General features: G+C 44.6%; 5 protein-coding genes and 1 long non-coding RNA gene across 22 annotated transcripts; 4 read left to right on the top strand and 2 right to left on the bottom strand.

Annotated features, from left to right (window-relative positions):
* Positions 1 to 9,545: 9,545 nt before the first annotated feature.
* RAVER2 (ribonucleoprotein, PTB binding 2) lies at positions 9,546 to 45,739 on the top strand. Of its 11 annotated transcripts, none has more exons than XM_075759193.1 (14): positions 9,546 to 9,851; positions 20,237 to 20,303; positions 24,097 to 24,566; positions 28,449 to 28,640; positions 29,547 to 29,673; positions 30,646 to 30,731; positions 34,096 to 34,200; positions 34,395 to 34,506; positions 35,679 to 35,911; positions 38,470 to 38,581; positions 38,953 to 39,098; positions 40,861 to 40,950; positions 41,587 to 41,715; positions 44,985 to 45,739. In XM_075759193.1, exons 1-14 carry the CDS (start codon positions 9,678 to 9,680, stop codon positions 45,129 to 45,131), a joined length of 2,190 nt encoding a protein of 729 aa, XP_075615308.1. In that variant the 5' UTR covers positions 9,546 to 9,677; the 3' UTR covers positions 45,132 to 45,739. The 11 variants fall into 11 exon arrangements, with proteins under 11 accessions (XP_075615308.1, XP_075615309.1, XP_075615300.1 ...); XM_075759185.1 differs by having other exon boundaries at positions 9,552 to 9,851; positions 30,649 to 30,731; positions 35,682 to 35,911; positions 44,985 to 45,552; XM_075759184.1 differs by having other exon boundaries at positions 9,553 to 9,851; positions 35,682 to 35,911; positions 44,985 to 45,552.
* A 2,764-nt stretch (positions 45,740 to 48,503) lies between these two features.
* On the bottom strand, positions 48,504 to 108,267 carry JAK1 (Janus kinase 1). Of its 3 annotated transcripts, XM_075759180.1 has the most exons (26): positions 108,033 to 108,265; positions 82,623 to 82,688; positions 77,556 to 77,635; positions 76,504 to 76,702; positions 74,478 to 74,601; positions 68,669 to 68,822; positions 66,933 to 67,096; positions 66,015 to 66,357; positions 64,341 to 64,514; positions 63,459 to 63,616; positions 62,627 to 62,750; positions 60,893 to 61,082; positions 58,804 to 58,910; positions 57,283 to 57,429; positions 56,443 to 56,530; positions 55,804 to 55,931; positions 55,135 to 55,270; positions 54,529 to 54,680; positions 53,409 to 53,559; positions 52,594 to 52,688; positions 52,223 to 52,415; positions 51,511 to 51,635; positions 50,824 to 50,996; positions 50,251 to 50,368; positions 49,770 to 49,880; positions 48,504 to 48,795 (listed from the first exon to the last, which is right to left on the bottom strand). In XM_075759180.1, the coding sequence occupies exons 3-26, from the start codon at positions 77,559 to 77,561 to the stop codon at positions 48,694 to 48,696; spliced, it is 3,462 nt and encodes a 1,153-aa protein (XP_075615295.1). In that variant the 5' UTR covers positions 77,562 to 77,635; positions 82,623 to 82,688; positions 108,033 to 108,265; the 3' UTR covers positions 48,504 to 48,693. The 3 variants fall into 3 exon arrangements, with proteins under 3 accessions (XP_075615295.1, XP_075615294.1, XP_075615296.1); XM_075759179.1 differs by lacking the exon at positions 82,623 to 82,688 and having other exon boundaries at positions 108,033 to 108,267; XM_075759181.1 differs by lacking the exon at positions 82,623 to 82,688 and having other exon boundaries at positions 60,893 to 61,079; positions 108,033 to 108,267.
* Positions 108,268 to 121,158: 12,891 nt separating this feature from the next.
* Positions 121,159 to 123,685, bottom strand: LOC142602713 (uncharacterized). Its single transcript, XR_012836475.1, has 2 exons — positions 123,460 to 123,685; positions 121,159 to 122,783 (listed from the first exon to the last, which is right to left on the bottom strand). It is a non-coding gene; the product is annotated as an uncharacterized LOC142602713 (long non-coding RNA).
* An 864-nt stretch (positions 123,686 to 124,549) lies between these two features.
* AK4 (adenylate kinase 4) lies at positions 124,550 to 137,804 on the top strand. 2 transcript variants are annotated; one of them, XM_075759195.1, is made up of 6 exons: positions 124,550 to 124,839; positions 125,002 to 125,082; positions 130,932 to 131,051; positions 133,517 to 133,689; positions 134,035 to 134,153; positions 135,042 to 137,804. In XM_075759195.1, exons 1-6 carry the CDS (start codon positions 124,563 to 124,565, stop codon positions 135,154 to 135,156), a joined length of 885 nt encoding a protein of 294 aa, XP_075615310.1. In that variant the 5' UTR covers positions 124,550 to 124,562; the 3' UTR covers positions 135,157 to 137,804. The 2 variants fall into 2 exon arrangements, with proteins under 2 accessions (XP_075615310.1, XP_075615311.1); XM_075759196.1 differs by lacking the exon at positions 125,002 to 125,082 and having other exon boundaries at positions 124,556 to 124,839.
* Positions 137,805 to 139,777: 1,973 nt separating this feature from the next.
* On the top strand, positions 139,778 to 190,485 carry DNAJC6 (DnaJ heat shock protein family (Hsp40) member C6). 4 transcript variants are annotated; one of them, XM_075759176.1, is made up of 20 exons: positions 139,778 to 139,959; positions 152,026 to 152,164; positions 166,348 to 166,498; positions 167,409 to 167,458; positions 167,565 to 167,713; positions 171,656 to 171,778; positions 173,952 to 174,085; positions 174,832 to 175,026; positions 175,417 to 175,534; positions 176,290 to 176,369; positions 176,554 to 176,747; positions 176,841 to 176,921; positions 177,810 to 178,256; positions 180,559 to 180,711; positions 182,045 to 182,113; positions 182,891 to 183,025; positions 184,538 to 184,798; positions 185,158 to 185,303; positions 187,230 to 187,406; positions 188,342 to 190,485. In XM_075759176.1, exons 2-20 carry the CDS (start codon positions 152,152 to 152,154, stop codon positions 188,441 to 188,443), a joined length of 2,778 nt encoding a protein of 925 aa, XP_075615291.1. In that variant the 5' UTR covers positions 139,778 to 139,959; positions 152,026 to 152,151; the 3' UTR covers positions 188,444 to 190,485. The 4 variants fall into 4 exon arrangements, with proteins under 4 accessions (XP_075615291.1, XP_075615290.1, XP_075615287.1 ...); XM_075759175.1 differs by lacking the exon at positions 152,026 to 152,164 and having other exon boundaries at positions 139,799 to 139,959; XM_075759172.1 differs by lacking the exon at positions 139,778 to 139,959 and having other exon boundaries at positions 151,900 to 152,164.
* A 1,267-nt stretch (positions 190,486 to 191,752) lies between these two features.
* Positions 191,753 to 197,751, top strand: LEPROT (leptin receptor overlapping transcript). Its single transcript, XM_075759171.1, has 4 exons — positions 191,753 to 191,882; positions 192,124 to 192,199; positions 193,013 to 193,199; positions 194,429 to 197,751. The coding sequence occupies exons 1-4, from the start codon at positions 191,867 to 191,869 to the stop codon at positions 194,543 to 194,545; spliced, it is 396 nt and encodes a 131-aa protein (XP_075615286.1). The 5' UTR covers positions 191,753 to 191,866; the 3' UTR covers positions 194,546 to 197,751.
* The last annotated feature ends 22,690 nt before the right edge of the window (positions 197,752 to 220,441 follow it).

The raw sequence follows: 220,441 nt of genomic DNA, 5'->3' as shown, positions 1-220,441 counted from the left end.
GGACATACAAACTGTTATTGATTCGTGGGGTCTGGACAACATTGTGTATACTTGAAGTAATGAGAAGAGCCAAAGCTCTTGCTACTAAGGAATAATTAAGGGAAACCACAGAGGTGTGCCAAATCACGTTGTCAAATGCTGACGGCTAACCTTGTCCTGGCAGGAATAGATGGAATGCTGGTAGAGATACTATTGTTCACTTAGAAAAAAACAAACTGATAAAGGAGGGAACATGGATGTTATCAAGGTTCTAAGAAGCTGCATCATAGCTCTTCCACTTTTATTGCCCGTGTTGCTGCCGTGGCCTTCCCTCCCCGTTATTATTTTACTGTGGTGACTGAGGAGCAAGATCATAATGAGCAGTTAGCTGCCTGACTTGGACTCACACCCTGTATCCTCCCTCCCTCCACCTGGCAGACTTTATGGCCATTCCTTTTCCACTTGTTTCTTTTTTGAAATTTAGTCGTATTCATTTCCTGAAGGTTTTCTTTCATTCTTCCAGAACAAGTTCTTTTGAAATGAAAATGGGTGTTCCCTTTGATTTGTGTTCACTAACGTTAAATTGACATATTTGAGAACTGTGAAGTGTATTGATTTTTTCCTGTAACAAGCAGGTCATCCATCCAAGCAACACTGCCCAGAGATAGAGGCTGTTTACATGTTCAGAATATATTGCTTGAAAATTAATTGAAACGATTTTTTAATTTGTTTACATTATTACCTTGATAAAGAAACATGACTTGGAAAGAAGAGTATGGTACAATTTGCCCACAAACATTTTATAAGGCCACTTAAGCCATGAAATCATTGTCTTTGCCCTTGGCAATGAGAGAGAAGACAGATGAGAATTCATGAGATGTTCACACGTGCAGTAGTAGTTGTGACTATAACTGGTCAAAATGAGGTCTCCAGCTTTCAAATGCTTTATTCTGTAAAGTGCCCCAGAAATGGTGATGAGGACAGAAAGTAGATTTGTCGAAGTAAAATTATGGTAGTAAGCTGGCAACAAATACGGAAAAAGGGGAAAAAATAGGATGCAGAAGTCCTGGATCAAGTTAAGAGAGTGCAGGTAACCTAAAAGGCTGCATGCAAGTGCAGACATCAGTTTGCAGTGTTCATAGCTCTTAGTGACCTGTTCCATTTGTTTTTAAAAGAGAATCCCAGCTATGGCTGGGATTTTCAAAGGAGCCTGCACTAGGCTTTCAGCGATGTTTGGAATATTAATTCCTACAGCAGTTAATTTGGTAACTGTTGGGTTGTTTTGTTGTACAATCCCCCCCTTTGCCATGGAGCCTAACTATGACAAAGTAATATAAGTGCCATAAAGTATTTCATATTTCTTACTTGCAGCACTTCTGTGTGATGAGAGGTAATTATTTTTTCTGTTTTATGTGCTCTGAACTGAGTCACGGAAGGACCTTGGCCCAGAAGGGCTCGCATTTCTGAAGCCAAGGCTACAGTGGAATTTAGACACTCAAGTAGTCCAAGAGTGAAGTCCTCCGACCCCTGCCTTGTTAGCGAAGTGCCAACCGTAGCTGGTGTGTTTGCCAGCGCTCGCGCAGAAACGCTGCCAGTTTCATCTCTGTAGGGAAGCCTGATGCCTCCCTGCCTCCGCACCGTTTATATTGCCTGCGTTGGTCTGTGCTTTTTGAGGTTGGGGTACGCAGATCCTCTGCCCGGGAACCCAAAGGAGCCTGAACTGGCAGAAATTCAGAGCACATCTGACCCTCTGTGTGAACAGGAGTTTCCAAAGTGAGTTACTGCCTTTGCATGGCAGCCTGCACCACAACGTGCACTTACTGGTTGCCTGCACCGTTCCAGGCAAAGGTTTAATCATGTCTACCTCTCTTCTGCAAACTTCCAGTGAGATTTTCAGTAAACGGTTGATCTAATAATATATTGAAGGAAAATAAATGTCTGAAGTACAAAAGTTTCCTTTAAATAATAAGACCTACTTGGTTTAACCATGGCTTTTGTTGTAATGTGGCGCAATTCTATGCCCATCAGAAAGTGGCAGTTGATACCAGTTAGCAATAGTGATGGCCTGAGGAGAGGAGAAGCACGAATTCGATGGCAGAGGTGGAACACGCATTAGATCTGGAAGTTTCACCTTCAGCTCACAGACGAATGGTAGTGGCCTTGTCTAAGTTCTGTGGAAGAAATTTACTGTTGTCCCTGGGCTGGTTTCATTCGTGGTGGCAGTAGATGGTACTGCTCTCAGAAGCTGGGAGGCAGCAGTAACAATTAAGTTTTCTTCTATTTTATTCTACATTTTTATAGCTGACACTGGTAAAAACACCAGCTTCTTGGAGCACTGCCTGAACAAGCGCTCTCTGCTGTTCTTGCCACTAATGGAACAAAAATGGTGATAGCAAGGAAAGGAAGCTGTTGGCCAAAAAGCATAGTGCAGGATCTTTTCTACCCCGCCCTCCACCTGGCAAAGAAACGTGAGGGCGCAAGTACAACAGCCCCACGGATAAAGGGAACCACCTCAGCCTCCCAGATTGGCAAGTCAGCACTTTATACGAGTGGTATGTTTGCATGAAAAAATGCGCAGGAAAGAGGTGGTGCCATGCCAGGCCAAAGCTCTTACGAAACTGGCCATGTATCCTCTGTAAACTCGGGCAAGATCACACCAGTTGAACAATGGGCCAGCCTTGGATTAGATTGCCAAATATTTCCAGTTTGGTCAATGTTGATGGATTTTTTCCTAATTTTAAAACTCTTCCACTGCACCTAGAGGTAATGAAACCAGACGGACACTCTGAGATAGGTTGGCACTGAGAACTGCAGGAAACTGGGAACTTGGTCAAATAGTTTTAGTAGACTTATTTTCAGTTTTCCAACTTTCTGACACTTCAACAATTAATTTGCTCCCAATAGCAATTCTCTTGGCATAATGTATGCATTTCACATGTAATTGTGAGAGATTAAGGGGTGAGTAGTTAAACCATATGATCTAGTTCCTGCAAAATAATATTAACCTCTTCAAGTGTATTTATTTCCATTGCAGCTTAACTGAGGAAATCTCTATAAACAGGTCAAAATGTGTTACTGCTGTAACCTCAGCCAAAGAATCTGGACAGGAGGGAGGGGATGGGTTGTTGGTTTGGTTTTTTTTTTGCTCCCCGTGAAAACAGAACGAACATGTAGAAGCCAGACACTTCGGTAAGTGTGTTTATAGCAAAAAGTCATGTTGCATGACAGTTTCTATGGAAACCTTTTTATAACTGAATGGTAGAACATTTTTAAAGTCTCATAAATTTTTTAAGAATGCATTGGGAAAGTTTAGCTTGCATTACATCCTTTATGCCAGTTTTCCATATTTAACAAGTTACAGCGTTTTTAAGGACAAAATATTGTGGGGGTGTTTCAAATTCCAACCCCCGCTGGCAGGGATAAATCACTGACTGGCTTATCATATCAAAACTAATTGCTGGTAGGATGCCTGTTCAGTCCCCGTAGGTACTAGCTATTCACTTAATTGGTCAAAGATTTTCTTCAAGTTTATAGTTAGCCATATCTGTAGGGGCTGTAAATGAGATAGTAAAGGAGATTCACCCTAGTGAAGGCTTTAACTCAGTATTAGGATTTCACTATTTTGGGATGTGAAATGATTTCACAGTTTTCTGTGACCTATCAATATCACTCTCCAGTTCCTAGAAAAATAAGCCCTTATAGAGAATCTGAGATAGAATGATTTGAAACTACAATTTGCAGCACGTTAACCGGTTAGCCAACAAAAATACTCTGCGTAGGAATGCGGGGTTGTACCTGCTCTTGCTAGAAACCCAAAGAACTTTTTTTTTTTTAATACAAGAATTGCCAAAATGTACTTGCTGCCAATAAGTTATTACTAAATTTGAAGTTGACTCTGAATGCAGAAAAATAAAGCCTATGCAGGGAAGAATGGTGATTTAAAGCAGGGAGGGCATTGTTTGAGGAGAAGGTATTGCTGAGGTTCCCCTGTGAATACATTGGCCTTTAAGACCATTTATTGAAGTTGCAATTGTTGATTGATCTTATTTTCTTTTGTTCTTTGTTATTATTCAGAAAGCTGGATTTGTTTTGTGGTGGTTTGTTTTGAGATTTACTCTTTTTTTGCTGTCTTTAAATATAACTTTCACACGGATTTGCTAATGATATGCATTAGGCAACAAAGGTTATAAATTCTACCGCAAAGACTACGATTCCCAAAATAGAGCATTACATTACGTTTCAGTGCAATGATTTCCTCAGAAGAGTTACTCACTTTATAAGTTATAGCTCTTACCTCTTTTATCTTTTTACTGTTTATTTGCAGACCACTGCGTTACAGAGTGGAAACTGAGGAGAAGTTGCTAACCAGTCTATTACTGAGATGATCCATCATTCCTAACGCACTTAGGAGCAGTGTTACACCAAGTTTAATAGCTATCAGGTTCCACTTAAAAAGAAAGCGTTCAGCTGTGGGCAAAGTCACTTGAAGTGTTTTTGTATCTGTGTGGAAGAATGTTTCAGGGGTAAAGAAACACGCCAGTGTTGGTCATACACCTCAGTACCCGACATACCCCAGTGAATGTGACCTATGTACAGGACGTGTACGGCTCCCAGAAAGGAGCGCGAGCAAAGTAAAAAATAACTGTTTATTGGCAATGCAACTCAGAATGAAGTGTGTGGCTGTTGTGGTCTCTGAGGCAATCTGTTGCCCATCTGGCATCTCTTCAACAAGACGGGCACTGCTGGGATGTGATTTGATGGACCTGAAGTCTGATCCTATATTACTGCAATTCCTAAGTGCCTGCAGAATGAAACATTAATGAAAAGCTCTCTAGTATTAAAATGAGCTTAGCAGTTAGTCGGGAGGACTTACTATGTCACAATACCTGTCTCAACAAAACTGCAGTCTAGACATACTGAGTTATTCTTATGGTTAATTAGAGAATTGTAATCCTAATTGAAGCCTGAGACTATGCAGTAGCTGCAGAGAGGGGTTACGAAGTTTTTGCTTCATCAGAATACTGGAGATATCCGTTGCTCACTGTGCTGCTCTAGTTTGGTCATTTGATATGAAATTCCATATCCCCACTGTTACTGTACTACGGAACGTTACACTGAGAATGCCAAATATATGCAAATTTTTTTAGAAAAATGATGAAAGGAACTTCTTTTGGCGCCTCTAGTCTATTTTGGAGGCAATATGCATTTGTGAGGTAAATAAGCATCTAGATCATCATCACTGAACTAATTACTGGTGTTGACAACTGCATCTATATCTTTTGGTTTCAAAATTTCAGTTTCCTAATGAGACAAAAGGAGCAGCTAGAGGTTGAAACAGCGGCCATAGGACAGACTCAAGAGAATGGTATTGTTTACGCTTTGTTCACATCAAGTAGTGCTAGCAATCAGGGATTTTTATGGAAGCTTTGAATTTGCAGCAATTGATGGATTCCACACCCTCATTGCAGGAAAAATACCAGTTGCGTGCTTTCAGGTTTTAGAAGATTGTTTTGATTTCTCTTTCATATAAGAAATTGCTTGTCTAAAAGTGATACAGATACATTCCTAGTACCTCATATACCTGGGAACATCAGATGGGTCTTTGAGATCCAGCAGATGTTCTCAATCTTTGCTTTTATTTCATCTGCACAGATTTGAACTTGTTTATACTTTTGAACATGGACAATTATGCCTGAGTGCATCTCTAATTAATTCAGAAGGAATGGTTGTGACACAATTCTGTTTTAACACTTTCATCCCATAAAAATGAAAAGAAATATATATGGTTTGTATTAGTTAAAAGCTGCAGAAGCACGGGTAAATTAATCTTAAGCTTAGAAGAGCTACAAAAGCAACTGCTGTGGAGGGTACATTACTCTTAATTAACAAGGAATTTAGTGAACTAGATTAAATTATGGCAAAGTGGCTTATCTGTAGAATAGCATCGTCAGCAGTGCAACCAAAGTTACACTTGCAGATCACTATACTTTTCTGCTATTTTTTAAACAGTGCTTTTTGCTTTTGCAGCAGTTTTGAAACATAATGAAAGTGCATTAGAAAACTGAAGACTGTTTAGAGCGTAAAGCATAAACATGTAGGGCTTTGTTTTGACAGCAACATAAAGTGAGTAACAGTGTGCTCCTACAAACATACGCATACAGTGTCTGCATATAGAAGGGATGGTTGGTAATCAACAAGATTAAGTTCTTTAAGGAAAATACATACATTGGCCCACTGTCCTCTTCCTCTCCTGGGTGCAGCTGGGTGGAGATTGTTACCGCTCGCATTTCAGCCTCAGCTGCACCATCTCAGCATCTTCTTGAAGATGTTTCCCAGTCCTGCAGATTAGAGCAGCAGAGGGTTGTGAAAGGGTTCCCTAACCTGTGTCAGTTCTCACAGCATGGGTTAGCAAGGACTGATCAAGCTTACACAAGTTATTGTCACTGTTACAAAGTAGTTACCAGTAATAAAGAACACAGTTGAGAGTTGAAGGAGGGCTGGCCAAAACCAGCAGAGAGGACAGTAACCTGTGTGACCAGCCGGGTGTTTTGGTACTTCTGGCAGAAGCTGCATGGTAAAATGGGAGAATTCCTGAAGGCAGAAGATGAACTTGGCAAATGAGAACTGCATAGCTAATGCATTGCTATGTTTGTGGAGGTTCAACAGAGGCTAGATTGCTGGCTTGCAATGTGTATTTTAAATTATATTTATATTTTAATTATTTTAATTCTCCAGGTACCTGCTTGAGGGTGTACTGTAGCTCAAAGCAGGGATGACGTTTGGGTTCAAGAGGGAGTATTTCCTCAGGTCAGATTGGTTACTGATGCCCAATTTGGGCTGATTTTGCTTGTCATATGAGGTGTTGCGGGGTCTACCTCCTTGTTCGTTTTCATGGACCACCTCCGTGGACAATGCCGATACCTTTGATCTTTCCTGCTCCCTTCCCGCAGCACTTCGTAGTTGCCTTTCAGTGCAGGCAATTTCTTAATCTACCTGTGCACCAAATGAAACGTGAACACGGGGGTGGGAAAGATGAATACTTCTACCTACAAAACACAATCTTCTAAATATGTATCTCTAAGCAAGAAAAATGCTTATATTTCTCTGGAACTATTTACAACTAATACTGCAGTAGTTTTATTGTTGCCATTAATATCAAACTATTTGTTTCTGAACTATTTCTTCTAGCAATGCACTTTAACTTTTACTGACTTTCCTTCAGATACACCTGTAGCCTATAAAAAGAACCCCAAACCAGTGTCCACCTTCCAACTGGAAAAATTAATGATATAATTAATTATGCTGCTTTCACTACTTCATTAGCTTCTCTAAACTGTATGATGTTTGAGCAGATCCATAATTTCTACTGTAACAGCTTAATCTGGTAATTATTTCTGAGGAGATAGTTACATGTTTCAGTATTCCTGCCAGAGCAATCTTTTCCATGGTCCCAGAATAATTTACATCACATAATCCGTGATATGCTTCGGATAGGTTTTGAGGAGATAGTATTTAGTATCTGTACTTCAATTTCATAGCTTGACCTGAAAATCAGTTTGTAAATAGTCACTAGCAGACTTTTCACTCATAATTTCTTTATCTTTTCCAAGGATAATTGTATAGGTAGCATGATTAATATGTTGTGAATCCTTAGGACTTAAGCCTATACCTCACAGCTTGTGCTGGAAAAGATATTTCACAGTTTTAAAATGCAAATCTTCATCTGAAATTTGAAAAAAATAGCAGCTATATACTTATTTTTCAGTTACATTTCTCAAAGAATGTTGACCCATGAAAATCTTGCTTTTCCAAGAATATGAAATTTGCTTTAGATCAGATCTCACACTAATAATTTGTTGTAATAGTTGTTCCTGTTTCTTGATTTAAGTATGAAGGCTAAGCTAATACTGTTCAGGACAGGCTCAATCTGGTTCTCAAATACACCCATGACACATACATGAACTATTTACAAATGTCCTTCATACCTCTCATTTCCAAAAATTCATTAAACATCATGTAAATATTGAAGGACGAACAACATGACCTGTTTAAAAAAAAATTAGGGAAAAAGAAGCCCTTAAACAGAAGCTTGTCAGCCCTGACAAATTTTTTAATAATACACAAAACCCAAAGAGAAAGTACTTTGATTGTTTGCTCAGTAGTTTTTAAAATTCATTTTGGGAGTAATGAAGGTCCAAGATTCTTTGTAGTCTAAACATGCTAGCATTGGTTTGGACCAAAGCAATTCCTAAAACCACTATTGTTTGGTGGTGGGGTTTTTTTTGTTTTTTGTTTTTTTTTTTTTCTTTAACTGGTAATCCTGTCTCTGAAATGGCACTTTAAACCTAGTCAAGAATTATCATCCCAAATTAGGTTTTCTTGATAAGAATTTATTCTCATAGACCCAATTTAACTCGAAGTGTGTTTCCAACTTCCTTTTTAAGACTACTATTTTTCAAGTTTGGATTCTCTTTTGCCTGCTTTTTGTGGTCGGCCTCATATCTAAAAATGGATACAAATATTTAAATTTTTCTTCATTCATTTATAGCAATGATGACAACGTTAAGAGCTAAATTTACTGTGCGGTAAATGACATTGCAAGTAACTATGCTAAGGAGAAATGAATTTTCTAAGAGAATAACCTATTTTCTTTTTTTAATTAAGTACTGACTAACACAGTGAAACATTTTTACAGAGGGAGCCTTTGTAGAAAGCGAACTTTTATAGTGACCCCCAGAAACACTTTCCTTCTGTTGGGATGTTGTGCTCCATTTCTTTGCCTGACAGTCACAAGCCCTGCTCCTACCCGTCCACCATCACACGGTGCTTTGCCAACAAGAAGGTGACTTTTGCCGCCAGCTCAGCACCCAGGCGTTGCTTTACCCATTTGGATGCTTAGTAATTTGTTTGGTATGTTTCTGATGAAGAATAAAATTAGAACGAGATCATCTTGGGCCATCACGCCTGCTAACCTCCGATGGCGCATTTGGGTTTGCTCGAGATCTGCTTTATTTTGTCGTCACTCTGCATTTCAGTCTCTCCGAGTGGACTTGTACCTACGGAAGGTATCGACAGTGGGACTTTGGGGAACGATATCTTCTGGGAGCAATGAGCCACATCCTACCTCAGGGAGGGAGAAGGCCAGTGTCCAGGCCCCAGCCTCCTTGAGGTGTCTCCATCATGCTGGCTCTCAGGGTGATTTCCCCCATAACGGAGCCCCAAAGTCCTTCCCTAAAATCTGACTCGAGATGGGGTTCATTCACCCTCTAATCCCCGTTTATCCCCACGCAGGGCTCGCAGCCTGAGGCCGTTCCATGCACTATCGAGCTCCTCTCAAGGTTTCTCCGCTCCCCCCGCCTCGTCCTTCTCTCCTCACAGGAGCTTTGCGCCCCTTTCACCGCCTTTGCGCGGCACCGGGCCGAGGCGCCTCTTTCGGGGCTGGCGCGGAGGCCGAACCCGCTACCCCCTCACGACGCTCCACAGCGGAGGCTCCGCAGACTTCAGCCTCCCCCGGGAGGGACAGAGAGAGGGCGGCGGGCGCGGCCAGCCAGCGGGGCGGGCCGGGCCGAGGGCGGGGAGCGCGGCGGGGCCTGGCGTGGCTCCCCGCGCCCCACCGTACCGAGCCCCGCGGCTCCCCCGCCGCCCGCCCGCCCGCCCACCGCCGCGTCTCCCCCCCGTTCGCCCGGGCGCTCTGCAAGATGGCGGCAGCAGCCGAACGCGGCGCGGGGCTGCCCGCGGAGCCGCCACGGGGGGCTCGTCCGCCGCCGCTGGGTGCCGAGGAGGTGGCGAGGCGCCTGGCAAGTACTCGCCGGGAGCTAAGCAACAGGCGCAAGATCCTGCTGAGGAACCTGCCGGCCGAGAGCAGCAGCCAGGTACGGCCGCCGCTTCCCCTCAGCCGGCCGGCGGCGTGGCGCGCTGCTGCCGGCGCCTCAGGCGGGCCGTGCCCGGGGGCGGGGGGCCTGTCCCGGGGCGGGGGAGCGCTCGGAGTGGGGCTGGGTGCCACGGGGGAGCCGCTCCCCAGGGCCGACGCGAGGGAGGTGCGGGGCTGCCCGGCGGCCCGCGTTTGCCCTGGTTCCCGGGGAAGTTCGGGGGCTGCATGCAGCTTCCCTTCCTCCTCCCGCGGGTCCGCTCGGGCTTCTCCTCCCGACGCCTTCTTTGGCGGATGGCTTTGTTACCGCGGTGCCTGCGGAGAGCGGCTCCAGCTTGTCCTCCCCGCGGTAGGAACCGTCGCCCTTATCCGCGGGGGACAACGGCGGGCTGGCAGGGTACGGCTCCACGGCAGCTTCGTGCCGGTGCCCGCCGTTACCTGCCCTCCTGTGGAACCGGGGTCAGGCCCCATGGCGTGAGGGAGCAGCCCCCCGTCCCGGGGCAAACCCGGGGGGTACGACAGGCAGCAAGGTGTGCAAATCAGCAAGCTAATGAGCGTGTTAATTGCACTTGTGTGACTAGAAGGGAAACAACGGCGGGTGTGTGGCCCGTTAGCGGTCCTCACGGCATCCAGGGGGGTAGGGCGACTTTACTGGCCCGCAGCTCATCCAGGTTCTGTGCAAGAGCAAAGCTAAAAAACTACAAGCCTGGAGTTTTTTTCGGAGGTGAGCAGTGCGTAGGCAGTGAAAGTGGTTTTCTGCAAGCTGTTGGCGGTTTAGGAAAATTCCGTTCAAATTACTGCAGTCCGGAGGAGAAAATCGGTGAACTCTTAAAACTAATGCATGTGAGTCAGATTTTGAGGTGGTTTAGTTGCACAGTCACTTACCAGATCTCAAACAGCTACAAATAGTCAACTTGATGCACGAGTATAAAAAAAATGTAATTACAACTTGTGTTCTAAACCACTCCTTGTGTCTTTTGCCCTCTCCTTCTAAAGCACAGGCAATTTTACTACCTGCAGGTAAGCGCAGCACGTGAAGATGATCGTTTTCTCCATAACTCCGGTAGAAAGGGACTATTCATTTTAGAGAGAATCTTTCAGCGATTGGTGTAATTTGATCCAGAGTACGGAGTTTGCTTGCCACTGCCCTTCTTGATGTTTTGTTCTCACGTAGATGATGCCTTTTGATCTGTTTGGCCGTGCTGTAGTGTGATTGTACATAGTAAGGATTTTAGATATGACAGTTTTGGTATGATCCTACACGATGGTTTACACACAGAGCCTCACCTCTATTTATAGCAACCTAATGACCTAATAACATCTTGGAAAACCCTGCTAATCTTCATCGTCTCTTCAAGAAGTCATCATGCGTGACTGTGTTGACAGAGGGGGCTTACTGGCATATCACAAGATGCTTGCTGTGGATAGCCAGAACAGGATCACTTTGTCCAACACTGAATAATTGTGTTATGTGCTCCTGTTACATGCAAGAGCAGGTACTACTTCATGAAATCACATGTGGACTGGTTAAAAGTACATCTCGCCTATATGGAAGCCATCGGGTTTGGCGTTGCTTGGTCAGCTAAAGAATGCTACAGGGAAATATTAGTGTGATGGTCCAATTTGGCAGCCACAGAGTATTTTGTAAGTTTGCCGTTTTGTTTTGATGACATAAAAGTAGCACTTAGATGCCTTTTTCTCCATACATAAGGCTCTAACATTCACCTGTTAGTAGAACAGTATCACCATGTACAGATCTTGAAATACAGTTTCAAAAGATGTCATTTTAATCTTTAACATCGTTGAGCTATTGGTGTGGGTAGTCGTGCTATAGAGAGGAAGTTTCTGTCCTGGAGCAGTTTTGGAAAGGAGAAGTATGTTTGTGGTCAGACATGTTACATATACCTGTGTGTTTGCCTGCCATGCATTTCCAAAAATTACCATGAAACTTAACATTTTTTATTTAAAATTAAACACCCTTGGTAAACACTGTGCAAAGGTGTTTTGTCTGCTGTTTTCTTCTTGAAATGATTGGTTAGCCAAGTAAAATTAGATAAACTATTGCTAACCTGGCCAGTTTGTTCGCCATCAGAAAAGAGGTGAACATTGTTGAAATGCAACAAATTCTTCCAGAATAGGTTTTCATAAATGTCATCATTCATCTCTAATAATTGGGATGTTGGGTTTGCTGTCATTCGTTGTGAGTATGTGAAGAGTGAGGCCAAGATTTACCAAAATAGTTTTCAAGTGAGAAACAGCTCTTCTGCTGATATAGATTGGTGGAGACATTCAGTTTTGTCAGAAGGGTCATCATCTTCAAAATGAGAACAAAACTCCAGGGTTTTTTTTCGGGTAGAATTAGGTAACGAACATTTTCCTCTGCCTGTTGTAGCTACCTATTCACTTTTTTATTTATTATTGTTCTCGTAATCGTATATTACCTTTGGAGTTCCACCTGTGTTAAACTGAATTTTTAAAAAAAATTACTGTTAAGGCCACAGATGAAATGTACCTTAGCCATGAAGTTTCTAAACCAGAAACAGAGTACCACAGATTTGTAGCCTTAGAAACCAAACAAACAGATCTTTAAGTGTCAGAAGCATTCAGCACTTTAGGTGCTGGGTGGCTATTGTTAAAGGGCAAAGGTTGCCCACATTTGAAATCTTGGCAAGTAGGATTTCTCTCTAAATGCTTTTGGCAACATCTGTGTTCCTAAGGAAATCCAGAGCCTGTTTTCAGGAGGGAGGACAGCCTGAAGAAAACACTTTGCAGTCTGTCACACCAAGTAAGTCAGCATTCCCTTACGAGCTTTATTCATTGAGCGTCAGTATGAAACAAATCCAGAGGAGGAACAAATTAAGTCAAAATTATGTCAAGAAGATTATTTCTGCATTGGGCTTTGTAGCTCAATCTGCAAATACGTATTTGTAGATTTAGTATTTCTTCAAGCAATTCTCTTACTGCAGCCATGGAGAAAGGTATTTTTGTGACAGATCTGCGGTAAACATTTTTGTTAGTGCCTTCACTGTTCTTGAAGGCAAAGTCTCTGTTTACTGTTTAGTTGGCAAGTCAATCGATTTTGTAGTGACCTGTTGCACTGGAGTTTTCCAGACTTGCCAGTTATGGCCCCGTATTCATCCTCGTCTGATTCCTGCAGCACAGTACCTGAACTGTGCACATTACCAAACATGTGATGTGATAATGACCTAAAAATGGACATACGCTGTTTCTGTGACTCTCTGAATCTTGAGATGAAGCACCATAGATACCTGTACAGCTATATTTTTCTTACTTTTTAGATTACTGAACCTATAAAATTAGATAGAAATGGACTTGCTGCTGCTCTGATTCCTGTTAGTTGGGTCAGTGTTGTAAGACAGCTTACCATATCAACTCCTGTCTTAACTGATGTTATATGTTCCCTCCCTCCCTTAATCCGATGTTTTTCTATCATTGTAGCTATATGCGAACTATACGAAAAAATCTACTCAGTATTTTGTTCTGCTTAGTGGCCAAGATTGCCCCATTGGTGTCGGTCTACTTTTTGAAAAATGTCAGATAGTGGGTCTGTTAGCATTAATATCCTCTGATACAGTGTTGTGGTAAGGCCGATGTTTTTGTCAAGAATCTTTGCGAAGAGTCTTAAAGGTAACCTTGGTTGTAGTCATTCATTCGTTTTATTCTGCTCGGTGCTTGGCAATGAATTAGTAGTCTTGCTTGGACATCTCTTGCGATTGCCACGTTCTGTGTGCATCTCCCTGAACTATCATCTCTGATGAACTAACTAATCCATTTTGATAGCAAGGAACGCAGTCTCATACGATGTTGAAAGCGCAGTGTTCAAAGGCATGCATCACAAATGGAAGGTCCTTGGAACTATCATAAAACTGCTCTGAGTGCTCTGGGAGGCAGGAGGACTGCTGTGGGCAGAGGGAGGGGAGGAAGCTAACTTCTCTCCTTTGCTGGTGAAGAGTTGCCAAGAACTTCAGCATGACCAGAGTGAAGTGAAATTGTGCCTTACTAAGCGGGAAGTTTTATTTTACTGGAGTGTTGTATGGCAAGTCAGCTTCTCTTTGCTTTGGGGTTTGTAATTACCCAAATGAATTGGTTTTTCTTTCCCCAAGTCATTGTTTTTTCACTGTTAGTTGTTCCTTATTTATGACTGATTAACTTCCATAGGAGCAGTAGCTCATAAATGTGATGTAATCAGCAGTCTGGTACCCAGACATACCAGTTTAGATCCTGTGGAATTGCTGTTAGAAAGAAGACACCTTGGGCTATCTTTCTTGCTAATGATTACTGAGATTTGTAGCAAAATCTCCAGTCTTCACTGCTGAGATTAGCTGACCAACGAGGGCTGTCGACTTTTTGATTCCTCTCTTTGCAGCTAAGGAGTCAGTGCTGTGGACGATGCGCTTGCTTTCAACCAGCTTGCTTCTGTGCTTGATTATCTTTAAATGCTACCATATTACATTCACATTTCTGCTTTTCTCCTTTAACATCTGAGGCTATAAAATAAATCTTATAGAGGGGATGTTCTACTTTAATGTAGGACGTCAAGTAAAGTAGGGCTGATTAATTATTTTAATACCCTGTAGTTTTTCTTTGGCACGACAGAATCTAAAGAAAGATGAAACAGTTAGGTGTTGATAAGGAACTGGTACAGTCCACCCGGGATGGGGATTTATTTTGTGTTTTGGGACCTGACGTACCCATCCAGATTTTTTCACTGGTGTCTGTTCCTGATCAAAAGACCGATCAGTACTTAACATGATTCTGTTTCTGGTGGGGTTGTTGGTATATTTTTTTCTTTCTTTCTCCCTGGCTTAGCCACAATTTTTCTTTGTTCCTTTTTGATCGAAAGCTTTTAATGAACTGTGATGATTTGAGGAAGTACTCTCTCTCAATTTGTTGTACGCCAGACGTTTAAGTAGAAGGGGCCTTTGTGTTTTAGTTAGTCCTCCGTCACAATGACTGAACATGAAAGGCATACTTACTGGATAGTGAGTAGCTCTGATGCCTTAGGATGTAGTGCTTTTTGATTTTCTTTATTGCTTTTCTTTTGCTTTGTGTTCTTGCTCTCTCATGTTACCTCTTCTGTGTCTTCTTCATCTTTCATTTAGCTTGCATATCACCCAGTATACCCAGGATGATGAAATTAATTTCCAGTCCCATAGTGTTCCTCTTATCAACACACTACTATGTCTCTGGAAGATCACGGAAATATGTTTTTCATTCCATGTCCACCATAAGTTTGTTGAGAAACTATTGTTCTTCCGTCTTAACATTTTCTTATGTTACTTCACTAAAGATCTTTGGGGGTATGATCTTACAGAAGTGAGAGTCGATTCTCAAAGAAAAAGTTTCACCCCAAAGGCAGTTTATAGCCTAGAATTACAGGCTTGATTTTATTTCAGGTTTCATAGTTTGTGACTGTTTGTGGAAATGAAGAGGAAATGTGCTGAGCAAAAGCTTTATGGCACACCTCAGAGCTCCGTGTTCCTGGATGCCTGGGCGGTAGACATCTGTTACACCTCCTAGACTCGATCCTACAGCCATTGCTCATCTAAGAACTTTCTTTAATGCAACATTGAAAAAGCTTGAAAAGTTGTCAAAGAAGAGAATATACCATTTGGTGTGGTAGAAGAGAACATACTATATGGTATGGTGAGCCCAATCTTTGTCTGAAATTTTGCTTGTTAGGAGCAGGGGAGGATTTATCTGGCAATCGATGCCCACTTGGTGTAAATCTGAGGACTTCCTACCTCTGTGGTCATGAGTAGACAGGAGATGTTTAAAATTACACTTTGCATCAGTCCTTGTGCTTTGTTATCTATCCCTTTTGTTGGTGCTATGGACTCCGCTTCTTACTCTCCAACAGATGATTATTCTAAACCGTCTTGATGTTCTCCTGCTTACTACCTTTTTGTTTTTTCTTTTATTTTTTTTCACAGCAGACTTTTTTTTTTTTTTTAATACATCTGCAGTGAAATCTATGTGTCATGTCATGGACTCAAAGATTTAGTGGTCTAAAATTTTAAATAAATGAACACCCCATTATATCATTTGTAAATGTAAGGCTTTTTCCTGAGAAGTCCTCCTCTTTCCTGCTCTGCCTGCAGAAATGAAAACAAAGTCTTTTTTAGTTATGAAATGATTTAAAACTTCTTAGTTAGCCAAACATGTTATTTAGTTCAACTACTTAAAACATAATTGATTCCTGTTTCAAGAATATGCATGTGAAGTTTAGGCCTTCAGCTACTTACTGAGAGCCAAGTTATAGACCAGGCTTGTACAGTGTTTATATTGGAAACACCACTAAAGCTTACTGTAGAAATCTGGCCAGGAACCATTATAATTGTTAAATATTTTTGTTGCCAGAATAACACAATTCAGTATTACATCAAGAGAGAGAAAAATACTTTGGTTCAGGCTGCCGTAGGCTTTATCTACATGGTATATTGTTCCAGGTGATGACTGGGTATTTCTTGCGTGTTTCTCTTCTTACACTATGAGATCCTGGGTATGAAAAGCTGATTTTATTAGAAATACAGCTTTACTAATTTGATATATAGGGCAAATGGACCTGTTAATGACTCCCTTTCTTGTTTGCATTTAAAACAATGCAGGTAATAAAGCATAAAGACAGATCCTCTTTAAGGCAGGCATTCTTTCCGTGTTAGAGATGCAAGTTTCAAATTGATAGTATGTAGTAAAAACTCATGTTGCTGGTTTTTCTACCCAAGACAAGACAGGACAGGCCCAGAACTGAAGTATTTCAAGACCGCATTTCTTATAGTAGTAAATAATAGAATTTTGAATGTATATTCAGTATATTTACTAGTGGTTTCTCTTAAACTCCCTTTAATATATTTGGGTTTGCTTTTTCTGCTAATTTTAAAGTATGAACTGATTTTTTTCTAGTTAGGATTTTCATTTTTACTGATGATTAAATTAACTAGTTTTCAAAGTCTGCTTTTAAGAACTTTGAAAGTTTAAGGGGCTGCATAGTAGCTAAGCATTATTGGTTACATTTCTGTTCCAAGATGTTTAGTTAGAGCTGCTGGCACAGCCCACATGTTTATGCAACTGCTGTTACTCCGAGCAAGCTCTCTCCTTCGTTTCTCTCCTCTGCTCCCTTTCTGCAGTGCGTATCATCCTTGCTTTGACCAGGGACACATCCTCTGGGAGCTGCCTTGCTCAGGTACAACACACCTCCGTGCCCAAGAGTTGGTGCTGAGTCTTATGTCTGGTTCAGGAGCCAAATACAAGTCCATCCTGGGAGAGCAATGATTAAGGGCCAAGATAGGCACCACTATAAACAGTGTTTGTGTTCGAAACTTCATGGGATCCTTGACTGCTGTATGTCTGCCAGATAGCTTTAGAGCTGCTTACAATTTTTGTTGTCAAAATGCTGTAATCTAGCATGACGTTCACTGCGTGACGCTCATGGCAGCTGTAGACCTTCTGCATGTTAGTGGGTGTGCCATTTGGTTTAGACTTAATCCAACACAGTTAAGTGATGATTATAGTGGTTATTGTCAGGCACTTTTTTTAGACTAGTAGATTCATTCATTTATAAAAGAGGAAAATGTCCTTTACGAGAAGCAGTTTTTGTGGAAGAAATACTAATAGTGGCCAGGCTTGGTCACAGGTGGTTTGTATGTGGATATCATGAGCATGGGCAGAGTGATGGCAGATGGTGGAAGTCACTGCTCGCATGTGGTACCGCCACTGGGTTATTACTACTGCTTTGCTAAACCTCGCGTGCTAAATGGTGAGTGCTTGCATCACCTTTCTCGCGTGGCTGCCCAGCAGAAGGCAATGCCATGGTAAGGCAGACCTGGGGAGGGCCAAAGGTTTTTCTGCTGCAGAGCGTGAGTGGGGGCTGACGGCCTCTCTGTGGGGGTGTGCAGTGGTGGTGGTAGGTGCTGACACGGGGAGAGGGCTGGTGTAGCTGGGCCGGGGGGTGCAGAGGCTGGGCTCCCTGGGTGCATGAGGTTGGGAGGCTGCTGCGAGGTCGGGAACGGGGAACGAACTGCAGCTGTTTGTTTCTGCAGTGCTCAGGGAAACAGCCCTCTGCTTACATTCCTTGCAAGTTAATAGAGTTGCGCCAGAGAATATACCTGACTTGGATGACCCGTTTCTCCTCTCGGTGTAAACACTCCTTTCTGGCCCTAATACTGGGTAACTGCTTACACCACTATGTTCAGTGCTGTTGGTGCAGGGTGTTTGGTGGTGCATGGCTGAACCTGGTTAGGAACAGCGGGTAAAGTGTTCTTGTTGCATTCCCTGGCAGTTCTACTCTGAGCTGTTGGGAATACAAACTGTTAACAACATTAAAATGGTAGTAGTGCTTGTTCTTTTCTAACAGACCTAAGTGTTGTGAGATGTTGAAAGTAAAGTTTAGAGAATTGCCCAAGTGCAAAAGCCAGCTTAGTAATTCTGAAAGTATTATGAAGAATCTTAGTCTAATGTACACAGATACTTACATATCTGTCTAATTTGAAGGAGTATACATTTGCTTACGAGTTGGCATGGTGTGTTTTATTTTTCTGAATTGTCACAAACGGTCTTTATGTGAAAAGTACTTTCACTGAAATACTACACGATCCCAGTTCCACAGGTAAAGGTCTCAGCCCTGCCGTGGGGCTGTGAGAGCACAAGAACAAGCACCTTCCTGATAGAGCCCGTTGCACAAACCTGGCACCATTTGCAACAACCTGTGGAAATCGGTGTTAAAATCTTTACAAAAATTCCTTTGCTTAAATTATGTTTTTGTTTTAAATCTTCCTTAATGTTCGCATCATTTTTTTACATGAGACCTCATGATTATCCTCTGAAGATATGTTCACTTTAGGCTATTTTCCCGCTCAATTAAAGTTTCAGTTACTGGAAAACGTGGAATCATATGATTCACAGATGACCTTCAAAAGAGTGTCCAGAGCTCTTTGAAATAATACTTCCTGCTACTTAATCATGATGTAAAACTTTCAGTGTTATTCTCATAAAATACTATGGGGAAATAGAAAAGGTAAATACGTCCCCCTTTTTCTAAGTGGGACAGAAATCACTTCTTCAGAGTTTTCAGTGCCACGGTACAGCTGAGCTGTACACAACTGTGCAAAAAGTGTCTTCTCAGTCTCTCATGACTGAGAATGAGCTACCATCTAATCCTCGTTGAGAGATGTCCACAGGCAAATCACCTACCTGACTTGAATCTTTGAATTGGGCCTGGCGTATTTTGCTTATCACATCTGATTAGATGATGGCTGGTAGCCTGAGAAACACTGCCATATTTTATTAATGTAGTATTTGACAGCTGTTGACTAGTGAAACTAGAGATTGGTGTTCACTTGACTGAGAGATACGCACCTGATACCGGTCATGGAGAACCCAATTAACCTCTAGGCTATATATATTGAATTAGCAAACTGGCAAAAAGACTGGGCTACTGGACATTGTATGCATTAAACTTTCAGACAAAGTTGGTTGATTATTTTGCCTACTCAAATGGTCTTTCGCTATCGTGTATGGGACTTATCCAAGTAAAAGAATATGTATATCCATGTTACTACTCATAGTTTCTTCTTGAGGATAGTTAATGTTCATCTCTGCATTCTCACCACTGAACTGATAATAGTTTGTGGTTTTTTTGTGCGGCACATGCATACACCTTGCTCTTGTTGAGGAATAGCTCTAGCAAACTGGTACACACCTCTTACGCTTGCTCCTGCCCCACCCCTCATACACCCGTTTTCTCTCCATTAATTAGCGGGAGCAAATAATGCTCTTGGGATTGATTCTTCATTGAGCATCTGTGCAGTACTTGTCAGAGGATACTTTCCAGGGGGTGTTCTGGGCAAAATTATCTGCTGGTTGAAAGAATATTCATTATTAAAAGAGCGAAAATCTGTAAAAGTGAACTTGAGCAGTTACAGGAAACTAAAGCAACTGTTGCATTTTATGACGGCGTTGCCTGCCCTCAGTAAACTGCATGATGTGACATTGCCAGTATTTCTTGTCTGTGTGGTATTTTAACTATGCTAGCTGTACTTTGGAGAAATTGTGGGGATTTTGCTATTTAACGAACTGTGATGTCAGACAACAGAACACCCTGTTGTGCTTATGTGACTTGATATAATGAAAAGTAAATTAATGAGAGCAAGTAAGCTCATTTTTTATATGAGATAAAAACATTGCTGCAGTATTATAACCATCTCTTAAAAAATATTTGATGGTGTTTCTATGGTGAGGTTTTCTGTTTATTGGGAAAGTTTTTCTAGTTTGTGTTTTTTGGTGGTTCTTTTTTTTTTAAGATGAATTTTTGCACTTTTTTGGTCTGGTGAATTATTTGCCTTTTATGTTACTTGTGCTTTTCTCTTTCAGGAAATCCATGACTTATTTAAAGATTATGAAATCAAGTATTGTTATGTGGACAGAAATAAAAGAACAGGTAAGAACTTAAACTCCTGTGTCATATGTTTCAATTCTGTGATAAAACTAGTGAGGAATATCACCTGCTATGTATGAAGTCATCAATTTATCTGCCATCACGTAACTTGATTGTCCCTCAGTGCCTTTTTTGGCTGCATAGTTTGTCACCTTCTACTGAAGCCAGTGGGGAACTGGAAACTTTACTGATGTCAGTCAAAAGTAGATTGGTCCACTGTGGTATCTCTTGGGCATATTCCCTTAGTGAGTGTCTCTTTGGGACAAAGCTAAGCTCAACCCTCTGATTTCCTCTGAAAAACTAGTCCTGAGACTTCTCTTAGTACAAACCACATGTGCCGATGACATGATCAGCGGAAAACATAGCTAGCTCAAGATGCATTTCTGTCAGGTAATATAAGCCAGAAGCAATTTCTTAAAGGAATACTTCAAGTCTTTGCAGAAAAGGTTGTCCTGAATTAAATCCTGAATTATTTAAGTCTGATTCTCGATTTACAAATTAATTCGCTAAATAGGGGATTCACAGATTTTTAGGATGTTTCTGTCCTTCCAAATCACCGTACGTTCCATAGCCTAGGCTATCTCCTTAGTCAACCTTGGTTTCGAGGTCAAAATCTTAATGCGATAGCTGGATTTCGTGAGGAAAATGGTGTTTCTTGACACCTGCCAATAAATACCAAAACTTGGTGTTTCATTTATATTGGAGATTTTATTTGATATAGGGGTTTTTGCAAAGGTCCTGTGTTGACGGCTGTGTGTTCCTTCAAGCTCATTGCGGACATGGTATACTGGTGGTGGGTGGTGGGTACTCCCATTGTCCAAAGCTGCGGACACCATTCAGCTGCTTATGGAACGCAGATATAGTGCAGATATGGCAGGTTATGTGGCTCTCTTTGCTAATGTTGCGGTGCTCCCATTATCCATGGCTGCGTTGCAGCTGCGAGGTGGCCGTGGGACCTGGATATGGTAGAGATATGATGGGTGGTGCAGCTGCCTTTTGCCCACGGCGGTGGACACCTTCATCTGTGTGTAGGATGAGGAGGGGGTAGAGATACGGTGCGTTTTGCAGAGGTTCCCTGTCGACGGCTGCGTGTTCCTTGAAGCTGCTTGTGGAAGATGGCGTGGTAGAGTGGTGGTGGGTGTTGGGTGGTCCCTTTGTCCAGGAATGTGGGTAGGTGTGGGCTGTGAGGTGCGTGTGGGACCTGGATGGGGTACAGCTCTGGTGGGTGATGGGGCTCTTCTTTGCCCATGACTTTGGGCATGTTCTGGCTGTCTGTAGGATACTGGCGGGGTAGAGATCAGGTGGGTGCTGCAGCACTGCAGTAGTCCGTGCCTGTGGCCCCCTTTCCGTCTGCCTGGAAGATGATGATGGTGTTGAGAGAAGGTGGTTGTTGCGGTTCCCCCGTTGTCCTGGTTGCGGGCACCTTTTAGGTTGCCGTGGGACCTGGGCGGTGTAGGGATATGTTGGGTGGCGCAGCTGCCTTTTGACCATGGGGCTGTTCTGTACCTTGTCTATGTGTGTAGGATGAGGAGGGGGTAGAGATACGGTGCGTTTTGCAGAGGTTCCCTGTCGACGGCTGCGTGTTCCTTGAAGCTGCTTGTGGAGGATGGCGTGGTAGAGTGGTGGTGGGTCTTGAGTGTTTCCGTTATCCATAGTCTTGAAACCTTCTTTCTTTAGGATTTTCACGGGCTTCCGGGACGTCGCATGTTTTGGTTCTTCTGTTGTCCGTAGATGCGGGTGCCGTTGAGCTTCCTTGTGGCCTTTTATGTTTTCCATACATTTTGGGGTTTTGACTTTCCCTTTTCCCACAGCTGCGGTCAGCTACTGTATGGGTGTGGCATTGTAACGTGCTATAGATATGCCTGGCATTACTGCACTCCCTTTTTTCGTGGCTGTGGGTAGCTTCTGGGTCTGTGTTGGATTGCACAGTATGGTGGTTGTGGTGGAGCCTCTAGTTCTTTGCTTGCCCTTCTCATCATCTGGCAGTGTTGGCTCGTGCAGCCCTTTTTATGTCTTTCTCTGGCCAACTATGTCTGTTACCTCGCGGTGACTTTGACCACCTCAAGTGGTCTGTGATTGTGACATGGCCGTGACATCAGCAATGGTAGTGCCAGGGTCCTGTTCAGGGCCTAGTCCTTGGTTTCGCAATTGAGAGTTTTGTGGAGGTCCCTGTTCCCGTGGCTTTGGGATGCCTCTTGCAAAAGCAGGACAGGGTAGAGGTAAGGACTGTCTTTTCTGTCCTGTAAAGCACTGACAGGTCTCCAGCTGAGTGACGAGGTAAGAGAGGACAGCAGCTGTGGTCTGGCTGCGTGTCTTTTGAAGAGAGTCTGGCTGTAATTCTCAGAAGAAACAATACAAGTGAACTCACCCTCTATCGCTGTTGGCAGCCCCAGTCCCCTCTCCTTCCCCTCCGTAGCTGCTCCTCTCTGCCCTCGCTCACCTGCCTTATCTGCCAGTCTGGGCTGGTGCAGCCCTTTCTGTACTGTCTGGGACTAACATGTCAGCAACCCCTTTGTGACATGGACCACCACAAGCAGTCTGCTGATAGTGACGTAGCCATGACATCACCAGAGCTGGTGCCTGGAGTTGTGCTGCATCCATGCAATACCACTCTTCCAGTAGTCAAATGAGGAGACACTATTAAATAAACAATAAAATGAAATAAAAACCAAGAATTGGTAGTGCTGGAGAAGTAAATGAAGTAGCTCTATCATCAATGTAAAGAAGAGCAGATCGGCAAAGATTGAATGAGTATTAAAGGCAGCATCTCCTACCCACTGCCCTGTTTTAAATATTTGCGTGGTACTTGCTGCTGAGATTTGTGTATTTGAAGGCTATTCTGGAAGAAAGATGCTTGTTGAGTTTTCTGAAGGTGATCTTTCACACCTTTGGCATTGAAATCATGTTCCAATGCCCAGCCCTGCACCCATGAGTGTCTGGCAATGTTAAGGGTGTCTCCGTGTGACGAGCAAGACTCGCGTCTTTCTCTGAAATGAACCAAACTTTCAGCCCAGGACTGCCCTGTGCTGTGCACTTCAGTTGCTTACTGGAAGAAAAGACGTGAATTAGCTTCCATCTGCTTGGTTCACTGCAGACTTTTAGATCTTTAATTCACAGGGTATGAGGCAACAAGTGCCAGCTGAATCACAGATGTTTCCCTCTGAACATCAGGAAACACTTTTTCACTGTGAAGATCACCGAGAACTGTTACAGGTTGCCCAGAAAGGTTGTAGAGTCTCCATCCTTGGAGATATTAAGAACCTATCTGGACATGGTCCTGTGCAACCAGCTCTGGGTGGCCCTGCTTGAGCAAAGGGTTTGACAAGATGACCTCCAGAGGTCCCTGCCAGCCTCATCCTGTCTGCAGTTCTGTGATTGTGTGAAATGCTTTATATACTGAAGACCTAAAAAAAATCCAGCAACCCCGAAGTGAGATTTTAAAGAAGTTCAGTAGAATCAGTGATGTGTTGCCTTCGGTATAAAATGTAATTGCTTTTTGTTTCCCAAATGTAAAATGTTGGTGTGTTACAGGTAGTGAGGTTGTGTGTATCTGTGTTTCTATAGTCACTCTTTGAGTTAATTACTCGTGACATCCAGTTGATAATGTCAAATTTTAAAATACCTATTACAGTGTATCTCTCTAGCTATTGCATCTTCAGGGTAAAATCCCAAACTCTTATTTTTCCTGTGACTTATACTGGTGGGTTTTGGGGGGAGGGAGAGGTATAGTAATTAGCTCTGTAGCTGGAGGAGAAGCTGTGATGAAGGTGATGTAACTTGTTTTGGTCTCTTACAGCGTTTGTTACTCTGTTAAATGGAGAGCAGGCTCAAGATGCAATTCGGAATTTTCACCAACATTCTCTGCGGGGAAAAGAAATATCTGTGCAACTCCAACCAACAGATGCTTTGCTGTGCATTACTAATTTGCCCATTTCATTTACATTAGAAGAGTTTGAAGAACTTGTGCGTGCGTATGGCAACGTTGAGAGGTGTTTTTTGGTCTATAACGAAGTTACTGGCCATTCAAAGGGCTATGGCTTCGTGGAATATATGAAGAAGGACTCTGCTGCAAAGGCGAGACTGGAACTTCTGGGGAAACAGTTAGAGGAGAGCATTCTCTTTGCACAGTGGATGGATGTGAACCAGCTGACGACAAATCTTATTCACTCCAAGTGCCTTTGTGTAGATAAATTTCAAAAAGACTACGTTGATTCAAAAGAACTGATCCAAGCTTTCTCACTAAAGTATAAACCTGTTTTCTGCCAGGTATGTTGAATTTGTATCTTTTGGAAGATCATGGTCATGATTTAAGTAGCTCTGTATTTGCATCTTCACTGCTTGCTTTCTTATCCTTTTATTTTTCATTTAAGTAGTGACTGGGTATGCATCTGCATTGCACTGTATGATGTGGTACAGATGCTTTATTGGTGTGAGCTTGCAGTGATTGATCGATGTCATCTGGGAATTCTGCAGGAGAGCACTCCTGTGAAGCATCAATAAAATGTTTATAAGACATTCCCTCCTCATTTTTTATTGAAAATCATTTTAGAGGGCTTTTAAAGTAAACAGTGACGGTTTTATTGCTCAGTAAGCAAAGCCGGGGTGTATGAATACCACAAGTGCAACAGTTTAGATGATGGAGAATACATATGTATGTATATAATTAATGTATTTAAGAAACCTCCAATGTGTTTTTTCTCTTACTGAGGAAGATGTAGGCTTGGGATCTCATAGTTGCTGGGCTTGCCAGTGGTAGAAGTGGTACATCTTTTGGAAAGCTTGCAGGTACAGAAGAGGTTTCCTTCTCATCTTTGTGACTTCTGAGATACTAGAACGCAAATAAAATGTTGCTCGTAGAAGTGGTGCAGACCAGTGTACCATAAACAGGCAGTCAAAAGAAAGCTTTCTGTGTAGTCATGCAGTTGGGTATGATTTCAGTTGTTTTGTTTTGGTTTTTTCCTTTAAGTATTTGGGAAGGCTGCCCAGGGATTAGCTTCAGGGATAAGTAACCAGAGATTTTCAGCATCTAAGATGGGCAGGTCCATCAGGCTGTCTAGTCTGACCACCTGCAGGCCATCACATTTTCCCTAGTGCTGTTTTCGAGCCCCAGTAATTTGTAGTTGGCTGAAGCACATCCTTAATTTGCTTGATCCAAATACACCAGGAGATGCCTAAATTGGAAGTAACTCTTTCCAGTAACAGCCCATCTCTTGTTATTTTGCACTTGTGTCTGTTTTCTCAGTTGAACGTATCTGGCTTCAGTTTCACCTCACTAATGACTAGATTGAGGAGCCTTTGCTTCCCACTGTTTTCTTCCTCTAAGAACGGATTAAATGCTGTAATCAAGTCACTTGCTCAATCTTTGTTTAATTAGCTAAACAGATTGATCTTTTAAGTGTCTTTTCCTTCAGGGCTTTTTTCCAGCTGTCACATAATCCAGAGGCTGTTATCAGCTCCCCCAACAATTTTTCAACATTCTTTTAAAATTCTGAAGTTCAAAGAATAACAGGCTGATTTGATAAAGATGGTTTTCACTAACAGTATTCCACTGTGCAGTTAGAGGCACTTAAAAATTGACTTTTGCCTTCTTTCTTAAATCATAGTGATCCATGGGTCACCCCTGGCATAGGTGAGGAGGGTCTATTTGTGTATGCATTAGATCAGTAAATAGCACTAAATCTATGTTTCTATAAAATACAGGAATTAAACAGTATGCTTTTGAATTAGGAGATAGGCAGCCAGTCAAAAATATATCCAAGAAAATATTCTTGGCACGTTCTCATATTACCTATCACTTGTATAAACATACTGTGTGATAGACTAATAGGTAGATTGTAGAAGTATGGTAACAGAAGAAAAACAGGTTTACTTATGATAACTCGTGATTTATTCTCAGTCACATTTTCACGGGGCATCCAACAGGTACTGACTGGTAAGGGAGGCTCTGCCTTGAGGGGTGGGGGGCAGCAGAGGTGCTGGTTGGAGATGTAATGGGGGAACGATGGAGGTGAACACCATGGGCTAATGGGAGAAGCAACCCTCCAGAGAGGGAAGATATGAGGGTGGAGGTAGGTAAACAAGTAGTTCAAATTTTAGATGGAAAAAGGGAAGACAGTGGATGAATTCTCATCAAAATAGTGCTAATTAATTATGGTTTCATGAGTGAGATGACCTGAAAATTAAGTACAAAGAAAAAGAGAAGTAGGAAAACCCAAGAAAGTGTGGAAAATGCGGGGGGGGGGGGGGGGTGGGTGATATGATGGACATAAGTGGAAAACTAGGAGAGGACAGGGTAGCAGAAACCTGGAGGGGGAGTGATTTTCAATAAGGAACAACTAGGAGAAGTGCCTCATCTGGAAAACTTCCTCTGGAAGAATGAATACGTTTCAGAACAGCAATTAAAATGTTCATTTGCACTCTTCTTATTTTATGTCTTCGTGACTACAGTCTCTCTCTTCCTTCCATTTCTTAGTTCTTGGCCAATTCAACCTTCACACCACTCCTGTGTTCAGATTGTCCCTCCAGTAGGGTCACGTTGGCCATTTTGCCCATCTCCTGGTATGGCTTCTTTAACATAGCTGTCTTGTGCTGCTTTCGTGGCTTAGTTCTGCTGGTAACTCTCATGCAGTATTTCATCATGTAAATTCACCTAAAATCCTTAGTTGAACTCATGAAATAAACGCTGGTTTATTTAATTTTATTCCAAAGTTACTGTTTTCTGAAATCAATTTGACTTCTCCTGTATTGACAAAAGAAATGTTCTGTCAGGAAGAGCTGAAGCCAGATACTTAAACATGGGTCTTAGAAAAATGACATTTCCTAGGACTTACAGGAACACATTTTGTCCTTTGCTTCAACAAAATGGACCAGAAAACGTCATTCCTTTCTTGTGTCAACTTTAAATTGTCACTAGGAGGTCTCCACTGTTCTCTAGACAGGAACAGAGGACTTTTCTTCAGTACCTGCTTACTTGGGAAGGTTAAAAATTCCTGATCAGTTTGCAAGAATACTTTAATTTTTAAAATTAAAGGAGTAATTTAATTAGTAAAGGAGTTTTTAACTGTGCATGAAACTACAGAAACTACGATATGTTCCATAGCTGCAAACCATTCTTTTCACAAGTTCTTCAGGTCTTTACCAGTGCAGCTAAACTGATGTCAAAATAAAATGTAATGCTTCTGTGCATAGACACACACACATATATACATAGCATATGCATATCTGTATGTGCATTTATATATCAAAATATGTGTCTTCTGCAGAGGCCAGTCTTTAACAATGACATTAAAGATCTGACCACCCTCTTTTTCTTCTAAATCTTTGAGATTTATATTTCAATTGTTAGTGTAAGTTTGTGGGACCTAGTAGTTGGGAATAGGTTGTTTTTATCCAGAGAAATCTAGAGGAGATTTCCTCTCTTCCACATCAGAGCTAGTATCAGTATATCATTTCTGTTCATTTTGGGACCGGAGATTTTTGCCTAAGCTTCATTCCCTCCCATCTCACCCCTTTTTTTGTTTGATTTAAATCTGCTCATTCTGCTATAAAACTCTGCAAACAAAGGATGGAGCATTGTTTGACACATAAGCCTGTTTCCAGTCTGCTTGATTGATCAGTCTGGCATCTTCTCTTGGCATTAAATACAACCACAGACTTCATATTCTCCTAAAAGGCAGTATGTATCAGTGGAATTTGCATTGTTACATGTTTCAGCAACTATCATGTAGTCTGATGAATGGCATTTTTATTCTTGTAGGCTTAAAAACTAAATGATAATGAGTTTATAATTCTTACCCTACCAAAAAAAAAAGTTACTGTAGCATGCAGCTGTATTTGCAATTTCCTTCTCGCTCCTTCTTTATTCTGAAAATACATGTTAAATATGTTTCATAGCTCATGTTCTCCATGAGATTAGATTGAAGGCAGTAAATCAAGTAGATAGAGCATGCATGCCAAATATAATACAAAGCTATGATACTCAATTTATATCTAGCACATTTGAGAAAGAAACATAGTGATTTGGGTAGACATTAACATAGAATGTCAACTGTTTGCAAAGTATTTTGCAAGGTATAGGTGAAAATATTGCAAGGCAGTTCCTGAGATTATGCATTTTATTCAGTGTATTGTGAAATGTTGTTCTTTCAGTTTGCTCAGGATGAAGATAGTTGTATCGGTAACTTTGCGGTGGTTGAGTATGAAACTGCGGAGCAGGCTGAGAAAGTACAAGAAGTCACCGATGGCATGACTATCAAAGGAAGGAGAGTCCAGGTGTCATACTGTGCTCCAGGAGCGCCGGGCAGAAGCACATTAGCAGCACTTATAGCAGCGCAAAGGATGGTAAGATATTTGCAAATCCGTTTTCGGAATGAGTTTGATAGACCTTGAGTGGCCTGAGTTGGGTCAGAGGGATTCAGCTGCTTTGCATTAGGAAAATGAGCAAAGGTTTTGGAAGCATTAGCCTTTTTTTTGATCTAGTCAGCCCAATTCAGTCTCCTTCCTAGGAAAAGCATGGTCGTGGTCTGCAAGGAGGAAGGGTAAAATATGGCCATAAGATATCATAAAGTTATATAGCTCTGCGATTTTAGTAAATTTAATTTTCTGTATGAGAAATTGTTCCAGTTCAAAACAGAAGTAACTGTAAGTGGAGTCATTTGACAAGCTAAAACTTGGTTTAAAACGGGCAAGAAATTGTTAATTTTAAGATAAATTTCAAGGTAGGAGAAATAGTTTAATTTTATGCTTGATATAGAAGAAAGCTTTTTACACCCACATGTCTTATCAAATTATTTCCTAGAAAATTGGATGTGATAAGTGTTACATGAAGCTGTCTTAAAGGTAGAAGCGGAACAGTCTCATTACTTCAGCTAGCTGTAGCCCACATCTTTATAAAAGAGATGAGTGGTACTATTATAAGATAGTATGTGGCGTTCATGTTAACACTGCCTTTCATATTCTCCTTTATTGCTAACACTGTCTTGGTTTAAGGGGAAAAAAAAAAAGGAAAAAAATTTTCCTGTGTCTCAGGAAAAATGATATGCTTGGAGTTTTGGGAGAATAGATTGTTAGGTGTTTCATTTGATGGAGAAGGAGCATGGAAAGGAGCGGGAAACAGGGAAGGACACATTGGGATTATTTTCTGTGTAAAATGAAATACGTACCTTCCCATCACACAAGTTTGAGGGATTTGAATGTATTCTTTGTTTTCTCCTGATTCTAACATTTTTGTATCTCTCTTAATTGGAGATGAGGAACAATAGGAAAGGCTTGCTTCCAGAGCCAAATCCGGTGCAGATTATGAAAAGTTTTAATAATCCAGCAATGCTGCAAATGCTACTGCAGCCCCAGTTGCGTGGACATGCTGTTAAACCTGGTAAGTTGTTTTAAAACAGAGTTAAAAAAAGAAACCCTGTCCTTGGTGATAGAAGGCTTTCAGCAAAGGAGAGAGGCAGGAATACTGTTTTAAAATGCGTGCAGACACTGTTTCAGTGTGTTCATGTAGACATTTTCACATTTTATGAAAGCAAAAGCAAGAGGTGGATTGCTACACTATTGTGTTTGGGTAAAATTTAGTGTTACCTAAAAAAAGTCCTCATATTAACTCTGTGGTCTCCAAATGGTTATATTAGAAATGGGTTTAAAATGAAATGTCTTTTGCAGGCATCATTAAAATGGCAAGTTTAAATCTGATTCTAGATCTGAATTTTGCAGCCTGAGTCTTTCTCCTATTGATTCCAAAGTAAATTGTTACTCACTTGGACGCTACCATAGTTGTACACAGCATTTCATAACAGCATGAGCCAAAAACATTTCTCTGTCTTCTCATTAGGATGGATGTGAATAAACATATAAAACCCAATCTTATCACGTTTTAAATGGTGAAAGTATTAGGAATGGGAATGAGAACAGATAATTTGTAGAGTCAAGTGGGGGACAGCTAAGAGTTTGTGACATAATCTACTGACAGAAGATACACAGAAATTGTGTGTGAAGTGACCACTTCAGTCAAGATACACTTCAGCTAATGCTGACGTTTCAAAGTGCTTTCGATAATGCTGACGTTTCAAAGCGCTTTTGATAATGCTGTGGGCTTGCAATCAACTGCAGGCATTTCTGCGTCTTCGAGTGAAACCCTCAGCTTTAGGGAACGCCTTGAGAGTACATCTGGTCTCTCAGATGCTGTTAATTGCAGATCAAAGCTGGGTGTATTGAAAGGTTTCGTTATAGTGACCTTTAGTACACTGGAAAGTTTCATGGAAACCAAATCTAAAAAATATAGAATAACTCTTATTAAAGTTTTTTACTTGCCTATAAAACACTGCAACTTTTTCTTGTGTTTCTAAAGCAGTTCTTGGAGCATCTGCAGGTTTACCTCACCTTATGAATTCAGCAGTTGGCCCACCTTTTTTACAGTTGAATAAAGTTCATCAGGTATGTGACAGAATAACTTTTGTCAAAATAGGTATTTGTGGAGATCTTAGCATGAAAAATATTCTCAAAGTTTTAAGAAATTACAACTAAAATCAAGTGTTCTTGTTAAAGCTATCTAAGAAAAGCACTCTGTTATGAGATGCCTATGGGGATGTAAGAGCAGACTGTGCTTACTATCCACAAGTGAGTTATTTTATCTTAACTGAGCTTTTGATTTGCTAACACCTGCCAATGTAGAGACAACTTGCCATTACTGGAAAAAAAAAATCCTTTTTAAATTAGAGCTCGAGGAACATGGCACATCCATTTCTCTTGGAGCTGCTCTACATTTCCTGTAGAGACTTGAATTGTTTTATCTTACTCAAGCCAACAAGCTTAGCATTGTTACCTTCATTTTAAAGCTTGCAGGGACCAAAATGTGCTATATATGCCATAAAAAACAGTGATTTGCAGATATTACTTCTTAGTCAAGAAAACCCCTAGTTTATAAGCTGTTTAAAGTGTTCTAAGAGTATCTGTAATTCCAGATAGACACCGGAATTTGGGAAGGATACTATAAAGGATATTTGGGATGAGTTTGCCCTAGAACTTGGAGATGAGAATATGCTAGAGTAGCACCCACAACCAGAACTCCTCCCTGCAGCCATGCACTTGGCCAGCAGCCTGCCTGGCCTCCACTTAGTATTGAGGTTCTGTCAGAGATTTCTCCAGCTCTGCCAGGAGCCAAAATTTGCCTTAATATTCATGGCGGGGATTTTCATAAGTACCTATGAGGGACTGGGGTCAATCACTTTGACTTACTATTTCTGATGTTTCAGAAATTCTCTTTTAAACAATAAAATCCCCTTAAGTATTAGTTGTTATTTCTGCTGTTCTTTTGGCAAACACAGACTTAGAGATCTTAAAAAAGACCAAGTTGAAATGCAGAGATACCCCTTATATTAAGTTTATTTAGCTTTTCTGGTATTTTTCTGCTAAAAACTGGTAGGTGAATATATTAATTTTGAATAAATGCTACTTAATTTTACGCCATCAAATGAGTTCCTTTTGTCCGGTACAGTAAAAAAATACATCATTCTTTGCTTGTACTTCTTTTATTTAAATGACATTTTCAATTAGTATATTTAGTTACTGCTTCTCCGTCTTCAGTCTTGAAGAGTCTATGCTTCCTTGGAAGGCAATGTGACTGTTTTCTAATCACAGCTGGAGAGAGGCATGTTTTACACAGTTAACAGTGTGATTGATGACGATCTGATGTTTCTTGGCTTAAGAGTGCTGCAGTCAAACAACTTGGTGTTTTCTCTTTAGAGAGACTTACAAGTCTTACTCTCTTCCAGGGAGCTTCCTGTCATTTAATTAGCTCCAAGTCTGGTTTAATAGTCTGAATTTTATTGACAGTGGTTTGATTATCCCAATTCCGTCTATTAGGCACATTTTTCTGTTATTCAGTGACTTATTTCAGAGTATTCTCTAAAGCCAGAGAACCAGGTTGCTAGTTTTATTGTCTTGAAATTCAGTATTGTCACAAGATAGAGGAACGGACAGTGGCTTGGCTTGACTCCCCGCTCCCCAGTCACACACTGATTCAGCTTCCTGTGTGTCTTGTTTTTGCTATTTTATATTCAAGGTTTTGTAAAGTAATATCATGAGAAGAAACAATATTTTTAGGATGATTATGCCACAACATTATAAAATAATTGATAAAAAAAGATTCAACAGAGGGGAATTTGAACAAATGGGTTATTCATCTAGTAGTCTTTGAGCTCTGGAGATTGCATGGCTTTTAACTTCTCTCTTTTAATTTCTCTTAGTTACAATTATCATGTGCCAAAATAATGCATTTTTAAACTTTCTCAGTGGTGTATTAACCAACCTGATTTTCCATTCTTGTATTTCTGAAAGTTTTGCAATTGAACTAATAGATTTTCTTTGTTGACTTAGCCAAGTTTAGAAGGAACAGCCACTGGTATTGGTGACAATAAATAGCCCTGGATAATTTCTACTGGAAATCACACAGACAATTAAAATAGCAGATGCGTAACTAATCTAGATATGGCCCTTTTTTGTTTTATATTGCACATTTCTGAGTCCAGAAGACCATGTTATGGGCATAGAGTGTTTTCCCTAGGGAATTTGACCCTACCACACACAGATAAAACCTAGGCTTGAAAATATTTGTGAGGTGTTTTGCAGGTGGCTGCAAAATCTGCAAAGCCATGCATCAGGAGAGCTGCCTTCTTTTTGGGTTCCATCTTCATTACTTGGTTTTGGTGATCTTTCCTGTATAGGAGATATCAGAAAAATGAGGAAGGCTGTACACATTGTGATTTGACACAGTCAGTGTCCCGTGTATCTGTTCTTGCACCGCTGTACAAAAAGATTTGTAGAGCAGCCTACGTTTTGCCTGGCAAATCATGCTCAGGAGCTGCTACCAGAAAGGCAGTTTCAAGCCTGTGTTCAGCTAGCATGAATCATAATGTGGTTTTCTGATACAGAGTGGACATAAGGTTTCTTTTAAGCCACCGTTGTAGCCGGAGTGCATACTGGTGAATATACCAGTAGCAGAGTCTGAACGTATGCCCCAAAGTTGTTGATAAGGGCTCAATTCAGGTGGCAAACTGATCCAGAATTTTCAAATTAAAAATATGAATATTTTATAGACTTTGGAAATCACAGTGCCTACAGATCGTCAGCTTTTTAATGGCTCTGGAACAGAATTTCATGTAGATAGCTGCCACTAAAAAAGGGGAAAAAAACCCGTATCTGGATATTCCTGTTTGAAAGTGAAGATACTGTTTGGCAACTTATAAGCAAGGGATGAGAGTCCCTGCCAGTTACAACCGAGTCCTGTAACTGTATAGATATTTGGCAGAGATTATGTATTAGAATTGCAATGCAAGGCACAATGCAGATGTTAACCAACAATGAAGTCCTTATTCGTACAGCTCATAATCCCCTGAAGTCCTTGTGTCTCATCTTTCTCACTGGCACTGTAGGTAACTCTCCTATCTAGTCTGCCTGCAGAGACTTCAAGCACATTTAGCTTTCCCTGTTAGCTTGGACACAGGCTGCAATGGAGTCTGGATTGTGTTTGGATCTCTTGATCCTTTAAAAGCCATCAGAAAACATACTTGTGGTTGTGAGGCAAAAAAAAGGGGCTAGGAGGAGAAGAGGTTAAAAGAACTAGAAATAACTTTCTATGAATGAAGCAAAAATTCAGTTCTTTGGAGGAAATAGTTACTTTCCTTTGCTGTATTAATTCAGAAATTAATGTAAATTTCTTTAAGCAGTATCATCTGAAAATGTTTCAAGAACGTACTGTTTTCCATGACTGTCAGCTAACACTTCTGTATTAATTCCACAGAGTTCAATTCTGGGGAATACATCTAACTTACTGCTGCAGAGCCCTGCTCACCTACCATTGCCACAGCAGCAACTGATGAAGATTGAAAACATTCAGGCTAACAGTGTAAAGTCATCACTTCAACTTCAACTGTCTTTGGACATTCCTATAACTGCTAAAACAACTATTTATTTTTTTTCATCTAGTACAATTAACAGTTTAGTGTATCTAAAAAGATTAACTGAATGTGAAAGTTAAAATAATCTATCTGTAGCTATTTCTTATAATAATCTACATGATTTTTCTGTTCTTCCTTATAGAAACCAGGATTGCTGGGAGAACCTCCGACAATGCTACTTCAGACGGTACTGGGAATAGGGGTAATGCCGTCAGTGGGCTCAGGCATGGGAACTCGTGGAGAAGCTCTCAAGTGTAAATGACATTTTATTTCATACCAAATCAGTAGAAATGCTCAGCTTGAAATTATGCACCTCACTTTCTCCCACTGTAGCAAAAGCAGTAATATGTTTGAACCTTATCGCTGCACAGTGAGGTGGGCAGAGAGCTGGACAGTAATGCATCTTATATAGCTATATAGTTAAGCAAGATAACAAGTTATATATTTATATAACCAACTGTAACCTGCTGGTTTAAGCAGGAAACAAACTTGAAATATCTTGCCTTGTTGTCTGGCTTCTCTCAACTGTTTATCAGGGAAGAAAGAGTACACTGTGGCATTGGTTGAATATTTGCAGGTTGTTAAATGTTTTGCTTGCTCAATTGCTACCGTTTTTAGTACACTTGGAATATGTTTTTATTTAGGACCAAAATTTGGGGGTTGGTTGTTTCAAAGCAGATAAATTTGAGTAGCTGAAGGGGCACTGCAAATAGGTTTTTTGCATTCATTTCATTAAGCAATAGAGCTTTAACATCCAGTCTGTGATGGATGTCAGTAATTTTGAATGCAAATTTCTGTGCCAGGGATGCCCTCAATTTTTATGAGGAAAGATCAGTTGTGATACTGCTTAGTGCATCTTTGTCGTTTCCTTCACTGAGAGATGTATTCTGAGAGCCATGTATTCTGCAGCTGTAGATGTGGTCTGGGTAACGGTAGTAACCAGGAGCAAGGAAAAGCTTGCAGGGTGGTGGGAGCAGGGAAGAAACCTATTCTGAATGCCTAGATTTTAATTTTGGTGAATACTTTGTAGCTCTTTTGTTTGTAAAAAGAATTTTCCTAATGCTAGTTGAGGTGGGGTTTTCCCCCTCTATTCCAATACAGGATCCTCTAGGATGCTGTTCACAGGTTTTTTGAGAGTGACGGGAGTCACTTACGGTAACTTACTATCATAGTGAACATTTAGAAAAGTCAAGAGTTTTCTTTTATGGAATTAGCTTGAAAAGAGTTGTTTGCTCCTGGATTGTAATAGAATAAAAACTATTGTCAGAATCCAGTGTTCTGGGACGGCTGTAAAATAGATCTCCAAATGTTTTTCCCATCACTTAGTAAAAACCACAAACAAAATGTACTGATAAATCTTGTCTAACAGAAAAGTTTCTCCATTTATGGTTGACTGCAGCATCTAATCTGACTCCAATTCAAACAGCAGCGGCAGCAGCAGCAGGGATGGGCATGCTGCCATTCTTTCCGAATCAGCACATTGTTGGGCAAGCTATACCAGGGCAAAATAACGCTCCAGATAAACAATCAACTACCGAAGCAGTTGTCTCGGGATCACAGCCTTATCATCAGACCTTAACAAATCTTTCTGCGGGAGCTTTGCGGGCTGGACATGCCAAACAACAAAATCAGCTAAAAAGTACTGATACGAGTTTGGGGGTAAGGAACATTGAATACAAATATTTTCTTTTTTCTTGAGTGTGGATTTTCTCTTTTTTATTTTAACAGGCTTAAGAGTTAACAGCAACTGCTTATTGTAGTCTTCACTATAAAATTTGCTAAATCACAGGATCATTCATGAGACATTTTAAGGTCATTTCAGTTATGTATAATAGGGAGAGAACAATAATGCTCTTTGGTGGTCCAAATGAATTAACAAAGGAATCTTTTTACAATGCTGGAGGGCTGGGTTTTTTCCATGCTTATGCCTCATAGTATTTGATGATGAAATTATCTCAAGGGCAATGTCCCTTTTAAAGACTGAAAATTGAACTTGTGGTTGAATTTCATGACTCATCAGGAGCAATTCTGGTGGTATGTAGTGCCTTTGGGTTTCCAGGTGGTGTCTATATATATGTGTGTGTGTATGTAAATTTTCCACTTTTAATCTGTACCCTCGTAGCCATAGCTGACGTATTCTTAGTCTGTATCAGTTTTCATATTTCTTCCCTTGAAGGCAAGGGATGGGAGGATGATGGGATGGGATTTAAGTTGAACCAGAATAGTCTCGTTTTTTCAGAAGTTTTTTCCTGTCATTAACCGATTTTTTTTTTAAATATACATAAATACTTTTACATTTATGACAAAACTTCTTCTTAATTCAGATTGAATCTATATTTTCCTAACACATTTTCTGAAGCATCTGCAGTGGTTAGATTATATACAGTGTTGGTCTCTGCCTTTGTTAGACAGCTTTAACAGATTTGGTCCTACTTCAGAAAGTATACTTTTTAATTTTTAAATCACTTTTTACTGTAATGAACTGGGATTTTACCTATGTATAGATACACATGGGTAAAATACATAGGGTGTGTGTATATACATATTTAAAATCACTGGTTTATTTCAGCATTTCAGTTAAAAGGAAAGGTAATTAAACCATTAGAAGTCTAGATAATTCATTTATTTCTATGAATATTGTTTATCGGGAAAAGTTCTTTTTTGAAATCTTGGTAGATGGTTTAATTGTTTCCTTTTCCGCATCAGTAGACAGAAAGGCATTTGCAAAAATCGCTTCCTTGACAAGACAGCCACAGTCTGTATGCTGATACCGAACGGTCATACTGACTTCAGTTCCTGCTTTTGCATCCAGATGAAGAGTTTCAGCACTCTGATGAAGTTTTTTGTGTTTAAAAACTTGTCTCACTGTTTTCAAAAAGTTGTTGATTAATATTATTTTACTGAGAATAGTATTAATCTATTAAAATAACAGATTTTTTCCTTAATAGGCTTTGAAAAAGTGAATAGATGTAGAATACTATATAAATATCTTTGAGCTATGTATTTCAGACAAGCTATGTAACTTGCTATAGCTTCTTTTTCCTTATTTCTGATGTTCTTTCTAACATAAGTGTCATTCATGGTTTAACCTGGCACGCAGCTAAAACAACCACACAGCTGTTCACTCACTTCCCCCAGTCTGTGGGATGGGGGAGAGAATGGAAAAGTAGAAGGTAAAACTTGTGGGTTGAGATAAAGACAGTTTAATAGAACAGAAAAGGAAGATAATAATAGATAATAATAAAAATATACAAAACAAGTGATGCACAGCACAATTGCTCACCACCCAGAACTGATTCTCAGGTAGTTCCTGAGCCGTGTCTCCTCCCAGCCAACCCCCCAGTTATATACGGAGCATGACGCCATACGGTATGGAACATCCCTTTGGGCAGCCTGGGCCGGCTGTCCTGGCCGTGTCCCCTCCCAGCTCCTTGGGTGCCCCCAGCCTTCTCCTTGGCAGGCTGATACGAGAAGCTGAAAAGTCCTTGACTGCTTGGCAACAACTAAAATATTAGTGTGTTATCAACATTATTCTCATCCTAAATCCAAAACACAGCGCTACACCCGCTGCTAGGAAAAAAAATAACTCTGTCCCAGCCAAAACCAGGACAATAAGCTCAGGGGAACGTAAGCTGGCAGTGTACCCTTCCCAGTCCTTCATAGGAAAACACTTCTGGTGGTTTGGAGGAGTGAGTCAGTCCTGACACTTCATTTCCACTCCTAAACATTTTCCCCTTTAAGTAGGGGCTCATAAAGAGAGTGATCAGTAAGATGTGTTATAATGGCAGATTGCACACAGTGTCGCCTCTCCAGTCCAGGGTTCATCGGTTCTTCATTTGCTTGTGATTCTGGGTGAAAAGAGTTGATTTTTGTCTTGGCCATGTACTTAATGCTAACTCCCTGCATCTGGGGTCATTATCGTGATTATGATTCATTTACTTGAATGGAAAAGGTTTTCTTTTGTTTGTTTGTTTGCTTGCCTTTTAATATCCTTTAGTAACTTACAGTCTAAACAGAAACATGCCTACAAAATTATTTGGGAAGAAAAAAGTACAGGCAATGTGTCTGGATAGTTGTCCCCAGTATTTATTTAAAACCTTTTCCTGTTCCATTTCATAGGGCTAAGCTTTTTTCAAAATCTGGCTGAGACACTTAACTTATTTCTAACAAATGTTGTGTGAATATAATGCAAACTGACCTGTCCGATTGTTTCACAGACTCCCTTGAAAAAACAGACTTCGTTGCTAGGAGAACCACCAAAAGAAATACGGCTTAGTACCAACCCCTACTTGAATTTGGCAAGCGTGTTGCCTGGTATATGTCTTCCAGGTAAGCAAACATTTAGTGGGTTTAGTTGCAAGTTTCCTTGACCAGAATGTGGCATATGGTTACTCTGTTTGGCAGGTAATTCCAGTGACCGCAACATTTCTCTTTAATGAAATATGTAGTCCGTCTTAAAATTGCAGTGTAATCTATCCTTAATGTTTTATTTGGGAAGGGTAAATTTTCAGAGTTAACGGGCTTAGTGATGTAGACAAACTTCTAGACAGCCTTTCATTTATTAGTAGCACTGATTAATTTTGAGCACAGCCTAATCTGAAGTAGCAAATTTCTATTTTAATCCCAGAATATTGCTAAACAAGAGTGCAACCTAACTTGTGCAGTTTATGCAAACTGTGTATTCATTGTGTTACAAACAGCAATTGCCAGCAAAGCCTCTAGTCCACCGCAGCAGACCGGGCTTTCGAACAACATCGTGGATGCTGCCGTGTCTCAGGGAACTACGTCACAACATGCAATGGAAAATTATTTTAATTACTCTCAACAGCACGGGGAGTACACACAGGTATGTTGTTTTGCAGCAGTGTCTTCTGAAGCCTGGTTTGTCACTCAGAGCTCTGGCAGCAGAATTTTTGGCAGAGATCTGCTCAGAGATCCCTCCCATAGTTGCTGATTTTTTCTCTGTGTACTCTTAATGCTCTTCTTGGTACACATGTGGTCTGATAGCCCTGCATGCAGTTGAACAGCACTGCCCACCATCGGGTACCACTCTTCAGCGGTTCCTAGGCTTTCCTGCAACAAAGCCCACCCTTCAGATTGAACCTCGTAGGTCCTCTTCACTGATAGTTTATCTCTTTCAGTGGTACAGCATAGATTTAGCACAAAGTACACCTAAAGGCTCAGCACATTCCCTGCTGCAGCATCATAACCATTGAAAGATTGCTTCTTGAGAACCTGAATTCAGTGCAGTCAGCTAAAAAATAACTTCTTACGACTTCTGGCTTGGCTTTTGTCGGTCTTCAAAGCCATGAAGTTTTTCCCTTTCCCTTCCTAAGAAGTTCTGAAGTTTTCTTGAACTTTGGCTAGATCCCAGAGAAGAGTGTGTTCTGTCTACCAGAAGTTCCTGTATAGCTTGGGGAATTTTTGCAGTCTCTGCCAGCTGGTTTCACTTCACCGTATGCCCCATTTGGCGATCAGAGCATGGCCGTTAAGGTGGAGGGCTGCCCTTTGTCTGGGAGTGTTTTGTTGTAGCACCGAGAGCAAGTACTGGGTTTCACAGACATTAGGACATTCTGTGAAATAGCATTTCCGTATTTTTCATTAGCCATCACTAGTCTGCGTAGAAATATAACTGTATACGAAACAAATACGAGAACTGGATTGTAGTGCTGTCGGGTAATCTGTATAAAAATCTTGGGTCTGTGCCGAGACACCCACCCTGGCTCTGCTGTAGGTCTCCTCCCACCCTGTCCCTGTCACCTCCTCCTCCCCAGAACTGCCGGATCTCTCCTCCTACAGCAGGAACAAGCTGTGCTCCCCTCCACTAGGCTGCTGGCCAGGAAACCTCTGTTGCCCCAAAACTGCTGTGGGAGCCGATTGAGTCTGGAGGACAGAGAGCGGGTGGGCACGGGGGTGGTTTTGTATTTAGGGGGGGTCTCGGCCTGGCCAGGAGGGGTAGAGGGGACAGCGTTGCTGCAGGGTTTGCTGCGGCAGGGACCTTTGCCAGGGGCCAGACCCATCGCCCAGGCAGATGAGATATGGTGGCAGTTGTGGGTTAGAGAAGCAGGAGCGATGTCCTGTGGGCCGTTGTGCTGTGTGTTTTGTGTAAGCACTAACGTAGTCTTGAATATTTTGTTTGAATCTGATTATTGGCTTTAAATGAATTTTGATGTCTCCTGGAGGTAGTTCCTAACCCCAAGTCCTTAAAATACTGTCAAAAAAAAAAAAAAATCAGTAGTATTTGTCATATTAGTGTTATTAGTATTATCTTTAGTAACAGGAAGAACTCAAATGATGTCACTGAGGTGCAGAGATGCACATGTCATCATTCAGCCATATTTGTACTGTCCGTTGCTTCCATGCAACAGGAACTGCATTGTACTTCCATCCGCTGCCAAGGCAGTGGTGCCTTGTGTAGCTTTTAAGCAGTTAACGTAGTTTTAAATGTTTAGTTTGAACTTTATCACTGGTGTTAAACATGTTATGATGCTTCTTGGAGAGCTTTGCCTTTTATTCATTCTCATGTCCTGTGAGGCCGTAAGAATTGTTTTCATTTAAAGTGATCTTAGTAGACAGCTAATGGGAAGAGGTTTTTTCCTCCTTTATAGGAGGCTGTTCAGCAGTGGTATCAGCATTATGCTCAGGCATATAACTCTACCCAGGCAAGAATCGATGAATTTGAAAATGAAGCCTCTGAGGTGAGAAATAATTTTATTTTCTTCCTGTCTCCATTGGCTGTTTCTCCCATCAGCTGTAAGGGTGCTTTTGGACTCTGGACACCTGCTTTGTTTGTTGATCGTGGCTGCTGCCGTCGGTACCGCAGAAATAAGGGGCTGGAGAGCGTGGGACGAATGGCACTGCATGGTCACCTTCAGCAGGGCGTCCCTGCACGGTTACTCTCCAGGATTCGTATTCACGCTTTTGACTATGTCTGCCATAAATATCCCTCTCTCTAAAATCACACAATCCAAAGTATTATCCTAGCAAGAAACAGCACGCCATAACGTTGTTTCCCAGTGAGCCTACTGAAGGATTGTTTCTCACCCAGGCCTTTATATAGCCTGAGGTTTCTGTGAGCAATGAGAAGCACACCTTTTCTTTTTTTTTTTTTTTAAGGAATTGTGTAAACTACACCGTCCCCCAAATCCTACATTTTGCTCAAGAAATTGCTGCATGCCTGAGCTGCTGTGAATTGTACACTCCTTTTGGCAACTGAGCGTGACTCAGATATTTTCATATCTGCTGAGTGCTCATTACTATATCCAGTAAAAATGAATTATTAAACCTATTTTCTTTCAACTTCTGGTTTATCATGGATCCCGTTCTGCATTTAGGAATCTACAGGTGGATCTTACCCAGACTACAGTACCTGCTTGCAGGTCCTGCCTACACTTTACAGTGGAGCCCAGGGATCATACCAGCCAGGCAGCTTGCAGCTTCCTCCACAAAACCCATTAAATAAGGTGAGAGGAGAGACCGAGCAGAGTGGTTGCAGATGCAGCCTGAGCCAGCTGCTGGTGGAAGCGCTTCTTATTTGTCTTATGCTGCCACCGAGTGGACTTCGGACCCATAACAAGCCAAGGCAGAGCTTTTCCACTGCACCCGTGCTCCTCGGGATCCCAGTTGCTCAGGATCACACGCAGTTCCTGGTGATAAATAAAAGCAGTGGTTGGGCAGGCGTGCCAGCACCAGCCCCCCCCCCGAGCCCTCCAGCACCCTGGAGATCAGGGCTCCTCACTGCCCACAAGCCATCAAAACCCGCAGGCAAAGAAAGGCTGGATGTTTGTGAGCAAACTTCTTGGAAAGATGGTATCTGTGAGGGTGAAAGTGCAAAAATGCCCTGAAGGACGCACCTAAAGTAGGACGTGAACGAAGGAGGAGGAGGAGGCAGTTCACACAGGGTTTAGATGTGGTTTTTTGCCTGGCTTGTGGATGTTTTGCCGTGAGTGCCACTGGGAATAAAACCTCTGAAGCAGATTTAGCAGATCACGGCAGCGTCCAGGTTACCTACAGCTGCCACTTCATAATACTGTGAACTGGGAGGAAAACCGTTTAAAAATGGCTTTCACTTGAAACATATAACAGATGTCAGATGCAACCTGCTTCAGCCAGACTCACTGAGCAAAGCTTCCTTTGTCTGCTGCACCCAGTGGACACTTAATTTTCCTCAATAAAAGATGTGGGAGGGATGGGGAAATGCTACGGAAGCAGCGAGGACCAGCCTAAAGGAGCCTGGAGTCTGGACTAACAGGAGGCCAGTTTAACACAGGCAGAGACGGTGGGGATGAAAGCCTTGTTCAGTCTGAACAAAGGGCTTCTCATTTCCTGAGTGCCTTAGGAGTCCGGAGGAATTCATACCCTCATGCCATAGGTAAATCACGTCGCTCCTGGTTTTACGGATGGGAGAGACCTTAAAAGCCAGATTGTCTTCTGTTTTAGAGCAGCAGCTGCAGGCAAGTATGTCCTGCTGCCTTTGGGAGTCCAGCCCCAGCCATGCAGCCAGCAGAGCGATGACAATCTCTCCGAGCGCTGCTGGGGAGATGCTGAGCTGGCTCTCCAGCCTCTCGCGTAGCTCGTGGCCCTTTGCTCGGTGTCCGGGCATGCTTAGAATCAGCGGTCACATCTGGGAGAGCTTAGGGGTCCAGCCTCCTGCATGGTTCTCCTCCATCACGGCGTTAAATCCCTTTGCTGCGCAGAGCTTAGTAGCCAGATTCAGGACATGACACTCTGGCATTCAGAAACTCGCATCTCGGGCTTGGCTTGAGATTCCAATTTCTTGGAGGAGATTTAGGAGGAACACGCAACTGTACCACTTGGTGACTTCTGGATGGGAGACAGTGCCTGGTTGGAGCTGGCTTTGACGTGTCGTCAGATAAAGATGGCCAAGGCCTGAACACAGTGCCACGGGCTGTGAAGCCTCCAGCTGTGCGCAGCAAAAAAATTAAGTTTTCGGGTTCCTAACAGCTCCAGTATGACTGGAAACAAGTGAAATTGTAACAAGAGAAGGAGAGAGCCGGGGGTTTTAGCTAATACCTTTCAGTTTATCTCCAGTCCAAAGAGGAAAGCTTGTCTGTGGAGGTGATGTTGAACAGCTTGCTCAAAAGTTTGTCTTAATGTCAGATGCCATAAAAGGCAGAACGGGAGCGGTCCCATGGCATAGACTAAACAGAAGTATGGTTTGCCTCCGTAGCGAGATGCTTTTCTCATTCTTAGAATCAAAAGATAAATCTCAGCGAAGAGGGCACGCAGGCGGGTCCCCACGAGCCTCTGTATTGGTTAAGAGTGTGTGCTCGTGTTTGTGTGTGTGTGTGCCCGCTCGCGTTAACCCTGCAACCCGTTTTTTTTCCCTGTGTCTGTGAGCTGTATTTCGGAGGTTCAGGAGGAGCGCGGTCAGAGATTTGGATGAACCCTCCAGTGGTGATGCTGCACTCTGCCACGCGAGCCAGGACGTGGTGGAGGGTCACCGTGCACGTGTGACATCCCCACGGCTGTTAGAAGTGCGGGGGGGACACACACTAAACGTCTTTCCTCACGCAGGTTCCTATTTGTGATAATGGCAAGTGGACATGGCGTTGGACTTAGCAGAGGGCAATCTGAGCGTTCAGCTCAGGGACGTGTGGTCGGCACGGCTGTTCTTTGGATTGAGTTAAGGAATTAGTGTCCCGGTTTGTGAAACATGTTAAGGTTTCTGAAGTATTCACTCCAACATGAACCAAAAGCCCAAATCTTCCCATCTAGGGGCCAGACTTAACCCAGGGTCTGCGGCGTGGTTGAGCGGGATGGGGCGAAAGCAGGTTCAGGTGGTTGTTACAGGGCAGATGCTGCAGGCTTTTAGCACAAGGCAACTATTTACACCATTTGGTAATGAAATTAACGACACGTGGCGGGAAAGAGAGCGTGATAGAGAGGCACTGATTAGGACAGTGGGCTCTAATGTGTGTGTACAGCCTCTAGTGCTGTAGGGGCACGGGGTAGTGCAGCGTCCTGCTCTGATGGAGCCCAGAGAGGAGCTGAACCCGAGCCTCATGTAGCAAGGAGCCCTTGGTGGTGGGGCAGCCTTAGGCCACCTGTCCCCCCACCAGAAACCCCTCCTGGGACCTCTCAGGATTTTCTGTATTGGAGCGAGGCATTTTGGTTGCAGTTTTGATTAAAGAACCATTACTGGGCTCTCCTTCACTTTGGTACCACGTGTAAACGCACGCCTGCGAGCAGCAGCTGGTTACCTGTACTCTGCAACACAAACCTGCTTTGGCATGGCTGGAAACCCAGTCCTTCAACAGCTGACTTGCACTGATAGCTGTGCCAGGACAGTTTAACACATCCAGCTCTCCAAGAGAAAAGAAAGAGGACCAAAAGGTGGCCCACTGCTGATTTACTTTAAAGGATGAACATGGCTGGAGCTGCTGTGGCACTGCAGGGTAGTAGCATGGCCAATACACTACTGCTTTTGAACCGTGTGCCATGGAGCGGGGCCACTGGCCCAGCCAGCCCTTTGTCCTCACAAACAAACAGGCGCGTATGGTGGGGCACCAGTGCATTTACGGTTGGTTTTTAGGGAAAGGGCACAAACGCTGACTCATGAGCTGTCTATAGAAGGGCCGTAAAGCCGATGGAGTCGGCCCTTTGGAGTCGATTACAGGTTCCCGATCCTTGGTAATTCCCAGAGTGGAGCTTTATTTATTGGCACTGTTTGCTCTGGATCATGTGTCACTTGTTTTCTTCTTGTCCTTAGGTGGCTCCACCAAGAAGCGAGAAGCGAGGCTCTTCGTACCTCATTTCCTCCCCAGAGCCTGGCCCCGTGGAGTACCTTGGCCAGCAGCCTCAGGGCTCTGCAGTACGTTACGCAGAATCCTCGCTAAAAAAAAAACGTGTTTATTGAGACCTAAATAATCACTCCTGCCTTAGGGTGTGAAGGCAGGCTTCTTGTACCTCTGCTATTTATTGCTGCCTTAACTTCAGAAAAATAACTCTTCTTTCTGTGTGGGTTATAAATATTGCAAGAGGAGCGAGCGCCTATCGGGCAAATTTGCCGAGGAAACGGTACGTATCACTACGCGGTTAGCCGTTTCTCAGCGGTCTGACTTTTGACTTACCTTCTGAAAGGATGGGACGGTGGTTCCTTTGTCGTCTGCCACTGAACGTAACCGTGGGCTGAAGCTGACAAAGTCACTTGGTGAGTTTGGTAGCTTACTGCCTGAAAGCAATAAAACACGGAGGAGGGAATGCTGATCCTTTCTCTAGTCCTCAGGCTGAGGAAGTTAAAAGATGAAGTCTTGATCGTAATTTTTTTTTTTCTTATTTTTTTTTTTAACTTAGAATATGTGGGGGGGGGGTGTCACTTTTTTTTTCCCCCCTCCCCCAGGATTAAGAGTTCCGCATTTACAGCCTTTATATTTTTAATATTTCTCTTAATCCTGGAATGGAGATATACCAAATGTATTACCAGAGCCTCTGTGACATTTTTCAATAAATGTTTGTTAAAAGTAAGCTGCTATACTGTGTGCTGCCTTGCAATATTGAATTTGATGCGGATACTTGGACAGTGAAGTAGCTTTTAGGCCAAGAATCCACAGCTTTTCTGCAGAAGAAAGTATTTAGTTTGTGACTCCATTTGTGTAAAACAGCACGTGCCTTCCCCAGGCACGCGTGTCAGTAAGGCAGGGCTGCTGGTAGCACCTTTGGGGGGGCCCCCGTTGTTAGAGGTAACTGAAGGCAGCAGAACCCCACTGCCTGACGTAGAGCAGAATGCTGGCTTTAATCCTGCCTTCCTGCTCTTCACTGCAGGGTGGTTTGGGGTTTGGGGTTTTCTTTTTTTCCCCAACATCTTAACTTTTGACACATGCTGCACCCTAAAGCCTGCTAGAGCAGAGCGTCCTGTCTCTGAGCCCCACTTCTCACCCGTTACCTTTGCACGACTCTCAGTAGAAGGAAAAGCTATTTACTCAGCTGTACCAGGTGTAGGGCAGCAGCCTGCCTGCCAGCACAGACCTGGCTGCTCTGCAGCCGAGCAGCTGGCACCACACAGACATTGTGTCCCATAGTTGTAGTTATTTCCTTTTTTTTAAAAAAAAAAGACTTTGTATTTTTAGCTTATTAAGCAACTCTGGTTAACCAGAGTTGTCCTTTTCTGCTCTCAATCCTTGCAGCTGAAGCCTTAGAAATCATTACTATTGCAATCAATGTTTGCGACAGATAAATTATGAGCCAGCCCTCTGGGACAGACAGTGGGGTTTGCGGCATCCTGCTGCACATTCGTTTGGACTTAATTCACTTCGCACTGGGGCCAGACCCCAGGTCCTTCAAACTTCAACTTGCTCAGTAAGACTGACGCCATTTCTCAATACTGTTTTTTAAAAAAAAAAAAAAAAAAAAACAAAACCTCTGACTTTCAAGCTTTGTGATGTGATCAGATACATATTTTCAAAGCTTAAAAAACCCCAACCACCACCAAGGCAGAATTGCAATCCCTCCTCCCTCAGGGGCTGGGTTGCGGAGCTGGTCGCACTCACCCCGCAGGCAGCAGCTGCCCACGCAGCCAAATAGCAGCACAGGGTAGAGGAGCTTTTCTGGGATTCTACACACTTGTAATATTTTGTTCAAACTGTTTGTATATGCAACTTTCTCAACTTGTTATGCTTTTCAATCAAAATAAATTGTTGGTACGCATTTAAAGTGGATTTCTGTGGGAGGAGAACCTCTCTGGTCTACCCTTAAAGTAATTATTTAATGTAGGGAAAGGGTGGTTGAGGAGAGCATGTTCTGATCACCATTCCTATGGAAGCTACATTCAAAAATCTTTGTTTAACTTTTTAATTAAAACAGCTATGCACACGGAGGAAAAAAAAAACTTTATTAATTTGTTTGTATAAAGAGTAACAAAGTGCTTATAGATTTAAATCATAAGTGACATACAGAAAAAACAAGTAATACTGTAAAAATAAATCTGACCTCTTCCAGCTCATAATTACAATTTTTTATATATATATATTTAAAGACACCTTTCTGTTATTGCCAGAACTATGTCCTCAAAGCATTTTCAAAATCCCGGTGTTGTGGAAAAGCATTATCGCCCAAGTTTTAGGAGGTTTCCAGTTAAACCACTGTTCATCAAAGCCCAACACGTTTTCAAGACAGGAGCGGAGTGTGCTCGCTTGACTGGCTTACACCTCAACCGCTAAATCTGGTCCTGACAGCAAAAACGCGCCAGGTCCCAGCCTGGCCTCGCTGCTTCCCCTTCGCTTAACTGAATCCTGCACCAGTGGATGGCTGGAGTTCATAAGTCAAATTAAAGAAAGGCCCATGGTGTTATTTAAAGAATCCTCATCGTAGGCCAAATGACCGACTTTAGAGGGGAACTGCTAAACTGCCTTAACGTGCTGGCCCAAGAAATCATTGACCCAAGAGCCAAGTGGGACGTGCACCCGCTGGTAACAAAAAGGCTGTTTGGTGTGGGGGGAGTGGTGGTCTCCCCTCCTCGGGATGCTGCCCCCCCCCCCCCCGCCCCCTCCTCTCCTTCAAGAATTAGTCTCTTAGGGGAGTGCTCCCCCACATTCCGTAGATTCATTTTCTTTTCCATCCCCAACGCGTGTAATTAATTTCCCGTCCACGTTTCACCGCACCGTAGTGCGCTCGCGGTGTGAGTGGGAAAGGCTTGTGTTCACAGCTCCAGCAGCTCCATGAACGGGCAGAGCTGTGTCATGGGGGGGAGGGCCGAGCCAGGGAAGGCAAATACATTTATCCAGAAACTGGGTTTCTCACTGAAATGCGTAACTATACATGCCAACCCATGCTTTTGGTTGGTTAGTTTATTTGAACATGAGAGTCAAGCAATTTTTTTCTTTTAAAAATATACGTAAGAGCTCAGAACTGCAGGCTGGTCAAGACGAGCTGATTATTTTATCTCCTCTGGAGTTTTATGCCAGAGTTGGGTTTTTTTTGTTACTAAAATTTAAGTGCCAAATATAAGGATATTTGTCAGCCAAACTTTTTTTTTTTTAAAAACCTCCTCAAAACCCCATAAAAAGTATTCAATTATTGTATCAAGTCCTCTTACGCTCACTAGTTGAGATACCAAGGAATAAGCGTGCACAGCAGACTTGGTTTAAATGCCACAGATTGCACAGAGAGCTGCAGCAGTTTTTGACATCACTCTCTCAGTTCATGTTCCTCAAGGCAGTTCAAATTGTGATGAGACCATCAACAGATAAGGATAAAACTGCCTCGCAATAACAGCAGCAAAAGGAGTTGAAGCTATTGTTTCTGCCATACCTTTTAATTAATTTGATCCAACTGTTGACTAAAATTGAAAAGGAAAACTGTTGGAAAAAGAATCCTTTAAACACATTAGCACAGTCAGAGTACAAATTACAGTAGTTAAAAAAAAAACAAAAGGTCTTAGGCATTTGAGACACATTTAAGTACTGACAGATAAAAAAAAATAATTACATTTTACTCATAATTGTTTCAAATCCTTGAATCAGATTGTGAAAGGTTGTCCGTTCATCGTGCCTGAATATCCAGCACTTCCTCATCAGCTGGTCCACCTAACAACAAAACCAGAAACATTTTTAAAGGACGCGTGAAACATTCCATCAGTTTTTGCAGTAAATACAGGTTGCCACTTCTGTGACGTGAAGAACACTGACGGAAACATGCCTCAGCCGTTGATCAGCATTGGCAAGTGGCTGTTACCTGCGGGGTGGTTGGCGTTGCGTGAAGGTGTGTGTGTGACAGCACAGACAGTTGAGGCAGGAGTGTAGACAGCTTAAAACGATGCGACAGCTTCATCACAGTGTCAGAAATGGATGTTTTATCAAAATCACTGCTGTGCGCATCTCGGTAATGACTGGTTTAACAGCCCTCACAGCGCCCTTCACCGCTGGGTGCCGTACTGGTTCAGAGGCGGGGACAGGCAGCTCCCTAGCTCCGCTCTGCCCTGATGCAGAGTCGTGGCAGCTCTGCAGGGCAGGGCTCCTGCCCCGCACGTGTCGCTCGCCTCCCTGTCCTCGCAACTCGCAGCAGCAGCCGCCTGCCCTGCGCCGAGCCGCGCGTGCGAACAGAAACGTCCTGCCCCTCGCCTCCCTGCAGCCTTCTGCGGGCTTGCGGCTCCAGCAGAGGCTGTGGGTCTGCAGCCCGTCCCCAGGGCAGGGTTTGGTCAACTCCCGGCTGTGCGCTGGGGTCTGCTAACCGAGAGCCTACTGAGGTGCGTCTGGGTTCCTGCACACGCAGGAACTCTGGGCTTCAAAAACCAGAATGACTCTGAATGAATTTGACAGAGATCCAGACACTAAAGCAAAGTTCTTAACCCCTCTGAAGGGACATCGTGAACTTGGGAATGTCAATGTCAAAAACCATTTTAAAATAATGCTTAAAAAGCCTGGAAATGCCTTTTTAATAGCACACCTGGAGGTTTTCTTACCAAGATTAGCCAAGCCTACTCAGCCATGAACACGTGGTGCTTTTGCTGCTAATTTAGTGTCCAAGGAAGGAGGACACCATTATCAAATCCATCCCTTACCTCCTCTGGGCAGTTGGGCGGACGTGGCAAACGCTTTTCCTCTTGCAAGACCCGCACCAGCCGTGCTACTGTCATCTGTCCCTGCGTGGGGCCGATCATTTTCAAGAACTCCTGTGAAAAGAGAGGAGTCGGCTGCGTACCCCTGGCCCTGCACAAACCCAGGCCCTTCCAATTTGACATTAAGATGACGCTTGAATCTCAGAATGAAAGCGAACAGTAGATGCCTGTGGTACAGAGACCGTGCACCATACCCTCACATGAGAAAACAGACGGTAACGTTTATAAATAGAGTTTCCTCACAGGACACGCAGTCACCACAGCTTATCTCTGCACAGGGTCTTTAGTGAAAGACAACCAGGAGGGTGGTTTTCATAAGATCAAGAGATTCCTTCCACTTCTTGTTTCCAAAAATACTACTAATAAAAAATTTAAAAATCTGCTTTAAGCAGTTTGAGCAGCAATTTCTTTCACAACCACTTACTGCCATGGGACTGGACTCGGAATCGCAGTAGGTCAGCAGTTCATACAGTGTCACCCCAAACGACCAGACATCCGAGGCGATATAAAACTTACTCTGAAGCAAGCACTCTGGAGCATACCTGGGGACACAACACAAGGGCGTTAAACTTTATTCTGAGCCGCACAGATCTACTCATACATGCACAACCTGTACGCATCTTAAAAAAAAAAACCAAACTAGAGGCATGTTCTGCGTTTGTAGAGTCCTTGTACATAAACTGATGTGCCCACAGGGCCCGGGGTTCCACAGAAGCAGTAAACAAGGTACAACTGTCCCACAGCAAGTCAACTGTGCAACTAAAGGAGACAAAACCAAGATTGTGGGAAAACGGATCACGAAGCACAGGAAGAAATAAACAGCACAAGAGCAGGTAAGTATAGTCTACCAGGTGCCTCTTCCTTGCTCTGATGTTGTATCTTTGTTTAGGCCTCTAACCAAAACAGGAAAAATCTTCATGAAGCTTAAAAGCCCCAGTCTACAGGAGCAGGGACGTTATCCCGCTGCACAGTCTGGTTAAAGAAAAGGAGTTACTACCAAAAAACAGGGCTGTCGAGGTCGTCTTTGACAGTGTAGTACTCCTTGTCGGTCTCGATCGCTTTGGTGAGACCAAAGTCTCCAATCTTCACTCTGTTCTCGCTTTCAACAAGGACATTTCTTGCTGCCAAGTCACGGTGCACGTACTGACAGGAGCCCAAATAGTCCATTCCCTGAGAGAGAAGAAAGCCTTTCATGGGAGTTTCGCCAAAACTTAAGTCACAGTTTTTCTCCAACTTCTCCTTCAAATGCTCCCCTGCTCATGTGATAATGCTCTATCCAGGTTCCCATGGCAGGTTCTCCCTCTGTTGGCACTTTCCAGGGTCCTTTTTCTGTCACCCCCCTTTAACCCAAAGGCTGAGTTTAACTTGCACGTTGCTCCTTCCTCCCTTCTTGCCAGCACACCCTTTCTAAGGGCCGTCCCTAATACTTCAACCTCTGCAGTAGGAACAACTTCTTCCCCTAGTAAACTTTTATGCAAGGGAAGCTGGTAACTATTCCCTGGCTGATCTTTGTGCCAGTAGCACCTGAAGCACAAGGGAGACTGCTTTAGGATTCAGGTCCTTGGGGACAAAGAAGGGAGAATGGGTTTGTTCATCAAGCAAGCCCCTCTTCCCCTCCCCACCCCATTAAATTAAATATTAAACTAATCAAAGAGTGGCAGGAAGGCTCTGGTGCCAGGCTCACCTTGCAGATCTGAACAGCGTATTTGAGAAGTTGTTTGAGATTGATTTTGTTCTTGTTCCGTGGGAGATACTCCTTTAGGCTCCCAGAAGGAAGAAATTCCATGATGAGTTTAATCCCACTTCCTCCTGAAAACAGAGGGTGCGTTTCATTTGCAGACACGTCATTAACACAGTAACTTCTGTACAAGCCCACAGCAGCGGTAGCCTCGTGTCTGACCATGGTAACTGCTAACTCCCATTATCAGTCACTGCACCAATCCAGGGACAATCTCTTCTGGCAGCGCAGTTACTGAACTTAAAAGTTTTCAAATACTGACTCAGAACAATCACTACTGCAAAGGCAAAACCAGAAGGCAATAGAGCTTTGTTCTATGAACAATACCGTATGCCTCCAATAACGACCTCTGGGTTTACAGGGTTACGACCCAGCTGCACCAGTCGGCTCGCTCCTGGATCAGACACCGCCAGCCTGCCCAGGGGCTCGCTCCTTCCAATGGATTTGGTGAGAACACCAACACGGCGCTCACGTCTAAGTTAGCTACGCACACAAACGGGCAGGAGGAGGGACTTGAGAGATACATTGCTGCTGCTTCCATGGAGACAAAATCTAAACCCCTGAGACTGAACTAAGACCGTTTTGCTTTTTAAAATGCTTCATTTTCAAAGCAAAACCCTTTTAGCGTACACTATTAATATTATACATGAAGATTTACCATCTTCTGTGCAAATTCCCTTGTATTTGACAATGTTGTCATGATAAAGATTCCTCAGGATTTCTATTTCCTTCTTGAGATCAGCGATGTGGTTCCCTCCACTCTCTGGCTTTAGAGATTTAACTGCCACTTGCTCCCCTGTATTGTCGCCTTCTGGGTCATATCTGCAGAGTTCAACCTTGCCAAAGTGGCCCTAATTGTACAAGAAAAAGATAGCATTATTTATCACAACACTCGCGAGCCACAGTGCCGCTGACACACTGTTTGGGGCATTTACGAGTCACATCTCCCTGTTGTGACCCAGGAGGTACACACAGTGTAAACACCCCCAGGAACACTTAGCGGTGTTCTGTATCTGACGTTACTCTTACCTCTCCCAAATCACGGATTCTTTTCAAGAAACGTTTTTCAAAGAGTGTGGGATCAACCTCTGTAAAGGGCTTCTTCTCTGAGACGATATCGGGATCTGGGAGTGGAAAAAATATAAAAGTGTCCCAGGTCAGGCAGATTCCTGTAAGGACATCTTGGTCTTGACACTTCAAGGCATCCTTGCTCACGTTCAGTCTGCTGCTGTGAATGTGTTTCTATCCCCGTGGTCAGAACTTTATTTAAATCCTGCCTACTTCTTGACAGGGAATTCCTTTGGTTGTACGTGCTAGTCCATCACCTGCTGATCCCCCTCACTTTGTGGGTTGCTCACTGGGTCTTCTTCCAGGTTCTGATTTTGTTTTCTCTCGACATACTTCCCACCCTGCAGTAGTCATTCAGCTTCTATGATTATTTGTACTAGGTATGGAAGTCAAATTTTGCCCTTACTACACACTGATCACCTGTTAGTTGCTCTGTAGTAATTTCAAAGGAAACTGAGAGACTCCTATGGAAATGTCACGGAGCTCAAAGACGGCCATGAAACTAACTTAAACTGTTGTATAAAACACGGACCATTGAACGAAACGGCGGTAACACCAACACAACTTACACCGTACATTCAGTATGAATTAAACACTCACACCCTATTTGCGCTCACCTATAGAAAGGGTTAGTCCCATTGCTGTAGGGACACAACGCGCCTGTCAGTACAGCCACACACCCAGAGGAACGCTGCTGCACGGTGCCCAGCTCGGCCAAATAAACCAACCTTCCTTATCCCTCCCTGATCCAGCCGAGAAGCAAAACCAGGCCTTACTTTGTTCCTCCAGTTTGTTGATGTCTCTCATGATTGCTCTGAAGAAGGGTCTCTGATGGGGGTCGTAGTTCATGCACTGTTTCATCAGGTCAGCTAGTTCCTTGCACGATGGCGTTGTCAACACAAAATGCCCCTCGTAGAACCTCTCCTTCTGTAAGGTGCAAATGGAAACTCCTGCGTCAATTTTAGCCTTTAACTTAATAAACCCTTGTTCTGCATCAGGAGACGGGACCGTTGGGTTCTTAACTCATTGTGAACTGTTACTTAACTCTGCCGAGGAAATCCTCCTTTTCAGCAGTAACTAAACCATCTCCTACCAGTAGAGAATTATTATTGTGCTGGATCTGGTGCAGTTCGGAGCAACCACTTAGAACACATGAAATTTCTAAAATGCCCTGAAGATTTCACCCTTCAGAAGTTATTTTTCTGCCAGGTTTGCCACGTTACTTATGCGCCAGGACAAATGGCCACGTGGAAACGCTTTGCCAAGGAAACACCCCAATACTGGCTGCTCCTCACAACCCCTGAGAAAGTTCCAGCTTCGGCGCAGATGGGATGAGGGTGGGCTCACGCATTTTCTAAGCTCTGCAGAACTACACCGTGCAGGAAGGGAACTGTAGCCAGGGCAGCAAGTTCCTGTCAGCTACCTCCTGTTAAAACAACTCAGGCAGTGACTCAAGTACTCAGTCACTTCCTTCAGACGAAAAGCAGCTGCCTTGCTCCATCGCCTTCCCAACACAGCAAAACTTCAAGCGAGAAAAAGCACGTTTGGAACTTAGGCCGAGGTCCCCTTATGCAGAACTTCAGTCAGTTTATAACTGGACACGTGGGTTAGAAAAGGATGGGTGCGAGAGCATCAGAAGTTCTGTTTAATTGTTACTATGCTGAGTTTTGAAAATCACCAACAAGGTCAGGTTGAACCAATAACTAGCAATTTTTATAGTAAGGACAAGAATTCCCGCTGCAACCCGTGGCAATTTAGGTGGAGCAGCGCCTTACTGAGTCCAGCAGAGCTGGTTTTCACGTAAGTTGAAAGCAACTCAAGCTGGGTATGGAAACTCAAGTGCCAAAGTGGATGGATCTGGGATGTCAAGGTAAAGTTTATGTAACGTAGTTTTACCTCTGCTAACGTCTTGTCTTTCAGTGGTATTTCTCCGTTATAGCAGATTTCCCACAGTGTTGTGCCAAAACTCCACTTATCAGCTGCAACGCTTAAATTTTTGGAGTCTTCAACACATTCGGGTGCAATCCAGGGGATTCGCTCGACACATTCTTAGATAAAACACAGAATCCAAGCATTTTGGAGTTAATATCAAATGACTAAAAAAGCCGGCCTTCTACCTTAATTATTCTAGCCTAACAGCTGTTTAACTAAAAAAATTAAACTAAAGCTGCAGCATTTGTCCAGTTTTAGGGAAATCTTGATTCTCAAATCCCTGTTCTCAGAAGGATGTTCTGTGGCTCCTACAAGCTTGTGCCTTGAGCCATCCAGAAACCGAGATTCCCTGTGCACCGTCTCACTAAATTTAACATGACTTTTTAAGAAACATGAATGCAAGCACCCACCATCAGCAACACTCCTTTACTTTCCGTGTACTTTTCAGATTCACAAAAGCTGATTACTTCTATTCTAGAGCCAGTTCTAGCTGGTAGAAATGATATTTCTTCCTCTCCCCTTCCCCACCACAGTGACACTGAAGAGAGAAATCAGATTCCTGTCCCGTACCTTGTCTGGTCAGCACAGTCACTGGTATTCCTGGGTCGCTCAGCTTTATGAAAGGACCGTATTCAGTGTCAATTCCTTCTCTTGCCAGTAGGATGTTTTTAGTACACACATTTCCGTGTACCAAATCCTTATCCTCCTACAGCAAGGGAGGAAAAGAGTAATGAGTGCCATGAGCTAGCAGTGCTCTGCGAGTGCTCTAACGAGCCTATAGTGTAGGGGATCACTGTACAATACTCCAAGCTGAAAACCAAGAATACAGCTTGGAAGAAATTATCCTAGAGAAAAACATGGAAAGAAAGAGTAAGGAAACATCCTGATCACACTTAAGTATTTGTAGAGCTGAAGCATTTTGGAAAAAATATTGACATTCTATTCTTTTTTCACAAAAAGCATACTGCAGAAGGGGGAAGCTGCGACAGATTCCCCAGGCACATACCAGAGCTGGTGACAAATGCAAGCACATCGACAGTTTGGCGGGCTGGTAAAAGAGGAGCTCATCACCTGCTCTGAGAGCCTTTTTCCTTATTTAAAGCAACATAATGAATATAAAAGTATCAATGCACCATCCCACTACCTGAGAAAGGACATTAGTTACTAATGCACATGAAATCTCTGCAGCATTAGATTGCAGCAGCTGTAGGCAATGCTTTTGTCAAGGTGCCTTCTTACCAAGTAGCTTAGCGCACTTGCAAGTTGCTTGGCAACTTTGAATTTCCAAGGAGCTGTCAGAACTTCACTCTTCCGACGCATAAACAGATCCAGAGGCCCAGATTCAACAAACTCTTCAACCATGATATCTACAAAGTCAGATGCATAAAGTCAGGATTGCAATAACCAGTGTCTGGAGTGATCTAACAGGCCTGTTACCATCTTTCCCCCTCTCCCCTTCAGGCAAGCTGGTTATAATACGTTTTTATTTCAGTGCTCAGAGACCAAATTAAAAGGCTGAGAAGAGTGGCTTTATGTAGTAAATGAACAATAAACCCGGAACAAAGCATTTCGAAGACCATGGGGCAAAGCCTTCCCAGGGAACTAAGTTCAGCCAGAAGGCCGGTTTGTATTGACACCACCACTATCACTCCAGCATCCCAACCTGAAGGAATCATCCTGAAAGGCACTTACTCAAGGAGTAGCAAGGACTGCTGCCTTGCTGTTCCAATTCTACTTCTGTCTACGCTGAAAAATCAAGCGGCAGCAGCTGCTAAACCCACCCGCCCCGTGCCAGCACTACACTGAACGGCCGCCCTGCCCCTGCCAAGCCTGCTGCTTAAGCGTGCTGCTGCCTAGAGAGACGTTCACTGAACTCACTTTCAACGTCACGGACGCAGACTCCATGGAGGAGGACAATGTGTTTGTGAGACACCTGTCTCATCATGCTGGCCGTTTCAAAGAACGCCTGTTAGAAAGTGAAAGAGGTTAGCCATTAAACTGCTGGTTGTTGTGGCAGTCACCCAAGTGTTTAACAAATACAGAGCGTCAAGTAACAAAAACATTTGCAAAAGATCACGGTGCTTTCCAGTAACATAAGGGCCAATGATGGTAGGGAAGTGCTGTCAGAGAAGCCGTTCGCTAGGTGATGTAAGCAACCGCTGCTCTGCCCTGCACTCTCACAGACGTGCGTACACTAGGTCTTAGCATCCCCTGCATGACGCGTGAGCCCCTCTTACTAGAGGACAAGACAAAACACAGAACAAGCATCCTGCCTGCGGCCGTGTTGATGACAGAACTGGTGACAGACTCCCAGCTCAACGTGCAAGGCAGAGGTAAGTTCTGGTAGGCGGCAGTACCCTCACTGAACACCATGGCTCTGACCCAGCTGCCAGACCGCAGGTACGGGTATGGCGGCACAGAAAGGGCTGGGTCCATCTTCCTTGTGCTTATGGTCTGCGTGCGTGCAGGCTGGAGGTCAGCGCTGGTGTGCCCCAGCCAGACCCACTGCTGCTGCCTGACTAATGAGATCAGCTTACCAAGTGTCTCAAAAATGCTGGTCCATGATAGATTTGACTGCCTAAAATATCTTCAGCATTTCCCCATTCCCTTATACAAACCCTTTTTTTTAAAAAAAAAAAAGGTTTTTCATAGTTAACCACGTACAGCATGGTGAGGCCCAGTATTTGTAGTACAACAGACAAAAAGGAGAAAACTTGCCAAAGAAATGTCTCTGTGGCTGGGGTCCAAGACTTTGAGGAGAACTTTAATCTCTTTTTCATTTTGATATCCTTCATTCTCATCATCTTTGCAGTTGAGAATCCCTGAGTAAATCTGTGTTCTCGTCCCTCTTCCAAGATGTTCGCCCTAAGACGTAACACACCATATGTTTTTCAAACCAGGACATGAAGCAAACAAGCGTAGATTTACAAAAATACTTGAATCTGCACTCTATTCTGCTTCTCCAAGTGGAGAGTGGACTTAGCCCTCCACTTGATCTAGCTACATAAAGACTTGAAATTATTACAGCAAGAAACCAAATGACAGTGTGTTATTCCTCGCTTTAGTGGTCTCTCTGACCACACTCACCACTGTAAACTCATTTGATATTAAAAGGCTATTAGATCTCCATTAACATCAGACAGGTTCACTGTGATTTAATGTCACTAGACTAAACACCAAATGAGTAAGTAACTGGCCTCTTATTTACAATAAGCTGCTATTGAGGCGATCTTTAATGTGTTTCCAAAAGTTAGAGGAAGTAATATTTCAATGGAACACTGTTTGGGAAAGCAATTTCCTCCTAAATAACAGAGGATTCCGCCTTGGCATACTTTTGCAGGAAGCCTGCATAGTGACTGTAAATATACCAATCAAAAAACAATTGACATAATCTGCATCTGTCCTCCCCAGTCAGTGATGCAATTTAAAAAAAAAAAAAAAAAACAACAACAACAAAAAAAAACCAAACAAAAAAACCCCAAAACCAAACCCCCAAAAACCAACCAACCCACCCAAAACTTTTTAACTGGAGAAGCTAACTGCATGATTTAAGAGCTCAGGTCTTTTAGAAACATTAAACGTCATTTGTGCATTTGAGCCACTGTGTGTTTTTGAAGTTTATTCAGGTTACCTGCATCACCAACTGCAAACTGTCAGAGAATTTGGGAAAATTTGGGTGCTAAATCAGTTTGGAACACAAAACTTTGAATGGCAAGACTCTTCAGAGCTTTTGAATATTTCACCTTTTTTTTTTTTTTTTTTTTTTTTTTTACACTGTGGGATATTATCTTAAACCTCAAGTTGCTTGTTTCTCTGGTATAGAATCATGGAATGGTTTGGGTTGGAAGGGACCTTAAAGATCATCAGGCCTTAAAAGATACAGGCACGTTTAAGAACAAACCAGGTAGAAAAAGCAGCTCTTAAGACTTTCATGATTTTTTAAGAATGACCTTAGAAGCACCTCTTTCCACAGACTTTAAAAAATTGCTCAAATATCGATCTGATTTCTAACGAAAGCCATCACTTCCAAGCTTCTCTCCTTTTTCCCCACAAGGACATATAAACATTTAGATTCTGCAATAAGAGGCTTTAATAGAAATAAAGATTCAAATGAAGTTTTGTTGAGGAGAAATGGAAGAACCAGCCAGAATGGGGTGATTTTGTATGACTTGACCGGGTACAGCGGGCTGCCACACTACTTTGATTATAAGAGAGAAACACAGTTGAGCAGCTATTTACCTGCATGATTTCTTCCTTTAGGATTCGATGGAAAATCAGCTGCCCTAGGTGATAAACGGGCTGCCATTCCTGTGCCTTCTTGGTTGCAACTAGCAAGTTGGAGACTTCTGAAAGGCAGGGAGAGAAAATATTCTTTAAGACTTTGAAGATAACTGCATTCACCCTTCTCAGTCAATAACATCACTCACTGTATATGCTCACTGCAAGGTAAATCCCCAAATGAATGAGGACAAGGGAGAAAAGAAGAAACTTTGACTTAACTTCTGTTCAAGCAACTTCTATCCTGTCATTCAACAGAGAATTCACTAAAGCAGAGCTACGTATTTTATATTCTATACACAACGTTAATGTTAGCCATATTGGGGCTGCTGTTAAGGAACTGAACAGTGTTTACTGCACAGAGAAATCCCCGGAACTGAAGGAGGCAATACCTCTGCTGTACATGAAGTACAACACCACACGCTCCCTCCTGCCAACAGGTACGTCTCCTTTTCAGCATGCAGATGGGTAAGGGGTCACTGGAGTCTCATTTCCTCTCTTCATTTCCTTGGAAATTGCTTGCACTCTGGGAAACAGTTCATTTCCAGAGCACTAGAATTAAACTGAGGAGTGGGAAATGAACAGAAAGAAAAGACTCTGAAGTCCGGTGCTTCCTCCCCACTGCTTCTGGCCAGGGAGAGGCACAGTTAGATTTCAAACTCTTGCACATGAATTTTGTCTTCCTGTGTTTGACAGCAGGCGTTATTCGTTACGATACGATGCTTTCAGATGTCTGTGTGCATCTGGCCTTCCCATTACTAGGAGCACAACATGTGCGTCGGGGCTAAATCATGATCTAGCACTCCAAAAGCAATTGGTAGTGAACCATACACTGGAAAAACTGCTTTATTTCTGTATCCCCTAAAATTCTTTGTGAATAACCAATTAAATAGACAGATTCAAAAAGAAGAAAAAAAAAAACAGGGAAGAGAGAACAGGGAACAGCGTAGCTAGTACACTGGATCCCACCGTAACTAATGCCAATAAAAAGCTGAAGTGAGCAGTCAGCTCCTTGATCCGTTTTATTTTATTGCAAATACAGCTGTCAAAGCGTAATCAAAATGTTTAATCTCTCCATGCTCCGCACAATTACCAATGTTCTTCAAAAGGGTTGATAAGCTCAGTGCCTATCTACAGAGTACTCTCCTCTGAAACTGTCAGAACAAGCAGGTAATTAATGCAGCTCAGTTATTCCCCTTATTCTAACAGGAAACCATTATCTGATCAACACAAACACACCACTTTGCTTCCTCTTTCATAGAAAATTCAGCTGCAAGATACGTGTAATTTATAGCAAACAATTTTGGTTAAGTGTTGGCATTAACACTTTAACAAATGCAGGACTGTCCCAGCCCTCTAAAATCTGACCTCACAGATGGATCTACTGACTGCAAGGCTGTTCTGCTTGCAGTGGAGGACCAAGCCTTCCCTGCTGCTTTGCGAAGGTGAATAAACAACGGCTCGTAACAAGAGCAAAGAAGCTTCAAACCAGAGGTTGCCACACAATAGCAGGTCGCAACCCTCCTTTGCTAGAGGAACGCAACCTGATGCATGGCGGCACAGCTTAGCATACGTGACTCAGTGGAGCAAAGGAAGAACCTTATACGGTCCCTGCTTCGCCGCAGCATTGCGGCCCATGACTCTGAGTCAGCTGTGACATTTTAAACAAATCTAGAGTTCCACCTCTGCCGTCGATAGTGCAGGGCCAGCTGTTTAGCTGCAATAAGGGAAACAAGAACTTTTCTCACTGTCATTTGAAAAGTTCACACAGAAAAGGCTCATGAGAAGCACAGGCCCCTGAGCATCCTGTGCTGAGCTTGTAACATTGAAAGGAAACCCCTAAAACCCTGTTCATGGTGCTTGCTTTTGCTTTTTGACAAGACTCCTCCTCCACGGAAAAGGAAGAAACTTTACAGATAATTTTTTAAGTGACAATAGAGCTTCACACAACAATACAGAACAAACCAGAGACACTAAGAATGCCTCCTATTTCTGGAGTTTGTTTTCTTTCAACAACAAAGTTCGTTGCTTCTCTTAAAGGCCAGACTACCTCTTGGTTTCGGTTGGCAGCACCTCTTCAGTGTAAAGCTTATGTTGTCTGTCCGAAGTATTTGTCCTTTCAGGTGATCCATCAGCTCTTTTAAGGATGAGAATGACTTGACTGAACCATGTAGGAAGTACCCGCCTTTCTTCACCTCAATCTGGAAGTTCTTGTACTGAACTGCATTATTTATCATCTGCTATTAGGGGGGAGAGCGGGGGGGGGGGAAGGCAAAATAACAATCATTAGAGTGAAAGAATGTTTGTAAAGCCATAAAAGCTCCCCCAAAGCCTTTGAAATTATGCGTTAATCACTTGCTCCTAAGCTAGGGTCCTCTAATCAAATTCCAACAAAGTAGAAAAAGGCCCTAAAATTCCTATAACCTTCAGTCCCAGGAAGGCTCATAACAACAGAGTGGAAGAAGAGCAACATAAAGATGTAATTATCCAAGTCCAATTACAGCGTCTGTGTTTTGCAGAGCCCGAGAGTACGCAGAAGCTCTGACTCTTCAGACAGAATATTCTCTTAATTTGGTCAAGAATTGCAGAATCTGGACCCTGCTTACAAAATTTCAACTTAAAAATAGCAAAACTCCCTTTCACAACCCAGATCATTCAAAAAAGTGAAACAGAATTTCAGGCTGTTGTTCAAATCTTACAGTTTCATTCAGAGGTATCGGGGAAGAATGACTAAATTTTTGTACTTATCTCTCTCAAGCCCATGCCCTTTCAAGTTCTTCACTCCTGCTTCCTCACCTCTACCATATTGCAGCTTTGCGTCACCTCCCTCTTTCCTCTCTAAGCCTCGCAACAAGGCCGAACAATTTCCAAGACAAAATTAAGTTCTTGCCTCGATGCCTCATTTGCCCGGTCTATTAGAAGGCAGTGTTGATCATATAGGGTTTTTTGCGAATGTCTACAGAAGATTAACCAAATATCAATGCTGACAGATGACTCTTATTTCCAAGAGTTTTTTCCCATCATTTTGTTGTTTCTTGTTTCAAATGTCCCTTCTTGACCTCATAATTGATTCTATTAACATTTTTTTTTTAAGAGAAAGAAAACCATTTATATGCTTTTACACTGTTACTATTCTTGTATGAACACTTTAAACACCTTCCCCAAACTAGCAAGTCAGCTGCAGCCTTCCAACTGATGTCAGTGAAATTCAAACTTCTGTGCAGTTCCCACATTCTTCTTTTCTACTTCTAACCATTACCATCTGGTTCCCTTCCCTATTCCACCTCATCAGCTTTTGCTTATCACTCATCTTTCAAGAGATACGTTCCACTAGCTAACTGTGTATATTTTCCCTTCTGTGATGCTCTACATGTCCTTATGTGCTATTCTTTTACAGTGTGTCAGTAGAAATACATTCATATAATTAAATCCATGTTCAAGAAACATTAGATAAGTTGCAGTGACAAATTCTGTATGTCATTCTCACACCGTATGAGTTTAAAAAGCTTAATTTCAATCATGTTCATGCACAGTTTTATTGCTATGAATGGAAATGTTCTGGATGCAATACATCGTATTTGCAGATACAGTTTATTTGTAGAGATAGCACAGGAGCCCAGGGGAAATGAAGCTGTGAGTACAAGTATCTACCCTCTGCTGCATCAGCTATCACAGATAAGAGTGTCTGCCCTAAAGAACATAAATATATCAACCCGGATTACCGGGAGCTGCTAGTCTTTAGCTCATTATCAGATTGCTGCTGAGAATGCCACACCTGACGTACCTCTGAGCCTTCAAAACAAGTCACTGTCATGAGAATGTGGTTAAAGTTCGTGCAGCTCCATCTCAACACATACATTCCCACTTCGTTCCCTTCCTGTCGCAGTTTGTTGATGGCGTATTCCGTGCTGAAAGAGTCAACATACACATGAGCAAAACTAACAAATGAGCAGTTACATTCAAAATCTATTATTAGCAAATACACAGGAGAGTAAATCTATATTTGGAACAAAGATGTATAACAGCAACTTAAAAATATTTATATTATTATTAAAGCATGATTTAATTGTGTGTATTACACATGCTCACATTTAGCTGCAGAAAAGCAAGGGAAGAAAATGCTGAAATTCTGCATCCAAAACAGTGTGCAAGTAAGTTCTCAAGTTTTCTATACATTCCATCTTCAAATATAAAAGGAAAAGCCAAAAAGGTGAGTAGAAGGGAAAATAATTGCTTAGCTATTAAAAAAAAAAAAAGGCAAAGGCTTTGTGCCTCCATCCAAGGACTCCCAGGATCAGCGCAGATACAGTTCAACTTTGTTTACCTAAAATAATCCCATCTGTTCAGCTGACAAGGACCTTTATAGCTATTAGTGAAGTAAGCCTCAAAATACACCCACAATGAGGAAGCACTGGTTTTATAGATGAGTACGTTGATGTGGAGAGAAACAGGGATATTTTTTCCATCTAATCATTAGAAAAAATAAGTTGTTCTACAACCTTTTGTTAGCTAACAACCACCTTCCAAATGTCAATTGCCTCAATGGATTCAATATGCAGTAGTATTAGAGGACTAATTATTCAAGTGGAAAAATAAAAAGCAAACATTTTACTAACGAGATGGGTCCATGGCATCCATTTTTTATGTTGTGCTCAATTAGTGGGGGAGCCACATCTGTGCAGAGATAATGGTGGGCATCTGCTGTAAGTCTGAAGTATCCATCTACCAATGATGCAAACGAAAGGGCCTCATCATGTGAGGACAATTTTAATTCCTAAAACAAAAAGATATTTTAGTCAAGAATTCTTACAGTTCCACTTCAACATTTCAGGAATGTTTTAATATCCAGCAATTGTTGCATGAAGTGGCTAAAATATTGTTCAGAAAGCTACTGACATCCTCTATCCTCCCCACTCATTACTAGCTAGAAACTTCCATTCTCCAGCATGATTTATATTCTGCTGCAATCCTACATGAGATCTGTAAGGCAAACTCTTGTGCCAGCCTTTGTGAAACACCAGAAATTCTGGACTGGGGCAGTCACGTCGGATCTGAACCCAAGGGCGCTGGCAGCTCCTTTCCAGATTCGTACAGCTGGCAGCCCACAGCAAAAGAATTTGGTCTCTCTAAACAGACTCGACCTTCCCTCCCTCCGCAGTCCTCTCTGCGTTTGTCTCCTTTCCCTCTGCCACCCTTGCTGAGCTCCTCTTTCTTGATGCTGCTTTTGGCTATCCAAGTCACGGGCTGAGAAGCATATCAAGGAGCCCACCAGGCACTGGTGGTACGCAGTAACAAGTGTAGAGAAACAACTGTGCCCACCAACTTGCTGCTCTTTTAACTAGCACTTCTGCTCTGTACAGTGCTGAGGACAGCATATTTAACTGTTAAAGAGTCCCATTAAAAAATGTCCCTGAAGGAAGTTGTCGCCTGTTGCCCAACAACACCATGTCAGTACAGCTTCCCATGGCAGGGGAACCTATCCAAGGTTTGGTTCTTACCATTCTTTTGTTATCCTGCTTGTTAATGCTAACTGTAGACTCTCTGATGACAATGTGGGTGATTTCAGGAAAATAGGAAAAATTGTTCCACGTGTCTCGAATTTTGTGTTTTTCTTCATCCTTCTTGGTTTTGCCATCAGACTTTTTCTTCTTGTCTTTCTCTGTCTGTACAGACTGCAAATATATTTGGGATAAAAGCATACTAATAAAACCATGGGTTTTTAGCACAGTGTTTTTATGCTAAAACAAAAATTCATGCCAAAGTAATCCAGCTATCTTATACCTGAATGCTTTTTGCAATGAATTATCAATTCATTTACATGTTCAGTGTGTCCGTATTGCGAAGATATACTTCGGTCAAGAACTGTCCATAAGACAGTTTTCACGAGGATAAAAGAAACCAGCCATTTGCTAGGTAACTTACCTATCTCGGTATGCTAGGAATAATGTTAGCAGTACAGGGCTGAAAGGGTTCTAGTGAAATTTCTAAATTATGTACTTCAAATACCCTTTCAGAGCTCAGCCCAAAAGCAAGAGCCACATTCATCTCGCACTGCACGCCTGAACTGCTGACAGCAGATCAAATTCTGTATGCAGACCACAATGAAGCTGAGCATTTACAGGTCAAAAATTACTGAAAATTATTAGTAACTACTTATTTTAAAAAAACCCAACAAAACCACGTTCAGGCTGAGCAAAGCTTCCTGCTAGTCACAAAAAGGTTCTCACTGAGATGAAAGTCTTTGGTTTAGGCATTTGAATAAATATAATCTATAAATCAGCAGAAACAGGAGCTTTACAAGAAACAGGCTGTACTTCTTGCAAGCTTTTCTGCTCAAATATCAGTTCTTCCTTCCCTCAGCCCATTAATATTATCATTGAAAACAGAAATTCTCCATCAGAGATAGAGATAGTCAGGTTACATCTAAATGGAGTGAAGCACAATACTTTCTACGCTACAAAAGATAGCTATCAGCAGGGTTCTCATCACTCCGGGGAACTGAGGCAAGCAAAAAGAGGTCTATTTGTTCAAATATTATGTGTGGAGAAAAGCTGCAGAACATGCCATAACCCCTCCAAACCAAGAGTGTATTTAATATTTATGTACACAAAGTACAGAAGAGGTTAAGCAAAGTGATCTCAATTAGCAGCACTGAAACAAGGAACAACACAGAAAATATCACTGATGTGAGAAAGCTTAGCTTTAATGTCACTGTATTTTATTTTATTCCTGAAAAGTCTATGAGTATGAGCAAACAGGGCATCTGGGGCATCACATACAGAAAAAGCATTAACAGACTCTGATATCAAGCCAGAGCACCAAACTTGAAGGGCCTCCACAGACATTAGTCTTTCAAGACTTGTGTCTGGGCTGGCAGATACTGTACGATGTTTCATTTTCCCGTTCAACAGGTTGCTCACAGAGGTTGTGGGGTGTCCATCCTTGGAAGCTTTCAAGACCAGGATGGATAAAGCCCTGAGCAACCTGGTCTGATCTCAAAGACTAGAGAACCTCCTGAGGTCCTTTCCAGCCTGCATAATCCTATAACCCTGTGAAAGAAGTCCTTTCAATAAAAAGCTGATCTGCAGTGTCTGAAGATCATGACCATTTTTTGCCTGTTGTTACGCCCCCAAAAGCAATCCTCTAATTCCCATTTATCAAGGGATACTTACATTTGGCTTGAGCCTCCACTGAATTCCATTGTTTCCCGTTACGATGACTTCATATAGTGGGAAGATCTCATTGTCTCCACAATTAAATCTATTTATTTCATTCTCAGATGAAATCAGCAAAAATGAAGTCTCAAAAATTTCTGCTCCATAGTATTTAGTCAAGGTCTCCATCGTTGATAAGTATTTAACTTTCAGATCACGTGAAGACACGCTACTGTCGCAAATGGTTTTGTTGTTAAACTCTTTAAGGAAATGCTTGAAAACATTATTTATGCGAATCCTGGTTAAGAAATTCCTCTGTCTGATAGTCTTGTTCAAAGTTTCAGGAATATAATGCTTATAACTAGAAGGAAAAACAATGTTATGCGTTAATACTATTGCCTCCTACGCTTCTAACTCTCTAAAATGTGCAACTGCCTTACTTTGAAAGCTCCAGAGAACAAGACACAGTAAAAACACTGTGCAGTTGGTACTGTGGCATTGATTTACAGCATGAACACCCAACAGGAATTCAAATAACCTCATCTGAAAGCTTTTTCGTCAGATGGATACAGCCCATTCAAATCAATGACACAATTTTTTCTAACAGTTTTCTCATGAGGTTGCCACTTAACACCACTGCCATTTCTGAACCTGTTAACAGAGAGCCCTCAATTTACAGCAAGTCAATCGGTATCCAACACATTGGTACACGGGGTGCACTAGCTGCACAGGCTTCAAATACTCTCCGGGTAAGAACAAATTCAGCTTTTCTAATACATACGCCTACTGATAAGCTTAGAAGACCCACTCAGCAATAGTAGCACTGGAGCTTGTAACTCCTGTGCAGTCAGACTCTGGAAGTTAAAATGCTTAAAATCCCCTCTGGAAGTGAAGCACAGCAGACCCAGCAGCAACAAAGAAGTTATTCCAACTTACCTGACATCCTTGGGAAGCTCCGGGAGCTTCACGTTTTTCTTGATGGCATAATGAGAGATTGCAAGGACAGCCATTCCCAGACATTCATTTTCAATTTCGTGAACCTCTTGATCATTTTTAGGATCACGGATTGGTGCCAGGCCTTTCACTAAGTCATACTGACCCTTAACAGGAAGCAAAAGAAAGCTACCAGATTTGGTATTTGTCAGAGTTTAGCTCTGAGCAAGCAATATGTCACAAGATCACAGGCTTGATCGAGCAAGAAAAGTCATCCAAAACTGAAAGCCAGGACAGGAAGGGGTAGGGGAAGAAAAGAAGGGAAGAGCTCCGCAACAGATGCAGTCTTCTCTTAGATCAGTGAAACAAACACAGGCAAGCACTGGGCACCCCACAAACCCTGCCTAATTAAGAAGAAACACAACATTTGTGCCTGACAAAAGTCTTTTAAAATGATGATTTGTGGAACAGGGTCTGAAAAATATTTGGTTACCCAAGAGCAAAGACACTTCTGTTGCCTTAGACTAGCATTAGTGTTCTTCTGTTTGACTTTTTTTTTTAAATACTATTCCCCAAAAGTAAAATCCTGCTTAATGCAGTATTGTCTGACAATATCGATTAGGATCCCTAGTCATTCCACAACTTAAAAGGCGTTTTCATTCTTTTTGGTGGCACTCAAAAAAAGGCGAAACAAAAAAAGACAGGAAACAGTTTTGCAGGATGTTTTCAAACAGTGATTTTGCAAAGTTGTGTATATATACACACAGAGAGATGTTCATAGACAATAAGCTGTAAGTTTGATTATGCAGAAAAAAATATTTGCTGCTTTTATAAGTTTAGAATGCAGGTGGTACCATTAAAATGCACACATAGCTGTAGCTATGGTATAAATAAATAAAATGTGGTATTTTATTGTGGTTTCACAACAAAACAACAAGTAGTCACTGGAGCAGCTTTGTGCTATCTCTTCTGAAGGACACGGCCATATTTCAAATACTGAAAATTCTGCAGTAATTATACTCAGAATGAACAGTAAACATGCTTTTCTCTCTCCAGTGCATTTAATTTGTTCATTTCACAAGCCTTCATCAACTTCAATCTTCCCATTTCTTTGGCAAAACCAATTTCTCGTTTGCAAAATCATTTGTGTGTATATGAACTTTTTTTTTGTACAAGAGCACAAGCCTTCTGAAATAGGGACCTCGCTTACTTGCCACGTCCAGTGTGCTGCATGACCCACCAAGTGGGAGGCACCACAGAAAGAAAGAAAAACTGCACATAAGCAGGCTGCGCAACAGTGGTAGTATCAGTCAGTAACACCACACAGTAAAAAAAGACTCACTGAAAGAACACCATACTATCAGTTTTAATACTGCTGCTGTTCATCTACAGGACTAGAGATGTCAGAGTGACTACATGCAAACGTTTCGCAAAAGAAAAGGTGATAGCGTTTATATCCAAAAATATATAAAAGAAAGTATGCTATAAAAATATAGCCCTTTCTGCACTGTGAGACAGACGGTTTCTTTACACATTCTGCATACGGGCAGATTGTTCTTCACGTAGCTAATTCTCTTCTCTTCACCACACAGAAGTATGAAGAAAACACTTATCAATGCTAACAGATAAGGTCACATATACTTTAAAAGGTCGAAAATAGGTCTTTAAAGCAGCTTCTACTGGATCAGATAGTTTTTGTGTGACTGCAATGGCAGAGATACTTGCAAGCAACCTCTTACCTGTGCAAAGATGTATTCTAATGAGCTTGCATCAAGTATAGGGGTTCCTTCCGGCACCAGCTTCTTCTCAAAAGAGTTTTTTGCCTTCCTTGGCGAATGCCTCCACACTGTGGGTTCGTTTTCACTAGTCCCATGCCAGTTTGTAAAGTAGTATCTTGCAAGAAGAGAGGAATAGACTTTAAAAACCTTTGGGGAAATCCTCCATTTACATTAGATACGTAATTTAAACTTTTAAAAGAAAATCAGTTACAAGTCAAAATCCATCAATCTTCTGTCCTGAGTTTGCAACTTAAAGTTGCTGAAACTGCACGCCTGGACTGAGGAACTGGGGAAAAAACGGCACGTTAGTCAAAGGTCTTCAGCGTTTCCACTCAACGGTATCTCACTCTTAACTCACGATACCATGACTGACTGCCTGTCCTATCTCTGCGCAGTCCACCGAACAAGGCGGCACCACTCAGATGACAAGTACATTTCCATCACGTCCGAGACAGCTTGAGCAGTGTAAGAGAGTGTAAAGCCTCTACCGTGCAGTAACCGAAGGCTGGCACTGCTATTCCAAGATAAAACGGCTCAACTAAAGGGTTAACGAGATTTCGGACCTCCTCCTCTACAGGCACAGGGAAGAACTGTGCTATGTCTCACTCTCTGGAATTTTTGCTTCCCTTTGGTTTCCAATGGAGCTGGTGAAAAAGATGCTAATTTAAATCACACGGTTTTAAAGAGACACAGTAAATCTTCTGTGTATATTACAAACAAGCTTTTTACTCCTATCTGTACACAAAGCTATTTAATTAAAAACCTGCTAAAGGAGTTGGCATCTACTGAAAATTGATGAAATTTTTGAGCTCAAGATCTGTTAGCACCTTTTGAGGAATCCTTGCCTAAATTATTCCATAAATTTGTGTTTATCTGGGTTCTAGTAACATTTAAATCAAGTAAAGTTTCGTTAAATCTGGTTTCAATCAAAGCGCCTTTTGCAAAGATTCATGCCTTGCACGTGATCATGAACTACTTACAATTAAAAGGTTACAGGAGAATAGATGTACCCAACTGCTAAGTAGGAATAATTTCTGTAAAAATACGTCAATCTAATTCCAGAGCAGCATTCAGCACTAGCAAGAGCAAACAATGCCGAATTACTGCATTGTGTGTGTATATATACATATATTACTGCATTTATACGAATGGTGGTGTGACATCAGACATTTCTGATGGACAGTGACTACTGAGCATCACATAATTTGTTTCACATCATCATGACATCTCAACAGTGAAGCTTTTAATGGCTACCTAAATTTGTGATCAAAGTCATAAAGAATTTTTGTGATCAAAATGAGATCAAACAGCTTTACACAGGAAAAAGACCAATGAACATGAACGTTAATAGACACTGCACATAAAAGAAGTAATAAAGAAAAAGTGAGTGGAAAACAACTAAAGGGTTTAGGTAGAAAATGTTGAGGCATGTGATGGGTATATCCTACTCCCGAATTGGAAATACACATTCTCTGTATCAAAAGAAAAAGTTGAATAGATAAACTACCTTATAACCTACAAACACATTTTGAGATTACAAATAAGAAATCTGTTTAAGTAACAAATCACTACGCTGCCCAAGCAGTTTCATTTCAAAAATAATGCCATAAAAATTGCAAGAGACATGCCCTGGAAGACAGGAAGGCAGTAAGTCAACTGGCAAATGCTTACGAACATTATGGTGAAGAACAACCCACATGCAAAAGTCTGTGTTTTAAAATATGTGCCTATATCCTCATGATTTGTCTCATGGATGTTCATGGATTAAGCCCCAGTTCTGCAATGGTTGAGACTGCTGTGTATCGGTCTCAGTGCAGAGTCAGGATCTCAAAGAGCAAAACAAAATTAGTAACTTTTAGTTCAGCACCATGTGTTTTAATCACACATGTTATCTGTACAATAAAGTTGACCATTCAAATGAAGAATTATGTATCAAATTACTCTTAAAGAGATGAGACTTTCTGTACAGCGTTTCTGTCCATCCTTTAAGTCCTTTTTAGTCCCCACAAAGCATACATCTATAGCATGAGTAGGAACACCAACGCGCGACTATGCCAAAAACTCCTGACGTACTCTAAAATATTGCAGAACTCCTTTGGTTGAAGCATAAAAAGCAAAGCAAATCCTTCTGCCTCCAGGAAATTACTTTGTTTCTGTATGCTCCTTTATAAGATGAGTGATAATTAATAACTCCAATTCTTTTGTATTTCCTGCAAATAATTATGGGCGAGGTATTGTGTATTGTTTGTAATTGAGAGGAGAATTTGCTCCTTTCCCTATTAAACTGCACTGATTAAGAAAACACTTGCAAGTTAGAATAAAAATAAGAGGCCCATTGTTTGAGGAACCATATAAATAAAGAAGAGGAGTTTCTGCTTTGAAGAGATCAATGGACTTGCGGTAAGGAGGAGAGAGATTATTACTGTTCCACTTTCACAAACAGAAAGAGGAGCACGAGCATTCCAATTCAGAAGTCCCACAGGCGAGCTGGAAAGGAGATGGCATGCTCCCAAAACTCAGGAGCATGACCCACCCCTCCTTTAGAGTGCTTTAGCCCAGGGCAGGCACCTGCGGCATGGGCAAGAGCCCACGGGGGACACTGGGGAGACTGGGTGACCCCGGGAAGGAGTAGTTCTGCACTTCACCCGTTCAATCTGGCCAAGGAGCGGTGGAAATGCTGGAGGGAGACCTGCTGCTCTCTTTCGACCTGTAGCAGCTCTGGTAGTCCTTCTTTGCGCAGTTTCCAGACACTTGTGTACTGGGTCCCTTCCCCATGCCAAGAAGCACTGCTACCTCCGGCTTAAACACAATCCAGCTACGGAGCAGTTAAACTCCTCCATCAGCTGGTGTGCTAATTACTCCAGGATATTACAAAATACTGTGGTTTCTTATGTTGTAGGCTGTTGGGTTGTTGGTTTGTTTTTTTTTTAAACTTGTGGCAAGTGAAAGAAAGATAGGGCTAGTTACAAAGTTCCTAGTGAAAAGCAAGTCCTTTTAAAATATTACCAAAAGCACACCAGCTGGCACAGATTGGATGGGGAGAGGAGGAGGACAGGAAGTCCACGTAGTTAGAAACCAACCCTAAAGCTTTCAGCAGAAGGAGAAAAATCAAACATCTAAAAGCATTTGAAACTATTCAAGCATTTGCACTATAATAGTTCAAATAACTAGATGTATTTGAACTATATCTTCATTCTATACAAATATAATTTTAATAGGACATGACTAAATCAAACCTGTCAATGTCATGAAATTTCAGAAATAAGGCTGTCCACATAAAAATTATTTAGTCTCTACATGATTATACAGTCTCATACACTATTAAATTAGCCCAGACCGTTTTCCTTTTTCAAGAGGAATTCTGCCTCTTGCAGAGCTCAGAATAAACAATATTCATCTAAAGAGCCGTTTCACAATCCCATATTGCTCACAATTTTTCAGTCCCCAGCCTTGCGCTCTGTTCAGATGCCCAAGCCAAGACACACAATAGGTCAGAAATGAAAGAAAGGAAAATAGCACTTTACCAACACACTACAGTATTCCTAGGGAGATGGAAATCTTTAGATTTTACCACTTAACTCATATAGTCTCTTCTTAAATGCATATAAGATTACTTTAAGTACGTATTATTGGCCCAAAGTCTGCCAATTTTCATGCATGAAGTACCTCTGACAAAAGAGACGCCCCTGCCAAACTTCAAATCTCAACTCCAAAGCTTAAAAAAAACCCAATCCAAACACCAGAACTTTTAAATATAGAAAGCAGGACATTTTCCAGCTTCATTCTATACAATGGTAGAACAGAAGAGTTTCCAGAAAATAAAATTCAACACAGAGTAGTTTTGCCCATATACCAAAAACGTGAGAGTGACGAACAGCCAAAGACGACTGAGGAGAGGGAGCTGTTCAAGCCGTTTTAAAGAAGGTGGTGTTACCCACTGTGCAGGTAAGGTGCGGTAGGAAGGAAAGAGTACCTGGAGACAGCTCTCATCATTCACCCAAAGCATATACACACATATAAACACCAACACAGCGGAAACTATTTTTTAAGAATGGAGTTAAAACCATCATCATACTTCTAATCGGAGGACTAAATTCCCAAGGACCACATATTTAAAATACCACCACCTTTTACTGAGAAAAGCAGACAACAAAGAACTTCAGTATCGGGGGAAAATGCCCCAGATTCACATTATAGCAAGAATTTTTTTTATTATCCAATATATGGTTAATCTGACTGATCTCTTACAGCAAGAAAGGGCACTTAATGCTCGGTAAGCGGCCATTAGAGTCCTCAGAGCTTCTTTTAGAGAGTCACTCCATTCCGTTATGGTATGGTGTTTATCTGCCAAACTTAATCACAGCTGTTTAAAGCTGAGATTAGCCAAGGTTAAGTCATTAATACCACTAATAGACTGTGTTAAAGAAAAAAAAGACTACAACATCCTCTTGTTCTTCTAAAAATAGGTATTGGTATTATGATAACTTGAAAAACCAAAGCCTTTTTGTTAACTGTCAGTATTAAGTTTTTTCTCCTGAAAACAACAACAAAAATTCCAGTCTGGCACAAATGTATGCAGAATTAAAACACCTTACAGTTCAAAGATCGCATTTTCAAAACTCTCTCTTTGTATCTGCATAAGCAAAGTGGTTGTTATTCTCTAACAAGCCTAGAAAACGGTTTGGATGCACAACCGGAGGTTTATACATGCCAGTTCTTTCATTAGCGTGTACAAGCGATACTCATGTTGTCCAACTAGAGATTAGCAGGAAAGATGTTAAAACACATACATTTATATTGCCACTTGAAGTTTTGTCTCGACAGCCCAAACTGACCACGTATGTGAGTACTACATTTTAAGGCAAAGAGGGAATATTACGTAGAAGCTTATTTTCTTACGGTTGTACCTTGAAGAATCGACAAAATTGATCTGTGGACTTGCTTTAGGAAGATGGATAAAGCTTCTAGACTAATTATTCCTGGAAGCAAAGCTTATTCCACATATTTTTTTCCTACATCACACACTTAAAAGCTCGTATTGATGCAAGAAGAAAAGTCAGAATAAAAAAAAAAAATCAAAAAAAGGTGGCAGTATAATGTGCAGAATTAGATTTCTCTCAAATCCTAAAAGAAGGACATCCTTCCTATGAGAATGCTTAAGAGTTGTCAGCATTATTGCTTTCATTTTCCAGTGGACGAGGGCTGCTGTACCCATTCAGCCCCGGAAATCTCCACAGGCTACGTGCTACACTTTAAGAATGCCACCTGAAGTTCAACCTGATGGTACAGGTCAGATAAAGATCCTGGGAACAATGATTTCTATTTTCTGATGCTTTCTCCAGTCCTAGTGGAGAATTTCAAAAGCAATAGCATGTTGCTTTTTCAACAACAGTTAATAGCAAAATTCACATTGACTTCAGCAGGAGTAGAGTTTACGTTGAAAAAGTGGAACATGCAAAGTACTGACACAATAGAACAACATTTTGGAGCCATTTTTTACAATTTAGCTTTTAGCTAGTTCAGTTGCCTACAGCTTTGTGGATACAGGTTTTTGTAGTTTTTCAACTTTTGGAGCTTTTTTCAACATTATATAGCAAGATAAAAAAAATAATCAGGAGACATTTTAAGCTTTTCCTGTTAAACTCTTATCTCTGCTGTGAAAAGCAAGCTGCTGCTTTTGGTTTTGCTTTCCTGCTTCTTCAGTGAGTTCAGTAGTAAGAGAGTATCTACATATGGCTATGGGATCATTTTTCAGATATTTTGCACTTACCTCATTCGATAATGGAGCCGGTGTGATGATTTTTCATCTACCTTAAAGACCTGGTTTGGCGCATACCAGAGCCTTTTGTTTTCATCATACAGCGCAAAGAGATTATGGCACAGAGGAGATATAGCTGTCAGAGAAAAGTAAACAAATGTATGAATCACAAGGCTACAATATGCACACCTCAAAAATACAAATGCATAAAAGCAAATATCTGATCACGCAAAACAGACCATAAAAAGAAACTGATACTAGGATCAGTTTAAAACAAACATTAAGAAAGTTTGAAACTGCAAACTGTGTGTTGGTTCACTGGTTTTATTGCATATTAAACAGCATATTGTTTCAGTTACTTCTAACATTAAACTTAATCTGAAATCCTGATTTTGCCAAAGGTCTGAACTTAAGAGGAAATGACTTAAAAATCTTCACTTTTTCCAGATCACAGAAATGGGTATTTTAACAAAACCACTCATCAATACCACAACTTTGTTCTCAGCTTTATTTTATTAATAAATTTTACTCCCATAGTTGAAACAGAAGGTTTTCGTGCAACTATGAAAATCCCCTCCTCATTAGCAAACAAGCAGCAAGCATAACGTATCATTTTTCCATTCTTTGCTAATTCAACAGAGGGTTTTCCGACAAAGAACAGACTTTGACTTGTATGTCTAGGCTGACCTGCTTTAACCTTTGCTTTTACATAATCCCAGAAAAAAACAGGCTATGGCATGTTTATAGGTCTACTGTTGTCTGAATGCCTTGCTTCAGTCTGTGGCTCAATAGGAGGCAGCACCTTTTTGCAAAAGCCCTGGTGAGGCAAGCAGCTCTATTGCAGAGCAGTTTGTTGGGGTCCTGCAGAATTCAGTGAAACTTTTTCTATTGTGAGTTGGGGAGACAGAGCAGAAGGGAAGGAGAAGCCAAGGGCATAAAAACTGAACAGTCGAATTGCCAAGTTCACAGAAGGTGGGGTTGGGCAGCCACTGCCTTCTGCAGGTCAAGTACGTAGATGCCATCAAGGGTTTCACTACTCAAGTTGTGATTTGCAGCACAGACGAGCATCACAGGCTTGCTGAAATGGGTAAGGCTTTTGTACTTCACTACCATGTCCTGTGGACTTAGTGAAAAGCGAGAGAAGGCAGACAGAAGTTCCCTTAAGGAAGCTCACTTTAAGTCATTTCTCCCAAGGTTTTAAACTTCCAACAGAAATTACACCCATACAAACAGCAGCAGTTCACAGCTCTTACATGCCGACATGAACAGGTGGGTTTCAAGTACTCCACATTTTCATTAAAACTATTCAAAAAAAAGTGAGTGCTTATTTGATGAGGAAACAAAACTTGGAAATGTAAATACAAAAAGTACACTGGGACCCATGTTCATGAGGCTCAAACATAGATTAAATCCACTGAATTGAGTAGAATTTTTTTTTCAAATATTTTGCTGAGTCAAGGTCCACAGTGGCAAAGCAAGAAATCTTCATTATACATTTCTGTATTACCCCAATTGTGTGCAGTTCAGTTAACCTTAACTGGTGAATTATTAATAATATTGATATTGTAACACTCTGCAAGGAAGTGTCAGGTAACAGAAGAGAAAACAGAAACTGGAAAACTATCAAATGGGTTCTCAGAAGTAGCAAATTTTTTTCTCATTAGCCCTCTCCAAAATGTTTTATAACATGAGACAGATCTTGACAGGCTTACCAACTAGTATACGAGGTAAAACAGCTTTGTGTTAACTTATCTGTATATTGTCTCCTCTTCTAAAAGAGGTCTAATCCCATCCCACCAAAAAAATCAGTACCTCTAACCAGGGTAGGAGATCATTACTTTATAGGAATCTTAAGACAGTCTCTTCCACTCCAAACAGTTTAAGAACTGTCCAAACAGACCCTTGCAAAGGTTTCCATCCTAGACTACGTAACATGATTTTTTTCTACAAGCATTGACTTACGTGCAGAGAAAGATGCATCACTTTCCATACTGACGGGCCTTGCCACTGACAACTGATATAAAATCCATATACTCACAACATCTCTGGGCAGCTTCAATGCACAGCTCCTCCGAGGTAAACTCGCCGCTGGTGTAACAAATGGGATTTTTATCTTGCAGGTAGAAAAGTATTTCTAAACCCTGATGCTGAGCTTCCAGGTTTACTTCACTCTTCTTTGTGCTCCTCATTTTTGCACAGAAAGCCATGGCTTTGCAATCTTCTTTTACGTTTAGATACTGAAAGCAGAGGAAAAATAGTTAAGCAAAACGTGAAGAAGAGTTTGAGTATTTGTCAGAACGCAAATCTGTTGCTTAATGAGGCTACTGCACACTATGATGGGCTAGGCACAGCATTTCTCAAAGTCTTCACATTGGGAATCTGATTATTCAAAATCAGTACTTTTCACAAGTGAGGGGAAAAGCAAAAAATGTCAATGACTATTCTGCTTCTGGTAACTCTGTTCCAAATAATTCCCTTCTGTTCTGGTGGTTCCACAACAATTCTAGAAGGTTTCTGTTCTTACTGTAAAGCAGGAATAACTTTCACGTCCTTAAGCACCTAACTGGCTGAAAAACAATACTTGAGGTTGGGTAATATAAACAGTACAATTTATATTTCCTTTTAAAAAAAAAAGTTAGCTTCTATTTTTACAATCTGCTTAACAGCTAAATATTTCTGACAGTTTTTTCCCCTCTCACCCTTTGTTTTTAAACTCCTGATACCTAATGTGTCACAGTGAAATCAGCTTTATTAGAGTGTTATTTTTTATTATTACCTCTATCTCCAGAAGAAAAGAGTAGCACTAAGTAGGTTTAACGCAATAGCTTTTAGACTGCCAAGAATGCATAAAAGACAGCTATGACTCAACAAAAAAAAAAAAAAGTGTGTTGCATTTTATACCCAGTGCTTAAATAGAAAGACTGGAAAGTAAACAGATGAACACACAGTCCAGGTATTATGGGGTCTGTGTTCCACATTTTACTAAGCTTTAGCTCAATCAATAAAAACCCAAACCACCAATTCTATAGTTTATGAAACTAATCCTCCCACCAAAAATCAAACAAAACCAAACCTCAAACACCAACACACCTGCATTTATGTGACTGTCTGATCCTCTACGCAACCGAAATGGATTATCTTCACGTTCTCCAAGAGCAACTTGACTCCGGCTGAGAAAAAAAAATAATTAATAAAATTGTCAGGAATGGTTTTGTACAGTTTGAGGCACTAAATATATGGTCAAGCTGATAAAACGCCACTCGCAATCTGAGGAAATCTTTCCATTAATGTAACTGCGACCCAGATCTAGTCTCAAGCAAAGCCAGTCATAGCAAGCCTGTAGGAGGCTATGTAAGTCTACTGATTTCTTTTGACCCTTTGGGTGCACTGATTGACATGCAAACAAAAAAACAAGGGGAAAGCTTTGGTTAATTACTGGGTTTTTCATATTTTCAGAGAATCAACCATCAGTTTGGTGTTATATTCATTACAGTCCTTAGGTGTGACACCAAAGAAGCATTCTTCTCTTTGCTTTAGCTCCTTCATGGCTTCTGAAGTCACTTCATTCTTCACATTTTTAACTACATTTTGCTAATTCCAATTCTTCCCTAGTCTCTATTGTTTCTTCCTCTTCCAGATTATCAGTGCTTTTCTTCCTTGTTTTATTCTCCTTTACTCTATGAAAGGTGCAGAGCCTTGGGTGGGCAGCAGAGAGTAAGGAAGCCACTGAAGGGAGGATCATTGCAAGGGTTGTATTTCTCTCAAAGGAACCTTGTCCCCAAGAAGTGCAGCTGTGCCTAGCAAGATCATGGAGCAGATCCTCCTGGAAACTATTCTAAGGCATGCAGAAAATTAGGAGGTGATTGGTGACAGCCAACATGGCTTCACTAAGGGCAAATCATGCCTGGCAAATTTTGTGGCCTTCTACAATAGGGTTACAGTGTTGGTGGATCAGCAGGAACTGATGTCATCTACCTGGACTTGCGCAAAGCATTTGACACTGTCGCACATGACATCCTTGTCTTTAAATTGGAAAGACATGGATTTGACGGACGGACCACTCAGTGGATAAGGAATTGGTTGGATGGTCGCACTCGAAGAGTTGTGGTCAACAGCTCAATCTCCAAGTGCAGACCAGTGATGAGTGGCATTCCTCAGGAGTCAGTACTGGGATGAGCGCTGTTTAACGTCTTTGTTGGCGACATGGACAGTGGGATTAAGTGCACCCTCAGCAAGTTTGCTGATGACACCAAGCTGTTTGGTGCAGTTGACATGCTGGAGAGAAGGGATGCGATCCAGAGGGACCTTGACAGGCTTGAGAAGTGGGACCGTGTGAACCACATGGAGTTCAACAAGGCCAAGTGCAAAGTCATGAACATGAGTCAGGGAAATCCCAAGCACAACTACAGGCTGGGTGGAGAATGGATTGAGAGCAGCCCTGAGGAGGACGACTTGGGGGTGTTGGCAGACAAGAAGCTCAACATGAGCCAGCAATGTGTGCTTGCAGACCAGAAAGCCAACCGTGTCCTGGGCTGCATCCAAAGCAGCATGACCAGCAGGTCGAGGGAGGGGATCCTGCCCCTCTGCTCTGCTGAGACCCCACCTGCAGTACTGCATCCAGCTCGGGGGTCCCCAGGACAAGAAGGACATGGAGCTGCTGGAGCGAATCCAGAGGAGGCCATGGAGATGATCCGAGGGCTGGAGCACCTCTGCTATGGAGACAGGCTGAGAGAGTTGGGCTTGTTCAGCCTGGAGAAGAGAAGGCTGTGGGCAGACCTTAGAGTCCCTTCCAGTCCCTGCAGGGGCTCCAGGAAAGCTGGAGAGGGGCTGGTGACAAGGGCGGGGAGTGACAGGACAAGGGGAATGGCCTGAAGCTGCAGGAGGGCAGATGGAGATGGGATGTGAGGCAGAAATCCTTCCCTGTGAGGGTGCTGAGGCCCTGGCACAGGGTGCCCCGAGAAGCTGTGGCTGCCCCTGGCTCCCTGGCAGTGTTGAAGGCCAGGTTGGATGGGGCTTTGGGCAACCTGGGCTAGTGGAGGGTGTCCCTGCCCATGGCAGGGGGTGGAATTAGATGGTCTTTCAGGTCCCTTCCAACCCAAACCATTCTATGATATTTAGGGGAAGGCAGGACAGCTCTGCTTGAGATACCGCTTGGTATCTGCACACCTCAAAAGGTGGTGCATTATAGCCTTTTGAGCAAATGGTTTTCTCTGGTCATTTAAAACCCTGACCACCGTATACACACATACCTGCCACCTTCTGAAAAGTCTGTATTTCAGTTGCAGAGTAACTCAGCTAGTGGCAGAGTGAGCAAATCCCCAGGCCAGTGCACCACCAGCAGAGGGGGACAATGACTCATCCTTCGCGCAAGGGTTACAACCACAAAATTGGTGATTTTGGGTGCACACAGGCACAAAAACAAAACCATGCACCCACGATTGCCAAAACCCGCATCTAATTTCTTTGGACGAGGTCAATGAACAGATCTGGAGCCCAGAGAAAGTGGGCTCATGCACAGATGAAGCCCTCACAAAATTTTAGTATCAGAAAGATGAAAAGTTAAAAAATAGGGAGAGGTAATTCTGAAGGTACGTTGTTCAAAATTAGTTTGTTTCTGGTTTGGCTATTAAACCATTAAGACTTAATAAAATATCTGGTAGACAATAATATCTGGTAAAAACTCAAGTTCTTGCCTATGACTTGCCACAGCCAAGATGTCAGTAAAAGCAGAGTGGTTCAAGCCCAACAGACATGGCATTTCTAAGGAAAAAACCTCTGAATGTACAACACTTTGTTAAATAACCCTTTTAAACATTTTTATGCCTCAAAAAAAAAAAAATCAAGGAAAGAAAAGGCACAGGCATAAATTGAATACTTTAGAAACTATCTGCAAATCTTCCATGAACCAGAAGGAAGAAGTTAATCTGCTGTTGTGGAAGGAGCAGCCCGGGAAAGCCCGCCTGGCTCCGAAGCCTCCTGTGAAGCTGGGACATCTGCACCTGGCCCTGCCAAGCGTCCCCATTGACGAAAATACCCAGAAACACAAAAAGAGCTTCTCTTGAATAAGGAAACAGAGGCTAAAACTGTCAGCTGGGAGATACGCCAAGATGTCAAATACCAACAGAAACCGGCTACAAGCTCCAACAGGCGTTTTTAAGAAAACTTCTCACCTGAGTTCAGACAAGGCTACAGACACCACATCACTTCAACTCCCACCTGAGCAGACAAAAGGATTGGGTGGGTTTTTATCCCAACTCCATTTTCTTGCTGTCTGCAGGACACAATTACATTTCTCCCAGCAGAGCTGTGGCAATTCCCAAAAGAGAGGCACTGCGACGTGGAGGAGGTGCAAGCAGAGCCACTGTGCCTGTCAGGAGAAATGCCCTCGGCTGCCTGTACATGCTGCCTGTCCCAGCGGGACCCCACGGGCCCAGCACCTTTTGTTTTCCATTCAAAAAGCATTTTAATGGGCAAAGGGAAAACACAAAATCCACACAGGTTTTGAGAAGAAAATCCCCTGCTCACATCCACACTTAACCTGAGGCAAACCTGCGCACTGAGACCTGCTCAGATTTAAAATACAAGTTTTGCTTCCTGCTTGTTTTGGGGAGTTCTGACAGGAAAACGAGACTCTGGCTGGCCCTGCTACACCACCGCCCCTCTGCCGACCATGCTTCCACCATAAACAAAGACCATGGAAGCAAAATACAAAGATGAGAGGTCTGTTTCGGGGGCAAAAGTCCCTAAAATGTGAGGAGGGGAAAATCCCAGATAAATTCTGACCAAACCAGAACTCGGTTTGAAACACCATTTGCAAGCTCTTCCTCTTTTTTTTCCCCTCTCAGCCAATTTAGTTTCTGTTTTCATGACAGGGGATGTTTATGATTGCTTATGCTAAGAAAGTAACAGATAAGCTTTCCTTAAGCACGCAGGGCATGCCATTTTTGTAGTATTCATAGTTTCTGTCAGCCTGAAAGTTGTCAATTATTATTTTTCAACACACTAGGAAAGAAAGTTGTCACAGCCCGTACAGCATGGGGCATACATCTAATCTAGCAATACCTATTAGGGATTCATTTAAAATAAAACCAGGCGCTCTACTTAACTTGATAAATTTTAACAAGAGAAGATGATACAACCGCAAACAGAGATGAAGCAGCACATTAAAAGCCCAAATCACTGAAGGGGCCATCGCACACAGCCACCACCACAGTAGACAAAGGTTGGACCGCTCTCCATTAACTAAAGTTTGCTGGAAAGAAAAGGGGAAAACCTTTTTGTTGAAGTAGAACATGACCATAACTCAGAGCTCCTTCAGGTCTACAACTCTTGTCCAAGTAAGTCCGAGGACAGCAAAACGTTCAGCACCTCCCTCCCTGCTGCCGACGGCGCCCATGTCGTCTTCTGTCCTCTGCATCTGCTCACTAGCCTAACTCGGCTCTCAACACTCCCATTCGCTAATAACAAATAATTTAAGAATAACTATAACAACTACTATTCGTGCTCTTTTCTGGGGATGTTTCTTTCCAGTCATACTGAAGGGAAAAAAAAGCTTTTAAAGTATGATTTCTGAAAATTCAAGAACCCAAATGCTACAGGGCAGAACGAGGTTGCCTTTTTAACTGTATTTGGGTCCTTTCTGTGCATATGCAATATTTCATCAACCTTATGTATGTGATCACATGCTATTTTTTTTCCATGGGACTCTCTCACTGAATGTGCAATTCAGAATTTATTTTATTCTTCTATTAAGAGTGATCTCACCACACACTTTTTTACCTCTGCCCCAAAACCAGAATTACTAATTCCCCTTGGGTTTTTCTATAGTATTCATTCTGCAACAAGACTGATCTATGCTCTAAAACTTTGTTTTAAAGATTGGGCTGAGAGCGCATATAATGGAAATTTTCAGCAAAAATAGTTAACATGCAAAGTTCTTTAGAGCTGAAAAACAGGGTACATACGATCGGGTATGTCAGCCAGCCTTCATTATTCACACGCTTATATTAACAGATGTTATATATCTCCATTTTTAGCAATCTAACTCTGAAAAGCAGAGGAGGCAGACCTCCTGTTGCCTGTTGTTACTGACTGCTTCAGACTAGACCCAATGCTTTATGAACCCACTCAATTCACTGTCGCACTATGAGAACTAACCGTGCTCGTTTCCTGTGCTTTTCCAACGCAAACTCGACTACTTCTCTGAATTTCGTGACGTGTCACCTATGTGGAAAGAAATTTTTCAGCTTGCTCAGAAAGCTGCGTGTTAATTTACCACCTTTATTGTCTCGTCTGCAACGGTTGGTGCAGACGCATGAGCACGCACACAAAGTCACATTTCATTACCTGATCTTTCCAGCCTGATGTTCCTTTGGATACAGACTGGGCTTCTACAAGAGGAATAGTGACGAACAATTTTTATAGCTTGCTTCTGAACTATAAATGTGTACTTAATACTTTCTCATTCAGTGTTTCTGGTATAACAACAACTTTAAATGAGACAATTCTTGAGAAGCTTATAGCTGTTACTATATCCTTGTACAGTCAACACTAAACACTTTTCAGCTAAAGCAGTATCAATTTCCCTGAAAGCAAATATATTCACATTCAAATCATCATGGAAACCGACCAAACAATGACATGATTTTTATGTAATTACCACATAGCCAACAGTCCAAACCCTATTACATGCAAACTAGGGGAAAGTTTATTCCCCCCCCCCCCGCCCCCAAGCCAACCATCTAAAAATGAGCTTTATTACTAAGACTGATGATAATGGGACCAAAGGGAGATTCCAGCCTTAAAGATATTTACATGGACAATCTGGTTTTATTCCTGCCTGGGACATGGTATTAATGATCCTTTTCCTTCCTTTATATTCTCCTCCATGCCACTCACCTACATCCCCTCTCTGTGCCTGCGCTAGCATGCAGCTAGCGGTTTGCACCTTTCAGATGCGATGGAAGTTCGCTGGCAAAGAGCCATGTCATCTTCCCAGCAATGAAGCAGATCTTCAGGAAACACGGCCTCTTCCTGGTGGCACTGCACTGATTTAAGGGGTTTCCTGAAGTTCAGTTCAGATGTGTGGAAAAACTTTCAGGAAAAACTAGTCGGTGTGGCAAAGACCTCCAAATCCACATCTTCTTGGAAGAGAAAGTGTTAAGAATGTGCAAAGCTTGTTTCTTCTGGGCTTACCTGGCAAGGGAACCTCATCAGGTCACTGAACTGGACGTGGCAAGACTACGCATGTGCTCTACGTGCCCCAGTTAAAAGCTAAAACTTCAGTGAAAGCTAATGTAATGTGCCTCACAACTGGGGCAGACAGAGTGAACGGGGTCACATACAGCAGCTCCACTAACGCACGGTAACTCTTTCAACTCAAGAGCCTTTGGTCAAATGCCCAAGCCAGAACTCTGCACAGCATTTAGGTCTGCAAGGAGGTGCTGAAGCCCAGGGAATGGCTCTAACTTTTCCAAGAGAGGAAAACATGCTGCAGGCATTGCACGGATCCATCAGAAAGGCAGGGGTGGAAACAAACACAGAAAGAATGGGGAAAAAAAAACACTACAACATGTGCAACATTCTCTGCTGACTGGCAGACTACAGCGGGCTCATGTCCACAACTCACTCTGCCATGGATGTACGTGGCAAGAGCAGCCATCTGGATGATGCTGGGATTTAAGAGCAAAAGGAGAATCCAGCCCAACAATGTGCCAGGACTTCTACAAAGCTTCAACACCTACCTTCCTCCTCCACAAAACACCCTAGTAATTCAAGCTCCCTTTACTCCCTGAATATTTAGGAGCTACCAGCAGTTTTCCTGAGCAGGAAAAGTCACCAGGAGGGAGATGAAGCACTTTCATTGTCCATGTCCTCCAGATGAAGGTCTGGAACTGCAGAACAGCTCCTCTCTTTAACCGGACTGGAGCAAGAAGGGTCACTTTGTCCTGCTCTCCTGACTGTTTAAATCTGAGATGCCACCATGCTGAAATGTTTGACAAGGAAACTTGATGTCTGGGGACTCACTATGCATCTACAGGCTCTCCTCCAAGTTCTCCTTGCAAGCCAAGAGTTTTATAAACCACAATCTATTCCATCTCGACTTTATTCATTTAATTGATTTCATCTGCTCAGCAGTCTATGCACGTGGAGAAGAGATGAACCCCAGGTCCTGGACATGCCATCCTTGCACCACGCTGTTCCACATTCAACACACTTCTGCTTATTATTTAGAGTGAGAGTGTACCTGGGAGGGGGCGGTTTGTAGCCCCTGTGCAAAACCACTACATCACCTTTAGCATAATACAGGGCTGATAAATCCCATCAGGTACAATGACCATCTCCATGATCCACTGGTGCTCCCCAACAAGGGAATCCTATATTTTACTTGCTTTTAAGACAATAGAAAGCTTAGATTTATTATGACAGCACCCGGATTTCCGATTGTGTCTTAGATCTTTAGTAAGAAACAAACCAAAACAAGCAAACAGCTGATGTCTAGCAAAGTCAAGACTGGTGAGACAGCACAAGAAACATTATCAGCATGTCTTTTCTGCAAATGAGTAGAGAAGAAGGAGAAATTAAATGACTTGCCCACTTACCCAGGAAATCAGCGCCAGTATCGGTAACTAGCCTGGGTTTCCCAAGTCCCACTCTGCAGCCTCTAACATGAGAGGTAGAATTAGAAACAATAGTTCCTCCAAATAGCAACACCCTGAGTAGACGAACTTCACACATGCTACAGCTTTCTAGTTCATGCGTATGTAAACCCTGCAAAGGGGCTGTGACTTCTTGGTGACCACAGAGCTACTGCAAAGCTCCCCTCCTCCAAGACTCGCCGCCTGTTCACAGACCACTCTACCAAAGCTCCCAGCATGGTAACCACACACGGTCATTTCCCTCGTGTTCAGCCCTGTAGCCACTTCCTTGAGAGCAGCTACAGATGTTCTTAACCTTTTTCATTTTCATATCGTATCACAAAATGGAGACTTTTGTCCCAGTTCTCTTCACCCCCTGCTTCCTCCTCCCTGGAGCACAAGGTGCACGTTACGATGGTGGCAGAAAGCAAGCCCCACGCTCCCTCCTCACCCCCTAGGCACTAGCACACCTCTGTGTTTCCCCACCACCAGCCACCATGTGCATGCAGGTCACCTGGTCTCAGAGAAGAAACGAGTGAGAGAGGAGGTTTTGCTACAGCAAAATTTCTTTATCCCAAAGGAGGAACTTGCCCAGCATCATCCTGCAACAGGGCTGAGCTGCCAAGAAGCGGTTCTGGCACCCCAGCACCTCCCAAGGACCAAGAATTACTGATGGCAAAGAGCAACCTCAAGTTGACCACAGCAGCCCTCCGAAGAACAAACTGAAATACCGGCACCTCTTTGCATTCTACCTTGTTTAAAAAAATAAGTGTCACTAACTTGCTGCCATAAGCAGCTAAACCACTTATAAAGGCCTTAAAGAGTTTTATCGATGTGGTCAACATCTACTCTGCATATGGCAAGGCACCTAAATCCCCTAGATTGCTTTATTCACGAAGATTTCTGGTAGTCGCGTGCTTCCTGTGGTGGCTTTGCACTTTGGTAAGTGTTTTTTGATGGTTTGCCTTTTTCTTTTTTTTTCCTTTTTTAATGTGGTGAGAAGATATTGTTAAAGTTCACTCTTAAGGACTCACCATTTAAAGTCATAAACAAAAGCAAACAAAACTTCACCAGGTATCTTTGCCTTTCTGTTCAGAGCAAACCACCAACAAAGACAACCCCTAACCAACAAACATTCTTTCTGTAACATGGTTGCAAACCCATACAATTTCATAGCAAACTTGGGATTTGCTATCAATAGCAAGAGCAATTTGATCTTCATATCTCTTACACCTCCCTGTGGTCTCTGCTCATCTTTTATTAAGTTAAAATCACCCTGCTGTAATGCTGGCAGCCCCAATACTGGAACACCGCATGCAATTCTGGTTGGAGAAAGTACAGCCAGATGGTACAAAAAGTCTTAGGGTTAAAGACAGTATTTCAGTTAAAGTCCTTTCTGTTAGGCATTTCGTTCCAACGCAATGAAGTAAAAAGCTGAGATTTGAAGTGCAGAAATCTCTGTAAAGCAGCAGGTGCTCAGTAGTGATGGAGGTGCTAATTGTAGCTCTGTGGTCCCCTAAGTCTCAGTTCAAAAACATCTGTAAAAGCCATCACACATGGCAAAACAGAACAGGAATGGAGCAACAAGAAAAATTTCAATGGGATTCCAGATCCGAGCACAGATCACTTCTGATTTTACTGACAGGGCTCCAGGTTAATCCAATTCGGCAAAAAACTTTGAGGTACAGCCTTACTTACAGCTACTGAACAAAGTCACCAACCTCTTCCTCCTCCACCCGACCTCACCAAGCTCCTCTAACAGCAGCACACCCCTCTCTCAGCTAGCTCAATCTAACAGATCAGCATGTGGCTATGCTGCAACCAACACAACCACTGAAATCAAGAAAGAAAAATATGCATCGTCAACAGTGACGAACTTTTAGGTGGCACCTCTGTTCTTCAGGCAGAACCTAATTCCTAAAAAACCTGCCACCCAGCAGAGTAAAACTCAGCAACAGGAAGAAACGGAGCTTAGCTTCTGTTTTTCTCTCCCCCTCCTTTCTCCCAGGATCTGCATAACAGAGGAATACAGCAAAACCAACTGCTAGCACTCTCACGACATTCCTTCACTGAGGACTCAAAAGGGCTCTAGCAGGTCTCTCTCCACAGTGTGAAGCCCTATTACCATCAAAGAAAACCCAAACGCAACTCCTGACTGTGCTTCCAGGTCTAGAAAGCTAAAAGCGCTGGTCCGAAAAGCAGCATTACCTCTTCCTCTGCGAGACACAAGCTGCGTTATGATTTCTGCTGCATCATGCAAACCACCACATTTGAAAACAGATTGTAGCTCTCCTCTCCGCAACTGTAAGCAGAGTGACTCCAGCTTTCCTTGCCCATCCCACTGGCCACCCCACACCACCCCACACCGTGCGGGCCACCGGAGCATCCTGGACAATGAGCTACCAATACCTCAGTCTGTGGGGAAACTGCTCCTTCGTATCAATGGATCATTTTTCTTGCTTGCAAGATAATTTAAAGGCAGATGTTCTCTTGCAAAAGAGTCAGCAAGCGTTGCCATGGAAAGCCACAGCCATCTGAGACCAATTTACAGAAACGAATGAGCTCTACAGTAGCTATGCCAACGTAACCCAGAGCTTTGAAAAAAATCAAATAGACTGACCTCCAACGAAAACCTATTTGCTGGGAAACAAATTAAGGAGAGTTAGTCAAGGTAACATTTCAACCTTGTCTTACTATACCTGTTAACTACTCCATTTTGAAGACGCTTTTGCTTTCTCAAACACTGTGCTTCACTCTTCTCACTATAGGGAATGGCAGTCACCATGTCTGTAAATAAGAGATGTATTATGGTGCTCACTAGTGCTAAAACAGTCAACAAATTGACGGTAAATGTTCTAATGGTAGTAGATGTAGCAAGAGGAGCTATTACTTAAAAACTGAAAGCATTCAGGTTAATTAACGTTCTAATAAACAGTATGACCAGGAAAAAAAAAAAAAAATCTAGATTTAGCCACGTAGGTGCACAAGAGACATGTTCAATGGAAAGTGAATAATACGAAGTTTTCCAAACCAAAAAGTCCCCATGGAAAGTTACTGGACTACACTGGTTCACTGCATATTGAAAAAAATGTTCTAAGCTTGAGGAGAGTGACCAGCTTAGCACTTCACATTAAAAACCAGTTAACCCAAGGAAGAGGTCTCCGACAGTCCCACCTCTGCCTCCACAAGCGACATCTGGGGACAGGACCCGTACACTGGGACAAGAGAGCTGCAAGCTGTCAGAGGATCCGCTCACCAAACTGCGAGGAGCACAAAGTGGCTCAAACGTTGGATTTGCTTTTAGACCTTTTCTGAAAGGCAAAGGCTGGATGTAGAGGTCAGCATACACGAGTGGGTGGGCTTCAGAACAGCAATGGTCTTGGCAGATAGTTCACTGTCATTTTAGCTAACGAGCCCCACGTCATTTTCCAGGCACTGTATTTTGTTATCCGTGCACACTGAAACAAATTACCAAGGTCTGTTTGGCTCAGTTGTCCACCCTTTGGTGGGTTTTTCTTTGGCTCACATGAAATCTCACTGAACCGCGTTCAAGGGGTTGCACCAGGGACGGGTGTTCAGCGGGGACCAAGGCAGCGCCGCGTCGGCAGCCCGACGACTGCTTTCTCACGCTGCACCGCTCCATTAAATGCATTTAAATGGCATTTCCCGCTAGTTCCCACCAGCATGACAAAGATTAGAAGGAAGATCAGTCCTCAGAAAGGGAAACCAAAGTCAAGTTCTGAGATTACTATTTCAATCTAATTGTATTTTTAACTTTTAATTTAAGCAACTACTTCTCAACAATGCAGTACATATCCACTGGCATGCTCATATCTCTATGTTATTTTTCAAAGTATGTGTATGACCAGACATAATAAAGATTTACTGCCATTGAGACATAATTTTTAATACAAGTGGGAAATATAGTTCTTTATTGCCCATCTGTTGGGATAAACACACATAGCAATTACTTGTTACTATTGACTAATCACCAGAGTACACCTGTATTAATGGTTAGCTGTAAAGACATTTATCCCTATTAGTCAGAGGAAGGAATTGAGACTAGTTAATTGGCTTGTCTGAAGCAAAATGAGACACAACACCTGAAATCCCTCTTCTAAGTCCATTCGGTCCATTTTGTGGACTTATTTTCTGCTCTCCTCACCACTTCACCAAGGCCAGAGCTTCTCGGGGCAGCTCATCCGCAAGGTCCCTTGCAAGGACTGCTCTGCTACACGCTGCAGCCTGACCACCAAGGACTTCTCGTGCTTTGTTTCATGCATCCCAGAGGCCACCCAGGGGTGACTGCAAGCATGTGGAAAACAGAAGAGTACGGAGAATGCTGTATAAAACAACCTTTAGAGAAAAAGGATCACAGTGATAAAACTTGGAACTGGTTTACTTTTAGTCTCTGCCTGAAAAGCTATGGGTTAGGCACTCATCTTTTCAAAAAGCCAGAGCAGTTACAACTCCTCTTCAGCTAACAGCTGAAAAATGAATTTGTACTCACCTTTACTCATCTCGGTCTCAGAAATGGTTTGTTAAGAAAGAAGCTGTGGTCAAAACAGGTTTCCCAGTTAGAGAGAGATGAGATGGGAGCCCAGCAATACTTGCATGTTGCTTTGTTTCCCATACATCCGGCTAAACGCAGACATCTGCCTTTGAGCTAGACACTGTATGTTCCTCTCAATCAAGACAATTAAGTCCAAGATCCGTTTTACCCTGAAAGAGAAATCTGAAGTAGGCTGGACGAGGCTTCCGAGTCTTTCCTTTGACTGAGAAGGGACCTCAGCTGCATCTAAGCTTGTCTCTATAGACTGGAGATTCAAAAGCTGGATGAGCAGACTGTCAGCCAGGATATACGCCAGTTTGCTTGTAATTACTTTTATATTCTCAGGCTTTAATGAATCATTATATTGCCTACCTGACTTTAAAAAGAGGAAGTAAGCCATAAGTACCACTTGTAAAGGTGGTAAAGAAATGACACGGTACAGATCTCAGCCTAAATCCTTTTTCTCTGATCCCAACTGTGACAAAGACTGGAAAAAACATTATCATTTTTCACAGCTGCAGGCTGTTTTCTTCCTAAAAATCATCGAATACAAGTAAAATGGCAGAAGCCACTTGAAACAAAGGAAGCCCATCACTGAAAGCCAAACAAAGCTATTTAGAAAGTTGTCCGAGTAGCAACTCAAGCTCTGCCAAATGACAAGAATCCTTGTGCCTCCCTTCTGTGACCAAAAAGCAGAGTCTGGACTGCAGTGGCTGTCCAATTATGGGGTCAGCTAACCGTTTTGGCCTCCTGTGTCCAACCCCACAGGTGGTGCTTGCTGCTTTTTCACTTACGTGCATGCGCAAACACCCCTAGAGTCATCAACTGCTCCTTTCAATGCAAACACGGTGTCAGTCATATCTTGGATGCCCTCTGGATACTAAGACAGCACACATCCTCCGTAGTTTCCATACTGATTCTCCTACAGGACTTCAGGATATGGGATAGCTGTGATGTTATGAAGGCCAGGCTGCCAACTGCTGCAGTTAAAGTCTTATCTAAGTGTTGTTTTCTGCTTGAAGTAGAGGAACACCCTGATACTCTTCTAGTATCAGTTTTCTCTCCCGAGACAACTAAAGTAATTGACAAATTAGTGTTTAAGCACAGGCAGACTTTGCCACAAGCAGCTTGTTCTGCAGGAATGCCGGGGTGAGAAGGAACCTGTAAATCCAGTCATCGACTCCACCACCACCTGTTAACACAGACAGAAGCATTTCCCCAGCTTGCACATCCCTGAACTGATAATCTGAGCAAAGCAGTACAGTGTTTCAAGACACTGTACCAGTAATTATGGATTTTTTCAACCAAAGTTCTAACAATTATTTTCAACAAGTTCTCTACCGAATTTCCACTATTCAAATTGTGAATGCTATGGCTTGACACAGTGTACTTGTTATAATTAAGAGAACTGCTGGTGCGAGTCTTTTGTCAACTGAGCTGTATCGCTCTGTCAAGCAAAATAAATACTTACACTCAATTTATTCAATCTCTTGGACAAATACATACACTATTTTTAACTTACCAGCTAAACAGGAGTAAATTTTACATGTTTACCTCTAGGAGTTGTGCCAACAGTGGTTCAAAGGTGGTAAGACACGTCAGTGGCCTTAGTGTACAATAGTGAGCAGTGGGACTTTGTTTTTCTTTTCTTAGGGAGTCCTGTTTGGGTTATGGATTTGAGAGTTTGTACTGCAGATTGCACGATTACCCTATTGCTGACGGTTCGCTCCCAAAATGACTGAAGCTGCCCTTTACATTCATCCATACCAGACAGACTCTACTACGCTTAGTGTTTAACACAGAGGTGTGGCAATGCAGAGAATCTCACCCTGCACAATTTTGACCTGTCACTCTAAGTACTTTTCTGCCTAGAAAGTCTTACGCCTCTTCTGGTTTACCAATCCAATTTAACTCTTCTACAAAATTCTGGTAGGGCTGAATCATCTCATGTTTATTTACAGTTCACCAATTTCTCTTTTTAGATAACATTTGCATGTCCTATTTCTGCAGTTCCTGCCTGGTGACTTGGTGGTCTTTCCTTTAACAACAAAACAGCCCTCCTGCGAGTCTTATACAAAGTATGAAAGCTGGGAAAAAAAAAAAGTCTCAGTAACATTTATATTTCAGAATACTGAGGGGCACTCTTCAAAGTACAACTATAAGGTCTGTCCAAAGTCAAAAATTATAAGAGGAATATAAACTTTTACATTTTCAGGAGCCTATCTGCATCCCCAGTAGTATTTTTATATTATGAAAATTCACAGTAGCTCACTGTTTCTCAGTTTCCAGTTTTGGCCAAGAGCAGTTTCATAAAAGTTTATGACCAATTCACTTTTCAGTCCAGGTATAGTTTTATTGCAGTTCTCTAGAAGCACACAGCAACAGACATTTGCTTAGCTGCAGTTCTTCTGATGCCGCTCTCACAACAGCAGCTTCAGATGCTGGACCATTGCACTGCTGCTGTGACTCAGCATCAACAAATCATGGGGTCTTGCTTTGCTCCCCCACCACTGATGAGTCCCAAGATATTAGCTGTACATGCCACAGATCAGCCTTTCTTCCCAACAGGCTGATAACAAAAGTTATCTTGCCTTCAACAGCCCGAGTAGGCCCAGTTTATCCCCACTCAACTGAAGAGCCTCTGGTCTGAAGAGCTGTGACCCCAATCTCCCTCCCCAGCTCCAAGACGAAGCCCAAGGAACTTGGCTGCGCACCAGGAATTTTTTTCAGCAGCAAGAAAAGAAAGCAACTTCTAGGCAGCATATTGATTCCACCGCTGCTCCGCAGCAAACACCCCAACCCACAGCTACAGTCATTTCTGCAACACCTTGCCAAGTGATGGGGAGGGTGGGGGAGAGGCAGGGGCAGACCTGTGTAACAGCGAATCCACAAGCTACACTCTTGCACCTTTCTCTGGCCCGAGCCCAAATCCTCACTCAGCAGCAATAAACAGGAAGCCACCGCTGAACTCCATGACACATATGCACACCCCAAGCAACCTCCTAAACTACTTCTTCCTTCAAATACAGCTGTCAACATCTGTAAAGAAAAGAATATCTGTATCTGTAAAGAAGGGAGTCAGGGCTGCACCTTACCGGTCATCAGAGCTCCACGAGCTGAACACGCTGCTGTGCTGGGAAGGGCAGCACCCTAAGGATATGTAAATTGCAAGCAGGGTTTTACAACAGAAAAGCTGTCACTCGCATATTCCGCTGTGGCTAAAACTCAGGAATACTTTTTTAAAATATATTAAATCACATCCCTTATGAACCAGACTTCCACCTGGTGAGGTAGAAAAGCACCTCTAGGTACTACCAAGCTACTCATCACCATCCCTCCTTGCCACTTCAGCTGTGACACTGCTCATCTGGTTGTAAGGTCTGGCCTCGAAGCCCATTTATCTGTGTAGGTCTAGATGGAATGCTGTGAAACTGGACTGCAGTACTTCTGGAAGCATCAAGCAGAACAAGAATTATGCTAAGACCTAAAAATCTCAGAAAAGGCAGGACTGAAGACATCACTCCAAATCAATAAAATAAGCTATTCCCATGAAAAGTGGCTTTAAGACCTTACTACAGCTTTTAACTCCCTTTCCTGTAAAGGCTTAGTGCAGTAATTGTAAGCAAATATTAAAAATAGCTAAGCAGGGACACTCTTATTCAATCGCTTTTAGCACTGACTCAAATGTGTATGACTCACCCCACATAGCTCCTGCCGTATATACGTCCCCAGTGATGGCTCTAACACCTCTTGCTTTACATACTGGACAACACCACTGCCAATCTCGACCTCCAGTACAGAGGGGTCATGTGTCAACACTCAGCACTAAAGTTTCAGAATTTTCTACATGTTTTTTTAACCTTCAGTGACCATTTCTAAGCAAATAATTCACAGGATTATACTACAGGAGGACTGAAAACCAACATTAAAAAGGATGAGAAATTAAGGAGTTGTCACACTTAAATCACTCTTAAAAAGTTTGACAGGCAACTACCAAGCATCTTGCTTCAAAAAAGACTTTCTTACCCTCTCTTCCTCCTAGGTGCAGTCACGCCGAGTTACTGAGTTGCCCTCTAACAGGATCATCCTCCTAGAAATCCTCAAGTTGTGTAGACAGGCTTTCTGAACACAGTATCTCTGCTGTTCCTTGTTCAAACCACCCAAAAAGTCAGAGAAAAACCCTTCTAAAGCAAGTTGTAGTCTTATTTACTGGAGTTTACAGGAACTAGCAGTCACATATAGGGAATTTCCACATAGTTCAGTTCGTAACTTTTATACTTCGACTGTACGTTTATGATCGAGACAGAGGAGAATGGAAAAGCCATTACAAAACCTTCATAACAGATGTACAATTTAATCAAGCTAATCAGATTATCGATTGCAATTGTTTACTACTACTTCTACACTATAGGTGGCAACATGTGATCCTGTATATTATATATATGTAAGTAGTCCTCCAGAACTATTTATGTGCTTAAAAATCATATATACCAAAGTCTTTGCCAGATTTGCAGTAATATCCCCCAACCCAAATAACTTAATTTTGACACTCATGCCTTAAAAGAGATCATAAAGAAAATGACAAAGGGGAAAATGACAAAGGGAAGGAGAGGCCAGTGGCAGCAAAGCAACACAATATAGTTAATTAGCATATATATCCATCACAGGTTGCATCAAGTTTTTATTACATCTTCACTTCTCACTGACAAAACAACAATGGTATGTCTCTTCTGGGGTTGAGTGGCTTTTGTGGACATCAAGGGAAAAGAAAATGCAGCAGGAGAATCACTAACTTGAAACCTTTAAGAAAAATATTTGGGGTTTTAGGGAAGTCCCAGGTTGTTGAGTCCTCTATTTACACTACTTTATTAGGTTTCTTATGCATTAATTATTCATAGTAACTTTTTCCTCTATATTATGTTATGCCAGCCTTAAAAAGCGTCACTTTCTGCTCTTCTTTGCTAGGAAAAGCATAACATGACTAGTTTGGAGGATGTTTTCTGCATAACTTAGAATAAAGAAAAGATAAATGTTATGCCCAAACTGACCCATTTGCTTAACTATAGAACAGCATTTGCCCACTTCGGAAACTAACAAAAACTAGCAGTAACAAAGTCCGAGCTCAAACTGTCAAGTCAGAAAAACAGGAACTGTGTTCTAGAATTGGGGTTTCATATTTCCCTTTTTGAACTTGATACCAGAATGATATAATTTGTGTTTAAGAGACTGTGAGACACCAAATCTTCTGAATTTAGGGGAGGACGATAAACTTAAAATCAATTATTTGCTGCAAGGACTCCGTTCTAACTTCAACTAAACAGAGAGAATAACTTTGCACCCCAGGTACTCCTTTTCATAGGTGTCTCTACAAATCAGAAAACACAAGAGGAGTGAATACAGCTGAAAAGGAAGGGCTACCAGAGAGGTGGTCCTGTGAAACCCCTGCCAAGAAATTAGGAAAGACTGAGAAGAAAAAAAAAAAAAAAAAAGAAGAGGAGAAGGAGACGGGCAAGTCTGAGGAACTTTAAATCACACCTCTCCCCTGTTTTTACACCCTGCGATGAAATTGGATGTTTTACAACTACAATTCCAAAGCCTGGATTTCAAAATGAAAAACTATGGAGAAAAGGAACTTTTAAAAACCAACTAAGCATTTCATGCTTCGCTCCAGGTCTGCAGCCAGACAATTTGCAAATACCACAGTGCAGCTATTCTGGGCAATAAACATTTAACTGTAGCGCGCAATACTTCCTCCAAATAATACTTAAGGGGGGGGAAAAAAAATCTTTGGGGAGCAAATCTGTCTGCTAAAGCACATGCATTTTTGTAGAAAATAATGAAAAATAAAACGAGAAGGTGCACAGTGCATACACAAACTGCCGAGTACACAGCCTGGTAGCTCAGCAGTCTAAGATGGCTACTTAAGCCTCAGCTCTAAATACTCTTAACCATAAAAGTACTTCCTTTTTTCTGCCTTTAAAAGCAACTTCGAAATTTAATTGCAAGTTAACATGCCGGAATCTTAAACAACAAAACTTCTTTCAGATTTCATTATGCTGTCGGTTTATCCTAATGTACAAACATCCCCAGCCTTAAACTGTTCAACCCTTACAAAAATTAGGGTTACCACACCAGGCATTCCTCACCATTTACAGAAGCCCCACGGATTTTAGGGGAGGCAAGAAGCTTCACTCCAAACCACTGCTCTGAGTCACCATAATTGCCAGAAGGCACTGTTATCCCGTGAAAAATCAACTCAAAGTGCATAAACAAATGAAAAGAATCATAACGCTTGACTAGTTTCAGAATTTAGTTAAAAAGCCAGTCCAAAAACCCTACTGATCCATAGCCTAACACACTGTTCTAAATTTTCGGAATTTTGCTTTTAAAGAGTATTTTAATAAACATTAAACAAATATTATTGTATTGAAAAGTTATCTAGAGACTTCAGATACAGAACAAACTCACAGAAATTAGTTACAAGTGATTTCTACACTTTACCTTTTTTTTTTTTAAGAAAAAAATTATCATTTATTCCTGTAGTTACTTGGATGTATCACCCCTCCAGCAGTTTTCTTCAGCAATCTGAGAATTATCATACAAACTTCACAGAGAGGAAATACCCTGTTTTTCAAACAACTAATCAAAACCTTTCCTTGTGTTTTGCAACCTAGAGATCTCGCTGTGACCAAGCTGCATTTTTGCCTTGGTGTTTACTTCTATATCGCCAAGTAAAATCAGTTCATTTTCTCAAATGGCTAAATGCACATAAATTGTACTTAACTAGAAATTGCAAAGCCAACACTTCTTTTTATGTCAATTCTGTGCATATGTAGTGGTTATCTTTAACCTGTAAGGTTATTTGCAGTTAAAAACAGTCTACTGCACTTTTCTATACCATTCTAGACACAGTCTTTATATGCAAATACAAAAAAGAAAATATTTCCCTCATTCTTAAGGGGAAATAAACTCAAAAAAACCCCAACGTGCTGTCAGTCTACAGACATTCAAGTCAGCAGCGCAGAACTTGTCATTCCATGTCTGTGCATCACGATGACTAACACCACCACAACCCACCCAGCGAACATCACCTTTCTATCTCCCTGAACGCACGCTGGAGGCTCCCGGCACCATTTCTTGAGTGTTTCGAGGATTACACAGATCAACGCTCAAACCCAGCGGATAATCCGACAGCAGTACTCCATCCTCGCAGGCTTCTGAGGCGTAAAGCGGGAGGGAAAGAGGGGATTTCAGTACTCCCCACAATTTCTGCTTTCCACTCCAAAATGTGTCTGGTGCCAGCACTCAGGACGGGAGATTGTCTTTGGAGATCTATTTAATAGTTTCTGCTCTGGCAGAATCTTCATCCACACGGAACGAGGATGTTCACACTGTGCCCATTCCACTCAGTGCCGCTTTACGCAAACTACAGGCTCTTGAGCAGCAAAAGAGGTTCTCGATAATGCTTGTCAAAGGGCTCACGCACAATTTTATTTCTTTCAAATGCACGACACCTACAGTTAACGAGAACCTCAAATTTCTCATTTTCTGTTTTCTTACCAAGCCACCAGAAAGCTGACTCTCAGCATCCCCTGTTTTCCAACAAGAACCCTTAGCCTTTTTTTTTTCCTTCAGTGTACAACTAATCTCTTTATCTCTTTTGAAAATCTGAAAGTCTAGTGGAACGAGACCTGCAGAAAACACTCTTATGAACAAATTCACCTGAATTTAAGCAAAAAGGCCACAAGCCTTTTCCACAAAATTACCGTGAGCAGAATTCAATTCCTAACATCTGCAAAGAGAGAGAAATCCGTTTGCCACTATTTCCTTACCATTCCTAACAAGGAAGCAAAAGTACACCTAAAGATTCAAGAAAGAGTCAGAAAGATTGCTCTGTATTTTTTTACTTTGATGATAACAGAAGACTTGACTTGTTTTAAACATATCGGAAATACTAGACTTTTTTTCTCCTCCTCCTCAAGAAATTCTGAGCGCTAATGGCTTGTGACCAACAGCCACTGAAATAAGGGCAAAGGACTCCATTCAGGCTGCTTTAAACTTTGTTTTTGCTAGTTATCATCACATACTTAACCTAGACTCCTGAAAAAAACTTTTGACAAAAACTCTGGGAGAGCCACCCTGTCATTTTAGCTAGGAATGATGAAAGCTTAATTGAGAATTACAGAAGCCAAAACCACCATTTTTAAATCTTGTAGATTCTTTTCTGTCTACCGTAACAAGAGAACAAACAGATGTGGCAAGGGAAACAGAATAAGCATACTAGATATTCCAATAAAAGACATTCCTTACTACTTATTATCTTTTTTTTTTTTTTTTGAGGACTGAGACACACAGATTCAATCTGGCAATAAATCCAGCTACAGAATGAAATTTAAAATGGACATATCGAGGTGTTAATTTCATTAAACCACAACTTCCATGTCACAGAATGGCTGAGGTGGGAAGGAACCTCTTGCAAGGGCTTGCTCAGAGCCCTGCTCCTGTCCCAACTTGGGTCGTGAATCTCTCTGCAGACAGAGACTCTGCAACTGGTCCAGGGTTGGACCACCCTCACAGTACTGAAGAGTTACACAGAAGATGCTCCAGCCCCTTGATCATGAAAGAACTGTCTGGTGTACAAATTAAAATTATTTGTTTTCTTAAGCATAAGATGACATTTTGCCTTCTAAAAAAGAAATTATGAGTTTTCTTTACCTAAATCCAGTGCCTTTGACTTAGAACAAGACCACAGCTATAAAATCTGAATATGAAAAAGAAAAGAGCACAGAATTATTGCAAAATTAATTGGCCTGAGCTCCTCCTCCCTTCCCCCTTACATTACTCATGCTCACACATAAAAAGTACACGAGTTAATTTTTTAAGGTCACAGCTTCTGGAAATGAACAAGATGACACACAAACCAATTCAAGAAGATACACCTCAGCTGTAAAGTAAGAAAACTTGATCCGGGACTCAGTATGCAAAATCAAGATGACTCTACAACAGCATGTCCAAGCCATCAATTTCTTGCAGAACACTTACTGCTCAAGAACACTCACCACACTCGTCTTCTCCACATCATTTGATTTCCCAGGCCAAACTCCCAATAAGGTACCACCTTCTCCTACCCCTTTGAAAGACATTTTATAGCTCATCTCTAATTATGGATGAGACTGAGACAGATGGGGGGAGGGAATTACCCCATTTTAGCACATTTTATAATGGGATGTTCATGCAGTAGACTGCTTGGTGCTCTACAGAACTATGCCGTATCACCTACTCTTAAGAAGAGTTGGATTCTAAACTAAGTCCTGAAAAATTAATCTCTGTCAACACAGACATATAACATACTAAGCTTCTTCTTAAACCTTTGGTTGGGGCTCAGCAAATTATATGTTGTTTGTAGGCTGTGCCTTCTCTATGAGTACACAGCATGAGACGCCCCACTAAAACCAGCTAAATAGCTTTGTAGGACCATAAGTGTGTATTTGCTTACAAGATTAGGATCATGATGTCATTCTTGCCTGCTAATTAAGCCACTCTCAACTTTCCCTGTCTCTTAAACTGAGTAACAATAGGTCTTGAAAAACAAACACCTTGAAATGGTCTAGGAAAACTGCTGATCTCCACTGCTTTTAAAAACTTCTAAACCATAGCTAAGAGGATTTTCTTTTAAGCATAATTCAGTTATTAGGACATACCTTAAAACATTTCTAAAATTACTTTGACTGCAAGCAGATGTACATGCATTGTGCCACCCGCAGAGCCTGATATTAATATTTTACTGGTGGTTACCAGTCTTTTCTGGCAAAAAAAGGACGCATACGTGGTTCAGCTGCAGGGACGGTGGCTGTACCTTCCTACAGAAAGGGAGCAGTAAACATCTCAGGGATGGTACACCTCAAGCAGTCGTGTGCCTGTGTGCAAGCTATCTTGGCCTTGAAAGCAGACTTAGTGCTGATTAAATTGCTTTAAAAATGTGAGCTAAAATGTGTGGTAAATCTTATTTCCAGCTGGAGCCATGCAGAGAAGTTGCAGTTGTAACAAAAGCCTTTGCCAGCTTCAACAAAATTATCAGGAAGAGATAGAGGTTTGCATCTCAGCTGTATTTTAAAGGCTGAACCCCCCACAAAGCTTGGGAGAAATCAACTTTTTGTAATTACTCCACTGATATGCACCCATTTGTTTGTGCAAAACTGAACTTGTGCAGAACTCTAAAGACAAACGGGAGTTAGCAGTGTCTATGTACACAAACAAACATTGCAGTTTACAGTAACTGCTAATCAAACTTTATTAAGTAATTAAGTAACAAAGACATAATGGATTGAAAAAGTTCTAAGGAATTTGTCCATCAGAGGAAGCATGAAACAATCTGTAGGCATGCAATGAGACTGTGCCAAAATAGCAGAGGTGAAGGTAATGCGTGATCCAGATTTCTCTCCCTAAACAGGCAAAGTCCTAACACAGATTTATAGGTTGGCGGGTCCTGCCCTTGTCATGTAAAATTAATTCTCCAAGTATACAGAGCGAGAGGGTGGCTCTAGATAAATGCTTCTCTGCACGCTAAATGACGCACAAAGCACGTCAATAGGTATATGCTCTGATGCAAGTCAGGTCTAGAGAAAACTATTTTGTGTACGCTGGGCTATACGAAGAAGTTAAACTGCTTCCACTAAAAAGCATATTGGTGTTTCTTAGGCAGGATTTTCACAGCACAGTGCCCAAGTTCGCACATCCCTGAGGAAGGCAGGGGAGGGAGCTGATGAGAAGTCTGCTGAGTTGGAGCAGGTATCCACCAGAGCATGCTAGTTGCTCAACCGAAGGGATGACATGCCACGACAAGAGTGCCTTGAGAAAGTCCTGCTGTGATCCTCAACATGAAACCACAGCCTGGATGATACCCCAGCAGCACGGCTTACCTCCTCCCTCCGCACACGCTCCCTAAGCTAAGAAAAACACGGGCTCATTTTTCATTTAATTCGACAGCAAACTTGCGAGAACACAGTGTTATTAAACCTGGAGATGCCACACACTTTAATTGCAAGGTAAACTTTCAGTCAATACCAACAAAGGGCAAACAGTTTATCTGTACGCAGCCAAGCTAACGTGACCGGCATCTTAGGTTTTAGTTGTTTAAGGCTGTGCTAGCATATACTGAGTATTCAGGATTTTAAAGGTGCTTTTTTTTAAGCAAAGTGAGCCCTCTGGTTGCTGCTGTATCTTGCTTATATAGATGTAACTTGGCCATGTTGTAAGTCACGTGTACAGGAAGCTGAAAGGACTGTAAAACCCACAGAACTTTTTTTTTTTTTTAAACTTGGCAGAAGATAGCTGTTGTTCTTTTGTAAAAATAAAGCTTTAAGTCAGCTATCCCTATATGTCCTTTCACTTACCACCTGTGGCTTTGACAGTGAAATCAAACCCATGCTCTCCTGCATGAATCAATTCCACACTTAATAAGAGTTCATGGCCATGAATTACTACTAAAATAAGTGCTGGTATAAAACAATACAAGCTGATCTTTTTCCAGGTGACGCTGGTGGTAAGACAAAGTCTTCCAGGTGAGAATCCCAGTTGGCAATGCTGGTGCTAGCAACTTGCATCTACGTACAACACATTCATTGGGCTACAGGATCAGACAGGCTCCTTTTCTTTGACTATACCAGCACTTTCCAGAATCTGGATAAACTCTTGACTATTCCCTCTCATTAAGGGACAGAGTTATTAGGAGACTTTCTAAAAATTAATACATAACAGTCAAATAAAATACATTTAAGCCATTCTCTGCCTAAGCCAAGCACTGCTGTTTCTAATAGAAAAAGAAAAAAGTCACGAGGTTATAACACCATTTCAGAAGAACGTGGTGTCCATTACAGCCTGTAGACCACTCAGACTTCACCATTAGAAACAGTGGAAGGCACCAAGTGCTAAGTTTTGGAATTGCAGCTGTTACTTCAACAATGCAGTCAAACGCACCTTTCTCTTCCTTCACCTTAAGTTTTAAGAACAAGAAAGAAGGGTATAAGATTCAAGTAAGGGGGAAAAAAAAAATATAGTGTGATGCAACACAAATCAATAGCAGGAAAAAGGCAAGCAGTGAATTTGTAATCTTTTATTTTCAGAGGAGAGGGTAACTCCTGTAGAACAGAGTGCTCCAGCACAGGTTATAGAGCCGTAAAGGGCGGTAACAGGCTGACAGATACAGGTCAGGCTCGCTGATTTAACTGTCTGGTTCCTTTTGAACTTTTACACTCTCTAAATAGATGGGTTCTGGCAATTTCAAAATTATTAGCATCTGTTTTGCCATACTTTTGAGGAAAAGTGAAATACAGAAGTGTTCAGGAAGTGAAAGGTTATTTCTTGGGCATCTTCAGTAAACACGAAAGACACTGAGTGTACAAGAAAACCATATAAAATGAGCTGTAAATGCCAGCTTATAGTTTTCTTGATCAAAAAACTCAGAACTGAGGGTGACCACACTTTTTTCCCATGCAGGAGACCACCAGCTTCAGTTGTGAGTGCTTGACATCCTAGGGACAAAAAAAAAAAAAACAACAACCCATGCAAAATAGCAATTTAAATATAAAAGACTGAGCCTAATGCAACACTTAAGCTAGATGGTACCTTTTATACTTCTTTTTTTTTTTTCCCCCTTAAACATCTAATGCCCTACAAACTAATATAGTTTAATTAAAGGAAAAAAAAAAAACCCCACACAACAACAAAAACCCCACCAACTCACACAAACAAACAAAAAACCCAAACAAAAACCCTGGTCTGAATTTGTTATTATACTCTGGTAAAATCCAGGGGAGTGCAGAGACAGGTATTTATGGATGGCAAGCAACAGGAAGTTATTTAGACTGTACAAGGCTTTTAATGTTTGTTTTGTTTAATGTATCTCTTTGTGCTGCTAGTGTCTCAAAATGAGTACAAAAGTCAGTTCTGCCAAATTAATTTCCTGAAAAACTGAGTCCAGATACAAACAAATTTCTTGCAAGTGTTCCCTCTCTTCCCTCACTCCCTTGTCCAAGTCACAGATGTAGCATGGTCGGCTTCATTTTCCTTGTCAAAAAAAAAAAAAAAAAAAGTGCCCTTCCTCCTGAGATGAAAGGGTTTTTTCCAGAACTGCTCTCTCCAGCACAGCCCTAGGCACAGCAGCTCTCACAGCAGATCTAGGTACAACCTCCTAGGATGAATAAGAATTTTTTCCTGTTCAAAATAGCATGAGTCAATATTACCTCAATCTCAACTTCCAGCCAGTAAAATTAAGTAGTTAAAAAGATCTGAAGTGGAAAACCAACAAAGTTATTTTGACAGAATATGCCTCAGATTGAAGGGTAATTATTAAGAGTACCGCTAATAAAATTAAATATTTCAGTACTCTGCTAAATTCCAGCTGGGCCACCTGATGGGCAATCCAGACTCCGCTCAGTCTTCAAATAGCTGGAAACGACAGGAAACGAAACACTCAAGGAACAGTTTAAACAGCACGTGGTGTCCAAAACCGCTAAAAGCTTGCACTATATTCACGTACTGGTGCCTCAACAAGCCCAGGCCCCTCTCCGATCCACTCTGCAAACAAGGGAGATGGCGTACCACAGTCTGAGGAACGTGCAGATTTTCCTTCAGGAGTTTTCTCCTGAAAGTATGAATAGCAGTTGTCACTTTGATTTTGTGTTCAAAGAGAATTAAGCCTTTGGGGACTGGGGAGGGAAGGCAGCACTTCCAGGAGAGAGAGGGGGGAGAAAGGTGTTGAAGAAACAAACAGGTTGTTTAGCCAAAGTCAGGCACTGGCCAGTGACACAGCTGAGATTAAAGCACCCCATCGAATGCTGCGTCCTATGCTTACCCATCTGAAGACCAACTCCTTATCTTTGCGAACTTTCCTGTTCCCCCTCCTCCAGCACACACACAGGCAACCAAAGTCTTAACTCACGGTAAATCCTACACGCTTCAAAAGTCATAGAATACACCATCAAATACTGAATTTATTAAATTCATTAGCAGACCTTCCTTTATGTAGCAGACCAGCTTCAAAGGAGTAGAAGTCCAAAATACTTCACAGACCAAAGCTACCAGATAGGTGCATTTATGATGGATGAGTTTCTTGAAGCCAGTTGCTTTGTAAAAGCTTGTTCTTTACTAGCAAAGCCTCTGCTACTTGGGAGCTCCACAGCTACAGCAGAACAGTGACTTGGTATTTCTGGAAGACAATTTGTTTACTATCAGAACTGCTGACGAAGCAGATTGAATAGCAACTGTGAGCCACTTACCCTAATACAAACAATTTTCCTATTCTTTGGTAGCTATTAACTGCACTTGTTCAGAATCTTAATTCTGTGGGTAAGTTCCTCCTCAAACAACAACTTGAATTTGATTTTTCCCAGGCCTGCACCAATACCTTGCTCCATAATTCAGGATGATGTATACATCCTCCGCTTTTCCACTGACTTCCAGTTCTTTTCCTTTATTTCCTATCTTACCTTTCACATCCTGCAGGGACAGGAAAAAAAAGGTCTAACAGAACCATTTTATGGGCCAGCTGTTTTAAAGTGTAATCATAATCAAATAACATGCAGAGAATTGTTCATGTCACTATTATCAAACAACTCGTACAGTGTCAGAGGATGGTAAAAGGCAATACAAGTGGTACAGACTACACTTTTCTAAGCAGAAGCTGCTCTTCCAGTTCCCTGTAGCTCAGTTTTTCTGTCAGTTATGCAACTTATGTTACATTTATATAACCAGTTCCAGGGGAAAAAGATAATTATTCTAGCCAGCAAAACAGTTTGAAGTTTTATAAGCCCTTCAGCATGAAGAAAAAAGTCAGGACCTGTTCCTTAAAAATCCACCTGTTCTCAACGGGTGAGGAAATTAAAACCACTAAATCGCACTTCCTTACTTCCCCCCTCCAATCTGAATCAAGAGAAACTGCAACCAATATGCCCAAGAGAACTATCATCAACTGCTTCTTCCAATAATCTAGTATTTTTTAGCATTGTTTCAGTTTTTTGGAAGGATCGGGTGAATGGGGAAAACAAATACTGGACGGGGTACCTAAAGCGCTGCTAAAGAGATCAAGTGACTGAGCAGAATCATCCCCCCCCCCATCTGTCACTTCATGTATCACGTGGAAACTATAATGATAGATGGAAGTAACAACTTAGCTGCGAAACACCCCAAAATGCCATTCTTTTGAGAATCCACTTTCCTTCTTGATGAGGTTCAAGCATATTTGTCTCGCCCTACTAGCAAAACTGAGCAGCACCAGTCCACATAAAGCTTTCTTTGCAAAAGGCAGGCTCTGAGCATTAACTGACTGAATCATGTGCTGAGCTGTAAAAGCCATTTTCTATCAATTAAGCGTTTGCCATTACCAATACCTGAAATCTAATTGCATTTTAAGTGCTTTAGAGATCTAGAGCAACTCTGTGTTTACAGGAATAATGCCCGGTCTTTAAGAAATTGCAAACTGTTGCACAGGCTACAAAAGAACAACTTGAATATTGCCAGTTTATCGTCCAGAAGAAAACATTTTGTCATTTTTAAATGCTGTTGGACATGAGACGAGGCAGGAACCAAGACCCAGCTCAGCCTTCTCTCCATAACCTGGCTTCTCAGCATGCTTTCTGGTTCATAGGTTCTCATAACAATCCTTTTTGCATCTAAATACAAACCAATCTTAAGGGTTTGGTTTTACCTGTAATAGCTTTACAAAACAATTCAAACACCTTCCTCCTTATGTAAACACAGAGCAGCTCACTCTTGTGCAATTCATGCCCAGCATAGCGTACAGATTCAAGGGTTCTCCATTTGGGTTTGTGCTGTATTTTGAACCTCTCTTCCTCACGCCAAGTCAGGCAGCAGCAAGAAACCCAAGGCCAGTTCTGGTGTTTCACTTCCAAATCGAGGGAGGATGGAGAGGTACGTGGCAGGAAAGAGGTGAAATCTTCCTGCCCACAACAGCGGGCATCACTGTCAGGATGCTGCCTACGAGAACGGAAAGATTTTTCCCCTCTTCACAAAAAAGGGAAGCTGGTTTCTGTGAATTCAGTCTTTCATTTGCAAGACTGAACTACTACAGAATTGTCCGTCTAAACTTACTGAATTAGTATCACTTATTCTTCTAACCAAGAACCCTGGATTACATCCAGCCTCCCAAAAGGTAAAAGAATTAAAGTTTAAATTGCAGATAAAGATATGTTGATTAAAGATTATTATTATTACATATTAAGGATATGTTGATTTTACCCACTGAGTCTGTTCAGTGACTGTTCAGGTACGCTTCAGCTTTTTGCTTTGCACTTGATACAGGTTTGCTTTCCAAAGCTTTTGTAGTAGACATTGTCTCCAGATCTTGCTTCCCATTCGTTTTTTAAATAAACGCATTGAACAGACAAGTCAATTTGGACATACAGAAAGAGCATATCCCTGAACAGTCTGAGATTTACAAAATCTACCTCTCAAAAAAGGCCACTCTGAAATTAATTCTGAAAGATTTTTGCAGTGCAGAGACTTCCAGGAGTTCACAAAGTTGTGCCAGTTCTGTGTTTATATTCTTGTGCAAATTTAAACCCACTCACCCTGGCTTTTTACGAATTTTTCACCTATCCTTTCCCAAAAGTTTACAGTTTTGCTCTGTACAAGCACAGTATATTCTCTGTTCCACTGGGCTTTGAGGCAAACGGCCTGCAGATACTTCAACAAGTGAGATATTTAAGGATAAGTGAATCACTAAAAACATATTAACAAAAACGCTTGTAAAACCTGCCTGCGATGGTGAACTTTTAACACCGCGAACGACAGCGAGAGCCTGATGAGATCTGTTGTTTGCTCAGACGCGAGCAGCAGGTCCTTAACCAGCTCCGTGCTTCAAAGCACCTGTCGTGGCGTCACCTATAGCACAGACCCAGATCAAGGTGCAACTTCCTGTGTGTTTTAAAAACAAGTGCCAGGAGGAAATGCCTACCACTCCCCATATATGGTCAAAACTGAACTTAATACTCGGCTTCAGCCGCCGTGAATAAAATGGTCCCAATGTACGTACGTTCTGCTCAAGAATAAAATTACAGAGCGCAAGACTTCAGTTGGGCTAACTGAAGTTTAAACGACGACACAACTTTTAATTACTTCCACATGCACCCGCCTCCAAACAAAACAACAACAACAACAAGCTTTTTTTGCACTGCACTTAACGGCCCTCCGGGGTCTTTATGCCTCAAAATACATCCCCCCCCCCCCTAATCCTGCAGAACGGCCGCCCCGTTATCCACAGGCTTCCCCAGCACCACCCCATCCTCCTTCCAAGCACAGACTCAATGTCTGGTTCAACAGAGCCGGGTCCAGCCTCTCCTGCCACACGGAGCGACTGCCATGTTGTCTTTCTGCCATCAACCTACACGGTTAGCAGCGGGGCTGACATGCTTCAGGCTTTCATGGCCTGGTTCTCCTCATATCTGAGCTTTCTATGTGTATTTTGAAAATCACAACTCAACAGCATTATCCAAACACCACAGCGGTTGTTTTACCACACAGACACATAAAGCAGAATTACATTTTTGGGGGTACGGAGAAGGTGAAAAGCAGGCACAACTTGTCGACTGCCCGGTTAGCCCTCCACAGCCCGGCCCGTCCTCTCGGGCGATGGATATCCAGCCAAGAGCTGACCTGCCCGCACAATGGCTGTCACACCTCTCGGGGAAGGAGCACCTACAGAGGGGGATGAAAGATGGCCCACAAGTGTCTCTATCCCTAACAGAGGAACGGATGCCAGACTGACAGCTGGACCCAAACAATTTTTCCAAGCCTTTAACTGGCACAGAAGGGCAAGGCAGCAGTATCTCTAAGCAGCTCCACTGGCAAAGACCGAGAACTCCTGTAAGCTCACGGGGGCGGGGAGGGGGTACGACCTCGCTCATGAGCGCCGGGGTATTTTTTAATTTCACCCATTTCCAGCAGCGTACAGAGCCGAAGTTATTTCATTCCGGTTCCTTCTATCACCAAAACCCGGCCGCCCCCGCCGCGGCCGCGCAGGAGACGCCGCTCGCTGAAACGTGGCTCCGAAACCCCCTTCCCAGCCCGGCGCTGCCCGTCCGGGCCCGGCCCCCGTACCCACCTCCGCCCCTCTGCGCTGAGGGGAACCCAGCGGCTCCGCACACCCGAGCCCAGGCGCCCGGGCCCGGCCGCCGCGCTGAGCCCGGGAAAGAGCCGGCGCGGCCGCCGGAGGAAGCCCCGCGTCGCTCCCGCTCCCGGCGCCGCCGGCCATCTCGGGAGCCTCCCTCAGGGGAAGCAACCGCCGCCCGCACCACCCCCCCCGGCTCCCCTCGGCTCAGGGCCCGGCCGGAGGGCGCGGGAGCCCCCTCCGGCCCCACTCACCGCTTCCGTCGCTCCTCGCCGGGCGGCGGGACGGGCGTGAGGCGAGCTCGAGGCGGCCGTGCCGCTCAGCCGCGGCCCCGCGGGGCTGGGGCGGGGGGGGGCGGCGGGGCTCGGCTCGGCCCGGCCCGACCGGGCCCGGTGCCTGCGACAGCGAAGCCCACGGACGCTCTGCAGCGGCAGGGCGGCGGTCTCGGCACGGCGGCGGTGGCCTCGGCACGGCGGCGTCCGCCCGCGGAGCATGCGCCGGGCCGGACCCGCCCGGGGGGTGGTGCCACGCCGCGGCTGTCTCCAGTCTCCGGCTGCCCGGGCTGAGGGAGCGGCGGCGGGCTGCGAGCTGAGGGGGCGTCGCTCCGCCGCCGAGAGGACTTGAGCCCGGGTGGGCGGCGGCAGGCAGGTCCGGCCCTCAGAGGCCGTCGAGCCCCGGCGGGGGCGGCCCTGCCCAGGCCGCAGCGGTGTGTCCGGAGCCCGGTCAGGGAGAAGGGGAAGGGGTAGGGGTTTACAATGGCTCTGCCTCCTGGCTGGTGTAAAGTGAGATAAAGCCTTTAGCGGGAGGGGTGGAAGATCAGCACCCTGGGCTTAACGATAGGTAAAAAGGCCCTTCAGCCAACACGTATTGGTGCTGGAGTTGCGGGGTTGTCGTCCCCTCGGTGCCGAGGCCATTGCTGGCGTCTCCCCGATGTCCGGTGTCCGCCGTGGCGCGGACTGAGCCACTGGTGTATTTGGATCAGCTTTAAAAAACCTACAACCCTATCTCCAGCCTCATGCAGACGTGAATGAGCCGGCATACGCAACTTAGTGTTCACACCAAAAGGAGGAAACATGCACAATCCTCCCGTCTGCACAGAAATTGGTTTCTTCATTGCAGTTTCGGACTCTTCTCTAAGTCACAGGAAACAGCAAAAGGGGAAGTAATACCAGCAAGAAAATTATTCAGTTCAATAAAGTGATTCCCCCTTTCCCACACATGCACACGTATTTGGCATTTTCTTCTGAAAGCAGAGCCGCTCTGCTGCTGGCCTTTGAAGGAATTGTCCTCATAGCCGAATCGGTCATCAAAACCAAAGAGCCCTGGTAAACATGCCCGCGTTCGATGTAATGGTACTTTCATGTAATTCAGACTAATCGGAGCAGACTGATAACATCTCTTTGTCAAGGTCTTCTCACGCACGGCAGCACATGGGCGCGCAAGTCCATTTGCCATTACGCAGTGTTCATAGACTGCGCCGATACAGGGCTGATACATCTGCCTTCTGCCTCAGTCATCCTGAGTTTTGAACCTATTCGCCCTAAAACCAACCCAAAGCTTTTCATCTCCCGCACGGGAGCTGGGAGACGGGGGCTGATTGCGTGTGAGTGCACACGTGTGCATGTCCGGGTGGCTGTAGTTTACAAAGTATAGGTAGATAATCGTTGATTATTTTTTCCCCTCTCCCAAGAGGAGACAAGCCAGCCCTTCCCCACCCATTTCCACAGCTGTCAGGGAACAGCGGAGCGTAATTTGGATGGTCTTGCACCGTGTTAAGCCTTTTTCCCCAGCCACAAGGCACGGTTGAGTTTGGATCGACTGCGCTCCATGGGCGCGTGGGAAAGCGCTGGCATCTCACTCTGTTTCCATCACCCTGGTCATCGTCGCTCAAGTTAGAAAAGAGCCTGAGGTTGGATGGAGAGAGGACAAACCCTGCAGAGGTGTGTGGCCGTGCCACGGTTCTCAGGCCTGACCTTTTCTTGCTGCCTTGTTCCCTGTCCCCCGTGATCTGCCTGCAGGGGCTGTGCTTCCCTTGACGAGCTTTCATTCTTGCTAGCCCATTCCAGCTTTGCCTTTATAATGACAAAATCCGTTTTTCTCGGTGGGTTTTCATGCCCAATAACATACCAGATCTTTATTATTTGTGCTTTACAGGCAGGGCTCGTTTCCCAGCACAGCAACTGATGCTGCGAATGTCCTTAAATCCTGAAGCTCAGAGCTGCAAATCAAAGCAAAGCCGAGGAGGCGGCTGTGACGGAAGGATTGCATAAGGGGCTTAGCCTGGGCCTGCCTGCGGCTGCCGCAGCTCAGAGAAGAGCAGCTTTACCTCTGCCTCCATCTAAATCGGTGCCCAGAGCCCAAGACCACGTCCAGGAATGACCCAGGCTCCCGGAGGCTACGTCCTTCAGCGAGAATTAAATTCTCACATGCTCACACGCCTCACTTTTTAAAAAAAATAGGGCCGGGCTCCTACAGCACTGACAGCCTTACAGAAATTGTGTGTTCGCTCTCCTAGTCCTGCCTGCAACGTGAGCTTCTTGCTTTTTCTCCTTAATTTCAGGGCGCTGGTGTCTGCTGGTTTCTACTAGTTGTTCTCTGACATACAACTGGGATGAAATCAATGTGCTTCTAAAAATTACTCCAAGAACTATGTTAATAACAGGGGAGGATTTCCAACCTATCCCCAAAGCGGTCTGCTTTTACCACAGCATACCGTCCTATGGGAAGGATGTAATTTGGTATTAAAACCATTAAAGTAGTTTTTTCTAAGTAATTAATCCCATATCTTTGTAGCTGAACATGTTTTCTTGCTTACAAAGTGAATAGGCTTGCAAAGAGCTGCAGAAGAGGCCTGTGATGCAATATAAATTTTTCTTCTCCCTCTAAGTACTCTACTGGGGTGCAGTGACAGCAGAATTATTTTCTATCTTACATACTTCTTTATTTTGCAACTTCCAGGATGCACTGATATCCTCCACCAAAAAAAATGGCAACATACAAATGACTAGGCTTGACTGTCTTGGTATTCGTGAATTAAAAATCAAACTAAATTCAAACATATTCTCTCTTGTAGCCTTCTTTTAATAAGGGGTAGGGAAGGATGCACAAATTATCCCTTACTTGCCTGCTCTGCAGTTTGCTCTTTAAGCTCCCAGAAGCCAAACTTCACCTTTGCCTCTGAAATGGTGATGTTTTCACGCTACTTTAAACAGTCTAAGTGTTTAGAAAGATTTTTTTCATGGCACTTCAAGCTGCAGTGAGCAGCCCTGTATACAATCAAGTGCTTTAAATCACTGAGGCCATCAGCTTGGGGCTGACCGGACCTTTACGTAAATGTGATTTAACACTATCATCTCAGTTGTTGCAGTTTGTCATTGATTTGTTCCTGGCAGTACTTCTGGAGCCTGGTTCTTCTCATACTTACTAGCGAAAATCAGGAGGAGGTAATGAAGTCACAGGCGCTATGTAATGTGTAAAATGGGCCGCTGACTTTCAGTGTCAGCAATTCCTTAAACCGTTATAGTATTAGAAGGTATTGTGAGACTAATTCTCTGTGCTCTTGTGTGCTTCTGCAGAGTGTCAGGCCATGTTCGGTGCTGCTCAAATTAGAATTTATTAATTTTTTTTTTTTTTCCTGAAAGAGAAACATTCTGCCATTTTTATCTCCAGGAAAAAAAGTGGGAGTTACAAAGGAGAGCAAGTCGAGCATTTTTTCCTCAAGATCAACAAAACTGGTTTTTTCACTCATTTTTTCCGACACCGAGAGCAGAAGCAGTTCTCAGCTGGACCCGTGCTGGGTTAGGTTCACCCTGCGGCCGGAGCGCGGGGAGCAGCCGGGATGCCGAGCCAGGAGGAGCAGGAGGACTGGGCTGACGGTCAGTGCAGAGTTGGACCAGGCAAAGGGGGTCACGCAGCGACAACTTTAGGTGCTCCAAACCATCCGGTGGGTGCCCTGAATTCACCCTGCAGCCTCCTCCCTGCCATGCCTCCCCATCGGCGAAGCGGAGAGCGCTGTATGCTGTCACCATGCAATATCTTGGAAACTGCGAGGCCCCCGGATGCTGCAGTGATGGGGTGGGACTCGCCACAGGAGCTGTATAAATAGATATGCAAGTGCACAAGTTCTTTCATCTGATCTGTTGCTGAATTTATCTTAAACTTCCTGTGCTCGCATAACACGCGTGAAAACGTGTTTGTGACACTGTTTTCAGAGTGCTTGTCTCTGCTTGGAAAAGCAAGTGAGAGAATTTATTTTGAGACATCGGGAATGTGTGAATTGCTTCTCCATAACGAACTACTTGTAAATATGGTGCTCAACCGTTTTTTTTTAAGCTAAGTAGGGTTTCTAATAATCTCCGTTTGGGGAAGGAGTGGTACTTCGTCTCGGTAGTCAAAATTTACTTTGCAAAAAAAGGATTACATTTTGTCCATCCATAGCAGTCCTTGTTCTGAAGGTGCCGTGGCAGCTGCTGCTGCAAGCCAAGCTGCGGGGGGATTTCCTGCACAGGGTTGAAGCGAGCTGGCAGAGTGGTGTGTAGGAGGCGTAACACGTAGCTCCATTTCCCGACTTCCCTGGCCAGGGGGCTGGAGCTCGCTTGCTTTGCTCCAGGCTCAGGAGTGTGAAGACACTGCCGCCGTGTCTGTGTCCTGCATCAGGCACGTTCGTGTTGTTGCTTGCCTTCATCGTCTGTTTTTTTCCGGTTGCCAGATTTCTGGTTCTTCATTGTCCTCTTAACAAACTGAACCAACGGCATTATTTGCATTTTTTTCCAGATTCCTCTGCTGAAATATACACCTTAGGTTTACCTGTTGCAAAGCAGAAACCGGGGTTGTGTAAAGAGCTGTAGAGCAGCTGCAAAGATGGAGTTACACCAGTGCCCGTGGCCGAGCAGCTGGCACTGCAGTGCAGCCTAAATCTGGCTTCTCAGCTCAGCCATCGCTGCTCTGAGACTTAATGGAGCAGCGTGGTAGTGGTGGGGATGGTGGTGGGGATGGTGGGGATGGTGGTGACAGTGGCAGTGGTGACGGTGGCCAGCTCCAAATCCCACTTCTGATTCCCCCCTCCCCTGAAGTCAGGCTCATTCGGTGAGCACCTTCTTATTGTGCTTAAAGCAGACTTAATAAATACGCAAAGCCAAAGCAATACTGTCCAAAACCTGAAATGCATTTTCTTCAGCTCATCTGCTTTCCAGCATGGCTGTCTCCAGAAGGATGAGCTTGGTGCTGGCACAGTTCACAGGTACCCACTTGCTGCCTGGCTGCCCACCAGCCACACCACTAAAGCTAGACGCGCTTGCTTATATACTAGCTCCATATATATCTATATAACCCAGAAAAAGCTACGTGCGCAGCAGTTGGCTTTTATAAGGACAAATCTAGCACTAACTGGAACTGGAGAAGCGTCTACCGGTGGGAGGGATGAAGCAGAGCAGTGACCTCAACCAGAGCAATAATTAAATGTTTTAGGATCGGAAATGCCACATTTATCACCCAAGCGTTCGGCTTTCCGTAACGATACACAACATTGATTCACGTCCCTCACGGTGCACAGATCACAGAGCTTGTTGACATGGCTGGGGGCGTTTCTCAGGTCAGCGTCCAGCATCCGAGACCAGGTGCCCCGTCTCTTTCGGGAGAACGCACGTAACCTGGAGCACGCAGCATTTCTAAAATCTTTAACGAATTACTAGCAGCCAGGATACACAGCCTTGCTTGGACAACTTCCAAAGCACATTCTGTTGCTGCTGGTTTTCTCATGTATACTTTTGGAAACTACATTTCCTTGGTCTATGCTATAAAGCAGCATTTTTCTGTGGCGTTTGCTGTATTCCCCCTCCCTCCGTCATAGAGAGATAGAGAATTAAGGTCAGGTTTCCAGGAAGGGTGTTGCTCACAATGGCACAGAGGGTTCAGAAATACGAACGAGATAGATAGGAAACAAACTCCAAATCTGGAAAAATGTGGACTTTTTCCCAAGGCCATTAAAGACGAGCAATATCACCGTCAGGAGCTTAGTGCCCCAGTCTTTGCCTTTGTCGGGCTATGCCGCTTAACGCCGTGCATCGTGGATTTGGCAGGACCATGTGGCTGTTGCGAAGGCGTAGGGGAAGAGAGAACCAAAAGATGCCAGTGATCTTAGGGACGGCCAGGTTGCGTTTAAATGGCACGGTCTACAGTAAGAGAATGATTGTTACGGTGCATTTGGTTATTGTTAGCTATGGGTTTCAAATGCACCGAGAGCGTTCAGGTTGCAATACAAAAATCTGGTGAAAATAGCTGATTCTGCTTCATTCCATGAAATCTACAGAGGTGAAAAAGCAGTGTAGGATTTTTCTCCCATTTTATGTAACACTTGTTTTTCTTCATTTCCTCTTTAAGTGAAACACGCTATATTTCATGCAATCGTTTTAAAAGGCTGTGGTGTGTTTCCTTTAACTTAGCTGAGTTAAAGGGGTGAAAAAGTGAAAAATCCTTAGATTAAGAAGGAACTAAATAGATACTGCGTTCCTCTAATAATTTTCAGACAAAATACACACTGTTGATTGTGATTAAAATGAGTTTTCCTTTAATGGGGATGCAAATGCAACTGCAGCAGCATGCCACATTTACATCCAAAATTAATTAGGCTTCATTAGCAATAAGCCTCTGGAAATTTTAATTTTCAGAGTCCCCTGGAGCACAGCAGAACGCAGCAAGGCTTTGGATGCTGGAGGGGCAGCATCACATGCTGTCTTGAGACATTGTTGTTCTGCACTGGGTGGAAATTTTTCTAAAACAAACATGCGACATTTTTATCACCCTGGGAACATGAAGCCAACACGTTTAAGGAAATTTCTTGTATATGAAGTGCACCACATCAGCAGGTAATCCTGGGCACGCATCAGGAACATTGGCATGGAGCCTCTCACGTTGTCTCTGCTGTTCTGTGCCCATCTAAACCAGCGCAGCCTTTATCAGCACGCTTCCACGGGAAAGGTACTGACTCCTCCTCATCCGCTTCCTTCTGGAAGAATTGCCGCAGCTCTGGTGCTCCAAACCACTGACCCTAAAGGGCGTCCGTGCGTTCACATTTTTCTGTGGTTTTGTTAAAGTCGTGCTCTCTCTCTTCAAGAGGTGAGACTCCCAGTTATGGAAAACAGTTACCCCTGTAACTTCAGAGTAATAATTAAAACTGCTGACGTCCGGACCTCACCGACTCCCCTACCAGCCCTTTCTTCAGGGCTCTTTGCTACGAGCTCTTTGCTGCCGCCAGCCCAAACCCGCCTGTGCTGGTGCTGCCCTGGTGTGCGCAGCCCTCGACTCATTTCCTTGAACTTTCCAGCACCGTCAGCCCCAGGTTGGTCCCAGCAGCAAGGATGAGACCCGTGGATGGTGCCTTCTCGGGTGGAGCAACACGATGGCCTTGGGATGGGGGCCGTGGCTCTGCTGTCTATCCGCCAACACCTCAAACAGGAATCGTTTGCTCTCTCACAGACTTATTTTTAGGCAGGAGGAATCTGAAGCTTGTGCAAATGTTTAAACACATGTCTCTGTTGAATTATTCACTGCACTTTGCCTGCTCCTGGAGTTAATTAAAATGGAGGGCAGTCGATAGCAAGCTCTCACGTTCACCGTAGGGAGGAGACGGCAAAGTGTGGCAGAGGGAGCGCCGATAACCACCTGCCCTCTCCACCCCTCCTGCCCCGCAAGCTGCCACGCCGTAACTGCTGTGCTCCCTCAGCAGCACTGACCAGCAGCAGAGCACCAAATCTTGACGAGTTTCCCTTAATTTAAAAAGACTGGTGTGTGCACAGCGCTGGGCATTGACACGACCTGAGCTATGTTTGAGGCTGCGGTGCCTGGTTTGAGAGGATTCAGGTGACCACCCAAACCAAGAGCTGTTTCCGTACCGAGCAGCATCACACCTCTTTTTTCCCTGTTTTCTGCTCCAGTTGAATGAGGCTTTTTCCAGTATCAGATGCACATCCTTGTGTATCAAAAACCCCGACTGAGCGCAGCTCTCATCGTCTTGAAGTCAATGAGGAACTTGGGCGCGGGACCAGAATTTCACCTATGATCTGAAGAACAGGTCTGAGGCGAAGCTCTCTGGAGTCAAGAGGGGTCTTTCCCCTGGCTCCAGCAGAAAGCTTGTAACGTTACCCCAAGATAAATGCACGATCTCGTGTAAGAGTATGTCAATTCACACAAACCTCTGTGCCCCTCTCCTCCTCCTGCGAAACATTCTGAAGAGCAAATTACGTACCAAGTTGTACAATCTTGACTTTATCAGCTGCCCAAATACAGAAATGATAGCAGTCACTTTGATGCTGTACCACACTGAAACACTCAGTTCCTGATGAGTACTTTTGTCCAAATCAGACATCAATTAAAGTCACAGTGTGCCTTTGTGAATCAAACTACCGACAAAAACGCAGGGTTTACATATTATCCAACAACTCAGCTAGCAGGTATCTCCAAAACGTGAGATACAGTCAGAAATATTTTATGCAGCGAGGAGAAATGATCGTGTCACACTCTGTTCACACAGTACTGCTGGGGACGACTTTTCCTGGCTAGAGGCACGTGTAATTGCCATTCCTGTTACTGCACAGCGTCTGCACTCAGTGGAAAAGGACCCCTCACCTGGAAACAGGACCGAGAACGTAATCACAGCACTCCACTGAGAATAGCTGGAGCGGGAATGAAGCTCTAACACATCGATCCGATTTTACTAAGAAAGTGAAAATATTACCACAGTTGAGCTGAGCATATTTGTAATGAATGAATGACGTCGAATTCTCTTTAAGCTCATGAAATTTCGCAGGCAAAGTGCTCTAACTGAGCAGTTTTTGAAGCTGGCATGCCAAGAAGATACCTCTGCAACCTGATAAAAAATAATGTTGCATGGCTGAGCTGGTAACATTCTTGATCACACAAACAGACTTCACCAGAGTCTTCATCAGCTTCGTTTCTTCATTCTACTTTGTCCAACAACTCCAGGCTCCCAGTCAGAAATTACTTAACCTGACCTAAAACCGAGTTTGTCACTGTTACATTCTGGTACATCTAATATTTGCACATATCGGGACGCTGCAATTAGGCTACCTCATTTGTAAAGATGTTTAATCAAGAAGGCCTGGATTAAAGTTCAAGTGGTCTGTGCTAGCCAGAGATGGTTTGAATGAACAGTAATTAAAACACAGTCTGATTCATATGGGGCACTGCTGGACTTTGAAATGATGCCTGCGTACTTGAAACTCTGTTGGGAAGGATTCTTTTCATTTCAGTACAACTAAAATGAGGCTTTTTGGTACCGACACATCACGCTGAACAGTAACAGAAGTCATACTTAAAAAAAAGGCATTTTGGAAAAAGGCAACATCTTCATATGGGTTCAAGGCTAAGCGCTAGCAGACAATGGAGGTCTTTTATCCCGCTGCTGTCAGAAGCCGATAGCGGCTGGCCAGCTTGCTCGGAGCAGAAACTTCGACCCTTAAAAGGATGATTTGTGGACGAGAGCCAGGAACAGAACAGCCGTTCTTGTCTGCAGCCTCGCAGCCCCAAGGAGATGTTGCAGGAGTAGAACTGCTGTTCTTCTCATGCGAAATGGGGACGGGAAGGCGACGGCCTCCAGATGGGAAAAGGGACTTTCCTGATGAAAAAGCCTGAGAACCGCTGGGTTAGAACAAATCCATCTGGAATGACAGCTGAGATGTGTCACTAGAAAACTGCTTTGCCTTGGGATCAAACCCATAAATTACAGAAAGTTTTATCACAAAACGGATGATCCTCGGAGACCTTATTTTTGAGCAGAAAGTGATGCGATGATCACTGTATGCATGTTGTTTACATCTTGCTTTAATGCAGTTCGTGGGAGGAAGTGCTCCACTGCCAAAAAAGACTTGATAGTTGCATTGTTCGCGTGTAGCGATATTTAGACGTAGCAAACCCACCAGTATTTATAAGTCTGTCCCATTACGATATCAGTAGGAAGCTACAGGAAAAAGAGATGGACTCTGTGTCCGCTGAGCTAGAGAGAGATAAAGGCTCCCAGTAAATCTGATCGCAGAGGTGTTGTTTTCAGGCACAGACAGTGTTTCAGTTCCTGTCCCATGCCAGAGCTCGAAGCTGTACTTGTTGTAACAGGAAACAAGAATCACGGTCTGAAGCCAGAGGCACATGTCATTCGAACAGGCTCTTTGCTCTCTCCTTCACCAGTGCCCGACACGTCCTGCAGCGCACAGCGAGCAGCTCTGCTGCACGTCCCACTAAATGAGCCAGGTTGGTCGTTAACCCTCAAATCTGACCCAAGCCTCGGGAGGTGAGGAACCTTATTCCTTGGACCTGGTCCATAACAAACCTCGTATCTGCCTCTGAGCAGTTATCTTCCCGTGGGAAGGACAAGAACTTTTGGGTTTCTAGTACAAGTCAGCGCCTGCAGCTCTGTATTCATCAGCGAACACCCAAAGCCATCCTTGGGGCAGCACCGGGAGGACCTGCCTGAACGCCCCGCTACTTCAGCTCCACACCCCACTGACACTTGCCTTCTCCCAGGAAAGGGGATGCACATTCCCCGAGCACCCGCTGGCTCCTAAAACAACAGCAGAAATAGCTAAAAAGAGATGAAACCCGGCCTCGGCCAGCCCGCAGCCCACGAATGCTCCCACCCCCAAGATCCCACAGCCCCTCTTCCCTCCCGTTCATCCCGTGCCCAAGACGTGGCACAGCACATGAAGGAGGAGTGCAGGCGTGTTGCTGTCGTGCAGCCGGGGACGGCTGCAGCCGCTGCACCGCAGGAGACGACCACCTCTCCTTTTCGGGACTCCTGCCCAGGTCGAGGGGTCCCTGCAGGCTTTGGAAAGAGGCAGAGAGGAAGCCGAGGGTTGATTCTGCTCAGATTTTAATCTATCTAGAACTTAAACTCTTGGTAGCAGGATGTCTTTTTTATCATCTGCAGAGTTTCTAGTACAATAGAGCCCTCCTCCAGAAACAGACTCAAGCCGTTATCGTAACACCAGTAATAATTTCCCCCGTTCAAATGACGCACGCTGGCAAAATGTTCCATCACGGCTGTACAGCACCAGCCCCGTCTGGGCCCACAGACATCGCCAGGAGCACGGTCTGGCAGAAACGCCTTCCAGTAAAGAAGATCAGAAAAATAACACAAACCGTGTAATTGCCTTCTTGGAGCAGATCGCTGGTGTGGCTAATCCCCGTCCTCACCCCGGAGCAGTGAGCAGCAGCCAGGACTGTGCAGGGAAGCACAGCGCAGGACTCTGGACAGACATGAATCATCCAGTCCAGAAGAAAGTTTTCTAAACACTGCTGGGTTAATGACCACTTAATGTCGGTATCAAGAATAAATTGTGACCTCTGGAAATTGTTCTATCAGCCTCCAGCCTCCGCTGCCAGGCGGCCGTACGCCCTTGGGGGGAAGATGTGGGGAACAGGCACTGCACTAACACATCTGCAAGTCTCTGCTTATTTTATGCAAAACCCCCCTCAGATTTCACTTCCCAACACAACCTGGCCCACAGGGCCCCCTCTGCCATCACGTCCCAGCACTATAGCCCGGCTCTACGCTCCCGCACCCAGCACCCACACAGAGCCCCCAAGCAGGGACAGATAAACCCCCAGCTCCCAGCACACTTTAATTCACATGGCACAAAAATCAGAGATAGCAGCTTCAGCCAAGAGCAGGTTCCCTGAAAAACCTTGGTCTTTCCAGGCGGATTGATGAAATTGGTACAGAAATTACCCGGGAAATTTGCAGTCTCCCACTCAGCAGGGTGGAGAAGCCCCAGGCAAACCCTGCAAGGGGCTGTACCAGCTGCATCCCTAGTAACGCACCACGCTTGGTGCCAACGGCTGCATCACCCCAGTGCAGCCCAGACTGTGACATAACCTGTGTCCCACCAGCTATTTCCATGTACTGAGACACATGCCAAATGACTTGGGAGACGAGTTAGCCAAGACTGTTATCTTTAACAAGTATTAAAAAGTACCTAAAAAGGGCTTTATTTTCCATATTGCTACAGAGTCATTTCTATTCATTCTGGTACCAAGTATTACCCACTGACCCACCACTTCATACCTCACCACGCTGCACAGGACCCTGCTTTCTGAACCATTTTTGAAGATTCCCAGAGCACAGTATTTCTGGAAGATCTTCCCAGGCAAAACAGTCAATTAACAGGCAAAATCTCAACAAAATATAGTATTTTATTCAAATAAAACATAAGTTTTTTTAACCTTTGACTTTTCTGCAAAGGGGTACATTTAAAATGAGTACGCTCCGCTTCAGCAGGATGCCGCGCTGTACATACATCAGTCCGTCAGTCCCCGGGACGCAGAGAACCGGTGGCGCGGGGCCCCGTGAAGCTCAGATGGCTGCCATCCTTCAGTTATCACAGTACTGTACCTTTACAAGAGACAGCATCAGCACTGTGATAACTGAGCCAGGGCAGCCTGTCAGTCATTGCGGCCCCTCCGCAACACTGCCGAGCCCAGCAGGCGCGACCGCCGTCTCCTCATCCCGTACGCGTCTCAAAAAAACCCCACGCCGACCCCCAAGAGACACCCGGCTGCCAGGTGAAAGGCTCGGGAGCATTTAACAGAAGTGGCTTTGCATCGCAGGTTTCAGTCCAGAAGATGATCTGGATAATTAGTGAAATCTTAATGATCACAGTGGGTTCTGCAATGCAGCTCAGTGTTTTTAAGTAGCAGCTTTTTCTGGCCAAATGCACCAGTGCTGGATTTACCGGGGAAAGGGTCACTAGCCACTCTACAGCTATCACTAGAGAACAGGGGCACCCCCCTCTCCCCCTTAAATTCACTGGAGCTAGAAAGAAGCATTTGGTTTATGCTACGTGAGTACTGAATGTCACCAACCACAGTCAGCGGGTATAATGGCAGAGAGCCAGGTAAGTTAATGGAGCTACACCGCTTGCAACAGCTGAGGAGCGGGATCAGTAACAGCGTGAATAAGAGGGTAGCACCACACCGTGACCACGCTGTATACTGCACCGAGCCTGCCAAGCTTTCGCCAGCGGAGCGGAATTTTACAGCGCTGCGAACACATTCAGCTGGGCTTAATCAGAGTTTGTCACACGCCTTTCTGGAGCCGGCATTGCAGACACCCGTTCCTACGCCCACCGATGGCTTCGCCGGGAGCAGCGCCCAGCACCAGGCAGCCAGCTGCGATTCCCAGGGACTGCGGCGGGAGTAAGCGGAAGAGGGGCCTAAAGGCTTGAGGTGCTTCAAGTATGCAGCCGACATTTTTAGGTCGTAGGATCCAAATACAAAATTGTGTAATAAACGATTCCACCGCAAGCTACTTAAATTATAAGCTTACATCAACCTATGTTTCTACACATCCTCCCCCCCCCTTTTTTTTCCCCACCTTCCCTTAAAACAGGCATTGCTGAAAAGATCATTGAACTATTTCCACACGCACACACCTTTGTGGTTAAGGGAATTACATACATTTGAGTTCTGAAATGAGTTTAAAAAACACAGCGGTTTTACATAATAAAAGTTAATGTGTTATTAAGCTTTTATAAAGAGTTCATTTGTGATGTTGATGGACTTCACAAGTAGAAGTTGCTGTCATGTTTCTACCAGGAGGAAGCAGAAACTCCAGCAGTGGTATAACACTAAATAACTTACCTGGCAAAGAGCATGTCCCGAGATGTTATGGAGACTGTTTTTGAAAGAGAAATATGTAACACTCCACTGGATCCAGCTATCAAAATGGTGTCTTACAAGTTTTTAACTCAAGAGGGCAATGGAGAGACAAATATGAAATATCTGAGGAGAAGCACGCAGTGGAAAAAAGTATTTGTACATTTTAAAACAAACTACAAACATACATTACATAAAAAGGGGACAGTCACCAGATTATGCAATACTGACGTAAGATGACACAGATGACTTAAGCATATATCCTAAAACTTGCAGATTTACCACCATTTGTAGATTAATCATTAAAGAATCCACTGTTGCTGGGGAAAAAGCAACAAAAAAACTTGGTAAAAAACACTAACAAATTCTGTATGTACAATGGTGAGTTTTGAAAAGGAAGAAAGCTGCGTAACTGATGAACCATTCACTCTCGCTTTGAGGCATTTTTACACCACCATTACTACTCCAGTAGAAAAATCCTCCTGCTTTCAGTATGGCATAAATGGAGGGTGGGGAATCCTACATTTCACAGGCTGAGGTGATGAGAGAAGAATCGCTATAGTTCAAGTATGCCTTGACCGCTGTTTCAAAATTTTAATCCATTCTCCAGCAATTACTAAGACGGTGTTCAAAGGGAGAAGATACACGTCTGCAAAGGTGAATAATCCCCAGCACCCTCTGGCACAAAGACCGTGTGGGTTACATGCATATGCTAAGGGGGTATGCCATTTTCTCCAGCGAGGAACTAGCTCTTAGTCCAACACAAATATGGTTTGTCTCCTCGCGTCTAACATGCATGTGATTTTTGCTTTGCTTCAGACTACAGATACACAGACTTGATGCAAAAAGTCTCCGTAGGTTCCCCATTATCATGTGAAGAACCCTGTTTTTAAGCAAAACCCACATTAGTTTTGGAGTCTAGCACACATTTTTTTTTTTGTCCTTGTTATTGCTAAGACGCTGCATATTTCCATATGCTTTAAAAAAACTCTCTGGTTTCCAGTGTTTGCTGCCAGTTTTCGCTTTTGAAAGCCTTGTAAGTTTGTCTGGCTGTTTCTTAAACTCTGGTTCCACCACCTGCCCCTTCAGGGCTACAATTCTACGTATTTTTCACTTGTTTCCTATGAACCAAAATTCTTTTAGCATTGCACCGACGGAATTACTCGTGTGCCCTGACCACAGCCCACAAGGCTTGCAACTCCCCACTTTTACGCACAGGTCAAGTATTTTCTAGTACTGCAAGCCACTCTCACCCTGCCTCTGCAGCAGCTTATGAGGTGCACAGGTACCAAACCTGATTTCCATCTTGATTAGCACGATACTAACAAAAAATCTGCAGAAGTCTATAGGGGAAAGAAAATAAGACAGCAAGTTATGACGATAGAAGGGTCTGAAGAGCGATGACATGGCTTCGATGACGGGGACAGAGGCTGTGTCGGAGGAGGAGGAGGAGGGCTGGGAGAAGCGCCGGTCCCTGGTGGGTCCCGGGGCCGCCACAGCTGCTCCCTCCCAACTTTCCTTCGACGACGCTTCCCCAGACGCGTTACCTGAAACCAGGGGGCAGGCGGCAGCCTTGACAACACAGCCGCGGGCCGGGCCGGGCAGGGAAGGCACAGCCGGCAAACCGCTCTCTCAGAGGCCTCCCCAGCCCCCGCGCCCGCCCGCTCGCCCCCGCCGCGGCGGAACGCCGGGAGCCCGGCCCAGGCCCCCCCCCGCCCCGCTCCGCCCTCCCCGCTCCCCTCGCCCCACTCGCCGTCCGTCCGGAGCGCTGGCAGCCACCCAGGGAAAGGTCGGCGGCGACGGCCCCGCTCCTCCCGCGGTCTCGGCGGGGCCCGGCGGGCGGCCGCACCCCCCGCGACGGCGGCAGGCCCCGCCCGCGTAAACATCGCCGCCCGGAAAATAATAGTGCGCAACGGGGGAGCGCCGCGCCCCGGCCCCGCGCCGCCCCCCGGCGCCGCCGCCTCCCTCTCCCCCCCCTTCGCCGGCGGGCGGCGCGGGCCCGGGCCGGGCCGGACCCACCTGCGGGCGCGGCGCTCGGCGGGGCCGGGGGCGGCATGACGCAGCACGGGCTGGCGGCGTGAGGGCCGCCATCTTGGTGTGTTTATGGCAGCGCCGCGCGGCCATGTGACGGGCGCTTCCGGGGGCGGGTGCGGCGGCGCGCGGGCGGGGGGGGGGGGGAGAGGGAGAGAGAGAGAGACGCCGCGCGCGGCGTGGGGCACGCACACGCGCGCGCCCAGCTAGGCGGTGTGGGGCACGCGCGAGGGGAAGGACGCAGGCGTGTGCGCGCGCAGGGCCACGCGCACGCGTAGGCACGCGGTCTTGCACACCAGCGGGCACCAGGCGCACCGCACGCGCCGCCGTGGGCCCTCAGCCCTGTCGCATCCCGCGGGGGGGGGGGAGGGGGGGGGCTGGTGTCTCGCCGTGGGTGCGAGAGAGCTGCCCTCGGCAGCAGAGTCACGCGGGCGCGCACACGCGCGCACACGCACGCACATACCCCCCGCAGCACCTCCCTGCGGGGCAGCGCGAGGAGCGTGTGTCCCCCCCGCCCCCGGCTGGCGCTACCTCCCGGCACCGCCTGAACGCGCCGGGCTGCGCGTCTGCGAGCCGTGCGTGTGCACGCTGCGTGTGCAAGCTGCGTGTGCAAGCTGCGTGTGCGGGTCGCGCGTTTTTCAGGCTGTGCGTTTCCCTGCCCCTGCACTTGCAGCCGTGGCCTCAAACCCCCCCCCCCCCCGCTCCCCGTGGTCACCCAGGCTCTGCGTGGGCGCAGCCACGGGCGCTCGGGGTCATCACCCATCCCCACGCCCACCGCAGTGCTGGCCGTGCGGGGGCCGCCCGAAGAGCCGCCGGTCCCGCCGGCTGGTTCCGTACAACCCTCAGCCGGGCCTCAGGGTCCCCAGCGACCCCCACCCCCCCCCGCCCCTTGCCGGGGAACCCCGGCGCCGTGCCGTGCCGTGCCGTGCCGTGCCGTGCTGTGCCGTGCCGTGCCGTGCCCTGGGGGCCCCGTCGGGCCGCGTCCCGGCGCGGGCGGGCTGCGGGACTACAAGTCCCAGGGTGCCGCGGCCCGAGGGGGCGGGCGGGCGGGCGGTGCGGCCTGCCGGTGCTCCCCCCCCCCCGCCCTGCTGATGTGTACGGGCCGCGGCGGCGGCGGCTGGATGCGGGGGGAGCGGCGCGGCTCGGCACGGCGCGGGGGGCCGGGGCCGTCTGACGCGCTGTCCTGCCCCGCAGGGACCCGGGCCGGGCTCCGGCAACAGGCCATGGCCTCGAAGCTGCTGCGGGCGGTGGTGCTGGGACCCCCCGGCTCGGGTAAGGGGACGGTGTGCGAGAGGATCGCCCGCAGCTTCGGGCTCCAGCACCTCTCCAGCGGCCAATTCCTGCGGGAGAGCCTCGGCGGCGGCGGCGGTGAGTGCCCGCGGGGCCGCCCCGTCGGGGCGAGGGGGGGCGGCGGGGACCGGGGCCGGGGGGTTTGGCAACCCCGGGGCATCTTCAGCGGAGCGGGGATGGGGATGGGGACCCCCTCCCTGGATAGCCACAGCTCATTCATCGCCCTCTCCCTCTGGCCAGAGCTCACGGAGCTCCCCAACAAAAGTGGGGTCCGATGCCGCGATGGCTGTGGGGCGGTCAGCAGTTCCATCCCTGTGCCGGGTGGGTACGGCTCTGGAGACAGCGGTGTGAATAACCCGCCTGGTCGCGCACCAGCGGTTAACGGCGGCGTGCGGGGACGCAGGTCGTGTGTTAATAATAACTTCATCCTGCCTCAGGTGGCTGTACAGGAACGGGGTAGAAACTGCGAAGCGGTGGACGGCAGATGGCTGACACGCTGGTGCACGCTGTGCCTGTGCGACACCCACGGTGGGAGGGATGGATTGGGAACGTGCGTTCGTCCACGGAGGAAACCCTGCTGGGAAGATTGCTGCGGGTCATAGGGTGCTGTGGCCGGGTGCCGTGCCGTGCCGCGCCGTGATGTGCTGTGCCGTGACAGCCCCCCTGGCAAAGCCGGTTACAGGGTGCCAGCGTGTGTCCCCCACTCCTTAGGAAAGTCCTTTCCAGAAAGCGAGGAGGTGGGTGGCAGCACCTGCCCCGCACAGGGCACCCCCCCCCCCAAGACCCAGCTTTTCGGGCTTGCGGCAGAGAGTGCAGCGGGCAGCCCCCGGGCAGGGCGATCCTGCCTGCAGGAGCACGGCTTCACCGCGGCGGCTCTCTGCTCCTGCCCGGCCAGTGTTTGACACCCAGGGCCAAAGCTCCTGGGAGAACTGATGGTCTTTGCTGTGTCTGCAACCCCGGGCAGCGCTGCCGGCCGGCGAGATGCTCCCCAGCCCCGGCGAGGCTCGGGAGCGAGTGCTGCACCCCGGCTTGCGCTCCGGTTCCTCCGCAGCTGCCGTTAGGCGATCCCAGCATATTTCTTTTTTCCAACAGTTCCTTCTCTCCTCTGCTAATGTATGAAAGACTGACCCAGAGGGGAAGCTGACTCACCGGGCAGAGGAACGGTAAACGGCATCGATACAAAACAAGCCGAGAGAACCTAGAAGTGATTTCCCTTTTTGGAAGGGTAACAAAAAGGGGGAGAAAAAAAAAGGGAGGGTAAAGTTTTGGAGAGCTGAGTGCTCTGGCAAGGGTGTTGCACACAGCCCTGCGCTGGTCACTCATTTAAAAATATCCAGATTTCCTTTTATAAATATAAAGGACAATAATATTTCCTTTGGAGAGAGGCTCAAAATTAGGAAAATCCCGGCGAGTGCTTTGGCCGGAGGACAGAAGGCCTGGGTGAAAAGCAAGCAGAGGTACAGCGTGCAGGAGCACAGCAGCACGGTGAGACTGCGTGCCCGCCCAGGAACTTGCACGATCAAGGTCTAAACAAGTGATTTTCCTGGATTTTATATTTCGGTTCATACTTTTGCTGTAGAGTTGCTCTGGGGACTCCGGAGAAGGAAGAAGGGGCTGTGAACGGAGTTAGCTGAAGGTATTTCCCAAAGTGCATGGGGTAAAGTCAGCTCCCCGAAGGAAGCAGCACTGAGAAATGTTTGTAAAATTACTCAGGAGTAAACCAGCCTTAGTTTGGTACAGCTGGCATGACGCTCGGGTCCCACCTTTGACTCAGCCTCTGGTTACAGCTCTCAGTAAGCTGCAACTATTTGCTTTTTTTTTTTTTTTTTTTTTTTTTTTTCCCCCTGTTTGCTTTGGACAAGCTGTTACATGACGGCGCTGCGGTGTACCAGCTCCGGGGGAAACCAGGTGGAAGTAGACTCTCCGCCCGAGTTTATCATCTGTGCCACTGGCTTTGCATTTCAGGGGAGCCGGGGCCCTTCGATACGAGCAGAACCATTACAGAACTGCTGCTCCCGAGGGACCCGTCAGTCCCGTGGTTTTAGCGTAATCTCGGACCGAGGACGGCAGGCAGGCATCGATGCACAGGGGATTTTCCTGCTTGCCACTGCGAGGCGTCAAGTTCTTGGAAGAGTTAGAAACTGCGTTTTTGGTGTTAGGCAGGGGTGCCGGAAGGTGGTGAGCGATTTCCTTGGCCAGTACTTGCCCCGGCACCCAGGTGGTTGTCTCTGGCATTGGCAGCATCCCGAGGTCTTAGCAGGACTCAGCAGTTAATTTGAAATACAACTGAATTTCTTTTCCAGGCGGCTTTGGCTGAGGGTCTGCATCCCCCCCCAGAGACATGTGGGTCATCTGTCCCACCGCTCCCTTTAACGTGCTTCGTGACGTCCCGCCGGCGCGGATGGGCTGGGAGCGAGGGTCCTGGATGACACATCCGTGTCGGGAAAGAGGTCCCGGGGTCCCAAAACCGGGGTGACGTCTGGCCCCGGCTGGCCGGGGTTGTTGCAGCTTAACTGCGCTGGTGCACAGGCGGCTGCGGTCAGTGCTCCGTTAACCACCCGCCGTTTCTCCTCTCCGTTAACTCCAGATCGTGTTGCTGGAGCCTAAATAAAAAAAAAAAAATCATGTAGAAAGTTGTGCCGTGGGGGAGAAAGTCCGGGGTTATGGTGCAGGGTCTGGAGGCTGCCCAGCGCAGTGTTTGGGAACAGCCTCTCCCCCAGCCTGGTCCTGGGTGGCTGGTTAGTTGCTCGTGGCCTCAGGGGAAGGAGACGTCCCTCGGGGGTGGAACTCCGTGTTGCTTTGATAAGGAGGGATGGCTGCAGATCAGGGTCTCCTTGGGGAAGCCACAGAGAGCTTGAAGTCCTGGGTGGATTAAACTCACGGTCATTAGATTAATGGGATTAAGCCCATGAGTCAAGAGGCCTTTTTGCGTGGAGCTCAGCACTGCCAGGAGCACCCACTGCTCGCCCGGTTCAGGCAGCACAAGCACCGGCTAAGCAGCCCCTTCCTACCTGTAGTAACTGCAGAGCAATGCACGCAACCCCTTTCTGCACCGGCCACGACAACGGGGATTTTGGTGCTTGCACCGACGCCGTGCAGCGCGGTGGGGCTGAGCCCAGCTCCTCACGCGGGGGGACCGGGATCTTCCACCCTGCTCGGGAAGGGCTGCCCAAACCCTGCTCCCCTTTGGCTCGGGGCTGGGGAGCGCCGCACCAGGGGAGCTTGCGTGGGGCAGGGTGGGCTCTGGGGCTGATGGCCGGCGTGTCTGGGAAGGGGATGGCAGATGTAAAAACTGGAGATGAAGACTGCCTTGAAGAAACCCCGCGGGAGCAGGGCCGCGCTGCAGGGGTGATGCGCTCCGGCGCATCCGGGGTGTCGGGGGTCCAGGGACCAGGCAGCTCTGCAGGTCCTTGGTGCAAAATACATGCCTGTTCCTCCTCGGTGAGAGGAGCCACGCGTGCTTTGGAGGAGAGGCTGGAGGGCTCCAGTAGCTGTCTGGAAGCAGTCAGCGCCCTGTGCTGGTGCGTGGACCCCCATGGTAGAGCATTGCCCCCCCGTGCCGGTGTCAGCCCCCCACGTTGCTATGTGCACCCCGCGCCGGTGTCTGCACCCCCGTGCTGGTGCATGCTCCCTGTGCCAGTGCACGTCCCCCATGCTGCTGTGTGCCCCCCGGCACGCGTGGCGGGCGCAGAGGAGCAGCATCCCCGGCAGCAGGAGTCCTCCATCGCTGAGCAGTGGAGAGTTGCTGCCCGTATCGGGGGTGTGGGAAAACTGCAGCCTCTGTGATGCAGAGCTGTGGGCCTCCGCTGTATTTCCAGATTTCACAACTGTGGCTCGGTGTTTTTTTGGTTTGCAGCACCAGGCCCAGCTCCAGCAGCCCTGCCGAGCCACAGCCGGTCCCTTGGATGTCCTCGGGGCGGCCGCAGGACCTTCTGCTGCAGCTCCAGCCTCATCGCCGCTGGGTTCTGCCCTGGGAGCGGCTCTGCCCCGCCGGCCAGCGCGTTCCCTGCAAGCCTCTGGCAATGTGCAGACCATGTGGATAAATATTAAAAAATGTAGGCGGATGTGATAATATTTATGCCTTAGCAGGTCTCCATGCTGGTTGCATAAGACATCATGTATTATTTCCATCCCCGTGTCCTTCGCTTTCCCAGGCAGGAAGAGCTGCCAGCAGCGCTGATGACGTATGGGCAGCAACAAAAAAACTTGTCCCTGAAAAAAGGTATTTTCTGCTCTTGCTGCTTGGCAGCCACCGTGGCTCTGAGCAAAGAGCTGCTCAGCGGAGGGGGACGCGGTCACCGTCCCTGCGGTGACTCAGCCCCGCGGGCCGGTGACTCAGCGCCTGCCGCCTGCCCTGTTTCGGAGGCAGGTTTCCAAGCGGGGAGCGTGGCTCGGCCGGCAGCCCCGACCTGCCCCGCTTTCCTGCCAGGCATCCTCTGCAGATTGTTTCGGGAGCCTGTGAGGTTTCCTGCGCACGCCCCGACCCTGCGCTCCCGGGGGGATCCGTGCTGGCTGCATCAGGTTCCCTCCGTTAGGTCAGATGAACTCTCCTGCAAACCCCCCTCCTGCAGCTCAGGAATTCAGCCCGCGCCCAGGTGCAGGCCCCTGCCTGCTTCGACATCTTGCTGCAGTCTGGAAAACCAGAGCCTGCCTCCAAATGAAGGATCCTGTGGGGTTTTTTTAGAGAGGACTCATACTTTGGGAGGGCTAAAATGTGCTGTCCTCACCAGAAATCTTGCAAAAATTGATTGCAAAATTGTTCGTTTCTGGTGACAAGTGCTATTTCAGCTGCTGTGGGAGGGGAGCAGAAGACATCCTGGTCCAAGAGGAAAAGGCTGGACCTCTTCTGATAGCAGGATCAGGACTTGCCACACGCAGTGGCAAAGAATATTTGCATTTTCCAAACAGTTTGTTTTTGTCTCCGAGTGGCTAAAAGAAAATCGCAGGCAAACTGTAATGTAAGAAAGAACTGACTTTATTGCATCTCTCCTTGAAGTAACGTCTGCTTTACCCCAGTTGCAATAAAAATACGAGCAGGATAAACCCTTATGACATTGCTTGCTGGCAGTGGCTGCCCGGGTGATGCCAGGCTGCCGTGAAGGTGGGTCCAGACCCGGTGTGACCTGTGCAGAAACCACGGCTGGCTTCTCCTCCAGCGCTGTTGGCTCCAGCTGAGCGCCGCGGGGGAGAGCCAGGCAGGAGCCTGGTAAGGTATATTTACCTTGCAGTTACACCGCAATTATCTTCTCAAGGATTTGGTCTTGGAAATAATTTTCTTATCAGAACGTATCTGAAGTCTTAAAGCTCTTTGGATGGGAAACCGTCTTCTGCTTTCAGCAGCGATTTAACGAACACTTTGAGGTTTGGGGCTTGCGTGAGCTCACTGGTGATCCCTGTTTACTGCCACGTTTTGCACGTGCAATGGTGAATTTGCACCTCTGCAGATCATTTCTAAATGATGACGCCAGCTTTTCCCGGTGGTGGTTGTACGTGGAAACTTTCTGCTTATGAGCCAAACGCTGCCAGATCTGCAAGCGTTGCTCAAACGCATCGTTTGTCCTCAGGGTTTTACTGGAAACCTCCTCTGAGGCACAAGGTTTTGCAGCTGTGGCTCAGTGCACGTAGGAAGAGGCATTATTAGCGTTATTAGCATCCTGTGTTTGGCACTGACGTCGCTTTAAAGCAAGCGGTGAGCCAGGCAGCGGGATGTTGGCCAGATCTGCGGTCTGGGATGGGGTGAGCATCCCGTCGTCGCAGGTACGGGGAGGTTGGCTGCGTCCCTTGTTGCTGCTCCAGTGTCTTTGCGACATTTAATATCCATGCCAGTGTCACCCGTAACCACACTGGTGCCTTCTCCAAAACCGAAGGAGCTTCGTGCGTAGCACGTGCTGCGCGTGTCCGGCGTGGGCCCCTTGCTGTCGGCTGGCTGGCAGGGCTCGCGGGCTTGGCCGGTGCTCGCTGTGTCCCTGCGCTCGGGTATTTCAGGCATTTCCATTTCTGCAGCACCAAAAGGACCACGTGGCCTCTGGCTGTCAGGAGCAGAGGGATGCTGCCGAACGGCTCCTCGATCAGTAATTTGGGAGGAAAGGCAGAATTTGAGGGGGAGCGATATTTTTTAAGAGGAAATGTCATGCTTTGCTTTTTTTTTTTTTTTTCCTTCTCTTGAACAGAAGTTGGCGTCTTGGCAAAGCAGTACCTTGAGCGAGGCCTTCTGGTGCCGGACCACGTCATCACGCGCATGATGATGACGGAGCTAGAGAAGCGTCGAGAGCAGCACTGGCTGCTCGATGGTGAGTATGCTGCTGGCGTCCCCTCTGGACGGGAAAATCCCAGCCCCCTTTAAAATGTTATTTTGCTATTAATGGTTTGGCAGCACCAGGAGAGAGAAAAAACAGAAGGTGCCTGCATTGGTCGTGGGAGGAGAGGCAGGAGCCGACCTGCTGGCAGAGGCATCTGCCCACGGGTCTTTCTTCCCTCTGCCCTGAGCAGCAGCACGTGCGCGTCCAGCTGGGCCCCTGGCACGCGTCCGGGAGAGGGAAAGGCAGGGAAAGGAGATGGGTGTTTCGTAAAGCAGAGCCAGCGAGCAGAGCGGGGCTGGAGGCAAGCCAAGAAGAACCTCTTACCGCCTCCGTACGTGTGCGAAGGAGCTACTCCTCCCAAGCCCGAAAGCCACCTGAGGTGCGGGTGGAGAAGATGCTGAGAGCCAACCGGCGAGGCAGGCGGCGAGAGGAGCAGCAGAGGGTTCGCCCGGAGCTCCTGCAGCCCTCGGCGGTGACCCTGCGTGCCAGCAGCCGTGGTGCGTCGCTGCCGGTGGCCCGGGAGCTGGCAAGTGCCGATGGCAGCTCTGGAAATTGCTTTGGGGCTTGGTTAGGGGATGGGACAGGGCTCAGCAGGTCACGCTTACCTGCGGTGTTGGACACAGGCAAGGGTGACGTATGGGGACGAGCGGCCACGGCTGTTGCAGGGGGAGAAACCCTCCCTTGCCCATCTGCTGAAGCTCTTTCAAAGAGTCGGTGAATACGTAAATAAGACCGAGCCAGTTGATTTATAACAGACTTGGGCTTCCAGAGAGCTCTGAGGCTCCTGATAGGGAAAATACAAAATAGTTTACAACTCAAATAAGTCGGTGGTTTAGTGCCATGGACTGGAGGGCTGCTGGAGCCGGACTTCTTCCTCACGTGGCCCTGGGTGGCCCCAGAGGAGGGGTGGCTTGTGGTGGGGTTGGGGGCCGGCCGAGCTCTTCTCACCCCGGGGGGCACCAGGGGTCTGGCAGCGTTGACACCAGGGGTCTGGCAGCGTTGACACCAGGGGTCTGGCAGCGTCACCCCACTGGGCTCGTGGGGAGGATGTCAGAGACCTCAAGCCCTGTAGGTTCAGGCTGCTTTGAAGATGCCTGTGAGTCCCCACTATTAAAATTTAATTATTCTTACCATAATGCCACTTAATTCATCTGGGAACATGGCGACTCACAAATGTTACAGCAACGAGCACTGTGTAAACACCTACGTATTTTGTCGTATTAAAACTCTGGCATTTCAACGCATCAATGGGGGTTTGTGTCGACACGCTCAGATCTGGGTTCTTGCAGCTCGGGATGTTGATTTATCACGGTACGACCCCCAGCAGCCTGGCCCGGGGACCAGCTCCCGTTTTGTGACGGCTTTGTGTTGAGGGTGCTGCAAGGGTGAAGCAATTCCAGCCGTGGGCTGGTAACGAGGATTTCGGGAGCCACCTCCTTTGTGTGCTGACCTCCGCTTATACCAAGATGTTCGAGGGACGGGTTGACCAGAAAGCTAAAATCTGAATTCAGGCAGCAGCGATGCTGGCAGCCCTGCTCCATCACATTCGTCCTCCTAATTTTGGGGGAATTCACCTGCCTGGGGGTGTGAGCGGTGGCCACAGTCAGAGCCCCAGTCCAGCAGTACGGTGACAAGAAGCGTATTTATTTCAAGTGGTCAGTTTGATAACATAAATAACATAAATAACAGACTTTACTTGGTAAGACAGACTAGATGTATCCTTCCTCATAATGGCCGATTAATTCCCTGTGCTGATGTCCTGACGAGCTCTTGGCTAATAATACTCTGCTTGGAAAAAGCTTGGGAGGTCTTAGAGGGTTTTATGGATGTAAAAAAAGGTTAAAAAAAAGAAAAAAGGGTGTTGTCAGCAGAGAAAACTGGAGAGGGGACTGGCTCGGAGTCCCCTGTGGTTGGGGTCTGGCAGCGAGAGTGGATGCTCCCACCGTTCGCTGGCTTTTCCGAAGAAATGTACCGCCCGGTACCTTCGGAGCACGGGGGTTTCAGAGAGCTGGGTGATGGCTGTACCAACCATTTTATTGCAGTGTCCTTGGTGCCCTCCCTGTTAACCAGCAGTGTGTTACCCATCTGTGCACAGTGTTTTGTTTCCTTCAGGTTTTTCTTTGTAATTCCAGCATTTATCCCCGTTTTGCTGTTGCCTGTGCCCTCTTTCTTGCCTCCAGCCCCAGTGCAGGGACGCCAGCCCTGCACCAGACACGACTTTGCAGGAAGAAATGAGCTCACGGCGACCCGTGTGTTGTATTTCGGGAGTCGGTGCTGTAGGAGCTATTTTTTATTGTAGCCATATGGTGGATGCTTGCCTTTCACACCGCTTGCGCTATAGCGAGGAGCTGCGCTGGTTCTGTAGCTCCAGGGTTGCGCGACGGGTGGTTTTGACTCCGTCAGTGCTGCTTTCCTCCCTCTCCTGACAGCCCCTTTCTGCTGTGGTGCCTGCACAGGTTTCCCTCGGACGTTGGGGCAAGCCGAGGCGCTGGACAGGATCTGCGAGCTGGACCTGGTGATCAGCTTGAACATTCCCTTCGAGACGCTGAAGGATCGCCTGAGCGCCCGCTGGGTCCACCCGGCCAGCGGGAGGGTGTACAACATGGACTTCAACCCCCCCCACGTCCACGTAAGAGCCCGTAGCGTCGCGGTAGTGCCGGCTGGGAGCAATTCACAGAGGGAAAAAATCAGAGAAGCTTTTCTCTGCGTGAGCTCAGGTTGTAAAAAAGCGTCGGGGAAGAAATCCCAGGTAGTAAGCACGGAGCACCGGCGGGGTTTGCCCTCGGGAGCCAGCCTGAAGGAGTTGTGCTAAGTGTTAATTAGGAAAATGGGATTTATGTTAAATGCCGTCTGAGGATGCTCGATCGATGCGGAGCAGGACGAGGCATTTGGCAGCGGTTGCGTGGCAGGGAACTGCAACGCGGGCGATGGGGCCGGTGGCTGCATCCCCATGATGGTGTTTGCCTTCCCGCAGGGCGTCGATGACCTGACGGGCGAGCCGCTGGTCCAGCGCGAGGACGACAAACCTGAGGCCGTTGCTGCCAGGCTGAGAAAATACAAAGATGCTGCAAAGCCAGTGATAGAGTTGTACAAGTGAGTTGGACCACGTGAATAAATCACGGCGTGCCTGTAAAACCAGGCACGAGAGCTGTTTCCACTGACCGCATCCCGACAGCCCGAGGAGCCCCTGCACTCTGCTCTGCCCACGCAGAGCTGTCGCTGAGCGAGCCGAGGGTCTGCGGGTGGCTGGGGACCGTGCCTTTGCAGAGACCGGCTCCCCTCCTGCACGCACCCGGGTGCCGATTCAAATAAACTCCTTTGCCCTGTGCTGCGCAGGTCCAGGGCAGCACGTGCTGTGCAGTCACCCTGCAAAAAATCGGTCCGGGGCCCCGAGGTGTTTAGGTACAGGGTGAGTGGCAAGAGGGCAGGAGAAGGGTGAGACCCCGGGGCTGGCTTGGACGGGTCTGCTGTGGACCTTGGAAAGGTCACCTGGGCTAGTGGAGGGTGTCCCTGCCCATGGCAGGGGTGGCACTGGATGGGCTGGGAGGTCCCTTCCCACCCAAACCAGTCTGGGCTCCTGGGATTCTGTGCTGTCAGCACAGACACGTTTCAAGGCTCGTCCCTTCTGTGCTGCTGTTAGTTTGGGGCAGTTGTCCCCTGGCCAAGTTGGGAACGGCTGGATCGCCGTAGGGGGGCAATCCACTGCTGAAAGGGGGTGAGCGCCCGGGAGCGCTTTTAAAAGCAGAAGTAGGGGGGGCCAAAAGCAGTCTTGTATGGGAGGGGGGAGAACTGGGGCCCTGATTTTCCCGCTTGCTTCAGCACATGAATAAATCCTGCTGATTTATGTCTCTAACCTGCTTTAGAGAGCAAGTGGTCCTTAGGGGTACGCGGCTGAGCTGTTCTCCTGGGTAACGTGATTCTGCGTGGTTATAGGGGTTTGGCTTACCCCGGTCCTGACTTCTCCTTCCATCTCTCTGCCAGGAGCAGGGGCATCCTTCACTCCTTCTCGGGGACAGAGACCAACAAGATCTGGCCGTACGTGTACACCTTGCTTTCCAGCAAGATCCCACCTGTCCTCTCGGACGAGGAGAACTAAACAGCTTGTGCCAAGGACCAAGAGTTAACGCCGTCACGGATTGGGTTTCTCTGCGCGGTGCTGGGGCTGTGCTCAGATTAGGCGATCGTGAGGCATCTAAAGTCCCTTCCCCGGGTGTACTGGGTGACGTTGGGGGATACACGGTTATAGCCAGTATTGGGGTGAAAAGATCTTTGCTTATGAGGTCAAGTCTGCTAGAATAAGGGGTGTTATTTTTCTCTTCTGAGGCTATAAAGTATTCCTGCCTGCGGTCCAAGTACGCACACAGGGTAATGATCATACCAGGTTTACGCAGCTTGCCATCATGTCCTTGCCACCTCCTTACAAACCCCGGTCTCTGTTTGAACCTACAATGTGCCATCCCATTGCTCCACAGTATCGTTTGCTGCAGATTACTCTCTAGGTTGGGGGATTTTTTATCTATAAATTATTTTCTATTAATTAAATTTATTTCTCAGAGAAATAAAGCTCTAAAAAGCAAGACCTGGCCAAGTGGGAATTGGTGAGCAGCATGGAAAATGCGTACACTGCGAAGCTCAGAAATGTGAAGATCTCATTTCCAGCATTTAATACATGTAAAAGAGGGAAAAGATTGGAGGTAAAACACGCTCTTGTGCATCTTCCATGGAGAGAGATGAACCCCCTGTTATAAAAAGCTGCTGTACAGTCTAGTTTTTGTGAGCTGCTGTGACACTGAGCAGGATCTGTGCTGGGGATGAGTTGCACTCCTTTGTGCTTACCTTGTTTATAGCTTTTAATACTACGAGATACAGTCATGTTCTAAGAGCTTCTCCCAAAGATTTACTTTAATGTGTGCTTCAGTTTTGGGGAGAAATCAAGTCATTCCATCTTCTGTGCTGCCTTTGTCCCCGAGGTCCCCTGGAGACGGGGGTGTTCCCTACGCGGTTCCCGCTGCGGCTGCAGCAGCCCTGGCAGAAGCGGCTCCCTCCCCACGACCCCCCGGAGGGATGAGAGCCTCCCCTTACTCGGGACGCATGCAGGGGCTGCCGAGGGCCGTGCCCAGGCATTTCCCCAAGATTTACAGCATCACCTGAGCGTGTCGCTCCTCTTCTTGTGCGCAGGAGCTTTGCGGCCGGGTGGAGTGGTTTTTCTCGACTGGAAGTACTGTAGCCCGCTTTAGTGGTAGGATGCAGTACCTAAGCAATGGGGATGTTTTTGTCTCCTTGAGTTGCCTTATTTTATAGATTACATATTTAAGAAAAAAAAAGCAAGATGTGTATTTTTAAAGGTTTTAACAAAAAAAAAAAAAAAGGCGCTGAATTTTAGCATCCAGTTTTGGGAACTCTGCACGAAGCTCTCGCTTTCGCAGAGCGTGCTGCAGTCTGCCATGGGTGGCTCAGCAGGAGGGCAGAAAACCTGTCACTCCCCGACACCCGTTGGATTAATTACAGCAGCCTGGGCAAATTTCTGTGCTGAAATGTCACTGGTTTTATTTTTTTTCTTGGAGAATGGACCTGCGGCCGGGGAGGGGGAGCTGACTGGCTTTTCTAGGGATGCCCGGGCTCCGTGTGCGAAACTTCAGGGCATCCCCGGGAGTCTTTTATCCCTGCTGAGCCACCCGTATCCTCGTGCTATCAGAGGAGCAGCTGATGTTTGCTTTCTCGATCAGAGGCAGCTCTGCCCCGGTGCTCTCCTGATAACGGAACCAGAAGCCGTCGGGCATCTGCCAAGCGAGATCTCTGCCCGCGTGCTGCCTGCTCGTCGCCTGCCTGCGGGTGAAAGCGATGATGCACCGGGGAGGGCTCCGCATCCCGCTTCCCATCCAGAGAGTGGAGGGACCGTGGGGTTTCACTGCTGTCCCTGAGGGCCTTTTCATCCCCCCCGGAGCTCCCGGGCTGGGAGGACGCAAATCTTCCACCCTGCAATGAAATCCTATTTAAGAAAGATTTTAGATTTTCCCATGACCCTCAGATGAAGGTCTGGGCTGTTTTTAACTACAAAATCTAGAAATAGCAAAAATTCACGTGCTCTTTTCTTTCTAACAGTGTTGGGCAGGAGGGGAGGAGATGATGGGGGGGGTGTTTAGGCTATAAAAGCAGCCTGGCCACGGCGGGCGGCTCTGCCGGGGCTGAGTTCGGGGCAGGGGGGCTGCTCCCTGCTTTCCCTTGCCTGACTCTTGTGTCTCATCCCCTGCTGCTGCAAAATGCCTCCTGCAGAGGGGCTGTCCCCGGCATCGCCCGGCGGCAGGACAGGGCTTGCAGATGTCTTTGCCCCAGGAGAGCCGCCCGAGCGCTTGTTTTAAAGGCTTTGAGCCCTGTAGTAGATGTAGAAATCCCACGACTGTGCATGCATTGAGCCCTTGGGATGGATTTTTCTACAGTTGTTGTCGTATGGTGCGTTTTCATTGACCAAATACCGGCAGGGATGAGGTCCCGGAGCGACACGTGTCCCTCGCCTTTCCTCCCCGCCGCGCTCCCCTTTGGTACTTTACTGTGAATCTCACGCCTTTTCTAAAGCGACAGCAATTTTGTACCGACCCAAGATACTGTGTGGTGGGAGGAGGGTCTTCCCGCGCGCGGGGCACCGCTGGCATGTCACGCCGTTTTCTTCCTGGAGTTTCTTCCCGGTGAATCGCCGCAGCTGTGTTACTGCTCGAAAGATGTAAATAAATTTTTTTCTCCTGCTTATCCCTGTGCTGGCGGTGTCTGTGTGTGAGTTATACCCGATCTCTGCTGAAAGCCGGGCTCTGCACGAGCTGAGGCTGCGGGACGTGCCTGCAGGTAGCAGGTCATTTTTGACCTGGGGTTTCTTTGCAGGAGCCGAGGAGGAAGAGGAAGAGGGAGGAAGAAGAGGAGTCAGAACATCCTCGCTTGAACCCAAAAGAAAAATCTCTCACTAAAGGGGATCCCTCAGGTTTTGGGCTGGGACACAGTCCTGCTGTTTGGGTCCTGTCTAACAGCCAGCTCCGTTATTTGATATAATCCAAAACACCGATTAAAAAGCCAGTCTGACAGTGCGGATGAAGCCGGTTGCTCCCGCCCTCCCATCCTTGTTGCACGTAAAGTGGTTTTTATTTTCCTATTTAACTTCCCCCAGTAAAAGCATCGGGCACAGCAAGGCTCTGGCTATTGCCTGTGCCTGGGTAATCCATCACGCGTGTTTTGGCAGAGGGAATTAAAAGCCGTAAGCTGAAGTGCCTCGTCCCGTCACTACCGGCTTGCAGATCCAATCGTTCTTTGCTTTTTTCTTTAATTCCCAAATAGCAGCTCGGGGCCCTTGGTCCCATGTTTGGAGTAAGCAGAGACTCAGCAATTATTAGGAGAAATGAAAAAAAAAAGGATGATAAGCAGGGAAAGCACTGCCCGGGAGGTGAGACAGCAGAGGCATGGCCCAGGGTCAGCCTCGGCACCCGTGGGCGAAGGAGCCAAACCCGGCGGGAGGGGTGCGGGTGATGCCGGGGTTCAGTGTCGCAGCAATCCGGAGGCAGAGAAGGGATGTATTCCCTCCGCGCAGCTCTGTCTGAGGGGGCAAGGGCAGATAAATACAAGGAGAGAAAAGCTACGTAAGCTAGAAAACAAACCCGGTCTAAACCCACAAATTTGCAGGTCAAAAAGCAGAGGAATACGTGAGGAGTGCCAAAATCAACCCGAGACCAAAGCCTTGGCTTTCCCCGAGTGCCGTCAGCGGAGCTGGGGTGGCACGAGGGTCGGCGTCCCCGTCCCTACAGCCTGGCCCCTGGCGCGTGCTGGGGTGCCTCCGGCCCCCCCAAACCGGGCGGCTTCTCCCCAGCTTCCAGGGGACGTGCGCCCAAAGCCGGCACAGCAAACAAACCGCCCCGGCACCCGCAGGGCAGCGCATCCCTGCGGGGCCGCTCCATAGTTCTTTGAATTTCAGAACAACACTGGAGGCATTAAAATTCCAACCTTCCTCTTATAATTGTATATATTGTGCCATCCCGATCCCTTCCTGTGAGGTTTGTAATATAACGCTTTTTATTTGCTTTCTGCACTCCACGCTGCTTATTTGCAGCCTGGTTATTTGAACCTGTCCTTTCGCGTCCCTGCCCCCCGGGGACCTGTGCCTTGAACCCCTCTCTCGTCTCCCCGTCAGTCATTACGCCGCTCCGCTTCCCCTGGGCGTCGTGCGGAGAGATTAAAGCTTCTGGGATGCTCCGATACGGTGGGGATGGGGGATACCCAAGGAAGATAACTGGAACTACCGATGACTGCTTGGAAGAAATGGCACCGATAGCTAGCTCGTAACCCCACTGCATCTGTAGTTACCCTGTGATAAAGATTTGGGGGCAATTAATCGCATGTTTATGGCATCAGCTGGCACTAGCCGTCCTGGCTACTCCGGGATGTGCCCCAGGTGTGCCTCCAGCAGCACACCGCCCCGGTCCCAGCTCCGCAAAACTTTGACACGTCGCATCCCCTGCTGAGCCCGTCCGAAGGATTTAACCTTCTCCAAAAAGCAAAAAATCAGGGAAGAAGAAAATAAATAAACAAATAAATAAATAACTAAAGATCGCTTAGGTTTGCACTCGATGGATCAGACCTGCAGACTCCAGATCCCACTCCATGCCACATTTTAGAAGATGTGATATGTCTGCCTCCATCCTCATCCTTTCCTGAGCCTCTGTAATCCCAAATATATCCCGGCAGGGCCCGGAGCGGGCGCGCAGTTCCCAGGCAGCAGCGCCCCAGCCCGTGGCTGTCGCCCCGTGACCCGGGACCGCCGCCGAATGACGAGCGGAAAGCCGGCGTGCGGGAGCGCAGCCGGGCTCCCCGCTGCTCTGCCGCAGGAACCGGGAGAGGAGGATGCACGGATCTGAAAAGCAAGGTAAGGAAAGCCGAGCCATGAGCGGGGGGCGAGGAAAGAAGAGCGAGACGGTGCGCGATCAAATATGGGATGTTGTTTACGGCAAATTTGTGCTGAGTAATCACTGGGAAGGCACGCTCGGATCCTGCAGCTCGGCATCAAGCAAAAATTCCTGCTTTAAAACCTGGTTATATAATAGGTTGGAGGGAAGGAATCGCACCGAAAACTGCTTCCCTTGGCAGCGTGGCACATATTTCTGTCTGACGGCAAGTTAAGGTGCTGAAATTTGGCGATGTGCACCTGGGCACGTTGCGGTTAACATCCTCGAGCTGCCTCCTGCTCTGGCTACCTCGGCAACTCCAGCCAGAACACGAGCATCTCTTCTTGCACCCCAAAATAGCTGTTTGTGTATTTTAGGACTGTAAAAGCTATTGGGGCATGTTACCTTCAGTGGAGAAAAACGAAGTGATTTTCAGGCTTTAAATAATAATTGTAGCTTATATCTGCACATAGCTGTACTTCCCACAGGAAGGGTAATTGGGTGTGTATGTGAGAATATGAACGCTGCTACGAAATACCCATATCCAGCCTTTTGCAGCGCATCCACCGCGAAGCTGACCTTCAAACCCCCCCCGTTTTATTATGCTGAGACAAACACGGAGCTGCATCCCCTTTAAAATCCCTACTTCAGGCCAGAAAAAAGAAAAAAAAATAAAAAATATACAGCTAAATGCATACACCATTGCATTTGCTTCAGTCCTGCTGAGGCAGCCCCGGCCGGGTGCTCCGGGAGGGGACGGCAGGGACGGTCACCCACGGCACCGCTGCTTCAGGTAGGTGTTTATCCCCCCTCGGCATCACCTCGGGATCGCCGTGACTTTAAATCAGGAAATATTTCACGTCTTGCTGATGTCTTTGTGGCTGTCGTTACTATAGTCGTATTTTGGATACTGCCGAGGAGAGGAGGAGGAGAGGGAGGAGGAGGAGGAGGGTGAGGAGTATTTTGGATGGGCCCCCACGTCTGCAAACTACAGACTTTATTCACCTTCTGCATTTGGACTAGGGCCTCCATCTTCTGATACCCCTTCAACCATGGATTTCTCTTAGTCATAGCTTTCCCTGGGGAAAAAAAAAAAAAAAAATTAAATAAAATAAAGCCAGCGTACCAAGTAATTCAGATGGCACAGGCAGCACGAAGGCAACCCAGGCTGCACTATATTTAGCCAGCCGTGACACAGCCGGCTTGTTTATGGTCCCAGAAACGCTCCCAGCTGATAGATGCAGCATTTCGGAGCGGCCGCAGCCTTTAAGGAGGAACCGCATTTTGTCCTTGAGCGCTGGCAGCACAAAGCGCCAACGTTTAATTGCTGACCCAACTAATCCGCCTCGCGGACGGCTTTGCCCTGCTGCAGATTAATCCCGGGGCCTCCCGCTGCACCCGCCGCGTTGGTTTCTGTGAGTCCTCAAAGCTGGATTTTTTTGGGGCAGGATTTGCTAAAATCCAGCCTTCTTCGCTGCTAGAATATGGTGGCAGCCCCGGGGGGGGCCGCGTGGAAAAGGGAATCGCTGGACCGTAGTGGTGGAGAGTTTGGTACCCAGGTTTTGGGATCAAAATTGGGCTGTCGGGGCTCGCGGGCTCAGTGCCGACCCACGGGGTCGTGTTTTTACCACAGCCCGGCGGCTGAAATTGGCCTTGCGAAGGCAATCCGCATCACCAGCGCGAGGGATGTCGCGACGCGAGGGATGTCGCGAAGGACGTAACCCAAGCATCTATAACAAACGGCCAGCCCCAGAGGGGTGGCTGTTCCTCTCCCGGGATGCTCCGGAGATGGGGAGATGTCCGAAACCGCTGTGGGGGCTGGTCTTTGCTGGGTGCGTGGCGTCCCGCGGCGCTCGGATTTGGAGAAGAAAGATGTCTGGCTGTAGGGAACACGGTCTGGAAATCCCAGCTGTGACCGTACTGGGCTGAGATACTGTAATTTCCATCCACCATAAAAATTAGATTATAGATGCTTTTTCAGGGGTGGATAAAGCAGCTGTGGGAACCTCTCAACATTAAAATGCTATAAATATTACTTTTTATTATTTATACTAAATTATAAATAATATTTTATGAACGCTTACGGTAGTTTACATGACAGTAGTGTATGAGGCCCCGTTTTGATAGGCTCTGCAAACGATATATAGACTTCTTTCTCCTGAGTAAGTTCTTGTTTTCAGTAACCAGAAATAATAAGGACGGGAAATGGTATCATTTACATCCCTGAATCGCGGCTGGGAGGCAGAGAGATGGAGAAAGTAGCTGTGCAGAACAAAATCACGCAGGGAGACTGAGGCAGGAGCCAGCATTTTCTCCAAATCCTCTGAAATGGGGGTTTTGCCGTGCAGGAAACTTGTAAAGTGTATTCCCTTCCCCAGACCATGTTTTGAAGCAGAAAAAAAAAAACCCCAAAAACCCCCAACCCAAACACTTGAATTCCTTTTCCAAGTAATAGTTTTCATGGGAAACTTTACAGAAAGAGCAATTTGCTTTCTAGCTAGCCGAGGTTTCTCTGCAGTACGATGCCTGTGCGTGGCGCTCTGCCCCGGTGCGGGGGCACTTGCCAAGACACCGTGGGGTGGGATGCAGGCAGGTTCTCTGTCTCTGCACACATTTACTCCTGGCATTCATTTTCCACCCTGACAGATTTTTTTTTTAATTTTTTTTTTTTTTTTAAGGTATTTAAGCTGAAACCCATCCACGCAAAACTCCCAGCCTGGGAGCCACACGGTGTAATTATTTTAAAGCCACGTGGTATAGACTAGCCCCGGCAATACTACTTTCCGAGTTAACGTGCGCGACGATAAATTCTTTCCTGCCCTGAAAGATATGGAAAAGCAGGGCTGGATCGGGGTTGGGCCGTGAATTTCCCCCAGCTCCATCACCTGCCCCACGCTCAGGGCTGTTGGCAGCCTCGGGGAGAGCGTCCCACGGCGCGGAGCAGCTCTCCCCGAACTCTTCCAGCAGCGCAGGAGGCATCGCCGGGAGAGGAAGATTGCTTTGAATCCTTTGTGCTGAGTCAAGCGCGTTTCGGCTGGATGTTCACGGAGCTCTTCTGTTGCCTGGAGCCTTGAAGGCATCCCAGCGATGCGTTCCCAGGCAAGCGCCCTCGCTGCGGGATCCACACGAGGCTGATTCAGTCAGCGTCGTAGGAAACGGGAAGGTGGGGTTGACACCTTGCGCGGTGTAAATGGGTCACCTGGAGAAGGATTGGGGCGTTCACACCCAGCTTTGCTCCCTGCCCCGTGGGAAGGGGCTGTAACGTCACCGAGGACCAGACATCTGGCTCCTGCGCCACGGCATGTACAGCCTGCACCCAAGGTCACGCTGATCCGCTGCAAGCTACTCCCGCGCCGCTGCGACTGGGTGTCTCTCCCCTTGAGTTACATCCAAGCTGTTCTTCCACAACCGCAGAACGCCGTGTGGATTGAAAACAGCAGCGTGGGAGAGAGCGTCCGCAGCCTGGCAGGCTCTGCTTGAGTGGTACTTTGGAAATGAAGAGCGGTTATAAATCCGAACCCAAACTGCATCGGTCAGGTGTGATGCAGGACCTGTAAGCCGGTAGATGCTGTGAGCTGGGACAGACCTCATTTTTCATGTTTTATAAAGCAGCCGGAACGACCAGGCTCTAATAGTATCATTTTTCCTATTAGTATCATTTTTCCTGTTAGTATTAGATAAAAAATATGCTAGCAAAATCTGTAAGAAGGTAGAAGCACTTTAATGGGGATGTGTTGGGTTTCTGGCAGGCTCTCCTGTGCTGGCAGACCCACCTGTATCTTCCTACCCTTCGTCAGCTGGACCTCACCTACGTCTTCATCCAAGAAAAACCCCATCATTTTGAAGCTTGTAGAGAGGTTACTCATCCCCTGGCCCAGTATCCCAAAGGAAACCCTCATCCTAAAAGGAAGTAGCGATGGGAGTGGGCGAGGTGTGCACCAGCCATCGCCACGGGCTGGCAGCGCCGCCTGTAATTTCCCTTCTGTTTTCATGGAAAGACTCGCAGCGTCGAGGGGTCCTTGGTCGGAGAGCAATGGCCCGACTATTTTTGTTATATTATTTGCTGCTGGCGTCTGACCCTGAGCATAGCAGCAGTAGCTGAAGTTACCCGGTGATGAATCGCTTGTATAATTTTTCCTTGTTTTTACCACCAGCCATTTTCCAATGCAAACGAAAAGAAATTCAAAATTACACTTTAGATTTTTGCTATGCGTTCAAAACCGCGAAAATCTGGGCATCGTGTTGTTTTAAACACAGTAGAACAAAGCGCTAATGCAATCTGCATTGTAATTGCATGCACTGAGTAATTTAGCTTTGCAACTCGTTGCAAGTTGCAAGTGGCCAGGTTTAATATAAAGCTGAGATTTTTTTTCCGAGGTACCACTTACGGGCCCACCTCTGTCTCGGTTGATGAATATAGAACTTCTCTTGCTGCTAATGGCAATGTCTGTGCGTTTCTGAACCCGTGCCTCTCATTCTAGTGGGGATTACACATCTGCATATTTTGCAGGCTCACAAACGGAGGGCTATGCCCAGATTTTTCTTGGTATTTAGCCACTTACAGTGAAAGGGAAAGTAAACAGTAAAGAATTTCTGCCTCCCATCCCATCTCCATCTCCCCTCCTGCAGCTTCAGGCCATTCCCCTTGGCCTGTCACTCCCTGCCCTTGTCACCAGCCCCTCTCCAGCTTTCTGATTTTCTGATTTTCACCGAAATAATCTGATTTTGGCCTGAGGAATTGTACAGATGGCTGTACAGCCTCCAATTCACCAACACTTTGCAGGCTGGGGACTTCCTGAGCGAACAGCGGTACACTCCTGTCTAATGGCCCCTCATCGATGCCTTTTTCCCATACATTTCCCCACTCTCTCTGTGAAGCCCGTACATTTTTAGCATCTCCGGCGGGCTTTGGCAAGCAACTCCGCGGCTCGGCGGTGCTGAGGAGCCAGTCGAATCCTTGAATACCCTGCAACAAAGCCTTGGGCTGAACTGAGTGAGTTGTGTGTCATCCCTGACGGCACTTTAACAAGACTAAAAAGGCAAGGAATAAAAAATACGTAGACACAGCAATACGCTTAATGGCACGTGCTGTCACAGAGAGGAAAGGATGGGAAAGAAGATCGTAACAGAGTCAAATGCTAGTCACATCCCAAGGCACTGGGAAACAAAATAGCGATGAGCGGCCGTGCGGGCTCACCGGTGCGCCCCCGTCGATGCGGCCGACGAGCAAAGCGGAGCGTATCAGCTCGGTTTCACCACAGAAAAGGCTCGAGGCTTCCTCTGATGAGGGAGAGCAAAGGTTTAATTGACGAGCCCTGTGTCTAACACTTAAAAACAACTCTGAGACTTTCTCAGGACCATGTTTGCTTTTCATTAGAGATCAAGAAGACAGGAATGGCCAGTTTGGAAGGTCCTGAATATCAGGGGGGGCTTAACAAAGGGTTAGATCATTGGAGTCCTTTCTCTCCACCTGGATCCCCCCCCAAACCAGCCCTGTTTGCCCGTGGCACGCTGCATCCCACACCTGTACCATAGGCTACACCGCCCCGTGTAACCACTGCTCACGGGCAGGCTGTGACAGCTCCGTACGTCTCCACCAGACGCGGGCACGACCATTCCCACACCCAGAAAAAGGAACCACATGGCTACCCTTGACTCCAGGCCAAATACCACTTATTTATCCTCAGCAGAAGTCCAGACACCGCTTTGAAATCATATTTCTGGCTCCGTACCGAGAGCCCGTACCCATTTTGCTATCACGTGCCCCTTCCCAGAGTGGCACGCGGGAATCGATGCTCCTGGCCAGCCCACGGCACTGCCGGAGTAATGAATGAAGCCCCCAGAGGAGAGGGCAAGAGGCGTGATCCTTGCTGTACAGGTCACCTCCGCCCCAAAGTCCTTTGTGCTTGACCCACATCTCACCTGAACCTGGAGATGTGAAGAGCTTATTCTACAGGAGTAGGAATTGCAATGGGATGGCTTCTGGGGTTTTATTTTGTCAGCTTTCACCACTGCCGTGACAATGAGCTGTCAGGAAAGAAACCCTTACGCGTCCTCCCTGCTTGGTTCCACACATTGAGAGCCTGCATGAGTGGAGGCTGGTGCCTATGGATAAAACAGAAGAGCGATGGGAAGGCTCCTGCCAGAGGGAGGGTAGGACTCAACCTAAGTTCAAGGCAGTCCCAGACTGAGGATCTGGCTGGTTTTAGAGAAAATGATTGTTTAGAAGACACTGGTTTTTTCTAAGTTGGCCTCAGAGATGAGTTGTGAGCTAAATCCTTTGGCTGGAAATGTCAAAGTTCATTCGTTGCCTCTTGTAAAGGCTGACACTGGTTTGACAATTGCTGTTTTGATGGGGAGGCAGGAGGAGGTATTTTGGTTCTGGTTTTCCTAGGACAAGAAGTAAAGCAAAAAGTGTGCTACCACGTAGTCTCCTGATGACCTTAGTTACCTGTTGCGATTTCTGAATCAGTGTCTTTAAAAAACCCAACCAAAAACCACAACAAAACCCCTATCACCCTCTTCTGAGGTGGAATTGTTTTGGCTGTCACCACAGCTTTGCTTTTGTTCCTCACCACACTGAGCCTTCATCAGGAGGGAGATGCAATACTCTTCCAAGGTGACACGAACCAGGTGAGTTGAATGGAGAGCAGCAGATGCAATCAAGAGGTAACACCTTCTTGAAGCTAATTCAAATGGTGCTATATGGCTTTTATAAGATCTTTGGTTTATGTTTGAACACACCAGGCCAAAAATAAAACAGAAAAATTAAGATTTTTTTAATCTGTGGCAGTAACGACCCACAATGCAGCAGCATTATTTCTTACAGTTCGTGCACGCTGCTCGCTGATGGGAACTGGGGTGGTCCTAGCCCAGGCAAGGAGCTTGCTGGCTGTAATCTGTTCAATCAGGTTTGCTTAACCAGGGTTAAAAAAGTGGCTCTTATTTAAAGTGTTGGCAGCTGTGGAGGCCTTGAGTATCCTGGAGGTGAAGATGTTGGTGTCAGTGCTCCCTGGAGAGGTGGGCAGTGGGACAGACCCTTCTCCTAAGAGTACAGGGAATGGGTACTCACCCGGGTGAAGTTGCTATGGGGCAGGTCCAGGAGGAGAAGCCCAACAGAAAAATGTGGTGTTGCTCTTTCTTTCCTGCTGGAAGGGTGCTGTAGGCACCGGGGTCAAAGCTGGCCCCTGTGGACCATGGTCTTCCCTGCCTGGTGGGGCTGAGCTGCTGTGAGCAGGGTTGTGACCCCATGGCTCAGTGTGGTGGCTGGGAAGGGCTCGGGCTTAGGTTTGGTCTGTGATTTTATTGGGATGTGGGACTTCTGGAGGTAAATGTGGTGCTGGGATAGTCCCAGCTGTCAGTTCTACACCCAACTAGTTTTTAGGGTGGGCAAGATGCCTGTACTACACCAAATTTTTGATGCCTAACTAGATTAAGTGTCAAAATCCCAAGCAACGTGTAACGCAATGGCTGTGCTGTAGGTCTGCGTACTGAACAAACAAAAAGGTGGTGGTTATTTTTTCAGGCCCAAAATCAAAAGTTTATCAAATTGCTTCAGTTTATACAGGTGTTTAAGCCTCCTCCTGTTGGCAGGATGGCTCGTAGCACAGCTCAAGTCCCTGATAACGTGGGAATGTGTGATGGGGTGGGTCACTGGGTTGCTAAATAGGTCTCCAGAAGGTAACTGTGGCCGAATGCCATGGGTGCTCCTTGCAAGCTTTCCAGGAAGGCAAGAAGAGTTAAAGAGCTTGTGCTGGTTTGTTGGGTTTGGGGGGTTTTTTTTGTTTGTTTGTTTTTGAAAGCCCATTTTATAGACTACTTGTTATAGGAATGTTGAAGGTAGCCTGAATTCAGGAGTCTGTGAATTCAGGGTATTTGATTAGGATTTGAGTGCTTTGAAGAGGGAAAAAGCAAAAATGTTAATTATCTGGAGTATGTTTTGATGGCCCAGTGTCCCACCGCAAGGAGTGGTGTGCAGGTAAGCATGAGGCAAGAGAAAAGAAATTATTGTAGCTTGGGCTGCAGAGAAGGAGCTGCTCCGTGCAGCAGTATGGGCAGTATGAAAGTGGAAATATGAAATCTGCTTGAGAAATATGAAAGCTGATTGAGCAAGTTTTGTTTTTCTTATAAACACATGCAGCTTTTTCAGGCAGTGAGAGCAGTCCATATCGTATGGCACAGCTGGTACCTCCCATATACTTACCTATGTATGTACACCTGGGTTTGGACTTCTCGCAGGGAGAGTTCATTGTTCATGGTGGAGTAACTTTGGAAAAAATATTTAGTATATTGAGTTTTAAAGGTGTTGCTCTAGATATTAAATTAATTTTCAAGCTGTATTTACAACCCTCCACAGTTTGAATGCGTTCATGAAGAATTAAGAGTATAATATTTCACCTTAATTGTCCATCTAGGTAGAGGAGAGGTGGAAAAAATGCAATTGTACCTCAGTATAGGTGGTGCTTGATTACAACTATGAAAAGAGACTTTACCCAGGAGAGGCTGCAACCCAGACAAAGGCAGACAGAGAGTCAGAGGCTGGCAAATCAATTGACTTTTCCAAGGTCAGTAATGGGGAGAGAGTTTGTATCTCTTGAATCTTGAGCAACGTACAATCCTCTTTAAGGCTGTGGGAGATGTTAACGACATGCTAATGGCACCTGCCAGCCTTACCATTCAATCAGCAGACAAACATCTATATCGTTCTGTAGTATCGCTAGCCACCACTCAATAAATCTTCAAGGATGTTATGGAATCTTTCTAAGTAGCTGTTTCCCTAGATCCTTCTTCTGTACTCTCGTCTTTGAAAGTCATGTGCAATTTAACAGGTTACGTGACATGGGGGTTCTGTATATGGCATTCTTCATACTGTAGACCTCCAAAAGAGAGAAAACATGTGACCCTTCATCAGCCCAACTTAAAGGGAGAATTGGGGGAGCGGCAAATATTACTTTATACATTCTCTTCAGCCGAACTTCCCATAGGGCCGGAAAATGCACGGATAAGTGGAACTTCAACTGAATCCCACACAACGTGCTTCCCTAATCCCATCTCTTTGTGTTTGTGTCAATGGTAATTACAGGCAAGGATGGGACTTTGAAGGCTGTTTCCTCCTCCCTCCTCTGCCCCAAGATCCCCTGGAGAGGCTGCACTGTCCCTACTCCCTGCCTGCGCTGATGCTCCTTGTACAGGCTGGAGCTTTGGGCTACGGTGGTGATTCCCCTTTGGGACTCCTTAGAGGGAAAGAAAGCTATGATCCTCCAAACTCTGGGACAAATGTGGGGAGAAATGAATTAATAAGGGATTCAACAAGGAGAAGTAATTTTCTTTCTTTTGAAGTATGACTTGTACTCTGCCTGCTGCAGACACAACAGCAGCATCAATGCTGGGTAGTAACTCTACAACTACTTGAAAGGAGGTTGTAGCCAGGTGGGTGTTGGTCTCTTTTTCCCAAGTAACAAGTGATAGGACAAGAGGCAACAGTCTCAAGTTGTGTCAGGAGAGGTTTAGATTGGATGTTAGGAAAAATTTCTTCACTGAAAGGGTTGTTGAGCACTGGAACAGGCTGCCCAGGGCAGTGGTTGGGTCACCGTCCCTGGAAGGATTTAAAAGACGTGCAGATGCGGTGCTTGGGGACATGGTTTAGTGGTGGACTTGGCAGTGCTATGTCTACAGTTGGACTTGATGATCTTAAAGGTCTTTTTGAGCCAAAGACATGCTGTGAAGCTCCAGTGGGCAGCAGCAATGAGACTGTGCCTGGGAAGTATAAATTCTGGACCTGCTCTGGCAGTCAGAGAAGGGAGAGCTATAATTCCTGCTGGAGTGAACCTCTCCTGTTGTTTGTACCCTTTTTCCATGAGAACATTTTCAGCAAGGGGCTTTCCTTTTGCTGCCTAATGCAGACAGACCCTTGCTCTCACCGGTGAGAGATGACTTCTGGAGTTAGGATATGGAGCTTTGTCCAAGCTGAGCTACTTGAATTGATGGATGAAGGCAGCAGAGCAGGCTAGAGACCGCAGGTGACAGTTTAAGGCAGGGATAGGCTGTGTAGGGTGTTGTGTTGTGTCAGGTTTCCCAGCTCGTTCCCTCTAACAGGCTGCAGATGCCTCCAGCGTGAGCGTGCTTGAGGACTCATGGAAATGTTACACAGCCTTAGTGTCCTCCTTCACCCGAGAGCCTGGTTTCTCGTGTTCGGGCTGTTAGCTGAGCAAGCAAAATAAACGAACATCCACTTTGACCTCCCCCAAATTTCCCATTTTTTTTATCCCAGGAATTGTTGTATCCTAGGCCGAGTAGGAGAGACTAACAGATGTGATCCCTAGTAAAAACACCTGCGCTTTTATTTTCCCTTTATTAAGTTGCTGCGTATGGGTGCCAAGAGGGAGGGGCACCCATTCCTACTGGCGAGCATTGCAATCCGTATATTGCTCCGTACAGACAGATGTATCAAGAGCCTAGTAATGAGGGGGTATAAAATACACAGCTCTAACCTTGAGTTCAAGCTGTTACCGCTGCTAACTGCAAACCGTTTACGTCAGGTTGGTTCATTTTAGTTTGCTGCTTATAAATCTGCTTGGATTTTTCTGAGAAAATTCTGGGTCACAGATGTACCTTGTCTGCACCGTACTATAAAATTGCAGGAGTTATATAAACAATAGCGCATGGCAAGCTATGGCTCTACCAGATGCCCACTGCCCCGCAGTGCCAAGCGGGAAAGTTTAAGCCAAGTGTCAGTAATATTTCAAGTTATGGTTATTGCTACAGAAGTGCTTATTGATGTTATTGCTTTAGAAGCAAACCCACGTTATTTTTCTAAGCAGAGTACTTTGTGTCCTTTCTGTAAGAGACTGAAGGCATACTTGTATCTGGATGCTATGGCTTCTTTTTGCCTTTGTTTTTCCTTAAAATAAAAATAAATCCACTTAGACGAGTTTAATAGTGGTCATTTCCTTTGGAGCATGCCTCAGTTCCTCTGCTCCATGTAAAATGAAATTAGGGTCTATTAGCCGTGGCCGCAAAATGCGTGGAGTGAGGTATGGCTTATTGGTTGTTCGAGGACACGCTTTGTGTTGGTCTAAAGTCCTGTTTACGTGTGAACAGCTGAAAATAGATTGGTAAGACCTAGCAACAAAAATGGCTTAGCAATCGGTGGTAGTGCTGCTTCAGCTGGGGGCCACAACTTTCAAGGCAGCAGTCGCACAGGCAGGGGTTGGGGATGCTGATGCATCCCACTGTGACGCAGCGCTGTGGTGCGGGACCTCGCCGGTTACTTGCCCGCAGGCAGACACGGTGTTACGCTGAACCAGAGATGCTGTTGAGGTTTTGGAGGTGCGGTGCAGAACTGCTGTGCCATCCCTCCTCCTTTAGGCTGCAGGATGGGCCGTGTCAGCCCATCGCTCGGTGACCTTGGCCCGTTCCCAAAGAATGCACCTTTCAGTGGTGTGATAGGAAGATTTTAATGTGGATTTGCTATTTCGAGAACCTCTTTGTGCCAGCTGTACAGCCTAACCCTCCGAGCTGAAGGACCTCTTTTGGGAGAGGGATGTGTTTGCCGGAATACATGAATAACAGCCCGGGAGAAGGAAATGGTGTGGATCCAGCACTTTTTGCTAACTAATAGCTCTCAGAGCTGACGGTCGGGGGGACCCTCCCCTGCCAAAGCCGCTCTGACCGCCACCGCTCCGCGGCCGCTGCGGCGTTTCCAGCACGGTGGCACCTGATTTATTCGCAGACGCTTCTACCGGCGGCCCGAAACCCGGCCAGCCCCGCCGTTTGGGCTGCGGCCTCCGCGATTGCTTCCGGGCCCCGGAGGGGCGGGAGGAGGCGGCACCGGGTACGGGGAAGGGAGGAGGAGGAAGAAGGGGAGGAAGGGGGGGGGGGAAAGGCGGCCGCCCCGTCCCGCCCTTCCCCTCCCCTCGGGGCGGCCGGAGCACTTGTCTTCCCCTCCTGCCCACGGCGTCAGAGGAGGTTCTCCGCCCGGTTCGCCCATGAGCCTGCTCGGGAGCTACCGGAAAAAGCCGGGCAGTGACGGCTATGAATCTTTGCAGCTGGTGGACAGCAGCGCTGACGGCGGCGGGGCCAAGCCCGGGGCCAGCGCGGCGGCGGGGGCGGGCGGCCGGAGCCCGGCGCGGCAGCAGCAGCAGCAGCAGCACCGCGCCGAGGGCGGCAGCACCATGGACAGCTCAGGTAGGGGCGGGCCCGCCGCCTCCACGGGGGACCCCGCGACACGCGTGGGGTGCGTGGGGGGGGGTGGGGGGTGGTGGTGGGGGGGTGTCCGCTGCGCGGTGGTGGAGTTGTGCTGGTGCTGGTGGTGGTGGTGGTGGTTGCGTGGGGATGGGGAGGCTTTGTGGCCGGGGACAATAGCGGCCCTTTGTCCAAGCGCGGGCGGTGGGATGAAGGAAATCCAGCCGAGGCTGGGGGAGCCGGGTGGGTAGCGCAGCAGAAATCAGCGGCTAGTAAGTCCTGGCAGCTCCTGTTTTCAGCCCCAAAGAGTAAAAGGTTGTTCTGCAGCTAAAATGGATGGACTGTTTTGGGATCTTTCCCCAACTGACTTATTTCCCAGAATCATCATGACTTTTTTTAAACCCCCCCCTCTAAAAAGCACTCATCAAACTAGATTGGATTAATTCTGATAGATGATGCACTGCATGCACCATTTTTTTTTTTTTTTTAAATCAGGGAGTAGGGGACCAGCTGGTCTTTGACAGGTAATAGGATAGAGAGCTCTTCACCTCTAAACCACAGGTTCAAATTTGCCTGGATCACCAGTAATCGAGAGTACTCATCTGATGGCTTTTAAGGCATCTCTTGGAACAAATTGGCTCTGGTTCTGGTTGGTTAGATGTGCCCATCGCGATGAACATCTACAGCCTTTGCAGGGAACTTCTAAAGCTCAAACTTGTGCAGGGAAATGCCTTGGTCAGTTGTGGGGGACCAAATTTGATGCCTGCCTGGTATAGCAGGGTGGTCTTGCAGCAATAGCTGTGCTGGTCCATGAAAGAAAGGGGTGGGCCCAAGGCACTAAGCAAGTACTTAAACCACATCAGCTTTGTTTTAATGTGGTAACCTCTTCTCAAGGGGGAAAAGCCCCTAATGACCTATGTCTGGACTTGGGTGGGAGAGTCTTACCTTGATCTCCCCCCCCCCCCCCCCCCCCCATTTTCTCTGATGTAATGAGTCATGTATTCCTCCTCTCCCTTGCCATTTAAATTTGCTTTCAAGAGTTCTTTTGGAGGTTGGCTTTGTCTTTTTCACTTTTTTTTTTTTTTTTTACTTCTGGACTTTAGAAATGTATTTGAATTTGCTGCTATGATATCTCTGCTACAGTTGCTCGTAATCATAGCATGTGGCGGTAGATACTTACTCACAGCAGGCTGCTGTGTAACAGTTATGTGGATTCTTACGTCGGCATCCGCTGAAACGGTTAGATATTGCGGTCGGTTTAATACCTATGATTAAAGCAATTACCTGAATGACTTTCCCAGAACTTTTAAGAACCAAAGGTGTTAGTTTTTTTGGAAGGTGGCGTTTGCATCCAGCCAGGTGTGGGAGCATGCTGCAGCTCGTGTCAAGTCACGGCTTTTGTCTAGCGTCAGCTCAGTCTATTATTTGAGTGGTGCTGTTGCAATCCTTCCGTTCGGGTTCTTCAAGCCGGTCTGCTCCCTGCCGAGCAAAAAAAAAAGTGCTCACGGATAGCTAGACAATACCTTTATTTACGGGTTTTGTGCAATATTCGGCCATTTCAACAATTCGGCTACTAACTACGATGAAGACATCCCAGAGCATTAATTGTATTAATGCCCTCTATCAGTTTCTAGGATGTTCTGCCCTTAAACACGTGGGCTTGGAAAAGGGCCGTCTCTGGGGTTTGGCAGCTACCGGTTAAGAGATCTGCGTTAACCAGAGTTTACTTCCTTCAGTTCATTCTGCTACTCTCACTGCCTACATTTTACAGGCGCTATAAATGACACACCTGACACTTAGGCGGTAACAAACCTCAGACCTTAATATGGCCCTTGAATTGAGTTTATAGGATTTTGTTTTAAAATACCTTATCTGTTTATTAAGAGCTTTTTGGCGGGTGTTTCTAAATCTTCGCATGAAATTAAAAAAAGCTGTATTGAGTGTGATGCTCTGTTCTAAACCCAAAGTCCATGCTTGTATCTGCCTTGTTCATTTGAACACTTCATGCTGATAAATGCCTAATTGTTATCAGTTCGTTGCAAAGTCATTTTTCTTTGCCAAGTATGAAATTATAAAAGCTTAAAGAACCATCCCCACCCCTCAGGTGTGCTTGTGATTTCTAGTGGTTTGATAATTGAAGCTGCTCGTGAATTGTGGGACGTGATTTCTCTGTAAAGCAGAGTGAAGATGGGTCGTTATGTGGGGAGAGGGAATTAGGGAGCAGTGTAAGAGAAAGATGGGAAAATAAGATGCCTGGGGTTTTGGCTTAATAGGAGCAAGGAAAAAAACCACTGCCCACCTTCTGCGTTTTGTTTTTTTAATTAGAGAGTATATTCATATTATAAGTATTTGAGACTCCTCCCACTAACGATGCCAAAGTCTAAATTCCCAAGATGGGCAGCGGTAGAGCATATTTCAGTTGGGGAGACCTGAATTCCTCGGGAAGGAGAAAGAAGAAATAAATTGGTGACGTGTTACAGTGCAAGGGAGGTGTGCTGCTGGGTTTTGGTGGGGCAGGGGAGCCTCTCTTCTGTGTAATTAGGTGGCAGACCCTTGAAGGTGAAATCCTTCAGCTGCCCTGGCCAAATCGGAGCTCGTTATGTACTTCCCACATGCCTGACCTCCCTTACCTTTCAGGTTTTTTCTTTTTTTCTTTTTTTTTTAATTTTTCCCTCTGGTTTTAAATAAGGGCTTCATACGTGGCGGAGCAGCTGCTGCCTGAGTTATCAAAATGGCTGTTTGCCGTTGAGGAGTGAAACAGTCCTGAGGTACAACTCCGCGTCACCGGGCAATTTGGGACACTTGGTGCAGCCGGCGTCGGCTGGCTGGCAGGGTTATGGCTGCGCTCGAGCTGAGCGTCTCTGGGCGCAATTAAATAGCATCTTCGATGAAGTTAAATAATCAGAGCATCAAACCTTCCTCTTCTCTCCCCACACGTTAAGTTTCATCCGCACCGGGGCAGTGCGCTCTGGGCATAGAAAAATGGCCTTTGCTCTCTGGAAGATGTGTGCGTAGATTAATATTAAGCAATTATAGAAGTTAGATGGGTGAGGATCTGTGCTGAAAGCAAAGCGCTGGCAATTCTGGGGCAAATTGCCATTGTATTTGCTATTGCTGCAATGACATTAACTCACACGAGTTGGGAAAGCAGGCCCCTGTTGGGTTTTTCTATTAATTTTTTTAAACTAATTCAAAGTATTAGATCTTAATGTAGGCTTGCAATCTCATAAACAGCTTCTTGCAATGAAAAAAATCAGCGGTTACAGCTTTGCTGTAACTTCTGAGTACTTATGATTATTGGCTTAATATTTTTTTTGAACTGCTATTGCTTAGTGTCAAAAGAAAAAAAAAGGGAGAAAAAAAAAAAAAGGCAGGACCCAAAAGCACCGTGTGTGTGGGAAGGGGTTGCTGTTGGAAGGCAGGATCTGATTGTGGCTGGAAAGGGAGCTGGGACAGGGGGGCTCCCGAGGGGCTCTTTGACCCCTCTGTGCTGGGGGTGCAAGCACTGGGATGGAGGGTCTGGCCAGGCTGTGGCCAGTGGCTGAGCCTGGGAAAATAAGATTTTCAAAGTCTCTGGGACTGGTAAACGCTTCTTGGTTCGGATAGTTAAAAATTCTTCTGCCACCATCGCCCACGCCACGCAGAGGAGCGCTAACGTGAGCTGTTTACCTGAAGCAGTGACAATTTCAGTTGCTCCGAGTACAGCTTGGGTACCCGCCGCAGGCAGCGGAAATGGAAACTCCTGCACACAGCGATGCCTACTGCCTCCCTCTTAGGCTTGGGTTTAGCTCGAAGGAGCCAAGAGCAGAATTTTTTTTCCAGGTAGGGCAGCTCTATCAGTGGCTGCTGATATCTGATGATGCCTGTATGATGACCTTGTCTTTGGTTGCTTTAAACTTTGCCAGACTTAAACCAGTCAGAATGAAGTGTTGGTCAGGGTGTGGTTTAAACCTCAGATTTAAACCTCAGTGCGGTCTGTTGGTGCAGGGTTACGCTTAAGTCCTGCGATGCCTTGAGCGGGCATTAAAGCTCTGTGCAACTTTAGCACATGCCCTTAACTGCTGAATGTTGAACTCCTGATGTAATGTTTTAAACAACTCCTACGGAATACGCTAGATGCAATACAGTAACATGATGATAGCGCGTAAGTCTAATGGGACCTAGGCGTTGCTGCCAACTGCCAGTTCCTCCAGACAGTGTGCTGGACTTGGGTTGGAAGCTTGAGGATGAAGGGGAGACTTGAGCTGAAGCTGGCAGGACATAAAACATCGCCAGTTCAAAAACCAAATTCCAACAAGAGTAGCTATGTAGTACTCCTTCTGTCTATTTTTAAGTTGCTGAAAGCACTCGCAAGATGAGCAGCAGGCAGTGAAGAAGCAATTTATTTAGGTTTCTGCTGTGGCATTCAATAATGCTTTCTTAGCAGCTGGATGAACGCTGAAAGAAGAAGAGGTTCTAGGAAATAAGATATAAAAGTAACAGCAATAATACATGGTAAAAGGAAAAAACTCTTTCTATGCTCTTCTGTGTTGTTTATAAACTAACTCATCGGCACAACAGCTTTGAACCACTCAGGGGATAGACCGGCTTGTGCTACGTGCTTCCTCAGGCAGAGTAACCGCAAAAGAGAAACGTTTTACATAAATTGCAAGTGCTGAAGTTGAGATTTCTCGAACTGTTTTACACTTGCAAACATAATCTCTTGTACTCTGGCGATTCCTTTTCACTGAGTCAGAAGAGAGACATCTCCATGTCACTGGCACAGGGACAAAGACCAGCGTTGACAATGTTGTCTTGTATTCTATTCTCGCTGCATTTTCAAACGGGGAGGCTGGGTTTAATAACTTTTTTGTTTGGTGTTTTTTTGGACACTTGAATGGTTTGGTGTTGGCAGTCGTGCTTTTCTTTCTTTTCGTTGTTTTGACAGGGAGGAGAAGCGGAGAGAATGTCAATCAACTTTAAAGACCGATTTCATGGTTTGTGTAGTAGTTCAGTATTCCAGCCTCACACGCGTTTTGTTCACTGTAGTACAAGCTCCGTAAGGGAAAATGTAAAACAAATGAAACAAATTTGGCATAGTACTGCGGGGTGATCACCCTTCCTCCCCCCCATATCACTAATATTCTAGAAAAGGAAGCAAACCCCCCTTTTTGTGGAAATCCTCCATATTACTTAGTTGATGGTGCAAGCAGCATTCTTTAGTTACTATTTCTCAAGCAAAAGCAGAAATATCTTAATTCTTCAAATTTCCATGACGTTTACATTTAGGCAGTCTCAAATGAACCTTTGAATAAAAAGCCTTGGGCTCATACAATATTAGTTCTAGCGTTTTATCACAGAAAACCACAAAAAGAAGATTCTTGAGCTTCTCTACCCTACGGCGCGCTACGTGCTGCCAGCGGCTAAGAGTGCTTCTTGGGGGGTGGTCAGGGACCCCGTCCCAGCCCACACACAGGAATGGACCGTGACTTCTTGGGCGGGGGGGGGGGGGGAAATACAGCTTTTCCTCTAGTCGGAGCAGTACTCAAGGAGGGAGGCAACGCTTCCTGCCTGGATGTGCGTTATCCAGCAGCAGCACAAGTGCACGGAAATCACCCTGTGATTCCTTAAGGTGTGAACCCAAACCTATTCCTACGCAAAGCACCTCCGTGAGGAGCTTCTCGGTTCCTCCTATCTCCTCGCCTTCCTCCCAATATCTATAGTATACGAGTCCCTTATAATGGCTTTATCTTCCCAGCCTAACGCCATCTGAAAAGGATGCTTGTACCTTTTGGGAGAGAGAAGGGCAGAACACCACAGGGTGACCCCTCCGTTAGAGGTAAAGCGGCCGAGAGCTTCTTGAGCTGGTAGCAATGCAATCTGAGTCTTGAGGCAGTTTCTAGCTACTCCGGGCAAAAGGTCTGGATAGATGCGGTGCCAGCCAGTTGCTGGAAAGTTGCAGTAAAAACCCCAAAGAAACAAAAAAACCCCAACTACTCTCTCACTTGCATAAATTATTGACGATGTCTTAATGCTCGGGATGTCTGTGCCACAAGATGGGTCTGTGCTGAGCCCTCTGTGCACTGAACCAGTCCTTACGATGGAAGGGGCAGGTATTGACTGGGGAGCAGTGGTTTTGGCAGCTGCCTGTCCTTGCCTCCTGGAAGCTGGAAACTTTTCCTGTGCTCACCTCCTGCAGCCCATCCTCTCCCAACCTCGCCTAGCATTGCTCATACAGGCGCAGTTTGTGTTGCTGCCTCTGTCTGTGTCTTATGCTGATTGTCTACTTAGGAAAGAAATATTCTGGCTTTCCCCCGCCGTGTTTCGGAGCTGGCTGTGCTCTGGGGCAGCTCCCTGCGGCCGTGTTTCCTCTCGGGGTAGTCAGCCCCCAGCTCACCTCTGGTGAATCCAGCTTTTACCCCCCCAGCTCGAGAACCGCTGGGTTTTGTCTTGAGCAGTCTCATCGTTAATACGCTTACTGCAAAAGAGCCAAACTGCATGGTTTTGGGGGTGAGGGATAATACTGGTTTATAATCTCGTGTGATATGTGCTCTGATGAGCCCTTATCTTGCATTAGGCTCCTTGGCTCATGGTGCATCTCCTTCTGCTTCCCTGCGCCCTTGGAGAGTCCAGGCATCTTTATAGCCTGATCTCAAACTTCCCTTTGGCCATGCTGAAGTCATTCCTGTGGGCTTTAACCCCTTTTCTTGGGGATCGCACTTGCTAAAGCAGCCTTCTGCTTGCATGCCTCCACTATAGGTCGTAAAGCATGAGGATGAGTGAAACTTGGGTTTGGGGGTCTCAGCGATGGTGTTATCAAATGGTAGGAGCCTGTTCTGCCGCTGTTGTCCCGCGGTTCTGCTCGACACAGATCTTGCTGTTTATTTTTACAGAATAACACTGTAAGATATCTGTGCTCAGCCTTGTAGGGAATCTAACTCTACCAGGAATCTGGGACAGTGGTGGAGGAGGGCACAGATGAGACTGGTAATTAAAAAAAAAAAAAAAAGGAAAAAACAAATCAGTCTTCAGGATCTGTGAATCTGAGGAGCTTCCCAAGTAATTTCTGCAGGTAGAAGTGCTCTCCTTTCCTGCGAATGCCCCTTTACCGCTGCTTTAGCTGCCGCCGCTGCTGCTGCTGTTCTCCCCAGCCCCTTTGCAAACCACCACTCGGTGTCTCTTAAAAAGCTGATGTAATTACGACACTTGAGCTACGTCTGATCTAAGAGAGGATGTAAGTGCATATAATGACATAGATGTTTTAGAGTCTTTGCTTAAATGTGATAAATAAAGCGCAGCTGTCCAGAAGAGAGCTACATGCTGGAAGGAACAGTTAGGGAGGGTTGGGCTTCAGGGCGCTGAGATTGTGCTCTTAAAACGTAGTGGGTGTACGAAGCACTCGGATCTAAACGCTATCGATTATCACTGGATGCAAAGGAGCCGCCTGCCCAGAGATTTTTTTCGTTTGGAAATACCTGCAACCCTCCCGCTTGAAACGGGACTTTAAACTCTTCCAGTAGTGTCGGCCAATGGATTTGCAATCCCCTGGAAGGCGAAGCGCTGAGCATGGAAGGTAGGCTCAGTGCAGGGGACGGCAGGAGCCGCGGATGCCGGGGGTACCCAGGGGCGTGGGGACTCGGCTCTGCCTGGGTGGGTTTGGCTGCCTGGCTGGTTTCGGCACACGTGTGCCCCTCCATATGTGATGTACCTATATGAAAATGCTCTAATAATGTTGTGGCAGGGGTACCAGCACCAGCGCTGCTCCTTCCCTCTGCACGCCGCGTGGGCTCTCCTGCAATGCCGAGGCGAAGCCCGTAAACGTGACGGCGGGGGCACGGCAGCCTGGCTTCGTATCCCTTAGCGCCGGTGGGAAATCGCATCCCGCCTTGCACGGGCTTTGCTGCGAGAGCTGCGTGTGGGAGGAACGTGAGCTGGCGGGGCTGCGGGGCGGGCGGGGAGGCAGAAGCACAAATAGCATCATTTTTTGCTGAGTGTTCCTTAAAAACAATTTGGGCTTTGTTGCTGAAGCCACAACAACAGTGGCTCGACTCCTTTTAGTTCGGGAACCTTTAAAAGGGCCCTTTCTGCCACGGCGCAGGGCAGCCTCCGCCACGTCCCTTGCTCCCCTTTCATGCCAGGCCCCGGTAATAGTCTGGCGGGGGGGGAAAGACAAGCAAACAACCCTCCTCCCCCCAAAATACTTTGTGGAGAGGAAGGCGGCCATGGTGAGTGGCCGAAAACTTCAAAAAATGTGGAATTTGGGGCATGTATGCAGCAGCTAACAATTTTTTTTCTCATGATAGTGTCAGGCTCTCGCGGTACTGTAGAAAAAGAATACAGAGGAGCATTTAATACTCCCAAACTAACCCCTTGTTTTGGGACGGTGGGAGATGAAAGCTTCAATGCTTTTCTAGAGAAGAACCGTGGTGAGGAACGGGGAAGGTCTAGCTCCTTCCTTGCTCCATTTCTAAAGAAAACACAGGCAGTAGCTCTCTAAGCAAAAAAAAAAATAATAGTTTGACGTTAAAGATGCTATTACATATAGTTTGGGCAGACTGAGGTAAACCTGCTTCCTTTCGTATGGTTTCACGTCTGCTTTTTGTCTGCCCTTTACAGGCAAAAAGGGTCTGTTTACTCTTGCTAAGTAACCTGTGAAGCACAGTACTTCACTGCCCGATCTTCAATTTCTAGATGTCTTGCTTTCACCTCCCTGTTCTCAAGCTAAGTATTGCTTCATCAGCATAAATATTCAGACTGACACAGCCTTAAATGCCTCTTAAATGTTGGCTCGCTTCTCTCCTAATTCTCTGGAGAGGTAGAATTCATGCCCTGTGGTTTGCGGGGTTTGTGGGTTGCCTGAGGGGGTTGGGCTGGTGCTTAGAGACCCCTCAGGCAGACGAGGGCTGCGACGTGCGGATCTTGCAGGGAAAGCTTCCAAATCGGACATTTCTTGCTTGTCCCAACCAGCGAGCATCTCCATCGGGTGGTGGTAGTGTGGTACCCTCTGCTGCTGGTTCTTCCCTGGTCCCGTCAAACCTCTGGCTGCCGGTGATGGTGGCTGGTGTCCCCATCACGCAGGGTCACACCCGCTGTGCTCGCCCGTTTCTGGTCCCAAACCCCAGCCTTTAAGACAGGACTGGCTTAAGTGCCTTTGCTTTTGGCACTCAGCACAAACGCTGCTTGCGGGACTGCAGCAAGAGGAGTTGAGACGAGCGGTCCTTCGTGGGGGTACGGGAGGAGGGAGGTAGCTCCCTTCTGGATACAGCGCGGTTTCTTTCTCTGGCCACGTGCAGAAGATGAGTTTCCTAGTTTCGCTAATATATATGCTTTGATGGCTTTGCTCTACTAAGGGAAGACGGATGACAGTGGGTCTCTTCTGACAGTATCGATGAGTATCAGTCTCCTGCAAGCTCCCAAAGCCATCCTGCTAAAGCATTTCACGTCGCTCTGGCGTAACGCCTGTGCCTTTGGTGAGCAGGCGATGGTGGGGCAGCAGGCAGAGGAGCCGTGCTCAGCCTTTCCTGCATGAGTGCATCCTTCCGAACCTCCCTGGCGATCACAGTGTTCTCCTCCAAAGCTGTGGTGGGATGCGTCTGTAGGGACGCAGGGTTTGCTGCGCTGTCTCGGCAGTCTGTCTGCCTTGGGAGAAGTTGTCCTGCGCTGCACGTTCTTTTCTGATACTCTGTAAAATTAGCTAGAGAGCAAGGAGAGAGCTTAAGTGTTTTAATTAAGATTTCTATACTCTGGCTTCCACCCTCTACAGCACAAGGCTGGTGCTGTTACAAGAGGTTCCTTCCGTTGTAGTCTGTCCAGAGAAATCCCACTCTTCGGCTGCTGATGAGAAAGGACTGAGATAGGAACACTACTATATGACATATTTTAGTTTTGTAAGGAGATGCAGCAGGTTGACGCTTTATTTGGTGACTGCTGGAGGTTTATTCTGAAGGCAGAATAGTTTTTTCTCAGAGCAGGCATTAACTCAGAGCAAATATCTTCAGCCAGAACAAATAGAGACTTCACCTTGTCAACCTTATGGATGAAGTTGTCTCCTTTTCACGCCGCTCCATTGACTTGAAGCACTTCAGTGAGGACATCATCGTTGCCATCACCTGACGGAGCTATTCAAGGAGAGCCGTCCCGTGCATCTCAGGCACGCTTTGCAGGGCGCACGCAGCAGTAAAACCGCTACATTAAAAGGTCCTTTATTAGGAAATGAAAAGGCTGCTGTGAGCAAGCCATCCCTCTGAAACCTGCACCAGAAATACAGGTCAGAAGCACGTCTCTGAAGTGCACTAAGCCTTTCGGGGAATATCCAATAACTGGGTTAATAAAGAGTTCTTGCTGTGTAAGGAACAGGATGCATCTCATATACATTAATTCTCCATAATGAGACTTCTAGACAGCAACTCCAAGCCATGGTCAACGTTACCTGAGCCACTACGTGATAACATGCCGAAAGCTGGGATCCGAGCCGCGTGGCAGGCTCCTGGGTTGCTGTGCTGGTTTTGGCTGGGATACAGTTAATTTTCTTCATAGTAGCTGGTATGGGGCTGCGGTTTGGGTTTGTGCTGGAAACAGTGTTCATAACACAGGGACGTTAAATGGGGACAGTTGCTCGTGTGCAACAATTTGTACGCAGACAAGCTTGCGACCTTCTGTTTCTGATGTAGTAGAATATGCTTCTGGAGTGTAGGGTCTGTGAGCGTTAATTTTGGCTGTGGCATGAGCAAATGTGTGCACAGGATGCAGTTCCTGGTGGGATGGAGGGGGTGCGATGTGCCCTGGGCACTTCATTTTAATACAGCAAGTGCCTTCTGCCTTTGTGTTAGAGAACTATTTCTCTTCTGAATTTACCACCCAATGCGGGCGGAAGATCTTTCCGAGCAGGGAAATGCCATTATGCCGCTAACTCAATATCCTGACCAAGCTAGTGGTGATTGCCTTATCTGCATGCTGAAAGCTGAACCTCCTTCCTGCTGGGCTCCGAGAGGGACCAACAATGGGATCATCCCTTCAGACTCCGCAAGTGTTCCTGGTCCTTCTTCTACCGCAGAACAGGTTGTAGTCCTCTGCCCATTGCTTGAGGGAAAACTCAACTGCTCTTTTCTCAGGACTTGTATGTTGAAGAAAAGCAAACCTATGAAGACAACTGTCTCTGAGCATGGTTCAGTGCAGCGGTAGGTGATGCCTGGTCAGGTAGCTGATTTTCATGGGAGACGGGTAGGACCTCCCTGTCCTGGTGCCCTGTTCCGGTGGTTGTTGCACACAGCCCAGGGAACCGCAGCCGTCCTTTGGAAAGGTCTGCAGTAGCTCTGAAGGTTTCTGTCTACAAGAGGGACTTAGCACAGAAATGGTTTATTCAGCAAATGCAAGGGCAAGCTACTTTTTCTTTATCAAAATTTTTTTGGCTGTTCTTGAGGGTTTCTGTATATATTGTCAGATTTTTGTGTTAATGCATTAACCCTTTCTGCTCCTTTATACGTCTTGACGTTTTGTAGGACATGCTGCTTAGCAGAGGAGCCTTTGAATGTATTTACTGCGTTCTATAATGAACAGTCTGTGGAGACTATATCGTTCCTAGTAACTGCGAAAGACTGTCTTTGTCAGCACTGAGGATGCCGCTCTGATCCTGAGCGAATTACGGCACCTGGTGTAGCACCAAGCGCCGCTACGTCATAAGCTTCCTCAATAGCTGCACAATAGCTAAGTAATATTTGCCGCACGTTAAATCTTAAATACTGTTTTTGTGCTCTTGGTGAAGTAGCACCAGCTTGCATGTCTTCATTAGCCATCCTTTCTGTCTCTATTTTAGTGTACATCATAAACTTGGAATTAATTGCTGCTGCTTCTTTTAGAAATATAGTGAAATTCTCGTGTTCTCTCTGTTTGTCCTCATATCTCTCTCTCCCCAACTCCCTCGAGTTGATTTCTAAAGATTCTAGTTTTTCCATACTCCTGAAGCCTTTCCGTTGCTCTCTGACAGCATTTCCAACAATAAAATTTGTCCAGTACCATTGATGCTCTGATCCCTTTGCCCCCCCTTTCCTTGTTCCAAGTTACTACCTTTCTGCCTTCCTTTTTTCCAAAAGTTGACCTGCAGAACTGAAAGTACCTTTTGAACATTACCCCCTCCTTCCACCCCTGGCTCTCCTAGCACAGAGTAATACGAAAACAAAGTTTTTGATGAGAAATCAAACACTGATTCCATACTTGGAAGCCAATGAGCTGCTTTGATTTTTTTTTTTTTTTTAAAAATCATACTTGAAGTAGATACTTGCAAGTGGTTTGGGAAACCACTGCGCCTTGAGAAAGCTTCAGAAGAAAAGATGCTGGCAGAGTGCAGAAGAGAAGATATGGCCTCTTATTTTACCGGTCTAGCACATGGATCATGTGCATGTGGCTCGTGACCACATCAGAGTGCATTAAGCACCCTCTGTGCATGGTGGTACAAATAGCATCACTTTACCAATAGAGTCTCCAGTTTAAAAATATATATTATATTTATTGATAGCTCACTCCAGGTTTGAAAGACTGAATGCCATTTTAATGGGTTTAGTAATCTACAGAGTAAATCAGGAGGAGCTTTTTTAGATGTAGGTTTATTCATGTTTCTTTATAGTCTGAACGCCTCTAGAATATTTCTTCTGGTAATGATGATTATGTGAGCAATATTTCAGAAGCCTGTATCTAACGCCACTCATGGACGTGCTATAGAACCAGAGAAGTGCTGGCTGTAAGGTCTCTTTGTAAAAAATATATAATGAACGCTGGCAATGCCACCAGCCTGCTTTAACCATGGTAAATCTTCCCTGTTTCTGGGTGCCGGACTAATTAATAATGACCAGCGTGTTCATTTTACAAATCAGCTGTCCCATGGCTCTACAGCAGGACAAATGTTCTCAGACTTGCCGAGTGCTCCGGGAGAGGCAACTCTTAGCAGATGCCATCTTGATTATGAGACTACCTGAGAGCATGACGTGCATTTACATAGGTTGCTTGTTGCTTAATTTGCTGTCCTAAGAGGATCTAGGTCTTCTGAATAATCTGCCATAAGGAGGTAACAAATGTATAATTACAGAAATGTAGTTTAAGTTTGCTAAGATCAAAATAGTTGAGGCCTAGTGAACATAAAGCAATTTAAGTAGTGAAGAGCTTAATTTGTAGCTAATAAGCAGTTAAATTATTTTACCAGGTTTGTGTCTAACAACTCAATTCTGCAGTAAAACAAACCCATATTTACTCAAGTCTACGGCCAATTTATTACACTTCTAATCATCTAAGAATGATGCTATTAACACAGCCCTGCTATAATGAGGAAGGCTGTAACAAATCTGTTCTTGGATAAGACAGTGCAATAATTATTCTATTAGAATTGCAAAATGCAGACACCTGAGGTGTAAGGCCATCTCACAGTCCACCAAAATAACACCTTAAATGGCTCTTGCTCTACGTTTGTCTCCTATTGACTTTGCAGCTTCAAGCCATTTCAAGCTGTGAAGGAAAAGCGTACCCAGGAGGTCAGCCCCGCTCCGCTTTAGCCTTAGCGATTTGCCAAGTCCCGTACCAAGGCTGCAAACGTACAAATAGCCAAAAAGGTTCTCAGTCTCAGCTGGAAATTTTAATTCCTCAAATTCCTTCTTTTCTCACCAAACCCCAAACTTTTGTCGTCTTCCACTCATGCAAATCTAACTGGACTCTTAAGTGACTTAAAATCACTCTGACTTCTCCTAGATCCATAGGAATCGATAGTCCTAAGACAACCTTCAGCCATCCAGCTGCAGTCAAACTGGCAGCTATGCCAGTGAGGCTGAAGAGCTGCTGTGTGTTCTCGTACCTTTTTTTTACCCCTCTGGAGGTGGTTGTTGATTTGGTCTTGGTGCTGATCACCAAATTAGCTGCATGCTGAAGAGCTGGTCTTGCTTTGGGTTGGGTTGAGAGGTGAGGGAGCTTATATGGTGGCTGTCCACGTTGTACCGATACTAAAGTCACCCTACGTACAATGCTGAGAGTCAGCGATGGTTTCTGACTTCAACCAGCAAGAACACGCCATCTCTCGTCTCTGAAAAATGATGGCTTTACTTTTCCCCTACGCTTGACGTGCAGCAGCGCACGTGAATAATGTTCGGTCTGATAGAACAGTGGTTTTGTTGGCTCTGTGGATCTGTTCCAACTAAGTGATGTTTGCTTTGGTTTTGTTGTACTTGAAGGCGCCTCGTCACCAGACATGGAGTCCAGCTATGGGGGAGGCTTGCTAGATATGGTGAAAGGAGGAGCAGGGAGACTCTTCAGCAATTTGAAGGATAACCTGAAGGATACCCTGAAAGATACATCTTCAAAGGTCATGCAATCTGTTGCCAGGTACAGTACAACTGAAGCTGCCTAACGCAGGTAAAATCACTAACTGCAAAGTGCCTGGCTGAGCTGCCTCCTTAGCTAGCACGGCGCAACTTCCAGCTAACCCAACGAAGGAGGTGAAAACCACAAGTGACTTCTCTGATTCTGTCTCATAATTGGTATTTGACCTCAAGGAAACAGGAAAAACAAAGTAAAAAATAAAATCTAAGCTTTGTAGTAAGTGAGGACCAACATCCTGAAATCTGGAAAAGCCCCCCCACCCCCTAGTGAAAGTGGAGCAATTGGTCTCTGGTTCCTTCATCGACCCCTGTGGGGTCCTTCTACTCAGCCACCACTAAACTATTTTGTCACTGAGAATTGGCTCATGTTGCATGCCTTCCCTTTGCTGTGCAAGGAGGCTCTTCTTGCTGATACAACCGTTCCCTTTGCTCCAGCCACCTTTTGAGTAGAAGAAAGAGCTGAGGTGACTTTGCTTTGGTTACCTCTGCTGGGGTTGTCCTCTGTGCTCAGCACTCTATCTGCCTCTGAGTGATATAGGGCTGCAATAAATTTAAGAAATTTAATGCAGGCAAGACCTCAGAGGCTTTGAGGCATCTGCAAAGCGGCAAACTATTAGAGATTTCTCCTGAAAACTGGCACTGAAAATTAATGACAAAAGGGAAAAGGGACCTTTTTTGCAAGCTTCTGCATCCAGTTAATTGAGTATGTAGAAGGGAAGGCTGGGTCGCTGTCTGCAGGAAGCTATTTGCACCCTTTTCTTAAGGCATAAGGACAAAGAATCAGTTTTAAGATTGTTCTTTCCTTGTGTCACAAGCAGATCTTTGTGGGAAAACACTCTTCCCCTGGTTCCCCTAAAGTGCTGTATTCCGTAAACGTGTGCATAATGTCTGTCTCCTACTTTGTCTTCTTTTAGTTACACCAAGGGAGAGCTAGATATTTCGTACATTACCTCAAGAATCATAGGTAAGTACTGCTTATTGGATAAATAAAACTTGTAGTATCCCAGGGTTCAGAAGTCCCTAAATGCGTTATGGTGCACACTCAGCCTGGCTTCTTCTTACGTTTCTAGTGATGTCTTTTCCGGCTGAAGGCGTTGAGTTGGGATTCAGGAACCACATTGAAGATGTAAGGACGTTTTTGGATTCCAGGCATCCTGACCACTACACCGTCTTCAACTTGTCACCCAAGTATTATCGCAGTGCCAAGTTTCACAACCGGGTGAGTGTCTTCCGCGAGGTTAACAAGAGCAGGGGGTGAAACTTTTTGGGGAAAGGTTCTGGCTATTCTTTGCATGGCAGAACGTAAGAAGATGAAAAAGGAATTATAGGTGTTTCTAAGCTGCTGTGGTCATTTCTGGGTTTTGGCTGATGCCTGGGACCATGGGGATTAAAGAGCTGGAAAGTTCAGGGCATAATACTTGTGTTAGGAGCCTGTGAGAGCATGTGGCGTTGCACTAAGTTGAGCCCGTGCTGCTCTTGGCTCCTACGTAGCTGTTAGAAGCTGCTGCAGAGAAATGAGGAGTAAAATGAAAGCGCTTTGGCAGAAATTACTGAGAAGGTAGATTATTTTCATGTTGAACCATCCTTCAGTTGTACTTTAATCAAGCAGGAGCCCTTAGCAGCAAAGCACAGGGCTGGAAACTGGATTTAAGGGACACTTTGGCTCTTCCATTGGCATATGACTTTAAAAACCAGCCTCCACTCTCTGCCCCAGTTTCCTTCCCTAAAACCAGAACAGCATACGGGAGCATTGCAAGGCTCGGTTCATTAATGGCTTTTAGAGGAAATCTCTATGAAATACTGCTGCTGAAATGCAAGATTAGATCTAATCTTTCAGAAAACTTCCTGTTCTTTCCCTCTCCCGCAAGGGAGTGATGATTTTTTTTCTTATTTTTCATTGCCTTCAACAAAAAAGGCAACAGCAGTTGCCAGGCTTAACCCTCAGTCAGGGTGAGCGAATCTCATGCTGCATAAGCCTCATTTCATTTTAATTTGAGGTATCGCTGAATCTATCTTCAGCAATTGCTCTGCTCACCACAAATCACTGACGCTTGAAGCGAATTTCTCAGTGGCAATCGGTAACCAGCCATGACTTCAAATATGAGTAAATGAACGGGAAAGACTAATTAAAAGATATCGAGGGCTCTGCATCTTCCGTCTTGCATGGTTCTGTTGTATCACTGTTGCTGTTGGTGGGAGGAGGAAGACAGATCTACTTTGAAAGCCCAGCATTAAACACCTGTTGGTATATTGCTTGACCTGGCCATAACTCCTCCACCCCCTGGGCTTTATCTCCTACCCTATCCAATGGCTAGACAATCGATTTCACATCTCGCACTTGAAGTATGACTGGGTGCTTTGTAAGCTATTGCCTTGACACGTACGGGAAGAAAATGATGCCTCTTTGATTAAAATATTGTACTTTCAGGTTATGGGCTAGGACATACTGACTCCAGGTATTTTTCAGGAAAATGAAATGTGCAGAACAGAATACGTGAGATCAGATGAAACATGAAACAATTACAAATATGAGGTTGAACTTCATATATATTGGAAAAAAATAGTAACAGGCTATCAAGGAGGTAAAATCACATGAAGAGTATTTTCTGGATGCAGATGCCAGATGAGCTGAAGTTTTGAGATGCAGACTTGTTCTTTGAAGTGAAAGGCTTTCCAATTTCTATATCTTGTTTAAAACTTGGGCTGTCTTCCTGCCCTGGCATGGCAGTGCGGGGCACGAAGCCCCAGGCGCCCAACTTATTGAGGAGAAGAGGGGACTATGAACACTAAAACCTGCTGCTCAAATCTATTTGCGTTCTGTTCTCCCCCCTGCCTTGCCACTCCGGCCGGAGAGGAGAGCTCGTGGCTGCTCGAGGAAGTGTGAGCAGTTTGAAAACATATAACTCAAATATAGCATTAAACAACAAAACCAAACTTCAAAGTCCCTGACGGGTCACATTCTTGGCTGTTGCTGCCCTACTGCTCAAGTAAAACAAGCGCTGGCTGCTTGTCTCCAAAGCTCTAGAAGAATTCCTGTTACTCTTCTGTACGGCTGTCCTTTCGTGAGCGGTGGCGAGGTTGTTTGAAATAAATGGAATGCTACGTAGCGCGTATTTAATTTCCTAATTGTGAACCAGCAGGCAGAGGTGTAATTACAGGCAAAGTAAATATATAATTATGGACTGTTGGGAAATGTATATTATTTACTTGATAAGTGATAATGGCTTTTCCAGATGCTTGAAAGTGTGTTGTCATGAGGTTTGTTCAGAAGATAGTCAGTGAAAGGGTCACCGGTCATATTAATTTTAACAGCCACTTGGAATCTGAATTGTGTTTTAGTGATCTAATTGTGAGTAGATCTTGTGCCTTCAGAAACCTGGTGCAAAAGTATTTGGGGTTTGGAGGAGAAGACTTTCACTTGATATAGAAATAATAAAGTAATTGGCATGATAATATAAAATATGTGATTTATGGTATCGCTACTCTGGCTTTATAAGAGAATTGAATACATGTTTACGATCACTTTGTAATTCGGATTTTACAATGGTCCCGTACCTGCGGCAGTGCCAGGTCTGTGGGACAGGAAGGTAACGCTGGCCGTTCCTGTGCCGGGGGTTACCACACAGGGAACCTTTGGGTGTTTGGTGCCCCCTCAGCCCTTCCTGAAAATGCACAGAAAAGGCAGAGGAAAGGGAAAATCAAGTGTATACAACAGGAGCAATGAGATAAACTACAGCTCTCAAGACAGGAGAAGACGGGGGATGAGAATGATGCTGTAGAGAGGTAAACAGGGAATGGTTCTTCACTGCCTTCCAAAGCTTGAGCATGGATTGACTCGTTGGGTAGCTTCTACAACGCAAACCTGCACCCGCTCACCAAGCGCACAGCTGAATTCCAGGATTTGGTGGAGATGACAAACTTTCCTGAGTCTAAAAAGCAATTAGACAAATATCTAATTAGATATTAGATTTGACCAAAAACCTCCTAAATGTTCTGCAGAGGTCTGCCAGCTGAGAGGCAGGCAGGAGGACGGATGCACTGGGTTAGGCAGCGCTGCCGGCGTGTTCTGTCCCTGGATCCTCTGCGCATCACCGGACCCGGTGCTTGAGACAAACCATGGCTTGGTAATTCCCCGGTTTGAGTCGGGATTCCCGTTTCTGCTGTAAGATGTTGTGCAGGTGTACGTAAGAGAGAACCTTACATACAAGTTTTATGAAACCTGGAGCACTTGCTTCTGCTGAGAGATGAAAGGTCAGGTGTGGAAATGGTATGGCTATTTAAGAACAGCTGGGCAAAGCATCTCCTTCCTGCCCCCGGTTCTCACTAAACAGGATCCAAATGTCAGCCGAGAGAGAGAACCAATTCTTTGTCTGAGGACAAGCCTCATGTTGTTTCTCCTTTAAATTTCTTCTAGCCAGAAATGTCTTTAAAAAAAAAAAAAAATTTAAAAAAAAATTAAATTAAACCCAGATGAAACAGAGATGTCTGTAGAAGGCTGCTTGATGTGCTGTTTCAGACTGCAAGGACTGTTCTTGAGATAAGTGTTCTGACTCAGAACTAGTACATTGATGAATAGTAACTAGACATACTTTAGGATTTGTGTTTTTTCAGCTCTAAGAAGTAATTCATTTTCCTGGCTCATATATTAACTACACTCAGATATGATTGTTGTTTTCTTCAGGAGAAGTTTCCCTTAATTAGTCTAATATGTGTCGAATAGGGCTTGAAAATCCTGTGACACAAAATGACTGAGAACAACAGATGCTCAGTATCCTTTGAAAATCAGAGCCGTAGTTTTTAGGGACAAGTTGTACAAAGGCGTTAGACATAGCAGAAATCCATGCGCTGCTGCGAGACTGGAGTGTTACAAAAGGCCACTCAAAATAATCTGACTTGGAATGTAAATTTTTTAAAAGTGTATAGTCAGTGACAATACATCAATATAATGTTATTTAACTGAGAATTTTTTTTGGTTTGTTTCCTCATAATTCATGAAAGTCACAGAGCAGAATTATGCATGAGAAGAGATGGAGTAGGTTTCAAGCACACAACTCTAGGTTGTAAGAGAGAAGTACGTTTCTTGGCAGAAGGTGTTTGTAAAAGCATGCCTTGCTTAATGCTCTTATGAAGCTGCCTTTTGTTCACTGTGCGATTCCTGCAGGTATCCGAATGTAGCTGGCCAGTACGACAAGCGCCCAGTCTGCACAACCTCTACGCTGTCTGTAAGAACATGCACAACTGGCTACAGCAGAACCCCAAAAACGTGTGTGTCATCCACTGCATGGTAAGTACACCGGAAAGGAACTACGTTTTTAGACCTATGAGTCATAAGTCATATTGCATGTTGTGTGTCTGGAGTCTGCGTACAAGGATGGTGACAATTTCTAATCCAAAAAGAAATGTAATAAAACTGACCCCATGGAAAGGGGCTTCATCTGCCATGTGCAGGTACATAGCTAAGCTGGAAGACCTAACGCTGAACGAGAAGCAGGAACGCAAAGCAAGAGAGGTCACAATTGTTCTAGCAGTGAACTGCTAGAGGTGACGAGGAGCAAAAAGGTTTAAACTTGACCTGAGCTGTCAGCCCGCTACGGCTTTGCATTTTATTGTAAGGAGTCGCAGAACAAAATGCAGCCTCCAGACTGAAGGTTACTGATGGAAGTTGGGGAGAAAACACGTAGTTGGGAATTCTGTTGAACTGTGAAACTGAGATTGTTAAAGTCTCTTGTGGCTGCTACTTGCCAGGCCTGGCTGAAGAAGTCCAGTTGCCTTCTGCTCCTCTTTGTGCACCACAGCTGAAATGGTTGCTAAATCCCCCTTAAGGGTTACTTGGTGCTGAGCAACATGTAGATAGGATGGATGCATGACAGTGGTGTAATTCTGTATGACTAACTTGTAATTTACCCCATACAACCTTTAATATTGACAGCAATGCCCAAAAGGAGAGTTCTAGTTTGCTCCAGGAGCCTAAATTAAATCCAGGAGGCTGTCAGCCCTGATCAGCATAAACTGGAAGGAATGGGGGAAATGGCTGATCCCAAACCGCATAGACCTTGCGTACGAGCCAGGTGTTTCTGCCTTGCACAGGACAGCCAACGGCTACAGGATATAAATTCCATTCAGAGATGAAGATGCACTCGATGCCTCCAGTCCTGGAAATCTAGCTCAAGAATCAAATTCCTTTTCTGTCCTTTGAGCAGTGAGTGTCTGAATAACGTTGTAAAGGACAAGGAGTCCTTTTTAACACTTTCCAATGAGTCTGCAGAAGCCCACTTAGTTTACATCAACCTGAGACATCTTTTCAGAGCAATTGGCAGGGGCTAAACCTTAAAAACCCAAATATCCTGTTAACCTCGAGCCATGTGCTCAGGCTCGGCAGGTTACTGGGGTCTGGGTCAGCTCTGGTATGGCAAATCCTACAGTACGGCTGGAGTGCCTAAGAGGTGCCTGAAATAAGTACTTGCAAGGAGCCTGTGTAACTTTTAACTTGTGTTTCAGACGTTGAGGGTGACTGCCTGCCTGGTGGGGCAGTAGGTTTCCCACTCCTTGTAAATGACTTCTGGGATGTTCTGTCACCCTCTGACAAGCGGGTGATGAGCTGGGTGGCATGGTGCTTTGGTAGCACCGAGCAGGCTCTCGTACCCATCGCTGTGCCAGGAACGTGCATCCAAAACTTAGCAGGCATCAGACCCAAATTTTGGTGGAAGCTGGTGGAAGGGCTTTTTGTTCGGCTCAGCAGAGGTGGGGTATGGTCCGTATGGCTCATCACCTCATACGTTCCTGGGTATAGCAGGGACCCGGGGCGCTGGGGACACTTTGATTCTTGTTTGCTTTTTCTGTATTTTTGGTCTTTTGGTACTGGTTTGACTGAGCAAGCACGCTGCCCTTTGTTATCACCCTAAATAAAGTGTAGACTTGTCCAGGAGCAATCTGTAGGTTGAGGGCCGTGGAGCTGTTTGGGTGAGGGAGCCTTGAGCTGGATTTTTTTGTTGTTGTTCATGGACTCTCCTAAGTTAAATGTCTATTAGGTGACTGCCTGCAGCTGTGGGATGGGTGTACTCTGACCCCTGTGGTCACTTCCAGGCCTATGTTTGAAATAATTAGAACATTACAGCTTGGGAGCAGCCATGAAACTTCAACATTTGTAGACAAAATGTACTTCTGGGCTTTCAAAACATGGTCAAAACCATCTTCAGCTTTGGCTGCTTACTGGATCTTGTCTTAGCTTTTGATCCAGGCCAGTGCCACTCACTGAAGTCCTAGGTATTAAACAAATGACACAGCACTGGAAACTCCTCATTCTCATGTGATCTCATTCGTAGTCTTTCTGGAGAAATTATTTCATGTGATTTAAGGACGTGCAGAGGGTGTTCTGTTGAAATTTAAAGGATGTCTCTGGTACTTATACATTTTCTTTTTTTTTTTTTTTTTTCTCCCCCTGCCTCTTTCCTTAACAGGATGGCCGTGCAGCCTCAGCCGTTCTGGTCAGTGCGATGTTCTGTTTCTGTCACCTCTTCTCTAATCCAGGCCCTGCTATGCAGCTGCTGAACACAAAGAGACCTGGAATTGTCCTGTGGCCATCTCACAGGAGGTAGAGTATGGCTGAACGCTACGCGAGTGAGCTGTATCCCTCACGCTACAAACTGCCCAAGCAGTAGTCGTGCGTTAGCCGTCGTACTTCGTGTTGACAGCTCTTAACTGATGTTTGTGGCCACTTCCATTTTACCCACATTGATATAACAGTAACGGAGGAACAAAATCAAATATTACAATAGCTTTGCTCGCTAGTTCAGGAGAGCTGACAAACCTGTAGTTAACAGGGTGGATCCCTGTAGTTAACCTGGGTGAATCCCTCTCCCTATTGCAACTTCATCCTTGCAAGAGTTTACACTGTAAAAATGTCTTTTTTTACAATTTCCATTAAGCAGAGGAAAAACTGCCTGTCAGAGCAAACCAAAGATACAGTGTTACGTGTGTAATAATAATGATCCTTCAGCACATGACTAACAAAGTGATTCATCCGCTATGTGCGTGTAAAATAGAAGGCAAACTTCTACTGGTAAACCAGAAAAAGTGTTGCTCAGTACCTTTGCTCCTAAAAGGTGAGGAGGAATGATCTTCAGCTCAGAGCTAAAGGCCAACTTCCTTCCTCTCCAGTTCCTGTAATTAAACAGAAGTAGAAGTGTAGATTTTGTGCTAGCTGCAAGGATGCTGGAGTATGTGGAAACTCCAGCCGTGGAACTCGGAAAGAATTGCACTTTCACTGGATTTCATGGTACCGAATGAAAATTGCTCACCTGGGATGGAGATTTCAGCAATGGCTTTCTCTGTCTGCAGATACATAGGATACATTTGTGATCTAATAGCGGACAAGCCCATCATTCCTCACTGCAAACCACTTACTATCAAGTCCGTCACCCTCAGTCCAGTCCCCTGTTTCAACAAGCAACGAAATGGCTGCCGGCCCTTCTGCGACATTCTCAGCGGAGAAACCAGAATCCTTACCACTTCCCAGGAGTATGAAAGAATGAAGTGAGTTTCTGGGATCTCCTACCATCCTTAGGAGCTTAATGCGAGGAGGCTTTCCTTTTGCTGTGACGTGTCTAATACCTGTGCTGTGGTCATTGCTGGACTGCCCGATAAATGAAGGAGTGCATATATTAATTGAAAACTAGTGCCTAGTGTTGAAATAAACTGCCAGAATGAGTCTGAAGTTGTGATGCGATGGGATACCTTCACAGAGATAGTTCAGTGCTGTGTTGGTTTCCTCTGAAATGTTGCTGTTTCAACTAAGCCTAACACTAAGCAGAGCGCTGAACGCACCTTCTGTTTGCTTGGCCTGAACAAGATGATGTTGTTGATGGGTGGTAATGGTGTTGTGGGAGGGACCTTAACTGGATTTCCTTCTCTTCCCCCTCAAAGAGAATACCGTGTGCAAGAAGGGAAAGTCCTGATTCCACTGGGAGCCACTGTCCATGGAGACGTCGTCGTTTCTGTCTACCATATGAGATCGACCATAGGGGGACGCCTTCAAGCAAAAGTAGGAGTTTGTTTAAATTCTCTTGCATGGTAGAGGCAATACAGCTAACTAAGAGATGGCTAAATATGGGGTCTAAGAATACGCATGGCATTTGTGATGGAAGTTTCCTTACTTGACAGCAGACATAACACAAAGTTGAGCAGTGCCAAGTGACGATGAAGAACCTCATATGGAGAAGTCCATAATGCCGCTGATACTTTAATCCAAGATCTCAATAATTTTCCTGATTATATGTTTGAAACCTTAATATTCAAGTTGCAGAGTGTCCAATTAATGTTTTTCGTTTCTCAATTTGTTATTGGCACTGCTTGCTGTATAGATGATGCTTTACTGAAGCCTCTACTGCAAGGGAAATGGTCTTACGTCTTCCTGGGGTACAAACCTATTGCTCCACTGTATTCAGCGGAAACAGATAATCGGTTTCATTTAACTGCTAAGGTGTCAAGTAGATCCCAGAAATAAAGACAAGCAGGGAAAGAAGGCATATTCCTGCACGCTGTGAAGGCACTCTGCTGTATGGAGGCACCAGCAGCAGGGTTTCAGGCAGATGGAAATACCTGGCTTTGAGAAGGAAAAGCTCTGCTTTCTGTAGAACGAGCAGAACAAATCAGCTTATATAGCAGTTATCATGAGTCTATATAGTAACTGGTAGTAAGGTAGACTTAACTGTCTGCATGTGCTATAAATATTTCATTAATTTAAGCACTTATTCAGTCTGGTCCTCTGTGGTTTTGTTTGGTTTTTTTTTTTTTTAGATGACCAACACACAAATATTCCAAATTCAATTCCATACTGGATTCATAGCCCTGGGAACAACCACACTAAAATTCACCAAGTGAGTATTTTACGCTGAACATTAATCAAACCTGAAGCATAAAAGAAGCCTTATGAGGGCTGAAGGAGAACGTTCATAGATGAAATGTGAAGAGTCTGTGTGCATGCCTATATTGAAAGAATTTATATAGCTTTGCAGAAATATCCTTTCTTTTGTAACTGAACAACTCCTTGTCCCAATTTAGGCCTGAACTGGATGCCTGTGACTCTCCAGACAAATATCCTCAGCTCTTTCATGTTATACTGGAGATAGAAATACAGTCTACTGATAGACAAACTGAATTAACTCCCCCATGGGAGAACTTCACGACAAAAGACATCAATCCAACCATTCTCTTCTCCTCTCATCAGGAGCATCAGGACACTCTTGCTTTGGCGGGTAAGAGCTGCATAGATTTATTCAATTTACATGCCCACCCGCATGCTGAACTTTGTTTTGCTTGATTTTATTTATTTGGTGCTCTTACTGCAGGTAGAGGTCCCACTGATTCACCCCAGGATAACATAAGAAATGTTGGACAGAGTGCATTCTTCTCATCTCTCAGCTGGCAAGGTATGCAGACTTGGTCTTCCAAGTAAAATCTGCTTCAAACAAGACAAACAATTTTTTTTTTTTTCTTCCCCCCCCCCTCCTCCCCGGAGCACAGAGTCACGCTGAAGGATCTGATTGTAACGTGTCTTTCCCATTAGATCACAGTGTACTGCTGGTCACACCCTTATGTTGCAATTGAGTGGGAATTAATTTCCTACAGCGTCCTCTTCGAACATTGCCTGCTTGTGCCATAAATGATAATTATCGACATTGTTCTAGCGTAAAGCTTCACCATAGGTCTACTTGATACTAAAACCAAATTTAAGCCGCTTTTCCCTAATATTGCACTATATATATAGTGTTATGAGAATGTAGCACTGAGAGTTTGTCGGAGAGGCCATTTAATAGCGCTGAAAGCCTCGAAAACCTCACGACGCTGCTGAATGCAGCATCCCTCCTCCGGCATCGGCGCTGCGTTAGGCAGGAGCCTGGCGTAAGAGGTCCCTGTGGGCACAGCTGGGAGGGTGGTTTATGTCCCTACTCCTTTACAATGAGCCTCGTTTGGCCTGGATTTTGAGGTATGGCTGGAGAACGTCCTGGGTGCTTGGTCCTGACCCAGAAACTTGTTCAGTTTGTATCTGTGGGCATTATGCTTGCTGGTTCTTCAGGCTTGAGGAGAGTCAATTAACCTCCATCCGTGTTTCCTGATCAATAAATCTGGCTCCTTATGATACAGGGCAACAAAGACTTTAGGTTAATCTTTGCAAAGGACTGTCATTTTAAAACCCAGCAAAATGCTGCAGTAGGTTTCTCAGTAGCTTTTTGTTCTGCATATAAGCTGATTTTTTACAGGACCTTTGTGATGACAAAACTAACAGCTACCTAATTTTATCTTTAATCATCATTTAGATCAGAAATCTGACAAAAGTAGCTCTCACCCCACCTCAGAGGATCGAGCAGCGTTGGTGCATGAGGAAAGCGAACAGTCAGATGACGAACTCTTGTCCCTTTCCAGTCAGCACAGTAATGCCAGTGGTGACAAGCCTCACGGGACACCAAAACACAGCAAAAAGCAGCAAGAGCCTCCAGCACCACCTCCACCTGAAGACGTGGACCTGCTGGGCCTGGATGGTAGCCCTATGAGCAAGAGTTTTCCCTCGCAGCCCACTGCTGCCCCCTCCAACTCAGACTTGCTGAATGATTTGTTTGGGGTTGGTGGACCAAGTTCCCAGAGTCAAAGTGGACAGCCCGCTGCTGAGGAGGTCTTCCATGTGGGAGGACCTGGATCTGTGCAGTCAACGCCTCGGCGTTCCGCAGCTTCGGCATCCCCATCCCCGTCCCCAAGGGTAGGAGAAGGTAATAGTGGCCATGCCGAGTGTGTGGCTTGGGGTGCGTACTTTGAGCATCCCACCTGGGTGAGCTGCTCTGGGCTGTTGGGTTCCTCTTGGGTACACTCATTTCATGAAAATTAAGAGCTGTGAGGGATCCCAAGAGGCCAGCCAGCTCCTCAGGTGTTGGTGTGTCTTCACACTGATGCGAGAACACAAACCAAATTACCTAGTTTGTTCCCTAAAGTCTGTACTGGAGCTCACCCAGGTGTTTGGCTCCTTACATTGACAGCCACTGGAGACCATCAGCTTTGCTCTTACTATGTGTCCAATAATGCGTATGAGTGGAATAGGCATTCATTTTAAAAAAGAAAAAAGCCTCTTAGGTTTTGGCTAGACCAATAGCAGTTTGGACTTATTTTCTCTTTTAATTTTAGAGGTTTTGGAGCTATGATACTGATCCTGGTTTATGAAATATGGCTGCACAGTTCTGCTGTTTCTGATCTTTCTGCAGACAAGATAGGCGATATGAGAAGATCTTTTGTTTCTTCAAAAACGGATGGAGATCAGGCTGGCAGAAGGAGTGGTTGCATAGATATTAGAAAGAGGGATCTTTTGGAAGGTTAAGTGAACAGAGGAGAGCAAGTGAAACAGGTGAAGAGCCCAATCCAAGTTGCTCAGACTCACTGAGGGCCTCTGGAATAGAGGGTCAGTTTGGCCAAAGGCAAAATGTGAACAAGTGGCTGGATCTGACAGCAGGTCTCTGTGCATCGCACCGAGCTGCACAGCCTTCCTGTGTTTGGTTTGGCCTAATCCTTTACGTTACAGCCTAAGAGCTGGCGTTGTCAACGCGTACCTGATTCAAGGAGAACAGTATGCTTGCTTAACTTTTTCTCAGCAAATAATAACTTAAAGCGTTTGCAGAGCCTGCCAACTTTCATGTACAGAAACAGTATTTTTTCATTTTGTTAAGGAGGCACAGGCTTGGGCAATGCTGGGGCTGATGCTGGTAGCACCTACCACAAGATGGCCATGCAGCCAATTTCTGAAGACTCTTCTTGAGTCTTCCTTTCTTGGCTAGAATAAAAAACCTGTGGGCTTGGGGAGGTTTGTCTACTAATACTCTGAAAGACCAGGTTTGCCTATGGTGTTTTTCAAAGCAAAAGGGACAGGAGCGGTTATCATCTCCTTGCACAAGACTTGTGAAGGGAGGGAAGAAGAGAACGAGGACTTGGACACAGGAGAGGGGAGAAGAATAGAAGTTTCAGTGGAAGAAATTGGGCCAGTTGTATATGGAGAAGGTTCTTCTTGCTGTGGCTGTGGTATGCTCAGTCAGAGAGCTTTCGCCCAGGCATGGGAAGGTTGTGCAGACACGCACCTCATCAGGCAGAGGTGCAGCACCAGTATCAGGAAAAGATTTCTGGATGTTACTGGTGAGCAGCATAACAGGAGTTGTAGGATGCTGCTTTGCAAAGGCCAGATTGGTGCTTGAAAGGGAGAGGGGAGGTATTGCACAGCTAAATTGTCCCAAACCAGGGAAGCAAGAATAAGAGCTTGCAAGAAAAGTGAAGACTAGTAATATTTTGAGTATCCTAAACAATAACATAAGTAATGAGTAGCATCACTAAGAATGCATAGTGTCTCAGGATTGTAACTCTCTTACAGTAGTATATATTGCATCTCTGTTCAAGATGCTCTTTACCTTAAAATTGTTGGCAAATAAGAATTTGCATGACTTCATGGGGGTTTCTTTTGGTTAGGTTTGTGGGTTTTTTACATGAAAGACAGTAGGCTAAACAAATTGATTAAAAATGGACTTTGAGAATGAACTGAATTTTTGTAACAAGCAATAGTATATAGGAAAGATACTGGTTATTTTCTAAAGCTGTTTCTAAAAGACAGTCCTTTTACCCTCGACATGTATAACCTTTGACAGCCTAAAATCATGTTGGACTTCATTCAGCTCTTGAGAGGAAGCAGGAATTGTGCCAGGGTGCTAACTACAAGCTCCAGGCTGCCCCTCACCATCCGTTTATGTATTGGCAGTACGTTGAAACTTCATCTGAAGTATCTAAATACTCACTTTGCTCTGAAATTCAGCCCCTCTCTTTGGCAAAGACTGATGGGATCAACAAGTGCGTTGCCATGACCAAGTCGTGTGGTGCTCTGTCCTGTAGCGTTTGACTAGGGCCCTGGCACTTTCCAGATGCTGTCTCCTATTTGGTATCTGCAGGTATTCGGTTTTCTTCTCTGCACACCAGTGTCTTTTCCCCTGAAGCACATTCATTGTACAAGTTAATGATTTAGTTTTCCCAAATATGTTTTCACAGCAACTGCCTTTGATCCATTTGGAAGTAGCCCTAAGCAAACCGGTCCAGACCTCCTGGGTTCCTTTCTTGGTTCATCAGCTGTCCCTGGTGATCCTTTCCTTCAAGCAACAAGAAGTCCTTCACCAACTGTGCACAGCGATCCCTTTCACATGGGTAAGAAAGTGAGGCTCTTCTAGTGTATTTAAGTAAACATGGAATGCCGCTTTTAAATAGCGAAGGAGCTATGGAGTAGAAACTGATGCTTACCATAAAATGACTCTAAACCACAGAAACCCCACTAAACAGGAAAGAGCTTTTTGTCTCTAGACTTAAAGCATATTCATAATTTGCAGCGTGGTAGGATGGGACTTGTTTTGCTCAAGTCTTATACTTAATTAATAAGCTATTTGTATACAAGAGAAAAAGAGACCATGAAGGATGTCTGCCTGCATGTTCCTGTGGTTATGAGGTCTCATTTGAACCAAACTACCATTAATTGAGGTAAATAGAGCATGGCATGTTAAGGTTGCTAGAGAAAACACACGTCCTTTGGTGATTTTAGCTACAGGCATCTGCTTTCTTTAGATCTGAAGGTAATCCTGGCCAAATTCACAATTGAATTTGAAGAGAAGGGATTTTTTTCTTTATAGGACTTTTTTCTTCTCTTACTTTGTTTGAAATGTCCCTTAGTTGTCCCCTTCTCCCCCTGTGCCAAAATTTAATGTTGTAACTTTCCCTGAAACATGTTCAGATACAAATTTGTTTGTGTCTGAACATCTAACGGATGTCCCTTGGGTGCAACAGTCTTGCTGGAAAGCCAAAACAACAAAGGAGGGAACTAGTGTGCTGCTGGCACTGCTCACATCCTTCCTTTGCCAAACGCGGGTATTGGATATTAACTCTGTGAATAAGGCGGTTGGGTCCCACTTGGAGCTGGCTGCACTAATGACAGGAATTGAAATGGTATCCCAGCATGATGAGGTATTAAATTACAGTGCTAGTGCCTCTGGATAATGAACTGCTGGCAGGGTGAACTGCATAGATGTACGGGCTTTATTCGATACAGGATTAAAGGAAGGACTGTGTGTGTTCTTTCTGGTTTACATCTGTGTGCGCTGTTTCACTGTGGTTTTTTTCTCTCCATCCTTGCCCTTTGCATGTAGAATATTTCCTTGGGGTGAGATGTATTCAGAAACCCCAAACCCCACGTGTTATTCTGGTGGTAAGGCTTTTACAAATAAGTATATAAAGCCTCTGACCAAGGCCACCATAAAATGAACACTGTAAATCTGCATCCTTCCCAATTACCTCTGTACAGTATGAGATCAGAAATAAACATTAAGTTTGTAATGCCCATTGTGGTGGTGAAGTTCACTTCTAATTAGCAAATAGTAGTTGGACACAATACTGTCTCTCCTGCTGCTTGCCCCCTACCCTTCCTAGGCACTGGATGATGTTGGTTTTGCTCTGTTAGTTTGAGATATTTATATGTAATCATTCTGCTTAGCTTCTAGCACACCAACGGTTTCCATACAGCCAGATGTTTCCGGTGGTTGGGACTGGCCCAACAAACCAGGTATGTATCATAAAAATTCAGGATGCTTAACAAAAAAAACCCCTTAAGGAGCCCTCAGAGAGGAGATGCAGATGGAAGATGTTACCAATGACTGCAGAGAACAGGTTCCCTCCTGCTGCTGCTTGGCACTTTAACATCCCCATTGAAGTTTTGTCAGATTAGTCAGTCTCATCTCAGCGGCAGCAGGTATGCTGCCTGACATCCTGGTCTCCCAGTCATCCAAGTGAGGATCTGGCTAGAGATCGCCAAAGTCTTTTCAAAAATCTGGGTTTCCTTCCTCAAGAAACCAGGGCCTGCAGTGGGACAGATGCTCAGTGAGGGTGTATATACTCGTGTTTCATTCCAGTGTAGAGCCAAGAGAAGAACCTGGGACATGTTATGTTTTCCTGGGATGCCACTGAACAATAGCATGATTCTTTCTAATCTTGGGAGAGTATGTATGTCCTACCAAAAGTTGCTTCCTGAACGCTTCTAGTTCTTAAACGCTTCTGGTTCTTAAAATATATCCATTTATCACAATTACTCTGTCATTGTAGACAGTCTGGGGAACATTTTTGTTGCTGACTCTAATTGTGAGTGGGTGTGCAACTAGTCTGGGCCAACGCTGAGTTGAGACTGCTTAGGAACCTGACAATAGTACACTTAATTTTAACAGCAGTCTTCTAACATCATGTGACTGAGCACTGGGTAAGAGCTGCACTCATGTAAAACAGGGATAAAAACTGAGTTATTTTTTCCTTTTCTCTTTTTTTTTTTCCTTCTTTCCCCATGTTTAAGGTGGCCTAGGTGTGGGAAGTAAGTCAGCTGCCACCAGTCCTACTGGATCCCTCCATAGCACTCCCACTCATCAGCCTAAACCCCAAACACTGGATCCATTTGCTGATCTGGGAACTCTTGGAGCAAGTTTAGCAGGTTTGCATCCCTTATTTAAAAAAAAAAAAAAAAGTACCAGCTCTGTTTTAGAGAAATAGGATGAACAGCCTGATATGTGACAGAGCTCTGTGGGTCCTCTCAGCCTACCCGCATGCCGGTGCTGCTTTCCAGCTTTCCTTTCTACTTGATTCTCTGTAAGCTCTCACAAATCTGTGCTTTTACTGCTCCTCCATCAAAAAAGCTGCTAAGAACTTGTTAGGACCTCTGTAGTCTATACGGATTGCAAAGCATGTCTCGTAAGTCTGAAGAGTCTCTGGCTAAAGATGGTGTGGGTCTAACTCTGACTGGAGAACCATTGCTACAGACCTTGGAGCAGTGCTAGGGAGCAGACTTTGGGTCTTCCAAACCACTGAGGTCCTTGAGGAATTGTTCCCTTCTAGACTTGACTCGTTTTTGTCCTTTGTGAGGAAACCTGTGGAACCTCACTGGTCTGCCTCTAATTTGCAGCACTATCTAAGGGTGCAGTCTGAACCCATTTTCATTTGCACCTGGCTACAAAGGACTGTTTGCTTGACTGCTTAGACAAGCATTTTCTCCTTGTTTTATCTCAGAAAAGGATCAGCAAACCCTTGACCCCTGTGTTAAAAAGGCAGGTCTGACAAATTATTTAAGTTTTCCTTAAAACCCAGCATGTCAGCTTCTCTGACTCTGGTAAATAGATTTTTCTTCCCTTTGTCACTGCCCTCAGCTCTTTGCAAGCTTTGTGGTTTTAGCTGATGTTTGTTTTCTCCTTTGCGTCAGTACCAGCATGGTTCTGGAATTAGGTTTCCCAGTTCCCTCTGCTGGATCACTAGCTGCTCTGCAGGAGCAAAATAAAAAGTATGCCAAGACCCATGTCGGAGCCGTGAAGGTGTTTTTAAAACATGTGTTCTGTAGCAAAGTAATGGAGCTTAAAAACAAATGACTTGGCATCCAGAGGATACTTAACCATGTTTTTGTTGTTCATGACTAAGTCAAAAGCACTTCATTCAGTTTCCATGACATGTCTCAGAGCTCAAAGTTGAGTGTGGATGTTAGTCTCAAATAATAAAGCATCAACACTGCGTACCTCCCACCACAAACTAAGGCAGAGGAGTATCTCCTAAATAAGATGCTGGAACACACAACTCTGTGGGATAGTGTTACATCAGCACAGCATAAGGAAATACTATTTCAACATATGTCAACTTGATGTTGCCACCACAGCACACAGGAGCTGTAGTTCCCAGTTAGCTGCACGTAGCTTTCCCTGTGTTTCCCTGACGAGCTGCTACTCCAATTCCTGTGCAATCTTCAAAGGCAGGTTCTGTCTTTTAAGCAGCTTACGGAGCAGTGACAGGAAAGTTGAAGGGCTTTGCTTGATGTTGCAAAAATAAGTTTGTGGCAGAGCTGAAAATAGAAGCCAGCTGCCTGGGGGATTTTATTTAGGTTCCCTTTTTGGGGAAAACAGGACTTGGAAGGCAAGTCCTGTTTGCTAATGCATACCATCACTCCTTTCCCCCTGCCCTGCAGGTGGCCCTTCGTTTGCCAGTAAACCAACCACGCCAACAGGCATGGGCGGAGGATTCCCCCCCTCGCCGCAGAAACCCTCTCCCCAGCCCATGGGCGGCAGTGGCTGGCAGCAAGGAGCTGGCTATGGCTGGCAGCAGGCGCAACCCAAAGCCCAGCCAAGCATGCCTCATGCCTCGCCCCAGAACAAGCCTAATTACAACGTGAGTTTCTCAGCAATGCCGGGAGCACAAAATGAACGTGGAAAAGGACCAGCTAATGTTGGTAAGCTTTTCAGAGTTCAGCATCCAAAAGGTTGGCTCCTAATATTGCTTTAATGCTCAAACACCCTAAGAGGGGGGTCAAAGTAAGAAAGTCATGCTGATCATTTGATCATATATCAAGTTCAACACTAATTGTCCTGTCCTAGACTCTAATATTTAGGAAATCCTGTATTCCAAATAGGCATCAATAATAATAATTCAAAAGTAACATTAGCCCATACCTCTTTTCTGAGAACCTGCACACTCATTAGCACTAGGAGATTGTTACAGTGATAAGTGTGTGTGGGCAGCTTGGGTAGAAAAACAGCATTAAATAAACCTGTATTGTAGGAATAACTTCAAATCTTCTTGTTTTTCAAGATTCAAAACCAAAAGTGTCTGCAGATTTCGAAGATCTATTATCTGGTCAAGGGTTTAATGCCCATAAGGACAAGAAGGGCCCCAAAACAATAGCTGAGATGAGAAAAGAAGAAATGGCTAAGGAGATGGACCCTGAAAAACTCAAAGTAAGCCATATTTTTGTTTATGCTCTTACAAGTCAATGTGTCTTTCGCTCTCATCGTGCTGGAGGCTGCTTGAAGCACTGTCCGGGAAAGGTGGAGGGGGCAGGAAGCCACTAGCCGTCCTGCGTGTGAGGCAGCTGAGCAAATCTTTCAGGTCACGTAGTGCCAGAAGCTATCCTCCTGTTTTAGCACTCGCTTTCGTGCGGAGCCTCCACAGCATTGCTGGGTCCCAGAGACCACGTGCTCTCTCTCATGCTTGCTCTCCATAAAGTAGGTGTCTGAACTTGATGGCATCATCAACCACTGTGCTCCCCACTTGTGTGCAATGAGCTAGTGTGACCAGAAAGACAAAGTCATACACTGCAGGTGTTGGGGAATAGCTGGAAGAATCTCCACTATCTCATCAGAATGAGAGATACTACTTAGCAAAAGTGGCGAGTTTGTGAAAACTCTGTTCTGAAATAGCTTCTCACAAATACACCAGGTAAGAGCAGTGACCGGCTCTGCCAGTCCTGCTGCCAAACCCAGGTTTTGGTGAAATGAGGATGTTCTCCCCATGATGAGATTGCCTTGGGGCAGACAGTGATTAAATTCCTACTATTTGTTCATATAGTAAGTTCTCCTGCCTTCCCTGGAGATGTGAACTTCCTTTGGAATAGATTTAAAATGCCGAGGTTACATTTCTGTCCTAAACCAGACTCTGGAAAAACAGTGGCTTGCTCAGCATTACTGTCAGGGCTGCTGGTCTTCCACATCAGTCCAGCCCTGATTAGCAGGCACAGCTAATTGAACTAATCCTCTGTCTCATTAATCCTGCCTGCTTTGGAATTCTCTCACCTCACCTCAATAAATTACCAGACTACAGATCTATTATGAAGGGAAGGAAATTCAGTCTGTCCTGCTCTACATTTGCAATATGAAGCCACAAATTATAATTACAGAAGGATAGAGAGCTGAGAGGAAAAGCCCAAGCAAAAGCCAAGAAAACTTCCAGAAAACAGAATCAGTGATTTTTTTTTAATTATTTATTGTTATTATATTTTTTAATCTTGTGGAAAAGCTTTAACCTTTGGAAAGCATGTGCCAGCAACCACGCTGGACACAGACATCAGCCACTTGTAACCAAGCTGGACAGCTGTTGGGACACCAAGCAGGCAATACTTTTCCCAGTTCATAAGCTAAACAACTTCAGCGATTTCTGTGGTACTACTTAATGTGTGCAACACCCCCCAGCACACTGAAGCACCCAGCTGATTCTCCCTTCCCTCTGATGCATTTTATTTCAAATCACTTCTTCAGCCTGGAACTGTTAAATCTGTTTATGCTTTGGTTTTCACATTTACTTCCCTTTCCTCCTCCCTTTCCCCAGCTGTAGGCTAAGATGGCAACCGCTAAGGGGAACTAAATCATCTAGGCAAGTGCCCTACCTGTTGCTTTATTGAACTGCTGCATTGCAGGTAGCAAATAGGCACGTGGAGGGAATTGAGGCTTCTGACTTAGAACTTAAAAAAGATTTGTATTGGAGCCAACCTTCGATGTGAGTCTTTAGAAGACTTAACGCACAAGAAGATACACATCCACAGCAGAGTTCTAGTTGAGCTTACTTTAGGTGTGCAATTAAGCTTGCTGAAGAGCCCCACAGTTAAACATTTCATTTATCTTTTCACTGTTCCATCTAATGACTGTTCCTAAGCGTTACCAACTCAGTATTTTTAGCAGGGATGTTGCTCGAGGTGTTGTCTTCACTTTCAAGCAGTGTTATAAAAATTAATGACAAAGAGAATGACAAATATCATCCAAAGGTTTTCTAAAGCTTGGAAAGAAATGTAAGATGCTCCTTGGAGTCATTTGCTATTCAAACGAAGAAACTTTTTCCTACTGGAATATCTAATGTAAGGCATAAATCGAGACTCACATCCTTCTCTCCAGGTCCTGGAATGGATTGAAGGAAAGGAGAGAAATATAAGAGCCCTGCTGTCCACAATGCATACAGTCTTATGGGCAGGGGAGACCAAGTGGAAACCTGTCAGTATGGCAGATCTTGTCACGCCAGAGCAAGTGAAGAAGGTCTACCGGCGGGCAGTGCTTGTCGTTCATCCCGACAAGGTAAAGTTCTCCTAGTTTCACGTTGTTCAGAAATTGTCACTGTTCTCTTAATTATAAAGTGTTGAATGTGATTGTTTAATGTATTGGTGCAAACAGCTTTATAGAAGGTAGTAGTTCAAGATTTTTTTGCCAGTTTCTGTGAGAACTCTAACCACTCCCAGCCCCAAGACTATGCTTTGTGTGTGCTGCTCCAAGCATTCAGATCTTCAGCTTTTGTCACCCTCACTTTGACTGTAAGCCATACTGGTGGGGAACAACAGCCCAGAATACTGTGCCTGCTAACGGAGATGAGGGTGTGATAAAGGTATATGAAGGGACAGGGGTCTTAAAATCAAACTTCTAAAATGGAAGAATCAGGTTATCTGATTATCCAACTTGTGGCTTGTGGTCTCGCTGCTTACACTTGCCAACCAGAGCGCAATGACGCTGTCTGGGAAAGCCCTGCGGTGGTGATGATGCTTCCGCTTTGAAGGGAATGGAGGCCCTGAGAGTTTCAGGGCAGTGGGCAAGGCTTGAGAAGACGTGTGCTGCCCAGAGGCTTGCAGGAGTACTGCTTTTATCAGGCAACTGTGTGAGGTGGCAGCTCTTCCCCTTCAGTGCAGGTAAAATGCCTCTTGCAAAGCCTAGGTTAGATATTTTTAAATTTTTTTTGCCCTTGGGACCACAGTGCTTTATCACACTTGGGGGGTTATCACTTCTGAGGGGCAGAAGAGCTGAAGAGCCAAGAAATTCGTAAGCTGTGAGCAAGGTAAGCAGCCCTCAACTGTAGCTTACTCCTGTGAAAGAATAAGTGAAAACCATTCATGGAAAGTGAATGATAACTGCTTGAGAATCTAGCTGCTCAAATGTCAACTTTTTGTAGTCTGATTTGGTAGATGTGTGTTTTATAGTCTGGTTTGGTAGATGTGATATCCCTCTTTCTCTTTTTATTCCAGGCTACTGGGCAGCCATATGAACAATATGCAAAGATGATATTTATGGAGCTAAATGATGCCTGGTCAGAATTTGAAAACCAAGGACAAAAACCCTTGTATTAACTACTTTCTCTGTCTCCACTACAGACCTGTGCTAGTGCTTATATAGTCTCTTGTCACAAATGTCACAGATCAACCAAACTCTGGCTGGAAATTCAGAAGTTTTGTAAAACTAAAAGCCTAATACTTATCATGAAGAACAAGAGAAAGGTTTCCTTATACTTGTAGCAAGAATCCTGAGCTCAGAGGAACTCTAGCCACCTGGCTTGCCATGTGAGAGCCACGGGGTTACGGTTTCTTGGAACTTTTCTATTTTTCTTTAGATTCAAGTGGGGCGAGAGAGGACACATTCTAGGAAAAGGTGGAATTGTTCTGTCTCCGACACAGTGTAACTAGTGAATTTCCTATTTATTTATTTTTTTTGGTGTGATATGGCAACACTTCAGTTGAGTTCAATAACTGGTGGTGAAGCCCAAACTTTGATGTACTTTCTTCCTAGGTTTGGATCAAACTTTATCAAATTTAAGTGCTCAGATATGGTTTAGGCGCACTTCTAACAGTCACCATTTGCTGCTTAATTGCTCCTACAGCGTAGTATGCCTGAATTAGAGACAAAGCTGAATCCTGGGTTAGATCAGTGTGGCAGCTGACTGCTGCTGCTTTACACATTAGTACTGTACTTCACCTCACAGAATAGGGAATTGGAGGGGAAGAGTGAACCCGGATTTGTAAAAGTGAAGAATGAGCATGTACCCATGAAGTTCTCATCAGTAGCTTGAAAACATCAAACAAAAGAAATACTGACAAACTAAATCTCTGCTGCAAAGTTTTAGAAACTTCCCAGTCTATAGGTAACACTTCCCCTCCTGAGGATTCAGAAGACTTTTTCCAGCCCACTTGTATCACCTCTATGCCTTTATCAGCTCCAGAGCACTTGGCGAAGGCTCTTGGCAGGGTGCAACCTGTTGCAGCTTCACTTTTCAGACCACGGTGTGCAAGCTGTCATGTAGGCATCTGTGGACCAGGTCTGATTTTTGAGGTAAATACAGTACAAATTGATTATCTTAAAAGTTTATATTGGACCAAAGCAATAATATCACAAGGAAATATCTCTGATGCTACAGCTGAAGCATCTTTCCTAGTTAAATGAGTTATGTTCTTCACCCCAAATTCTGGCATTCTCCTTTTGAAGAATAACTAAAGCTAGCAGTTTCTTTACCAACATGTTGTATCTGTATTTGAGCTTTGAAAGGGCAGGTATGTTCAGAAGATGGGCAGGAAATCATTTGTATTTACTGCTTGAGGAATAGGTTGCCATCCAATGCGAGTCTTTAAAGCTGGTGGTTTTTAAAGACAATCCACTTGTTGTTGCACTTACATTTTCAAGTGGCAAAACTTTTACTGCAAAGACAGTGTGTCAAAGTACACTGCTTTCTGTATAAAAATCATCCTTTTGTTGTATTGGTCCATTATTTACTACCATTAATTGAAAATGTGAAACCAACACATAGGTCTCCTTTTATATAAAAGACCTTAAGATAATAGTAACAAACTGGATGTTATTTATTAATGTTTTGATCCAGTATGTGCTTGTCTTATTTAAAGAGATAACTGGAATGTGAATCATGTTCCTGTGATTTGTTGGTTTATTGTTTCTCATTCACATTTGTAGATATTGTGACCTATGCCTATATAATAAAAAGGATCTCATTACTATAATGTACTTTTTTAATGATGAAAACTACATTAGCTTTGTATAGAGTTTGTCATGGCACATAACTCTGGATACTCATACGTTCACAAAATACAACTCCATTGTTAAACTTTATCTACCAAAAGAAACCCTACCCCACTTATGCTTTGATTACTTCCATCCCTAATGTTTTTATGGATGCATGAAAGTATTAGGATGTATGTATATCAAAATAGTTAACTAAAAAAAATTTAAAAATTTCTTGTCATATCTGGTAGTGACAGAGGTTATCAATGTTCAGGTTTACTGTTTGACTAAATTATTGTAATTTTTGTAAATACAGTATATACTCAATGAAATTGTGACTGGTCTAAAACATTTGTACATACATTAAAAAGCTCAAATTAACATATTCAGATTTTTTTTTTGTGCTTGTGGGGAAAAACCTCTACCTTCTTCCTTTAAACACAGTTCAGACTAATTTCTCTGCAAATGCTGGGTAAACGACGACGAATCCACATGCCTTAAATGGAAACTTCTTTTGTCTGCAACTTCTTCCATGCATGACAAACGCCTCTGTCATCATTCTAGTGCGGGGTTAGGTGAGACCTGTGATATACACAAAGGTAACAAGAAATTACTTGCTGGAGAGACAAATACTTTCTTTTACTACAACTCATTTCCTCAAGAGCAAACATTTCCGTTCCCATTACTGCGAGCAGATTGTAAGAACAGTAAGGGTTTAATTTAGACAACTTTTTGCAATGGAAAAAGATGCAGCCTTTCATGTGTAAGAGCAAAACCCTTTGACTCAGCTGAAACAGAAAACGAACTTGCTTCTGCCTTCTGCTTGCTTAGACAAGGTAATTCACAGGTCGGCGTTCCAGGTGCTTTTCCCAAATTAAGACATTTTGGAAATAATTTGTCACTACCTATTCTTATGCTACTAGGCTTCAGAGACTCACAGCCAAGCAAGTCAGCACATGCTAAATGCCTCAAGTGAACACTTTATTTACTTAAACCCTGCTGGTTTAATTGGGCATTCTTTTTTGTACTAAATTATTTAAAAAAATTATTAAATTGGGGAAAAAAGCTGTATCAGAGGGTATGAAACAAGATGATCTGATAGGCAGAGATGGGAGATATCTAGAGAAAACCTCTCTGGGCAGGTATAGCAAAAAGTATGTGCAACATTTTCCCTCAAAAAAGCTGGTTTTGGGTCAAAAATGGGGTCCCAAAAATCTGAGGCTTGGAAAATACTGCTCAATTAAAAAAAAAAAAAAGTGCCCTTCTTGCCACAGATTAGCAGAAGGTACCACATGAAGTGAGAAGGCAGCTGGGCCTGGTTTTGGGGTGAAAAAAAGGCTTTTAAGGACCAGCTTGTAAAATGGCAGTGACTGATGGGTGGGGGCTCTTTAAATCAGTATTTATTTAAATCGTGCCTGTGCGCACATATATACATCTATATACACACCTTGCATATACATATAGACTTATATTTGTGTGTATATACATTAAACACCCGCCCCAAGGCCTGACTCGGCGAAACACCGCCCCGTAACCATGGCGACGGCCCAGCCTCTTCCCCACAGCGAGGCGCCCCTCGCGCCTTAAAGTGCTCACCGCCCCCATTTTCCCGCCCGAGGGCGGGGCAGCCGGTTCAATCGCCTCAGAGGTGACTCTGGCCCTTTAAGGCGGCCGCTCACGTGGGGTAGGAGTGGGCGGGGTAAAGGGGCCGGTAGGCGGAAGTCGCTCGCCGCCACCTCAGCTCGGCGTCGTTCAGAGCCCCGAACATGGCGGGGATCAAAGGTACCGAGGGACCTCGACCCGCGGGCGGGGAGCGGCTCGGAGCTGCCGTTCGGCAGCTCCGAGCCGCTCCCCGCCCGCGGGTCGAGCTCCTTCCCCTTCTAAGAGGAGCGCGATTGGGTTGTGCTTCCATTTCCCAGGCATCTCCTCAGCGAGGGGGGAGCGGGCGGGCGTCGCGGGGATGGGTAACCGGTAAAAGCGGTGAGGTAGTTCCCGCCTCACCGCCTGCCTTGTGCCGTTGCAGCTCTCGTGGGGCTGTCCTTCAGCGGAGCCATCGGGCTGACGTTCCTCATGCTGGGCTGCGCCCTGGAGTACTACGGGTGAGCGGGCCGGCTTCGTCTGCAAAACTTCCCCTTGTTTTTGCCTGTTAATTGAGGTGTTAATCTCGTTTAATTGAGCTGTTTGGCTCTAGATATCTTCCAGCAGTCACCTGCTTTCTGGTTCTTGACGAACGGCAGTTTGTTGTGATTAAATCCTACCTCCCTAGCCACTACTTTCATTTCCGTTAAAACATGACTAAAAACAGCTCTACGCTTTCTCAGGAAAAGCGGTGCCATCTTGCTAAACAGTCATTTTTAACCTCGCACAGTTCTTGTCCTTACTTCCCTGTTTGTTTAAGCAACCCTCCTACTGCAAGACTCCAACTGGGACGTCTGTTAAACTTAAAAATCCAGGTGACGCTATGGGAGTGTTCATAAAGAGGTGAGCGTGCAAGGGTGTGCCTTCCCAGTCGGCTTGTGTATACTCCAGAATCCCTCTAATTGGGGAACGCTCTCGGTTCCTGTCCTGCTTGCGTGCATTTCCTGTTCCCTGTGTGGTGACTGTTGGTTTTGTGAGGCGGTGGCGTGAGCTCAGTCAGTGAGGCGATGCAAATGTAAAATAAATTAATGCTTGGTTGTGTGAGAGAGTGGATCCTGCTCTGCGGAAGGCCGTGCGAGTGCTTGTGCCAGCGTGCAGGGAAAACGAGGTAGGATTGCCCCTTTGGGTGGAAGGTTTGTGGTTAAATCACGTAATCCACTCTTCAAACCATAAAGTAAGATTACAGCAATTGCAATTATTTTTTCTAAACAGAAGGTACTTTTTTATTGAGGCATCCATCTAAACTGATGATATATTTCCTTTTTCCTCCCCAGTGTATACTGGCCTCTGTTTGTCTTAATATTTTACTTCATCTGCCCCATTCCCCACTTCATTGCGAAAAGAGTAAGTGACGACAGTGATGCGGCCAGCAGTGCCTGCAGGGAATTGGCTTATTTCTTCACAACTGGAATTGTCGTTTCTGCCTTTGGATTTCCTATAATCCTTGCACGGGTTGAAGCGGTAAGTTCTGCTTGCTAATTTTTATTTTAAGACGCCAGTTACTGAGTATAATCTTTAAGTGCACTGTTGCTTTGTTTGTAAATCCTGTCTTTAATTCCACTATTGTGATGCTTCTAGATTCTGATTAAAAGAATCGCTCTGCTGAAATTTTGTCTGTCAGTGCTGCTTTTTGACCTGAACAAAGGACTTGCATAACTGAAAAGTTTTTTAGCTGTTTTTTTTCCCCCAGCTTTGTTTTGGTCCCGTACAGGATATTATCTCCGCCTACATCTCATGCGCCTCTGTCTCATCAACTTCTGCACTGCTTCTTCCGCCACCTCCCTTATTTTTATCTCAGAATGTCTGCTTTCTCCATTTAGGATGCTGAAAACTCGGTGACTGGAGCGCGTTATCAGTTAAAAGATAAAAGGCCAAACTTCCAGAGCTGCCCTTCTGGTTTCCAAAGCATTTCCCAAGCTCATGCTTTGTCCCCTCAAAGTCTGAGGAAATTCTGTTAGCTTCTTTTCTCTTTGCTTTCTAAACTGCTCTTCGGTGGTGAGGTTTTTGTCACGTTTGTTCGCAAGGCACTCTTTCATCCCGTCTCCCGAAATACCCAATGACGGTTTTATGTGTTGCGTTGTTTTTCCCCTTCAGTCTTTCAGTTTTGCTTAAAATTTGTGTGCTTGGTTTTAATTTATTTGTAATGTGTAATTTCCCTGACGCTGCATTTTTGGTTTAGTGGACCTGACAGCAGGCAGAACCAGAAGCGACCACGTGGGGGAACTCTAATTCATAGCTCTGTCTTTTAAGAGTACTTGTCGCTTCTTTGAGTAAACTTTGTTGGGCAGATCGTTAAAGCAAGCTCTTTACCTGTAAGACCACGTACTGTTTTCCGTGCTTGTTATTGGCATTTATTTGAAAAGCGATCTTTTATTTTTGTTGCATAGCAGTTAGAGAGCACTAGTTTCACCAGATTTTTTTTTCTATGACTTAGTGACTTGTATGGCAAAGTAATTATTTTGTTCTAAACCATAGCGTTATTAGCCTGTCTGTTGAAGACTTGTAATAATAATAGGAGTGTTGCTAATTGGATAATTAGTCACATAAATCGAATTATTTATTGTCTTTTCTCTTTATGCTTTTAGCACCTTTCTGCAGTACTTAGTTTAGTTTATCTAACGCATATCAATAACTGGCCTGAACCTGTCTTATAAGAACTGCTTTGATTGTTTCATTTCCTTGCATTTCAGATCAAATGGGGAGCCTGTGGTCTGGTGCTGGCTGGCAATGCAGTCATTTTCCTTACTATTTTAGGCTTTTTTCTTGTGTTTGGTAGAGGAGATGACTTTAGCTGGGAACAGTGGTAGGACATCGCTCTGATGCTGGTAATACTTTACAGCATGTATCACCATATGTATACTCTGTGTGTGTATATGTGTATATATTATAACATATGTGTGTGTGCGCACGCTGAGATGTATGTATGTGCATCTGCATGTAGTTTTACATTCTCAGATCATAACATGCTTTTTTAAAATGCATTTCAGCCAAAGGGAAAAGGCCCTTGTGACAACTGTCCTCACATACTCAGTAAAAGCTGGAATCACCGTTGCAAATTTGTCCCCGAATAAGTTTACAAAACATAAGCTGTTTTACTCATTTTTTCACTATATATGCATTAACTTTTGGTTTAATCACGGTAGTATCATTGATACATGTGATACCGGTCAGCATGCCTGTTGGGTTTTTTAACCGTGTAATCAAAATAGGCTAATATAAAGATTATCTTACTTGGTATTGTTCAACTTGATTGATCTTTCTGCTTTGGTTAGGGATGTATGAGTACTTGCTTTTCATTTGGGTAATTGTAATTTTAGTGTTTTTTCTTGATAACATAAAACCAAACATAGGTTATGCCAACTCTTTTACGACCTAATGAAAGAAAAAGAAAATAACCCTGGTTAAAAATCCTTCCTTTCACTTATGGTGTTCATTTAAATCAAAATTCTCCCCCAAGATACTCAAGCTTTGTCCTTACTCAACTTACCAACTGTGGATATATTTTGAGAATAATATACTTTAATGCCTCTTCAATGCTTAGAGCTGACATTACTTCTCTTATGAAGGTTCACAAAAGAAGAAACTAGCTGAGGACACTCACAATCACAATGTAGTATATAACTCTGTATTCTTATGTGTGAAATGCCTGAATTGCAAAGAAGTGAGTGTTCTGCTGGGTAGGACTTGTTATCTTCTCAGTTCTCATTGCTTTTAAAACATACTTATTCAACTACTATTTTTTTGTCTGTAAGAAGAGATTGTTACAGTAAAACACTATATTTTTAAATAGCATTATCCTAGTAAACGTTCACATAATTGCACTTGTAAAAGTAACCTTTATCACTCTTTTGACTTGTTGAATCCTGCAAATTGTGGAGGTCTGTAATTTTGTCAAAATGCATTCTGATACAACCCTAACTCTAGAAGACGTTTCAGTAGTCTGCAAAGGGGTGAAGGAAGAGACACCTTAGTTTATTCTTTCATAGAAAAATGGACATAAAGAGAGGTTTCTGCTCTGTGAAGTAAGAAGCTCTTTTCCTGCATAGGGTATGGTTTACTATTGCAAGTTCTTTAGCAGATTGCAAATGAGTGTGTTATAGTTGTGTGAGTTAGTTCACAGCTGACTGCTGTTGCCCTGTATAGCTTTGAGGGACATTGTTTAAGGAGATAGTAGAATCCGCCCTACACGATGCGGCAGCTTCACCAACACAGTGCTTTTTGCCCCCTAAGTTGTATGGAACTACTTGTGCTGCTCTCCAAACCCTCTCAGTACTTGTGTACTGCAGAATGGTGTCCTGTGGATTGCTGGGCAGAGCGAAGGTTCAAACAGGAATGAATGTTACGTGAACGCTCTGATACTGGGTACAGAAATCATTCTGTGGTCCAAGTAATGTAATATCACTTAAGTAGGAATGGAATATCGGGTTTCAGGAAGGTTAATTATGTGTTTTAAATTTAAATTCAGATGTGTGTAAGGTGAACAGGTCAGTGCTGAGGAATGCTGAGTAGCTCTAGTTTAGACTGAAGTGTGTCTAGGCTGTCATTCTTGTAAAAGATGATTTACCATTAAAGGACAGTTTTTTCTGGATGTTAATGCTTCATCAAAGACATAGCAGGAATATACTTGTAAAGATGCTGTGCATAAGCAAGTTCTCTTACAGTGTCATCACCTTGACTTTATATGAAGTCTGTTGGACCCTACGGATTTGTAAAGTACTACCGTGGACATTACTTGTTCTTATTATGAGCCAAGTTGTTTAGAGTAAACATAGTTTCCACGTATAAGTCCTGCTTTGATGTTTGAAGAAGTCGCTTTTTTTTCCTACACGGTGGCATTTTTTCATTCAAATTAGGGAAGTAAAACAGCAACAATAATACACAGTTTAAGTTCCTGATCCTGTAAATGCCTAAGTCATTGCTAACAGTTCTATTTAACTCCTGTTAAAATACTCATGTGCTTGCAGGGTTAGGTTCTTGAGTATTTTTATTCCTTAGAATTTATGTCCCAAAGGCTGCAATGGAAGTCTACAAAACTACTCAATTACTGATGAAATTTTACTTTCAAGACAGTGGCGTGAAAAATAGCTGAGATCAATTTTTCTTTAAATTAAAGAATCATTTTTTATAGAATCTGTTCTAGATCTATTGGTAAATAGTGTGCTTGTGGCAGATTGGGAGACAGGCAGTAAATATATGACAATCTAAAATGAAAAGGAGGACTAGAAAGTGCAGTCTTGAAGAGAGGTTGCTTCCTTGACAAATTATTCTATTGTACTGTATTTCCTTTGGTATTACTGTGGTTGGTGGGTACCTCATGAAATGGCAGGTAAATGTTGGAGAAAGTCAATGCTTTTTTTTTTTTCTTCTTTTGAAGCAGCTACATGCACTAATCCTTAATGTGAACTTCATGCAGTTTTCACCATGGACTTTTATTTTTAAATGTTTAACTTTAAAAATTGTGTTTAACAGTGTTTAAATCATGGAAATCTTCCTTGACCTCTTTAAACTTGCTTGAATGAGTCTTCGATATCAAATAGTCAGGGTAAAAAAAAAAAAAAATTGAGTGCTTTTTTTTTTTTTTATCAAGAGCTTCACTCATTCACACAAACCTGGTGCTTTGTTGGCCAGTACTGGGCATACTGTCACTATCTCCCAGTAGCAATTTACTGTGGTTTCTCTGGAATTGTTTTTCTATATGGAAGTGAATACTATGTATCCAAAGTGCCTTAATTTCAATACTATGCTGATTTTTGTGAATGCATATACATGGTAATATCACTATGTTTCATAATCAGCTGAAAATCTGTTACTGCATTTTATAAAGCTTCCTTGTCAACTAACCGTGTTTTCTGTAATTTGGAATGCAGTGCAGCTTTTGTAACTTTTGTAAACACTATTTTTATTTTCTGTGATTGCCTGGTTAAAACATGGAAATTAAAACATATTTTACTTTTCTTTTTGTCTAATAAAACTGACTTTTGGAATTATCTAATAAACATATCTGATGCTTAAATGTTTGTCTGTCTTAAATTTCAAGAGGTGACAACAGACTCGTGTAAGCAGAAAGATAAGAGAAATAACATATCCAGTGGTGCTTTTGTAATGGTATTGTAGCTGTTGGGCACGGCCACAGTAGGAGGTTAATGAGCAGTTCAAGTGTCTCTTGTACTGGTGTTGATATTTCTTAATTGCTTTGTAGTGAAATGGTGTCTTCAAGTGGATTCTCAGTATTGGGACCCTTGGGGTCTATTCTGCCAGGTCTTCTTTCTCCCAGAGCTCCTTCACACCTTTTTCGGGAGATACGTAGTAAGTGCTTGTGGTTCTTGGTTCTGCAGAGGCTTTGGTACCTGGCTTCTCGGTCATCTGGAAGGTCAGTAAGCGCTGACGAGGTCAAAACACGGGAGAACGAATTTCAGAAGCCATGATCTAATTGCAATAGGTGGAATTACTGTTAGATCATGCATTATTGTAGAGGTTGCATTCAAATACACAGGTCAATTATCATCACTTGTCTCTTATGTACATGGTAAATCTGTGAGCTTTTTAAAGGCGTTCAGAAAAAGATGGTATGTTTTGTGAAAGCACCCGCCATCAGGAGAAGGTGGCTATAGTCTTTGTTCTGAATAGCTGGTGATGTCTGTTCACAGCACTGATTTGAGCAACTGAGCTTTGGAGAAGGTGAGTATATTTGCGCTTTGAATCAGTTAGCTGCTGGCTTTGCCCTGTTTTGCAAAATGAATGTTTGGGATTGCTGTTCTGTACTGCCTAGCCCAACTCATGCTTTGCACCTAGAGTAACTTTAAGCTTGAGTCGTGAGCTCCCTTATTTAATCTGGTGTTGGATTTGCTAGTATTATCTGGTACAAATTTTATTTCCTATCCCTCCTACCCTTGTTCTTGTAGCTGCTCGTTTTGTAGTTAACAGAGCAGTTCCCTGTCAACTTATACTTAGCTGGAAGAAAAAAAATAAAATATGCATAAGGGATCTGGAGCAGGGGGCACTGGTCACAGTCTTGCGCTGGTTTGTAGTCTGTTCAGGCCTTTAAGAAAGCTAATAATCTTCCTAACCGGTTATGACCTTGGGTAACTTTCTAAAAACTTTAAACAGACTTTAATCCCGTGAAATCAATGTAAGCTCATTAATACCCAGGAGTTAACCGAATAAACATGTAGATTTTTATTGTTAAACTGCAAATTATGTAAAGCTCTAAAATTATCTCTATAACCCTGATCTCAATTGTTAACACAGCATGACTTTTAAGATACTGCATCATTTACTCTGCAGGGATTGTTTCTGATCTATGATAATGGATGAAAAGACTATTTCATGAAGCTGGATGCATACCCGGTACTAATGACTAATTGATTTGTGTAAGTGGCCCCTGCAAATACATGACCAGTATGTACTAGGGCTTTACAGGGAAGTGTCTTCTGATAAAACATGTGAGGAAGCATTGACTGGTGAATTGCGATTAAATTTTGAGAATCAGCTGGACGCTCTTAGAGAAACATTTTCTCCAATGGCCTGTTCCTATATTTATCTCTTGTTTTATTGTTTTGCTTTTGCTCTTTATGTTGAGGTTTAGTTCAGCTGTGTCTTTGAGTTATTTTCAAAAATTGGTTACAGTTGTTTATGCCCCATGACTAGCACTTCAGCTGGAGGTACTTCACTTAATTTTTTGGAAGTACTACTTCCCGTAGACTAGTTCTAGCTTTTTTAACAAATGTTCTGGATACAGCTTCTTTCTAATGTCTCATTTTAACTGGGCTGGTTGATTGTTCCCTGCTTCCTCTCCCATGACGGCGATCATCCCTTGTCTGCCTGTGCAGATGGCTCTCTTCTGCTGGCCCTCAACACTTGCAGGTCCATATGGCCATCTATGAGGCAGGTACTGCTGCAGAGAGGACAGGGGTTATAAAAAGGTACCTTCCCCCCCCTCCAAAATCCTTAGATGATAGGAGGAAGATTGTTTTCAAAGTGAAAATAAACCTATGGCTTTGTTTAATGAAGTAATTACATATAATGAACGTAATTGTGCAAAAGTGCACATAGTAGTCTTGGCTTTGGAGTCTTTGCATACTTTGAAGACTTCTTCTGTGAAACATGCTTATAACATTGCTGTCTAGTAAAATGAAGAATTTGAAGTATGCAGTTACAGCAGTCCTCCCAGGTGGTGTGATCTGAAACCCTGGTATTTTCTCTGTTAGCTGTTTGCTTGGTGTGGAAGTTGCCTGTGTTACATTGTATTTTTAATTGCATGTTTTCCTGGGGAATGCTTTTATAACTGCTCATGTTTGTGGAGTTTGGAAAAAAACCAATGCACACAACCCCCCCAAAAAACCATATTCAAGCTCAGGTTGTATGTAGTTCATTCGAAACCCTTAAATGGAGAATAGAGTGCTGAGGCTCAAACAGAGCTCAAGCCAAAAAGGGATGTTGATGTCTCCTGGTAGGTCCAGGAAGCTAACTGAGGCTATCCATGTCTCTGAATTTTGTTTGTATCACCTGCTTTGAGCTTCATTTTCTAGTATACTGGCTAAGTTGCTTTCATTTTCTTGGTCAAGATGAATAAATGACAGATGCTACTTGGATGTTTTTGTTTGCTTGAGGATTTGGGGAGAAGTTAATGGTATTTATCGTGCTTTACAAAGCATATGCTTGGCATAACAGGATTGATCATGACATTTATATGTCTTGCTTACCCTTTGTTGTGACTGTTTGATCTGGGCTTGTGATTTTGTTATTCATCTAATTCCTGCCTAATACTGGTATTTCACAATATAATAGGAGCCTTTGTTACCAGTCTTCCATCTTAAGGAAAAAAAAACAAAAACGCCTTTACACAACATAGAAACAAAAGCTGCAGTAGTTGTAACTTCCTGGCTACTGATCAACTTCTCCCTTTTTGAAGCTGGTGGGAATTTGCTGTTGGGGTCAATGGGGTAGGAAGGAGAGATGAAAGAGGCCTCATCCCGTTAGATGCCGAATCCCTTCACGTCTGCGGGCGATGCGTGAGTGTGCCGATGAGTCACTGCTATGGAATAGTCTGTTCGTCTTGTCTGAGCGTCTGTTTCTTCTGGCTGTGCTACACAGGATACGGGGGTGACGATGGCTACAAAAATCCATATGCCTGTATTTCAACAGAGGGCACTTTACTCCAGGAGAGGATTTAACAGCTTGTCCTTGTTTCCAGTAACATGGCTGAGTGTCTCCCTGCATGGCCAATCTTTCTGTGAGATTCTGTTTTTTTCTAAATAAATGTTAATGATCGCAATGAGACATTAGGATGTTTTAAACAACTCTGTGATGCTAAAACAATTTCCTGTATAATAAGTCTTGAAAGAGAGCTCTGCTCTTAGTTTAATCTTAAAATATTAAGACATGCAAAGTATTTCTCCTATGCATACGTAAATTCTACCTTTTTGAATCGGATAATACAAAAGAATACACCTTAGGCAGTCCAGAGCATGCTATCTCTTTTATGCATTCCTTCAAAGAATATCGCATTCTTAACGAATATTTTGCTGTTTAATTAAAATCTACAGCAGAAAATATATTAGTTTACAAGGATCTTTTAACAGCTAGACAGACACTTATTAGAAACAATTTAAAATGTGTAGTTTTTGTCTGGTAGTCCCGTAAGCGAGCAATGTGTAAAGTTAATTAGCATTCAGCAAATATCCTCAGTTAGGATGCAGGTTATTCAAACCCCTTTAGACACCTAAAGATCGATGCAGGTGTCTCTCTGCTCCTTTCCTCTTTCACAGTGGCTGTACCCCATTGTTACTCTGTTCTCTGCATCCTTCCTTAGTCCTCTTCCCCCAGGGCCCAGCCCTGCAAGGAAAGCACAGAAGATCCCAGCTCCAAATCGGTGTTGAACTGCAGGTCTGTCCTGAACTCCAGCCCTCATCCTTACTCTTGGGGTTGCTCAGAGGACCTCAGATCCCTTACCTAAACCTAGCCTAAAGCAGAGCCTAGGGGGTCCCCTCTCTGCTCCACATGTACCTTTAGCTACAGTTCCATTAAAACCAACCAGCCAAAACCAACCCTAAAGGCAACCCTCCTCCAGTTCCTGGCAGTTCCAGGTTCTCCAGAATAAGAGAGGGAATTTTAAACTCCTATGGTCAGTAATTGCAACCAGTTCTTGCTTCCCTGCCATGATGGGACTGAGCTATTGTCAGCTCTGGGTGTTATGAGAAGCTGAGCCAAAAGCAAGTCACGCGTTCAAAACAACTTAACACACACTGATTTATGGATAATATTAACAAGATGGAAAGAGGGGCAGGCAAGTGGCAATTTAGAAAGAACTAAGTCATGAAACACTAATTGGTTCTGGATGTGAATTGATGGCTCTGACTTCCAATTTCTAATTACTTAAAACTTGTGTTTAACAGAAAGAGGCTAAAAATACTCAGTGCCCTTCTGTAAGGACTGCCTTTCTCAGATACACCAAGAAACCATTCTAAGATGACAGTTTCTTTAACCAGAGAGCAACAGCTTGGGCAATTATACTTCCTCCTTTTGAGTGCTATTGTCTTGATTGTCCTTGCCCTATTTTCCTTCATTTGCCTTTTGGTGTCTTTGCTATTAAAGACAGGATTTGTTGTATAGCTTGCTATAGCAACATGCATATTAAAAAAGCAATTTTTTTTCTTTTAATAGCACAACCTCATTTAAGGAAAAATTTGAGTTTGCATTTTGTAATCCCCACACTAGCTAACTTTTAAAACATCTTGTCTATTGAAGGTGGATGCTTGGCCTTGAATTTGAGAGCTGTGGAACAGTTTGTGTTGAGGTGCTGAATGCTAACTCCTGTTGTAGTCACTTTTCTGTCAAATGCGTTAATGAACCAGAGGGCTTGGGTAGCAGAACAAAGTTCATTGCCCAGAAGGTCCCTTGGGGTGTAATGAGGGTTATCCAGAGCCACTTTTTAGATGCTGTAAGACTAAGCAGAACAGATGTATGGGTACCCTTGAGATCGAGTCCTTATTTTCAGAGAAATGAGCACATGCTCTTAAAAAACGTGCTTTTTGAGCATCATGTATTACTACATGATACAAATCCAGCATTACTAGACAAGGCCAGTAATCATGATACCAGGATGCATTTCATTAACCTTACTCCAGTACAACTGGCACAGCAGACGTGTCTAGATCATATCCCTGATTTGCCCCTTTGTAGAGAAAAAATTTTTGTTAAAAGTTCACCGTTTATCTTCACTGAAAAGCTGAACCCAAAATCCCCTAAAAATCAGTGGAAGGCTGCCTGGTGGTTTCAGTGAATTCTGCATGAGATCCTGGCAGAAATGGTTTTACGTACATATTTCCAACAACACTTCCACCTCTGGGATCCCAGTACTGGGTTTGCCACAGAATATCTGGCAACCACAGTCCTATGGTAGGTCAGGACTTGTGCTTTTCTGGCAGCATATAAAGGTATATTTGCACAAACACCGCTGGGACGCACCATGGTAACGGGGAAAAATGGTGGCTCTCTGGTACAATTCCTGTTATTTGGGTAAGTACATACATATATATACACACATATATATACACACGTATACTCGCATGCAGACTTTTGCAGATATAATTTCTTTCTAAAACACAGAATATTATGCATAATGACTCCAGGATGGGGAAAGGGTCCACTCTGTCACTACAATGGAACTCACATTTGAACAAGGAACAAAATATCTGACTGAAAATAAAATCATAGTGTGTACATCAAAAAGAAAAATCTGATTTCCTACAGCAAGTCACCTGAAAGAAAAGGGGGGAAAAAAAATCTTATGGAAGAACTTTTCTCTTGCAAGTCAGTGAGTTGTCTGGGGGTTGAACTGGACGAAACGGTGGTAGATTGGTTATTAACTAGTGAGAGGATTCCCCCATGGATGAGTCAATCCTGCTCTTCTCAGAGCTGGATTCAGCTCCTGTTGGAAATCATGGGGTTTCAGGTTAGGCCTGAATTTTCTGTCCCCTCAGTGAGCAGTACATAGTTTGATACCTCCGTAGTCCAATCTAATTTCAGTGGAAATCTTTTCATTAAACTTAAGAGAAAGAGTGAAGTAGATTAATGTCACGTGTGGTGGCTTTTGAGAAGGCAAAATGCAATGGAGTGCAGTGCAAATAAAAAGGTGCAGCTCCACGTGAGACCATCAGTAGCTGTGATGCTACGCCGGTATTTACAGATGGGTTGAAGCTTACAATTTTTCTTAAGATGCAGCGTTGATGTTTCTGATTTAAAAAAACTCTTACTCATGTCCTAAGCTGCGTACAGAAGGGAAGAATTTTTATTAAATATAAAAACCTAATGTATGTTTTATAGTTCTTGGAAGTATATGCTCTGGCAGTGTTTGTGATTTACTGCATTTCACTGTGTGAACTCTGTTCAAAAATGGTTTCTCAAACTTTGTGGGCTGTAAAGTATTTTTAAAATCGATATCTCTTTAATTTGGTATGAAAAATGGCCCAATTAACTTAATTTTAGCTTCATCTTCTGTTATGAAGTGAATGCTTCTGACAGGTGATGGAAGTCATAGTTAATGACAGCACTGATACCAGGCATACTCCTTTTTCTTTAGTGACAAGAATAATTACACTGATAGACAGAAATAAACATAAAGTTGATTTTTGTGGATCATTTACAAATAGATCCTGAACTTTCTGATTCTTCGTAAAAGGCTTTGTATAAGTAAATCAAAGGGTAAAACCATCATTCTTCCATCTGTTTGTCTGACATTTAAGTGTCCATTTTTATTGTACACAACTCTTTCTCAGTTATGGTGTAAGGTATTACAAGTTACTCCAGCTAATTGTATTCTCAGCACTAAATCTCTTCTGTAATGTGCAGGTAATGAGGGAGTCTGTAGGTAAACTCATTATGAGGATCAATCAATACATGTTTTCCTGTAGCGCTTTTAGTAATCACATTAACTTGATAGCATTTCCCTGGCCTTCTGAAAACTTTTAAATTGCAGTAATAGGCTGTTCGTTATTACCGTATTTTTATTTGAAGACTGTGGGAACAGGATTTAGGCTATTTTGTTCCCATTTAACATCAAAACTTCCTACCGAAAATGAAACCTTTTGAAATCAGTTTTATTAACCATGTTCAATAGTCAATTTTATCTCTCTCCAACCCACGTACAAACTGGAGTGGTGGAGGTGAAAAGTGGCACGGTGGAGGGAAAGGCAAGCGGTGCTTAGCTGGGGTTAGCCATGGGTGCCACAGTACCAGCAGCCGTTCAGATGGCCTGCAATCAGATGCACGATGGAATAATGCTGCATTAAATATGACCTTTCTGAAGGGAAAACCTGTCTGAACTGAATAATCAAATTAGATTTGTGTTTGACACACTTCAAGTGGAGACCTTTTGGCTAAAATACCTAATCAATAAGGGAGAATCTTGATGTTTGGAGATGCAGAGTACCTCTAAATGTGCAAAACGATGGACTGTGACATTTTAAACAGGATGGAAGGTGTGGGATACAGGTGAAAGACTGGAGTATGTTCTGTACCTGAATCTTCTTGTCTGCTCTAATCTAGTCTTGTATGAACAAGGTCTGTACACAGCACAGCATTCTTGTCTGTGTGTGGAAGGACAGAAATGCCTGTCTGCTCTCCTTGTGATCCAGGTTTCAGGGTTCACTGGTGTTTGTGTGAGTCCTTGGCAATAGAAATCAGCATGAGAGGGCTGACTCCTTCCCTGCCCATTCTTCTGGTCTTCTCCAGCATCAGCAGCGGCTTAGCCTTTACCTCCTCGTGCAGAAGCAAGAGCCCTTGGTGAAGGGAGGTGATACTGTCTGAGGGAATGTTTCCCACGTGGGAATGAAACACGCTGTACAGATCGCCTCCCTCCGCACACGCCTCCCTCCATGCGCCAGCGTACTCTGCGCCTGGTCTGCACGGCACCGAGAACAGGGGCGGTTACAATAGGAAACAGCTGTCCAAGTCAGTGCTTGCTGGCTTGGTGCCCATGCCTTACTGATCCAATTTTTGCTGCCAAGTATACAGGGCAAAAATTTCAAAATCCAGTGTCACAGCAGTGCTTGCACCAGCCCCTAAGTAAGAGGACATAGCACCCTTCCTGCTGGTGAAGGGCAGATCCTTCCTGCTGGTAGTACGAGCCCCTTCACAGGGACTTCACCCCCCCACTTTTGTTGGGACTCTTTCTCCCTGTTGACCCTTTCCCTCATATCAGAGTCCCATGGTCTTCCCTTCGGTCACACCTCCTCTGTGCCAGGGTTATCTGTACACATCATTTCCGCCCGAGCGGGATCCATCTGCTGCTTGTTCTTATTTCTTCCCATATCTGGCCCTTCCTAGCCCGTTTTCCTTGTCTTCCCACCACACGCTCTTTCTATACCCTTATGTTTGGTGGGGTTTTTTTCTCATGATATTTTCCCATGCTGTGCCTTCCTTCTCATCCATTATTGTTTGTCTAGAAAGTAAGTCATGCAGAATATCAATATGTCAGCAGAGAAGGGGGTCCACCCATTCCCTAGTTTTTTCCTCCACTCCATTTTTCTGATTTCCTTCCAAGACTAGTCGCCACTTATGTTGGAATATTCCCTTATGTTTTGAAATTGTCAGATGTGGCTCTGAAAAGTTACAGAGACAGAAATGTCTTCACTGCTGCGCATAATGTCTCAGCAACCCAGTACATCTGTTTTTGAGATGTGTGTAAGATGTGCTTTCTAATAGGTCTTGATCACGGTGTGTCTTAATATGGATGAAACACTGCCAGATTTTGGAGACTAAGACCCAGATCTATCCTCAAGGACAGATGATGAGTCCCCCCTAAAATTAGTGCCTAAAGATGTGGTTTGGAGCAACACTGAAAAACTAGTAGCTAAAAACTGGGCACAGTGTGGTAGGACTTTGCTCAATATTTAGGTAAAATAACCTAATTTTTAGATTTTTCATAGATTTTTTCATTGTTGCAGCTACTTTGGGGCAAATTACACAATTTTCCAGAAGTTAGGAGAAAAAAGCGTGTTCTCAGTAGACACTCAATTATGAAACAGATCCAAACAAGATGCACTGAAGAGGATTCTAAGGCTGAGATAGCTCAGCAAAGGGCTATTGCTAAAAAGCCCCATGAAGTTAATAATTAGTTGCTTGACAAACCACTCAAAATAGCAATTGTTGCTAAACTGGAGCAGCAAACATGGGATGGTGCTTTTAAGATACCTGGTATCTTCAGTGAGTTGAATTCCTGTGCAAACCGAGTTGTGTGTAACAACAGGAACACGGTACGTGCTGCCTGGTGCGTTGAAGGCGAGTTCTGCCTGCCCTGCAAATACAGTGTATTCATTGTGGCATTATAAAACGCTCTGCCGCTATTCCTAGGATTTGAACCATGTTCTAGAGGCAATTATGATCAGAAGTAGGTATTTCTGATATGCCATGAATGCATGCAGTGTTTGTACTAGCAGTTCATATATTGCGACAATCTCCATTTACTTCTGACCTTGACGCTCAGGAGCAGTGCATCCATTCCAAACGCATAGCAATGAAATCATTTCCATGTGTAGTGTATTCTAGTCACATAGGTATACTAGCTTACACTTTAATCACTGCATTTACATGGCGTTGACTCAATATTGTACAAGTCATGTAAACCAAATGTATTTCTCCTTGAGGAATTTACAGTCTCAGAGATTCCACAGTGCGACAGTCCATTCGAACACTCGAAATTCTAGTTAATCTCTTCCTCCTCCTCTGTTTTAAAATACTTCCGTTTACATATTAATTTAGACAGAGCCGTTCTTCCTTCCTACTCTGGTGTCACATGAGAGGTCGGAATTGATTTTGGAGAAAACAAATTTTGAGGTGGTCTTTAAGCAGTTGGGGGTCCCAGGTAGCAGGCTGGAGAAGATCTGTACATGGCGCAGCTTGGCAGAAGGTAACGTAGAGAGGGGGAGAAGAGGCAGAATTAAGGCTGACCTTGTGAGCAGAGGCACTGTGGTCTTGCAGGCACTTACAGGGCAGGAGATGAGTGATAGGACTGGCTGAAGTCCTACGAGACTAATGACATGAAATATGCCTTGATAGATTAGGAATTGGTCTGGTTAGGAATTGCCAGTGTAGTTGTGTGGCTTCTGTTTTGCAGAATAAAGTTGGATAAGCGGTTTACGAAAGCCCTGGCAATATTAATAAAGGGATTCTAACTACAAAGAGAGTGTACAAATGAAATGATGGTCAGCTCCTTTCAGTCTTCACGTGCATTGATGTGAAGGTGGTTTCAGTCTCTGACGGTCTGGCACTCTTAGATAGTGGCATGTCCAGAATCTCTGCTCCAGTTACATTTGGCAGAGAATGTTGATGGGTTTGCTGCTTTTCCGCGCTGCCTTTTCTGTCCTCTTGTAAAACCACCTCTTAAGCTATAGTGAATGGGTGTATGATCCTTTCCTTCTTTAAAGAAGAATAATGCATCTGAAAAGAACTATGAAACACAACTGTGATGTTCTCTCTTATTTAGGATTTTTTTTTCCCTTTTGGGAAGGTGGGACAAGGTGGGTGAGGATCCTTGCACCCATTCTCTAACTTCCCCTGCTTTCATGAAAAAATCGTGTCATTTTCGTTTATTGTGGGCATGATGTAGGTGGGGTTTCTGTTCTGTGTTGGATGAAGCTCATCACTGATACATAAACATCTAAAGTAAAATAAATCCTGCTTCCATCGCCAAAACCACAAAAGTGGCCTCAATTTGGATTAGACCATTGTTTCATTTGGTATTTTTTTCTCTGTAGTATTGAGTGCATGAATGTCATACTGGGCAACAGGCTAAACTTCTGCCAGGTTTAGAAATGTCTAAGTTGCTAAAAGGCATAGATTTTTTTCATGAAGGTATTTATTCAAAATAACCTTCTCATTTTCTCCACATTTCTCTCTCTTGCCAGTTATATTCTGTGAATTCGTATCCTCTGTGCTAGATGACACACTTGAGAAACTCAAGACAGGTGCCAGATTTTATAAAGTGCTTCTGGAGACAGATTTCCACCACCACCCCCTCAGGGAAAAAGTAGTGGCAGTGACTTTCTTTTCACCGAAATGTAGTTGAGTAGTGCTCTCATCCTGGCAGGGATTCTGGGGATAAGAGACTAAACAATGCTTGTCTTCTGAACCAAAAGCAAATCATGGCTTTTTCATGGTTGTAGCATCAGCAAACAGTAAGTTTACACGACCAGCAGTGTTTTGGCTGTGCTACAGTCCCATTCATGCATGTTCTCACTACAGTCTGAATTGAGTGTATATACATCAGGAAGAAAAATGGAAGGAAAAAACAAGTCTGCCCAATGGAGAGGTGTCTGATAGCTCTATGCAAGTTACCTTCACTCTTTCCGTCATCCTCTGCTCTATTCTCTAGCTGCTAATTCCTCTTAGGCAAATGCACGATCAAGAAGTGTTTTTACTGGAATCAAGAACCCTTGCTAAAGCACCAGTGATCTTTTACTTTGTTGAGCTGCATTTTTTTTAATTCCCCTTTTCTGATCCACTCCTGTCCCCCCAAATGCATTTCCCTAGTAAGGGTTTAAGCACATCTTTGCAGAGGAGGGAAATTAGGGAGGATCTCATTAAGTTGGGAACGTATCAGATCACACAGATCTATAAACTGATCTCTAGGTAAATGCTGTAAGATTAAGAGTTCAGGGAGGGAATTCAACACATAAGAACGTGTGGAGAGCTTGTTTCTGTTTTCCCCACCATAGGGACGCACGAGAGGAGGCTTTCAATAATTGCTTTTATTGTAACTTGGTCTTCCTAAGCTGGCTGAGCAAGGTTGTCTATGTTCTGTCTTGTGATTACTAACTATAACGTTAATAAACTGATAGGTATTTAGGGATGCAAATATAGCAGACATAGAAAAGCACTCGAAAATGATAACAAATCGACTGATAAGATGCTGGGAAAATAGTGGAAAGGACAGAAGAGGCAGAGCTCAGAATGGGTCATGCTGCTTTGCTATTCTAACAAGCTAAAATAAAAGCCACAGAGGAGAAGATTATTTGTCCAAAGAAATAATAATCTGTCATTTTACCATGATTCCTACAAAGGAAACTAAATTACGGAAGGACTAGAAAAGCAAGATTTGTCTTAGTTCCCCATACTGCAGTTTTCTTTCTACGTACATTCTCCTCCTTCTCCCTAGAACCAGGTTTCATGTTCCCACACACGAGTCTTACTCATTTAAAAGAAAATTAGACCAAATGTATTTTAATTTATAATCTGAGGAGTAAAATAGAGAAAAAGACAATTTATTAGAAAGCAGGTTTGTCATTTAAAATATTGCAGAAGTGAAGGACAAAGGTTAACATAGCAGATTGGTTTTCTGTATCTCAGAGGCAGCAGAAGTACAACCTATGATGTAAATGTTACTATAGTAACTAGTGTTTTTATTTAAAAGCCCAGTAAATAGACATATCAAAACCATATAACTTGTCAAAATGTAAGTTAAACTGCAGAGCCCGCTACAGGAAGGATCGCCTTTTTTTGCCAAACTTATATTTTTGCTGCAATTTTCCCCCCAAATGCGCTCAGTATTTTCTTCTCGCCAAATTGCATTTTGGTACTCGGAAATCGACTTTGCTAATGGTGACAGCATTAATTACTTGGGACCTCTCACACAGCCGTGTGAAGGCTTAAAAAGGGATGAAGATTCCTTCTAGTGAATTTTCTATAGAGCATTCCCTTCTGCCTCCCCTGAAACCTTATTCCTAACAGCTAGAGCTACCTAACTATAAAAAGAATTAAGACTATGTTATGAAATATTATATATTCCTCCTTCCTATTCCTGTATTCCTATTGATTCAGCTGAACGGGAGAGAAGCATCTGTTGAGAAGCCAAGTGTGTTTGGTGCCGCTCTGTTTTTCTCTCTTCCTTTCTCCCGCCCCATCTGAGCAGCCGGTGCGACTCTGTGCCCCCGACCGTGTGCTGGCCACAGCTGCCAGCAGAGCCGACTGTCCCCTGAGGTGTTGCATTGCATGCTTTTTTATAAAGTAATTGCAGATTTGTATAAATGAAGAGTCATATCTTATGAATATCAAGATTATGTGCTTTTTGTGCTCATCTTGTCCATTTTGAAAACTTTGTGTGCTTGCTAGCATAAACTTATGTTAGTCGCTTGCCTGAAGGATGGTAAGAGTGGGTCCTTGCTGTTTAACCTCTTGGTATTAAGTATTTTGTGTTGGACAGTGAGGCTTTTGTGACAAGGCCATTGATGCGTTTAAGTCTGCCAGGAGGAAATCCATGTTGTGCTGTATTTGACATCCTAAAGATCACGCTCAGAAGCATTTGGGAACATCACAAGCGTAGAAGGTTCTTGTAAAGAGGTTGGGATGCAACCTTTGCATCTGCAAGCTCCAAGTTCTCAGAGGGGTTTTGGCACGCGTCAGGCTTTAAACATGCGGGGTATGTCCTGCAGGGTTCCTGTCTTCTGGGAAGGATGGGATTTGGGGGAGGAGACGTGAAGGGAACAAGCCTCCTAGATAAGCTTTTCAAATGGCTGCCAACAGGATCTGAGCCCCCAGGCAGGCTGAAGGAAAAGTCCTAACAAAGATTGAGAGCCAAGAGGGAGGAGCAAATGGGCGCAAAGCCTGTTTATAAATGGAAAGACTGAGCTTGAAGCTAGGGAAGGAGGCTCAAATACGTTATAAGACTGTCACCTGGGGAAAGAGGGCAGTAGCAAACAGAAAACTGGAGAATCTGGATGCGACTCATCTGGCCAGGACAGAGAGGGAAAGGCTCTGCAATGGGATGGAGTGAGACCGAGGTGCTTCTCCAGGTAGGAACAGAGCAAGGTACAGCGTGCTGTGCTGTCTGGTCAGATTCCTGGCTATGGCAAGGAGAACAATTGTATGCACAGTATCTGTAATCTGACCCAGCCCACAGAAAAATCAATGTTACTGTGCAACAGTGCATCTGGGGTTATGACGTACATGCAGCTTAAGTCTCGCTTGCCGTCAGTGGTCATCTTTCTCAAGCTGCTAGTTAAAACTCTGTTTTGATATTCCTGATTAGCTGAGATCAGGACTCACTGTGATGGGCAACGAATGAGTGCTTCCAAGAGAAATCACTTGCCCCGAGGAGATTATACTTTAACAGGCAAGATGAGAAGAATTACCAGTATTGGCAATGAATACCCGATGGGCTGAGACCAGTTCCAGTGACTCACTTATCATCAAACTAATCAAATCGACACCAGCATGGTGCAAGTGGTGAAGGCCTGGGCTGACAAGTCCACGTGGCCACCATGCACATTTACAGTCTAGGTCCAGGACTACCACAGACCTGTTCTCCTGGGGCTGCACGTGAGGTGGTAGGCTCAGCTTGCAGAGCCGCAGTGACTTGCTCCCCAGCGCTTACAAGACCAGTTAGTGTGGCCAGAGCCGGCCTTTTGGGCCACGCTCAGGCTGTCCCACCAGTGAGCAATCACAGCTACAGACTCAGCTTAAACCTTGTAAGCTTGGCTGCCTTAGGAAGGAGAAAAACTTTCTTCAGGATAACACAGAATATCAAATGCATCTCTGCATGCGTACTGATACCGGAATGCATTCCTAAGGGGGAACTTAAATATTCAGTTTTTTATGTATAATCTCTTTCCCAGTTGTTTTTTTTTTTAAAGCATATATAGACTAAGTTATCATGAATTGCTCTTGATGATGAGATACAACTCCCACAGGATGATGGGATCACTGGGTATTTAAGGTTAGAAGGGACCTTGGGAACTCTCTAAAACAACCTTCTACTCAAGCAGAGCCAGCTGTGAGATGAGGCCAGGTGGCTCATGCTTTTATCCATCCTGGTTGTGAAAACCTCTATGGATGGAGACTGCTTGTTCCACTGCTTGACTGTCCTCATGGGGAAAAAGGTTTTATTTCTGTCATTTCTGAACCTTCTCATTTCAATTTATGCCTGTTGTCTCTTGTCTTCAGACCACACACCACGTTGAAGAGCCTGGTTCTGTCTTCTTGATAACCTCCCCATAGGACTTTGTGCACTGCTCGCCAATTTGTGAACAAGTTGGCACCGATACATCCAAGAGATGACATGGGTTTTTTCCTGCAAAAATGCCTGCCGTTCATAAGTATTTTTAGTATGGTTTGTATAGATGCCTCAGGCAGACTTATTTGGTAAACTCTGAGGTAATTAACGGAAGTAACACAGAAGCTTAAAAGCACAAGGAAACATAAAAATGTAGAAACCTGATGTGTCTGTCGACTTGAATTATTAATGTGTGGAAAAAAAGCATGATGCAAAAGTGGGCAATTTGTTGCATATGAATCAAACTTTTTACACTTCTCTTATGAATAATTTTCAAAGTCTCTATTATCCTCAGAGACTTACCAGCTCTGTAATTTCTATCTATCTGACTCACTGAATTACTTCATCTTCTCCAACTATTCTCTTGCTTCAAAAACTTCCATGTAAGATAGCAATAGTAGCTTATATCACAATCTACATATATTTAGGTGTCTCTCCAGTTTTTTCTCTATACATTAGGAATGGAGTATTTGAATGTACACACTTCTGAGCATCTAGAATATGCAGCTGAGCATAAATGTCCTGAGGACAACACTTCTTACATTAGCCTGGCAGTGATTTCTTCCCTTCGCTTCCGTGTGTTTCCATCGAGTGTTTAGCAACACGCTAGTAGAGTCAATATGGATTGCTCCATCCGTCTTGGGACACTGACCTCCGTCAGCCAGGGCAGGAGTCCTTATGCTAGGGAAAAGCCACACAGCTCTAAGTCAAAGATTTGTGGAATATTAGCCTATTATTTCTTAAGGTTTTCATCTATCTCTTGGTATCCTTTTGTTCTTTCCTCTGTGCTTTTTGGGACAGGGAGCATCTTCTCATGGTGCATTGGTAAAGTGTCTAAAACATGAAGTTCCCTGAAGAAAGGGTTTAAGGTTAATCCAATTCTGCAGAGAAAGGCAGGTTTTTCATGAATATTACATTTAAACCAAAGACAGAACTTGTTAACTCTTTGCCAATAATTTCACCTGGATTTGTTTCACAGGAGAAGGATCTACTTCCTTTGAGGTGGTTGTCCAGTGTGTCAGAGAGACACAAGCTTTATTCTTTCATATAAAGGCACGAATTTGGAATCCCACGTCTCTTTTTCCCAGTGGGCACATTAATAGCATGTTACCAGGACACCCTGTGAGAGCTGCTCTGTAGTGGCTCCGCTGTGCCACTGTTCACAGACAGACTGGTCTTATCCTGCCATCGTGTGAGACAAAGATAGGAGTTTTACAGATCTTAAAAAAAGAAAAGATCTAGTCATACTATGCTGTTGTTCAAAAGTTTCTCTTGATGCTGGCAGAAATGTCTGAGAGTGAGTCAACATTTTAAGCTCGTTATTTTGCTGCTAGCATCTCTGCTGTTAACAGATGTGATTCATTCCTGTATGCCCCCGAGGTGAATCACTGTCAATGAGGTTTAGGGGATGAATGATTCTGTGCTGGAAGGTAAACGTATCTGCTCCCAGAGCTGCAATTGCTTTTCCAGTCCAAAGCAACACTTTTAACTTTTTGTCCTATAACCAAATGAATCAACAGGGGACTTCTGAATAATAGGAAGAAATTTCCTCTGGAGAGGAAGTTTGAGCATGCAGTTACTAAGGGTCTCCAGCTGTCGTGGTTTAACCCAGCCGACAGCTAAACCACCCACACAGCCCTTCACTCACTGCCGCCGTGGTGGGATGGGGGAGAGAAATGGGGGGAAAAAAGTAAAACTTGTGGGTTGAGATAAAGACAGTTTAATAGAACAGAAAAGAGAGAGAATAATAATAATAATGATAAAAGAATATATAAAACAAGTGATGCACAGCGCAGTTGCTCACCCCCCACAGACCACCAATGCCCAATGAGTTCCTGGGCTGTGATCTAATCCCCTGGCTGGTTTCCCCAAGGTATATGCTGAGCGTAACGCCACATGGTATGGACTATGCCTTTGGGCAGTCGGGGTCAGTGTCCCAGCCGAATCCCCTCCCAGCTCCTTGTGCACCCCTGGGCTCCTCGCTGGCGGGGCAGGGGGAGAAGCCAAAAAGTCCTTGACTCTGTGTAAACACTGCCTAGCAACAACCAGAACATCAGTGTGTTATCCACAGTATTCTCATCCCAAATCCAAAACACAGCGCTACACCCGCTGCTAGAAGAAAATTAACTCTATCCCAGCTGAAACCAGGACACCAGCAAAGGAGGAACATATATTTAATTATCTGGTTGTCTTTGATAATGGTATGTCCAATAAGTTTTAATGTCTATTAAATTATTCTTTCTTCTGGTTATTAGATGACTCAATGTTTTTTGATTATGCAGCTAAAAGTTTCGTTTGTTAGTGTGTTTGATGCTGATTTATTGTATCAAAGTACAAGACTGTAATATGTATACAGCCACGGGAAACAGATGAATCTTTTAGGGGAAAACATATTTTATGCACAGAACATGTTTAATCGCCACCTCTGCTATTTTTCATTTGCAATGCAGATTGCAGAGAGCATTTCTCTGGGTGCACAAAAAGTAAAGTTTGATTTTGGTGGTGGTCTTAATGCAGTGGCAAGCTTTTGGCTGGCTGGTTAGAGGTGGCTGCTGGTAAAGGGGTGCAGAGAGATTAAATGCAAAACATTCTTGCAGCAGCAAAAATGAATTGCTTTCAAAAACATCCCCTTGTAGGGGCAGAGCCCGTCTTTGCATTAACTTCATAATGAAAACAAACTTTTAACTTCTGGTGGTCATTAAATGATTTAGAAAAACTTCTGATATGTACATACATGTGATTTGTTTTTATATAGAATACAGTATTTGATTTTTCTGTAGCAGTCCCATAGTTAGTCTCTTCCACCTGTTTAAATAGAAATTGGTTAACCTGGCATGAATCAAATTGGATGGATTAGAAGGGAAAAAACCCAAGAAAAATGTTTAAACTCATGCTAAAAACCCAGCAGGAGCTCAGCTGTACTCAGCAATGAGACTTTTAACCTGGTAGAACTGAAGCTGAATTTCTAACACTTGTTCTAGCTCTTTCAGATGCAGAATCACTCAATTTGCACTAAGTAGCTGAGGTTAGCATGCTTCAGAGTTCTGCATCTTTTTTCAGAACTGGAAACCTCAGAAAAGTACTTCTGTTTAGACTTGTTATGTTGTCACTAACCCGTTACTGTTGGGGCAATGGCTGTAGTGTTTTTCCTTGCTACAGGAGGAAAATAACTTTTTTTTTTTTCTTTCTTTTCTCTTAAGCGGGAAGTTTGCAGGTCTTTCTACGAGCCTAGAAGATACTTGGTTGCAATATTACTTGGCAGCAAGATTAGCATCTCAATAAATATCTCTATGGATGTAAAGCTGTGCAGGGGATTATAGGCATTTTTATTTGTAAGAGGTCAGGGTATTATCGTTGACTGCCGGCACAGTGGCTGTATGACCCTATCCAGAATGAGTGGTGGAAGGGGACCAATTGTTTTCATGTTGTATTTTAAAAATCAACAAATAAACAAACCTTCAAGGCTAAATAACATTAAGTACTTTTGTTCTGTCAGTGAAACTTCATCTACAGTTACGTTTCTTGCTCTCAGTCAATTGCAAAGCATGTGCGTAGGTCACTGAAGTCTTCTCATGTGCTTTGCAAAAAACACCTGGGACTTGGTATTTTATGGTATTTTGTTGTTCTTCAACGTGTAGCTCTTTGAAAGGCTTCTGGACCTTTGTTATTTTTATTATGCTTCAAGGGAGAAAGGCTGAGGTTGAAATGTGGACGCTGAGAGAATAATAAATTTCCCTCTTGGTTGTATTTATAAAAAGACGCTCTCCAAAAAATGTTCTGCTTCCACAAAGGGTGAAGTCCTAAGAGGGGATGCTGAGCTGAGGCTGGAGAGCATCGTCCTTGGTTCCAGGCCTGCTAAATTAACTCTATCTAGTACTGGTGTGGATTCCTTTGAATTCAGCCTGGCAGGGGCAGACGTCAGAGGCCCGATGGTTAAGTATAAAATCTGGTAACATGGAAAAGGTGCAAAAACTGGGGAGCTTGCTCAAGACACAGTTACAGGAGCAAAAGAAGGAAATCATGGGTCAGTTTGCTTAACATCCTGGATGTCTGTATACTAATGCATAAAGTATGGAGAAACTGAAAATCTTTGTATTGAGTCAAAATAATAAGTGCACTGGCAAAATAGAAACTTCGTGAGAGAATTCAGGCATGAAAGGAAAGACTCGTTCCGAGAGGTCTGAAGGCATGGGAGGAATGGAGTCTTTATCGCAAGAGCGCAGATGATTTTTGCTGAGATCCAGCATATGTAGGAGGTGAAGTAACGGAAAGTCTTTGCCCAAAGGTATGAAGAAAAGATCAAGTTTGTTGTGTATTGCCAAAGCAGTCGGGTGGATGAGGACCTTTTCAAACAGAGCTGATTAACATCTTGAGAGAAGAGTCTTCTAGATTTTACTTTTTTTTCCTGGACTGAGAAAGAGGAACCATTTGAGAATGTGAAGATGTAAGGAAACAGCAGAACAGAGAGGAAAGTATTTGAGAAAGAAAACTTCAATAAACTCAATTACGGTGAATATCAAATGGAAAGTAAATCTAAAGAAAAGAGTTATCCAGAAGAATTGGCATTTTCTTGAAAAAAAATATACATGAAAGGCAGGAAAGCACCTGCTCCAATGTCAATTAAAGGTAGGAAAGTTAGTAGAGGAGCAAATAATATTTTCCTCAGTAATGGGAAACTTCAGTTGGAATTGAAGGCTACGTTAAGTTATTGAAGAGGACTTGTAGAAGAATAACACAAGCATGTAGGGGTAAATCAGAAAGACAAAGGACAGAATGGATAGAACCCAAAGGGTCCCTCAGGGTGACCAACAAAATGTTCTTGGTAGTGAGGGGAATTCCAACATACGGAGAACTTATAACATCATAGCGTAGTATCTTTAGTGATGTTTTCTGATGCCATCTCATGTGACCTTCTCTGAAGTAAGCTAGGGAAGTCTAGTCCACATTAAATGACTGTAAAGTATTGAGATGGACAGAAAGGAACTTTCTGAGGAAAAAAAAAAAAGAGCAGTCAACAAGTCACAGAGTGGAAGACTGTATGTGGGGTGGTGGTTCAGGGGTACATGCGAAGTCTGAAATGATTTGATGTTTTCAGTAAGTCCTTGAATATTTGAAAAGTGCATGTTATAGTCAATCTTTGGATAACAAAACAACAGCAACAGTTGCAAACACTGTAGAGAACAAGATTAGAATTCAAAGTGATCTTGACAAATTGCTGAAGCGGTCTGAAATAAGCAGGCTGTAATTCAGTAAAGACAAGTGCAGGGCACTTAACTGGGAAATAATCAACTGCACAAACACAAGTTCTGCAGGAAGGATCTGAGGGTTAGGGAGAGGGTTAGGGAGATGTGCAAACCCAGCCTGAGTCAACACAGGCACGCTGTGGGGAGGAAAAAAAGCAAACATCCTTATGGGATGTGTAAACAGTGTTGTCTCATGTAAAAAGTGAGATATTTCTTCCCCCTAAATGGCACTACCAAGACTTTGGTTGGAGGACTTTGGGCGTTGCTCTTCAGAAAAGAGCGAGAGCAGCCAGACTAAGTCAAAGGAGATCAGTAAGCCTTAGTGGGTCTCCAGAAAAGATGATCCATAAAGACAGACCGAAAGAACTGGAACTTCAGTTTACACAAGGATGATCAGTATGAGACAACAACGTAACATACATCAAAGGACTTCTGAAAGGTGCAATTACCTGTCTCCTGCCTTTCTCAAGTGTATGAAAAAGTAAGAGGATTAAACTTCAGGAAGATTTAGTTTAGATATTAAGGTAGGAAAAAAAACCCAACTCACTTTAAAAGAAATAAATAAATATGCACTAGTGTAGGTTACATAGAGGATTTTATTCTTCCGGTTCACTGAAGTGAAAGAAAACTTACTCTGTCAAATGTTTATCTGAAGATGTTCTAGCCTAAATAGGACATGATTTTCTAGTGGTCCCTCTTTGGATCTCGCCTAGCAGAGACATGGCAGACTAGGCAGCTTGTGACAGCTTTCGTTTACGCTATGAAAGTCTGGGATGCAAAAACTTCAACAGCTTCCTAACCTCAGACACAAATTGTGTCAGATTTCCCAAACTGTCATCTTGGAACACAGAAATATTTTAAAAATAGACTTTATCAATTGGAGATAGTGGTTACTTTAATAAGGAGAGAAACTGGCTGATGCTACTTTGAGGAAATGGATCATGAATTACGGAAAGTCAATAAATAAATTAAAGGCAATCACTAGGTTTTTCATACAGCCACAGCAGGACTATTTACACAATACCAAAGCTGGTGTGATTATCACGTTAAGTCTGTTTACTGAGAAGAGCTTGCAGTAGGTAAATAAAAATATTTTTCTTCATACCTTATGAAGCAGAGATACTGGTTTTGTTTTTATTTTAAAATAATATTGCTGAAAAAAACCCAGTGTAAAAAACCTCAGTTGCACATATCTGGGAGTTAGCAGTCTCCGGTACCTCGGTTCTGAACTCTTGCTGCCTTCTCCAAGAAAAAGGATGAGCACAAGCAGGATTAAAGGTGCATCTTTTCTAGCAGGGCTCAGTCCTCACTTTTAGTTCCTTGACATAATTTCTGGGTTTTGTTTTTTAAGTGGAAATTCCTGTTAAATATGTGGTGTTGTTTTACATGTGCGTCAGCCCTTGTCTCAAAGAGCTCTTTATTCATGAGGACAAACACTGAAGTACAAAAGGGTCAAAATGTGATTTATTCCACTACTTGTGAGATAAAGCGTAGCTTCATTTCGAGCAGCGGTGTGATTAAACGTATATTCAAAGGGAGGGAGAGATAACTGGCTGTCAGGTAGTGTAAGACTTTAAATCTGCCTGTGTGAAAGGCGAGTGGTAGCGAGTGGTCTGAGAGGTGGGTGAAATGAGTAGGCGCTCAAGGAGCTCGCGTTGGTAGCAAAGAAACATAAGGGTACAACAGCCTGTCTAGATTGCTGAGTTTTCTTTTTATTAGAGGCACCAACCTCTATAATCATTGTTTTCATAAACTTATTAAACCCTCACTTAACCAGGTTCTTTTTTGTCCTGTTATTCCCATTAGAAGATTGTTCCAGAAATGAGTTTTCTTTTGCCAAGACTTGGATTTTAGTAACAGGCCTGAATGTTTCTGTGGCAGGTTCATAACCATCTGACTTAGTGCCAGTATTTTCCTTTGCTTTAAATAGTTCATCATTCCTTCTCCTTGGGCTTTACTCCCCAACTGTTCAACTCCACATCCCCAATTTGTTCTAAAGTCCTATATGTTTTAGAAATCAGACATTATCACATCCTGGTTTGTTTTTTTTTGTTTGTGTTTTTTTTTTCTTCTTTGCTCTTATTGTACTACTACTTAACAGATTTGGTTAAAATACCGGTGCCTGGGTCTTGCAATTTCACGTGCTAATTTTTCATAACTCTGTTTTCATGTATTGACCTCTTTCAGTGTTCTCCCTACTGTGGCTATAGTCATTTTAGTTCCCTTGCCCCCTTGTTAGCCTTCCTGCTCCTAATGCTACGGTCAACATTCTTATCTTTATGGCAAACTGCGTAGATTCTGTATCTAATGGTGGGTTATAGCAACTCTGTAATCTCTATTTTTGCTGTTTGTTTTAAGAGGGTTATCTCTAATCTGTAATTTAATCTCTAATTTTGCTGTTTGTTTTAGTATTT

This window comes from Balearica regulorum, chromosome 8 (assembly GCF_011004875.1).
Source record: "Balearica regulorum gibbericeps isolate bBalReg1 chromosome 8, bBalReg1.pri, whole genome shotgun sequence".
In the NCBI taxonomy this organism is placed as follows: domain Eukaryota; kingdom Metazoa; phylum Chordata; class Aves; order Gruiformes; family Gruidae; genus Balearica; species Balearica regulorum.
Note: the sequence above shows the minus strand (reverse complement) of the source record. Positions and strands in the feature narration are given on the sequence as shown.

Coding starts and splice junctions, on each gene's coding strand:
- AK4 (XM_075759195.1), top strand. CDS start 124,563: ATGTGTACGGGCCGCGGCGGCGGCGGCTGGATGCGGGGGGAGCGGCGC. Junction 131,052..133,516: donor GCAGCACTGGCTGCTCGATG/GTGAGTATGCTG, acceptor GTGCCTGCACAG/GTTTCCCTCGGACGTTGGGG. Junction 134,154..135,041: donor CCAGTGATAGAGTTGTACAA/GTGAGTTGGACC, acceptor TCTCTCTGCCAG/GAGCAGGGGCATCCTTCACT.
- DNAJC6 (XM_075759172.1), top strand. CDS start 151,966: ATGAGCCTGCTCGGGAGCTACCGGAAAAAGCCGGGCAGTGACGGCTAT. Junction 167,459..167,564: donor CATTACCTCAAGAATCATAG/GTAAGTACTGCT, acceptor TTACGTTTCTAG/TGATGTCTTTTCCGGCTGAA. Junction 178,257..180,558: donor GTCCCCAAGGGTAGGAGAAG/GTAATAGTGGCC, acceptor ATGTTTTCACAG/CAACTGCCTTTGATCCATTT.
- JAK1 (XM_075759179.1), bottom strand. Junction 67,097..68,668: donor TAGAATACATCTTTGCACAG/GTAAGAGGTTGC, acceptor CTTCCTGTTAAG/GGTCAGTATGACTTAGTGAA. Junction 50,997..51,510: donor ACGCTGTTCAGATCTGCAAG/GTGAGCCTGGCA, acceptor CTTCTCTCTCAG/GGAATGGACTATTTGGGCTC.
- RAVER2 (XM_075759193.1), top strand. CDS start 9,678: ATGGCGGCAGCAGCCGAACGCGGCGCGGGGCTGCCCGCGGAGCCGCCA. Junction 9,852..20,236: donor CGGCCGAGAGCAGCAGCCAG/GTACGGCCGCCG, acceptor TTTCTCTTTCAG/GAAATCCATGACTTATTTAA. Junction 34,507..35,678: donor TCGTGGAGAAGCTCTCAAGT/GTAAATGACATT, acceptor CAATTCAAACAG/CAGCGGCAGCAGCAGCAGGG.
- LEPROT (XM_075759171.1), top strand. Junction 192,200..193,012: donor TGCGCCCTGGAGTACTACGG/GTGAGCGGGCCG, acceptor TTTCCTCCCCAG/TGTATACTGGCCTCTGTTTG. Junction 193,200..194,428: donor TCCTTGCACGGGTTGAAGCG/GTAAGTTCTGCT, acceptor CTTGCATTTCAG/ATCAAATGGGGAGCCTGTGG.